The sequence below is a fragment of the Muntiacus reevesi genome, chromosome 11, assembly GCF_963930625.1.
Source record: "Muntiacus reevesi chromosome 11, mMunRee1.1, whole genome shotgun sequence".
NCBI classification, from domain to species: domain Eukaryota; kingdom Metazoa; phylum Chordata; class Mammalia; order Artiodactyla; family Cervidae; genus Muntiacus; species Muntiacus reevesi.
The window spans coordinates 66,284,055-66,523,826 of NC_089259.1; the positions used below are offsets into that span (position 1 = coordinate 66,284,055).

The 239,772-nt window shown below is 41.4% G+C and overlaps 1 protein-coding gene and 1 non-coding gene across 2 annotated transcripts; one reads left to right on the top strand and one right to left on the bottom strand.

Annotated features, from left to right (window-relative positions):
* Nucleotides 1-4,024: 4,024 nt before the first annotated feature.
* On the bottom strand, nt 4,025-4,159 carry LOC136144570 (U4 spliceosomal RNA). The gene has a single exon (XR_010658589.1). It is a non-coding gene; the product is annotated as a U4 spliceosomal RNA (small nuclear RNA).
* Nucleotides 4,160-36,957: 32,798 nt separating this feature from the next.
* On the top strand, nt 36,958-204,824 carry LOC136144259 (ATP-binding cassette sub-family C member 4-like). Its single transcript, XM_065902006.1, has 31 exons — nt 36,958-37,031; nt 41,798-41,908; nt 42,616-42,736; nt 55,169-55,393; nt 74,588-74,677; nt 75,590-75,753; nt 76,878-77,003; nt 78,357-78,606; nt 83,294-83,395; nt 85,710-85,799; nt 86,891-87,082; nt 96,627-96,721; nt 96,907-96,993; nt 103,705-103,801; nt 110,260-110,457; nt 111,803-111,943; nt 112,694-112,731; nt 113,392-113,486; nt 120,116-120,262; nt 124,125-124,204; nt 139,434-139,584; nt 144,104-144,223; nt 145,384-145,494; nt 151,521-151,621; nt 153,237-153,428; nt 164,578-164,733; nt 170,326-170,415; nt 183,687-183,859; nt 184,298-184,403; nt 194,771-194,905; nt 203,877-204,824. The coding sequence occupies exons 1-31, from the start codon at nt 36,958-36,960 to the stop codon at nt 203,895-203,897; spliced, it is 3,879 nt and encodes a 1,292-aa protein (XP_065758078.1). The 3' UTR covers nt 203,898-204,824.
* Nucleotides 204,825-239,772: the final 34,948 nt, after the last annotated feature.

Here is a 239,772-nt window from a genome sequence, read left to right on the forward strand (position 1 = left end):
CTCGCTCACCCGCCCCTCCCCTGGAGATCTGCCTGAGAGCACCCGCCCATTAAAGGCCTTTTACCACCGGTCCTTAGAGGTGGCTCTTTCTTCCCACGGCGTTTTCTGACAACATTCACAGTGTTTTGCAGTCACATTGTCTGGGTAACTTTTGGTAATTATGTTTTTCCCATTCAGTGTGTTATTTCTGCAGAGTCATTTTGATAAGTTTCATTTTTCTAGGAGGAATCTGTTTCCTGTGAATTTTAAGCTCGATTGACAGATTTATTCACAATATCTTATATGTTTAATATCTGCAGCATCTCTGTGTTCTTTTGGCTTTATAATTTTCTTTTAACCTTCTTTTCTATGAATAATCTTGCATAACTTTTTCCTATTTTCAAACAATTCAACTTTTTGCTTGATTGATGCTCTTTTCCCTAGTTCATCATATCATTATTTCTTTCCTTCAACTTTTTCTTAACATTGAGGTTTCTCCTCTAAATTCTTAAATTAAAAAGAGATTAGTAATGTCATCATTTTTCTAATATAAGTATATAAAGCTGACTTTTTCCCTAAGATCCACTTTAGCTGCAACCTGCAACTTTGGTTTCGCTTTTGGTACTCATCACCGTCAAAAGCCATAGTATTATGTATTTTCTAATTCCTAATTTAATTCATTAACTATATCTTTTACCCATGGGCTATTCATAAGTATAATGTTCTCTAAATTCCAAATGCTAATGGATTTTTTCTTTTAGATTGAACCATGTAGAACTGCTAACATTCAGTCTTTTCATGAGCTATAAAGTGGCACTTTCATATGGTTCAACATATAATTGTCTTTTGTTGTCAATATGTAACTTAATTTCATTTGGTCAGACAACATTAGATTGTGAATTTTAAACCAAAGGTAACCACCTTCACACTAAAGGTTCTTGTTTCTACCATTTTGTGTTGTATTCGGAGTTTTTAAAATGTTAACACTTAATGTTAAAATGTTAACTGGTACATGTGTAACCAGTAATTTTCAATAAAAATCCTCCCCAAATACTGGAATGTTTTCTGATATGTGTTGCAGGCTGGTTCTCTGGGATGCAGACTCGGAAGGAGTTTAGTGCTGGGGTTGCCCTTGGGGTCAAATCTGTGGAATCAGGAGGGAAGAAACAGGGTAAGGCAGAGGGAAGGATCAAGCGGGATCAGTGGCCAGACGACCTGAGCTGACCCCATGGGAGTTTGGGGTGACGATGGCCCTTCAGGATTGTCCTGACACATCCAGTGACCAGGCCTTTATACCTCCACCTGGATGGGTCACTGCACGCAGGCTGCCCCCAGAGTGGCTGGTGGTTTAAGGTTGCCCACTGGCAGCACTTACAGCTGCTGGACAATGAATCCCTGAAGGGAGGTCAGGACAGCACGTCCCCATGTCCCCCCTGGCATGTATCACAGCACCAGAGGTGGGTAATGAGGGTGTACTGCGGGGGAGAATCTTGATGACTGATGTTTAAGTCAAGATGATGACTCAGTGATTCTCCTCAATAGCCTCTGTTCCAAAAAATAGAGGAGAAGGTCCATGTAGGGGAGATATCATCATTCTTCAGGGTAAGCCCAGTTGTCACCTCTTCTAGGAAGTCACAGAAGATCAGTCATCATCCTAGGTAACTTGGATTTGTGTTACCCTGAGCCCCTCTCATGTTAAACTGAACCACACTTGGTTAGAGTCCATTGTCACCTGTCAGGAAGCTTTTAACAAGAGGCTTCCTGTGTGCTGTTTTGGATCTGTCAGGAACCCTCTGGCCCTTATTGATTCCTGAATATTCAGGAATTAAGAAGAGAGGCACGCCTTGCCTTTCCTGGGGCTGAGGAATCCAGGCATTTCTCATTACAGTGATAAGTACTCTCTTCCTTTTTATGAGCCATATGGTAAAAGGTGATTGTTTGAAACGCTCTCTTTGATAAGGATCATCTTATGTTTTGTAAGTCTGGAATTTTAATCTTCTTCTTTGCTGAGAATAACCACCTGGTGAGACAGTATATATGCCCACGCCATGTTGATTAAAACACCTTTGTTCCATCAGAGCTTTGGTCCCCAGGTCTTTCTTTCTTTCTATTCCTTCTTTCCGTCTTTCTCTCTCTCTCTATTTCTGGCTAATTCCTTGGAGCACGGAGGCCCGCTGAGCTCACTTTCTTGCTGGGCTTCTAAGACCCTCTCGAGAAGGCGCACTGTGCCTTCACCCCCTCGAGAGGGCACCTGGTGCCTACGTGCAGAGCGCGAGCCCTAAGAACAATACTCTAATGGCTTTCCGCGTAAACCAGGGGATATTAGTCTCTTTCTCTCTCACTCTCTGGGCCACCAGGTTCCGGTCCATTAAAGGACCAACAAGCGCTATCAGCCTCTTTCTCTCTCTTACGTTCTTATCATCGACTCCGGACCACCAGGTTCCGGTCCATTAAAGGACCAACAGTCACCATCTTGAGATACTTTATTTTTAAACAAAGGGCCTGTTCTTTCTGTTGTGCATGTAGCCTGCTCTAACTGTGAGTGTTCACATGTGTTCTTTTTCTCACTAAACCAAGTAAGAAAAAGACTTGAAACTGTGCCCTGTTCACTTTTTAATTATATCTTCCAACAGAGTATCTGTACATAGAGGGTGCTCAGTAAATGTTTGTCAAATGAACAAATGATGACTGAGAGCAAACCTTCCTTCTCAACTTTGTAACTTTGAGATATTAAGAGGTAGCCTGGGATAACAGAAAGCCCTGGTTATGGAGTCAGTCACACTGATCTGTCCTTTCTCTACTACTCCTAGCAGTGTGGGTGTGGGAAAGCAGTAACCAGCCAAGGTGCCAGGACATTAGAATGGCACCATCCTTGACAAAATAGGCTCTGGACATCCTACAGCCACGTAGTCTTAGTTACATTCTCAGGTAGCATCTCAACCTCTGAATCTCAGCTTCTTTGTCTGGAAAATGAGTATAGTGCCTGCTGTTGAGCCATTGCTTTGGTTGGGATGATGGATGGACAAAGAGCATCCAAAGACACAGTGTGGAGTCACTGACCTTGGTGATTCTTATCACTAGGAGAGGAGAACAGGATGGGTGTGGATGAAGGAGGTTTGTAGGCTGTAGAATGTATACTTGAGGAGGTCCTCATCTGGTGGCCTAAACCAGACTGTTCCTCCTCCACATGTAGTTAAAATGACACAAGCACATGGGGAGGAGCACACGCTCTGGAGTCAGGGACAAATCCTGGCTCCTCTGGGCGCTGACTGGGCTTGAATACAAGTTCTGCTACCTGCTAAGTGTGGGCTCTTACCCACACTGCGAAGCCCACTGTGCTTCAGTGTCTTTGTCTGAAAGTTGAGGTGGGGATAGTGTGATTCTCAGAGGGCTGCTGCCAAGATTAACTATGACAGTGACACAGTATGGACTGTGCACTAGTGTCAGTCTATGACCTGTTTGTAACCCAGTTAGAAATAAGTACAGGAAATTCAAGAAAGCTAGAAGCTCACAACCATCTGTATTGCTGTGACATCCACCTTCAGGATGGGTGGGATCCTGAACACCCTGGGGACCAGTGTGAGTATTGCACTTGTGTGGTGGGGGAGGGGCACGTGGCTGAGCTGCACACTAGCCACGCACAATGGATCATTGATTAGGTTGCAATGAGCTGAAAATGTAAAATTAAATAAAACTGATATTTAATCCCAGACAGGTGAGAAACACTGCTTTTGAACAATGCTGGATATGTGATTATCTGTCAATCGGTACTAACCTCTCCAGCCCTATCCTCTTTATTAATTGCTACCATCATATTTATCTTAAAATCAGAGCACCCAGGCTTTCAAAAGGCCCTACTATAAATTATCAATGTTTTTAATAGCATTTAAAAGTTAGAAATAATTAAATTCCTGTTCAAGTTTAAAGGGTGTTTGTGTTTTTTTTAAGTCTAAAAACAAACTGTGCATATATTTTGCCAATTCTATTCTGGAACCAGCAGCATGGTTCTAATGTTGAAGAAGGTCCCTAGAAACACAACAGGCCACTTTAAAACCTTCAGAATTTTTCTAAACACAAGGTTTTAAGTGTAAGCTGTTAATTTTCCATTAAAGTTTTCAATTAGCAATAATTGCGCCTCGGATAAACCTCATTGGCTACGATACTGCCACTGCGCAAAGCTAATTTTCCATTAAAAACTGAGCTTTTGTTTTTTAAACCTAATGTTCTAAGAAAAGTGTTTCTTTTTTCCAGAAATTAAAACAGCGATATGTGTTGAAAACTGTGAGAAATATATATTTATTTGAATTTAGACCTAAAAACTAACATTATTAGAAGGAATCGCATGCCCCAGCCCCGTGAGACCTCCATCTGTGCTCCAGGCCCATCTGACTTGCCTTAGGAGTCAAACTGTGATTGTGTGATTTTTTGATAAGAACCAAAGTTAAGACTTAGATACACCAGGAATATTCTACAAGAAGTTTACATTGGATAGTCCTCACTAAATTTACTCTTTCACTCAACAAACATGCTCACAGGTATCCGTCCCAATAGGTGGAAGCATTGGGTATTCCAAACCAGTGTTTGATCCAAAAGCTTATCGTATTTAATTCTGGAGGACTTTACAGGAAAAACTTTTTTAAAATTAAAATTTTCAGATTATCTAGACAAAAAATGAGTCTCTAGGATGGAGTTTTTAATCACGTTAGAAATGTCATAAGTAAATAACGATAAACAGAGGACTGAGGGCTTTTAAACCCTACGTTTTATAACGTAGGGTGGAGGGGGGCGACCCCTCCCTCTGCTGTCCTGCTTCTGACTTGGAGCTCAGTGTTCAAAACCCCAGTCTGCCAGGAATTAATAGCTAGGATGGTGTACTTGACAGTTTTGTATGACTGATTTATAACTTCTAAATATTTAAAAATACACTATGGCCTTCATTTGTACTCTTGACCCAGGGCCCACAGATGTGAGTGGCAGGTCTATTAAATGTTTGTCAGAGTGTTCACAGGAACCCCTGCATCCCAATCCCCCAATCCACTGGGAGGTTTAATAAAAATTCAAATTCCCAGCCCCACTGTGTGACCTCCTGTATCAGATCTTTGGGAATGGAGCCTAGGACTCTGCATTCTGACCTCCCCCCTGGTGACTCTGATCCACAGCAGAGCTACAGGAACACTTGTAATGGGGCGGGGGGCAGGGAGGAATGTAGAGGGGAGCTGCCACAAGTAGCCAGAAGTGTCAGGCAGAGAGAGGGAGGTCCCAGGTCACAGGAAGGTGCTGACCACGAGCTCACTCCCTTCCTGCTTCTCTAATGATTCTCCTCTCAACCTGGCCTGACCCCACCCCCGGGAGCTGGCTGCAGGGAGAAGCTGCCAGAATGAGGCAAAGGTGTCCTCCTGCCGACTGTGGGGCTCTCGGGGGCTGCCCTGCAGAAGGAAGGATGGGAGTCAGGGGCAATAGGAGCAAAGGTGCTGTGGGACCTTTGGAGGGACCACCCGGACCCACCTGGGGAGTCAGGTTGAAGGGCTGGGCAGATCTTTGGACAGGAGATAACTCTGGGTCCTGAGGAGTGGGGACAGACTGTGTGGTCCCACCTGCCTGGGTTCAGAGGCTGCATCTGTCAGTTAGGAGTTGTATGACCTTGAGCAATTTCCTTAAGCTTGGTAGGCTTGTTTCCTTGTCTGTGAGATGGGGATCCTAACACCCTCCAGGCTTGTGTTACAGATAAACATGGTAATTAAGTAAAAATATATCTTTGCTATACAGGAGGGCAGATTATACAGCAGAACTGTTGCCATTTACTGTGAAGCTTGTCAACTTACAGCTCTGCACTTCTGATGTTTGATATCACGGGCACTTGTCACTGGCTGGTAAGGCCAGTTTCCTCAAACCGCAGGGATAGGAAGGCTCAAGTCACAGGCATGTGCCAGACCCGCGCTTGGCCACTGACCTAGAGCTCCCTGAGCTTCCCTGTGCAGGAGCGACTCCTGAAGTGACTGCCGAGTTGCTCCTTGTGTAGGGTTTCCAGGATTTCCCTCCCAGCAAACCACATCTTTGAGATGTGAGGGAATTCTGCTCACAGATTTGTGATGAACTGAGGAGGAGCTTGGAAGAAGCCTCCAGGGACAACTGTATCATACTGAAAATTACCACCAGAGGGCAGCAGAATCCACGAGTCCAGGTGAGGCACATGGAAAGGTCATGGAATGATGGACCAGGAAGGCCTCACAGCAGATAAGAGGGGTGGGGCCTCTAGCTTTGCCTCACCCTCATTCACCCCACCCTCCACACACACAAACGCACACTCCTGCTCCTGCAGAATTACCCGATCCCTGTATATTCAGTTACCTTCTCCAGGTACAGTTCTTTATATCCTCAATATTACAAAGGCGGGTGGTTTGTAAACTTGGCTGTAAATTCGAATCACCAGAGGAGCTCTATAAAATCCCAATGCTGAGTAGTCATCTCAGTTAAATCAGAATCCCAGGGGAGGGGAGGCAGGCGTCAACACTTTTTATTAATAAAACCCCACAGGTGATTCCACCCTGTTGCCAACTGAGAACCACTGTTGGAGGCAAAAGATCTTTCTTCCCAAATGGCACTGCTTTCATTCACATTTCTGACAAAATGTGGTCTACTGGAGAAGGGAATGGCAAACCACTTCAGTATTCTTGCCTTGAGAACCCCATGAACAGTAGGAAAAGGCAAAAAGACATGACACTGAAAGACGAACTCCCCAGGTTGGTTGCTCAATATGAAAAGTGGAGAAATAATTACAGAAAGAATGAAGAGACAGAGCCAAAGAGAAAACAATGCCCCGTTGTGGATGTGACTGGTGATGGAAGTAAAGTCTGATGCTGTAAGGAACAATATTACATAGGATCTTGGAATGTTAGGTCCATGAATCAAGGTAAATTGGAAGTGATCAAACAGGAGGTGGCAAGGGTGAACATCAACATTTTAGGAATCAGTGAGCTAAAATAGACCGGAATGAGTGAATTTAATTCAGATGACCATTTCCTCTATTACTTGGGCAAGAATTCCTTAGAAGAAATGAAGTAGCCCTCATAGTCAACAAAAGAGTCTGAAATGCAGTACTTAGGCACAACTTCAAAAGCAACAGAATGATTTCTGTTCATTTCCAAGTCAACAAAAGAGTCTGAAATGCAGTACTTGGGCGCAATTTCAAAAACAACAGAATGATCTCTGTTTGTTTCAATATCACACTAATCCAAGTCTATGTCCCAACCACTAATGCCAAAGAAGGTAAAGTTGAATGGTTTTATGAAAAGCTACAAGACCTTCTAGGAATAATACCAAAAGAAGATGTCGCTTTCATCATAGAGGAATGGAATACAAAAGTAGGAAGTCAAGAGATACCTGGAGCAGCAGGCAAATTTGGTCTTGGAGTACAGAACAAAGAAGGGCAAAGTCTAACACAGTTTTGCCAAGAGAATGCACTGGTCACAGCAAACACCCACTTCCAAAAACACAAGATATGACTCTATACATGGACATCCACAGATGGTCAACAGCGAAATCATATTGATTATATTTTTTTCAGCCAAAGATGGAGAAGTCTATACAGTCAGCAAAAACAAGACCAGGAGCTGACTGGTTCAGATCATGAGTTCCTTATTGCAAAACTCAGACTTAAATTGAAGAAAGTAGGGAAAACCACTAGACCATTCCGATATGACCTAATCAAATCTCTTATGATTATACAGTAAAAGTAACAAATAGATTCAAGGGATTATATCCAATAAATAGAGTGCCTGAAGAACTATGGATGGAGGTTCATAACATCAATACAGAAGGTTGTGATCAAAATCATCCTCAAGAAAAAGAAATGAAAAAAGACAAAATGGTTGTCTGAGGAGGCCTTACAATTAGCTGAAAAAAGAAGAGAAGCTAAAGGCAAAGGAAGAAAGGAAGGATATACCCATCTGAATGCAGAATTCCAAAGAACAGCAAGGAGAGATAAGAAAGCCTTCTTAACTGATCAATGCAAAAAAAAAAAAAGAGGAAAGCAATAGAATGCGCAAGACTAGAGATCACTTCAAGAAAATTAAAGATACCAAGGGAATATTTCATGCAAAGATGGACACAATAAAGGACACAAACAGAGTTTACTTAACAGAAGCAGAAGATATTAAGAAAAGGTGGCAAGAAAACACCAAGCTATGCAAAGAAAAAATCTTAATGACCTGGATAACCATGATGGTGTGATCACTCACCTAGAGCCAGACATCCTGAAATGTGAAGTCAGGTGGACCTTAGGAAGCATCCCTATGAACAAAGCTAGTAGAGGTAATGGAATTCCGGTTGAACTATTTCAAATCTTAAAAGATGATGCTGTGAAAATGCTGCATTCAATATGCCAGCAAATTTGGAAAACTAAGCAGTGACCACAGGACTGGAAAAGTTGAATTTTCATTCCAATCCCAAAGAAGGGCAATGCCAAAGAAAGTCCAAACTACTGCACAATTGCACTCATCTCACATGCTGGCAAATTAATGGTCAACGTTCTCCAGGTGAGGATTCATCAGTACGAGAACTGAGAACTGCCAGATGTTCAAACTGGATTTAGAAAAGGCAGAGGAACCACAAATCAAAATGCCAACATCCATTGGATCATGGAAAGAGCAAGAGACTTACAGAAAAAAGCATCTACTTCTGCTGTATTGACTACGCCAAAGACTTTGACTGTGTGGATCACAAAAAAACTGTGGAAAATCCTTCAAGTGATGGGAATACCAGACCACCTGACCTTCCTCCTGAGAAATCTGTATGCAGTTCAAGAAGCAACAGTTAGAACTGGACATGGTGCTACCAAATTGGGAAAGAGTACATCAAGGCTGTATATTGTCACCCTGCTTATTTAACTTATATGGAGAGTACATCATATTAAATGCTGGGTGGGAAGAAGCACAAGCTGGAATCAAAATTGCCAGGGGAGAAATATCAATATGCAGATGACACCACACTTTTAGCAGAAAATGAAGAGGAACTAAAAGCCTCTTGAAAGTAAACGAGGAGATTGAAAAAGTTGTCTTAAAACTCAACATTCAAAATACAAAGGTCATGGCATCCGGTCCCATCACTTCATAGGAAATAGATGGATAAACAATGGAAACAGTGAGACACTATTTTTGGGGGCTCCAAAATCACTGCAGGTGGTGACTGCAGCCATGAAATTAAAAGATACTTGCTCCTTGGAAGGAAAGTTATGACCTACCTAGACAGCATATTATAAAGCAGAGACAGTACTTTGCCAACAAAGGTCTGCCTAGTCAAAGCTGTTTTTTCCGGTAGTCATGTATGGATGTGAGAGCTGGACCATAAAGAAAGCTGAGTGCCAAAGAATTGGTGCTTTTGAACTGTAGTGTTGGAGAAGACTCTTGAGAGTCCCTTGGACTGCAAGGAGATCCATCCAGTCCACCCTAAAGGAAATCAGTTCTAAATATCATTGGAAGGAGTGATGCTGAAGCTCCAAATTTTGGCCACCTGATGGGAAGAACTGACTCATTGGAAAAGACCCTGATGCTGGGGAAGAGTAAAGGCGGGAGGAGAAGGGGATGACAGAGGATGAGATGGTTAGATGGCATCACTAAATCAATGGGCATGAGTTTGAGTAAACTCTGGGAGTTGATAATGGACACGGAAGCCTGGCATGTTGCAGTCCATGGTGTTGCAAAGAGTCGGACACAGACTGAAAGGAGCTGATTATGTGGGGTTCTTAAATTTTTTTTTTTAGTCTTTAATTTTTTTCTCCTATGTCTTAGATAGATTCATTGTGTTTAATATTTGGTGTTTCAAAAACAACATAATTATATGGCCCCTTTATTAAGAGAACTGAGTGTTATCATTGTTTTCCTCCAGGTCTAGTCCCAGGCCTGCCCGAGTAGGTGCTGAGGAAGATTGGATTTTAACTACTCATTGAAAAATCCTAATGGGGCATGTAAGAAGTTGAGGAAGGACTCCTTTAGGATGAAAAACTGTGTCCACAGGAGGAAATGGGAATGACTCTAGTCTGTCCAGAGGAACAGGCCTCCACCAACTGAGTCCTGCCTCCTCTCCTGCTTCACCTCCAGACTTTCTCTCACTCTAGTCTGAGCTCCAACTTGTCTTAACTGTTTTAGTTTCTCAAATCCACTAACCTCTCCTTTGCTCTGGACATTTGGACCCATCTTTTTCTGCCAAGGAATCCACCCCCCCCCCCCACACACACACACATATATTTTATTGACTGAATTTACTCTCCTCTCAGGTCACAAGTGAGACAAGGCTCTACCCAGCAGGACTCCTTCTCCCTGAGATGAGCACCCCCCATGCCCCCGAACTCTTTACTCTCCTGTGTTGGCTCCTTTCTCCTCTCCTTCCTCCTTCAGCCTGGAAGAGCAGCAGCTGTGTCTCCTCCAGGGACCCCAGCACCTGTCTGGGAAACTGGGAGAGCTCAGTATTCAGTGACTGACTTTGAAAGCACCCAGGTGGTAGGTGAAGGACTTTCCAAGTCTCAAATGTGTCCACTTGCTTCTCTTTTCCCCTTGGACTTCGGACTTAGTGGCTAATAAACTTCAGGTATTTGGGGGAGAGTGTCAGAGTAAGGACACCTGCATGATTTAAATAGAAGACAGTGGAGAGAGAAGGGAGAAAAGAACTGGGAATTTTAGGAAGAGCATGGCTGACAGCCAGTTTATGTGATTTGCACAAAGCCTGTTCTGTGTGTGTGAAAGAGGCTCCCAGGATGAACGTGCCATGGAGATGTTCCCTGAAGGCTCACTCTGGCTGTTTCTCTGATATGCTGAGGCTCTGAGGTCAAGGCTGTGAATGGAAACTCAACTTGAGGGAAACACGTGTTGTGTCTCTTTGAATAAATGGTTGCTACTCTGCATCCCCAAACAAGCCACTTAAATAGGGACATCACACATTTTACAGTGTCCAAATCTCTCATCCACTCCCAGGGAAGGAAGGACTGGTTATCGCTGAGTTCTATCATTCAACCTCTGAGAACTCCTCATTCCCTTTCCCCAGACGATCAGGGCTGAGTATAGGAGAAGGATTGTGGTGTCTCCATCCCCAGCCCCCTGAGTGCTGAGTGAGCCTGTGACTGAGAGGTGGGGTGGAGGTGAGATGAGTGAGTGTCCTCTGGTCCCTCAGCCAGTGCTCCGCCTGCCCTGCCCCCAGCACCTCCTCCCTTCCATTCCCTCTGCCCTTGGACTTGCCCTTGGATTTCCTCTCATAGTCACGCAAGGCCTCTCAGAGTTCTATCTCAGAGCTGAAATCTTTCATAAACCATCTTCTCTGTTGTTTAAAAGCTTAGAACTTGATATAGTTGAGTGACTTCACTCAGGAGGACAAGGGGAGAACCGGGAGTATGGAAAAGGCAGGAGGGTCTGAGGTGTTGCTTAGTTTCTTATCTCACTTTTAAGCTAGGATGTGGGGCATTTAACACACAGCAAAGGCACACATCACAGCATTTTCACCAGAACCAGCTTCCCTACAACTGTGACAGGGGGGAAAAGTTACCTTTGTTGGTCCGTGACCTCTGTGTCACCAGCAGCCCCTCCCAACACTCCAGGTCTTTGGTTTGTTCCTACCTCTCTTCAAAGTGAAAGTAAAAGTATTAGTCGCTCAGTCATGTCCTACTCTTTGTGACCCCATGGACTGCCAGGCTTCTCTGTCCATGGATTCTCCAGGAAAGAATATGGGAGTGAGTAGGCATTCCCTTTTCCAAAGGATCTTCCCAATCCCGGGGATCAAACCCAGGTCTCCCACATTGCAGGCAGATTCTTTACCATCTCAGCCACCAGGGAAGCCCTCAAACTCATGTTTATTATCTGGTTCTAGTTGTTGGGTGGAAAATTATCTCATTTGCTTATTGCATAACAATAACAAAAGAAAAGGAGTGGTATCAAGATAAGACTGAAGTTCATTATCTAATGTTATGTTTCAAAGGGAAGAAATAAACCATTCCAGAAATTGCCCTCATGTAAAATTCCAAAGAAAGCATGAAAGAAAGTGGAAGCCACTCAGTTGTGTTCGACTCTTTGCAACTCCATGGGCATAGTCCATGGAATTCTCTAGGCCAGAATACTGGAGTGGATAGCCTTTCCCTTCTTCAGGGGATCTACCCAAGTCAGGCCCAGGTCTCCTGCACTGCAGGTAGATACTTTACCAACTGAGCCACCAAGGAAGCCCAAGTGCAGTATTAAAGCAATGGCTTGTGATGATTTAGAACGACCCAGAGGGACAGGATCGGGAGGGAAGTGGGGGGGGGGGTTCAGGATGGGGAACACATGTACACCCATGGCAGATTCATGTCAATGTATGGCAAAACCAATACAATATTGTAAGTAGCATCCAATTAAAATAAATAAATTTAATAAAAAATAGAAAAGGAAGCAGTGATCATTGGAACAACCTCTTGGGTTCAATACATAAAGGACTGTAATGTTGAATTAAATGCATATGCTTATAAAGGCTGACAGATCTAAAGAAAACTGTAGTGAAATCCTAGCATTAAGATTTTAGCAGGCAACTGTCAGTTTCTTAAGATGCTCTTGAGATACTGTACTGAGTGTGAGTATATATATCCACACACACACATATATATTGATCTTAAGGTGATTAGTAAAGGGATGGTGGTACTCTGTTCATCATTCTCAGGTGTTTGTTTAGCTCTTAGGAATGTGTCCTGGAGCATCAGTGGGTGAAATATGTACCTGGGAGCTGTGCTAAGTACTGGGGCACTACTGCAAAAGAGGAGAGTTTAATGAAATGAGATGGACAACATGTGAATAACTGTTGAAGCTTGTTTTGTGGAAGTTCATTGTGCTATTCTGTTGCAGGAAGGGGGACCCCTTCCAGGGCCCGAAACTGGGCTCTTGTCTAACACTCGGAAATGAATTGTCCGAGGAGACACATGTTGACAAAGCAAGAGATTTTATTGGGAAAGGGCACCCGGGTGGAGAGCAGGAGGGTAAGGGAACCCAGGAGAACTGCTCTGCCGCGTGGCTCACAGTCTTGGGTTTTATGGTGATGGGATTCGTTTCCGGGTAGTCTTTGGCCAATCATTCTAATTCAGAGTCTTTCCTGGTGGCACACGCATCACTCAGCCAAGGTGGATGCTAGCAAGAGGGATTCTGGGAAGTGGACGGACAGGTAGTGTCTCCTTTTGACCTTTCCCGAACTCTTCCGGCTGGTGGTGGCTTATTAGTTCCGTATTCCTTATCAGGATCTCCTGCCATAAAACAACTCATGCAAATGGTTACCACGGTGACTGGCCAGGGTGGGCGGTTTCAATCAGTGTGCTTCCCCTAACAACTCCCCCCTGAGAGACTTCATACTCAAGATGCTTCTTGGGAATTGGGGCGGAGGTCTCTTTCTTCTGTAACTTCTTCCTGCTGTGCCTGGGCGTAGGCCTGCCTAGCAGAGCAGAAGTCTCTCTATACCTGACCTAAGTTGGGGTGTTTTATATCTGAAACCAGCTTTTACTCTTGTAATAACAGCAACTTAGTTTGAAACTGTCAGTGCCTCTTAGAGATAAAATAGACAGGGACCAAACAGGAGACATAACAGGTCATCACTGGTCCCCAGAAACAGGAGGCACCGCTGGGATGATTGGCTGGTGGTCAAGCAACAGAGCTGTGTTCTAAGAATCTTATGTTTAGTCTGAAGTTACCATCTTCCACCTGGGTGAGGGCTCTAGTTCTGTAGAAGAACTCAAAAGACATTGTTAAGCATATTTTTTTTTGAGTAGGAACCAGGACCCGTCTCAAGGCTGTACCACCATTTGATTGTTTCCCCTCTGTTTCTGTATTTTTTTTCTTTTTCTGATTGGCAATTGTTTGAATCTACCCTTTGGAACTCAGGAAAGGTCAAGGAGGCTGAATAAAGCCTATATTTTACAGTACAGCAGATTTGTACTCCAGAGTCGCCACCCCGCAGAGTCCTGTTCAGTTTTATTTAGGGAACAGGGCAACTATGACTGTGATAACTTTTTGTCAAAATGGGGCATAGGATCGCCTCAGCTTGGAGAAGAGACACTGAATTGGAAGTATTCCTGAGTTCTAAGTCTCAGATCTGAGTCTTGTGTGATTAAAATCTCAATCTCTTGGTCTGCCATTTTGTTGTAACATACCCAGTTAGTAGTAGCTGGAGAAGGGATAACTGGAGTTTTAATAGACAAAGTAAATCTCTTTCTTTTAGAAGAATAGGCCTGAAATCCAGTCTGGACCTGGCACTTCAGGGAGACTTGTAGCCAGGTGGCCAGTTGCCTAGTTTTATAAAAAGTAAGATAGAAGTTACTAGCTTCCAGCAGACACTTTTGAGAATGGTAGCATCTAAGCCTGACACGACTCAGAAAGCTGAAGTGTTTAGCAATACAATGTCTAATCTGAAATTATACCCATAGTAACACCTGGTTATTTCCCAGGATATCTGAACCATAGCTGAGTACTCTATTTTTACTTTTAATTGTAAAATTTTTCTTTAATAGCCAAAGCAGATGGCACCATTAATGATGTCAGTGTTTCTCTAGGTATGAGAAGATGCAAGAATTGGGACTCATAAAATCTCTTGAAAAGATCTAACTATCTGAAGGCCTGTTCTGCCAGTTTTTCCCAGAGCACGGAACACCTCGTTTTTGATCTTCACCCTGAACTCTTTTCAGGGCTGTTGAAAGTCAGCAGTTGCAGTGGCCATGATATAATCGCTGTAGATGTAGATGGCAAGTGCCAATCTTCAGTTGGCAAAGCCCCTTTTTGCTCACAAACTTGACGACGACTTTGAAGGGGGCATTTCATGACCATTTTATCCCATGGTGCTGAGAATGTCCATTCTCAGGTTTGGCAAAGATTTTATCGACCGGCTTCTCAATGTGCTGTTACTGGATTAGGCCATAAAACAGTATCTAAAATCCTCTGGACCACCTGTCTTACTAGCCTCTTGGTCCAGGAAAACATTCCCTCTTGTTGCTTTTTCTCATATCTAGAGTTACACTGTTATCATCATCGATTTCCTAGGGAACTATATATTATTTTATCAGAGACCTCAGTCACACATTTGGCACTGTAAGAAATAGCAATTCTGTAAAACAGGTGAAATACAAAGAACGTAGCCAGTAGTACTAGTAAAGTCACAAATAAGACCTAAGAGCTTCTATTAGATGTAGCCCAGTATATCCCAGGTCGTCTGACTTAGTCTACTCTGTACGAATCTTTATCTTTCAGGGAAATTATACATTGGCACCACCATCTATAAGGCACATAACCCAGTTTTCTAATGTTACTAGACTGATTATCTTTAGTATGATTTAATTGTTTTTAACACAGAGGAGACTTTAAACCTAAATTACCATAGCTTAGTGTTATCTATATAAATCTATCCCATAATGGTGGGAGATTTTTTTCTCTTTTGCTAAAACTTTTTGTGTTGCTCTGATTGAGCTTGAGGAATAGAAAAAGGCTCAAATTTATGGCCAGAGTCAGAGTAGGCATTATTAATTGGCCCAGTGAGGGGATCCCGTCTGGTAGTATCATAGTAACCTGAATATGACTATAATTTTTCCAAGTAAATTTCCTCAGGGCCAACCAGTTAGAGTCTTGTAGTAGAGAAATTTACCAAGGTAACCCAGAGCTAGACACAGATAATTGACCACAAACCCAACAATTGGATTGATTTTTGAAACTAGCATAGTATCAGGCCTATGATAGAAAAGCATTTGATTTATATGCAAAGGTCTAAGAAGTCAAGAAAACATTATAAATGATCATATGAATCAGGTCCAGCATCTTGGGCAAGCTGTCTACCTCTGATGTCGTCGTCTCATCCTGGTGTACTGTAGTTTCTCTTGTTTGAGCATCATTTAGCTTGTTGATATGTCACAACGGGCGTAAATACCAAGGCTCAAGGTCTAGTGAAAGTCAGCTCCGCCATCTTGGACCTTATTGGCTCTAAGCAGTTTTCTTACAACCATGTCATTCCTAACAAAATCCACTTATCTAACTAATTGTAATCCAATTTTAGAAAATCCTGATTAGGCATAACTCTTTTTAGTACTTTTTTCATACTTTTTACTGAAAGCACACTTCCTGCTTTCCTTTAGCAACCAAGAGCTAACTTTTATATTAGCATTTTATAGATTGGTGAGCATAATACCAGTGATAAATTCTAAAACCCTTGCTTTTTTAAAACATTTTAGGATGGCATCAAATATTATTCATTTATGGTCCCAAATCTCTCTAGTTTTCTGTAAAAGGAAATCAGTGTTTAGTAGTAAATGTTTCAAAATCTTATTTCATTTGGAAATGACCAATTATTTAATAGACTTCCAATACTTAGTTTAGCACAACCCTTAGAAATTCAAGTTACACCAATCTGGGGAGACTATTGTAGACAAATATTCTTAAAGAATACAAACTCATATCTCATTTGCATTTTTTAGAAGTTTCTTTACTCGAGGTAATTTCCTTGTTGACAAACTTGTAACAGATATAATATTTAACTTATATTAAACCTAGGTTTAATATTCTTCTTGATGTTAATTACTCTAAGACATGTCTATATTAGATAGGTCAACAAACAAACATTAATATCAGATATTTAATACTGAACATTTCCCAGTTCACCTGAACCTGGAATTTATTGTTTAATTTAGAATTATTTGATTTGTAAGCGCTTACCTTTTTTAAGCCAATTAAATAGAGCTCATTTACAAATTAACCTAAAAAATATTACCCAGAGACAAAAACATACCAAGACATATTTAGACAGACACACTGCAAGATCTAGCTTCATTTTCTAAGTTTGGTCATGAATTAGATATTACAATATAAAATTTAAATAACATTTTAAAAGGCTTTTTTTCCTTTTTCTCTCAGTCTCAGGAGTTAGAGATGGTCTAGATAAGTGTTCCTGAGAGCCCTGGTCTCAAGGCACAGGGAAAGAAAATCAAGTTTTAACAAAATGGCGGCAGGTCTAAATGGTGGCTAGACAAAGCAAAACGGCCGTCACAAATCACAACACAGAACAGAGTTAAAACACACACATATAAACCTGGCAGTCCTCATCAGACACTCCCTTAAATACAAGAATGCAGTCCCTCAGAAAACCTTCTATAGAGACACAGAACTTCAGATGTCTTCAAAGATTTTAAAAGGAGGAAAGGAAGCCAGGTTGAAAGAAGAAGGAGGAGGAGGCGGGAAAGGGGGGCAAAAGGGGTGGCTTTACAGATGTCTCCTGCCACCTGCAGACACCCAGGCGTTACGGGACTTTTCCCTGGGCTTCCAGAGAAGGGAGGACTGGAACTCGGCCCTACCAGAAACCAGACCAGAATTCGAGTTCTCTGCCAAGAGGAGGTGATCAGTCTCCAATCCACAGCTCAGGCTGAGGCCCTTCGACCAGATTCCTGCGTCCAGGACCGGGGGACTAGAAAAACGGGAAGGATAGGAAGGGCTAAGGAGAGGAAAGAGAGAGGGAAGGGGAGGGAGGTCAATAAAATCTCTTGTTCCTTACCGGTCGGGGCACTCTGGCCAGTTGTCCGCATCAGGAGGAGACCAGGGACAAAAGGGTCCCAGTTGCGGCCGCTGGGTCTGGTCCATTGGCAGGCAAGCTGGCCCCTGAGTACCCCGAGTGGTCAGGATGTCAGTCTCAGCGAAGAAGATGTCCCTTCGTGGTCGCCATTTGTTGCAGGAAGGGGGACCCCTTCCAGGGCCCGAAACTGGGCTCTTGTCTAACACTCGGAAATGAATTGTCCGAGGAGACACATGTTGACAAAGCAAGAGATTTTATTGGGAAAGGGCACCCGGGTGGAGAGCAGGAGGGTAAGGGAACCCAGGAGAACTGCTCTGCCGCGTGGCTCACAGTCTTGGGTTTTATGGTGATGGGATTCGTTTCCGGGTAGTCTTTGGCCAATCATTCTAATTCAGAGTCTTTCCTGGTGGCACACGCATCACTCAGCCAAGGTGGATGCTAGCAAGAGGGATTCTGGGAAGTGGACGGACAGGTAGTGTCTCCTTTTGACCTTTCCCGAACTCTTCCGGCTGGTGGTGGCTTATTAGTTCCGTATTCCTTATCAGGATCTCCTGCCATAAAACAACTCATGCATATGGTTACCATGGTGCCTGGCCAGGGTGGGCGGTTTCAATCAGTGTGCTTCCCCTAACAATTCTACTTTTGGATATGTTTGAAAATTTCTATAATAAGAAGTTTAGACACCTACTTGCCATGATAGGATATGAACAAGTAAGAACTAAGGACAGGGTCTTTGATCAGATGAATTGCCAGTGTTTTAGAGTTGGGAACTCACCATTTCTCATGATACTTCCTTAATAGGCAGGCACAGGAAAGAGAATTATTATTCATTATGTAAAAAGAAACCTGTATGTGAGTCAAGAAGCAAAAGTTAGAGCCAAATGTGGAACAACTAATTGGTTCAAAATTGGGAAAGGAGTACATCAAGGCTGTATATTGTCACTCTCTTATTTATCTTCTACGCAGAGTACATCATGTGAAATGTCTGGCTGGATGGATTAAAAGTTGGAATCCAGATTTCCAGCAGAAGTATCAACAGCCTCAGATATATGGATGACACCACTCTAATGGCAGAAAGTGAGGAGAAAATAAAGAACCTCTTGATGAGGGTGAAAGAGGAAAGTGAAAAAGCTGGCTTGCAACTCAATATGAAATAAAACTAAGATTATGGTATATTATCCCATCACTTCATGGCAAATAGAAAAAGAAAAAGTGAAAGCAGTAACAGATTTTATTTTCTTGGACTCCAAAATCAATGCAGATGGTGACTGCAGTTATGAAGTTAAATGACACTTGCTCCTTGGTAGAAAAGGTATTACAAAGCTAGATAGTGTATTAAAAAGCAGACACTACATTGCCGACAAAGGTCCATATAGTCAAAGCTCTGGTTTTCCCCATAGTTGTGTATCCATGTGAGAATTGGAGCATAAAGAAGGCTGAGGGCCAAAGAACTGATGCTTTTGAATTGTGGTCTGGAGAAGACTCTTGAGAGTCCCTTGGATAGCAAGGATATCAAACCAGTCAATCCTATAGGAAATCAAACCTGAATATTCACTGGAAGGATTGTTGCTGAAACTTCAATACTTTGGCCACCTAATGCAAAGAGCCATCTCATTGGAAAAGGCCCTGATGCTGGGAAAGACTGAAGGCAGAAGGAGAAGGGATGGTAGAGGATGAGATAGTTAAATAGCTTCACTGACTAAATGGACATGAATTTGAGCAAATTCCAGGAGACAGTGGCGGACAGAGGAGTCTGGTGTGCTACAGTTAATAAGGTTACAAAGAGCTGGACACGACTAAGTGACTGAATAAGAACAAGAAAACCCAAGGGAATGAGGGCACAATTATATTTTAAAAGAACATGGTTGCCTCTGCAGACAGATGTTCTAAGGTTTGCTACCAGTGCCTCATGCAAGTTCATTCCAGAGTCCTCTCCCCATTGCCCTCACATCTCAGATTTTTTCTCCAGACCTCTAGACTTCCCTCATTCAAAAATAAGCCTGGGAGGAGTTCCCTGGTGGCATAGTGAATAAGAATCCACCTGCCGATGCAGGGGACACAGGTTTGATCCCTGGTCCGGAAAGATTCCACATGCTGTGGAACATCTAAGCCTGTGTGCCACAACTATCAAGTGCCTGTGCTGCAGCTACTGAAGCCTGCATGCCTAGAGCCTGTGCCCCACACAAGGGAAGTCACCACAAAGAGAAGCCCACACACCACAATGAAGTGTAGTCTCTGCTCTCCTCAACTAGAGAAAGCTGCATGAAAGTAACAAAGACCGAAAGACCAGCACAGCCAAAAGTCAAACAAGTAAACAAACAACCCTGGGACTAACCTGCCTTCTTTCCTGCCACACTGTGTGGCGGGGGGGTGGGGGGGGTGGGGTCTTCGTTCCCGACCAGGGAAAATAAGATTAAACCTGTACCTCCTGCATCAGGAGCATATAGTCTTATTAACCACTGGGCTGCCAGGGAAATCCCTTTAGTTGTTTTTTAACTTTTGTGGGTTTTTGCCCTGCCTTGCTGATTTTCAATCAGTTCCTTGATTAAACTTTGACCCTACGTGAGAAATCAATTCCTTGATCAGACTTCCACACTATATGAGCATTGCATCAGCAAACTACAACAGGGTGAAAGAGAACTTTAAGTTCCACATACTATTCTTTGGCCACCCAACTATGAGTATCCCCAACACAAGACCAGACTCTTTCTAAAGAGCAGGTGAAATGCTGAAGGAGGGAAGCAGAAAGAAGACTTGAGGAGTGGATCATTGTGACGGGTCTGTCCACCCAAGTACTGTTGAGTTTATCTCCTGTTTTCTGCTATTCCATCTGCCCATCTCAGCTCCACCTCCACCACGCAAGCCAGGTGAGGAGTATCTCTCCTGGAAATCAGAGGAAAACCTGCATTCATTCCAGCCCAGTGGTTCTCAACCAGGAACTGGCTTCCCCAAGGATAGCTCACCAACAATGTCTGGACACATTTTTGGTTGTCATGACTGAGGGAGGAGGTTACTACTGCATCCAGTGGATAGAGGTCGGGGATGCTGTGACACACCATGCAATGTACAGGTCCCCTCACCAAAAAAGACTTGTCTGGTCCAAATGTCAACAGTGCTAAGGTTGAGAAAGCCTGCTCTAGTCCCCCTGTAAAACCTGAAATGCATAATCATGCTCTTTCTTTAAAGAGAACATCAAATCATGTCACCCCATTGCTTAAAACTTCTCAATGGTCTCCCACTCTTAGTACAAAGATTAAAAACAAACAAACAAAAAAAACTCCTTAGCTCCTTGAATTTGCATGACCAGACACTCACCTCCCCTCTTTTCTTATATTACTTGCAGTAACAAAACTGATTTTATTCCTGTTTTTCTAGAAAGTGTCATACTTCCTCCTCCCTCACAGGGTCTTGCTGTTCTCTCTTATAAGTCAATTTCTGCCCTCTCACCAGCCTCTCCCCCTTTTCCCTGCTCACTGATGCCTTCTAATCCTTTAGGAGACCTCAGCTTGGAGGTGACTCCATCACAGACTCCTTCCCTGACCACCGAGTGGTCAGCAGCCTGAGATGAGAGGCCACATGGGGACAGAAACTAGGCCACCCCAGGTCCTCCAGCCATCCCAGCTCAGCCCACAGTGGAAGTGAGGTCTGTCTGGACACCCAGTGCCAGTGGGGCTCCCGGCAGTGGGCAGGCCTGTGAGTGAGCCCAGGAGGCTAGCAACAACTTTGTCTCATCAGCCCTCACAACTGTACTGAGTAATGAATAATTGACCACTGTTTAGGCTCCTTATGTCTCAGGAGGTTGATGTAGTGACAGCAGATTCATTCTCCCTCCTGTCCCTGACTGTGTAGGAAGGAGCACTTCCTGCTCCTGTGGGGAATTCGCCCCTCACCTCCTGCTCTGTCCCCTTCCCAGGACTGCTCTCAGGACCTGAGTTTCTGAGTCACGGTCCACTTGACAGGATGACACTCTCTCCCCAGTAGGTCAGTGAGTGGAGGTTGGGAGACTGGTCCCCTTTCCATCTCACCTTCCTGTCCGTCAGCCTCCCTGGAACTGCAACCCTGCACTGGGCAGGGATGTTCTCACTTAGTTAACTCAAGAACCAGAATATGTTTAAAAGGGTCAGTATCTATTTCAGTAAGCTGGGAAATAGCTGAAGTTTTTCACAATTTGTCTTTTCCCATATTATAAAGGGGAAATCACTTAAAGAATTGAGACTAGGCTTCCCTTGTGGCTCAGATTTTTTTAATCTGCCTGCAACGTGGAAGACCCAGGTTCGATCCCCGAGTTGGGAAGAGCCCCTGGAAAAGGGAATGGCAATCCACTCCAGTACTCCTGCCTAGAGATTTCCATAGACAGAGGAGCCTGGTGGGCTACAGTTTATGGGGTTGCATAGAGTTGGAAACAACTGAGTGACTTGACTTTCTTTCTTTCTTTTGGGGGAACTCCCCAGGGCAACACCATCCCTCTTGAACCTGGTTTTTTACTGAGGGTCCCCTTCCACTCTGTTCACATGAATCTCTACCTGCCTCCTGCAGGAGACCCATCCTCATGGGAAAACCTCATCCTCATGCAGGTCTCATCACTTGAATCAGGCTCCATTCCCTGGCCAGTTGGCAAATCTAGAGTTTAAATCCTGTTTAGCATGACGGGGCATTTCTTGGGGCTCAGGTCAGGAAGGGTGGGGGCATCTGAAAGAGAAGATGCTCTTGGTTTCTGGGTCTAGTGTGAGCCTGTGTCACTGAGACAACGGATTTCCCTCAAGAATCCCATTCTGAGAGGATCCTGAGAGTCTGCTTCTTTAAGTCTTTGACCTGATAGAACAGGAAGGTATATAAGCCTCACCTGGCTTCTATCAGGAGGAGAGGCACAGGTTTCCAAGAGTAAATATAACCTTTAAAGGGAATGATACAAACTACAATGGTATTAATGGTTTTCTTAACTAGTCTGCTGCTTCTCCCTTATCTAGGTCTCTAGGAGAATCACATGGAGAAGGCAAAGGCAACCCACTCCAGTACTCTTGCCTAGAAAATCGCATGGACGGAGGAGCCTGGTAGGCTTCAGTCCATGGAGTCACTTCGGCCACGACTGAGCGACTTCATTTTCACTTTTCGCTTTCCTATATTGGAGGAAAAAATGGCAACCCACTCTAGTGTTCTTGCCTGGAGAATCCCAGGGACCAGGGAGCCTGGTGGGTGGCATCTATGCGGTCGCACAGAGTCGGGCATGACTGAAGACACTGAGCAGCAGCAGGAGAATCACACTCTTACTGAGCAGAAGGGGGTTGGATTTCTTCCTGTTCTGTTACCTACCCTCCCACATCAGACCCCCAGCTAGCGTCCTTTGCCAGGTGTGGCTTGTTTCAGTGGAAGTTGCTCTGGAGCACATGCTCTCCCCTAAAAGCCCTCCCGGGGCTGCTGCTTGTGGTTCATGTCAGTGGAGAGGGGCGGGGTTCTCGCGAGTCCGGGCTCAGCTGTGTAGCTACGCGCCCAGATCACAGTGCCAGGTGCATCGTCTCTGCCCACGGCCCCCTGCCCGCCATCTTGAATCACAGCCCCGGGAGCAGCGTCTCTGCACGCGGCCCTCTGCGGTGAGGTGTCATTGGAGCCATTTTTCCTCAGGGAGTCTTCTCTGAAGGGCCAGGGATGTGAGGCCTCTGCAGGAGGTGACCTGTGAGCAAGTGAAAGTCAGCTCAGCACAAAGGGAAAGAAAAAAGGTTAGATTTTTATTTTATGACCCAGATTCTACATTCTGTTGTTTAGTTGCTCAGTTGTGTCCAACTCTCTTGTGACCCCGTAGACTGAAGCCCACCGTGCTCCTCCGTCCATGGTATTTCCTGGGCAAGAGTACTGGAGTGGGTTGCCATTTCTTTCTCTAGGGGGTCTCCCCAACCAGGCATCAAACCCGCATCTCCTGTGGTTTTGGCATTGGTAGGTGGTTTCTTTACCACTGAGTCACCTGGGAAGCCCCAGATTCTACTTTTACTCCATGGAATTGTTGGTGGGCCTTGCTAGTGACTGTTTCATCAGCACCTGGCCTCCTGGAATGTTAAGGGCAACACCTTACCTTTGTTTACTATTTCCTTTGTTACTTGTGGTGATAATCCAATGAAGAGAAAGAGAACAATTTCTTCCCTAAGCCGGAAGAAATAATCAATTTTGTTTGTTTTGTTGTTGCTTTTTTTTTTTACCTGCAAAGTAACTCCCTCTTGGCAGGGGTTTGATGTTGCTCCTGAAATTAGAGGAAGTCTTTGGTGCCCTTCATTTGAGAAAGACAACTGGGTATTGTTTAAATAGGAAAGGGAAGGGCGTAGGCATCAGGGTGTAAGAGAATGGGTCTGGACTCCTGGGTAAGGGGCTAAGATAGTCTCATCACTGTGGAAACTGTCTATGCTTGTGAGACAGGAAGGAGGGGGCATATTTGTTAACAGAATGCACAGGAGCGTTTGTTAACAGGAGCACAGATATTAAGAAAAACAGGATCCCACAAAAACTGGCTCGAACCAGCTACAATCAAGATGGTGTTGAGTATGATCTGGTCACTGACTTCTAACTCATTACACCTTCATTAGAACGCTAAAACTCATCCCCCTCACACCATGACAGGCGCTGTGATAGTTCCAAGGCTTGACCATAAAAGGTCAAAAAATGTGCAGTGATCCAATTCCTTACACTCCCGGTCCCTTCCTCAGAATAGCAATAATATTCCTCCCAATCGCTATCCTATGAATTTCCCCAACCCATAAAAACTCACAACCCCATACTTTGGGGGCACTCTTGCCTTCTGAGAAAGTCCACATTCTGTCTGTGGACTGTGTATCTCCCTGAATAAGGCCATTCTCACTCTACTTCAGCTCACTCTTGTATTCTTTCCTGCAGAAGCCAAGGACCCCTCACTGGATAGCTGGTTTCAGGGCTCCCAGGATGATATTTCCTTTTCTTGAACCACTTGTAACCTGGAGGATGAAGGCTAGAGATTATAGATAGATCTACCTGATTATAAAATAGTTGCCTATATTTAAGAAGAATTCTTATTTATTGTCCTAGTATCTGTTAAACTCTAGCAAAGTCTGGTTTCTGCTCTCCCAGCAGATTTTGCTTTTTTAATTTGTTTTGTTTTTAAAATCTACTTTGCTATGGGATTTTAGGGCTTTCCTGATAGCTCAGTTGGTAAAGAATCTGCCTGCAATGCAGGAGAGCCCGGTTTGATTCCTAGGTCACGAACATCTGCTGGAGAGGGGGTAGGCTACCCACTCCAGTATTCTTGGCCTTCCCTGGTGGCTCAGCTGGTAAAGAATCTGCCTGCAATGTGGGAGACCTTGGTTCGATCCCTGGGTTGGGACAGTCCCCTGGAAAATTGAAAGACTACCTACTACAATATTCTGGCCTAGAAAATTCCATGGACTGTATAGTCCACGGGTTCACAAAGAGTTGGACACAACTGAGTGACTTTCACTTCACTTGGCTTCATGGGATTTTAAAGGAAGGATGTAACTGGTTCTCATCTGCTCCCCAGCTGGACGGCACATGCTTCATCACCCTCTATGGCATTCTCTCATCCTGGCTCCAGATTCCATAATCCTGCTGCCTTCCACTTTTTGAATTTTCAAGACCCCAAGAGGGAAATCAGGGTTTTCTACTTCACTCGTAACACAGGTTTATGGCACGGGAGTCTTCTCTACAAAGCTGGTAACTCTGCTGGTTTCTAGCAGGAGGTAAGGCATGAGCCATACATGAAGGGGTTGCTATCATATCCTATATCCCCCTACTTTGGGGATGGTGATCACTGGGGAGAGGGCTCTTCAGCTCTCTGCCTCTCATTCCCAGACCTTTGCTCTCCTCTGACTTGGGTCTTGATCTCTCTTCTGTGGAGGAAATCTTGGTTGGCTGTTTTCGTGCCCATTGTGTTCTTTATACCAACACCAATACCCTTTAAGCTAAAACTTCAAGAATTCCATTTTCATTCCTTTTACACAAACATTCACACCATAGCAACGGACAGTCAATTTAATATTCTGGTAAAATATCTTGCTGTAATAGTTTCCACTTATTGAACATCTCTTCCATGCTAAGAACTGCAGTAAGCAGTTTCATATCAACAATAACTCCATGAAATTGATACTACTTTTCAGTACCCACTTTACAGATGAGAAACTTTGTTCAAGGAATACAATTATCAACTGGAGGTAGAAGAGTTGTCCCTGTTAGGAGGTAGCCTTCCTTATTTATCTGATACGTCTGCTGGGAACCTAAAAATTTTCCAACTTTTGGAGGGATCAGGTAGTAAGAAAAGCCATGTTTTAGTTCTGCTTACATAGGTCTAATTTTCCAAATTGTTGTAAGTCATAATTATCTTGAAGGGAAGGGTTTCATTATATCTTGAAAATGCAAACTTAAACTGGTAATATTTTAGACAGAAACTATAAAATCATAACCATATTCACCAGTTCACTCAGCAACTAATTCTTTTTGTTAACAGTTTTATGAAGCCATCAGGTTTTCTGCTAGATTTATAAAATTTCTTACAAAGTTGACCAGCATGGTCTGAAATTTCTCAGCAACCTGTCTTTATCAAAAGTCCTTTCTATGAATCTTCTTGAACATGAAGCACTTTTGCAAAACTGTCTGAGTACACCAATAGCAATCTGTAAATGATAGAAGATCTTTCCATAAGTGTGCATGCTGCACAGGTTAATAAACTGTATTTCTCTTGTTCATCTGTCTTACATCATTTGAATTTCCAAGGCTCCATCCAGAGAGCCTAGAAGTATAAAAGAAAGAGGAATTTTCCTCTCCCCTACACAGTAAAGTATACATAATGTAAAACGAACCTTTTTAACCATTTCTTAAATGCACTGCTCTGTGACATTAATTATATTCACATTGTTGTGAATCCATCTCCAGAATTTCTACATCTTCCCTTTAGATTTTATTAGGTTTGTCATAGCTTTCCTTCCAGAGAGCAAGTGTCTTTTAAAGTTATGGCTGCAGTAACCATCCGCAGTGATTTTGGAGCTCAAGAAAATAAAATCTGTCACTGCTTCCACTTTTTCCCCATCTACTTGCCATGAAGTGATGGGCCCAGATACCATGATCTTAGCTCTTTCAATGTTGAGTTTCAAGCCAGCTTTTTCACTCTTGTCTTTCACCGTCATCAAGAGACTTTCTAGTTCCTCTTTGCTTTGTGCCACTAGAGTGGTATCATCTGCATCAGTTCAGTTCAGTTGCTCAGTCGTGTCCAACTCTTGCAGACAGCAGCACACCAGGCTTCAACTGCATCTCTGGGGTTATTGATATTCTTGATTCCAGTTTGTGCTTTATCCAGTCTGGCATTTTGCATGCTGTAGTCTGCCTATAAGTTAAATAAACAGGATGACAGTATATAGCCTTGTTGTAATCCTTTCCCAATTTTTGTTTGTCTGAAGAAGTATTCATTTTTCCTTCACTTTTGAACAATCATTTCACAAATTATAGAATTCTAAGTTGGTGGTTTTTTCTCTTAACACTTAAAACTTTTCACTCTACTCTCTTCCATGTTTGCTTGCTTTCTGAGGAGAATTGGATATAATTCTTATCTTTATAGCCAAAATGTTTTTCTTTAATTTGAAAATAATAAGCCTAGTTGTAGGGTTTCCCGCTCCCCCACCCCCACCCCTGCCTTCATTTCTGTTACAGTGCTTTTTATCTCTAGCATTTCCTCTTGATTCTTTCTTAATCTCCATCTTTCTGCTTCTGTTGCCCAATTGTTTTTATATGCTGTATACTTTATCCATTAGAGCCCTTGGCATATTAATCATGTCATTGTCATTGTTGTTTAGTCTCTCCATAGTGTTTGACTCTTTTGTGACCCCATGGACTGTAACCCCCAGACTCCTCTGTCTATAGGATTTCCCAGGGAAGAATACAGGAGTGGGATGCCGTTTTTTTCTCCAGGGGATCTTCCTGACTCAGGGATCAAACCCAGGTGTCCTGCATTGGCAGGCAGATTCTTTACCACTGAGCCACCAAGGAAGTCATAGTTGCTTTTAATTCCTGGTCTGATAATTCCAACATCACTGTCATGTCTAGTTCTGATGCATGCTTTGTCTCTTCAAAAATATTTTTTTCTTTTTTTTAGCCTTTTGGTATGCCTTTGTAACTTTTTCTTGAAACGCAGACACGATGTCCTGGATTAAAGGCACTGCTACAAGAGGGCTTTAGTAATGAGGAGGTGAGGTGTGAGGGCGGGCAGATCCCATGATTAAGTCTCAGCCCCTCAGTGAGCCTCTGCCTCTGGACTGTGAACCTCACAAGTGTTTCTCATTTTTCTCTCTCCCACCCCTTCCCTTATGTGGGACAGAATGGCTCAAACCAGCTGGAGTTGGGTGTTTCCCTTCCCCCAGGTCAGTTGGGCTCAGTTAATACCCTGGAGGGTTAGACTGTAGTACTAGTTTTCCTCTAGGGAAGGCCTTCTTAAGAGGACTGAGTGTTCTGGTCTATTTCAAATTGGCCACTCCCCATCCCCCCACTCCCAGCAGGGGGGACTTTCCCTGGCATTTCCTGTAGGATCCTGGTGAAGCTCCTGGAGGTAAAGCTCACAGTATTTTGAGTCCCCCCATGATTGTTTCCCCGGGAGTTTGTACTCTCAGATTGTTGGCACTGAGCCTCCAGCAGTTTGTCGGTTATGGCTCTGGTTTCCTCCCCAAGCGTGGGTTCCCATGGTGGTTTCACCCTGAAGGAAGCCTCAACTTCCTCTGTTCACCTGTGGGCCTCCCCAGTCTCAGGGGTGGCAGTTTGCCTCCTCTGACAGATGCAAGAGCAGTTCTCCCTTTCCTCTTTTTTTTTTTTAATCTGCACTCACCTAAGTTATCTTATTCAATACCATGGATTTTTTTAATCTTTTGTTTTTACCTTTTTTTGGCTCCCAGGTTTGCAGAAGACTGTCTCCCTGGTTTTGCCTAAGTTTCTCCTCTGAGCAGGCTTCTTGACCACCCAGTTTAAATCAGGGCTTGCCAGCCATCTCTAGCAACTCTCACTTCCTGTTCTTCATATTCCTCATCAAACCTGGTGTTATCTTGTTCATCCATTTACTTTTTTACTGTCTATCTCCCACTACTTCAGTGTAAACACCATGAGAAGATAAACCTTACATATCTTGTAGTCCATTGATTCCCAGTGCTTTGAAGGGTAGATATATGGTAGATGTTCAAAAGCACTTGTTTAAAAATAATTCATAATTTGTTCAATCATGTTGCTATTGCTAAACTTAGCAGTTCTGATATTTCTAAATCCTGTTACAATTTAACAATAACCACTGCTCTGAGAACCATTTGTATATAAATAAAATTGTGCATAAATAGCTTTCTATAAATGACTTTTTTCCTTCATCTTCTTGTAAGTAGAAATCCTATTGAGTCAAAGAAAATGAACATTTTTAAGGCTCTTAATATTGTCAGATTATGTTCTGAAACGGCTTTTCTAATTTATGGTTTACCAATAGTAGATTACAGTGCCTATCACACTTTTCATTAGCATGGGGTATTCTGGTTTTAAAGATTGGTGCTAATTTAATAGGTGAGAATGAATATATTTATATGTTTATATTATTTGTATTATTTTGCTGCAATTTTCTTTTTACCTTTTCCTTTTGACTGTGAGCCTGATGAAAGCAGGGTTTTCATCTTTTTAGGTATTTTCTAAGGACACCCTTATCAACTCTTAGCAGTTTCTGGACAACTTATCTCAGTAATGGACTAGTTTTCCAAAAGGCTGAAAACAAAATAACTGAAGCTCCCAGTATTATTATAATATCTTAATGTTGTTGTTTAGTCACTCAGTCAGCCTCTTTTATGAACACATGGGCTGTAGCCTGCCAGGCCCCTCTGTCCATGTGATTTCCCAGGCAAGAATACTGGAGTGGGTTGCCATTGTGTTCTCCAGTGGCTCTTCCTGACCCAGGGACCGAAACCAGGTCTCCTGATTAGCAAGCAGATTCTTTACCACTGAGCCCCCTGGGAAGCCATTGGCCCAAATTGAGAAGTTTTGCTTAATTTTTTACGTCAGGGCTCTATCTGATAGTGAAATGATGCAAATATGACTGAGGGCCAGTGGGCAGTGACACGGGAGTTCATCACTAAAAACAGTTTTGAAATGTGAATGTGACGTCTTTCCATGAATTAGATTATATTCGAAATTTGTATACTAACATGACCCTTATTTGCTGTCTTGAGTGGGAGAGAAATTTTTGGTGCTAAAGCCTTTCCACTGGTTACAGCCATGCTATCCATAGAAATATAAAGTGAACCACATCTGTAAATTTAGATTTGTAGTAGCCATGTGAAAAAGTTAAAAGGGACAAATAATATTAGTAAGATCTTTTTAAGCCAATGTGTCAAAAATACTTTATCAACGTGTAATAAATGTAAAAAATCATTGAGACAAAAAAGAGTTTTATGCTGTTTTTTAAATCCGTGTCGTATTGTAGAGTTAAAGCATACCTCAGTTTGGACCAGATGCATTTCAAGACCTCAAAATTGTCATGTGAATAGAGCTACTGCATTAAGGTTTATAATATTAAAAAGAGTTTTCATGGGTTCAAGGAGGGAGTGAATATAGTTTTTAATACTTGGAATGATGTTCCTCATAGGTTTCATAGTTTGGGTTCCCCAGTCATAGATTTTGAGGCAAACATTTGAGTGGAAGTGGCTTAATTTAGGAAGTGATCCACATGTAGGGAGTGAAGTGAGATAAAAATAGGAAGGGAGCTAATAAAAAGTGTGTTAGCAAGAAAGTTACTGCTTTTGCAACTGGGCTCCTTCCCTTGGGGTCACCCTGGTAGACAGAATTATTCCAATTCACAGGCAAGGGTTATCTACCCACTCCCCATCCATCACTGGTTAAGGGTTGAATCCAAGGTTTTTGGCTTGCTTTGCATATGGCCCCAGTGAGCTTCCATGGCTAGAAAGATGCCCTAAGTAGAGAATTTCAGATAAGCAGTGAGCTCCTTAGTCCTGGACAAGTCAGAGGATACGAGCTAGAAAGTGACGGCTTCTGCTCCAGCAGGTCGCACCATCCAAGGAGGGATCCTGTTAGCCTCAGATGCCCTAGAGATTTAATGTCACCGAGACTCTGCTTTATACCATTCTTCCTGTTCACTTATGTGTCCCTAGCTCCTGAAGCAGTAGGTGTTTAATAAATAGTTGTTGGCTGTATGACTTTCCCTGCTGCTGCTGCTGCTAAGTCACTTCAGTCGTGTCCAACTCTGTGTGACCTCATAGACGGCAGCCCACCAGGCTCCCTCGTCCCTGGGATTCTCCAAGCAAGAATACTGGAGTGGGTTGCCATTTCCTTCTTCAATACATGAAAGTGAAAAGTGAGGGTGAAGTCGCTCAGTCGTGTCCGACTCTTCACGACCCCATGGACTACAGCCTACCAGGCTCCTCCGTCCATGGGATTTTCCAGGCAAGAGTACTGGAGTGGGGTGCCATTGCCTTCTCCGGCTTTCCCTGAGTGCCTGCTTTATTCTTTTAGGCTCTCAATGTAAATGGGGCACATGGTTACCAGTCATGGGTCATGTCCTTAAAACTCCCTCATCAGAAAGGAAAGAGAGGTTTCCTCATTCTAGTTCCAGCAGAAAACAAAATTCATTCCCACTCACCATCTCAAGGAAGAAATCCAGTTGGTCTGGTTAGCCATGAAGTTACCATATGACTTCCTTTGTGGCTTAGATGGTAAAGTGTCTGCCTACAGTGTGGGAGACCCAGGTTTGATCCCTGGGTTGAGAAGATCGTCTGGAGAAGGAAATGACAACCCACTCCAGTACTCTTGCCTGGAAAATCCCATGGATGGAGGAGCGTGGTAGGCTACAGTTCATGCGGTTGCCAAGAGTCGGACACAACTAAGTGACTTCACTTTCACTACCTCTGGGCCAAGGCCTTTGGACATGGACATGGCATATGATAATTGGCTAGATTTCAGCTGGGTGCCCACTCTTGAGTTTACAGAGGTGGGTATATTACTAGGAGGAGTGATAGAGAAATTGTCACTATATTCAGAACTATGGATACCCACAGGATTATGTTTAAACTGTGAATCCCATTTTTCTATATGGTTTGGTTGAAAATGCTTGAGGACCGCATTATCTCAGCTGAACCATTTTAGTTCTGCTCTTATACTTGCCCCAGAGTTAACTCTTAAAACTTTGACTATTTGACAGAGATCCTGTAGACCAGCCATCTTCAACCTCTTTGGAACCAGGGACCAGTTTCATGGAAGACAAGTTTTCCACAGACCAGGAAGAGTGAGATGATTTCGAGATCATTCAATCACTTTGTTTATTGTGTACTTTATTTCTGTTATTGTTACATTGTGATATATAATGAAATAATTATACAACTCACTATACTGCAGAATCTGGGAGCCCTGAGCTTGTTTTTCTATAACTAGATGGTCTCATCCAGGGGTGATGGGAAAGAGTGACACCCGAAGTGTGTTGCTTATGTCCAGTCTATTTTGTCATCTTATTTTGGTTGCTGTCACTGCAGAAAACCCTGCTTTACAAAGATAGCTTATTGGAAATGAAAATAGGCTTTTCAGTGCTTTCTGGCAATCTCTGCTACAGAGAATATCCTGTGGCAGGATATTTTGCCTTGACTTTAATCTAGAATATATAGAAATTTGAAGATGTCTCAAACATACTTTATAGGTCATCATCATTTACAGTTTCAAGAAGCTGATCCTCTTTCTAGCATGAACAAAGTCAATTCACCTGGCTTATTCACAGATGGGTCACAATCCATTCCTTCCCAGTTCAAGAGTCTTTTGTGGTTGGGATATAATGCTCAAACTCATTAGAAATCTGAGATGGGTGATCACACACCAGCTGGGAGAAGGAAGTCCCTGGCTTAGTCTCTTTCAAAATCTGTGCTAATTCCTGAAACATGTCAAAAATCTCCAACATTCACTTGTCACCTCCATAGATCCAGTTTGGCAAAGAATGCAGCTACTTTAGTTTGTTGAATAGCTGGTCGCCACATATATGTGTTGCAATGAACCCATAATTGATGTAGAACTCTGGAAATTTTATCTTAAATGAAGTTTTCTTTTCATTGGCGATCTTAGAGTCTTTTGCTGTCTCATCACTGGCTCTCTCCCCCTTATCAAAGAAGCTCTCCAGCTATGTTTGTTTTTCACTCATTTTGGTAAAGTTAGCTTGTGGGCTTACCAAAACTGTGATGGAGATAAGTGTGTAGTGCAGGAAAAACCCACTGATGGAAGTGGTAAATAAAATAATGGGCAGGCCTTGTGCACACTAAAATTAGTGTTGAATTCTGACTGAAAACCTATCACGAGATGCAGCTGTGCAACTGAAGTACATCATGTGCTCCTGTAGAGCCTGCTAGCAGATGCAGTTTGTCACTTGCCACACACTGAAAGGGTTTTGATCTGAGTCTGCAAGCAATTGCCTTATTTTGGTCTCTGTGCTGTTAACCTCTCTGCTCATGATAATATGTGTTTGCAGGTGCTCCCCAGCGCTAGCATCATCCCTTTATCTCCACCTCAGATCATCAGGCATTGGATTCTTATAAGGAGTGTGCAATCTAGATCCCCCATGTGGGGAGGTCACAATAAGGTTTGTGCCTCTAAGAGAATCTGATGCTACTGCTGATCTGACAGGAAGCGGAGCTCAGGTGGTAATGAGAGTGATGAGTGGAGTGGTTGTAAATACTGATCAAGTTTCTCTTCCTTACGCATCACTCACCTCTTACTATGTGGTCTGGTTCCTAACAGGCCACAGACCAGTTGTTGAGACCCCTTCTGTAGACCATATAATAATTTATAGTTTGCACAGATGCATATTTCCACCATGTATCCTTGAGATTTGTTTGGAAATGAATCATCAAGTCCAACAAGATTTAATTTTTCCTAAGATATTGTTTTGTCCTCGTCACTACAGTCAATGGCTGACTTTCATTAACTCAGCATAATATATTCAATGTTCATCTGCTTTGTGGCATACAGCAGTGTATCTATCTTGACAAATCATATCCTATTGCATATAATTCCAGATTTCATTTACCAATTCATAAGGTGGTGTACACTTGCTTCCTCCCATTTCTAACACCTTTATCTTTTATGAATAATGGTGTTATAACATTTGTAACTAAGTTTTCAAGTGGACATAGGTTTTCATTTATCTTGGATAAATAACTATGAGAAGAATTGCTGGGTTATGTGGTAATTTTGTGGTTGTACCATTTTACATTCCCACCAGCAATCTATGAGGATTCCTATTTCTCTGCATCCTCTCCATCACTTGTTATTGCTCTGTTAGTCATAGTATTGAACCATTTCAGATGAATAAACAAGTGCTGATAGAGGTCTTATGACATCTCCCCCGTGTTTGTAAGTTCTCTGTCTGGCCTAGTGGTCCTGTGCCTGAAAGGCATTCACTGAACATCTGTTCAAAACAAACAAAGTTTTATTTGCATGCTGTTTTAGGTTTTAGTTTTTGAAAAATGATTTTGCAAATTCTGAGGCTCACAGTAAACCTGTTGGAAGTAGGATGAGTGAAATATCTGGTCCCCTGGCTCTAGAGACACTTCTGTGAACAATTTAACAATGGATTTCAACATTTCTTCTAAACATCATATTAGTTTATGTTCAGAAAAGAATGCTAAGAAGTTTCAAAAAAAATATTAGTTTAAAAAAATACAGCAGAAGCTGAAGGGACTGAGTGTATTTGACAGTTTGGAGATGACAACTATGGTCCTGAGATAGCTAGAACTAGAGAGAAGAATCTGGGGAATTGTGACAAGGGAAGTCACCAGACTTCCAACTTCTGCAAGCAATTGCTTCATCTTTGAAGTAGAACTAGTAGCTGAACATTTATAGGGGTAGAAAATGTAGAGAATTTCAAAGACAACTGGAAATTATGTGAGGAGTGTTTATTTAGATTGTAGATTGCATTATCTGAGAAGGAGTTAACACCAGAAAGATGGGTAATTGAAAACTGACAATTTTCAGCTCTGTCTTCCTTTTTGCAACAGAAAATTTCAAACATGCATGAAAATCAAGAAAAGAGTATAATAAACCACCATCATGCCCATCAATACAAAATAATCAGCACATTGCCATTGTTACATGTTTGAGTTATAAAAAGTATTAGAAAACATTAAGGATTTCTTTAAAGTTGATTTCTCCTCCAGTTTTATTGAGGTCTAATTGACAATCAAAAATTGTATATATTTAGATGTACAACTTGACATACATATACACTTGAAATGCTCATCGTACCAAGCCAATCAATGTATCCATCACTTCACATCTTAATCATTTAGATTTTTTTCTCTCTTTTATATTGAGAACTCCCAAGCTCTACTCTCTCAGCAAATGAAAAGGACACAATACAGTATTGTCAACTGTAGCCACATCGCCATACGCTAGTTCTGCAGGACATATTCATCTTGTATAACTGAAGCTAAAAGTCATTATTAATAACACCATTTTAGCCAAGGTATATGGGAAATTAGCAAAGAATAATGAGGTGATCTTGTTATAAACCCCACAAACCTTGATGTTTCTTCATTTTGAATGAAAGGGAACAAAAGCCTCTGAGCTGGTAAGATGACCACACAAATAACTTATCGCTTATGAGTGAGGGCCCAAGATTTTGTTCTCAGTCCTACAGTCATTGATTCATTCAGATGGCATATTCTTGGCACTTTTCACACACTGACCATCCATCAATGAGACAGTCGTGCTGGGCTTGGACTTGAATACAAATCAAGATTCATCATTTACTGATTCGAAGACCTTAGAGAAGTGCTGTCTTTTGAGTCTCATTTTTCTCATCTGTAAAACAGAGATAACACCTCCTTCAATAGGGCATTGTTTAGGTTAAAAGTGAAGTAAGTTCCCCACAAATGCACATAACCTGTATTCTGTAACATATGCCACTGTTACTCTGCTAGGCAGACCCTGAGCTCATGATGAAAGAAATCATAAGGCAATCTCTCTGTCCCAAATTCCCCTTGTAAGAGGCCAGCAAAAAGCTTCCAGGAGTCCCCCCACAATGTAACCTGTGAGATGCAAGACATCTCACATTGTGGAGATCTCTAATGACAGCATGAATTCATCTTTTGAGATCATTTGAAGTCTTCTAATCTTCTGTTGCATTTCTCTAAATCCTGCAGCTCTATAACCATAGTCTGTGCTAAACCCTGTTGTTGGCCATTGTCAAATGTTTGGTGCCTGGTTTGTATTGGCCAAACCAAGGTCTTGTGCCCAGTGTACACTGAGGTGAAACAAACTGAAAAGTTGGAGTTCTGAGCAGAGAAAGGTTCATTGCAAGGGTCAAGCAAGGAGTACAGGATGTTCATGCTCAGAAGGCTGGAACTCCCCAGTGGATTTCACTGGAGGATTTTAAAGGCAAGCTGAGGGAGAGTCCAGGGTACTTGATTAGCTCATGTACTATTCCAATTGATGTTGAGGAGCAGGGTAATGTAACAGGGGTTATCATCATAAATCACTAGGTTCCAGTTTATCCTGGTCATCATGCAGTTAGCTTCTTCCACCCGGTGGACTTTTTAGCATCTGCAAAATAACTCAGGAATGTGCACCAGACCCTGTTATAAAGATTCTGTGACTGCTGTACGGCTAATCTATTGATAAAGTTTTTTTGTTATTATATGTTCATATTCTTCCAATTGTCTTTGGGCCAGCCTTTTGTGACTCAGAGGAGGCCCGGGAGACTGAAGCTTTTCTACAAACAAGAGACAGGCAGAGGGCATGCGGTGGGGGTACGGTCTATCTCAGGAAGGTCCCTCAGGGGTCCTGCTCCATTCCAGTTGGAGACCTTCCCGCAGTGCCCTTGTTTGGTCCTGAGGAGGGCAGCATGCCCCGAGGGTGGACTGCTATCTCCTTCTGCCAGCTTTCTCCAGGTTTCCTTTTCAGCTCATGGGGAGCCTGTGAGCAGCAGAGATGGGCGGGACCTGAGCCTCCCTTCTCCACCTTCTGGGTGACTCAGAGCAGGAACTTCCGCAGAGTTTGCAGCCAGGTGTGCTCCAGGGAGCTGGGCTGGTTGTGCCCCGAAGTCAGCCTGCCTGCCTTTATCAAAGATCTGGTAGCTTTTGCCTCCCACCTGTGTGGGGCTTCTGGAAGTATCTACTTGGGTGTGTCTTGGTCCAGCAGCCCCACACGTGGCACGCTGCATCCATCCTATGCCTGTGGCAGACCTGCACAGAGCGGGTGCCTCAGAGGTGGATTCGAGGCTGCTCAGTCCTGGGAGGCGGGACCTGGCCCACAAAGGGCCCTCCACTCTCAGAAGCAGGTGTTCTCAGGCTCCCGCCCAGTGGACCTGCAGGGCGGTCAGTCTCCAGCATCCCCTCCGGCGCCTCCAGGAGCAGCAGGAGCCCCACCGCCTCCTGAGCAGCGCGACCCTGGTCTGTGTCCGCCTTGGCCGGGAAGATGCTGCCCGTGTCCCCGGAGGTGAAGACCAACCCGCTGCAGAAGGCGAACTTCTGCTCGCGCCTGTTTGTCTGGTGAGCGCCCCGTCTGAGCTGTGACAATCACTGCGGGCACCTGCCTGACACTGCTGGCTTCTGTTGGGGACCAAGGGACAAGGAGAGGGTGCGCGCCCGGGGCCGGTGGCAGTAGGGCTGGGAGGAGGACCCAGGGACATGGTGTCCACCTTATCCAGCTGCCTCAGAGCCGCTCAGCAATTCACTGTCAGCTCTGAAATAAGCTGCAACTTTTACTCCAAACAAGCAGCTTATGAACAACTTTCTTTATCTAATCAGTGACCTGCACCTTTGCCATCTTCCAATAATATCCCAACCTTTCCCCATGTTCCTTAGGTGAACATCAGAGTTCCAAATGCCCTGTGCTCCCTCTCTCCCCCAGTCATGACCATGTCTTTCTTTCTCTTCCTGCCTCCCTCCCTGTGTCGTTGACTGTTTGTCCTGGTACCTAGTTGTGGTCAATTTCATGTGTGTACAAAACACAATTGTTTTCTATGAAATGAATGGGAATACCATTCTGGAACACCTTTTGCTTTTTCCTGGGACACAGAGCCAGGAGCAGACTGTCTATTTGACCACAGCCCCTTTCCCTATTGCAAATATCTCCACTTCCACCTTTGAGGACCAAACCATTGGGATGGGGTCCTTGAAACCTGTGGGGTCTTATTTAGATCTCTAGCTCAGAGAGCAGTGCATAGTCTTGATGTAGGTGGTCCTGTCCAGGAGTCCTATGGTCCTGAAACCACTGGAGGGTCCCTGAGCTGGGAGGAAATACACAGATGAAAATGCTGCAGAGAAGTGAAGCTCTTAAATGAAGTCTTCATCTAATAGCTTGGACTGCAGAAAGGCAGGCCTGAACCTTTGGACTTTAATCACACTTGGGTGATTATTAGGTCTTTTGTTTCTCGACCCTACCCCATTCATCTTTCCCACAAATTGTGATACTTCTTTTATGGGACAGTCTAGGGGATTCTCAGGGGGATGGCAGCTCCTATGCTTGTTTTGATGGTGGTGTATTCAGTGTATGTGGCTACATCTCTTGGCTATTTGATGACCCTTAAGGAAAGAGGGTCCTAGAAGAAGGAATATGTGTGAGCTGCTGCTGCTGCTAAGTTGCTTCAGTCATGTCTGACTCTGTGCGACACTATGGACAGCAGCCCACCTGGCTCCTCTTTCCATGGGATTCTGTAGGCAAGAATACTGGAGTGGGTTGCCATTTCCTTCTCCAGAATATGTGTGTGGTTACTATAAATAATAGCAAAACAGACAAATGTCTCCTTAACTTCAAGTAGGTTAAGAAACTCTCAAAGCACATTCTGTTTGTTAGTTTTGAAAATGTATGTGCATAGAAATGGAAGGTGAAGACTTTGGTTTTGGTTGGCACCCGTTTCCAGTTTTCCTTCTGGGGAGGAAGGAACCTCTTATTTCATACCTGAAGACACTGAAGCATAGAGGTTGAGTAAGTTGCCTACCATCACACAGCTAGTAAGCGGTGAAGTGAGATCTCAAACCAGGCAGCCTGGTTCTGGAGTCTACGCTTCTTGTGTATGTAATTGCTGTGCTTATCATGGAATTGGTTGCCTGGACTTGTGCAAGGGTTCTAGCCCAGGTTGAAACCCCTTATCAAGACTGGGGAGGTTCTTTTTCCACTTATATTCCCACAACCAATAAGTAAACCAATGGTGAGATTGGTAAAGCACAAGCTTTGCTCAGTGATGAAAGAATGGAGAAGCAATGAATGCATAATGAGGCTCTGTATCTACTGGAGGTTAGGCCTTCTGCCATTTGGGTCCTCACTAGTTCTAATCAGTTCTTATTTCTCTCTTTCCTTTTATGATTAAGCTTGAAACTCAGATAACAGCAGTTGGTTTCCATTCACGGGAGGGGCAGGGATATAATTCTGGCATAACAGCCTTTCCTTTTTACAGCTCCTTTTATCTGAGAGACTCTGAAAGGGTGAAGGTTGGTCTGATGGTGCTTCCTGCTGAGCATGGGTGTTGTCATATGTTGGGTTAGAGGAGCTGTATTGTTCCTGATTCAACCAGAACAAATCTGATTGTCACCAGGCTAGAGTCCCAGTTGCCCATAGCCCAGAGTAAAGACCATCTATGGCTTGACTGTGTTGGTTCTCCAAGAGATAAAACTGATGAGACAATTGAGGAATCATGGACCAAAGAGCAAGAGAAGGACAGTAACTGTAGGGGTTCTAAGAATGGCCTTAGAAGCTCAGGGAAGCTGGGAATCCTTCTTTTGAAACTGTCACAAATTTGTTCAGACAGGCCATTTTGACCTGAGTATTTAGCCAAGTGGCCTGTCTATTAAAAACAATTTTTTTCTTGTTGGAGTATAGTTGGTTTACAATGTTGTGTTAGTTTTAGGGATACAGCAAAGTGAATCAATTATACATATATCCACTTTTAAAAAAAAAGATTCTTTTCTTTAAAAGAGAAAAAGATAAAGGCTATTACAGAGGATCGAGTAGAGTCCCCTCTGCTATATGGTAGGTTCTTACTAGTTATCTATTTTATATATGCTTCCCTGTAGACTCAGGCAGTAGAAAATCCAGCTGCAATGCAGGGACCTGGGTTAGATCCCTGGGTTGGGAAGATCCTGGAGAAGGAAATGGCAACCCACTTTGGTATTCTTGCCTGGAGAATCCCATGGACAGAGGAGCTTAGCGGGCTACAGTTCATGGGGTTGCAGAGTTGGACATGAATATAGCAGCTTATATATGTCAATCCCAGTCTCCCAATTTGTCCCTTCTTCCTTTACACCCTGGTAAACATAAATTCGTTTTCTACATCTCTATTTCTGTTTGGTAGATAAGTTCATTTGTACTGTTTTTTAAGAGTCTGTGTAAAAGTGATACCATATAATATTTGTCTTTGTCTGCAAGTGACTTTCTCTGATAGTTGGGATGCATTCTCTTCTATCTGACCGCTTCTGTTAACATAGAAACAACAGGAAATGGTTGCTGAGGCACAAATTCCCCCTTGATCAGCCAGCAGGTAATCAAGAGCTTTGTAGTGGTCATGTGTCATGTGGGCCAGAGGATCCAGTGAAGATTTTGTCATTCTAAGGTTAGAACTGGTTCCTCTACTTACCCAGGCCAGTCTCTGACTTTTTTTTGTTGTTGTTGTTAAATACTTAGGGTATTATAAATTGTTTCTCATTCTAGGCTCACCAGGGATCCTACAAGAATGACATTGCTCTTACCAGTCCAGCTCCCCTCTTGACTAGATGAATGCCCCACTTTGATTCACAGGTGGTGTGCATGTAATTAAAATCTGAAAGTAACCTGGATCTGGTATGAACCATCTATAGCCCAGTGTCCCCTGGTAGAGTTTTCTTGGAGACAGTAGATGGCCCAATGTGGGTAACACATGCCACAGGAGCCCCAAGGAACAAACATCCCTCAAGGGCACGTACACTGTCTTTGAGTTTTCTTGAGTCATGTTTAGGCTCATGGTGGTGACCTTCCATCCAGGGCACTGGCTGCATAGCCAGACCCCTCCACGTTTGGTATGATCCTGTCCCCAGAGCCCATAAGCATGGTAACTATCTAGAGTCGGCCATGTCTGTAGGTGCAGGGCTCATAGTGAACGGTTGGTTGGACCCCCAGGAAACAGGGATTTTTGACTAACACATACACCTTTGTTGCAGAAGGGTGGCAATGGAGGCAACCTTGATGTCCCTAGTCAGAAGCCTGGGCTTGGAGGAATTAAACCTAGTTTGGTGATGCTGTCAGCTGTTAGCGGAGTTCCTTGAAAGTCTGGCGGGCTCTATTTTTTCCTGACTGAGGCTGATGGTGACAGATCCAACAGTCAGTAAAACTCCAGGCCTTTTGGATGTTTGAATGTTTCTTTTTAAGAGAAATGAATCTTCTAGGGAGTGATAGCAAGGAGGACCATAAGAAGAATCAACTGCAATTTAGTTAGGAAGATGTTACTTATCTTGAGGTTGTCTTCAGAATGTTGGGGTCAGAAAGAGGCTCTCATGAGTGTTCTGGCTGAGGGGAGTCTGACATGACTGTAAGGAGGTCAGGGTTCAGAGCCTGTTAGACTCAGGGTGTTGTGTCCATAAGCTAATTCCCTGTAAAAACTCCTCTGTGTTGACAGCTGTTCTGAAGAGATCTTGAGATGGCAGAGTTGCAGCTGCTTTGAATATGACTGGTGCTGACACTTTCGTCATATCCGACTCTTTGTGACCCCGTGGTCTGTAGCCTACCAGGATCCTTTCTCCATGAGATTTTCCAGGCATGAATGCTGGAGTGGGTTGCCATTTCCTTCCCCAGGGGATCTTTCCAGCCTAGGGATTGAACCAGTATCTCTTAAATCTCCTGCATTAGCAAACAGGGTCTTTATCACTAGCATCAACTAGCAATCCTTGAATCTGATACAGTTCAGAAGATTTAAGTCCCCAGTAATACAGGAACATATCTGCAGCCATACCCACAATGGCCTTTCAGCTCTCTTCTGCATGCCTGAACCACTGTTACTTTATTTTCATTTCTAAATGTATTATCTCCTTAATAATTAAAGTGGATGTACCATGTATGATCAGTAGGCCACAAACAGGCTTCTTTAATTAAGTTATATCATGTATAAGCCAGCATGACTTCCCTGTACCTAGAATGCGTGTGTGTGTTTGTAAGCACATGTCTAATTTCCACCATATCTTTGTATATTTAAAATGTAGAGTTTTTTAAAACAACATCCATGAATGTAAGATTCCAATTAGAGATGTGTAATTTGGATACATGTCACTCTCCTTTTAATGTTTAACAGGTGGCTAAACCCCTTGTTTAAAATTGGTCACAAACGGAAATTAGAGCCAGATGACATGTACTCGGTGCTTCCGGAAGATCGCTCCCAGCGCCTTGGAGAAGAGCTGCAAGGGTGAGCACAGGCAGCAGGGAGAAGGGAGGGAGAGTGAGAATTTCCACGTGGGGCTAAAGGTGTGGGGGAGGGGGGTTTTGCCTTCCTCTGAGTTCTTCTGAGCCTCCTTCCCTAACACTCCATGCTCACCCACCTCAGGCTGACCCTGGGCTTAGTTCTGTTCTGTTAAGTTCAGTTGCTCAGTCGTGTCTGACTCTTTGTGACCCCATGGACTGCAGCATGCCAGGCCTCCCTGTCTATCACCAACTCCCGGAGTTTACCCAAACTCATATCCATTGAATCAGTGATGCCATCCAACCATCTCATCCTCTGTCATCCCCTTCTCCTCCCACCTTCAGTCTTTCCCAGCATCAGGGTCTTTTCAAATGAGTCAGCTCTTTGCATCAAGTGGCCAAAGTATTGGAGTTTCAGCTTTGACATCAGTCCTTCCAATGTACACTCAGGACTGATCTCCTTTAGGATGGACTGGTTGGATCTCCTTGCAGTCCGAGGGACTCTCAAGCCAACACCACAGTTCAAAAACATCCATTTTTTGACGCTCAGCATTCTTTATAGTCCAACTCTCACATCCATACATGACTGCTGGAAAAACCATAGCCTTGACTAGACAGACCTTTGTTAGTGAAGGATTATCTTTCATTCTGGTCCCCTTCCCATTTTCCCTTTGGTGGACACGCTGTTTTTTACTGTGCTGTTTCTCATCGCAGGTACTGGGATCAAGAAGTTAAGAGAGCCCAGAAAGACGCACAGGAGCCTTCCTTAATGAAAGCAATCATAAAATGTTACTGGAAATCCTATTTAATTTGGGGATTGTTTACATTTCTTGAGGTAAAAGAGTTTCATACTGTGCATTGCTTTTTGATGTATGTATCTGAGTTCTGTGATGGACGGGACAGGTAGGGAGAGAGGCCAGTAGTCTAAGGTCTGAGGATAAACCTTCTAGGAAACATGATAGAGCTCAGAGGTTGTGTTTACCTCTGGAATGGACAAGGGCTGGACCTCCAGGGGTTACTATTTTTCTTTTAACTGATGAAAACAGTGTTGTGGAAAGATGGCCTTGAAATAAAAGGCAGTTTATATTATGTTAGAAAGTTCCTGGTGCTCAGTAGAAACGCTGACTGATCTTTGACCAAAAGAAGAGTCCAGTAGCCTCAGGCAATATGTGCCCTGTGATTTAGAGGGAGGTAATTTGGACCCGAGCCCAGACTAATATGCATTTTATGGCTCTCTTGTTATAATTTAACAAGGTAAAAATTGTTACCTTGACCAGGTCACATCTGATAAATGCTTTTCTAAGAAGATACCATCGCCTCTCCTCTTCCAGGGGAACAGAACCCAGGGCCTTGCATCTGCACTGTAGCTGCCCAGAACTCCTAAGAGCACACCTTTCCCCAGGCTGCCCCTTTCCCCGTGGGCTGGCACTGTGAGCCAAAGCCCCCGAGGGGAGGAGCTCCAGCTTCACTGTGAATTCTCTGCACCCTCCATGCTGATTTCTGTCCTGGCTGTGGGGTTGATTTCTGGTTGTGTCTTGGTAGCTGGCATTGGCAGAGGGTGTAGGAGGGGATGTGCAGGGCAAACCCGAGACAGAAAGCTGTGAGGTCAGTGACCTCCGTGACCCTGAAGATCCTGGGTTAAGACCCCCCCAGGGGACAGTCCACCTGGGGACACAGTGCCATCAGCCCCCTGTTCTGGCTGAGCCTGCTGGAGGTCTGCTGCAGACCCTCCTGGATGGCTCATGCTCTCCGTGACCCCTTAGCGCTGCCTTAGGGACACAGGCGGCCTGTGAGTGTGTGAGAGCAGGAGGGATGGAAGATGCAGTTGCTGTGAAAGGGGGGTTTTAGGTGGAGAAGGTGGTGAGTTGTCATCAGTATGTTGAGATGGGCCAGGTAGTTTACAGGTGGGCGGCGTGGCTCTTGTTTAAAGGCTGTGTTTGTACTGAAGGGCACTGCAGGCAGTGGGCAGCTGGGTAGGTGAAGTTTGACCCACATAACTGGACTGACAGAGAATCTGTCAGCTCCAAGGTGATTGGATGGTCTTGGGAGATGGAGTTCTCATTGATGATAGAAGTGGATTGGCCATTGTGCCAGAGGGTGGGACAGGTGTGTGGGGCAGAGTGCCACCTTAGAGAGGGCACTGACCACTGCAGTGCCTTGTGAAGGGCAGGGGGTGGGAGAGGGAGCAGGAGCCTTCAGGCTGTCCCAGCCCTTCTTTGTCCCAGGTGTAGCTGTCCTAGTGATGGTATTTCCACATAGTCACAGTAAGTCTGTTTGAAATACACAGGTGGCAAGCCTGTGTGGCCTGTTTGTGCAGGATTTCCTGACCTCACACAGTGGAGCTCTCATGAATTCTGCTTATCAGGAAACCCTGGGGCCTCGGTGTCTGCCTGTGGCTCTTGCCAGGTGCCTGGTTGGATGAGTGGTCTCCGGGTTTAATGTTGGACCATATTCTTGAGCAGGTCTTTCTCTGCTGTCCCTGGCCTTCTATTTTCTCTTTAGTACCAGATGCTAAAGAAGCTTGAAGGCAAGTGTGTCTCAAAGCAGAGCCCATGTGGCTGGGTTTGAACTGAGCTTCTGGTTTTTCTTGCTGTCCTGGGTTATTGGCTCCTTGGGTGGGGTCACTAAGACTTGGGTGGATCCCATCCTAATATGAGATTTGGATCATGGCTGTGGCAGCTCATGAGAGAAGCAGACATGGACAGAGAGGCCGCAGGATCTGGGGTCTTCCTGAGAGGGATCTGCCCCACTGTGGTGCTGGGTGTGTTGATTTCAAAGTTGTCCAGCCCCTGGAATACTTCCTGCTGAAAGTGAAAGTGTTAGTTGCTCAGTTGGTCTGACTCTTTATTACCCCATGGGCTATAGCCCGGCAGGCTCCTCTGCCCATGGAATTCTCCAGGCAAGAATACTGGAGTGGGTTGCCATTTCCTTCTCCAGGGGATCTTCCTGACCCAGGGATCAGACCCAGATCTCCTGCAGTGCAGGCAGATTCTTTAGCATCTGAGCCACTTGAAGGGTCAAGGAAGGTCCCTGGGGACTGCACAAGGTGCAAGTGGTAAAGCCCTGACCCCTCTTTTAGGAGCTTGGTTGTTGGGTGGTCATGGTGGAGAAGTGGGGAGTAGAGGACCATAAATGTAGGGGCTCATCTGTGTAGTAGTATTGCTAGTACTAGTAGCAGTACTAGTTAGCTAAATAATTGATTTTATGAAGCAACTTCCCATGTTGTGATCTATCTCTACTGCTTGTTGGTCTTTGTATGTTAGATAGTGGAAGATGTAAACTCAACCCAGAAGTCTCTAAAACACAAACATGTTTCCTTGGTGACCTCCAGCCCTCTTTCAATTTTTTGGCTGCACAGAACACCCCGTGAATCATCCATCATCCCAGGCAGTGTGGTCTTACCACCCACAGCACCAGCATGGCCTCCCAGGTACTCCTGGCAGCACCATTGGTATAAAGCAGGGTGACACCAGTCCAGGGTGAGGCTTTTAGGGTTTTAGGATTTTGAGATTTGAAAACCTCTGTCATATGAGAAGTGAGGAGTATCTCTACTGCTCAGAGAAACAAATGTCAGGCTAAGGAGCACTTGCCGGTTACCCCTATTTAGAACAGAACAACCAGAGAGTTCCCAGCACCCTGGCCCCTGTGTGCACCTCCACTGGGACCGCAGGTGGGGTGGAGAGGTCTCCATCTGCCCGGGGCCCTCGGAGTGGAGAGGAGGAGCCTGAAACCTCTGCCTGGGCCTGAGTCACAGAGATGACCTCCCCAGGTCATCAGCGCTTCTCTCTGAGAGGCGAGGTCTCCACTGCTGGTGTGTAAGTGGGGTGACCTCAGAGAGCCAGAGTGGGTTCACCCAGTCCCTTCCCCTGAGAAGGGAGGTGTGGCTGGGAGTTTTCCCCTTCCTAGGACCCTAAGAAGTCACCTGATCTTGTCCAGCCACTTGGCCTTTGTCTGAGGCCACTTTTACTGATGGTCTCTGGTCCAGGTGAAGGCTGGGAAGCACATGTGTGTGTAAACCTTCACTTTGGAGCTCAGCTGATGGGCAGGAAGTAAACAAAATCCTCTGCGTCGCACTGGGTTCTGTGCCTAGACTCAAGGCTGGTTCCCTGAGAGCTGCAGTGGGCTTTGCCTTTATTTCCCAACCCTTTCTTCTATGTGTCCCTCACTTCTGCTCAATCCAGGAGGCTGAGGAGCGACTGCTGGTGGCAGAGATACTCTGGGCTGAGAGCAATCACTGAGGACCACACAGCAAGGGAGAGGAGGAGGAGGAGGTGTTGAGCCAAGCAGACAGGGGCCTGCAGAGCAGACCTACTGTGTGCGCCCTGCTGGTTCCTGAGCACATAGCATTAGCCATTACGTGTTAGTAATATCCACAGTGATGACCTTGAGTTATAAATGAGGGTGATGGTTTTCAATCCACTTTCTTTTCTTTTTCTAAGCATATGTAAGTTTTTATTGCAAAATTAAGAGTTTTTAAAATTGAAGTATGATTGGCTTATAATGTTTTATTAATTTCTGGTATACATCATTAGTGATTTAATATTTGATATAGTATATAGTAATTTTAGTTACCAACTATCACCATACAAAGTTATTCCAATATTACTGAGTATATTTCCTATGTTGTATATTAAAATCCTGTGATTTATTTTAGTTATTTATCTTTTTCCCCCAATCCTCTTTTATTTGTTTTATAACTTGGTGTCTATACCTCTTAAGTTCCCTCACCTATTTCACTTTTTCACTTCACCCCCCTCAATCCATTTTCTTTAAGCAGTCATGGAGGTAGGTGACTCTTTTTTAAAAGACTGCATTCATAATGGTTAAGAATTTTTGCAATCTGCTTAGAAGGGAAACTTTAATTGCAGTCTAGAAAATTTGGCTTTTACACGTGATTTTTCTCAAGAGTTCTTGTTCTACTATGATCACCTGTAAGCAGCGATGAGTTTTCCAAGCCCTTTGTGAAACCAGCTTCTGCCATTATCAATAGAGTAAATCTCTGCCCTGGACTTCTGTTATTAAAAATGATGACATGATTTCAGAGCACTTTGAGCTGTTGTAGCTCATTTAGTTGTCCCAGGATTCCACCCAGAGAAGCAAGGCAGTTATTTCCATAGATAAGGACCTAGAGGCAAAGGGGTTTGTGGGGGTGGGTGGCACACGCACAAGAGATCCCTGGGGTCATGTGACTCTCAGGTGGCTGATGTGGTTTCTGAAGCACAGTCTTCTGATTCCTAGACCATTGTTCTCTGCATCATGTCCTGAGGCGGCTTCTCCTCTCACAGTCTCCACTGAGACTCAGAGTCAAGAGCCTTAACAGCTCCTGGCTCCTCTGGCAACTGCTTCCTATAGGGTTTTTTTTTTTTTTTCCCCCTGTAGATTTATAAAAATATTTCAAAAATATAGAAATTGAAGGGTAACACAATGTGTCACTGCAGAACAGGGCTCTCTGACAGGAAGATTGTTGTGAGTTGATTCTTTTTTTTGAGAAATAGACACAAGAGAAACTCTGAAGTCAGAGTAGAAGTTACTCTTCTATGAGGGATATTTGCATTGATAAAGGAAATCTCCATTTGTAAAGGTATCTCCCTGTCTATTGGGAAGAACCCCTGGAGAAGTGAAAGACTACCCACTCCAATATTCTGGCCTGGAGAATTCCATGGACTGTAAAGAGTTGGACATGACTGAGCACCTTTCACTTCACTTTTCACTCCCTCTCTGTACCAGAAAGAGAAGGATGGCTCTAAATCACAGCAGAATCCTGTTGAAGGACAATCTTCAAGAAGAATGAAAACTACATAACAAACCCAGCCCTACCCTAGTTTAAGCTCCTTTTCCTATTAACCTCTCATAGGGGCTACCTCACCTTTTCTTTTGTCTTTAGCTGAAGATGGCATTTAGGGTGGTGGCTTGGGCCATCTCAGGGAGTTACTCAGTTCTTCTTGATATTTCCCATGTGTATCAGAAATAGACATGATAATAAACTTCTGTTTTATTTTCTCTTGTTATTTTGTCACTTATCCGGGCTTCCCTCATGGTTCAGTGATAAAAAAAAACTCATCTCCCAATGCTGGAGACACAGGTTCAATCACTGGGTTGGGAAGATCCCCTGGAGGAGGAAATGATAACCCTCTCCAGTATTCTTGCCTGGGAAATCCCATGGACAGAGGAACCTGGAGGGCTACAGCCCATGGGATTGCAAAGAGTCAGACACGAATTAGCAACTAAACAATAATAATCAGCTAAGAATTCAGAAGGGTACAGGGAAATGTAACCTTAAGTCAGCTTCAATAATTGCCATAATGAGAAGTCTTGATTCATCTGAACCCCTACTTGCTCTCCCTTCCCAAGATTATTTTAAAGCAATTCCAAGATATATCATTTTTACCCATAAATATTTTAGTATGTATCTTTAAAACATGTAGAATCTCCCTCCCACTAAACATATTAACATAAACATTATTATTATGCATAAATATTAATTTTAATATCATTGTATCTAGTCAGTACTCAGAGCTGTCTTTTTCCCCCTTTTGCTGTTGGAAGCAGTATTAAACAAGGTACATTTGGCTGACATAGGTTATATAGATTGCTTTTCTGTTTCTTTCCACCCCATGTCTCTAAGTTGTTTGTCCTGTAGAGATTCCCACAGCCTGAATTTGGCTGATCACTTCTCCCCCTGTGTCAATTAACATATTCCTCTGGCACATTAGTTTGGTCTTTAGGTCTAAAAGTTTGATGTAACTCATTTGAATTTTCTTCACCCCTTTCGTCTATGTAGGAGGTAGGATTGTATACCTTCCTTATGAGGTACATAACATTGTGTGTGTGTGTGTGTGTGTGTGTGTGTGTGTGTGTGTGTGTGTGATGTTATGAGCTATTCATGATCCTTGCTCAAGGTCTATTAATTCATTAAGGGTTGCAAAATGAGGATGTTCTAAGCTCTTTGGTTAATCCTGAAATATATTTATAGGAAGAGTAGGGGAAATTAATTTTTTTACTTCTTAAAACCTATTTCCAAAATGATGTGTTGATTCTCTTCTGGGGCTAGTGAATTTTTATTGTTTGTTTGGTTTGGTTTTGTGAATATCAGTTTGAGCTCATGGATTTAAGCATTTCTGGTCTGCTTTAGTCCACCTCATCTGTTATGCTTGTGCCAACCTTGGCCATCTTTGGGCAGTGGGAGTCTGTTCAGGTTGGGTCCGAAGTCTTTTGCACATACTCTAGAAGTCTTTTCTAGTTTTTTGTTTTGTTTTCTTTTTGGTTTCTGTAGTAACAGGATATTTCTAGCTCATTTTGTACAGCATTTGCTTCATCCCTGGAATCATCCTTTTCTCCAAGCAGCCCTGGCTTCTTTTAGTGTGAAATGGTATTTAAAGACTATAGTCTGGGTGCTAGAGGTGCTTATTGTACTTGGTTATTGTTTCTCAGCTTTTTCATTAGACAAACTTAGAATACATTTTTTAAGGTAAATAAATATGTTTACATGGGTATTTAGAATCCAAGTCAGATGCAGATCACTAGTGTTTTTATTTTATCTTATTGCTTTTACATCTGTATCTCTTTTCTCCCATCATCTATTATTTGTCCCATGTCTAAGCCCAGTTCTCAATGATATCAACATAATTATTCATTTGTTTTACATTATAATGTGACTTCTGAAAACAGTTTAAGATTTTTTTTGCAGTTCATACTGTCTTCAGGTGGATGTATCACACAGAGAATGTGTTTTCAAGTTGTTTTGTTTAAAACCATTTTTGATAGTTCTTTTTTTGTAAGGCTCTGTCAATCAAAAGAATGGGTATATTTTTAGGTACTTTTGTTTAATTTTACTCTGAAATTTTAGGAATTGATTTTTAAACAATTATTTTATAATTATAATTCTGTATAGTGTTTTCATGATTCTAAAATCAAGAGAAGGCTATTTTCAAACAAGTTTGATATGCTTGTTAGCTCTATTCTAACAACTTCTCCTTTTAGAGGTAACTTTCCAGGCTAATTTTGATTAATCTTTTTATTAATATTTTTAAAATATAGTCTTTTCTAAACATTTTAGTTTTCCTACTGTGCCGAATGAAAAATTTTAATTTTGTCACTGTAATCTCTGAATTTGTATATATAAGGATTTTTCTAGAAGCATGTAATGTCATGCAACTCTGGTTGAAACTTTGTGATCCTTGGAACTCCTTCAGAGCAGATCTGTAACCATTCCAAGCTCAGATGCCATGACAGTTTAAGAGTTGAAGTTAGCAGATGCTTATGTGGGGTTAGTTTCTGCATCCAGAATCTACAGGGGGAGGAATTTTATCCACTATAAACAATTGAACCTAAACCACTTTCTGGAGGCTGGGCCTCGAGTGTTCAGTCCAGTTCAGTCACTCTGTCATGTCTGACTCTTTGCAAACCCGTGGACTGCAGCATACCAGGTTTCCCTATCCATCACCAACTCCCGGAGCTTGCTCATACTCATGTCCATTGAGTTAGTGAGGCCATCTAACCATCTCATCCTCGGTCGTCTCCTTCTTCTCCTGCCTTCATTCTTTCCCAGCATCAGAGTCTTTTCCAATGAGTCAGTTCTTTGAATTAGGTAGCCAAAGTATTGGAGTTTCAGTTTCAGCATCAGTCTTTCCAGTGAATATTCAGGACTGATTTCCTTTAGGATTGACTGGTTTGATCTCCTTGCAGTCCAAAGGACTCTCAAGAGTCTTCTTAAACACCATGATTCAAAAATTTCAGTTCTTCAGTGCTCAGCTTTCTTTATAGTCCAATTCTCACATCCATACATGACTACTGGAAAAACCATAGCTCTGACTAGACGGACCTATGTTGGCAAAGTAACGTCTCTGCTTTTTAATATGGTGTCTAAGTTGGTCATAGCTTTTCTTCCAAGAAGCAAGCGTCTTGAAATTTCATGGCTGCAGTCACATCTGCAGTGATTTTGGGCCTCGGGCGTCATAGTGCATTTATCCCCTCCCAGGTGATGCTAAGGTGCAGTCAGGATGAAGACCACTGTGTAAAAGATGAGTGAAGGCTGGGATGTCTAGAATCCTGATGGCTATGATTTCCCCAGATTCAGTGCTTTTCCTCCTTATCTCTGAATTTTTCTCAACTCTACATTTTGTCACCTCTCCCCCAATTCTAAAGAATAACTGCCTGTTCATTTTTTTCCTGCAAGCTCACACTTTTCTGCTTATATGTTTCACTCAAGCATTTTTCTTTGATAGCTTGTTTCTGTTTTTCTGGTATTTTTTCATAAATGAGATATGGGGAAGTTGAGTAAGAAATATTTTAAGTACATTAACGTGGAGAAGGAATACTACCTTTTGTGGAAGTTCTAGCATCTAACCTAGCTGTGTAAGAGGTTACCATAAGAAGCAAGAGCTGGAACCCATTGCCAGGTGCTTTCAGGAGGCTGAATATTAAGGACTCTATCCAGAAATGTCTACCTCAAGCTTCTCTGTCAGTCAAGTGGTTAAGACTCTGTGCCCCCAATGCAGATGCCGGGGTTTTTGATTCCTGGTCAGGAAAATATAATTTTGCATGCCACATTGTGTAGTCAAAATAAAAAGTCTGCCTCAGACTCTCAGAGAATCCTGAATAAAAGTAGGTCCTTAATTAAAGTAGGTCCTTAATTTTAAACATCCTTTATGATTTCAGAGTTGTGAAGAATTCTTGTGAAAGGATAAGAACTATATTCTTAATTGGTTTGTGAAAAGAATATACATGTGGTCATAGACTGATGTCAAAGAGGAAGGGTTTAAGGGGGCAGTGTTTGACCTTGTTCCTGCTGGTCAAGAAAGTTTTAATCTGGTTAGTTCCATGGTTGATATTTTCTCAGTTGTTTTATTTCTTATCAGTTGAAGGTGAGAATCAGGAATGTACAGATAAGAGATTTCCTTGATGGTGTCTGCCTACACCAGTGTACGTGTGGTAGGGGCAGCTCCCAGGAATAGCTGATGCCAGTGTCTGTGTCCCCAGGGTGAGCCACAGTCACTCCTTGCCTCTCTGAGACACTCTCCAAGACAAGCAGAGTCTTCTGAAATTGGACCTTTCCTTGGGATTCATACCACTGTTTCATTTGGAGTTAAAACTTGGAACAGAGCATTGAGCATATGCACGAGTTAATCTTCTGGTAGCTGGGAAACCTTTCAGTTGGGTTGCCTCAGCCAGTTTTACCAAATGTCAGAAATGGAAACACTCACAGATTACAAATGCTGCTGCCAGCTCTCCTGTTAAATTAGTCTTCATCTCTAACCTTTCCTTGTGTGTGGAGGGCATGCATTTGCTCAGTCTACCTTTGATGGTCTCAGTCATTTCTCCCCTATGTATTCTGGAAGTTTTGGAGAATCATACTTAATATGTGTGTTCTTATTCTCTATATGTACTTTGGAGTTTTGTTTTCACAATTTTGTGCTGTTCACTATTTTGCTTTCTATTTTTTTTTGAGAGAAATTACTATAAAATTGTCCTTTACTTGCTGTTATTTTTCATATGGAGTATAATGTCAATTTTATATTTTCAACAGTTGCAACTTATACCAGAATGGAAATTCCTTGTACATTATACTTTTCATCACTTTTCTGAATTGCTAGGACTGCTCCTTGCTGCAGGCAAAGTTGTGCATGTGTGCTCAGTCACTCAGTTGAGTCTGATTCTTTGTGACCCCATGGACTACCAGGCTCCTCTGTCTATGGGATTTTCCTGGCAAGAGTACTGGAGTGGGTCGCGATTTCCTCCTTCAGAGGATCTTCCCAACTCAAGGATCAAACCTGCATCTCCTGTGTTTCCTGCATTACAGTTGGATTCTTTACCATTGAGTCATGGAAGGAAGTCCCAAAATAGTGCTTAAAAATAACAAATGACTATCCTCCCAGGTTACATCTGATTAAAGTAACAGGCCATGATTGAAAACGTTTAGTATCTTTTTGAAATTTTTTATCCCAAATAAAGAAAAATCATCAAGGAAAAAAAAAAAAAGAATTGACAGATGAGTAGAAGGTACAAGCTGTGAACTAGCATTACACCTTAATGAGGCTGTTTACTAAACTGTTTTCTTTTTTTAAAATATTTATTTATTTGGCTGAGCTTGGTCTTACTTGCAGCATATGGGATCTAGCTCCCTAGCCAGGGCCTGAACCCAGGTACCCTGCATTAGGAGTGTGGAGTCTTAGCCACTGGATCACCAGGGAAGTCCCTCTACTGGGTTATTAAATACTGTTTCTCAGCAAACATATCCAGGTATGTTTAGGCATTAGTGATCTGCCTTTATTTATACTCTGTTTTGCTGGATTTATTGAACTTATCCATATACTCTTTGGTGAGTGACATCACTCTTATTTCTCCTGTAATTACAAGGGTGTTAGGGGCAAATGGAGAGCTGAGTAACAGGAAACAGGGATTCCCAAAAGAGAATCGTAAGTTTTAGTAAATGTGGGAATGGCAGATATTACTGCTGGGCTTCTGGTGGTTTGTGGCTCCAGCACTGGACTGCCCTTGGCCATGCCTAGGCTGGGACGTCCCGTATGTACAGTTTGATATTCTTGCTTCTCTGTATGAGCCTCCACATTTCCATCTCAGGAAATTCCATAATAACAATGTGGTTGACAATCCATTGTATGGGGGACTCTTACATGATCTCTCTATGCCACTTGGGATGGATGACAGGACACGGTGGAAATGTATCAGAACTGATCATTTTACTCAGGTCTGACCATCTTACTTATACTTCTTCAACTCAATACTGTTCCCTTTATCTTCTATAGTAGATGAAAATTTCCATGACTTCATGGAAGGATAGGCAGTTGGTGCAGCCTGTGAATGTGTGTGTGTGTAGAATAAGACAGGAATGCTGAGGTTTAATGAGACACCCATATGAGGGACTGAGCCATCTTTTGATAAATATCTTGATAAGGCACTGGTTGACTGAGCAGAAAATGGTTAGTTTTTTTGGTGTTTGGTGTTATGGATTCTCCTTCCCTTCCTCTTGTGTGTGGGTTCCTCAGCTTTGGACACACAGAAGAGAGCTATCAAAGGAAACCTGTCAGTTGCTACCTCTGTCTGTGTTAGTAAGGTGGGATTGCCAAAAAGGAAAAGCCCTGTTCCTAAAAGACTTCCAAACTTTTGGTGTTTTGTCTTTTGAGAAGTCTGTGGAGGAAATGATGTTGAGGGCCAGGGTGTTTACTTTTGGTGACTTGGATTCATTGAGTGTTTGGTTTTCCTTCATGGGGGAGAAGGAAGGGGAACTGGGGAGAAGAGGCCCTTCAGGAAATGACTAGAGAGAGGAAGTAGGTTGTGGGGTGGAGTGGTTGTTTGGCAGGGTGGGTAAGTGTTGCTGTTCCTTTGCCTTTTTCTTTGGGAAAGAATCTTACTTTCCCTAAGTCTTACTCAGGGTGGAAGCCTCAGTGCACCCTGAGTCAATTGATTTAGGACTTGGGGAAGAGAGGATGGGAACATTTCTTCCAAACCACCAACTGCAGTGGATGGTAGATGGAGAACCATGGATGGCATAATTTTTAAACTTGGCCTCCACCATGTTTAATTTTTTACTCCAGGGGTCATTCCAACTTCTAGGGGACAGAGACATATTGAGGCAGTGCTCTCGGGAGCTGAGAGCCTGCAGAATTGCCAAGCCCAGTTTCTTTGTGGTGCTCCAACCGAAGCTGGTTTCCATTCCTTTAATCTACATGTGGAGTTTGGGGTGGAAAAGAGTGGATGTGTTTGTACCAGTGTCTCAGTTCATAAAGATTCATGAAGGTGATAAAAGCGTGTCTCCCATATGTGAATCATGTTGACTTTCTGTTGGGCTGGGACATTGAGAATACAGGAGACAGGGGCAGACTGCCAGCAGGCTTGTTCATATGTAAGCAGATTTCTTCCTCTTCTTCTGCCACCTTTTTCTTACTCATCTTAAAAAAAAAAAAAAAAAAAAAAAAGACTTACTTGGTATTGTGCCAGTAGACTTCTAAAGCTCTGGTTGTGATATTTATACTGAGCATCCACAGTGCACTAAGTACAATGTACTAAGACTTTACTATTTTTTAATTTAAAAGTATGTCTTAAGGTTAAAACTGTTGTCTGCTTGTCTTATAGGAGATAGTATATCTGCATATTTTTCTTTTAAATAAGTCATGAATGTAGCGTTTTGTCAAAATGTGTTTTTAGCATGGACATGACTGAGCGACTGAACTGACTGAATTGAATGCTAAAAGTAAATCTTGTGTTAAGAAAAACTGACATTTCTAGTTAAGGCTTTTTTCTTTTCTTTTAGGAAGGCACCAGAGTAGTTCAACCCATATTTTTGGGGAAAATGGTTAGTTATGTTGAAAACTATGATCCCACCGATTCTGCTGCTTTGCATGAAGCCTATGCGTATGCGGCAGGGCTGAGCGCCAGTGTGCTCGTGTGGGCCGTTCTGCACCACTTGTACTTCTATCACATTCAGCGTGTGGGGATGAGGCTCAGAGTAGCTGTGTGCCATATGATCTACCGCAAGGTAAGTGTCACTAAGTACCATGGTGTGTACCTCCTTTGAGGGATCAGGAACATTTGGGGAAAGTTCTCTGTAAACTAAAAATTTCATAACTGATATTGTTTATACCTTCCTAGAGAAGTTTACTATTTGCATCAAGCCAAATTCATTGTTATTGTTGAAGCAAACTTTACCAATAAATAATGAAAAATTTTCTTTTCAGGTCAAGTGAAGCCTGCCCTTAATAACTTTTAGTCATAGGCTGCTGCATCAGTTCAGTTCAGTCACTCAGTCATGTCTAACTCATTGCGACCCCATGAATCACAGCACGCCAGGCCTCCCTGTCCATCAGCAACTCCCAGAGTTTACTCAAACTCATGCCCATCGAGTTGGTGATGCCGTCCAGCCATCTCACCCTCTGCCATCCCCTTCTCCTCCTGTCCCCAATCCCTCCCAGCATCAGGGTCTTTTCCAATGAGTCAGCTCTTCGCATCAGGTGGCCAAAGTATTGGAGTTTCAGCTTTAGCATCAGTCCTTCCAATGAACACCCGGGGCTGATCTCTTTTAGGCTGGACTGGTTGGATATCCTTGCAGTCCAAGGGACTCTCAAGAGTCTTCCTCAACACCACAGTTCAGAAGCATCAATTCTTTGGTGCTCACCTTTCTTCACAGTCCAACTCTCACATCCATACATGACCACTGGAAAAACTGTAGTCTTGACTAGATGGACCTTATACCCAGTAAATTTGTAGTGAAAATATTAAATTAATATTTAAAACTAAGTATCAAAAGTATCAAGATGATTTTCAATGTCTTTCATGCCTAAATCCCATAGTGTCACTAATGGAAATTTTTTGTGTTTGTTCATTAAAACCTTAATTTACATCAAATTTGTATTTAAAAGTGAACTTCAGTGACTGGATCTATAAAATTAAATCTAGAAGCAGAGAATGTATTTGAGAAAGAAAATGATTATAATTTTAAAAGACCTATCTAATTATAGTCAATATAATTATGTTAACTGAAGGAAAATATGGATAATTCATGTCAAATATAGACTCACTATATTTTACAGATGGGATTGTTTTTAATGGTATTAAATAAAATAGTAGGCTGTTTGAGATAATGGAGAAGGAAATGACAGGATTTCCAGCATTCTTGCCTGGAAAATACCATGGACTGAGGAGCATGGTGGATTACAGTCCACGGGGTCACAAAGAGTTGAACACGACTGAGTGAACACACATTTGAGATAAAACTTGAAATTTTACACTGCTTTTTAATTCTAAAGAGAATTTGTTGCTTTTCATTTAGGCTATTTTAATACATTATTTCCTTTTATCTTTAGTATGCATTATAGCATTTTTAATAAGTGATTTAACGTGTTCAGTGATTTTGTATTGAGGAATGCCATGAAATTATTCCATAGTTTACCCTGGCATAAACTGGTATAAAAGGAATAAGGATTTCTGGTATCTTTACAAAGGTATTACCACAGATACATCAGTGTCAAGAGCTGAAACTCTTCATTCTGGATACCTCTTTGCCTTAGACTGCTTTAAAAAAAGAAATCCTCATTGACTGTATCGTATCCTTGAGATTTTCCAAGAGAGTAGATCTTAAATGTTCTCTCCACAGACAAAAAAAATAGGATAACTGTATTAGATAGTGAATACTTTTTTTTTTTTTTTTCATTTATTTTTATTAGTTGGAGGCTAATTACTTCACAACATTGCAGTGGGTATTGACATACATTGACATGAATCAGCCATGGAGTTACATGTATTCCCCGTCCCAATCCCCCCTTCCATCTCCCTTTCCACCCGATTCCTCTGGGTCTTCCCAGTGCACCAGGCCCGAGCACTTGTCTCATGCATCCCACCTGGGCTGGTGATCTGCTTCACTATAGATAATATACATGCTGTTCTCTGGAAACATCCCCCCCTCTCATTCTCCCACAGAGTCCAAAAGTCTGTTCTGTACATCTGTGTCTCTTTTTCTGTCTTGCATATAGGGTTATCATTACCATCTTTCTAAATTCTATATATATGTGTTAATATGCTGTAATGTTCTTTATCTTTCTGGCTTACGTCACTCTGTATAATGGGCTCCAGTTTCATCCATCTCATTAAAACCGATTCAAATGAATTCTTTTTAATGGCAGAGTAATATTCCATGGTGTATATGTACCACAGCTTCCTTATCCATTCATCTGCTGATGGGCATCTAGGTTGCTTCCATGTCCTGGCTATTATAAACAGTGCTGCAATGAACATTGGGGTGCACGTGTCTCTTTCAGATCTGGTTTCCTCAGTGTGTATGCCCAGAAGTGGGATTGCTAGGTCATATGGTAGTTCTGTTTCCAGTTTTTTAAGAAATCTCCACACTGTTTTCCATAGTGGCTGTACTAGTTTGCATTCCCACCAAGAGTGTAAGAGGGTTCCCTTTTCTCCACACCCTCTCCAGCATTTATTGCTTGTAGACTTTTGGATAGCAGCCATCCTGACTGGTGTGTAATGGTACCTCATTGTGGTTTTGATTTGCATTTGTCTGATAATGAGTGATGTTGAGCATCTTTTCATGTGTTTGTTAGCCATCTGTATGTCTTCTTTGGAGAAATGTCTGTTTAGTTCTTTGACCCATTTTTTGATTGGGTCATTTATTTTTCTGGAATTGAGCTTCAGGAGTTGTTTGTATATTTTTGAGATTAATCCTTTGTCTCTTGCTTCATTTGCTATTATTTTCTCCCAATCTGAGGGCTGTCTTTTCACCTTGCTTATAGTTTCCTTTGTTGTGCAAAAGCTTTTAAGTTTCATTAGGTCCCATTTGTTTATTTTTGCTTTTATTTCCAATATTCTTGGAGGTGGGTCATAGAGGATCCTGCTGTGATTTATGTCGGAGAGTGTTTTGCCTATGTTCTCCTCTAGGAGTTTTATAGTTTCTCACCTTACATTTATATCTTTAATCCATTTTGAGTTTTTTTGTGTATGGTGTTAGAAAGTGTTCTAGTTTCATTCTTTTACAAGTAGTTGACCAGTTTTCCCAGCACCACTTGTTAAAGAGGTTGCCTTTTTTCCATTGTATATCCTTGCCTCGTTTGTCCAAGATAAGGTGTCCATAGGATCGTGGATTTATCTCTGGGCTTTCCATTCTGTTCCATTGATCTATATTTCTGTCTTTGTGCCAGTACCATACTGTCTTGATGACTATGGCTTTGTAGTAGAGTCTGAAGTCAGGCAGGTTGATTCCTCCAGTTCCATTCTTCCTTCTCAAGATTGCTTTGGCTATTCAAGGTTTTATGTATTTCCATACAAATTGTGAAATTATTTGTTCTGGTTCTGTGAAAAATATTGTTGATAGCTTGATAGGGATTGCATTGAATCTATAGATTGCTTTGGGTAGTATAGCCATTTTGACAATATTGATTCTTCCAATCCATGAACACGGTATATTTCTCCATCTGTTTGTGTACTCTTTGATTTCTTTCATCAGTGTTTTATAGTTTTCTATGTATGGGTCTTTTGTTTCTTTAGGTAGATATACTCCTAAGTATTTTATTCTTTTTGTTGCAAAGGTAAGGGTATTGTTTCCTTAATTTCTCTTTCTGTTTTCTCATTGTAAGTGTATAGGAATGCAAGGGATTTCTGTGTGTTAATTTTATATCCTGCAAATTTACTATATTCATTGATTAGCTCTAGAAATTTTCTGGTAGAGTTTTTAGGGTTTTCTATGTAGAGGATCATGTCATCTGCAAAAGCAAGAGTTTCACTTCTTCGTTTCCAATCTGGCTTCCTTTTATTCCTTCTGTTCTGATTGCTGTGGCCAAAACTTCCAAAACTATGTTAAACAGTAGTAGTGAGAGTGGGCACCCTTGTTTTGTTCCTGATTTCAGGGGAAATGCTTTCAATTTTCACCATTGAGGGTAATGCTTGCTGTGGGTTTGTCATATATAGCTTTTATTATGTTGAGGTATGTTCCTTCTATTCCTGCTTTCTGGAGAGTTTTAATCATAAATGAGTGTTGAATTTTGTCAAAGGCTTTCTCTGCATCTATTGAGATAATCCTATGTTTTTCCTCTTTCAATTTGTTAATGTGGTGTATTTACATCTTTTTAATATGTTGTTGGATTCTGTTTGCTAGAATTTTGTTAAGGATTTTTGCATCTATGTTCATCAGTGATATTGGCCTGTAGTTTTCTTTTTTTGTGGCATCTTTGTCTGGTTTTGAAATTTGGGTGATGGTGGCCTCATAGAATGAGTTTGGAAGTTTACCTTCTTCTGCAATTTTCTGGAAGAGTTTGAGTAAGATAGGTGTTAGCTCTTCTCTAAATTTTTGGTAGAATTCAGCTGTGAAGCCATCTGGTCCTGGGCTTTTGTTTGGTGGAAGATTTCTGATTACAGTTTCGATTTCCTTGCTTGTGATGGTTCTGTTAAGATCTTCTATTTCTTCCTGGTTCAGTTTTGGAAAGTTATACTTTTCTAAGAATTTGTCCATTGCTTCCAAGTTGTCCATTTTATTGGCATAGAGCTGGTGGTAGTAGTCTCTTATGATCGTTTGTATTTCAGTGTTGTCTGTTGTGATCTCTCCATTTTCATTTCTAATTTTGTTAATTTGGTTCTTCTCTCTTTGTTTCTTAATGAGTCTTGCTAATGGTTTGTCAATTTTGTTTATTTTTTTCAAAACACCATCTTTTAGCTTTGTTGATTTTTGCTATCATCTCTTTAGTTTCTTTTGCATTTATTTCTGCCCTAATTTTTTTTTTCCACTGGGTTTTGTCATACATTGATATGAATCAGCCATAGAGTTACACGTATTCCCCATCCCGATCCCCCATCCCACCTCCCTCTCCACCCGATTCCTCTGGGTCTTCCCAGCCCACCAGGCCCGAGCACTTGACTCATGCCTCCCACCTGGGCTGGTGGTCTGTTTCACCACAGATAATATACATGATGTTCTTTTGAAACATCCCACCCTCACCTTCTCCCACAGAGTTCAAAAGTCTGTTCTGTATTTCTGCATCTCTTCTTCTTCCCTGCATATAGGGCCATCGTTACCATCTTTCTAAATTCCGTATATATGTGTTAGTATGCTGTAATGTTCTTTATCTTTCTGGCTTACTTCACTTTGTATAATGGGCTCCAGTTTCATCCATCTCATTAGAACTGATTCAAATGAATTCTTTTTAATGGCTGAGTAATATTCCATGGTGTATATGTACCACAGCTTCCTTATCCATTCATCTGCTGATGGGCATCTAGGTTGCTTCCATGTCCTGGCTATTATAAACAGTGCTGCAATGAACATTGGGGTGCACGTGTCTCTTTCAGATCTGGTTTCCTCAGTGTGTATGCCCAGAAGTGGGATTGCTAGGTCATATGGTAGTTCTATTTCCAGTTTTTTAAGAAATCTCCACACTGTTTTCCATAGTGGCTGTACTAGTTTGCATTCCCACCAAGAGTGTAAGAGGGTTCCCTTTTCTCCACACCCTCTCCAGCATTTATTGCTTGTAGACTTTTGGATAGCAGCCATCCTGACTGGCGTGTAATGGTATCTCATTGTGGTTTTGATTTGCATTTGTCTGATAATGAGTGATGTTGAGCATCTTTTCATGTGTTTGTTAGCCATCTGTATGTCTTCTTTGGAGAAATGTCTGTTTAGTTCTTTGACCCATTTTTTGATTGGGTCATTTATTTTTCTGGAATTGAGCTTCAGGAGTTGCTTGTATATTTTTTAGATTAATCCTTTGTCTTTTTCCTCATTTGTTATTATTTTCTCCCAATCTGAGGGCTGTCTTTTCACCTTGCTTATAGTTTCCTTTGTTGTGCAAAAGCTTTTAAGTTTCATTAGGTCTCATTTGTTTATTTTTGCTTTTATTTCCAATATTCTTGGAGGTGGGTCATAGAAGATCTTGCTGTGATTTATGTCGGAGAGTGTTTTGCCTATGTTCTCCTCTAGGAGTTTTATAGTTTCTCGTCTTCCATTTAGATCTTTAATCCATTTTGAGTTTATTTTTGTGTATGGTGTTAGAAAGTGTTCTAGTTTCATTCTTTTACAAGTGGTTGACCAGTTTTCCCAGCACCACTTGTTGAAGAGATTGTCTTTTTTCCATTGTATATCCTTGCCTCCTTTGCCAAAGATAAGATGTCCATAGGATCGTGGATTTATCTCTGGACTTTCTATTCTGTTCCATTGATCTATATTTCTGTCTTTGTGCCAGTACCATACTGTATTGATGACTGTGGCTTTGTAGTAGAGTCTGAAGTCAGGCAGGTTGATTCCTCCAGTTCCATTCTTCTTTCTCAAGATTACTTTGGCTATTCGAGGTTTTTTGTATTTCCATACAAATTGTGAAATTATTTGTTCTAGATCTGTGAAAAATACCGTTGGTAGCTTGATAGGGATTGCATTGAATCTATAGATTGCTTTGGGTAAAATAGCCATTTTGACAATATTGATTCTTCAAATCCATGAACACGGTATGTTTCTCCATCTGTTTGTGTCCTCTTTGATTTCTTTCATCAATGTTTTATAGTTTTCTGTGTATAGGTCTTTTGTTTCTTTATGTAGATATACTCCTAAGTATTTTATTCTTTTTGTTGCAATGGTGAATGGTATTATTTCCTTAATTTCTGTTTCTGTTTTTTCATTGTTGGTATATAGGAATGCAAGGGATTTCTGTGTGTTAATTTTATATCCTGCAACTTTACTATATTCATTGATTAGCTCTAGTAATTTTCTGACAGAGTCTTTAGGCAGTTTGGTATGAATGGTGTTGTTTCCTTAATTTCTCTTTCTGTTTTTTCATTGTTGGTATATAGGAATGCAAGGGATTTCTGTGTGTTAATTTTATATCCTGCAACTTTACTATATTTATTGATTAGCTCTAGTAATTTTCTGGCAGAGTCTTTCTGGCAGTTTCTATGTAGAGGATCATGTCATCTGCAAACAGCAAGAGTTTCACTTCTTCTTTTCCTATCTGGATTCATTTTATGTCTTTTTCTGCTCTGATTGCTGTGGCCAAAACTTCCAACACTATGTTGAATAGTAGTGGTGAGAGTGGGCATCCTTGTCTTGTTCCTGATTTCAGAGGAAATGCTTTCAATTTTTCACCATTGAGGGTGATGCTTGCTGTGGGTTTGTCATATATAGCTTTTATTATGTTGAGGTGTGTTCCTTCTATTCCTGCTTTCTGGAGAGTTTTAATTATAAATGAGTTTTGAAATTTGTCAAAGGCTTTCTCTGCATCTATTGAGATAATCATATGGTTTTTATCTTCCAATTTGTTATTGTGGTGTATTATGTTGATTGATTTGTGGATATTAAAGAATCCTTGCATTCCTGGGATAAAGCCCACTTGGCCATGGTGTATGATTTTTTTTAATATGTTGTTGGATTCTGTTTGCTAGAATTTTGTTAAGGATTTTTGCATCTATGTTCATCAGTGATATTGGCCTGTAGTTTTCTTTTTTTGTGGCATCTTTGTCTGGTTTTGGAATTAGGGTGATGGTGGCCTCATAGAATGAGTTTGGAAGTTTACCTTCATCTGCAATTTTCTGGAAGAGTTTGAGTAAGATAGGTGTTAGCTCTTCTCTAAATTTTTGGTAGAATTCAGCTGTGAAGCCATCTGGTCCTGGGCTTTTGTTTGGTGGAAGATTTCTGATTACAGTTTCGATTTCCTTGCTTGTGATGGTTCTGTTAAGATCTTCTATTTCTTCCTGGTTCAGTTTTGGAAAGTTATACTTTTCTAAGAATTTGTCCATTGCTTCCAAGTTGTCCATTTTATTGGCATAGAGCTGCTGGTAGTAGTCTCTTATGATCGTTTGTATTTCAGTGTTGTCTGTTGTGATCTCACCCTTTTCATTTCTTATTTTGTTAATTTGGTTCTTCTCTCTTTGTTTCTTAATGAGTCTTGCTAATGGTTTGTCAATTTTGTTTATTTTTTCAAAAAACCATCTTTTAGCTTTGTTGATTTTTGCTATGGTCTCTTCAGTTTCTTTTGCATTTATTTCTGCCCTAATTTTTAAGATTTCTTTCCTTCTGCTAACTCTGGGGTTCTTCATTTCTTCCTTCTCTAATTGCTTTAGGTATAGAGTTAGGTTATTTATTTGGCTTTTTTCTTGTTTCTTGATGTAAGCCTGTAATGCTATGAACCTTCCCCTTAGCACTGCTTTTACAGTGTCCCATAGGTTTTGGGTTGTTGTGTTTTCATTTTCATTCGTTTCTATACATATTTTGATTTCTTTTTTGATTTCTTCTATGATTTGTTGGTTATTCAGAATCGTGTTATTTAGCCTCCATATGTTTGAATTTTTAACAATTTTTTTCCTGTAATTGAGATCTAATCTTACTGCACTGTGGTCAGAAAAGATGACTGGAATGATTTCAATTTTTTTGAATTTTCCAAGAACAGATTTATGGCCCAGGATGTGATCTATTATGAAGAAGGTTCCGTGTGCACTTGAGAAAAAGTTGAAGTTGATTGTTTTGGGGTGAAATGTCCTATAGATATCAATTAGGTCTAGCTGGTCCATTGTATCATTTAAGGTTTGTGTTTCCTTGTTGATTTTCTGTTTAGTTGATCTATCCATAGTTGTGAGTGGGGTATTAAAGTCTCCCACTATTATTGTGTTACTATTAATTTCCTCTTTCATACTCGTTAGCGTTTGCCGTACATATTGTGGTGCTCCTATGTTGGGTGTATATATATTTATAATTGTTATATCTTCTTCTTGGATTGATCTTTTGATCATTATGTAGTGTCCTTCTTTGTCTCTTTTCACAGCCTTTATTTGAGAGTCTATTTTATCTGATATGAGTATTGCCACTCCTGCTTTCTTTTGGTCTCCGTTTGCATGAAATATTTTTTTCCAGCCCTTCACTTTTAATCTGTATGTGTCTCTGGTTTTGAGGTGGGTCTCTTGTAGACAGCATATATAGGGGTCTCGTTTTTGTATCCATTCAGCCAATCTTTGTCTTTTGGTTGGGGCATTCAACCCATTTACATTTAAGGTAATTATTGATAGGTGTGGACCCGTTGCTATTTACTTTGTTGTTTTGGGTTCACGTTTATACAACCTTTCTGCATTTCCTGTCTAGAGAAGATCCTTTAGCCTTTGTTGAAGAGCTGGTTTGGTGGTGCTGAATTCTCTCAGCTTTTGTTTGTCTGTAAAGCTTTTGAATTCTCCTTCATATCTGAATGAGATCCTTGCTGGGTACAGTAATCTGGGTTGTGGGTTATTCTCTTTCATTACTTTCAGTATGTCCTACCATTCCCTTCTGGCCTGGAGGGTTTCTATTGATAGATCAGCTGTTATCCTTATGGGAATCCCTTTGTGTGTTATTTGTTGTTTCTCCCTTGCTGCTTTTAGTATTTGTTCTTTGTGTTTGATCTTTGTTAATTTGATTAATATGTGTCTTGGTGTGTTTCGCCTTGGGTTTATCCTGTTTGGGACTCTCTGCGTTTCTTGGACTTGGGTGGCTATTTCCTTCCCCATTTTAGGGAAGTTTTCAGCTATTATCGCCTCGAGTATCTTCTCATGGCCTTTCTTTTTGTCTTCTTCTTCTGGGACTCCTATGATTCATATATTGGGATGTTTCACATTGTCCCAGAGGTCCCTGAGGTTGTCCTTATTTCTTTTGATCCTTTTTTCTTTTTTCTCTCTGCTTCATTTATTTCCACCATTCTATCTTCTACCTCACTTATCCTATCTTCTGTCTCTGTGATTCTACTCTTGGTTCCCTCCAGAGTGTTTTTGACCTCATTCATTGCATTCTTCATTTTTAATTGACTCTTTTTTATTTCTTCTAGGTCTTTGTTAAACATTTCTTGCATCTTTTCAATCTTTGTCTCCAGGCTATTTATCTGTAACTCCATTTTGCTTTCAAGATTTTGGATCATTTTTGTTATCATTATTCTAAATTCTTTTTCAGGTAGATTCCCTATCTCCTCCTCTTTTGTTTGACTTGGTGGACTTTTTTCATGTTCCTTTACCTGTTGGGTATTTCTTTGTCTTTTCATCTCGTTTAGATTGCTGTGTCTGGGGTGGGCTTTCTGTATTCTCGAGGTCTGTGGTTCCTTTTTATTGTGGAGGTTTTACCCAGTGGGTGGGGTTAGACGATTGGCTTGTCAAGGTTTCCTGGTTAGGGAAGCTTGCGTCGGTGTTCTGGTGCGTGAATCTTGATTTCTTCTCTTTGGAGAGCAATGGAGTGCCCAGTAATGAGTTTTGAGATGGGTCTATGTGTTAGGTGTGACCTTGGGCAGTCTGTATGTTGACGTTCAGGGCTATGTTCCTGCGTTGCTGGAGAATTTGCGTGGTATGTCTTGCTCTAAAACTTATTGGCTCTTGGGTGGTGGTTGGTTTCAGTGTAGGTATGGAGGCTCTTGGACGGTCACTTATTACTTTAAGATCCATGTAGTCAGGAGTTTTCTGGTGTTCTCAGGTTTTGGGCTTAAGTCTCCTGCCTCTGGATTTCAGTTTTATTCTTCCTGTAGTCTCAGGACTTCTCCAACCATACAGCACTGATAATAAAACTTCTAGGTTAATGGTGAAAAATTTCTCCCCCATTAGGGACACCCAGAGAGGTTCACAGAGTTACATGAGGAAGAGGAGAGGGAGGAGGGAGATAGAGATGAGCAGGAGGAGAAAAAGGGGGACTCAAGAGGAAAGAGACAGATCTACGAAGTTGTCTGATCCCAGAGTGTTCTCCGTAGCCCAGACACCCACAAAGATTCACAGAATTGGATTGGGAAGAGAAGGGGAAAGGAGGAAATAGAGGTGTTCTGAGGTAGAAAACAGAGAGTCAAGATTGGGAGAGAATAATCAACACACTCCTGAATAAAAATGGGAGCTGAATATTGGATTCTTAAATGTTCACAATTTATATCATATACTGAAAAACAAAAATTAAAAATCTAGAGGTTAGACTCTTAAAATACTATATTAAAAACAAAAACCAAAACGTAAAAAAAAATTTTAGAAATATATATGAAGTTTGGTTTAAAAATAGGGCTTCTCTTCTTCTTTTTTTTTTTTTTCTTTTTCCTGTAAGGTTAGAGTGTATTGAAAATGAAAATTAAGGAGTAGTAAGAGGAGTACTAGAGAACTTTAAAAGAAATAAGAGAAAAAGAAAAATAGAAAATAGAAGAGAAGAAGAAAAAGAAAAAAAAAAAAGAAAAAGAAAAAAAAGAAAAAAAGAAAAAAAATTGTTTTACCTAATTAAAAAAATCATAAAAATCTATGAAAATGAAAGTTAAGGAGTAATGGGGGAGTAATAGGGAATTTTAAAGGAAAATAAAAGAGAAAAAAGAAAAAAACTTTTTTTTTTTTCTTAAAAAAAAAAAGAAAAAATATATCTAGGAGTTTCTTTGGAGCTGTTGTGGTCAGTGCGGGTTCGGCTCAGTTTCAGATAGCTCCTCATTCCAGCTTACACTTCTCGATATCTACAGGCCCTTCAGGTGAAGTCGGTGTTTTCTTCAGGGATTTTAATCTGTTGCACCGGTCCCTTCTGAAGCGGTTCTCTTTGTTTATTTGGCTTCTGTTGCCGGTTTCTTCTGTGCCTAATTTCCGCCCTGACACAGGCGGGCGGAGGTGGATTCTTATTCAGGTAGCTAGTTCCGTTGCGTTGCGGGGAGGGGCCGGCGCTATTTTCTCCATCTGGGCTGCTCAGGCTCCCAGCTGCTCTGCATGGAGCGCGCCCCGCGCTGTGCGCGGTTCCAGCCCTCGGGTGATTCACAAAAGCGCGGTACACAAAGCTGTGCCTGCGTTTTGTCCCTACGCCGCCAGAGTGGCTCAGGCAGCCAGGCGCTTGTCAGGCGCTCTCTCCCCGGGTGTGGCGCGTCTTCTGTCCTGCGCCATCCCAGCCTCAGTTTCCGCCCGCGCCAGTCGGGTGCGTGCGCCTTCTGCCCTCCGCGTCCCCAGCCCCAATCCCCGTCCGCACAGGCCGGGCGCGTGTACCGTGTCTAGCCACGACCCTCCCGGCGGATGTCGACCATCCAGAATCTCAAGAGGTCTTTGATTAGAAAGTGGAGGCCTATTTGCAGTGCGGTAGGGGATGCGATCCTTGGGGCAGAGCCTGCCCCCCTCCCCTCCCCCCTGCCTCCTGTCTCCGGTGGGGCTGGGCCGGTCCGCAGCCTGCGAGGTCTTCTCAGGACTTTCTCGGTCCCTTTGTTCTGCGAAAGGCCGGCAGTGTGTTCAGGCTGTTTAATTATCTCTCTCTCTCTTGCTATCCCACAGTTTAAGTTGGTATCTCACAAAAGCTCCCTCCAATCGTCCTCAGGGCACTCAGGCCCGGTCCTTACCCTAAGCGATGCCTCCCGCTCCTCTCCGTTCCACCCCCACTTGCTGGTGGCGGATGCGGGCGTCTGGGGTACTTTTCTGCTGGTAGTTGCTTTTAGGCAGGTAATCTGTGGGTTTTGTTTATTGTTCCCCTCCCAGTCAGATTGCCCTCCAAGATTCAAAAACTTCCCCCAGACCTGCCAGTGCTAGGGTTTCCTGGTGTTTGGAAACTTCCTCTGTTAAGACTCCCATCCTGGAATGGATCTCCATCCTTAGCTCTTTTGTCTCTCTTTTTATCTTTTATATTTTGTCCTACCTCCTTTCGAAGACAATGGGTTGCTTTTCTGGGTGCCTGATGACCTCAGCTAGCGATCTGAAGTTGTTTTGTGAAGTTTGCTCTGCGTTCAGTTATTCTTTTGATGAATTTGTAGGAGAGAAAGTGGTATCCCCATCCTATTCCTCTGCCATCTTGGCTCCTCCATCCTAGATAGTGAGTATTTTAAATGGCTTTACTACAGTAATTTTCCCAATGTGTATTTATATCAAAGTATCATGTTGTAACCTTAAACATATACAAATTTAAATAAATAAAGTCTTCATTGAAAGATAAAACCAAACAGCTTAATTTGAAAATATTGCTTCTTTTACCTAGCTGCTACTTATCCAGAGCTTCTATTTCTTCAGAATATTTCTTTCAGCAGAAAGTGAGATGTCATGTCATCTTTCCTTGAGCAGATTTTTATTCATCTCGGGACCGTGTGAACCTGGGGACTTGGCATCTCACTGTCTGTGTTTGGCAACAATATCTGAGCTGGTTTCCTTCTGGATGATGTGAAATTGCAGCTGTGCTGGTAACACTCCAGTCAGGGGTCTTCATTATCATTTATCATCATCTTTGTTATCCTGTTGCATCTTTAATCGTTTAGGAGATGGATACTCAAAGATTTCCTTACAGATTGGCTAAATGTTTGCCTTTCCAGATCATACTTAACTCATAATAGTTACAAAATTTTACCAGAACTGCATTGTGAAAACCTTAAGTTAGGTGTGAGCTGATGGTTTAGTCAAAGCTCACTCTTTGCTGCACAGGTGAGCCATTGTCCACCTGTTTTTCTTCTTCTCCCCTCTAACACTTTGGAATCTTGCTTTTGGGAAATGTGATCTCACCTGGAATGTTGGCTTATGTGAATGTAAATATTTCCCAAGAAGTTCATTTGGAGGCTTGATTTTACCTAAAAGGCTAATCCCATATGAAGTCAGGAATTGTGGGGATTACACCATAGACATAGCCTGAAATTCCAGAAACCTGGAAAAGACAGATTTCCTCATGCACAGCCTTGCATATAGAGTCCTGCTGCTATGGAAACAAGACACTTCTTTGCAGGTAACAGGGGGACTTGATTCTTTAGGGCAAAGCTGGTGCTGCCGAGCAGTTCTGAAAGGCCCCTCTGAATGTCTGTGGTTCATGCTCAGGCCCCACCTCCTGATCCCTGGTGCTGGAGAGGAATCAGATTGGGTGTTAGAAATGGAGTGGCTGGCTAAGCTTGTAGCTGTGCTTTGTCTACACTGTGGATTCCAGGCTGGGGCAGGTCTCCAGGAGATCTCTAAGTCTGCACATTTCCACTCATAAAATGGCCCATTCAACATTTTCATGCTCTTTTCAGATGAGCTTTGAATGATCGTGAGGGAGGTATCATATATAAAAATGATTTGCCATTTATTCATTAATACATTTCCACAGCTTTGATAAAGTTATTATTGGCTTTTGATCATTGATTTTTTTATTGTGGTAAAATATACACAGCATAAAGTTCACCATTTTCATTCCTTCTCAGTGCAGCATTTAGTGACATTAGATACATTAGATACATTCACATCACTGTGTGGCCATACCCATTATTCATCTTTAGAGCTTTTTCTTTTTTCCCAAACTAAACCTCTGTACCCATTAAACGCTAACTCCCAAGCCCCTCTCTCCTCACCTAGCACCATTCTACTACTTCTCTTCATGAATTTGACCATTTTAGGTACCTCGTGTAAGTGGAATCATACAGTGTTTGTCATTTTGTGTGTGGCTTATATTCTGTAGCACAATGTCTTCAGGGTTCATCCATGTTGTGGCAGGTGTCAGAATTTAATTCCTTTATAAGGTTGAATGATATTCCATTGCTTCCCTTGTGGCTCAGCCAGTAAAGAATCTGCCTTCCAAACTACCACAGAATTGCACAAGCTAATAAAGTAATGCTCAAAATTCTCCAAGCCAGGCTTCAATCAATACATGAACGATGAAATTACAGATGTTCAAGCTAGTTTTAGAAAAGGCAGAGGAGCCAGAGATCAAATTGCCAACATCCGCTGGATCATCAAAAAAGCAAGAGAGTTCCAGAAAAAAACATCTATTTCTGCTTTATTGACTATGCCAAGGCCTTAGGCTGTGTGGATAACAATAAGCTGAAGGAAATTCTGAAAGAGATGGGAATACCAGACCTCCTGACCTGCCTCTTGAGAAACCTATATGCAGGTCAGGAAGCAACAGTTAGAACTGGAATGGAACAACAGACTGGTTCCAAATAGGAAAAGGAGTACATCAAGGCTGTATATTGTCACCCTACTTATTTAACTTATATGCAGAGTACATCATGAGAAATGCTGGGCTGGAGGAAGCACAAGCTGGAATCCAGATTTCCAGGAGAAATATCAATAACCTAATATACACAGATGACACCACCTTATGGCAGAAAGTGAAGAAGAACTAAAAAACCTCTTGATAAAAGTAAAAGAGGAGAGTGAAAAAGTTGGCTTAAAACTCAACATTCAGAAAACTAAGATCATGGCATCCAGTCCCATTACTTCATGGCAAATAGATGGGGAAACGGTGAAAACAGTGGCAGACTTAATTTTCTGGGCTCCAAAATCACTGCAGATGGTGATTGCAGCCATGAAATTAAAAGACGCTTACTCCTTGGAAGGAAAGCTATGCCCGACCTAGAGAGCATATTAAAAAGCAGAGACATTACTTTGCCAAAAAAGGTCCATCTAGTCAAGACTATGGTTTTTCCAGTAGTCATGTATGGATGTGAGAGTTGGACTATAAAGAAAGCTGAGTGCCTAAGAATCAATGCTTTTGAACTGTGGTGTTGGAGAAGACTCTTGAAAGTCCCTTGGACCGCAAGGAGATCCAACCAGTCCATCCCAAGGGAAAATCAGTCCTGAGTGTTCATTGGAAGGACTGATGTTGAAGCTTGACCTCCAGTACTTTGGCCACATGATGCGAAGAGCTGACTCATTTGAAAAGATACTGATGCTGGGAAAGATTGAAGGTGTGAGGAGAAGGGGACGACAGAGATGAGATGGTTGGATTGCATCACCGACTCAATGGACATGAGTTTGAGCAGGCTCTGGGAGTTGGTGATGGACAGGGAGGCCTGGTGTACTGCATTCCATGGGGTTGCAAAGAGTCGGATATGACTGAGCGACTGAACTGAACTGATATTCCATTATAAGACTATACAACATTCTGTGTATTCTCTCATTTGTCAATGGATAGTTGTTTCCACCTTTTAGCTATTGTGAACTTTGCTGTCATGAATACGAGTTTACAAATTGCTCGTTCAATTTTGTATTTTTAGTTTTCTTGAGTATCTTCTTAGTAGTATAATTACTGTATTATATGCTAATTTCATGTTTCATTTTTTAGGAACTTGCACATTCTCTTCCATTGTGGTTATTTTACATTCTCACTTGATCATTGAGAGGCGTAAATGAAACATTTTTATAAACTATGACATTTTGTTTGGATCAGTGGCTCCAGTTGGTGGTCTGTTGTACCAGTTCCTGGTGTCTATTGTTTCCTCAGATCTCTAGGACATTTTTCTTACAAAATAAAGAGATTGTGCAACACAGGTTGTATTTTTTGCAAAGTTAGCAATCTGGCATTAAACACAGATTTTCCTCACAGGAACAGTATTTTAAACATTATACTTGCTCATTTCAAGATGAACCAACTAAGCCAAAGGTATTGTCACCCACAGAATTGATTAAGTCCAGATTTATAGTCCAAATCTTTGAATTTCTTTCCTTAAGGCAGCCTCTCGAGTTCAGTTCAGTTCAGTTCAGTCACTCTGTCATGTCCGACTCTTTGCGACCCCATGAATTGCAGCACGCCAGCCTCCCTGTCCATCACCAACTCCTGGAATCCACCCAAACTCATGTCCATCGAGTCGGTGATGCTATCCAACCATCTCATCCTCTGTCGTCCCCTTCTCCTCCTGCCCCCAATCCCTCCCAGCCCCAGGGTCTTTTCCAATGAGTCAACTCTTCCCTTGAGGTGGCCAAAGTACTGGAGTTCAGCTTCAGCATCAGTCCTTCCAATGAACACCCAGGACTGATATCCTTTAGGATGGACTGGTTGGATATCCTTGCAGTCCAAGGGACTCTCAAGAGTCTTCTCCAACACCAGAGTTCAAAAGCATCAATTCTTAGGCGCTCAGCTTTCTTCACAGTCGAACTATCATATCCATACGTGACTACTGGAAAAACCATAGCCTTGACCAGACGGACCTTTGTTGGCAGAGTAATGTCTCTGCTTTTTAATATGCTGTCTAGGTTGGACATAACTTTCCTTCCAAGGAATAAACGTCTTTTAATTTCATGGCTGCAATCACCATCTGCAGTGATTTTGGAACCCCCAAAATAAAGTCTGACACTGTTTCCACCGTCTCCCCATCTATTTCCCATGAAGTGATGGGACCAGATGCCATGATCTTAGTTTTCTGAATGTTAAGCTTCAAACCAACTTTTTCACTCCCCTCTTTCACTTTCATCAAGAGGCTTTTTAGTTCCTCTTCACTCTCTGCCATAAAGGTGGTGTCATCTGCATATCTGAGGTTATTGATGTTTCTCCTGGCAATCTTGATTCCAGCTTGTGCTTCTTCCAGCCCAGTGTTTCTCATGATGTACTCTGCATATAAGTTAAATAAGCAGAGTGACAATATACAGCCTTGATGTACTCCTTTTCCTATTTGGAACCAGTCTGTTGTTCCATGTCCAGTTCTAACTGTAGGTTCCTGACCTGCATACAGGTTTCTCAAGAGGCAGGTGAGGTGGTCTGGTATTCCCATCTGTTTCAGAATTTTCCACAATTTATTATGATCCACAGAGTCAAAGGCTTTGGCATAGTCAGTAAAGCAGAAATAACACCCAAAAGAGATGTCCTTTTCATTATAGGGGACTGGAATGCAAAAGTAGGAAGTCAAGAAGCACATGGAGTAACAGGCAAATTTGGCCTTTGAGTATGGAATGAAGCATGGCAAAGTCTAATAGAGTTTTGCCCAAGAGAATGCACTGGTCATAGCAAACACCCTATTCCAACAACACAAGAGAAGACTCTACACCTGGACATCACCAGATGGTCAACACTGAAATCAGATTGATTATATTCTTTGCAGCCAAAGATGGAGAAACTCTATACAGTCAGCAAAAACAAGACCAGGAGCTGACTGTGGCTCGGATCATGAACTCCTTATTGCCAAATTCAGACTTAAACTGAAGAAAGTAGGGAAAACCACTAGACCATTCAGGTATGACCTATGTCAAACCCCTTATGACTATACAGTGAAAGTGAGAAATAGATTTAAGGGACTAGATCTGATAGACAGAGAGCCTGGTGAACTATGGATGGACGTTTGTGACACTGTACAGGAAACAGGGATCAAGACCATCCCCATGGGAAAAAATGCAAGAAAGCAAAATGGGTATCTGAGGAGGCCTTACAAATAGCTGTGAAAAGAAGAGAAGTGAAAAGCAAAGGAGAAAAGGAAAGATATTCCCATTTGAATGCAGAGTTCCAAAGAATAGCCAGGAGAGATACGAAAGCCTTCCTCACCGATCAATGCAAAGAAATAGAGGAAAACAACAGAATGGGAAAGACTAGAGATCTCTTCAAGAAAATTAGAGATACCAAGGCAACATCTCATGTATAGATGGGTTCGATAAAGGACAGAAATGGTATGGACCAAACAGTAGCAGAAGATATTAAGAGGTGGCAAGAATACACAGAACTGTACAAAAAAGATCTTCATGACCCAGATAATCACAATGGTGTGTTCACTAACCTAGAGCCAGACATCCTGGAATGTGAAGTCAAGTGGGCCTTGGAAAGCATCCCTATGAACAAAGCTAGTGGAGGTGATGTAATTCCAGTTGAGCTATTTCAAATCCTGAAAGATGATGCTGTGAAAGTGCTGCACTCAATATGCCAGCAAATTTGGAAAACTCAGCATTGGCCACAGGACTGGAAAAGGTCAGTTTTCATTCCAATCCCTAAGAAGGACAATCCCAAAGAATGCTCCAACTACTGCACAATTTCACTCATCTCACACGCTAGTGAAGTATTCTTTACAAAATTCTCCAAGCCAGGCTTCAGCAGTACGTGAACCGAGAACTTCCAGATGTTAAAGCTGGTTTTAGAAAAGGCAGAGGAGCCAGAGATCAAATGGCCAACATCCATTGGATCATTGAAAAAGCAAGAGAGTTCCAGAAAAACATCTATTTCTGCTTTATTGACTACGCCAAAGCCTTCGAGTCTGTGGATCACAATAAGGCAGCCTCTCCACTCTCATCTAATTTGGCTCAAAATTACTTAGCTGTCTCTTAAGTGTAAGCCTACATCCTTTATCCTTCAGGCAGGTCCAAGTTCATTGAAACTGGGGGGGGGGGGGGGGCAGGGCGGATTTCTCTTCTTCCTTTTGCTTCTCCCTTTGCCTTCCTTGTGGATGGGGCTGCTACCACACTGAAGAGTTAAAGGTTAAATGAGGGTCCCTAGAACCCTGCTCGTGCTGACACCACTCAAGACCCCAGGAACGCATGCTCCATTGTGTTATATTCTAAGATGACTTGGTATCACCTTAGGAATCTGGATATCTGTCTCCCTCTCTCATTTCAGGCCCTTCGCCTGAGTAGCTCGGCCATGGGGAAGACCACCACAGGCCAGATAGTCAACCTGCTGTCTAACGATGTGAACAGGTTTGACCAGGTAAGCTGCCCCTGAGGGATCCTCTTCCATTTCCTGTCCTCACTTGGTTCAGTTTATTGGGATGCCAGGTGCCGGGGTTTGGTGTCAGCCAAGATTCCATTGAGGATGTAAGACAAAGGTTCTATTTATCCAACTTTCATTTCTCCCTGTGCAACTTAGATGTAATTACCTTTATTTTTCCATAAGTGAGAGTTTTGTTTTTCTAATAATAAATATTCAGCAGTGTTCTTGCCCAGCTTGGTTAGTGTTCCTGGGGTCTTTCTGGAGCGGCCCTTCTTGGCACGTGGTGTGGGTCTTGCTATACTGTCTTCTTCCTTCTCTAGGTGATGAAGGCCTGGTGGGCAAGGATTGTTCTTTCTGCTGCACCCTGTTCAGTGCCTACTGCATAGGGAGCCTTCAAGGAATATGCCAAAAGGGTGGTCCCCAGCCAGACACAGCCTCCTGTCTGCTGTCTCCTCCACAATCTTTTTTCCACTGACCTTTTGTATAGATAACATGACCCAGGACGTTTTAGCTGTTGGCCAGATCTGTATTGCACTAGACACTCCTCTTTCAAGTATTCATTCATTATACATGAAGTAAGGCTGTTACCCAGTTTCAGGGATGAATAAAGCTTAGTTTCTGCCCTATAGAAGCCACAGCCTATCAGGGAGGTAAATACGCAAGTAATTACTGGAGAGAGCCTATACCAAAATATAGGCTTTCCTGGGATGCCAGGGAGCCCCAGAGCAGGTGGACACTTGGACTTCTGCTTTAGCAGGTTTAAAACCCACTGAGATCATTTCTGTTTAGATTCCTGTCTTTTCCTTCAGAGCAGATTGTTTCTACACTGTGTCCTTACTGGTTTTATTGTATGCAGTCCTAAGAAGACTTATCTTTCTTTTTTTTTTTTTTAATCTTTCTTTTTTTTAGGTAACAACATTCTTGCACTATCTGTGGGTGGGGCCACTGCAGGCTATCACAGTGACTACCCTGCTCTGGATGGAAATAGGAATGTCATGTCTTGCTGGGATGGCAGTTGCCATTATTCTTCTACTTTTGCAAAGCTGCATAGGGAAGTTGTTTTCATCACTCTGGTAAGAGAAACACTTCTTTTAAAAATTGATAATATGTAATTGGTAACATCCACAGTCTGTTTGATGCTTTTGTTCAAAAAACAAGACAAATGCCTTCTCTGGTTTCTTCTTTGTGTGGTTTATAGACCCTTCAGACTTAGCCAGTGGAAGCTCCAGCCTTAAGCTGAAGGCCCATCTTGAAACAAGAACAGTGAAGGCATTCACTGGCTCCTCTTGGCACCATATCTGTTCAAGTAGAGTGTCCTCAGCAGAATTTACCCATGTCCAAGTTATTTAAATATTTTTAAATAGTAATAATCTTGATGCATATAGTTTTGTTTTGCTTGTGTTGGAGCCTTTTCAGGTATTTATGTTCATGTTGCCATTAATTTATAAGCACCCCAAGGGCCAGGCTGATCTTCCTTATATCTTTATGAAGCCCCACATTCACAGCAGCACATTGGTAGAAAAGTGGCTGGTGGTGAAGAGCCTTCTGCTGAGTTAGACCTGAAGCAGGTCCCAGAGGGTTGGAGGTGGTGGGTTGTCAGGTGATGGAGATGTTGTGCTATTTGAAGCTCACTGAGTTCTTGTGTGTGTTGTGTGTGTGCAGGTCTGTGCTTGGTGTCTTTCTGTATTTGGAATTTCCTTTCCCGTCTTTGTTGGAGAGAGAAATACTCCCTATCCTTCAAGGCCCTGTTCCAGTGCTACTAGGTCTCTGAAGCTCTTCTTGTTCTCCTTTCCTGGTAGAATTAACAGTCCCATTTTTTTCTGCTCCCCAGAAATTCTCTCCTATTTTATTACAGCACAGACTCTGTCTTCCTAGGTGTCTTTCTGCCTTTCCTTTCTGCTTGTGACCTCTTTGAGCAAATGGTTTGTATCTGATTCATTTCAGGTCTTCCTTAGCCGATGCTTCATGTTCTCCAAGTTGCTTCTTGAAATGGGCTGAATGGTTGACTTCCTAATTGAAGCCTTTTTTTTTTTTTTTTCATTTCTACTTTGATTAGGAACTGCCTGTGTTCTAAGTGCAAAAGGGCTGTAGAGAACTGTTTGCTTCCTAGCTACTCCCCCTTGTGCCCTCTGCTGCTGCTGAAAAGGAAACTTGGGCTGTGGTCACTAAGGCTCATCTCTTATGTCTATCCCCTCAGGAGTAAGACGGCAGCTCTCACAGATGACAGGATCAGGACCATGAGTGAAGTAATAACTGGCATCAGAACAATAAAAATGAATGTTTGGGAAAAGTCATTTATAGACCTTATTACCAGCTTGAGAAGGTAAGTTTATCTATATAGATATCACTCCATATTTTCATGCTTTATTTCCTATTCTATTGGATGCTTTAGATGTCTTACCAAAGAAATATTTAAGTTCGCCTTCACATTAGCATGAACTTAAATACTTACTGTTCACTGCATCCCCCACATGTTGCAGGAGTGTTAAGGAGAATAGTGGAGAAATCATTTAACCTGCTCTCCCATTTACCATCTCCTCAAAAGAAAAAATATATGCTTCTTACTTATATAGAAATGAAATTCTAAGTAGGTCTTAATATCTTGAATCCCAATAAGCAATGCTTTTAAGATAGTATTTGAGACAATGACATTCAAATTAAAATTGTAATTTATGTTGATGGCCCTTAAACGGGGAGATTATAGAGACTGGGTGAACCTGTATCCAGCCAAACTGCATGAATCACTATTCTTCATTGTTGTGCTTATTCGTTCAGTTGTATCCGACTCTTTGTGACCCCGTGAACTGTAGCTCGCTAGGCTCCTCTGTCCATGGGATTTCCCAGGCAGGAATACTAGAGGGGTTGCCATTTCCTCCTCCAGAGGATCTTCCTGACCCAAGTCAGGAAGATTGAACCCGTATCTCCTGCATTGGGGGTGGATTCTTTGCCTCCATGAAAGTTCATGAATCACTATTATTCATTTCAAATGGAGCTATGAAAATACTGTCCCTTTTGCTTTGCTTCATGTTTGTAAACTGTTTTTCCATATTTTATTTAAATATCTGATGAGCATTTCTCTGACCCTATGTTGTCACCTCTTACTTTGCACTTTTGAGGAGCCCATCTTCCTTCTTCTCTGGCCTCCACCCAGCCTGACTGACTCCAGCTCATCTCAGGGTCCACATGTGTGTGACTTGCCCTGACTCCACTGTTCCGAATTACATGCCTCTGCCCTGAGCTCCCGTGGGGGCTGTGCTGATCATCTCTGTCTAATGTCTCTCAATTTTGTGGTTGCTGATTCTCTTCCCTTATAAGTTCATGAGCTCCTGGAGGGGACAGTCTGTGTTTTTTTGTAAGGAGCCCAGCATAGGACTTGTGATTATGAATGTTTGTTGAATGAATGTTCAAACCCAGTCTGATTGACCCGAAATGTTTGAAAGTGTAAGAGAAAGCCTCCTAAATGTTTGAAAATGTAACAGAAAGAGTGAAGTGGAGATGAAGTGTGTGGTCCTGGTGTTGGGACAGACCCCTGGGTGTGCAGTGTCTGCATGAGTGAGGGATGGATTTTCTTTATCTGTGTCCATTCCCTAGAAAGGGGCCACTTACATAGGGCACTGAATTCATGTCCTGTATGTTGATGCTTCTTATAAAACCTATGTCCTACTTTCTTTTACAGGAAGGAAATCTCCAAGATTCTGAGAAGTTCCTACCTTCGGGGCATGAATTTGGCATCATTTTTCGCTATGAGCAAAATCATGATTTTTGTCACCTTCATCAGCAATGTGGTCCTTGACAACCTGATCACAGGCAGCCAAGCGTTTGTGGCGGTGACACTGTTCGAAGCTCTGCGGTGTTCAAGCACCCTCTACTTCCCCATGGCTGTTGAGAAGGTGTCAGAGACTGTCGTCAGCATCCAAAGAATCAAGGTTTAGTGAAAAATAACTTTTTAAAGTTATAGGAAAATTTCACCTAAAATGCCCTTTTATGTGGTATCACTGTGTGCCAGTTAGATAAGATTTAACTCTTCCAGTGCCAAGCTGGCAATCTTTCCAAAATGTATATATTCCCCTCTTTTATTAAGTAAAGTGTATTAAAAGTACTGTAAGATCCATGCTTGTTTAGGACCTGTAGTATAAACAGCAGCAGCACAGGCTCTTGATATGCAATAATGGCTGCAGGACAATTAAAATGTCTAAAAGCAGGAGAAGCAAACAGATGCGTCTCCTGTGCTGACTGGAATGACTAGGCAGTGACTGTGCACAGTCCTGGGATGACCAGGATTCCTTTCTGGGCTGGGAGGGGAGAAACTTGCTGAGAAGTCCCTGTTCCCTGGGCAGGAAGAGTGGCCTCTGAGTCACTTATTTCTCTGTGTTCAAAAATGGATTCTTTCCTTTACAGATGTTTTCTTGTTGATCTCTGCATTTTTGTTCCTGGCCTTATTTTATTTAGTGTCTAAGCCTGTCTCTAGCTGCCCTCTTCCTTTCAAACTTGTGATTCCCACCATACCTATTGTCTCCTTTTTTAAACTAACTGTCCCTAAATAGTCAGGGGTAAATAATTTTTATCACTAAAACAAGGGCCTGGCACACACGAGGTGCTCAAGTATTTCTTTTTAAAATGAAGATTGAATCAACTCTGTGAAAATGAATAGTTTATGATGACCTCATAAGCCCAAGAAGTCTATTTATCTTGAGTGAGGAAGGGGGACCCATGGTCTCAGCACTGGATGACTCGAATAGGATCGCAAAAGATCTCAATTTCAAAGCACTCACTAAAAGTCTTCAGTAACTTTAACATTCAGTAAAATGTGTCTTTGGGATTATATTGTTCAAAAGCAGCTTTAGGTTTCCATTATCAGCCACAAACAAATCAGTCTCTTTAGCTGCAATTCTGATATTGATACTTTCCTGCATAACCTGTTCTGGGTCTGTACTTCATGGTTCTAATGACCATTTAATTTCAGCTTTTTCATCAGAGTGAGTCTTGGAGAAAAATGCAGCCAGCACTTCTGGCGCCTTTACGAACTGATCATGTGTTGAATGGGGTCTCATTTAATCCTTGGAAGACTGTGACATCTGTTCCCCTCAGATCTATTATTTGTGGACAAGTGGTCAATAAATTCAATTCTTCACTTAGGGCATAATTTTCCTCTTCTTTATTTTTTGTTTCAAAGTGAGGAATTTCTATTCTAATATATACACATTCAGTATTGATGTCTGGGTTACATGCTTCAGCTGAAACTGGAATTTGATTCTGTCTAGACCAGATATATAACATATACATTACTCTCCAGGGCCCTAGGTCTTTTTAATCAATAGAAGTTGATAATAGGCCAGACAAGAAATTCAAGTAAGGCTTTACTGAGGCTTGTGCTATAGCACAAAGTATGAAAACAAGAGACTGATGCCCTGTTGACTCTTTGAGAAGGGTAGGCTGGTTCCTTAAGTGGGGTGAGGGTAGGGGAGGTTTGGTGGTGTTAGCCAGAGGGGTGATTTATGTGGTCTGCCTACTGTCTTGTAGGTGCCATGTGCCAAGATTATATGCAGTATGCTGATTTGCTCCCAGCACCTCAGAAATGCCAGTTGGCTTGTGGTGTTTTTGTGTCTTACTGTTCATGATCGCCTTTGCATGTGTGCGGTTATGTTTAGTCCCTTAGGATTTCTTTGTATTTTTTGCTCAAGGAGACGTTTGCCCAGGTGCAAGTGCTCCCATAAAGGACCCCAGGTCCAAGCATGTCTCATAATCTTTTGCTTGTTGCTGTGTCAGCTTAGACTGTGTAAGGCTCAGTCTTAGCTGAAGTTGGGACTGTATAAGTGCATGGATGACATAGTTTCTCCCCTCTGTGTGACCTAATATTCCTCTGGGAATTCAGAGGTGGGAGGGCAGTGCCAGCTGGGGATGTGCCAAGCTGGTTCCCCGTATGGTTAGTATTTGAGATGGACCCAGAAGGGTGGTTGGGGTCAGTACTCAGGGTGTCCAGGCAGACACCACCTGGGGAGAGTGGACTTAGGTGCTGTGGGTCACTGGGGGGTGTTAAGCTTGTGGACACTCTCAGAGGGGCTGTAAGGAGATCAGGAGGGAGTTGTCTTGGGGTAGGTCAGTGATGTTGGAGAGGGCTGGGGAAGGAACCAGAAAAAGAAAAGTTGCATTACTGAGATAATTAATGGTGAGTGACATTCTGAAATTATTTTGTTTCAAGAGGAAAAGAGAATTGGGAGAGAGATGAATTGTGTTAGAATAGACGAGAGCTGGTACCTGGTTGACAATGGGAGAAGTGATGTGGAGAGAGGACTCAGGCTGCGATAGTTGAGAGTCTGCGATTGTGTCCTCAGACCACGGTCTGTCCATCCTGCCTCCTGATGGACAGGGGATGGACAGCTTGGGGATGGTAGGAGTCTCCATGCCCAGTGTTATGTTCTCAGTGAGCTTGAATGAGAGGCAGAGGGGATGAAGGAATAGCATCTTCCACCAGCTGATATTTGACAGAAATGTAAGGACCACGTCTTTCCTTTTCTGCACAAAGGTTTTCACATTCAGTGTTTACCTGTTCTTCTTTTGAAGTAGAAGTTTGCTATCACATTTTTGACTCTGAGGCATGATAGATGGGATGTCAAGATATTTAAGGTGGTAGATTATTGTTTGGGTGTTGTTTTCTTTCTTAAACATCCTCACATGCTTGTGTCAGTTGCCCCCTATATGGGTTAGGATTTGGTTTGCCTGTGGGTCCCAGAGGTGCCCATGCTAAAGCTGCTTACACAGGTCATTTGTTTTTCTCTCATGCAAGAATCCTTGTGAGGCTCTGAATGGGTTTCCTGGGGCTGCTGATATGAAGTACCACAAACCACGTGGCTTAAAACCAAGGGAAAGTATTGTTTTACAGCCCCGGAGGCTAGAAGTCTGAAATCAAGGTATCAGCAGGGTCAGGATCCTTCTGAATCTGATAAAGGAGCGTCCTTTCTTGTCTCTGCTAGTTTTGAGTGGTTGCAGGCAAACCTTGACATTCCTTGGCTTGTAACTGCCATCACTCTAGTCTCTGTCTCCATCATCAGGTAGCTTTTTTGTGTGTGTCTGTGTCTGCATCTCTCAATAGGACTCCAGTCATATTGGATTCAGGGCCCACCCTACTCCACTGTGATCTCACTTTAATTGATTACATTTACAACCAAATTTCCAAATAAAGTCACATTTTGAGGTAACTGGGGTTAGGATTGCAGTTTATCTTTTTGTGGGGATCCAATTCACCTCATAACTAGTACCATGGCTAGTGTGAACCTCCGTGGTGTTGGGACCCAGACTCTTTCTTCTTATGTTACTCCACTGCATGTGACTTGACCCCGCTGGTAGCCCACAAGGCCCAGGCTGGGGCAGAGGAAGGTCCTGGTTGCTGTCACTCCCCACTGCCCTGGATTTAGTCATGGGGCTGCTCCTGTCTTCTCAGGAGCCTGGAGTCAGGGCCTCCTTCCAGGCTTCCATGTGCAGCTAAAATCCAGGTTTGTTACCTCAGAAGAACGAGAGCAGGTTTTGAGGACAGTCAACAGTCTCTGCCTCATGTTCACAGTTTTTGGGGACCTTGGGGAGTGGGAGTGGTCTAAGTTGTCTTTTCAGGATCTTTATTACTCTAGCTTTTCTCATTGAATTATGTTTAGCATTTGCAAGGCAAGAGGGAGTTTTCTTGTGTGTGTTTGTCAGCTTTGTAGCAGTTTATGAGACTTTGTTTTATTTTACTACTTTGCATCAGTTAGCTGCTAAGTGGTGTAGAAGATAACAAGAAGTGGGAAGTGCAGCCATTCTTGCTGTGGAGGAGAGAGGGCATTGACTAAGAAGAGGCAGTGATTGTGAAAAGATGCTTGTAAAATATTTTTTAAGACATAGAAACAATGGCATTTTCTTTTTAGAATGATGACTTGAGTGATAATTTATGACAAGCAGTGATGTGGTATTGACACACACGAGGGGGAAAGCAGAGTGTACAGGGTTTGCACTCAGAGTCTCTGTCGTTGATCTTGTGTCCCAGCCTGTCCTGTGCCACCTGCTTCCTGACGGCCTGGGGAGGGCCGCCTTCTCTGTGTCCTAGCAGTGCCACATAGTGCTTGGCACATGGTGGGATTCAGTTAGTATTTATGAAATAATTTTCTACCAGCTCACTTGTTTATTGTTGGTAACACAAAAGTAAAGCAATAAAAATGTCCAGATTCTAAATGTATTGGAGCTTGAAGCCATATTTTTTTCTTAGGAACCTGTACACTTGTTGAGAAAGCAAAAAAGATAGCCCCATGGCCAGGAACTCTTTATCTGTTTTATACATGCACAGAAACACACACACATATACATATACACACACACATACACACACACACACACATATATATATATGTATATGCTATATTATGTGCTATACTGTATTCTATACTTAGGTGTATATATTCTATAATAATGATATATTATATACTATATACTATTTAATATTTCTCATGTGAACCAAGACCTAATAAAATTCAGTTGTAAAATGATGATAGATATAAAACTTTTTATTGCAAATTCAAGGGAAGCAATTGCTTTGTTTGTGCTTTGCTCTTGCAGTATAAACAATCTATGGTTTGCTTTTTTCTGTAGAACTTTCTGTTGCTTGATGAGATATCACAATGCTACCTTCTGCTTCCATCAGATGGTAAAACAATTGTGGATGTGCAAGCTTTTACAGCTTCTTGGGAAAAGGTAAGAAACCTTCCATTACAAAATTGTGACTGGTAAAAGACAACTGTGACATAGATTTATTGGAGAATTTTGAGATTTTACATATACTGTAAAATGTGACTTGTTCATTTACTGAGAATATGTTATAAAAATGCTCAGAATCAGGAATAAGGTTTGAATGAATGAACTTAAGTGTAAAATCAGTCTGAGGCATTTGACATTTTGCACTTTTTTTCATTTTCAAGAGAGCTTTCAGTGTATAAGCTTTTTGAACTTAAAGTATGTAAATTCTTCTTTTAATTTTTAGCTTATTTTTCATTATGGTTTATTATGAAGTGTTAAATATAATTCCCTGTGCTATACAATAGGATCACCTTAAAGAAAAGATAAATAGCACAAGTACATCTTTTCTTGAAAACCCAGATCTAATGTTTTGAGCTGAAGTGTGAAGTATCAGTCGCTTCAGTTGTATCTAAGTCTTTGTGACCCAATGGGCTGCAGCCCACCAGGCCCCTCTGTCCCTGGGAATGGATAACCACTCCAATATTTCTGTTGTTGATATTCAGTCACTTAGTCATGTCCAGATCTTTGTGAGTCCGTGGACTGCAGCATACCAGACTTCCCTGTCCTTCACCATCTCCCGGAGCTTGCTCAAACTCACGTTCATTGAATTGATCATGCCATCCAATCATCTTGTTCTCTGTTGTCCCCTTCTCTTCCTGCCTTCAATCTTTCCCAACATCAGGATCTTTTCCAATGAGTCTGCTCTTTGTATCAGGTGGCCAAAGTATTGGAGTTTCAACTTCAGCATCAGTCCTTTCAATGAATATGCAAGATTGATTTCCTTTTGATATCCTTGCTGTCCAAGGGACTGTCAAGAGTCTTCTCTAACACCACAGTTCAAAATTTTTGCAAACTCTTCGTTAGTGCTCAGCCTTCTTTATGGTCCAGCTCTTACATCTATACATGACTACTGAAAATACCATAGCTTGACTATAGTGAATAGTGAAGTCGCTCAGTCGTGTCCGACTCTTTGTGACCCCATGGACTGTAGCCCACCAGGCTCCTTCGTCCATGGGATTCTCCAGGCAAGAATACTGGACTGGGTTGCTATTTCCTTCTCCAGGGGATCTTCCCAACCCAGGGATCGAACCCAGGTCTCCCACATTGCAGGCAGATGCTTTAACCTCTGAGCTACCAGGGAAGCTTTGACTACATGGACCTTTATCAGCAAAGTAATGCCTCTGCTTTTTAATACACAGTCTAGGTTTGTCATAGCTATTCTTCCAAAGAGCAAGCATCTTTGAATTCATGGCTGCAGTCACTGTCTGGAGTGACTTTGGAGCACAAGAAAATAAAATCCGCCACTGTTTCCACTTTCTCCCTTTCTATTTTCCATGAAGTGATGGGACCAGATGCCATGATCTTAGATTTTTGAATGTTGAATTTTAAGCCAACATTCACTCTTTTTCACTCTCCTCTTTCATCTTCATCAAGATGCTCTTTAGTTCCCCTTCACTCTGTGCAATTAGAGTGGCATCATCTGTGTGTTTGAGGTTGTTGATATTCTGTCAGAATTCTAGATTCCATTTTGTGATTCATTTAACCTGGCATTTTGCATCATGTAGTATGCCTAAAAGTTAAAGAAGCAGGGCGACCATATACTCTGTTGACCTACTCCTTTCCTGATTTTTAACCAGTCTGTTGCTGCATGTCTGTGTTGCATGTTGTTGCATGTTCTAACTGTTGCTTCTTGACCTGCACACAGATTTCTCAGATGACAGGTGACATGGTCTGGTATTCACATCTTTTTAAGAATTTTCTATAGTTGGTTGTGATCCACATTGTCAAAGGCTTTAGTCAATGTAGCAGAAGTAGATATTTTTCTGGAATTACCTGCTTTTTCTGTGATCCAACAGATATCAGCAATTTGATCTCTGGTTCCTCTGCTTTTCTAATTCCAGCTTGTACCTCTGGAAGTTCTCAGTTCACATACTGCTGAAGCCTAGCTTGAAGAATTTTGAGTATTACTTTGCTAGAATATGAAATGAGCACAATTGTGTGGTAGTTGGAGCATTCTTCTGTCCATTTGGGAATCTAGTAAAAGAAGGAACCTTCCTAAAATCAGCTAAAGCTGCCTCAAATCCCCAGAGAGATAAGATTTGATGAAGAGGCCTCCAGGACACAGTATCTTAAAATAGGAAAGAGAAAAATGTGGATTATATTTTACATATCAATTATGTTGATTATTGTTACACTTTTCACTTTCTAAAAAAGCTTGTGTTACTTTATTAAAATTGGTAAATTAAATTAAATTAAAAACTTTAATTTGTAGGCGTCAAAGATCCCAACCCTACAAGGACTTTCCTTTACTGTCAGACCTGGTGAGCTGTTAGCTGTGGTCGGACATGTTGGAGCAGGAAAGGTAAGTTATGGTGTCTTTTGTCAGCTTGATGCAACACCACAGCTCCTATTAAATTCTCAGAATGGAGCCCAGATCTGTGTGTGATTCAGTTTGCATTGAGTGTATCTAGAACAGCATCTCTCTAAGGTGTGTTCCATCGAACATTCATTTTACAATAATGTTTCATGGCCAAATAAATCACGATAAATGCACACTGTCTTTTCCTTCTTGGTGCTTCACATTGCCCTGTTAGGAACTGCCTATGGGGAATTTGGACTCCTCAGTGAAGGAAATTATTTATGTGACCGCTATTCAGGATAGACAGAGACAATGGGGACTTCTTTTCATCTTAGTGGCCCTTCCAGGATGTCTGGAGATCATAAAGGCTCTTCCTGGAAGCTCTGAGAATTTCCTCCTGTGACTTGACGTGATCCCATCAGTGCACATGTAGTGAATGTGCAGCCACGTGCTGGAGATAAAGGTACAGACTTGAGCAAGACCCTGACTATCTGCCTTTCAGAGGCAACCAGGTTCTGGGGCAAGGCAGATATGCAAATATATTATTTCAGCCCAGTGTCATGAACACTCTGATGGTAAGGATACAGACACAGCACGTCTGTGTGATGTTGAAGATTGAAAGGAAAGGTGCACATGCATTTGGTCTGAAACAACAAAATACAGAAATCTAATGTGGGATATGGGCTTTTTAAGAACAAGTGTTTGTCAAGTAAAGGAAACAAGATGCAGGAATAATCACACTAAACATCAGATACATAAAATACATATCCTGCTGAGCTCTGCCAGAGAAGGATGTTAAGCATTCTCAATTATTCTTTGCTGAGTAGAATTTAATTTGGGGGGATACTTGGGCAGAGTAGATTGTTTATACTATTAATATATTCCTTATCAATCATTTTTGTTGACCACCAGTGTTATTTTCAGTTTTGTTTTTTCGGGGTTTTTTTGTTCTCAACTGCGAGGGCTGTACTTTATCCTGTTGAAGGAAAAGGTTCTATCCTGTATCAAGCACCAGGGTGGGGTCGGCTGTGCTGCGGGGCATGTTCAGTCCTGAGTGCTCCCTGTTCATGTGTGTGTGTTGCTGTCTGTTTCAGTCATCACTGTTAAGCGCTCTGCTGGGGGAGCTGCCCCCGAGCCAGGGGACGGTCAGCGTGCATGGGAGGATCGCGTATGTTTCTCAGCAGCCCTGGGTGTTTCCAGGAACTGTGAGGAGTAACATTTTATTTGGGAAGAAATATGAAAAGGAACGATACGAAGAAGTAATAAAGGCTTGTGCTTTGGAAGAGGTGAGTAATGACTTCTGAGTTGCATGTACTTGAATTTCAAATAAAGATAGTGGTTTAAACTACAAGGTTTGTTAAAAGTTCTTTTTTTTTTAAAGATGGTAACGATAACCCAATATGCAAAACAGAAAAAGAGACACAGATGTACAGAACAGACTTTGGAACTCTGTGGGAGAAGGCGAGGGTGGGATGTTCTGTGAGAAAAGCATTGAAGCAAGTATACTATCAATGGTGAAACAGCCCACCAGCCCAGGTTGGATGCATGAGACAAATGCTCAGGGTTGGTGCACTGGGAAGATCCAGAGGGATAGGATGGGGAGGGAGGCGGGAGGGGGGATCGGGATGGGGAACACATGTAAATCCATGGCTGACTCATGTCAATGTATGGCAAAAGTCACTGCAATATTGTAAAGTAATTAGCCTCCAACTAAATATAAATGAAAAAAAATTAAAAAAATAAAATATGGATTTTTGAAGATTGCTTAATATTTGAGTTGGTCTTCTGGGTAAATAAGCAGGTGTATTTACATATGCTATTGTTTTAATTCTTATAGGTTAATAATACAATACATTCTCTGGAGGGGGGATTGTTTCATTCTGTGAAGTTTCATTCACTTTCAACTTTTTTTTAATATAAATTTATTTTAATTGTAGGTTAATTACTTTACAATACTGTATTGGTTTTGTCATACATTGACATGAATCTGCCATGGGTGTACATGTGTTACTCATCCTGAACCCTCCTCCCACCTCTCTCCCCGTCCCATCCCTCTGGGTCATTCCAGTGCAGTTTCAAATTTTTAAATGGAAAGCTACAAATATTTACAGAAATAGAGAGCATGGTGTAATGAAACCTCATGTACCCACCCCCAGCTTCAGCTAGAATCAGCTGGTTGCCTGTCTCGCTGCATCTCTACCCCTGCCAGCCCCACCCCCACCCCAGAGTATCCTGAAGCAGATCCTAGACTTCAGATTAGCTCACCTGTAAACATTTCATTATTTTTCTCTGAAAGATAGGAAAGCTTTGGGGGGAAAAAAACACTACTTTATTTCACCTGAAAAATACTTCAAATTCCTGAATATCACCCACCTGCTAGTCTGTGTTTACATGCTGTTGATCATCTCACTGAGAAATCTTCACCACTGTTTGAACCCACATAAGGTCTGTCCCTGCACTTGGCTGATGCCTTCTTGGTCCCTTTCAGTCTGTGAGTTTCTCTCTCCACTTCATTTTTGACTTGTAATTTACTATTTAAGGAAACCAGAATGCTTTAAAATTTCTTTTTAATACTGCGTCATTTCACTGAGGGAGATTGTTTTCAGAAAGGCACTGAGTTTCCCAGAGAATGGTAAGGTGAAAGGTTTAACTCTACATTGGGATTTAAATAAGATTAGGACACTACTGAGCGACTTCACTTTTCACTTTCATGCATTGGAGAAGGAAATGGCAACCCACTCCAGTGTTCTTGCCTGGAGAATCCCAGGGATGGCGGAGCCTGGTGGGCTGCTGTCTATGGGGTCTCAGAGTCAGACATGACTGAAGCGACTTAGCAGCAGCAGCAGCAGTGAATAAATGATGAGAACTAAATTTAAGAGATAGAATACAATTTGGCAAAAAGAAAAGAAAAAGGGTAAATAATGTTAAATACTATGTTCCTCTCTCAGGTTGTAAAAAATCAGTAAATAACAACATTAAAGGTCCCCCTGGGGTCTGTTCAGTGTGGTCTGGACATCTGACAGCTCTTTTGTACTGTGAGGAAAAGACAGGGACAGATTTTCAAAGGTGTGGTGTTGAAGGCTTCAAACCTGCTTTGTGAGGAAATAGTAATTCTCAAACAATAGCTTGAACATCATAGGTTGTATCAGGTGTGTTTGTGCATGCTGAGTCATTTCAGTTGTGTCCAGCTCTGCGGCACTATGAACTATAGCCCGCTAGACTCCTCTATCCATGGGATTCTCCAGGCAAGAATACTGGAGTGGGTTGCCGTTTCCTTCCCCAGTGGAACTTCCCAACCCAGGAATCAAACTCAAGTCTCTGTCTCTTGCCTTGGCGAGTAGATACTTTACCACTAGCACCACCTGGGAAGCTCTGCATCAGGTGAGCAGCATTTTACAATGATGTGGTCAAGCAGAATTGCTTGTTTAATGGGCTTGTTTCTTCCAGGTTCTTGTTCATGGATGACTGTACATTTGCAGAAATGATGTCAAGTTAGCAGGAATGAGCTAGATTTTTATTAAATGGTCTAGATACCATATAAGAAGGGAAAGCAAACGTGGAACAGTGAGAACAGTAGCTTCCATTAATTCAGAGTCCACGTGCAAATCATTTTTCTGCCTTTCGCACATGTGCATACACACACGTAAAAAGGTTTATGAATTATTCATTCTTTATGAGTGTCTTCGATATTCCCATCTTCATTTTATAGTTATTAAAACTGAGGCCTGGAGAGATGAGTCACCTCATCTCTACATTTGTAGCTCAAGTTCAGATCCTGGGGGCCGATGCTTTGCCACAGCCTCTTGGGGCGACTAGACCAGCAATGTGGATTGTGTTCTAGGGCTTCACCCACATGGGGCATGTGTGCAGCATAAACTCTGGTTGGAAGGGGCCCTGCAGGGCTGGGATTCTCAGCAGTTCTTCTGTACATGATTTGACGTCTATAAACATTGACTGCTCTCCTGTTCTGCTGCATAGTTGGGACATGGAGTTGGGGTCCCTTGTGCCCATTCCCTCCTCGACAGGAAGGGAGGTCCAGCTTGGAGAGGTAGCAGAGAGGAGAGCTCTGGCCCTGGGTTCATCACTTGCCTACTGTCACTCTGGACACGTCCTGTTACCTGCCTGTGCCTCTGACCTTTCTGCAGCAAAATGAGGACATTAGGTCAGAGGGTTTTGTTGCTGCTCTGAAATGTCATCTATGATTCTGATTAACAAGAGGTTAGCAAGGTCTTTATGACACCTGGGAACTACTTGGTAAGTGTGAGAGCATCTGCTTATCTCCTTTGGGATTGCAGGTATCAGTGGATGGACATAAGGCAGGTGTAGGAAATAGTGGCGTCCTGCAGTTAGTCTGGCCATAGACACAGAGACGGCATGTGCAGTAGAAAAGGCTTGGCCTTTGGAGAGAAACAGTCCTGGGTGGTGACTCCAGGTGTTTGTCTCAGTTTCCTTTCTTATTAAATGGGGAAGGGGTGGGGTTACTGTGAAGATTACAGACAATGCCTGTGAAATGCAAACAAGCCAGGGTTTCAGTAAGTGGTGGCTACTGTTACTGTTCTAACTTTTTTCTCTCCATCCATCATCCAGCCATATAAATATAATAAAGCTTTCTCCTTACTATTCTCCCTACTCCCACCTACCTTAAATCCTAGAGGAAAAGCCATAAAAAAGCAACATCTATTTATTTATTAAAAATTTATTTATTTTAATTGTAGGATTATTGTGATGATTTTGCCATACATCAACATGAATCAGTCATGGGTATACATATGTCCCCCCCATCCTGAACCCACCCCCTACCTCCCTACCCACCCTATCCCTCTGGGTTGTCCCAGAGTACCGACTTTGGGTGCCCTGCTTGCATCAAACTTGCACTGGTCATCTATTTTACATATGGTAATGTACATGTTTCCATGCTATTCTCTTAAGTCATCCCACTTTCGCCTTCTCCCAGAGTCCAAAAGTCTGTTCTTTACATCAGTCTCCTTTGCTGCCTTGCATGTAAGATCATCATTACCATCTTTCTAAAAGCAACATTTTTTATATAACATATGTTAAAAACAACTAGATGTATTATACTAGATCTGATTGAAGTAATCATATAAGTTCATTCAGCTGAAAACTTTTCTGTAACAAAATAGGGAGACATGAAGTAATCACACTGGCAACATCAATTCAGGCTGATGACATTAACTCCAGGGTCTAGGAGTCAGACGGCTCAGGAATTGAGTCCCAGTTTCTCTGTTCATCAGACATATGGTTTTGGTTGATTGTCCTTAGAAGCCTGTTACTTCATCTGTCAAATGGAGATAATAAGACTATCAACCTCATGAGGTTGTTTCGAAAATGAAATGTGGTTGTGATTTTAAAGTACCTGATTTCTAGGGACATAAGCAGTCTGTAAGTATTAGAATGATTTTGAAAATAAATTAATTCTTAATTATAAGCTCAGTCACTTAGTGGTAAAATTGCATTCATAAAATGTGACATGTAAGAAAGAAGGTATCTGAGTATTAACTTCCACTGTTTGAGTTGGTATTTCTATAGGTGCTCTACACATAGTACATTATATAAATCAACAATAATAAGTTTCTGTTACCATAATATAAACAAGTGTGCAACATTTGTCTACATGTTATCTTTAAGGCTTTTGAGAATGTTTAGTTAACACGTATTTAAAGGTATCAAACTGATAAATTCTAGTTTAACATTTTTCCACATAAATCACTTACTTGGCCATAGGATAGTAAGTTTATTGATACTTACATGTCTAGGTATAGAGGCCTTCAAGTCTTGAGTTACTTAAGTGTTGTGTTCATTTCTAACGTACCTTCAGTCACCACCTGGACAGCATGATGTGAAAGAGCAGAAGACTTTGAACTGACATGAGCTGGTTCAGATTCCAGCTCTTCTGTTTCACAGCTGACCACCCTCAGACCAGTGATGTGACCTCACTCAGTCTCAATTTCCTCATCTGTGAAATGGGGCCAACACTTACTGTGAAGCTTGCTGTGAGGATTAGAGATAATCAGCATCAGGTTTCAGAACAGATCTTGGTGCACAGATCTTACCCCCCCAGGAGCTGTGAGAAGCCATGTGCACGTGTACAAATGATGGAGCAGAATAAGACAGGTACTTCATGAGAAATGAGATATGTAAACAGAACCCAGCAGGAAGAGAGATGAGTCCAGGATAGTTTCATGGGAGAGTGTGTTTGGGCTTAGCCTGGAAAGATGGGTGGGATATTTACAGGCCATGAGAGGAGGGGTGATTCCACATGGAAGGAAAGCTGTGAAGGAAGGCAGGGCTCCTGCTGCTTGACTCTCCAGTCCAGCCCTCCTCAGCCAGGGCCTCTCGTCTGGCCCTCGTTAACCATCTCAGCAGTCTGCTCTGTGGTGTCTCTAATGTGAGTCTCCACCATCGCTGAAGGGCCCTTGATGTGCTTCTGCATGGATGGCATCAAACCAGCATCACCTTTTCTTAGTTTGCCTCTAGTGTGTGTGTCTTCTGTTCAGTGAGAATTGGCTAAATTTTTGGGTTTCCCTGGTGGCTCAGACAGTAAAGAATCTGCAATGCAGCAAGACCTGGGTTCACTCCCTGGGTTGGAAAGATCCCCTGGAGAAGAAAATGGCAACCTACTTCAGTATTCTCGCCTGGAGAAGTCCATGGACAGAGGAGCCTGGTAGACTTTAGTCCATGGGATCACAGAATTGGACACAATTGAGTGACTAACACTTACTTACTTAACTTAGAGGTAACAAATATGAATAATAACACTTTCCTGTCAATAGAAGGAACTATAATATATGCCCAACTCAGGCATTTCCGCTTTAATTAGAACATGTTGGCTGAGAAATCAACTTGACTTGGTTTTACTTCAAATCCTCCAAAATGTTTTCCCCCTTGGTGGCTTGTTCATGTATAATTTACAGAGTCAACAACACATTCAAAGTATTACTACCAGACTCAGAGATAGTTTCTTATGTCCTGGAAAGAGAGGCTGTGAGTGCTTTTTCTGGAATGTGGTTAAGATTGCTGTATTACAATGTGGTGCTATGTTAAGAAGAAAACAAATTTGAACAACATAAAATCAAAGCATAAAAACTAAGTGGAACAGTTTGCAAGGACTGTCAATAGTGAAAGAGAGGCCAAGTAATTATTTTTGTGTACATGAGGCTGAGAACTTAACATAAAGCTAATATTTTCAATGAAAACCAAAAGCAAGAGATGGTATTAATTTCTGAGTTCAAGAAAGAAAGAATGTGAGGTAATTATAAATTATCACAACAGAGCACTTGCTGCCTTTCATCAAATGCACCTCCATTAAGATTTGAGTGAGTGGAGAACCTGTGTGTGTCTGTGTCTTTGTGGTTTTCAGGGAGGATTATGATGGAGTTTCTTTCTTCCATGGTGGTCATGTGCTTTGTATGTTATGATTCACACTGTAAACAGGGTCCTACTGTTGGCTTGGTGAGAAAATAGGGATCAGTCACCAACAGCAAGTTATAATCAACTCATGTCCTTTTTTCATTTGTGGAGGTGTTCACACACTTCTTTAGATTCTCACAGCATCCTTGAGTTCAGTGGCTTTGGTTTCTGCAGCACATTCTATAGGAGAGGAAAATGAGACTTAGGGAGATCAAAGGACTTGTTTTTCATGGTGGCACCAGTGAGCTACTTGCTTTCTCCCCAGATTTGCTGCAGTAGAGACAGAGAAGTGAGGACTTCATCTGCAGAAATGTACTGCTGCGCATCCTAGGTTGAGGCATGGGGGGTTTAGTAGATAAAAACTCCAAACAAACTCTGTCTATGACAGAATGTGCCAATTGATAATTATAAGCAATCTAAGACTTCTAATGTAATACCATGTAGCTTAAGTCTAAGGCAGAGGAACCAGAGATCAAATTCCCAATATCTGTTGGATCACAGAAAACGCAAGAGAATTCCAGAAAAACATCTACTTCTGCTTCATTTGTATGATAAATCCTTTCACTGTGTGGATCACAACAATGGGTGGAAAATTTCTAAAAGAGATGGGAATACCAGACCACCTTACCAGCCACCTGCAAAACCTGTATGGAGGTCAAGAAGCAACAGTTAGAACAGGACATGGAACAACAGACTGATTCCAAATTGGGAAAGGAGTACAAAGCTGTATATTGTCACTCTGCTTATTTACCTTATATGCAGAATACACCATGTGAAATACCAGGCTGGATGAAGCACAAGCTAGAATAAAGATAGCTGGGAGAAATATCAATAACCTCAGATATGCAGATGATACCACCCTTATAGCAGAAAGCAAAGGGGAACTAAAGAACCCCTTGATGAAGGTGAAAGAGGGACGTGAAAAAGTTGGCTTAAAACTCAACATTCAAAAAACTAACATCATGGCATCCAGTTCCATTACTTCATGGCAATAGATGGGGAAAGAAAGGAAACAGTGACAGACTTTATTTTCTTGGGCTCCAAAATCGCTGCATGTGGTGCTTGCAGCCATGAAATTAAAAATGTTTGCTCCTTGGGAGAAAAGCTATGACAAACCTAGACAGCATATTAAAAGGCAGAGCCACTACTTTGCCAGCAAATGTCCATATAGTCAAAGCTATGGCTTTTCTAGTAGTCATGTATGGATGTGAGAGTTGGACCATAAAGAAAGCCGAGTGCAGAAGAATAGATACGTTTGAACTGTGGTGTTGGAGAAGACTCTTGAGAGTCCCTTGGACTGCAATGAGATCAAACCTGTCAGTCCTAAAGGAAATCAAACCTAAATATTCACTAGAAGGACTGATGCTGAAGCTTTAATACTTTGACCACCTGATGGGAAAAACCGACTCATTAGAAAAGACCCTGATGCTGAAAAAGATTGAAGGCAGGAGGAGAAGGGGATGACAGAAGATGAGATGGTTGGATGGTATACCCGATTCAGTGGACATGAGTTTGAACAAGCTCCAGGAGATGGTAAAGGACAAGGAAGGCTGGAGTGCTGCATTCCATGGGATCACAGAGAGTCAGACACAACTGAGTGAGTGAACAACTACTTAAGCCTGATAGTCTCATCATTGTGGGAATGTTCTTGTCATCTAGTCTTCTTTTACCCCATGGTACTCTGTGGAAAATAGGCTGATTTGTCTATTTGCTTCTTAAATAACATTCAAATATAACTTTTGATTGATTCCCAGATCCTCAAGTTACAACTTTATTTCCTTCTTAACTTTGAGTTTTTCCTGCTTTCATAGACAAGCATCTCCTTAGTCCAGCTGATCTGCTGGGTGTCCTTTGATCACACTGTTTCTTTCCTTTCTGTTTTCCTGCCCAGCTTGCTCTTTCTGCTCCCATTTCTTGTACAGACCTTGTCTGTCACTCACTTTAAGTATCACTCTGAAGACTTGGGTCAAGTGTTATCCCTTCTCTGAAAGTGGGAAACTGAGCCAAAGATCAGCACAATGTCTTTTTAAGAGACACTCATTCCTTGATAAAAACAAGTCCTGTGCCTTCGCCAGCCTGGGCCAGCAGGCCTCACACCTGTGTCTCTAGCACAGACCTTCACACCTGCCTGTCCAGCTGCACAGTGACATCACTGATAGGTCATCTCAGTTTGTCCATAAGTGAAGTCTCCTAAACCTGCAACCACCATCTTCCCCAACTCAGTAAATGGAGACCCTGTCCTTCCCCTTCCTCACCCCAAATACCACAGTCCTTCTCTTCTCTTACAGCTGCACCCATCCCATCAGCAGGTCTTTTGGACTCCACCTTCAACATGTGCCTGGAGTGTAACCCCATCTCTCCATTCCCACTGCTCTCACTCTGGTCCTGACCACCGTCATCTCTCACCTCGATTATTCTGGGAGCTTCCTCACTTGTATCCACCCTCACCCTTCCACACTTACTGTCTTTTTCTGTAAAGCACAGGAGTGATTTCTTAAAACCTCAAACAGGTCTGTCCTCCCCATCCTCCTGTTACTGGAGTGACCCCAGGCTCCTCCTGCTCTGTCTCCACCCTCACTCCCCTCATTCTCACTCTCCTCTCCTGCCTCCTTGTCCTGACCCCCTTTGGCATCTCTCCGGGGCCCCTGCACCCGCCCCTCCCTCTGTGAGAAGCAGCCTCTCCAGGTCTGCCTGAGCCCCTCCCCACCCCAGATCTGCTCACACCCCCTCTGAGCAGAGCCCTCCGACCCCAGTGTGGACTCACTTCCCTCCTTCACTCTCCACCATCCTGAGCCGGCTTCCTTTTCCTTCCTGTCCTCAGTCCTTGAGTTCAGGTTAATCTTCCATATCGTCCATCTTCCATCATGGCAAGAAACCCTAGGAGCTTTGTTTCTTCACAGCTGAGCTCATTGTGCCCAGAGCAATGCCTGTCATACAGTAGGTCCTCAGTAAATATCTGTTAAAATGGTCAAATGCATAGATGCTGTGCAAAACTACAAATGAAAACAAATAAAAAACACAGTTGTTTTTTTTTTTTTTATGTTCAAGGTCACAGTTTAGTTACTCTGACTTATACCCACTGTTCTGGCTTCCCAGGTGACTCAGTGGTAAAGAATCCACCTGCCAGTGCAGGAGATGCAGGAGACACGGATTCGATCCCTGGGTCAGGAAGATCCCCTGGAGGAGGAAATAGCAAACCACTCCAGTGTTGTTTCCTGGAGAATCCCATGGACAGAGGAGCCTGACAAGTCCTAGTTCATGGGGTTACAAAGAGTTGAATTCAACTTAGTAGCTGAGCATATATGCACATTAATCAAATACTTGTATGAGGAACTAATGCTAAAAGTGTAAGATGGTAGTAGAACACGTTTTATATCTTTTTCCCCTTTTCTATCTGTATAGGATTTACAGTCTTTGGAGGAAGAAGATCTAACTGAGATAGCAGAAAGAGGAACCCCACTGAGTGAAGGACAGAAAGCCCGGGTCAGCCTCGCCAGGTAAGTGGGGTTTCAGTTGCCATCTTGCCCTCCTCCTCCGTGGCTCCTAGTGGACATGAGCAGACAGACCTCACTCACCAGGTGGGCCTGTGTGAATCAGGGTGGCCCTTTTCCCTGGGCTTGTAGAAGGAACATGAAATGTGAGTGTGTAGTGTCCTTTCCTGACGTCTCTCTACGTTTTCTAGAGCCGTGTATCAGGATGCAGACATCTACCTCCTGGATGATCCTTTCAGTGCAGTGGATGCAATAGTCAGCAGACACTTGTTCGAACAGTGAGTTTGCTCCTGTTTTCTATCGTTTTGTCTTTCCAAGAGCCCTGTAGAGATGAGGGAAGAGAGCCCAGGAGGGTCTTTTGCTCCAGGAGACTCAGCTCCTTCCTAAGGGAGGGACTAGTGTCCCTCTCTCCCCTCCCTTCCTTCCACAAAAGATCCATCATAGAGAAATCTTGCATCATGATGAGGTCAGGACAGGAACATACAGATGGTGCTTCTAGTGTGGGAGTCAGTGGGCTCCATGCTTTAGGGAGTGACAAATAAATGACAGTTTCCTTTCTGCTACCTGCAGGTGACAACCAGACACTCTGGGAATCCAGACCCCAGGAATAAGAAAGATGATGTAGAGTTTTTAAATCAGAGAGTGAGACTCTGTAACCTGGTACTTGGCTGCCAGTATTTTTTCCTCCATCATTTGCTTAATGCATGTTAGAGGCGAAGTTTTCGGTACTGACATAGGGCTTCAATGGAAAGACCCTGTCGGTTTATGCTTGTTATTGTATCACTTTGGAAATAAAGTCTGTATTAAGTCTAGACTTAATAAAGTCTAGAATTTGAGAATCATTTATTCCACATCTGAGTATGATTTCAATCATTTCATGTTATTTCATGGATGCTTACTAGAATTAATACTTGGACCTACAAGGTAGTGTCACCTATAATCTGGCTTGAGTCTTGACTCTCATTTCTGTTTCTAAAATGCAGAACTTGTCAGTGGCTCCTGGTTGGCTACACAATGACTAAAGTAGAACAACTCTGATTCTTTTCTGTGTATAATGTGTCCTAATACACACTGACTGAGGCCTCTTATGGAGTCTGGACTGGCCTTTTTGAAAGCCTTGTGAACTTGTTTTTTCCCCTAAAACAGCCTCCACATCTCCTCCAAAGTCAGTCTGCTTTCTGTGGTTCGCTTTGTTAAAGCCTAGGACCCTTACAGTTGCACTTATAAACACCCTGCTGTGTGCACTGAGATCAATGCCCTTACAGATGTTACCCTGCAAAACCTCTTAGTTTACAAGTGAGCCAGGAGAGGGGTAGGACCCACACTGGGCAGAAAAAGGGAGACTGGGACCCCCAGCTCTAATTCCTGCTTCTGAGGAACCTGTCTCTATGTGGAGCTTGTTAAGACAGATACCTGAGTGAAAGCTCAGCAGAGTCAGGGTATAGGGTGTTTTAACACAGGACAGTAAGAGCTGAATGTAAAGTGGAAGTGTCAGCTGGAGGCTTTCACTGAAGTTGGAAAGCTCCCTGTGCCCGGGGCTGGGCGTGCAGTGCCCTGGGGCATGCAGGCTGGCCGGGTATGTGGAGGCTGAGAAGAGGAGCCAGTCCTTTGCTGAAGCAATAGTAGAAAATCGGGTGTGGAGGAGGAGGAAGCAGGGCTGTGAGGAGGACAGCAGGCACGTGCTCGCCTGGAGGAGGCGGGGTGTGCGGCAGAGAGAAGCTGTTTGGGAATTCTCACTGACAGGTCCTGTGATAGTTTCTAGGACTGTGTCTGTCCAGGCTGCCCTCACAGGACACCAGCGCTGAGTGGCTTAGAAATAACAGAAGTTTTTATCTCAAGGTTCTAGAGGCTGGGAAAGTCCAAGTCAGGGCGCTGAAAGATTCAGTCTGGTGAGGGCCCGATTCCTGCGGCCTCACGTGGTGGCAGAGGTGAGGAGCCATGTGGGTCCCTTTTATAAGGGCACTCATCCCATTCATGCAGGCTCCATCCTCATGACCTGTTGCCTCCGGATGGCCCCACCTCCTGATACCAACACAGTGGGGATTAGGTCTCAGTGTATGACTTTTGAGAAGAGAAACAGTCTGTAGCAGGTTGTCACAGATGGGGGTGCTCAAAGAGTAGAAATTAAATTTCTCACAGTTCTTGAGGCTACAGGTTCAGGGTGTGGGTGGTTCGGTTTCTCCTGAGACCTCTCTCCTTGGCTTCTGACCGCATCCCCCTCGCTGTGTCCCCACATGGCCGGGGTTTTCTCTGGTTGCAGCAAGCAGGGGCTGCTCTCTATTGTGGCGCGTGGGCTTCTCACGGCGGCGGCTCCTCTGGTTGCAGAGCCCGGCTCTGTGGCGCGCGGGCTCAGTGGCTGCGGTTCCTGGGCTCCAGAGCGCAGGCGCAGTAGCTGCGCTGCAGGGGCTGAGGTGCTTTGCGCCTGTGGGCTCTTCCTGGACCAGGGAGGGATTCCGTGTCTCCTGCACTGGAGGGTGGATTCTTTGCACGGAGCCACCAGGGAAGCCCCCATTTGTATATTTTTGCTTTTATGTCTATTGCCTTAGGAGACTGACTTAAGAAAACACTGGTATAATTTATGTCAGAGATTGTTTTGCCTATAATCTCTACTGGGAGTTTTATGGTGTCACGTCTTATGATTAAGTATTTAAGCCATTTTGAGTTTATTTTTGTACATGGTGAGGGGATGTGTTCTAACTTCATTGATTTACATGCTTGTGTCTCTGTCCTTGTATCTTAGTCTCTTCATCTAAGCATGCCAGTCACATTAGATTAGGTCCAGTATAATTAAGGGTAATGATTGCGTCTCAAAAGTCCATGACACCAAATTCTAAGGTACTGATGACTCAGGTGACCACATGTGAATCTGAGGGGACATGATTAATTCACAGCAAGTCCAGAATAGCCAAGTAGAGATTTCTGCAGAGTCAGCAAATGTGAAAGGGAGGCCTGTGATTGACTCTGGGCTCTGGACGCGAGGAGCTGGCTAGGAGCTGGGATTCTACCTCCACTAAGTGGGCATTGTTAGACTTTGGTGGAACCTGCCCTTGTTTAAAACGTGCTTAGTGGTGGGGTGATAAAAAAGTTGTGGAGATAGATGGTGGTGATGGTTGCACATCAATGTGAATGTACTTAATGCCACTGAGTTGTATGCTTAAAATGGCAGAAATAGTAAATTTCATGTTAGGTGTATTGTAACACACACACAAACCTGCATAGTAGCACAGAATCTTTGAGAACAAGAGAACAGGGCAGATGACACATGGCATGGTCTCCAGCTCTCCGAACTGACCCTCCTTTCCCAGCCTCGCCCGTTCATGGCTTGATGAATTTTTCCTTAGAGAAGTGCCTGTGTCTTGTCATGAGTTCAGTAACAGGAGTTCATGCTGTGCAGGGATTCCCCACCCCCACCCTCCTGGCATCATGAGTATCTCAGCCTACTTGTTCCCAGCACCCCACCCTGAACTCACAAATGTATGTTACCTCAACTTGTGTGCATCTGCACAAGTTCTCCATCAGGGCAGGAAGAGATTCTGCTGGTCATTGCATCCCTGTCACAGGGAAGGGAGAGCAAGGCATTTTGGTGCCAAGTACAGTGTGCTGATCTCAGAAGTTCTCCTGAGTTCTTTTTCAAACACTGGAGATGTTTATAAAATCCTCTCAAATATTTTGAGTATGCGGCTTTGGATATATACTTGATAGAAGCAAGCTTAAGACTGTTGTTTGTAATCAGAATCCCATTCTCTAGGGAAACTTAAAGCAGAGAGCGTGAAAGCAACTTAGGAAACCACTCAGCAGCAACTGGAGAGTGTTCTCAAGTTAGAGAATCGGATGGAACAATATGTTGTGAGATATGGTGGTCGTGTGGAAGCTTATTCATGGGGAGGGTTTTGTATTACAAATGAATGACTCAAACTTCTTCTTGCTGTTAACAGTTTCCATCAGTCATGAATTTATATCCAAGGTCATTGAGGTTCATGACTTTGACAGCTTTATGCTGTGAACATAGTGAATTCTATCAGCTACAGAAGGTGAGGGCCTTACATGAACTGATGCAACCTCACCTGTGTCCAGCCATGGATCCCATCCTGGTTCAGCCCCACATCACTAGACCCCTGCCTCCTGTGTCATCAGATCTTGGGGTTTGTCCTGATCAGGCTCCCCACACTGCTGCCTACACAGCTCACCCTCCTGTCTACACAGCTCATCCACCTGCTCCAGCCCTTCACGGACACCTTCCCATCGACTCCACCACCCCCCCTCCCGCGCCAGCAACCACCACCACTCCGCCAGCACCACATTCCACATTCACAAAGCAGCTCCAGTCCTCAAACAAACAGGCTTCCTTGCCGTCTGCTCCCATCAGCCTTTCCAGTTCGTCCCCACACGCACTCGGTATCCAGCTGTACTGGCTCTGTGGGGATCCTTTCATACCCCCATCTGTCTGTACACATAGTCCCTCTGTCCCAGAGCCAGGGAGCAGTGCGCCAGGACACAGAAGGAAGGTGGAAGACGGGACCTGCCATTCCCATCTACTCCTCCAGGGGGCGCCCGTGCCCTATGTCTTCCCACAGCCCTCAGTGAATGCACTTAACCAATTACGAGTCTTCCTGCCACCCATTGTAGCTCAGTTGGGAAAGAACCTGCCTGCAATTCCGGAGACCCGGGTTCGACTCCTGGGTCGGAAAGGTCTCCTAGAAAAGGAAATGGCAACCCACTCCAGTATTCTTGCCTGGCAAATCTCATGAACAGAGGAGCGTGGCGGGCTACAGTCCATGGGGTTGCAAGAGTTGGACACGACTTAGCCACTAAACCACCACCACCACCACCTGCCACCCATAAACTATGAATGCAGGAAGGTGCCTCTGTCCATCATGTTCTGTCCCAGGAACCTTGCACCTGCTGTGCCTTCTTCCAGGATGTTTCCCCACAGTCTCAGGGCTCCCATGTCTCCACATCTAAGACAGCAGCTGCCCTTATTTTTCCTTCAGAGCACAGGTCACAGCCCAATAGCGCATTTTCTATGCTTGTTCAGTGTGTCCTCTACACGGTGCAGAGTATTGTCTTCTATCCTGACCTGTGGGTGGATCCTCAGCACTTAGGACAGTGCCTGGCTCCTTAACAAACCTCTGCTGATTGAATGAATGGAGGTGGGGCCTCTGTCTTACTTGTATCACCTCCACCATGGGATGTGTCCCCTCTTAATAGAGCCCTTATATAGGATTATATGTGGGATTATAGGATTAACACAGCCTTTATATTGGAATAACTGTTATACAACTGGTTGCTGACTCAGTCATTTCTATGGCATGACTTAGAAATCTTTAAAAACTTGGAAAGTAGTGTATTTTTCTAGTGATTTGGATAAAAGCATCATTTAGGAAAAATTCAAAGGTATTAACTGATCTCTTCATTGTAATTATTTGTATTACCTCATCTGTGATGGGGTTAGGAAGAAAATATCTTAAAACTTTTGGGTTGGTTTATCTTGGACACAACACCCTGTCAGATTTGATTAACATCCACCCTTAGGGATTATTGGCAGGCAATTATGAATTAAGGAGAAAAAAATCTGTTTTAGTACTAAGTTTTTAGTACTAAGTTTGAAAAGGTGTTAGTCAAGAAATAGGTATGAATGCTGAGCTAACACATTTCAAAATGTAAAAATGAATCCTTTTGGACTTAGCGAAGGTATGGTATATGTGTTTACATCCCAGGGTCTTGTTTCTGATCACAGACTCAGTGTCCAGAGTGTTCCGTTAAGAGTTTTCTGACCTGAGTCCATAGTACATGACCACTCGTTGTTAGGGAGGAGTGGGAAAGAAAGCTGACATTTGCTGAGTAGATTGGTGGTTTGATTTCTCAGAACGTGTGGATGAGTTGTTTGATCATGTTTTGAGATGAAGAAACTGAGGTTTAGTCACTTGTCTGATGTCATCAGTCTCGTGAGAGGGACTGAGCTGCAGCCTGCTGCCTCCAGACTCTCCATCTGACTCACTCACAGGCTGAGCTCTGGCTCAGGTTCCTGAGATTTGCTCTGTGAAGGGCCTCGGGCTCCCAGACTACCTGCCTGGAGCCCTGCCTGGAATCACTGGGGCCCCAGAGCCAGCTTGCTTCCCTGGAGGGACTGTGGACCTTGTGGGATGAGACTGGGGCTGTGACCCTAGGGGTCTACATTTGAAATGTAGGAGTAGTTTTTTGTTTTTTGTTTTTTTTACTGTGAAAACAATTTAAGGTTGAATATTGAGGGGTGTCTTGACTAAGAGAAAGGGTGGGTGCTCTGAGTCATTGGGTGATTTCCACTCTGATTTGGGCCATTTGGATTCTGTTCTTTTATTTTCATATGTGGAAGATGTTCACTCCAAATGAAAGAAGACTTGCTTCCTGGATGGAACTGGGAATGTTGTAGTGACTGATAGAGGCCACGCTGGCATTCATTTTCTATCTAATATTCTTTGGGAACAAGTGTCTAGCAAATGTACTCTGGCAAAGATTACCAAGAATATATTAATTTTTTGTTGTGAATATTTACATCATTAATTATAAATAATCACCTAGAAAGCTAAGAATGTACACATTTTTAAATGACATGGATCCCTCTTCTCCCATTCCCGAATAGTGATAAAATAGTGCTTTAGTTTAGTCGAGTTTTGAAATCTCAGTATTATTCAGTTGTTTTCCTTTATGAAACATGTAAATAATTGTTAAGCTGAGTGTTAGAGGGAAAAACTTAGCTGTTTTTGCCTCCTTCACTAGACCGGTTTTAAGAATATTTTATAGCACTAGATTCAAATTTGCTGCTGATAAATTAAAAAACCTAGTTGGATTAATTGATTTATGTTTATTTAACTTTTATTATTGATTTGGTATTTAAACTAAAGATCTTTCACTGCTGTGTGGTCTTTGTCTCACTGTTTTCAAAATATAGGTTTTCAGTTTGAGGCATTCCATTAATGTGCTTTTCCATTCTGTACCTTTTACATTTGTAGGTGTATTCGTCAGGCCTTGAAGGAGAAGATCACAATCTTAGTTACTCATCAGTTGCAGTATCTAAAATATGCAAGTCAGATTCTGACATTGAAAGATGTAAGTAATTTCTAGAAATCTGTGGAATTGCTAGCACTTAGGTGTGTTGAAGGACAGACCTCCCCGCAGGTCACTCTCCTTTGGTTCATGGTAAACACCTTCTCTCCCTCAGTTTTTTGCCCCCTTCTTCTCAGAGCTGGTGTTCATGCCTTGGAGGATGAACCTAAAGTCGTGTAGAAATGTCACTATTACACTCTAAGACATATAAACACTAAAGTGTGCAACCACAGTGTTATTGAATCATCACTATTCTAATGAAATTTAAGGATAATGTTGCAGTTTTATTTAGAACTTTTTACTTTTCTCTTCCATGACTTAAGTCAAAGTGTATCACTTATAAATTAGAGATTCTAAGATCTGTTGGTATCCAGGTGATTGTCATACATAGTTTGCCAAAAGAGCATCTTCCATTAACTCCAGAAATGAGGTTGGGTAACCAAGCACCCGAGTCAGAGATGTCCTCTCGGCTGTTGTCACCAGTTGCTGGTCTCCCTGCCCAGGTCTCTATGTGCCCTATACGTGTGGCAGCCTGTGCGGCAGGAGGACAAGGCCCTGCCTTCATGGGGCTCCTGTTCTTACGGGGAGGATGTGACAAAGAGGGTGACATCCTGGCTGCCTCCCTGAGGACCAGGTGCCTCATGGGGTCTGAGTGACATGAAGGTGGGGGCCACACAGTCACATGGGGGATGGGGTCTGAGGCAGGGCTCCTAAGGAAAGAGTTGACCTGGAAGGTTGGAGGAATGGCAGGAAGACGAGTGTGTCTGAGGAGAGTGAGCAGGGGGATGGCAGGGAGCTGGTCTCCAGGCAGTGGGCAGCAAACCCGGAAGTGTGATGGAAGCCATGGATGGTCCAGAGCAGAGGAGGGATGTCATCTGATGTGGGAGTTAAGAGAGTCCTCTGATGGTCACTGGAGGGGTGACAGAAGAAACAGTTAGGAGTCTTAGTAAAGCTGAAAAGACAGAAGTGTGGCCTCAGTCTAGAGATTCAGTTTATAGAGCTGCCATATCACAGTACTGCAAGCTGGGTGACAGTAGGAGTTTATCGCCGTCCTCTTCTGGAGGCTACAAGTCCCAAATCCAGGTGCTGGCAAGGCCATGCTCTCCCTGAAGGCTCCAGGGGAGAATCCTTCCCTCCAGCCTCTGGTGTTCACGGGCCTTCCTTGATGTTCCTTAGCTTCTAGCTGCAGCACTGTAGTCTCTGTCTCTGATGTCACATGGCCATTGTCCCCGAATCTGTCTGCTTCTCTTCTGTTCTCATAGCAACATAGGTCTTACTGGCTGTAGGGTCACCCTGCTCCAGTGTGACCTCATCTTAACTTGATTACATCTGTGAAGACCCTGTATCCAAATAAGGTCACATCCACAGGTGTCATGTTTGAGTACATCTTTTTGAGGAGGGAGCACCATCCAAGCCACAACTCTTAGCATGGTTGGTGGTGGGGTGGAGAGTAGTGAGAAGTATTCAGACTTAGAGGTCGTTTGATGTTTCATTCCTTGGCTCATTTACCTCTGGGCCTCATCACCTCTGTTGTTAACCACTGACTGCTCCACAGTCCCTTGGATAGATCCCTGACTTCTAAAATGAATCTCTGCTCTAAGAAAGATTATTAAGATACAGAACCCCTGCCTCTTTAGAAGCAGTTCCATGTGTCAGCCCTTCTACAATCCTCTATGAATAGGTGGAGGCTAAGGTTTCCCATAGTCACAGAAAACTAGCCAATTTGATCACAGGACCACAGTCGTGTCTAACTCAATGAAACTAAGCCATGCCATGTTGGGCCACCCAAGATGGTCAGGTCATGGTGGAGAGGTCTGACAGAATGTGGTCCACTGGAGAAGGGAATGGCAAACCACTTAAGTATTCTTGCCTTGAGAACCCCATAAACAGTAGGAGAAGGCAAAATGATAGGATACTGAAAGAAGAACTCCCCAGTCCAGTAGCTGCCCAATATGCTACTGGAGATCAGTGGAGAAATAACTCCAGAAAGAATGAAGGGATGAAGCCAAAGCAAAAACAATACCCAGTTGTGGATGTGACTGGTGATAGAAGCAAGGTCCAATGCTGTAAAGAGCAATATTGCATAGTAACCTGGAATGTTAGGTCCATGAATCAAGGCAAATTGGAAGTGGTCAAACAGGAGATGGCAAGAGTGAATGTCAACATTCTAGGAATCAGTGAACTAAAATGGACTGGAATGGGTGAATTTAACTCAGATGACCATTATATCTACTACTGTGGGCAGGAATCCCTTAGAAGAAATGGAGTAGCCATCATGGTCAACAAGAGTCCAAAATGCAATTGGATGCCATCTCAAAAACGACAGAATGATCTCTGTTTGTTTCCAAGGCAAACCATTCAATATGACGATAATCCAAGCCTATGCCCCAACCAGTAATACTGAAGAAGCTGAAGTTGAATGGTTCTATGAAGACCTACAAGACCTATCAGAACTAACACCCAAAAAAGATGTCCTTTTCATGATAGGGGACTGGAATGCAAAAGTAGGAAGTCAAGAAGCGCATGGAATAACAGGCAAATTTGACATTGGAGTACGGAATGAAGCAGGGCAAAGGTTAATAGAGTTTTACCAAGAGAATGCACTGGTTATAGCAAACACCCTCTTCCAACAACACAAGAGAAGACTCTACACATGAACATCACCAGATGGTCAACACTGAATTCAGATTGATTACGTTCTTTGCAACCAAAGATGGAGAAGCTCTATACAGTCAGCAAAAACAAGACCAGGAGCTGACTAGGCTCAGATCATGAACTCCTAATTGCCAAATTCAGACTTAAACTGAAGAAAGTAGGGAAAACCACTAGACCATTCAGGTATGACCTAAATCAAATCCCTTATGACTATACAGTGGAAGTGACAAATAAATTTAAGGGACTAGATCTGATAGACAGAGAGCCTGATGAACTATGGATGGAGGTTCATGACATTGTACAGGAGACAGGGATCAAGACCATCCCCATGAAAAAGAAATGAAAAAGGTAAAATGGTTGTCTGAGGAGACCTTACAAATAGCTGTGAAAAGAAGAGAAGTGAAAAGCAAAGGAGAAAAGGAAAGATATTCCCATTTGAATGCACAGTTCCAAAGAATAGCCAGGAGAGATAAGAAAGCCTTCCTCAGTGATCAATGCAAAGAAAGAGACAAAAACAACAAAATGGGAAAGACTAGAGATCTCTTCAAGAAAATTAGAGATATCAAGGGAACATTTCATGCAAAGATGAGTTCGATAAAGGACAGAAATTGTATGGACCAAACAGAAGCAGAAGATATTAAGAAGAGGTGGCAAGAATACACAGAAGAACTGTACAAAAAAGATCTTCATGACCCAGATAATCACAATGGTGTGATCACTAACCTAGAGCCAGACATCCTGGAATGTGAAGTCAAGTGGGTCTTAGAAAGCATCATTACCAACAGATCTAGTGGATGTGATGTAATTCCAGTTGAGCTATTTCAAATCCTGAAAGATGATGCTGTAAAAGTGCTGCACTCAATATGCCAGCAAATTTGGAAAACTCAGCAGTGGTCACAGGACTGGAAAAGGCCAGTCTTCATTCCAATCCCTAAGAAAGGCAATCCCAAAGAATGCTCCAACTACCACACAATTGCACTCAGCTCACACGCTAGTAAAGTAATGCTCAAAATTCTCCAAGCCAGGCTTCAGCAATACATGAACCGAGAACTTACTGATGTTCAAGCTGGTTTTAGAAAAGACAGAGGAACCAGAGATCAAATTGTCAATATACACTGGATCATCAAAAAAGCAGGAGACTTCTAGAAAAACATCTATTTCCGCTTTATTGACTATGCCAAAGCCTTCGACTCTTTGGATCACAATAAACTGTGGAAAATTCTGAAAGAGATGGGAATACCAGACCACCTGACCTGCCTGTTGAGAAACCTTTATGCAGGTCGGGAAGCAAAAGTTAGAACCGGACATGGAACAGCAGACTGGTTCCAAATAGGAAAAGGAGTATGTCAAGGCTGTATATTGTCACCCTGCTTAATTAACTTATATGCAGAGTACATCATGAGAAACGCTGGGCTGGATGAAGCACAAGCTGGAATCAAGATTGCCGGGAGAATTATCAATAACCTCAGATATGCAGATGACACCACCCTTATGGCAGAGAGTGAAGAGGAACTAAAAAGCCTCTTGATGAAAGTGAAAGAGGGGAGTGAAAAAGTTGGTTTGAGGCTTAACATTCGGAAAACTAAGATCATGGCATCTGGTCCCATCACTTCATGGGAAATAGATGGGGAAACAGTGGAAACAGTGTCAGACTTTATTTGGGGGGGCTCCAAAATCACTGCAGATGCTGATTGCAGCCATGAAATTAAAAGACGCTCACTCCTTGGAAAGAAAGTTATGACCAAGCTAGATAGTATATTAAAAAGCAGAGACATTACTTTGTGACAAAGGTCCATCTGGTCAAGGCTATGGTTTTTCCAGTGGTCATGTATCAATGTGAGAATTGGATTGTGAAGAAAGCTGAGTGCTGAAAAATTGATATTTTTGAACTGTGGCATTGGAGAAGACTCTTGAGAGTCCCTTGGACTGCAAGGAGATCCAACCAGTCCATCCTAAAGGAGATTAGTCCTGGGTGTTCATTGGAAGGACTGATGCTGAAGCTGAAACTCCAGTACTTTGGCTACCTCATTTGAAGAGTTAACTCATTGGAAAAGACTCTGATGCTGGGAGGGATTGGGGGTAGGAGGAGAAGGGGACGACATAGGATGAGATGGCTGGATGGCATCACCGACTCGATGGGCATGAGTTTGTGTAAACTCTGGGTGTTGGTGATTGACAGGGAGGCTTGGCGTGCTGTGATTCATGGGGTCACAAAGAGTCGTACACGACTGAATGATTGAACTGAACTGAAGGATTCTCAAGTTTGAGAGCAGTTGATTTCACGTGCAGAGGAGGCGATTCTAGTGTGTCAACCCCAATGTTGACTGTGTTATGAGCACAGGATCAGTGGGCAGGATTATAACCTATTTAGCCTATCTCTAAATGTTTTGGGGTCCCCTTAGTGCTTCCTTTGAGGATACTACCCGCAACTTTAGTACTAATAAAACAACTATTTGTCTACTGGTGAGCACCCCTGCATGAGTTGGGGTCCATCCTCACTGTCAGGTCCCTCTCTCACAGCAGATGGGGCATGGCTGTCCCTTCATGCCCCTGGAATTGTCAGTGCTTGGCTGTTGAGTGAAATTTCTGTCTTTGTACCACCAGTCATTTAAATTTGCATATTACAGATTTGATGTGTTGAGTGGTAATTTCACTAAAGAGGTGTGTGAATTTCGCCTCCCAAGTGGAACACGACACAATATATCCTGCATCATTTTCTAGTTCTGCAGTATCAGATGGTACTCTGATGCTTCCCTGCATTTCTCGCAGTGGACCCCCTCAGGGGAAAGGGTGAGAGGGGTCCCAGTGAGGGTCCTGGTCATCTCCTTCCACCTGAGTTGCCTCAACCAGAGCTGCTCATTTGATGAGTTTTGCATCCTGAGATTTTTTTCCCCTAATGTTTTACTTGCTACTGAGGGAATCAGCTGAGTCTGGTTTCATGGGGTCAGAAAATAGTAAAATATCTGTAGACATTATTTTATATGACTTCGTAAGGGAGAGAAACTGTGCAAGGATATGTCACATGTGTTCAAAGAAAATTATTTGATTGGCTGTATTTTAAGCAGTTGTTTGATTTGGGGAAGCCTAGTTGGCTGATTGTGGTTGATCATTCCTAAGTTTTTTCTCGGATCTGAGTGCATTGATTCTGGCTTAGGTTTTGGTTTGTGGACACAGACTGCCAAGGCTTCAGAGCCACCCCAGGCCCAAGGCGTTTAATTACTTTATCAGGTGGAATACTGAATTTTCAGTTGGGAACTTGCTGAGTGTGTGGGGGCAGTTGTAGACCAAGGAGAGGCCTCTCATGGGTTTTCTGTCCGGGGCTGGTTCCTATTATCCCGGCTGGGCACGTGACAGTGTGACAGTGACAGTGGGCAGTGAAGATTTAATGAGTGACTCTTACGTGTATGCAGATGTACTTGTGCCCACTCTGGGTTAAATATAAATTTCTTTCCTATAATTATCATATGAGACTACTCTCAATTCCCATGTTGTCTAAAAAGACTGTCCTGATCCTCCCTAAGTGCCCAGGGTAGTCATGTCAGTGGCCTCCATTTTTAACACATGAACACATGTTTCTTTCATATCCCCCAGCACCTAACACAGGGACAGGGTTTGGCAGAGAACCCAATGCTTAGTTCCATACTGAGTTGACTGAGCTAGATTTCTCAACAAGAATTCTAGACCCAGGCATCATCTTTTTGTTTCAAAAATCATAATTTAAGACCAGATAACTTTTCTTCATTAGTATTTAGGTTGGTTTAACATTATCAAATATAAATTAATTTCTCTCAAATTTTTTATTTTAGGGGATAACGGTGGAAATAGGAACTTACTCTGAGTTCCTGAAATCCAGGATCGATATTTTTTCCCTTTTTGAGAAGGGCAATGAGCAGTCTGAACCATCTGCAGTTCCAGAAACTCCCACTGTGATCTCTGAGTCTTTGGTTCAGTCTCTCCAGTCTCCCAGGCCCTCTTTGAAAGATATGGCTCAAGAGGACCAAGAAGTGAGTTTCTCATCCTGCAACACACCCGAGTCTGTCTGCTCTTGGTGGTCTCAAGGACCTTCAGTCTGCTCTGCTCATGACATCTTCATTTGTCCCAAAGTAGACACCAAGTTTCCCAAAGTCTTGTTCCATGGAATTGGTAGAGTTAGAAGAGCATGAGGGGAGCAAGCCTGCTTGAGGTTCCCCTTTGAGTGTAGGATGGAGAATCTTATGGAGATCAGTAGTGGTTGCACTGCTATGAATTTCTGAGTGAATGTGGCTCACACTATTTGAGAACCCTTCAGTTTACCTTAGTTACATCCTACTCATGCTGGTTGCCCCCGGCTTCCTTTATGCATCCAGAGACTTAATGTGAAGACCCCCTTAGATTGAGTCCTGCTGTTGCCACGTTAAATCAGCTACTTTTCCTGTATGTTGGAATGTCCTAGCACTGCATCTGACTGATGGTATTATCTTGCCTCGGTGTCAGATGGTTTGTGATAGGTCAGAAGTAACATGTGCAAAGGACCTGACACACAGTAGACACTTTGCTGTTAGTTCCCATCCTCCTTTATTACCCTTCAAAACTGAGAACCACACCTTATCGACCTTGAATCCCAGTGCCCGGGGTAGAGCTGAGGACATCCTAGCCTCCTGTGACTCTATAATGCATTCTAAGTCCTCCAGACAGAATTGCAGAAATGCACTAGATCTCCCTTAAAAATATACACAGATATTCCTTGATATCCAAACCCAGGAGCCTGGATGATTCTGATAAGTATTTGGATTAGTTGTTCACTTTCTAAACTCAGGAATCACTCTCTGAAATTTAGGAACCAAATAGATTCAGGTGATATGCTTGCAACGTGCTATGTAAACTCCTATTTACTCTTACTCTCTGTGAACTCAGTTTATTGGATTTGGCTAATGTTTTGAGCCCCAAGTATGTTTTATATTTCTATGAATGAATGACACAGTCATCTAGAGGGATACATTAGCTCCATATCATTGTGTCTGTTATTTTAGAGGAAGTTTTTACATTATACATTAATTGATTTTGTTGTGTGTGTGTTGAGTCATGTGCTATTTTAGGCAAAGCTCTCCGACAGTGAATAACCTCATGTGAATGAGTTTCATTATTTCTCATAGATTCCTATGAGTGGAATGGCTGGGTCCAGGGGTAAACACAGATATGATTTGGCCAGATATTCCCACACCCATATGGAGATGGACTATCCTGCACTTCTACCAGTGTGTGGGATATGTCTGATTCACACAGATTTGCAGTGGAAGACATTGTTGAACTCTTGAAATTTGGGGTTCATTTTTTAAAATTTCACCTCTCACTGCCATTTTCCACTTCTAGACTGAGAATATACAGGTTACACTACCTCTAGAGGACCATTTGGAAGGAAAAGTTGGTTTTAAGACCTATAAGAATTACTTCACAGGTGGTGCTGACTGGTCTGTCATCATTTTCCTTATTCTAGTAAACATCGCAGCTCAGGTACGTAAGGGCGTTTATTTTGGTTTGTGTACTTGACTTGATATTTACATACTATTTATACTGTATTTTATAATTATTTTAAAATATTTGTATTAAGAGATTTATCTCAAAGACTTGACTCATGCAGTTGTGGGCCTAACTTGGTGAATGTGAGATCAGAAAGGCAGGCCTGCAGGCTGGAACCTCAGGCAGGAGCTGACCCTGCTGTCTTGAGACAGGATTTCTTCCTCCTCCAGGCTATCTCAGATTTTGCTCTAAGGGCCATTGATTGACTGGATGAGGCAACCACAGTGTTGAGAATGATCTCTACTTAAGTTCTGATGATGGATGTGAGTCACATCCACAAAATACCTTCACAGCAACATCTAGACGAGTATTTAATTGAATCACTGGAGATTGGCCCAGCCAAGCTGACACCCAGAACTGACCATCACTGTACCTGTCAAGCTTTTTGCTTTGAAAAATCCCAACATTTGTTCTGTTATTACTGACTTTGGAGTCCACTTGGATTTGCATTGAAGTACATTATATTTGGGGAGCAAAGTCTTCTAGGGAAAAGGGGATTTCTTTTAAAGATATTAACATGTAAGGTGCCTTCCCCTGACCTGTGGTCATCGGGGTGAGGGGCTTGGCGCAGACCTGAGCTGGAAGGACCGCCTCCGTGTCCTGGAGCCTTCCCCTCCCCCATCCTGTGAGTGGGGGTGAGGCTCAGTGACGTCAGTGTCTGAGTGACTGTGTTTCCTGCTCCAGATCACCTACGCCCTGCAGGACTGGTGGCTGGCATACTGGTGAGTGATTCCTGGTCTGACCTAAAGTGCTGTGAATTTTACATGAACCTCACTTTCCCACAGAGTCAGGGGTGGAGATGGGGCTAGTTCAGCCTCCTCTTCTGACCCTCACGTAGTTTCCCTAAAGAAAAATGAAAGTTCCCGTGGGTAGTATGTGATAGATTCTTCACAGACAATTTTTCTTTTCTTTTTTTGAACTTTTAATGTTGTTTTGGGATATGGCTGATCAACAATGTTGTGACAGTTTCATATGAACAGTGAAGGGATGCAGCCATACACATACATGTATCCATTCTCCCCCAAAATTCCCTCCCATCCAGGCTGCCACATAACATTGGGCAGAATTCCATGTGTTATACAATAAGCCCTTGTTGGTTCCCTGTTTTATATATAGCAGTGTGTGGATGAGCATCCAAACATCCTAACTATCCTTTCTCTTGGCAACCATAAGTTCATTTTCTAAGTCTGTCTACCCAGATAATTTTGAAAACTGAAAGTTGTGATTCAGATTTTTAAAAGGGAGGTACACACAGGGTCTTTCAGTTGGGAAACACTTTCCAGCATAATATACATTTCTTGAATTGAGGTAATTTTTTTGTGATATTTGTGTAAATTCTATGTTTATCTATAGTGTAATATTTTTTACTTCCTATTCCATAGGGCAAATGTACAAAATGAACTGTATTTTGGGGTATATGTAAAAGAAGATGAAGATGTAGTATTCATTCTGAACTGGTACTTAGGAGTTTATTCAGGTAAAGTTGAGTCATATGCTCTATAATACCAGAGTTTAAGGTGCTTACAGTGAGTCTGTATGAGCAAGAGGGCTTCCAGAGAAACTCAGTAATGCCTTAATAGATTAAGTATCTGAATCGCATTTACTCTGTGAATTAATTAGAATAAATATTTTAAAGATCTACTAGAAGAAAAAAGGTTGAATGAAGACTCTTAACTTGTTCCATACTGAATTTTGGTAGTTAAACCAGGATTGCATATTGAGAAAATCAGCCACTGGAAATATGTAGCTACTGTGTATTCTAATAAGTGCTTTTAGCTAAATCTTATATCATTATATGGATGGGCAAGGAATAGAAATAAATCCCCACCCTGTGTTTCAGGTTGTTCCAATTCTGTCTGAATAAGCCCGACTTTTATTGATCTTGGCTGAAATCCTCTGGCAGCCTGGGCTGCAAATAAAAGCATTACTCCCTCCCAGGTATGCCAGGCTCCCCTTTCCACACTGCTCATCTCTTGGGCTTCACTCATTACTTGAGAAGCTAAGCAGGGAAAGTCCAGTGTCTGGAATTAGGATTCGTTCTCTTTCTTACCCTGAGATCACCGTGTTATCGCCTCCTCAACTGTGTGATTAATTCAAAATTTGGCTTTCCAGACTAATTAACTATTAACATGACTCTCTCTAGTCACAAGAGTATTTAGGATATATAAGTTAATATTATTATTAATTATTATATTTATATATTAATTATATAAAATTAATATATTAACATTAATTATTATATAATTGTTAATTATAATTATTAATATATAATTAATATATGTTAATTAATATATTAAAATATAATATAATTAATATATATTAATATATATTTAAACGATATCTTTAATAAAAATTTTAAATGCTTTCTTTATCCATTCATCTGTTGATGGACGTTTAGGTTGCTTCTATGTCCTAGCTTTTGTAAATAGTGTTGCTATGAACACGGGTGCATGTGTCTTTTTGAATTATGGTTTTCTTAGGGTATATGCCCAGTAGTGGGATTGCTGGGTCATATGGTAGTTCTATTTTCAATTTTTTAAGGAACCTACATACTGTTCTCCATAATGACTGTAGCAATTTACATTCCTACTAACAATGCAAGAAGGTTCTCTTTTTCCATACCTTCTCTAGCATTTATTGTTTGTATATTTTTTTATGAGGGCCATTCTGACTTGTATGAGGTAATACTTTATTATAATTTTGATCTGCATTTCTCAAATAACAATATTGAGCATCTTTCCATGTGCCTGTTGACCATCTGTATGTCTTCTTTGGAGAAAGTTCTATATAGGTCTTCGGCCTATTTTTATATTGGGTTGTTTGGTTTTTTTGACATTGAGCTGCATGAGCTGTTTGTATATTGTGGAGATTAATCCTTGGTTAGTTACTTATTTTGTAATTACTTTCTCCCATTCTCAGGGCTGCCTTTTCATCTCATTTGTGATACATATATACACTGGATCAGGGGAGGGTGGCTCCCCAGGTAGCTCAAATGGTAAAGAATTTGCCTGCAATGCTGAAGACCTGAGTTTCATCCCTGGGTCAGGAACAATCCCTGGATAAGGGAGTGGCAACCCATTCCAGTATTTTGTGCTCAGAGAATTCTATGGACAGAGGAACCTGGCAGGCTACAGTCCATGGGGTTGCAAAGAGTTGGACATGACTGAATGACTAACACACAAGTACACTGGAATATTACTTATTCATAGAAAGGAATGAGATTGGGTCATTTGTTGAGAGGTGGATAGACCTAGAATCTGTCATACAAAATAAAGTAAGTCAGAAACAGAAAAAATCCTTGTATTAATGCATATATATGAAATCTAGCCTCGTCATGGATCACTGCCTTGTCATGGTGAAGGGGCTTGCATAACTCAATGAAGCTATGAGCTATGCCTTGTAGGGCCACCTAAGACAGACAGGTCATAGTGGAGAGTTCTGACAAAATGTAATCCACTGGAGGAGAGAATGGCAAACCACTCCAGTGTACTAGCCATGAGAAACCCATGAACTGCATAAAAAGGCAAAAAGATATAACACCAAAAGATTAGCCCCCCAGGTCAGAAGGTGTCCAATAAGCTACTGGGGAAGAGCAGAAGACAACCACTAATAGCTCCAGATAGAATGAAGTATCTGGGTCAAAGTGGAAACGATGCTCAGTTGTGGATGTGTCTGTTGGGGAAAGTAAAATCTTCTGCTGTAAAGAACAGTATTGCACAGGAACTTTGAATGTTAGATCCATGAATCAAGGTAAATTGGATATGGTCAAGCAGGAGATGGTAAGAGTAAACATGGACATCTTAGGAATCAGTGAACTAAAATGGACGGGAATGGGTGAATTTAATTCAGATGACCATTATATCTACTACTGTGGGCAAGAATTGCTTAGAAGAAATGGAATAGCCCTCATAATCAATAAGAGTCCAAAATGCCGTTCTTGGGTTCAACCTTAAAAATGACAGAATGATCTTGGTTCATTTCCAAGACAAGTCATTCAATATCTCAGTAATACAAGTCTATGCTCCAACCACTGATGCCGAAGAAGCTGAAGTTGATCAGTTCTATGAAGACCTAGAAGCCCTCCTAGAACTAAATGCAGAGTTCCAGAGAATAGCAAGGAGAGATTAGAAGCCCTTCTTCAATGGACAATACAAAGAAATAGAGGAAAAACAACAGACAGGTTAAGGCTAGAGATATCTTCAAGAAACTTGGAAGTATCAAAGGAACATTTCATCTGAAGATGGGCACAATAAAGGACAGAAATGATAAAGAGCTAACCGAAGCAGAAGATATCAAGAAGAGATGGAAGAATACACAGAAGAACTATATAATAAAAATCTTAATGACCTGGATAATCACCATGATGTAGTGTCTCACTCAGAGTCAGACATTCTGGAGTGTGAAGTCAAGTAAGCCTTATGAAGCATAGCTGCTTCTAGAGGTGATGGAATTCCAGCAGAGCTATTTAAAATCCTAAAAGATTTAAATTGCTGCACTCAATATGTCAGCAAATTTTGAAAACCCAGCAGTGGCCACAGGACTGGAAAAAGTCAATCCTCATCCCAATTCCCAAGAAGGGCAGTACTAAAGAATGTTCAATCCACCAGACAATTGCACTCATCTCCCATGCTACTAACGTTATGCTCAAAATCCTTCAAGCTATGTTTCAGCATCATATGAACTGAGAACTTCCAGATGTTCAAGATGCATTTAGAAAAGGCAGAGAAACCAGAGATCAAATTGCCAACATTGGCTGGATCATAGAGAAAGCAAGGGAATGCCAGAAAAGCATCTACCTCTGTTTCACTAACTAAGCTAAAGCCTTTGTGTTTGTCATAACAAACTATGGAAAACTCTTAAAGAGATGGGAATACCAGACCTTCTTACCTGTCTCCTGAGAAACCTGTATGCAGGTCAAGAAGCAACAGTTAGAACCCTGTATGGAACAACTGATTGGTTCAAGATTGAGAAATGAGTATAACAAGACTGTCTATTGTTACCCCGTTTATTTAACTTATACACAGGCTGGATGAAATGCCAGGCTGGATGGGTTACACTGGAATCAAGAATGCTGGAGAATATCAACCTCAGATATGTGGGTGATACCACTCTAATGGCAGAAAGCAAAAAAGAAGTAAAGAGCCTCTAAAACTGAATGTTAAAAAGAAAAAAAACAACAACTAAGATCATGGGATCCAGTCCCATCACTTCATGGCAAACAGAAGGGGAAAGTAACAGATTTCCTCTTCTTGGGCTCTAAAATCACTGCAGATGGTGACTGCAGCCATGAAATTAGAAGACAATTGCTTCTTGGCAGGAAAGCTATGACAAATCTAGACAGTGTGTTAAAAAGCAGTGACATCACTTTGCTGACAAAGGGCCATATACTCAAGGCTATGGTCTTTCTAGGAGTCATGTACGGATGTGAGAGCTGGACTATAAAGAAGGCTGAACACTGAAGAATTGATGCTTTAGAACTGTGGTGTTAGAGAAGACTTGAGATTGAGAGTCTCTTGGACAGCAGGGAGATCAAAACAATCTGTCTTAGAGGAAATCAACCTGAATACTCATTGGAAGTACTGATGCTGAAGCTGAAGCTCCAATTCTTTGGCCTCCTGATGCAAGCAGCTGACTCACTGGAAAAGAACCTGATGCTGGGAAAGGTTGAAGGCAGAAGGACAACAGGGTGACAAAGGATGAGCTGGTTGGATGTCATCACCAATTCATGAACTTGGGTAAACTCTGGGAGATGGTGAGGGACAGGGAAGCCTGGCGTGCTGCAGTTAATGGGGTTATGAAGTGTTGAATGCGACTTGGTAACTGAGCAACAACATGGAATCGAGAAAAATGGTACAGATGAACTTATTTGCAGGGAATGAAGAGTTGTAGATGTAGAGAATAGATGTTTGGACACAGAGCAGGAGTGGGGAAGTGAGGGAGATGAATTGGAACACTAGGATTGGCATATATACACTACCATGTGTAAAACAGATAGTGAGTGGGAAGCTGCTGTATAGCACAGGGTGCTCAGCTCAGTGCTCTGTGATGACCTAGAGGGGAGGGATGGGGGAAAGGAGGTCCAAGAGGCAAGGGTTATATGTATGCATATAGCTGATTTACTTTGTTGAACAGCAGAAACTAACACAACATTGTAAGGCAACTATACTCCAATAATTTTTTTAAATAAGTAAAAATTTAAATATCCTCACAGGAAATGCTTAGAAAATCTTTCTACAAAGAATTCAGTTCAGTTCAGTCACTCAGTCGTGTCCGACTCTTTGTGACCCCATGAATCTCAGCATGCCAGACCTCCCTGTCCATCACCAACCCCCGGAGTTTACCCAAACTCATGTCCATCAAGTCGGTGATGCCATCCAGCCATCTCATCCTCTGTCTTCCTCTTCTCCTCCTGCTCCCAATCCCTTCCAGCATCAGGGTCTTTTCCACTTCTTCGCATGAAGTGGCCAAAGTATTGGAGCTTCAGCTTTAGCATCAGTCCTTCCAATGAACACTCAGAACTGATCTCCTTTAGGATGGACTGGTTGGATCTCCTTGCAGTCCAAGGGACTCTCAAGAGTCTTCTCCAACACCACAGTTCAAAAGCATCAATTCTTCAGTGCTCAGCTTTCTTCACAGTCCAACTCTCACATCCATACATGGTCATGGAAAAACCATAACCTTGACTAGACAGACCTTTAAGTTATATAAAAATCCACTCATTGAAATTTTGTATTTATTTTATTGATCACTTGATAAAAAACTTGAATCTACCAGCTGTTTACCTTCTGAATTGATGGACAATGAGGGCTTAAAGAAGATGGATGGGATTCTGTTACACATTCATATAGGAGTGTGGGCTAAGGCAAATGCCTGTTGATGGAATTCAAGAATATAACCAGTTTTCAGAATTTAAATAACACTGATGTGGCAGCTGAATGGAAAAAAGTACTTGGTGGAATATATGTTGTCGAATTTTACCCACTGTATATAGCATTGTGAGTTGAAGAGATGTTTGGAGGGCTATTTTAATTTTTATATGCATAGTAGTGCTCATTTATGTCATTGATAAGGCATAACTTTAAATGATTATGACAAATGCTTTGGGGTTCTATAAATAGTGAGAGATTAGATTATCTTGTTTAGATTATCTCATGTCAAAATATAATTTGTAGTTTCTTGCAGTTCAGTTATGAAAGAGATTGTCCACTTGCAACTTAACATGGTCTTTTCATGCTTTTTATAGCTACTTGGGCATGAAAGTAGCTAGTTTATTTTTAATATTTTAAATTTTTATTAATTTTTATTATAGTTGCTTTCCAATGTTGTGTTAATTTCTGTTGTACAGCCAAGTGAACCAGTTGAACATATATCCTCTCTTTGGATTTCCTTCCCAATTAGCTCACCACAGAATGTTAAGTAGAGTTTCCTGTGTTATACAATAAGTTCTTAAAAAGATACTTTACATGGAAGTATATTTCCTTGTAAATTACAAGGAAATGGTAGATCATGTCTCCTTTTCCCTGTTAATTCATGTGCTGGTAGCAAAGTACTGGAGAAAGGAATAGAAACTCACTCCAGTATTCTTGCCTGAAGAATTCCATGGATAGAGGAGCCTGGGGGTTTCAGTCCATGGAGTCGCAAAGAGTATGACTTGACTGAGCAACTAACACTTTCACTTTCACCAAAGTATACCTTACTTTTAGATTATGGGACATGTTGTAAATAATGAGATTTGAAATGTGGAGAAAGGAAGATCAGCTACTTGTATAATTATCTTTCTTATAAGTTTTATTAGAACTTGTAATTGAATTAGGCAAGCCTAGAATGAAGCTGTAGCTTACACATGATTTTTCCCCCATGTTGTTTGTATTTAGTGGGAGGAAAATAGTGATTTTCATATTTTTCTTTATAAATATATTTTTGAAAGCATTAAACTCTTAGATAACTCTTAGATAACCTGTTTTTTATTCTGTATATATGTAAATCTCTATACAAATTTTATTTATAGAATAAAATGCACAGTATCTTTTTAAACTGCCTGCCATGCTCTAGCATGATTGAGGATAAGACAGAGATCTTGTGCTGAATGATGCTTCTTCATTTCAGGGTTAACTGTGTCTACTGTCCTTTTGGGCATCACAAGGTCTCTGTTGATATTCTACATCCTTGTTAATTCTTCACAAGCTTTGCACAACAAAATGTTGGAGTCCATTTTAAGAGCTCCAGTGTTGTTCTTCCATAAAAATCCAATAGGTAAGTAAGACACCAAATTTCTTAATGAATGTCTTGTTAACACATTAAGTGCCTATTTGCATTTTCATATTTGAAAGTGGAAGAGATGCTTGGAAGAAAATCACTGTGTATGTTTATTCATTTCCTACAAAAAGCTTCACTGGTAATTTTTCCTACCAGAGAAAATCTGAATATAGGAACATATAAGCTTTTATTCCAATTTATGCATGTCTCTAAAATTACATGAATGTTTACTTTGCAGGATGATTTAGGAGTCCATTTGTTATGTGGCATATGAAACACCCAACATATGATGAAAATGTGTTGAGATGTTTTTGACTAGTTGTTAAAACATTGGCTGTGTTACATGGTGTTAAGCTAACTAGGAAGGACCATCTTCCAGGAACATCTCTACAGAAGACAGGCTGTGTGTTTCTTTCTTTCATTGCCCATCCATTTCTGGGACCACAGAGCTCTGACATGTGCTCATATTTTGAGTCTTACCTAAATGGTAATGTAAGATTAATTAAAATACAAAATCAGTGAAATGTAAACATCCTCTTCAATAAAATCAACTCTCTAGTTTTACAATGGACTTTTGGTTACATTAAAGATGTCTTATGGTATGTAGCAGGTGCATCTTCTTTATTAAGTAAGAGTGTCCCTGAAGGGTTCCCAGTGGTTGCTTCCTCCACCCTGAGGCCTTCAACTTGTCTTGCTTTGGAAGGTAGCCTCCTGACCTGGGTTCCTATGAAAAGCTAGTTCATCAGTGCACATACCCACTCTATTCAGCTGGTTAGACTTGTGCTGAGGCCCAGAGTGGCTTTGTTTTTGCAGGTCATGATTGAAAGGACAGGTTGAGGCAGGGATGTGACTGGAGGGAGGACAGCAGTAGCCTTGGCCTGGCCATCAACTAGCTGTGTGATCAAGATCAAAGTAGGTAGAGACTACTGGGCAGGCAAATCTCCAGGAAGGATGTTGTCATGGTCATAAGTATGGACTCTGGAGCCAACTTTCTTGGTTCAGTCCTGAAGATAGTTACTAATAGTAATAGCCAGTTATAGTTATGTTAATATTTATATGTTAGTTATTTAATTTCTCTGTGTCTCAATTTTCTTAGCTATGTTAGTTATTTAATTTCTCTGTGTCTCAATTTTCTTACCTATAAAATGAGGATACTATTCACACACTTACTGATATCTTGATGTTGTGGGCATGAAGCAGGTTAATACATTCCAGTGCTTAGCACAGGGTCAGTGCCTAGTGAACCTCAGTGAGGATGTCAACATGGTGTCTGGGAACTTCTCTCCTGTGAAATGGAATTTTTGTTTCACAAGACTGTTGTGAGGATTAAATAAGACTGTTTAGTGCAGCATCTTGTGCAGATTTATTCAACACATGTTCTTTAGTCCAGGCACTGTGAGGAGCACAGGATGGTAAACTGCAGAGGCCCACACAATCTCATTTTATTACGAATGGTGTGAGGAAGTAATTGGAAGAACCTTTGTTATTATGGCTGTGAAGTTGCTCTACTTTTCCTATTAATGTGGAAACTACAGTTGTACATTTGGGAGCATCAGGTGGGACTGAATTTCTGTTATCACAGCTTGTAACCACTGTTAACCAGGCTTTTGATGACCTGTAGGCTTCTCCAGACGCTGATTTATTGTTCAAGGATTTGGAACCAAGTTTAAATCTTTAAGGTCACTAATCTTAGAGCAGCAGGCATACACAGTGTGTATCTTTTCTCCTCCTCATGTGTCTATTATCAGAACTTCATCCCTTCAAGAAAATAGAAGCTCAAATAAGGACTGCAAAGATAGACCCAAAGGTTTAGGGGCTAGTTATTTACTCTTTTATTGGTATATTAAATTTGAACTCTTCCCTGTTCTGTTATCAAAAGTAGAATTTATAATAGATTGTTTATGGTATCTTTGTTTCTGGAATGTGATGACATGAAGAAAGAACCACACAGAGTGGTATTACTTGTTACTAAGTTCAACCTCGCTCTGCTTGCCTCCCAATGCTGATAAGTCTTACAGATGATGTGTTAAGGCAAAGAATAATGACTTTATTTGGAAACCTGGCAGACTGAGAAGATGGCAGACTGATGTCTCAAAATAGCCATCTTATTGGGATCTGGATGCCTGGTTCTTTTATAGAACAGAGAGACGAGGAGGTGAGAAAGTAAAGTCAAAAAGCCATTTATCTCGCACAATAAGAGGGTATTTGTTCATTTTTTCTTTTCTGCAGCCATTGACAGGTGGTGAGGGTCAGATTTTCTCCCTGTGAGCTGAAAAAAGCCACTTTAGTTTAACATTCAGGCAGAGGGGCAGGGTTCCCTGACCAAAGCAATGACTAGCAGTGGTCAAAGAAACAGATCCAGCATGGAGTCAAATTAGTTCCTCCCTGTTATAGTTCCTTTGGTGTGCACCTCCCCTGTCTGGGGCCAGTGTCCTGTTCTTTCTCACCCTGAGGCTTCTCAGGGTGCACCACTCTTGCAAGGGTGGCTGCAGAGTCCTGATGGCTGCAGCATCCTCTGTTTAGTGATGTGACATTTTTAGTTTACCCCAGATATTTACCAGAAATTCCTATATTCTATCCTTCAGCCTTAAGGACATACTATTACTGTGGATTCTGAGAAGGTAAATAAAATAAATAATAAGTGATTCTTAGTCATTTAGTAATATTTCTGTTTTTCTGCCCATATCCCTGTGGTTGTCTTAGATGCTTATTTGTAAGTCTCTGCTTGTCACACCTGGTACACCTCTGAAAATAGCAACTTATTATCACAGTAGTAAACTCACAACTTGGAAATGGCCAGAATCCAAAATTTCCCAAAATGTGAGGTGCTGTGAACCATCTGGAGGGAAAAAAAAATACTGAGAGGATATAATAATGTTTATTATAGAAAGCATCACTTGGTAAAATTAATCTTGATAATTAAAGCAAAATTTGTGTGACAATTAGGATTAACTTAGGTATTTTACAACTGTTTATTTACAGATTTAGCACTTGGAGTGAGCCTTAGATGGGATGGATCTAAAGGGAGGGAACTTTCTCAAATCCACCAATTCTTCCTGATATTGCCACAAGGTTCCCCCATTCTTTAAAAAAACAGGGCTAAGTTTCAATTTCCCACCCAATGCCATTTGGTGGTATTTTTGTTTCTCCTCAGGTATCATCCTATTTTGTCTTTGTTTTTACCACTGACATTGGCTTATTTCATATGAATTTGTAGTATATTAAATTTGTTGTTGTTTTACTGCTAAGTCATGACCAACTCTTTTGTAGTCCCATGGACTGTAGCCTGCCAGGCTCCTCTGTCCATGGGATTTTCCAGGCAAGAATACTGGAACAGGTTGCCATTTCCTCCTCCAGGGGATCTTCCTGACCCAGGGTGAACCCCTGTTTCTTATATCTCCTGCATTGGCAGATGTATTCTTTAGCATTGAGTCCCTGGGGAAGCCCAATATATTAAATATTTAATGCATGTACTTTATTTTTTTAAAGATTTATTTATTTATTTTTAGTTGTATTAGGTCTTTGTTGCCACACATGGGCTTTCTCTAGTTACAGCGAGCAAGGGTTACTCCTCATTGCAGTGCCTGGGGTTCACATTGTGGTTGCTTTTTCTGTTGCAGAGCTCAGGCTCTAGACACATGAGCTTCAGTAGTTGTGGTGCACAGGCTTAGTTGCTCTGTGGCATGTGGAATCTTCCCAGATGAGGGATTGAACACATGTCCCCTACACTGGGGACACTGTACCACCAGGGAAGTCCCTAAATACATAGTCTTCAAAAATATTGTTTTGATATGTTCATGAATTATTTCTCTTAAAGCTCCTGAGGAAATGAGTAATTTCTCGTATCCTGTTCTTGCAGGAAGAATTTTGAATCGTTTCTCCAAAGACATTGGGCATATGGATGACTTGCTGCCCCTGATATTTCTTAATTTCATCCAGGTAATGTATCAGTCCTGTCAGAGTTCTCACAGGGAAGAGCAGAGTGCCTGTTTCTCAAGGATTTTTCACAGGGGTTGAGGGTGGGCCTTTCAGTCTGGCAATGTGTCCTGTTATCTTCAGTAAAGGCTGTGTTTGTGAGAGAAAGGTGAAGTTATGATTGGGATCCTGAGTTAAAATGAGTCACCCCTGGGGCAGGAGTGTCTACACAGTCACATCAAGGTTGGTCTGAAGCAGTGATATGCTGGGTAAGTGGTTCTCCTTCTGCCTCCAAGGTGTCTGGCATGGATTCCCTTTACTGTGAGCACATTTCATAATATAAAAATAATCACCTCTCATAGAAAGATAGCCTAGATTAACTAAATTATGCATTGTATTGGGCTTCCCAGGTGGCTCAGTTCAGTTGCTCAGTCATGTCCCACTCTTTGCGACCCCATGAAACGCAGCAAGCCAGGCCTCCCTGTCCATCACCAACTCTCAGAGCCTACCCAAATTCATGTTCATCGAGTCGGTGATGCCATCCAACCATCTCATCCTCTGTCATCCCCTTCTCCTTCTGCCCTCAATCTTTCCCAGCATCAGAGTCTTTTCAAATGAGTCAGCTCTTCATATCAGGTTGCCAAAGTATTGGTTTCAGCTTCAACAACCAGTCCGTCCAATGAACACCCAGGCCTGGTCTCCTTTAGGATGGACTGGTTGGATCTCCTTGCAGTTCAAGGGACTCTCAAGAGTCTTCTCCAACACCACAGTTCAAAAGCATTAGTTTTTCTGCCAATGCAGGAGATGCAAGAGACATGGAATAGATCCCTGGGTTGGGAAGATGCCCTGGAGAAGGGAATGGCAACACACTTCAGTATTCTTGCCTAGAAAATTCCACAGACAGAGGAGCCTGGCGGGCTATAGTCCATGGGGCTGCAGAGAGTCGGACACAACAGCACGAGCATGATGCATTGTATTCCCATGGAGGACAAATATCTGCTGCACCATTTTATTTGGATAAGGCCACGTGTGGTTACTTACAAAGAAAAGTTTAGCTAAAAATAAGGTGAAAATAATACTTTAACAAGGACAATGTTGTTTATTTGCTAAGTTGTGTCCGGCTCTTTTGTAAGCCCATGGATTGCAGCCTGCCAGGCTCCTCCATCCATGGAATATCTCAGGCAAGAATACTGGAGAAGGTTGCCATTTCCTTGTTCAGGGGATATTCCTAACCCTGAGATCAAACTCGTGCCTCCTGTGTCTGCTGCATTGCAGGCAGATTCTTACCACTGAGCCACCTGAGAAGTCCAAGAAGGATCATAGAGAGCAACTTTAAAGACACAAAAGCTTTTAAGCCAGTAATTCCATTCTGGGATCAAAGTCATCTCAGAAAATGTTTTTTGTTTATGTAGGCAGTTTTTCTTTTCACAATCCTATTGCTCTGTCTTAAGGTGTCTTAAAAGAGAGAGAGAGAGAGAGAGAGAGAGAGAGAGAGAGAGCGAGCGAGCTACAGGAATACCTTCTATTGAGCATCAGTTTGTCTGTGAACTTGAGGTTCTAAGAAATGTTAGGTCATCTCAGCTCTCATCCTCACATTCAGTATTGTTACTCTTATGGAGTGTTTTTTTTGTGTTTTTTTTCCTCTCTGTTTTTCTGTCTACTTACCAGTGATTAAGCCTGTGGGGAATTTACTTTTTCTTTCCAAGTGTTAATTTTGGAAATGAAATGCATTTAATCAAAGTGAAAGTGAAGTCTCTCAGTCGTGTCAGAGTCTTTGCTACCCCGTGGACTGTAGCCCACCAGGCTCCTCTGCCCATGGGATTTTCCATGCAAGAATACTGGAGTGGGTTGCCATTTACTTCTCCAGGGGATCTCACCAACCCAGGGATTGAACCCAGGTCTCCCACATTGCAGGCAGTTGCTTTAACCTCTGAGCCATCAGGGAAGCCCATTTATCAAAATTTGCACACAAAAATGCAGTAATGAACAGTGCAACAGTGTCCTACAGACAGTGCAGCCTGTGGGCAAGGCTTCCACTGTTACCAATGAGAGCTGAGACTCAGAGGCAGAGGACTTTTACTGCAATGATGTCTGATTGTTTATTTTCTCTTCTGCAAACTTATTTTATAAATGTGCCCTGCTGAGTTTAGTTACATAATTTATCCCCAGAAACAATTTTTCCCTAAAAACAGTGTCATGTTTTGACAGTGATTATAAATTACTTTGAAAGGATTTTGTGAAAGGTTCTGTTTCTTTGCTACAGCAAGTTAGGCCAAGGTTGGGTTTCCACCGTGGCTTAGCATATGGTTAGTTAGTCATCATAATCAGAATTTGTCACATATTTTTGGATGGCATATAGAGGGACAGTGGTAGATGCTACCTGATTTCAGCAGGAAATAATATCATTAAAGAGAAGAGAAAATTCTAGTCTAGCTGATTTCCAGTCCCTCCCTACCACTTGTAGTTCAATTATCTTGAATTTTGGTGGAGGTATCCTGTAGTTCATTAGAAGTAAGGGTCTGCTCTTTGACAGAGAGGCTTGGGATGAGCATGGAGCCTGCATATTCTTCATTGAGCAAGTAGCTAAACCTGTGAGGATGGATAAGATTGCCGAGAGAGAGGAAAGCATTTTAGGAGCCAAGATCAGAAGCTTAGGGAAGGCTTGATATTCAGAGAGAAAGCAGAGAGAGAAGAGAAGTACTGAAGACATATAATGAACAGCAAGGAAGAGAGGAGGAGATGCGGTGGAGACCTGAGGAAGGACAGGTCTGTTCAGTGCAAATGAGGAGGTGAGTCCATGGAAATTTGTTGGTTGATTTGGAATTAGGAAGCATCTGGTAACCCCAGGAGCAGGTTTCAGATGGGAGTAGTTAGAGAGCAAAGGGCTGCAAATTCAGGAGGCATGGAGGGAGTTGAGGTGAAGACAGTCTGAAAGGAGTTTGAATGAATCAGGAGAGAGGCCCATCTGGAATGAAGGGTCTGAGAAGCTCTTGCCTATTGTTTGAGATTTTAGTTTCTGGGAGGGGAGTATGAGCTATGATGGGCGATTTTTCCCTCTCTTCTGTCCTTCCCTTCAGCAAGCAAGAATTGAGGCCATGAGGTACAGAGGTGAGTCAGGCATGAAGCCCTCCCCTCATGGGTTTCCTCCCTCCCCAGGGAAAGAAGGCATCTAGAGATTCACCCCTTGATGGCTTTGGAATCCTAATTGTGGGAGCTCTGTGGAGGAAGTCCTGGAAGGCAAACTGGATGTGGAGGCTGGAGGCAGTTAGGGAACCTGGTCCAGTAAATGGCAGAGCTTCTAGGAGGTGACCTTTGATCCCAGATGAGAGGAAAAGGCCACTGTGGATGGTGGGGCAGAAGGTGCTGCTGGAAGCTGAGTTCCTGTGTGGGACCCCATCTTTCTATCATCAGCTGAGGGGGGGAAGGGAAGGGTCTGGAAGGGCATTGTTCAGCTGTGTTAGTGTACCAGTGTTCAAACTCATTTTTTATGATTTTGCTTATCCTTGGTTTATTTGATAAACCTTAGAAGATTCTTGATCATTTTTATTTTTATTACTTCAAAAGTGTTTATTCCATATACTTTCCCTCATCTAATTCCTTTTCATTCTCTTAAATGGAATTTCAGATAATTTATTTAATATTTTGTGATAGTAATGTCAAGTGTGGCTAAGGAAAACCTTGGATTCTGAATAGTGGTCTACCCTGCAGCTCAGTCCACCCCCTCAGGTGATGTCACTCAGAGACCACATCCCAACAGAGAGACGATCATGAGTTTGTGCACCATCCTGTACACTAACTCACAGCTACCAGCCTGTTCAGTCACATTATATGAGTGGTTGGGCAAATTGGAGTTGTCCACCATTTCAAAGGATGAAGGAAAGCAACATATGTTGTGTGATTGCACCTGATAATCATTCATGATGTCAACAGCTTTAAAGTTTGTCAGTGCAGAGCCCCGCAGCCTCCCTTTCCAATCCCCCATCTCGGCTCTTCCTTTTACCATCTCTACCCTACAAAGCCACACACTCCTTTCTGTAAAATTGAGAAAATAATACCCAGTTCCTAAGGTTTGTTGGGAAGACAAAATGAAATTCATTTTAATTAATTTTTTGCATAATATCTAAATGCATGTTGAGCACTAGGTAATGGGTAACTATTTTTAAAATACCACATGTGTGTTTTAGGTAAGAGAAATAGACTGATGATAGTGGCATTTGTTGTTCATTCACTAAGTCATGTTCAACTCTTTGTGACTGCATGAACTGCAGCATGCCAGGGCTTTCTGTTCCTCAATATCTCCCGGAGTTTGCCCAAGTTCATTTCCATTGAGTCGGTGATGCCATCCAGCCATCTCATTCTTTGCCACCCTCTTCTCCTTTTGCCTTTGGCAAAGTGGCATTATATTGTATTAAAATTATTGTCAGAGACAGTTTCCAGGCCCATAAATATCATCTCATGAGTTTGTATCACAGAGATTCTAGGTCTGTAGTCCCTGGAGATTTTGATGGATACTTTCTTATGTAGACTCACAGAATAAAAATCAGTTGTTTTCAAGATAGACCACTGAGCATTAAATATTTCAGAGTAATGTAATTTTCATACAATTTGCCAAAGTCCCAAATAACGCTAAGTTAGAAGTGTCAATTATCTATAATTCTTGTCATTGAAATCATCACCTCCAAGGAGTCTTCCTATTGCTAAACAAGTGAAAATGAAGATGAGATGTGGAAGTTAGATTTAGGAATTTTAATTTTCCAAAAAAAGTTTGGGACTGCTGTGAGCTTATGAACTTGCACACAGCCGCCCTCAGCAAAATGCTGTGATTTATTGAGGAAAACTAAGTTGCAAAACGTTTATTCCCCACACACCCCTCATTCAGGAAAAACAAAGAAAATCAGCAGCTTGTTAGAGCTCAACTGACTCTTCACATCCTTTCATGGACACAAAGGGCAAATGCCCTTGAGCCACCAATGGCGGCCGTGGTGAGACCACCAGGGTGTGTGTCATTCCCTCCTCAGCACACACAGAACACACTGACTGCAGCTGTATGAAGTGAAAATGCTCAAGAAAAAGAAAATATGAAGGAGGTGTCCTCAGTCATTTCTTTCCAGAGAGGGGAGTGCAAAAGAACAGGTCACTGCATCTGGATATTGAGAGCGAAGCCTGAGACTCAGCATAATAAGTTATTATGGGTCACTTGCTTTTACAGCCTTTATGTGTCTCAGTATCACTGACCCTTGCCTTTTATTGTGTCAGGGAAATGTGTAAGGAGATGTCAGGAGATGTCAGGGAAAGTGTGTAAAGAGTATCCCAGCCTCTCCCACTGAACAATGACTTTGTCATTTTGAGATCTCTGTGGGTGTTGATCCCTTCCCTAACCCCTTCCTCAAATCCCCCTTGGGGATGTTTAGTTTTAATATATATTTAATCCTAGTGCTTTGTGGATATTCCTATCAGTGGCTTGCCATTTATATCCTTAGAAGAGATCAAGGTTTAATTTTGATGACGTCTAATGTTTACCTTTTTTATTCTTTTGTAGTTGATGTTTTGTATCCTAAGAAACCTTTGCATATCCTTAGCAGTGTGAAGATACCTTTCTATGTTCTACCTTTTTAGATATTGATGCATCTTGCACTAATTTTTGTATGTGAAAGAGTAATTAGTGGTTGAGGTTTATTTTTTCCAATTATTCTTCAGCATCAATCCTTCCTGAATATTCAGGACTGATTTCCTTTAGGATTGATTGATTGGTTCTCTTTGCAGTCCAAGGGACTCTCAAGAGTCTTCTCCAACACCACAGCTCAAAAGCATCAATTCTTTTGTAGCCTTATGAAAACACATGGGGAATATTTCCATTTTTAATGGTCAGTTTAATGTGTCAGCTTGACCAGACTACATTCCTCAGTTATTCAGTAAAAAGTGATCTGTGTGTTGCTCTGTAGGTATTTTGTAGATGCGATTGAAGTCCATAATCAATTGATTTTAAGTAGGGACAAGTATCCTACATAGTCCAGTGAGCACAGTTCAGTCAGTTATAAGACTTTAAGAGCTAAGCCTTCACTGAAGTAAAAAAAAATTCTGGTTGTGGAGAATAGCATCAGCACCTTCCCACAGGTTCCAGGCTGTCCTTTGCAACAGCCAACCCTGAGGATTTTGGACTTGCCCAGTCAAGTTAGATTGTGGAGTAATATCTTTTTTTATATTGCTAGATTCATTGGTATGTGTTTAATATCCCAAGACAGTTTGGTTTGTAAAATTTTTCCTTCCTTTAATGTCTTTATCTTGTTTTAATATCATGATATTGCTGGACTCATGTACCCTGGAAAATTTTGGTAAAACTTTTCTGCACAATGTTTTTGTGAAGCCCTCTAAACTTAAAGTCTTTTCTGTGGGAAATTTAAAAATTATATATTCAGGGAATTCCTTGGTGGTCCAGTGGTTGCGACTTGGTACTTTCACTGCTTTGGGCCTAGGTTCAATTGATGGTAGGAAAACTAAGATCCCACAAGCTGTACGTTATGGCCAAAACAATAAAATAGAGTAAAATAAAATAAAGGATTCAAATTCTTAAATCAATATGCAATTATCCAGATTTTCTATGTCATTATGTTATTCTTGTATGTCATTTTTAAAGACATTTGACCTTTACATTAAAATTTAAAAATTGATCTGCATGGTGTTTATTATATTCTCTTTGTAATGCTCATGATATCTTTTGTATTAAAGTGAAAGCTAAAGTGTTAGTTCCTCAGTCATGTCTGACTCTTTAAAACCCCGTGGATTGTAGCCTGTCAGGCTCCTCTGTCCATGAGATTCTCCAGGTAAGAATACTGGAATAGTTTGCCATTTCCTTTTCTAGGAGATCTTCCCAACCCAGGGCTCAAAACTGGGTCTCCCATATTGCAAGCAGATTCTTTACCATCTGAGCCACCAGGGAAGCCCAATCTTTTGTATTATCCTCTTTTGATTCATGTAATGGTAAATTCCCACCCCCTCCCCCCACCTTTTTTTTCTTTTGCATTTTGTGGTGATTTCAAAGAACTACGCTTTGTATTTGTTGATTTTTCTGCTTAGAAGTTAGCTTTCTTTTTCATTCGGGTCTTTTGTCATTTAGTTGCTTAGTTGTGTCTGACTTTTTGTGGCCTCATGGACTGCAGCACCCCAGGCTTGCCTGTCCTTCACTATCTCCCAGAGTTTGCTCAAACTCATGTCCATTGAGTTGATGATGCAATCCAACCATTTCATCCTCAGTCCCTCCCTTCTCCTACTCCCTTCAATCTTTCCCAGCATCAGGGTCTTTTCCAATGAGTCAGCTCTTTGCATCAGGCAGCCACAATATCAGAGCTTCAGCATCCAGTCTTTCCCATGAGTAATCAGTGTTGATTTCCTTTGGAACTTACTGGGTTGATCTCTTTCCTGTCCCAGGGACTCTCAAGAGTCTATTTTTTTTTTTTTTCTTATTTTCATTCTTCTACATAATTTAATATGCTGTTTGTTTATTTATAAGATGGATCTCAAAACCTTGACTTTTAGCTTTTTTAAAGACTTTTAATATTTTTGTAAATACAATTTTGGGGGAATATAGTTGTTTTACAATGTTGTGTTTATTTCAGCTGTACAGCACAATGATTCAGTTATACATATACATGTATTCATTCTTTTTTAGATTCTTTTCTCATATAGGTTATCATAGAATGTTGAGTAGCTTCCCTTTGATACACTTTTATAGTGCTCTTCTTTTAAAGGTGTACTTTGTTAAATTAGAAAATAAGTGGACTCCAGACTTAAAGTTCGTAATAAGGTTGAACCCTGACAAAAGAGGAAAGGAAGCTATTGATCAATGAGATATACTAAACATGAAGGAGGAAATAAACCATGTTTCCCTAAAGCTTATTATGCTCGTTAACAATCTATGAACCAAACCCCACCATCCACACTTCAGTGGAGTTAGCTGTGACTCTCAGTTGGGAGTGAATTGAAGGATACCCAAGTCCCAGAGGTTATGTGGTTGTAAAAATATCCAAGGCAGCCAAATGAGGGATGAAGAATGTGATTAATGTATCCCAAGCAAAGGGCAGGTTTAGAAAAGCTTAGTCTTAGGCTTTGTATGTGTGTGTGCACTTGTTAGTCGCTCAGTTGTGTCTGGTTCTTTGCAGTCTAATGGGCTAGACTGCCAACCTCCTCTGTCCATGTAATTCTCCAGGCAAGAATAATGGAGTAGGGTGCCATTCTCTTTTACAGGAGATCTTCCTGACCCAGGGATCAAACTTGGGTCTCCTGCATTGCAGATTCTTTAACATCTAAGTCACCAAGGAAATCCAGGGTTTGTATAGATCTCATCATATAGATTGGAGAAGGCAATGGCACCCCAGTTCAGTACTCTTGCCTGGAATCTCCCATGGACGGAGGAGCCTGATGGGCTGCAGTCCATGGGGTCACTAAGAGTCGGACACGACTGAACGATTTCACTTTCACTTTTCACTTTCTTGCATTGAAGTAGGAAATGGCAACCCATTCTAGTGTTCTTCCTGGAGAATCCCAGGGACAGCAGAGCCTCGTGGGCTGCTGTCTTTGGGGGCATACAGAGTCGGACATGACTGAAGCGACTTAGCAGCAGCAGCAGCAGCATATAGATAAGACTCACCAATGTTTTATAATGTTGCAATTTAACAGAGTTAAATGGGTTCTTTACCAGCTGAGCCACAAGGGAAGTCCAGGCAAAAAGATAGGACACTGAAAGATGAACTCCCCAGGCCTGTAGGTGCCCAATATGCTACTGGAGATCAGTGGAAAAATAACTCCAGAAAGAATGAAGAGACAGAGCCAAACCAAAAACAACACACAGTTTTGGATGTGACTGGTGATAGAAGCAAGGTCCGATGCTGTAAAGAGCAATATTGCACAGGAACCTGGAATGTTAGGTCCATGAATCAAGGCAAATTGGAAGTGGTCAAACAGGAGATGGCAAGAGTGAACATCGATATTTTAGGAATCAGCGAACTAAAATGGACTGAAATGAGTGAATTTAACTCAGATGATCATTGCATCTACTACTGTGGGCAAGAATCCCTTAGAAGAAATGGAGTAGGCCTCATACTCAACAAAAGAGTCTGAAATGCAGTACTTGGATGCAGTCTCAAAAATGACAGAATGATCTCTGTTCATTTCCAAGAAAAACCATTTCATATCACAGTAATCCAAGCCTATGCCCCAACCAGTAATGCTGAAGAAACTAAAGTTGAATGGTTCTATGAAGACCTACAAGACCTTTTAGAACTAACACCCAAAAACGATGTCCTTTTCATTATAGGAGACTGGAATGCAAAAATAGGAAGTCAAGAAACACCTGAAGTAACAAGCAAATTTGGCCTTGGAGTACAGAATGAAACAGAGCAAAGGCTAATAGAGTTTTGCCAAGAGAACACACTGGTCATAGCAAACACCCACTTCCAGCAACACAAGAGACGACTCTACACATGGACATCAGCAGATAGCCAACACCAGACTTAGGTTGATTATGTTCTTTGCAGTCAAAGATGGAGAAGCTCTGTACAGTCAGCAAAAACAAGACTAGGAGCTGACTGTGGCTCAAATCATGAACTCGTTATTGCCAAATTCATACTTAAATTGAAGAAAGTAGGGAAAACCACTAGACCATTCAGGTATGACCTAGATCAAATCCCTTACGATTATACAATGGAAGTAAGAAATAGATTTAAGGGACTAGATCTGATAGAGTGCCTGATGAACTATGGACAGAGGCTTGTGACATTGTATAGGAAACAGGGATCAAGACCATCCCCAAGAAAAAGAAATGCAAAAAAGCAAAATGGCTGTCTGATGAGGCCTTATAATTAGCTGTGAAAAGAAGAGAAGTGAAAAGCAAACAAGAAAAGGAAAGATATACCCATTTGAATGGAGAGTTCCAAAGAATAACAAGGAGAGATAAGAAAACATTTCTCAGTGATCAGTGGAAAGAAATAGAGGAAAACAATAGAATGGGTAAGACTAGAGATCTCTTCAAGAAAATTAGACATACCAAGGGAACATTTCATGCAAAGATGAGCTCAATAAAGGATAAATGGTATGGATTTAACAGAAGCAGAAGATATTAAGAAGAGGTGGCAAGAATACACAGAAGAACTGTACAAAAAAGATCTTCATTAAAAAAAAAAAAATCTTCATGACCCAGTTAATCATGATGGTGTAATCACTCACCTAGAGTCAGGCATCCTGGAATGTGGAGTCAAGTGGCCCTTAGGAAGCATCACTACAAGCAAAGCTAGTGGAGGTGATGGAATTCCAGTTGAGCTATTTCAAATCCTAAAAGACGATGCTGTGAAAGTGTTGCACTCAATATGACAGCAAAATTAGCAAACTCAGCAGTGGCCACAGGACTGGAAAAGGTCAGTTTTCATTCCAGTCCCAAAGAAAGGCAATACCATAGAATGTTCAAACTAATGCACGGTTGCACTCATCTCACATGCTAGTAAAGTAATGCTCAAAATTTTCCAAGCCAGGCTTCAGCAATACATGAACCGTGAACTCCCAGATGTTTAAGTAGCTGGATTTAGAAAAGGCAGAGGAACCAGAGATCAAATTGCCAACATCCACTGGATCATCAGAAAAGCACGAGAGTCACAGAAAAACATCTACTTCTCCTTTATTGACTATGCCAAAGCCTTTGACTGTGTGGATCAAAATAAAGTGTGGAAAATTCAGAAAGAGATGGTAATACCAGACCACCTGACATGCCTCTTGAGAAACCTGTATGCAGGTCAGGAAGCAACAGTTAGAACTGGACATGGAACAACAGGCTGGTTCCAAATAGGAAAAGGAATATGTCAAGGCTGTATATTGTCACCCTGCTTATTTAACTTATATGCAGAGTACATCATGAGAAATGTTGGACTGGATGAAGCATCAGCTGGAATCAAGATTGCCAGGAGAGATATCAATAACCTCAGATATGCAGATGACAGCACCCCTATTGCAGAAAGTGAAGAAGAACTAAAAAGCCTCTTGATGAAAGTGAAAGAAGAGAGTGAAAAAGTTGGCTTAAAGCTCAGCATTCAGAAAACTAAGATCATGGCATCCGGTTCATTAACTTTCTGGCAAATAGATGGGGAAATATTGGAAACAGTGACTATTATTTTGGGCTCTAAAATCACTGCAGATGGTGATTGCAGCCTTGAAATTAAAAGACACTTGCTCCTTGGAAGAAAAGTTATGACCAGCCTAGACAGCATATTGAAAAGCAGAGACATTACTTTGCCAACAAAAGTCTGTCTTGTCAAGGCTATGGTTTTTCCAGTAGTCATGTATGGATGTGAGAGTTGGACTATAAAGAAAGCTGAGTGCTGAAGAATTGATGATTTTGAGCTGTCATGTTGGAGAAGACTCTTGAGAGTCCCTTGGTTTGCAAGAAGATCCAACCAGTCCATCCTAAAGGAGATCAGTCCTGAGTGTTCTTTGAAAGGACTGATGCTGAAGCTAAAACTCCAATATTTTGACCACCTGATGTGAAGAACTGACTCATTTAAAAGACCCTGATGTTGGGAAAAATAGAAGGCAGGAGGAGAAGGGGACGACAGAGGATGAGATGGTTGGATGGCATCACCGACTCGATGGACATGAGTTTGAGTAAACTCCAGGTGTTGGTGATGGACAGGGAGGCATCATGTGCTGCAGTCTATGGGGTTGTGAAGTGTCTGACATGATCGAGCGACTGAACTGAACTGAAATGGGTTAGGTGATATCAAAGGAGAAGCAGAGGTGATGAGGGAGGGTTTTGAGAACCAGAGCCAATCTCTAAATTTCCTGAGACGTGTGAGCTGCTCTATATGCTTCCGTGAAGACTTCACTGCCCCTTGGTTTGTGTTAAGTTTGTGTGCCTAGTCACTCAGTGGTGTCTAACTTTGCAACCTCATGTACTGTAGCCAGCCAGGCTCCTCTTTCCATGGGGATTCTCCAGGCAATAATACTGGAGAGGGTTGTCATGCCCTCCGCCAGGAGATCTTCCCAACCCAGGGATCAACCCAGTTCTCTTGTATTGCAGGTGGATTCTTTACCATCTGAACCACCAGGGAAGCCCTATCTCACCACAATATTGGGCTAATGTAATTTCTCCTCCAGGTATAGGTGATCATTCTCTGCAAACTAAAGAATTTTTCTGAATTGTGAAAAATCACGATTTTCTCTCAAGTGAAAGAGTTCATCTAAGATTTTTTTTATTTGTTCTGTGGATTCATTGACTTTGGATAGAATTTCCCAAATGGTGTGCTCCAAAAGGGAAATATATAAAAATAATGATCCTCCTTATTTGGGGGGCATCAGGACTTGGGTCACTTGCTTCTGGGTCAGTATGCTTCTTTCTACATACCCATCACTGTCTCTGTTTCATAGTGTGACAGAGGTGCAGAAGCACAGGCCATGGTGCTGTGATCCATCAGATGGGCCTGAAACCCAACTAGGTGGGAGGAATTGTGTGTGTAGCTTGAATTGGGCTTTTTGGGATTCCTGGGAATGTAGGAGAAAGAAATGAGGTTGGCTTCAAGGAAGGGGTTTATTGTGTGTTTATTGTACACTAGGATCTTTTGTTTCCTTCTTTAGATGTTGACTTTTTCTTAGATATTATTTTCATCTTCTACAAACTTCTATAAAGGGTTTGAGATGGCTGGCAATAAAAGATTCACAAATGTATATACATATGAGAGGAAAAGTGCTCAGTCATGTCCAACTCTTTGGGACCCCATGGAATGTAGCCTGCCAGGCTCCTCTGTCCATGGAATTCTCCAGGCAAGAATACTGGAGTGGGTTGCCAGTCCCTTCTCCAGGGGATCTTCCAAACCCAGGGATCAAACCTGGGTCTCCTGCATTACAGACGGATTCTTTACCATCTGAGTCACCAGGGGAACCAGTATGCTTTGTGTGTGTGTGTGTGTGTGTGTGTGTGTGTGTGTGTAATAAAACTGTTGGATACATCCTCTTTGAATTGCTTTAGAATTTAGGGCCATGAAATCTGAACCTAGCTCCAGATTTTCTGAGAGCATTAGTGATGGGTCTTCAGTGGGTACCTAAGGAAAAAGCATTGGCATAGCTTCCATGGAACCCTTCATTTTGATCTTACCTCTGCTTCCCAGCTTACTTGCCAGACTGGGTTAGGCATAAAAGGCCCTCACCTGGAGTGGTTTATTTTTTTTATTTTTTGGAGTGGTTTAGTCACTCAATCTTGTCTGATTTTTTTTTTACCCCATGGACTCTAGCCTTCCAGGTTCCTCTGTCCATGGGATGTTCCAGGCAAGAATACTGAAGCAGGTTGCCATTTCCTTCTCCAATGGAACTTCCTGACCCAGGGATCAAACCCGGGTCTCCTGCATAGCAGTCAGATTCTATAATGACTGATCCACCAGGGAAGCCACCTGGGGAGAGTCAGATTATTGAAACAGATAAATGTTGTCTATCAAATGATGCAACTCTGCTAAAAACCAGTAATTTGGATTTTTTTTTAATAACTGACATTTTAGTAGTTTTTTTTTTTTTTCCCAAACAGCAATGGCAAGACAAGTGACCTAAAGGCTAGACATAGAAGGAACTGGAAGGACCCCTCCCCATGAACATGAAGGTTGTAGCATAGTGGGATGCACAGTCAAATCAGTGGCTGTAAGAAATTGTTTTCTGTACATCTAATTGGAGGGAGCTTAGACAGCCCTAGTTTTGTCCACTTATGATTAGAATTTATTCCTTCAGAATTCCATCCTCTTCACTCTGAGTTTTCTTTTGATAGCACGGCAGAGGTGGGGATAAACAGGAAAAGCACGTGGGTCTCCATCCAGATCATGCAGTTTGGTTCCCACGGGCTCCTAGCCACAGAGTCACAGTTCTGGTTGTTTGTTCCTCCTGCCTGCAATGTGACTCTGGGATTCCCTGAGTACAAACTGCTCCTCCTCTCTTTCTCTAGGATAAGCAATACCTTCCTGGGAAACTTTAGGACAATCACTTACCCTCCCAACTTCATATTTCTTATCTGTAAAGAATAGCCAGTGTAAACTCAGACAAGCATCCAACCTTCTCATTCCAGCTCCTTTTTGGTCAAAATTTCTATCAGCTATGATTTCTGCCTGCAAGTCATTCATGCCATTCTTTCTATTTGTTAAACAAGCCTATGAAATCAGTCATAAGTCTTAGAATTGTCTAAAAATACTCAGGTATTCTTCCCTGTGTTTCCCCAGCATGCTCTGCAGATCACTATGGATTTGTATCCATCTGAGATCATAAACTTCAGAGGCCTTGACCCAGACTGGGTGAATCTGCAAGTCCCTACCACCCCACCCCACTTTCATAGCAGGCAGACAACTAAATGTTGATTGCATTCTTATTGTCTGATACTGTCCTCCAGTGTATCATACTTTTCCTGATAAAGATGGATGCTTAAATCAGCATCAACCGATAATTTCATTTTCTATTCTACCTGCTATCTTTTTTAGACCAAGATCATTTCCCAAGAGAATATCATCTCAGGGGATAATGTGATGATTAAGAGAATGTTCATGTTACTCAGCACAGGGCCTTACACACAGTGCACACATTGTAAATGGAATCTGGTGTTGTTATAATAGTTAACCTTTGGAATGGACATTTTAAATACTTAGTATAATGATAGAAAGTTGGCTGTAAGTTGGGGGCAATCTTAAACATGTCATAATGGCTCATGACATGGGCTTCCCAGCTCCGTGACTTAGGCTTTACAGTGTCCATCAAGTTGCTTTTCCTCTCCCTGTGCCTCACTGTCTCCATTTGTAAGATTAGATAATACTGTTATTAGATATGTTGCACTAAATTTGTAATTAACCACTTCTTTATCCCTACATGTATAGCTGAGGTGTCTGGATTCCTTATCTGTGATGCCTGCTCACTCATCTCTCTAGTAACACCTGCTGACTCCTGAATGTTTGAGATGCAGCTCCTACTCTCTGAGCCTCAAATAGTCTCATTTGTTAAAAATAGTAATGCCTGCCTCAAAGGGCTACTGAGTGTGTCACAAGAGCTGATACCTAGAAGGTTCTTATCAGAGTGTTTGGTGCATGCAATAAACATCATGAGGACCACCTATAATTTTATTTGTTTGGAAGAGAAAGCATTCCCTGCTGTTTCAACAAGTTTCAAGGAAAGGAGTTTAATCCTAACAAATCAATGAAGTTTATCTTTGGAAAGTATCCTTGACACGAAGTCCTCTGTATTTTCTCTATTTCAGACATTTCTACTTGTGATTGGTGTGGTGGTCGTGATGGTGGCTGCAATTCCTTGGACTGCTATACCTGTGATTCCCCTTGTCATCCTTTTCTTTTTTCTTAGGCGATATTTCTTAGAGACGTCACGAGATGTAAAACACCTGGAATGTACAAGTGAGTACCAGGGCGGTCAGGTTGGGATGGCAGTGCAGGCTGTCTTCCATTCATACTGCAATTAACCAGACCCCTGAAATTCTGCTGACTGTTCTGTGGAATTTCTCACTGTTAACATTAGGTGATTGAAAGTTATGGCCCATGAGGGTAGGTTTGGCCCTTAAGGCAAATGGAGCTGACGCTGTGTCAGCTGCACTTTGCATTTTAGCCAAAGGAGGGCAGATGTGAGCACCATGAGGACAGGGACCATTTCTGTCTTGTTCATGACATACTTCCTAACATAGAGTATCCACTCTATTAATACTATTCTTGAAAGTATTTCATCATGTTGGAACTATTGTAGAAGGAAAATAGAGAATTTTTCTTCAAAAGAAAGCTGAGCACTGAAGAATTGGTGCCTTTGAACTGTCATGTTGGAGAAGACTCTTGAGAGTCCCTTGGACTGCAAAGAAATTCAACCAGGCCATCCTAAAAGAGATCAGTCCTGGGTGTTCATTGGAAGGACTGATGTTGAAGCTGAAACTCCCATACTTTGGCCACTTGATGCGAAGAGCTGACTCATTTGGAAAGACCCTGATACTGGGAAAGATTGAAGGCAGGAGGAGAAGAGGATAAGATGGTTGGATGGCATCACTGGCTCAATGGACATGAGTTTATCAAAACTCTGGGAGTTGGTGATGGGCAGGGAGGCCTGGCCTGCTGCAGTCCCATGGTATTACAAAGAGTCGGACAGGACTGAGCGACTGAACTGAACTAAAAGTTACCAGAAATGACAAGGAAAGGAAAAGATTAGGAAAAGGAAAGGAGATCTCAGGAAATATATGTCAGAAGTGATATATTTGAAAAATACACTCTTTCACATGTTCTAGTAAGTTGCAGTTGTTAAAAGTATTGAAATGATGTGTATTAGTCACTCAGTCATGTCTGACTCTTTGCAACCACATGGACTGTAGCCCACCAGGCTCTTCTGTCCTTGGAATTCCCCAGGCAAGAACACTGGAGTGGGTAGATGTTCCCTTCTCCAGAGGATCTTCCTGACCCGGGGATCGAAGCCAGGTCTCCTCTATCGCTGGTGGACTCTTTAATGTCTAAGCCACCAGGGAAGCCCTATTGAAAAGATAAGTCCTGTTATTCTCAGGTTTGCTCTTTGTCATTGTCAGGATTTGGGGTGACACCACACTGTGTACCCCTTCTTCAAAGCTATTCATATAAATGATGCTGAAAATAATCCCCTAGGAGAACTCAGGAGGGAGATCTGTTCAGCATGCATTTAGTTGATTACTCCATTCACCTTCCTAGTTTTAGAATAATGGGGAACAGACATGTCCCTGGGTGGTTCTGTGGGTAAGATTCTGTGCTTCTACTGCAGGGGCCGCCACTTCAGTCCCTGGTTGGGAAACCAGATCCTGTGGGGTGCAGCTAAAAAAACAGAATAATGGGGAACACATTTTATGATTAATTAGTCTATTCTACAGGTAATCACAGATGATGAAATAATCAAATTTTTCTTTTATTAATGTACACAGTTCATCAATATTAAAATAAAAATAAGGAAAATAGATTGTTATATATTTTTTAAAGTTATAAAACAATAGGCAAAAGGTAAGGAGAGAATACGCTTGCATCAGAGACCTCAACCGTGAATAGTTATTGCAAATTAATACCAACTTAACCTTCTAGAAACCAAGCCAAGGACAGACACATATAGAGTCTCATGCTTCTCTATATCTACTAAATGGAAAAAAATCTCAGTTCATCCAGTCAGAGGAGTTTTTTTTATTGTGCCATTTGTATGTTTTATTTTTAATAACAAACACTTGAGGTACTTATCTTTATCTGCAAAAAGGATAGTGATTTATCAGTTTCATTAAATCTGTAGAAGACATTTTCACTCATCAAGAGGAGCAGCTAACCTCCTGTGAGGTTGAGTTTGGTGAGGTGTTTGGATGGATGGGGAGCAGTAGATTCCAGGTGTGTGTGATGCTCTACCTGTATGACTGAGTAGGATGGTAGGACCTGGGGAGGCAGAAGAGGAAGTGATGAGCTCCATCCAGTCTTCTGTGTAGACAAGGCTTCAGACGTTTTATGGTTTGAGGCCACTCATGAAATGGAGTCATTCAACAGTCTTGTTGCAAAGCAGGTCTTTGGCAAATTGAGAGAGGGGTTGTTCCAGAAAGAATATTTGACAGAATTTTTGCCTGGGGCAAGGGCCATTTCCCATTCATATGGAAGTGGTGAGAAGGGCTCCTCCTGAGGTTTTTGTCACGAAGCAGTACAGGATTTTCTCAATATTTGATCTGGAGAGTCTGAGAACTTTGGCACTATCACTGTGGAATATTTGGATTTTTTGCACCTAGTAGGCTGAAACAAGTTAGACAATACATTTAATCCAGGTACCCCATCCTGCACACCTCAGATAATCACATGTGGTTGCCAGTTAACTAGAATATTTGTGTTCTCTGTCTAGGTGGTGGTGGTGGGGGCTGTTCAGTCCCTCAGTCATGTCTGACTCTTTGACCCCATGGACTGCAGCATGGCAGGCTTCCCTGTCCTTCACCATCTCCTAGAGTTTGCTCAAACTCATGTCCATTGAGTTGGTGATACCATACAACCATCTCATCCTAGGGCTGAGTGGACGGTCACCTGGCCCCTAGACCAGGCTGTCCTCCCCTAGCCCAGGGCTTCCCATCCTTTATGAGCCTCAGTGTCTCATAGGAGGAAGTCTTCTCCTTCCTTATTGAACTGGGGACACTAAACCCAAGAGGAGGTTCTGTGTCTTTACCTATTTGTACCTCAACCCCTCCAAAACATGCAGTTCCCAGGTGCACGTCGGTATTGACTGAACTGTACCAGACAGGCAGTCAGATGCTGGACTAAGAAGTGAGGACCTGAGAACAGTTTGGAGTTTCACCCTTGATCCTTTCCCCATCATTTAATAAAATCTCTGTAGCCTCCTGTAAGATGCATTAATAACTTCCTGTAAACAACCTAGCTGTACTAACAGGTCTTCTCTAGGAGATGCACAGGTAACAAGGTGACGTCAGGATTTCCAGCTGATACAGCACAAGTTATCACTCACCCCAGACTGAGGTCACAGGCTCACTATATGCCCCTGACAACAGCAAGTTGCAGCCTCGTTCACGGTGGGGAATGAAAACCGTAAGTGGTCCTCCCTGCTGAGCAGCCTGCAGCCCACCTGTTCCCTGACAGGCAGGAGCCTGACCCTGGAGCTCGCAATCAGTGTGCTCTTAGAGAAGATGGCAGGAAATGAATGACCAGTCATGTGACACCAGACCCCAAACCACATGAAGTCACTCAAAAGAGAATGGCTACTAAGGCCACTGTCATATTCTAAAAGATTGATGTGAATGTCCCATGCCGCAGTGACCTCCGAACACTAGGACAGGTATCTAGCAGACAATTATAAAAACATCCATCAGGTTCCCAGAGCAGAAGTCAAGACTATTCAAAGACTCCTCATCTGCCGGGTCCTGTGGGCACAAGGGCGGTGTGGTACCAGGTGCTCCGTGATCACACAGAGACTCCTGGCGCAGGTGCGGGGAGAGTCCCCGGATGGGGGAGACGGCAGACTATCTGCTCCCCTTACTCGTCTCCCCCTGTCCTGGGTCTGGGTCTGGTCCAGGGTGGGGGATGTACTGACTATCCCAGTCCTTAGGTTATTCATCCAAGGAGGAGACGGCCCACAGGTAGCTCATCAAAATCAGTGTGGTGAGGACTCTAATGAGGAAATAAATTTTAGAATGCTATTGATTCAAAAATTAGTGAACAGTAATTACCCATGAAACGGAATGAAATATTACCATTTGCAGCAGCATTGATGGACTTAGGGAATATTATTAGTAAAGTAAATCAGAGAAAGATAAATATGATATCACTTATACATGGAATCTAAAAATAATACAAATGAATCTGTACACAAAATAGACTCAGAGACATAGAAAACACACTTACAGTTGCCAAAGGGGATTGGGAGAGAGGGAAGAACAAATTAGAAGTATAGGATTAATAGACACACTGCTATTAATGTGTCAAATAGATAACAAGGATTTATTGTAAAGCACAGGGAATTTTATTCAGTATCTTGTAATAAATTGTAATGGAATATAATCCAAAAAAATTAACTAAATGACTATACCACATATCTGAAACTACTACATTATTGTAAATCAACTATACTTCAATATAATTTTTAAAAATTGTGAACAATTTCCACCTGGTGAGATGCCAGAAAAATTTGGAGGGAGGTGTGTTTGAGAGGATCTTGATGAAAGAACAAGAACTTCTTTATCTAAATCTAGCTATGATTTGAATTTGATCAAAGATAGTTTCAAAGAGAATCTTTTATTCTCAGGTTATTAAAGTGAAGTGTGGTGTGAGCAGGAGTTTGTAGGTCACATGGAGGATTCCCTTTGGGCAGGACATATGACCACAGAGCCCGGGAGACAATAGGTTTCTTTGCATTCAGCCTCCCTGACTTTCTCTGTCTCTGCTTCCCCAGCACGGAGCCCGGTATTTTCCCACTTAGCATCTTCTCTTCGGGGACTCTGGACCATCCGGGCATACAAAGCTGAACAGAAGTTTCAGGACCTGTTTGATGCACACCAGGATTTGCACTCAGGTCTGTAAGCTTCTGGAGGTGATTTCTAAGAATGGGATATGCTGCCTTCTGAGGCTTACTCCCTCTCAGGTGGCCTGGATGGCCCGCACCTCTCTCTGTGTCACCTCAACCTCCTCCTCTGCACACCCACCTCCCCCACCCCTTCCTCTCAGCATCCCCTCAGTGCTCCCTTCTTCCCCATCATCCCCTGCTTTTCTCCCCTGACTGGCTCACATTGTCCTTGCATCACTGTGCCCTCTGGACTTCTGTCTCTTTAGGGCAAGAGTCAGCAAACTTTTCTGTGAAGATCCAGATAGAAAATATTGTAGGCTTTGTGTGCTATACTGTGTCTCTTGCAACTACTCACCTTTGCTTTTGTGGCAAAAAGACAGGCGAAGATAATACATCGGAAAATGGCTGTAGCTGTGTTCCAATAAAATTTTATTTACACAACCAGGTGGTGGCTGTTCTCGCCCTCCAGGCTGCGGTTTCCTGACTCTTTTCAGAGCATGGAGGGTAACAGATGTGATCGAGGAAATAATGACCTTATTTGCCACCCACTTGACTATGTTTTTATCGGTGAAAATTTTTCCATAGGTAGAAAATTCAGAATTTCCTCCAAGTCTATAAAATCCAAGCCAAACTTTCCAGTAATTATTGTATTTTGAAGATAAAAATGGCATTTTGAAAGTCATATGCATATCATGTTAGCTGATGGTCATATAGACACTGGCCCCTAAGAATAAACACCGCAGGGCCCTGTAGTGAGGGCAGAAGGTGCTGGAAACAGTGTGAGCTGTGCTGTCTGCTGTCAGAGAGCTGGGAGCAGTCGGCCCTGTGAGAGGATGATCTTCACACTGAGGCCCAGCGCTGCAGGAAATGCACCGATGAGACAATTTTCCATCTTCCTTCTTGTGATCGTATCTCTGTTGATAACCTGTGGGTTGACGTTTTCAGTGCATGCTTCCTGGACTGATTCCTGTGTGCCCCATACTTTGTCTTGTGTTAGAACCTAGTTTTCTGGAATCTTCAGGTTCCTTGAGTGTGTAACTTTGCTGTCCTACCTGTGTAAAGTCTTCTGTAGCTCAACTGAGAAAATGCTCTCCCTCATGAGAGCTAACAATAGAGCTAACTTGATTTTTCTGTTTCTGTATTACACTTATTATGGTTCACAACTCCAGAGGCTTGGTTCCTGCTTTTGATGACGTCCCGATGGCTCGCTGTGTATCTGGATGTCATCTGTGCCATCTTTGTCACTGTTATTGCTTTTGGGGCCCTGATTCTGGTAGAAAGTAAGTACAGATATGAATACTTGTGGTATGTTTACACTTTTTAGCTTTGTTTGTAGTTATTAAACTCTTGTCATCTTGTCTAATACATATACTTTTTGGTTCTAATGAGTTGTATTAAAGTGCCTGCATATGTGACTTCACAGTGAGGTCCATGTGAAGTAGTTTGTGTCTCGATGAGAACTTTTATCTTTTTTTTCATTTACTTATTTATTTATAGTAGGTCCTTTTTGAGGTCATTTTTTAAAAAAATTGATTGGCATATGGTCGATTTACAATGTGTATATACTTGGTGTATAGCCAAGTGTATCTGTTATACATATATCCACTTTTATAAAGATTCTTTTTCCATACCTCATGAACATTGGGGTGCATGTATTTTTTTTAGTAATTTGCATTTTGATTAATACTTCAAATGAATTGTCTTTTAGAAAAGAATTTCTGTTTTTGACTTTCGGAATCTTTAGGAGCAAAGACCAGGTATGAACAAGCCTGTTCCAGCAGACCTGTGGTGCCTTGGGCCCCTTCTTTGGCTCACTTGGACCATTCTTTCATTTTTATTTTAAGTTGTATTGGGGTATAGTTCTTTACACTGTTATCTTAGTTTACAATGTATGCAAAGTCAATCTGCTATACATACACATATATCCACTCTTTCTTAGGTTCTTTCCCATGTAGGTCATGACCGAGTTCTCTGTACTTTACAGTAGCTTCTTATTCATTATCTATTTTAAGATTTTATATATAGTAGTATGTATGTGTCAGTCCCAGTCTTCCAATTTATCCCTTCCTTCCCCTATCCCCTGTTAACCATAAGTTTATTTTCTACATCTATTACTCTACTTCTGTTTTGTAGATAAGTTCATTTGTAGCCTTTTGTTATATTCCATATATAAGCAATATCAAATTCTGTTTTTCTCTGTCTGACTTACTTCACTCAGTATGAAAATCTCTAGGTCCAGCCATGTTGCTGCAAATGGTTTTATTTCACCCTTGGTTATGGCTGGGTAATATTCCACAATATGTATGATAACGCATCTTCCTTATCCATTGCTCTGTTGATGGACATTTAGATTGCGTCCATGTCCTGGATATTGTAAATAGTGCTGAAATGAACATGAGGGTGGATGTATCTTTTGGAATTATAGTTTTCTCTGGGTATATGCCCAGGAGTGGGATTGCTGGATCATATGGTAGCTCTATTTTTAGTTTTTAAAAGAACCTCCATATTTTTCTCCATAGTGGCTCTATTAGTTTACATTCCCACCAACAGTGTTGGAGGGTTCCCTTTTCTCCACATCTTCTCCAGTATTTATTGTTTTGATGATGCTCACTCTGACTGGTGTGAGGTGAAACTTCACTGTAGTTTTTTTTTCATTGTTTTTTTTTTTTTTCATTTTTTTTCACTGTAGTTTTGATATACATTTCTCTAATAATTAGGGATGTTGACCATCTTTTCATGCATTTTTTTGGCTATCTGTGTGTCTTCTTTGGAAACCATCTCTTTTAATCTTCTGCCCATTTTTTTTATTTTGTTGTTTATTTATTTTTTGATATTGAACTGCATGAGCTGTTTGTATATTTTGGAGACTCATCTCTTGTAAGTTACTTTGCAAATATTTCCCCCCATTCTGCAGGTTGTCTTTGGTATTTTTTATGATTTTCTTTGCTGTGGAAAAGCTTTTAAGATTAATTGGGTCCCATTTGTTTATGTTTTATTTTATTTTCATTACCCTAGGAGGTGCTGCAGTTTGTGTCAGAGTTCTCCATATGTTTTCATTTAAGAGTTTTGTAGTGTCTGGTCTTACATTTATGTCTGTAATCCATTTTGAGTTTATTTTTGTGTATGGTGTTAGGGACTGTTCTAATTTTATTCTTTTATCAAGGGTGAAACAGTTCATCAGCCCAGGTTGGATGATTTACACAAGTGCTCGGGGCTGGTGCACTGGGAAGACCCAGAGGAATCGGGTGGAGAGGGAGGTGGGAGGGAGGATCAGGGTGGGGAATACATGTAAATCCATGGCTGATTCATGTCAATGTATGGCAAAACCCACTACAATATTGTAAAGTAATTAGCCTCCAACTAATAAAAATAAATGGGAAAAAAAAAGTAGCTGTTTAGTTTTCCCAGCACCACTTATTGAAGAGACAGTCTTTCCCCCATTGTATATTCTTGCTTCCTTTCTCATAAGTGACACAGGTGTGTGGGTTTATCTCTGGACTTTCTGTCCTGTTATATTGATCTGTATTTCTGATTTTGGTGACACTTTCAGTTACTGTAGCTTTGTAGTATAGTCTGAAGACAGGGAGCATGATTCCTCATAGCTTCATTTTTCTTCTTTGTTTTTCTCAAGATTACATTGACTATTCATGGTATTTTGTGTTTCCATACGAAATGTAAACTTTTTGTTCTAATTCTGTGAAAAATGCCATTGGTAATTTGATAGGGATTTCATTGAATCTGTAGATTGCTTAAGTAGTTTGTTTGTTTTCATGGAGATCTTTTATCTTTTTATCTTTCTTTGAATGGGTTGAGGTCTATATAACTGTAGCAGGATAACCTTCCGAACATCCCAGGTATTATCCTGTAGTTGGATGGAGGGAACCAAGTTTACTATTAAGCTTTCTGGACAGCTTAGGTTTTAGATTTTAGCTTTAGGGCTACTTGGATCTCTTGGTTGTAGGGGTCTGGTGTACTGGTGTGAGAAAGAGTCTCTGTAGCAAAAACAGTATCCTCACTGCTATGTGGGTCACAGATAAGCAGTTGTTGAAATGTGTGGCATGAATTCACCATCCCTCACTATTCCATAGCAATAACCCTGAAGCACAGTCTTTAATGCAAAAATGAGAGTAATTTTTTAGATTTAAAAGCACTGCCTTGTTTTGCAAAACCCATTGCCTTATTTTTATGATTTCAACTGCAGCTACATTGGACATAGAAAGTGAAATTACATAATGATAATTGAAGCATAAGGAAAAAACCTGAACAATGACATCCTCACTTATGTTATCTGTCAACTGTATCTCAATCCAGGTGGGATAAATATGATAAAGGACAAAATTGGTAAGGACCTAAGAGAAGCAGAAGAGATTAGGAAGAGATGTCATGAATACACAGAAGAACTATACAAAAAAGAACTTATTGACCTAGATAACCATGATGATGTGGTCACTCACCTAAGCCAGACATCCTGGACTATGAAGTCAAGTGGGCCTTACCTTCAAAGCATTACTATGAACAAAGCTAGTGAAGGTAATGGAATTCCAGCTAAGCAATTTAAAATCCTAAAAGATGATTCTGTTGAAGTGCTGTGCTCAGTATACCAGCAAATTTGGAAAACTCAACAGTGGCCACAGAATTGGAAAATGTCCGTTTTCATTCCAATCCAAAGAAAGGCAATGCCAAAGAATGTTCAAACTATCATACAATTGCACTCATTTTTCATGATAGTAAGTTTATACTCAAATCCCTTCAAACAAGACTTCAGCAGTACATGAACCAGAAACTTCCAGCTGTACAATCTGGGTTTACAAAAGGCAGAGGAAGCTGAGATCAAATTGCCAACACTCACTAGATCATAGAGAAAGCAATGGAATTCCAGAAAACATCTGCTTCATTGACTATGTGAAAGGCTTTGACTGTGTAGATCACAACAAACTGTGGAAAATTCTGAAAGAGATGGGAATACCAGACCATCTTACTTGTCTCCTGAGAAACCTGGATGCAAGTCAAGAAGAAACAGTTAAAACTGGATAAGGAACAATGGACTGCTTCAAAACTGGAGAAGGAAAATGACAAGGCTGTATATTGTCACTATGTTTATTTAACTTATATGCAGAATACATCATGCAAAATGCTGGGCTGGATGAAGCACAAGCTGGAATCAAGATTTCTGGGAGAAATATCAATAACCTCAGATATGCAGAAGATACCACTCTAATGACAGAAAGTGAAGAGCCCCTTGATGAAAGTGACAGAGCAGAGTGAGATAGCTGGCTTAAAACTCAGCGTTCAAAAAACTAAGATCATGACATCTGGTCCCATCTGGGAAAAATTAACAGCAGTGACAGATATTATTTTCTTGGGTTCCAAAAATCACTTCAAACTGTGACTGCAGCCCTGAATTAAGATGTTTGCTTCTTGGAAGGAAAGCTGTGACAAATCTAGACAGAATATTACAAAGCAGAGACGTCACTTTGCCAACAAAGATCCATATCGTGAAAGCTATATTTTTTCCAGTAGTCATGTAAGAGTTGTCAACAGATATAAGAGTTGGGCCATTGAAAAGGATGAGGGCTGAAGAATTGATGCTTTCAAGCTGTGGTGTTGGAGAAGACTCTTGAGAATCCTTTGGACTGTAAGGAGATCAAACCAGTCAATCCTAAAGGAAATCAACCCTGAATATTCACTGGAAGGACTGATGCTTAAGCCGAAGCTCTAATACTTTGACCACCTGATGCAAAGTGCTGACTCATTAGAGAAAACTGATTCTGGGAAAGATTGAAGGCAGGAGGAGAAGGGGGTGACAGAGGATGAGATGGTTCGATGGCATCACTGACTTGATGGATATGAGTTTGAGCAAACTCCGGGGGATAACGAAGGACAGGGGAGCCTGATGTGCTGCAGTCCATGGTGACACAGAGTCAGACATGACTTAGTGACTGAACAGCAACTTTGTTTAGTTCAGTTCAGTTCAATCACTCAGTCGTGTCTGACTTTTTGTGACCCCATGGACTTCAACACACCAGGTCTCCCTGTCCATTGCCAACTCCCAGAGTTTACTCAAACTCATGTCCATTGAGTTGGTGATGCTATCCAACCATCAAATCCTCTGTCGTCTAACAACTTTGTTAGTTCTTTCTAAATTCATAGTATTTTTAAAAATTTACTTATTTACTTGGCTGTACTGGGTCTTACTTGGGGAATGTAGGATCTTTAGTCTTAGTTGTAATAGGCAGGACTTTAGTTGCAGCATGTGAACTCTTAATTGTGACATGTGGAGTCTATCTAGTTCCCTGACCAGGGATCAAACCCAGGCCTCCTGCATTGGGAGCTTGGAGTCTTAGCTATTGGACCACCAGGAAAGTCCCTCATAGTGGTTTTATTATGTCTCACACAACAGAAGTAATATTATGAGTAATCCTGTCATTACATGCAAATGATTTAAATATTATAAAGGAGTCTTCTCACACTATATATAAAATGAATAACTAAAAAAGACCTACTGTATAGCACAGGGAACTCTATTTAATACTCAGTAATGATGTATGTGAGAAAATAATTTTAAAAGAGCAGTTTACATATATGTCTGGCTAATTCACTTTACTGTACACCTGAAACTAACGCAACTTTGTAAATCAACTATTACTCCAACCATCAGCAGGTGAATGGATAAGGAAGCTGTGGTACATATACACCATGGAATATTACTCAGACATTAAAAAGAATTCATTTGAATCAGTTCTAATGAGATGGATGAAACTGGAGCCCATTATACAGAGTGAAGTAAGCCAGAAAGATAAAGAACATTACAGCATACTAACACATATATATGGAATTTAGAAAGATGGTAATGATAACCCTATATGCAAAACAGAAAAAGAGACACAGAAGTACAGAACAGACTTTTGAACTCTGTGGGAGAAGGTGAGGGTGGGATGTTTTGAAAGAACAGCATGTATATTATCTATGGTGAAACAGATCACCAGCCCAGGTGGGATGCATGAAACAAGTGCTCAAGCCTGGTACACTGGGAGGACCCAGAGGAATCGGTGGAGAGGGAGGTGGGAGGGGGGATTGGGATGGGGAATACGTGTAACTCTATGGCTGATTCATGTCAATGTATGACAAAACCCACTGAAATGTTGTGAAGTAATTAGCCTCCAACTAATAAAAAAAAAAAAACACAAAAAAAATTGATAATTAAAAAAAAAATCATAAAAATAAAGGAGTCTTCTTTGTAGAGTGACAGAAGGAACTATGTGAGGGGTTGAGAAGTAGACTGACTTTATTCTTCTTCCTCATTTAGCTTTGGATGCTGGGCATGTTGGCCTGGTCCTGTCGCTCACCATCACACTTACCAGTATGTTCCAGTGGTGCGTCAGGCAAAGTGCGGAAGTTGAGAACATGGTGATGTTTATCTTTTTGTTCTTAATGTTTTTAAGTCTCCTTGCTGTTATATGACATAAAATCAATTCTTATATAAAATAATAAAACTGTTATTTTTACATCATTTTACAATGTTTTTTACATTCTCCTCCATCTTCTTAAGGGCTTCCCTGGTGGCTCAGATGATAAAGAATCCTCCTGCAATGCAGAAGCCACAGGAGACACAGGTTCGATCCATGGGTTGGGAAGATCCCCTGGAGAAGAGAATGGCTACCCACCTCAGTATTTGTGCCTGGGAATTCCCATGGACAGAGGAGCCTGGCAGGCTAGAGTCCATGGGGTTGCAAAGAGTCGGGCATGACTGAGCAACTTTCATGCTAACTTTCCATGTGCTTAAATATAATGTAAAATAAAATAAATGCATGTTTTTCTCAGTCATGCATATGCCATGTCAGAAGGTTTTGTATTCATCACAAACTGTCTTCAAATACAATAAATGTCTCTGTAGGAGGGAGGTTCTGAAATCCTGGAGACAATATAAGCTAATTTCTTAGCAGCTTGTTTGTATTTGTTTCCTAATGAGTAATTCCTCACTTTTGGTAAAAGAAAATAATCCAGTATTTTGAGGTTTATTTAATTACTATGTTCCTTCACCCCTCCCCCATTTTATCATTTATTTCTGTGTGTGTTGAGCACCGAATTTGCTGGTGGCACTTCTTCCTGGTAGGATAGGCTCCCTCTCAGAGTGTGCTTTCTAAGGTGTGGAGTCATGGTTGTTTAGAAGACCTTAATCAATGTGTAAATTATTCACTTTTATATTTGTACCTTTTCCTAAAGGGAGAAAAACAATAAAAATGAAAATTTTCCATTTCTTTCTTCTAACAGAGTAGCAGTAGTGAAAGTCTCTCAGTCATGTCCAACTCTTTGTGACCCCCATGGACTATAGAGTCCATGGAATTCTCCAGGCCAGAATACTGGAATGGGTAGCCTTTCCCTTCTCCAGGGGATCTTTTCAACCCAGGGATCAAACCCAGGTCACCCTCATTACAGGAGGATTCTTTACCAGATGAGCCACAAGGCAAGCCCAAGAATACTGGAGTGGGTAGTCTATCCCTTCTTCAGGGGAACTTCCCAACCCAGGAATCAAACTAGGGTCTCCTGCATCGCAGGCAGATTCTTTACCAACTAGGCTATCAGGGAAGCTGATAACAGAGTAGAAAATGACTGATTATTAAAATGAGGTTTGATGACCATCCAGTTCTTTTCATCTATAACACATGACCCTTCTGTAGCCACACATTACTAATTGGTGTCCATAAGTATTATTTTCTTTGAAAAAATTCTTTTTTTAAATTCAGATGTGAAAGGAGGATCAGTAAAATTTTACCATGCATTTCTTTAATTTTTTAACTTTAATATAAAATTTAAGGAAATAGTCATATGTAAAAGTATTGAAGATGATGAACAAGTTTTCAAATTATCCAAGGCCTCATCAGACTACTACTTCTATCCTTTGTGGATGCTGAGACTGGGATGTTCTGAACCGTATAAAAGCAGAAGGTTTCATTTACAATCTCTGACCATCCGTAAACAAGACCCTCTGATACTAACTCATGAGATGTCATATGTGTTTCAGATGATTTCAGTAGAAAGGGTGATTGAATACACAGATCTTGTGAAAGAAGCACCCTGGGAACTTGAGTATCGTCCACCGCCATCCTGGCCCAACAAAGGAGTGATTTCCTTTAATTATGTGAACTTCAGGCATAAGTCGGATGGGCCTCTGGTATTGAGGAACATGTATGCAGATATTTACTCAGGACGAAAGGTTAGTTTAAGCCATTTGCCTTTTTAAAATCCAGCTAAAGATTTAGCACCACATCTGCTCTTGGCTTTTTTGTCAGTGTGTCAGGGGGACTCTGTTCCTAATGGATGCAGATTAGATCAGTGACATTGCAGGTGAATCTTTCCTGGAAACTGAACATGGAATGGGGATACTAGGACTTTTTTTCCCTGTGTTGTGAGCTCCCTCGTGATGGTTGATGGGCCCTGGGATCCCTGGCTTCATCTTAACCTGACTCAGGACACTATATGTGACACCTGATTACTCATACAAAGTCTGGGATATCAGCCTTGTCTTCTTGGCTCTAACTCTCCAATGTCTCATTCCTTTCCATCTTTTCTTGTTTGTATTTCTGAGATCTCCTCCTCCTCCCATGGTGCCCTCTGGTTACAGCCTCCTTCTCTGTCCCTTAGCCCTGCCTGTAGCCTTCTCCACTCACCCACACTGAGCTGCCAGCCCCCTGCCCTCCCCCCACAGACTGCTGCTTTCTTTAGCACAGATCTGATCCTTACTGGGCTGTGTGAGCTGCTGCTGGAACCATAGCATAGCCTCAAGTCCACTTCAGCAGGGGCTGTGGGGTGAGCTTGTGTCCACCAGAGAAGAGTCTGAATAATGACCTAGTCAGCAGTGAGGAATCATGGTATTAGATGGAGGCAAGGTCTAGAGATTGGCTCAAAGTCAAAAGCAATTTGATGGGAGCAGAGAAGATCCATGTGGTTCATACAAAGTCTTGTGACCTGACCTGTGACTTGGACTTGTGAGAGAGGCGTGTGACCTGGACCTGTCAGCATCCATGTCTGCTGGTGATGTTCCTTCCACACTCAGTTTGAGGCCCTCAGCTGGGATCAGGACAGAATCTTGAAGAAGAGACTAAACCGGAACAGACAAGGAGTAGGAAGCTCTTCCCCACCTCCCTCTGCAGCCAGTGTGTCTGACATACACGCCCCCCTGCACTCGGATTGTGTGTAGTTTCTCCCAAAGCACCAGGTCCTCCCTGTTCCCAGTGCACATACTGCCCCTCAACCTCAGAGACCCAGGCCCTTTGCCACCTGGATGGTGCAAATCTCCTCATTTTCTGAGTCAACTCTAATGCATCTTTGAGACCCTCAGTTCTTCCTTAGTGTCTTATATATTCTTTTAAGATAGTGTTTATACACCTATGTTTATAGCAGCCAAAAGTTGGAAGGAACTAAATCCTTACAATGAAGTATTATTCGGCCTCAAAAAGGAAGAAAATTCTGACCTATGGATAAACCTTGATGACATCATGCTAAATGAAATAAGCTGGACACAAAAGGAATGAATACTCTGATTTCACTTATGTGAGGTTCCGAGAGTAGCCCAATTCAAGAAAACAGGAAGTAGGATGGTGGTCTCCAGGGACTTGGGGAGGGGAAGTGGGGAGTTGTTTGTTTAATGGTAAGAATTTCAGTTTTACAAGGCAGAAAAAAATTCTCAAGCCTGGTTGCACAACAATGTGAATGTACTTAACACCAAACTGTCCACTTAAAAATGGTTAAATAATTAAATTTTAGGTTATGTGTATTTTATCATAATTAAAATAAAAGATAGTACCTGTGGCATGCTCTATAATTGAGATCTGTATCTCATAGTACCTTGAGGTTTTTTAAAATCAGGGAGCATCTTGTTTTCATATTTGTTCCCAGAAAGTAGCATTCTGCAAGGCACAGAGAGGGTGCTGAGGGACTGCTGGTTGTGAGTAACACACAGGTGTGAGCAAGCAGGAACCAACACACACACACACACACACACACAAACACATGACAACTCCATAATTAACTGAAAGAACTGCTCTTTAAAACTCTTATCACCCCACAGACCCATCTAGTGGAAAATAGCTATAATTTAATGAATGAAACCCATGTAACATAAAAGAATATTCAACTTAATGCCTGAATGTTACCCAGGGAGCAGCTTCAGTTAGTCACAGGGCAAAAACTGGTCCTTATTATTTCCAGTTCCACTGTAGGTCAGGAAAAAGGTGAACTGCTGTGTTAGGAAAACATTAATCACAGCTCTTAATATAATCTTATCCCTGAGATAAGTTATGTGATGTTAACTTACTCTTAGACAATGTGTCTGTCAGATTTTCTGCTGTAAATATAATTCTGTTAACCTGCACTTGTCTTAAATTTTCTCCAAAGCCATAAAATATGAATTATCTAAGAAACTCTATAGTACAACTTAGGAACATAACAGATTCTTATTCTTATTCTTCCTTCTTAAAACCTTTAAATCATAGGATCATTGAGATTCTAAAGTGTTTGAGGGAAAATTAAGTTTGGAGACTGAATTAACAACTTCAGTAACTTGACTTTTGATCTGTGCCTTGGTTCACTCTCAGTATCGCTGTTAGCTTCATTTCTGTTTGGAAATGATACCCAGGCAGTGTGTTCATTAATTGATTTCACTTCCCTGTGTATATCTCAGGTTCCCTCTCCTGCTCACCTGTCCCAGCCCCTGTCACTCCAGGATACCCCTTTGGTGTTGGATTTGATTAAGAGAAGCTGTTGTCAGGGGTGGGGGGTGGGGGGGGGGTGTTGGGGGCAGGCGACATGGGAGTGAGCCAGCCCAGCAGGAGTTGGGCTTTATTCTCTTTCCCTCTTTTCCTTTTCTGTCCTGATTTCTAGAAGTTAGAGTCAATAGGAAAGTATAGTAGGTACTATGCAAGATTTTAATCACGAAAGAAATAGCAAGTGAAAATAACCAGGACTCCCCTGGTGGTGCAGTGGATAAGAATTCACCTGCCAATGCAGGCCGCACTGGTTCAATCCCTGGTCTGAAGAGTCCACCCACTGCAGAGCAGCTAAGCCCTGCACCACAGCTACTGAGCCCACGTGCCACAGCTCCTGAAGTCTTCGCTCAGCGTCAGCAGAAGCCCCTCAGGGAGAGGCCCCTGCGCTGCAGGAGCAGCCCCCATCGTCACAACTAGAGACAGCTCGTGCAAACAATCAGGACCCAGCGCAGCCAAACAGAAAAGCCAACATGAGGTAAATAGGACCCTAGACTTCCTAGTTAGAGTCTGAACATGGGCTGCATTTTTCATTTAGATGATTTTGTGGTTGATTTGAACATTTTAGAGAGTCCTGGGCAACAAAATATTTTCCCGCTCTCGAGGTAGATTGATTTTGCTTTCTTTCTTCTTACAGCTATTATTTGGATAATACATTGTTACAGATGCTTAGTAGACCATGCTGTAATGTGCAAAAATATTAGTTTCCTACATTTTTTCCTTCTTTTAAGTAATATTTTCTTAAAAACCTCTCCCCTCACTCCCAGATTCCTCCCATTCTCCTGCTGGCTCCTAGTTTCCTGTGACTCAGACTGTGGTGCCAGAGCCAGCAGCACCTGCCTCTCCTGGAGCTTCTCAGAAATGCAGGGTCTCAGGCTCACCCAGACCTCTTGACAGCCTAGTATCTGAACATGACCTCCACCTTTCTCTCCCATGGGCAATTTTTGATGAATGATGACCTGTGATTCCTAAGAAATGTCCTTTGACAGTTTGAAATTGAATTCAAGAATTCCCAAATCTCTGCTGTGACTGGACAAGAGGCTCTAGAATGTTCTGTGCCACTAGATTTACTTACTTTTATGCTTTTATGAGATGGTTGAATGGTATCACTGACTCAGTGGACATGAGCTTGAGTAAGCTCCGGGAGTTGGTGATGGACAGGGAAGCCTGGTTAATTGCAATCCATGGGGTCACAAAGAGTCGGACATGACTGAGTGACTGAACTGAACTGATGCTCTATAAATTGCACCTTTACATTATAATCTAATTCTGTGTGATTCCACTGCTTTTCTTTGCATCTTTCCAGTGGAGTCTGTCTTCATTACAGGCAGTTTTCATCCTGTTGTCTGTCCTTCCCCACACCAGCCTCATGCAGGGACTGGAGGGATTTCCCACAGGTTCAGCCCTACCTGGACCTGGAGTCAGAGAGAGTCCCATGCAGCAGTGTATATGTGGCTGTTTCACCACCTGATGGGATCAAAAATGAGTCTTGCTGCCCCAAACAGGGCACGAGGTCTGTTTAGCCTGTTCCCCAGGCACCATGTGTCCCCCTTATGAAGGTTTCTTTCTCAATCAGGCTGTGGGTGCTGGTTCTTCCTCCTGACAGCTGGCCCATTTGCCCTCAGGTACCTTCTTTGCTCTCACTCACCGCATATACGCCTGTGTCCACAACATGCTTTAATGCTCTGAACATAAGATCTCTATGGTAGGCCTGTTCCTTTAACTGAAACTATACCTACTTTCTCTGTTCTAGCTACACAAAGACAGGTGTCAGGTCATCCAGGGGATAAGGAAGACAATCAGCAGGTGGAAAAGAGGCCAACAGATGTGGATTTGAGTCCCATCCTGCTAATTATGGGCTCTGATATTTAGATAGGCTAATTCATCTAAGCCTCAATCTTTTCTTACACAAAATGGAAGTGATAGATTGTAACCCATAGGGTTTATGTACAACTTAAAGATAAGGCATATAAAGCACCCAGAGTAAATGCTTGGACAAAAATGGTCATCATTTTCATAGGGCATAAAATGGCCATAACCACTTGTGCTGTGGAAGGTGTTGTCTGTCCCATGAGATTGAGGTGTTGGCCATTTGAAGTTGTATTTATGGTTGTAGGATCCATCTGCTGTGTCTGTCTCTGTTTGATTTATCCTATACATAATTTGGTAATAGCTTTTCCATAAATTTCTCTGGCCTGAGTTAAAAATCTCAGCTCCCATGGAAATTTCTTTGTCTCAGGACACCACAGGTAATACAAATAAGAAAAAGTCAAGTCCAATACAGATCCTGATGTCAGCATAAACAGTCTGGTTGAAGAAACAAGAAAATGGCTATATTAGCTTTGTAAGCTAGAAGGAGATTACAGTTTTTATAGATGTTTATAAAAACTGAAATAACTTCTGGTAGAGTTGGAACAAGTCCATATTAGGGGACAGGGAGAGCACTTCCAAGGAATTAGACATGTGAGACATACTTAGTGTTTAGAAAGTTTCAGAAGGTGGAAATGCATGTGAAAGGCATTCTGGGAGGTAAGACCAGCATAAGCAAAAGCATGATGCCCTGATCCAGTGAATGAAAAACTAGACACCTGCAAAAAAAGCATCCTGAAAATGAAATGCCAAGTGTGTAACACACATTTTTACGTTCAACCCTCACAACTACCTAGTGATGCCAAGGAAGCAGACTCATGTACATCAAGGATGGAGAGGTTAGAGACGACAGTTTTGTAGAAGAGACATCCTGGGGTGGAGTGTTGGGTGCTGAGCTGGCATTCAGGAGTTTAATCTGAGAAGTGAGAGCACATGGACCAGAGTGGGCAGGTGTAGGGGGCAGGGAGCCAGGAGCTGTTATGCCTCCAGCAAGACATCCCGGGAAAGTGATTCCACTTCTTGGAAAAAGTTGGTGTTGATTAAAACAAAGCTAAAACACCTGGATTTGTGAACATGCAGGGAAATGGGTGGTAGTAGAAAATGGTATCATACTTCTGGAGGGCACATTAACAGCTTAACAGCTTCCTCTGAAAAGTTCATATTTTTTTGTTGTTCAGTCACCTAGTCATGTTCAGCTCTTCACGACCCCACAGACTGACATACACCAGGTTTCTCTATCCATCACCATCTCCTGGAGTTTGCCCAAGTTCAAGTTTATTGTATCAGTGATGCCATCGAGCCATCTCATCCTCTGTCATCCCCTTCTCCTCCTGCTTTCAATCTTTCCCGGCATCAGGGTCTCTTCCAGTGAATAGGCTCTTTGTGTCAGGTGGCCAAATAATGAAGCTTCAGCATCAGTCCTTCCAATGAATATTCAAGATTGATTTCCTTTAGGATTTACTGGTTTGATCTCCTTGCTTTCCAAGAGGTTCATGCATGACTCTCAGCAATTCCACATCTGAAGGAAATGATTAATGTTGTTTTCAAAGATTTAGCTACAGGGATATTTAACACAGGGTTATTTATAATAGCGAAGTATTTGATGCTGCCTAAATATCCAGCAGGAGAGGATTTGTTAAATAAATGCTCACATGTACTATAATATTATGCAACCATTAAAATAAATATTTTTTATGAAATACAAAATGAACACACATATAACAGTATGTTCATATTAATCCCATTTTGTTTAAATATGTGAACTTGTATCTTTAAGAACATATACAAAAAAAATACAACAACAACAAAAAGAACACATACAGAAGCCTAGAAAGTAAAAACATTTTAAGAATATTTTTTTCAGAGTGCTAGGCTATAGCTAGTATTTATTTACTTTTCAAATTCATTTGCACTGATTATGATGAAGAAAAGAGTTTATTTTAATTTGTTTTTAAACACTATGAACCTGGGAAAGATGTAAGGAGAGTAAAGTGGGGAAGATGGGTGAAGGGGTTGTTTTGTGTGGGGCCTTGAGTGTTGATTATGTTGAGTTTGATGTGTGAAGAGAGATCCAGGTGCAAGTGTCTAACAAGTTGTGTCATCATTAGAGACCAACCTGGTTGGAAAAACAGAAAGGGGCCATTGCAAAGCAAATAACAGAAGATTTTCTTCAAGTGTCTTTATAATTTTATTTATTTATTTTTGGCTGTGCTGGGTCTCTGTTGCTGCTCGGGCTTTTCTCTAGTTGCCGCATGTGAACTTCTCACTGTGGTGTCTTCTCTTGTTAAGAGCATGGGCTATAGGGTGTGAGGGCTTCATTAGTTGTGGCACGTGGGCTCAGAGCCGTGGTTCCTGGGTTCTAGAGCGCAGACTCAGTAGTTGTGGTGCACGAGCTTAGTTGCTTCGCAGCATGCGGGATTCTCCTGGACCAGGGATTGAACCCACATCTCCTGCATTGGCAGGCAGATTCTTTACCATTGAGCTACCAGGGAAGCCTCCCAAGTGTCTTTAGATTGAAGAATGTGAGCTTACTGATACTGGTGACACTCTTCATGTGTAATTGGTAAGACCCTTTGGTGACACAGAAAAGACATCCAGACTGTAGCTTTGATGACTGAACTCTAGGAATAATCAGAATCAGGTTTTCTTTGAGTTGCCTTTCTCTTTTTCGGGGGGCCTGAGGTCGTGCAATTTGTGGGATCTTAGTTTCCTGACCAGGGATCGAATCCACGCCTCCAGCAGTGGAAGCACAGAATCTTAACCACTGGAATGCCAGGGAAGTCCCCTGGTTTTTTAGTTCTCTTCACTGGAGTTTGGAACTCACAGTCTTGTGGTCATGAGCAGTCCTCGGTGCCCCTACATATCTCAGTCCATTTATGCAAAGTTTACAGATGTTCCCGTTTACACAGATGGATCAGTTTCAGTGGAGCTGATAACATGGGAACATATACACATTCTCACTGATCAGTTCTCACCTGTATCCTGATGTGTGTTGATTTGTGTATAAGAACACTCAGAAATATAGACCCACCTATTTTACTATGCTTCATAGATAATGCTTTTTTTTTTTTTTAAAGGACATTTATGGCAACACTGTGTCAGGCAAGTACATTGACACAATTTTTCCTATAGCATTTGGTCACTTCATGTTTCTGTCACATTTTGATAATTCTTGCAGTATTTCAAACCATTTCATTATTATTATATTTATTATCCTGATCTATGATCACTGGTTTTTAATGTTCAGTTCAGTTGCTCAGTCATGTCCGACTATTTGCGACCCCACAAATCTCAGCACACCAGGCCTCCATGTCCGTCACCAACTCCCAGAGTTTACTCAAACTCATGCCCATGAAGTCGGTGGTGCCATCCAGCCGTCTCATCCTCTGTCATCCCCTTCTCCTCCTGCCCTCAATCCCTCCCAGCATCAGGGTCTTTTCCAATGAGTCAACTCTTCACATGAGGTGGCCAAAGTATTGAAGTTTCATCTTCAGCATCAGTCCTTCCAATGAACACCCAGGGCTGATCTCCTTTAGGATGGACTGGTTGGTTACTACCCTATAAATGCTTATGGTTAGCATTCTTTTAACAATAAAGTATTGGAAATTAACGTATGCACATTTTTATATATAATGCTGTTGTACATCATTAGACTACAGTATAATATAAATGTAACTTTTATTTGCACAGAAAAACAAAACATTTATATAACTTGCTTTATTTTGATATTCATGTGTTGTGGTGGTCTGGAGCCAAATCCAAAATATCTTTGAGCCCTGCCTGTACATAGAACACATGAGCCACATATATACATACTATGACCTACCTGTATGCAGAGAATGGCCCATCTATATTATATGAATTAGGATTTAACATAAGGTACAAAATGTCCTGAGAAGCGTATTTGCAGACCAAGAAGCAACAATTAGAACCAGACATGGAGCGATGGACTAGTTCAAAATTGGGAAAGGAGTACTTCAAGGCTGTATATCGTTACCCTGTTATTCAACTTACATGCAGAGTACAGCATGCGAAATGCTGGGCTGGATGAAGCACAAGCTGGAATCAAGACTGCCAGGAGAAATATAAGTAACCTCAGATAAGCATATGATATCACCCGAATGGCAGAAAGCAAAGAGGAACTAAAGAGCCTCTTGATGAAGGTGAAAGAGGAGAGTGAAAAAGCTGTCTTAAAACTCAACTTGCAGAAAACTAAGATCACGGCATCTGGTTCCATCATTTCATGTCTAATAGATGGGCAAACAATGGAAACAGTGATAGACTATTTTCTTAGGCTCTGAAAGTCACTGTGAATGGTGACTGCAGCCATGAAATTAGAAGACGCTTGCTCCTTTGAAGAAAAACTATGACAAACCTAGACATCATATTAAAAAGCAGAGATATTGCTTTGCTGACAAAGGTGCATATAGTCAAAGTTATGGTTTTTCCAGTAGTCATGTATGGATGTAAGGGTTGGGTCATAAAGAAGGCTGGGCACTGAAGAATTAGTACTTTTGAATTGGGGAGCTGGAGAAGACTCTTGAGAGTCCCTTGAACATCAAGATCAGACCACTCAATCCTAAAGGAAACCAGTCCTGAATATTCATTGGAAGAACTGATGCTGAAGCTCCAATACTTTGGCCACCTGACACGAAGAGACAACTCATTGGAAAAGACCCTGATGCTGGGAAAGACTGAAGGCAGGAGGAGAAGGGGATGACAGAATATAAGATGGTTGGGTGGCATCACTGATTCAATGGACATGAGTTTGAGCAAACTCCAGGAGATAGTGAAGGACAGGGAAATCTGGCATGCTGCAATCCATGGGCTTGCAAAGAGTTGGAAACTATTAAACACTAATAAGGTATCTTATAGTGATTGTATTATCTTTATAAGATAATAAAACTAGCTGAAACCACTTTTCTTATGTTTAATCTCTATAAAGATAAATTCTTTTTTGAAATGCCATGATTGATTTGACAGACTAAGATATGAAGCTTTCGAGGTTTTCAAATCAGAAAACATGAAAAGTTCTAAACATTCTGATTATATTGCTCAGAAAGATTTAATTGTTCTTTTTTTTAAAGCCATGGGTTTTAAAACTTTACTGATTTAAAAATGATCCAAGCATATCTTACACTCTCATCAATTCCAGATTTTAAATAGAGATGAAATCATTTCTTGGAAAGCTTCCTTTGGAGAATTTGCCGTTGGGCTTCCCTGGTGGCTCAGATGGTAAAGAATCTGCCTGCAAGGTGGGAGATATGGATTCCATCCCTGGGTCAGGAATATCCCCTAGATAGGGAAATGGCAACCAACTGTAGCTTTCTAGCCTGGAGAATTCCGTGGACAGAGGAGCCTGGCAGTCTACAGCCCATGGGGTCACAAAGAGTTGGACATGACTTATCATCTAATACTTTCTTTCACTTAAAACTTCATTGGTAAAAAAGGCCAGTTTCTGCACATATATTTAAATGTGGTTTATTCCCCACCAGCATTTTACTTAGGAAAAGGAAATGGCAACCCACTCCAGTATTCTTGCCTGGAGAATCCCATGGACAGAGGAGCCTGGCAAGCTACAGTCCACGGGTTGCAAGAGTCAGACACAACTCAGCGACTAAACCACCAACCACCAGCATTTTACCTACATTGTATTGATTCTTTAATCTTATTGCTAGTGCATTTAATTTCTCTCTGCTTTGCTTTTAATTAATAGACTGGCACTTGACATGTGTTTTTCCAAGGTTCAATTTTAAGTATTAATGTATTAATAAAATGCCTTTTGAACTGCTCCGATGAAAGATCCCATGTAAATAGCAAATACTGTTTGTGTTGTTGTTGGTCTCATTAAGTACATTTTGTCTACTGGCCTCTGTCTTTCAAGACTGAGACCTGCATTTTATATTTGAATATGTTTCCTTTCAAGATGAAATATAATTAAGATATTTAATATCAGGAGGTGATTTCATTTTTCTACCGAAGAATAATTCCTCTTAAATAAATAACATATCCCTGATGAAGTGAGTACTTGTTTGTGTGTAATACTTCTGACTTGACTTCTTGATATCTCTGTAAAATTACCCATGTAATCCTCAAGGTCAAATAACACAGGGAGTAGCAATAAAACTAATTTAAAAGCTGACTTCTAATGGACCACTTAAGAAACTGCTGGTTTATCCCTGCAGGCAGATTCTTTTTTTAAGTTATCTTCTTCCTTTATTTACGAATGTTAGCTACAAACACACACACACACACACACACACGACATACACATACATGTCTCCCCCTTTAACATACCACATAATGGATACTATGTGATAATTATAGAAAACAAACAATTTTCTGCATATTAAGCATTTAATCAGGGAAATCTGAATAAAATTGCCTGACAATTTTAGAAGGCATGAAAGTCACTATAGTTTCTATTGTGTATTCTTGGGATGATGGTGGTCTCAATCAGGGGTATTTGCGAATTTCTGTCATTTTGGTTGCCACAATTTTGGGGGTTGAATCTGGTTCATGGGTACTGTTAATCATCCTACAATATACAGGACAGGCCCCCAACCCTCAATAATGAATTATTTATCCAAAATGTCAGTAGAGCCTTGCTTGAGAAACTTATAGACTATTCTTTACATATAATAGTACTTTTAAAATTCATCTTCAACAATCAGGATTCTCCTGGGTTTTGTGCATCCTGTTAATTCTTCATCCCCCTGGGTCTCTTTACAGTATGGCATCGTGGGAAGAACAGGAGCTGGAAAAAGTTCCCTCATTGCTGCCCTTTTTAGATTGTCAGAACCTGAAGGTGACATTTGTATTGATGACATCTTGACAGTGCGTATTGGACTTCATGATTTAAGGAAGAAAATGTCAGTTGCGCTTCAGGTATGCAGAGTAGAGTGCTCTCACATTTCTTTTCATAAGTGCTTTTAATTTGATTGGTCTTTTCAAGTTAAGTGAATGAGTTGATCCTTTTTTTCCCAATAGAGCATATATTTAGCATCGGGTATTCTCAACAGACTCTTTCATCGGATACCAGGTTTTGGGTTTTTTTGCTCATTTGTTAGTTTTGTATGCATGTGATTTAAAAACTTACTGAGATGGATTTCTGGACTCAGACTTCAGTTTCCACAGTGTTATCCATTGATAATCACATAATTCTGAGAACAGAAGGCTAAGTGGTTTGATTAGCGCTGGAGAGGTTCCTATAGGGAAATATGAATTTTATTAATAAGTGTCTTACAAATGTAATTTTGCTGTGGGAATCGAGGATATCTTTTAAAAAGTGATTATCTCCTTGGAGAAGCTTCTGTGAAATAGTGAGGCTTTGAGAATTATAGGATATATAGATTCTTTGGAGAGACTTTGACAATTTAGCCATTAATGGTTAATTTTCACCAGGGAGGCAATACAGAATAGTGAGGAAGAGCAGGGGACTCAGAATTCTGACTCTATGTACCTTGGTTTTCTCTGTCTTACAAGACAGATAATAGTATCACCCCCTCAATCTGTTTCGAGGACAAAATAGGCGAGTGAGTGTGAAGTGCTTCATGTAGACCCATATGTCCCTGCTGTGATGGTGGAGTGCTGAGCTGGCCATCTCTTCCTGGGCTCTGATTCTGTTCTCTTTTCTTCTTCTTTGTAAAGTAGTATAACTTTCAGGGAGGGTTTTGGAGACTGGCTTATACGCATGGGTAGACACTCCTGTCATTCCTTGTGGTTCATTCACTCAACATAATTCTGTGATATTTACTGAGAAATTACTCTCCTCCAGGTATATAGCCAAGGGCAACCTAGATCTTGTGTCCTCATCTATCATTCTGCCCTCTTCTTTGACAGACTTGCTGATTTAAAAAATAAAAATTGAGTTTTTATTTAGATATTTAGTAATTATCTGCCCATCAAAGGAAGCTCAGAAAAATACCCTCTTGAGATGAGAAACAGAGAGGAGATGAGACAGAATGAGCCAGACAAATGTGCTTCCTGGAATGTGGATGTAATGTGTCTTGAAATACCTGTTTATCAGGAAGCATGTACAACATGGCACCCAAAGGAAGGTGAATGTAGACTTGGGTACAGCTGTTGCTACCTACCCGTGACCTTGAAAATACCTGGAATTACTCTAGGTAATTTTAAAATCAAGATTTTTTTTCAGACTCTAGTGAAATGCTACCTCACACCCCTTAAGATGTCTGCTATCAAAGAAAAGGGAGAGAAATAAAGAAAATGATAAGTGTTGGCAAGGATGTAGAGAAATTAGAATCCTTGTTCATTGCTAACAGGAATGTAAAATAGTGCAGCTACTATGGAAATCAACTTGCTGGTTGCTCTGAAAAGTTAGTGATGGAGTTATCATATGACCTAGCAATTCTACTTTAGAGTATAAACCCAGAAGAATTGGAAGAAAGTTCTTGAAGAGATACTGGAACATGCATGTTATAGCAGCATTATTCTCAACAGCCAAAAGGTGGAGGCACCCAAATGTCCATTGAGAGATGAATCAACAAAATGTGGTGCACATTCATACAGTAGAATATTACTCAGCCTTAAAAAAGAAGAAAATTCTGACACATGCTACAGCACAGATGAACCTTGAGAAAATTAAGCTAAGTGAAATAAACCAGTCACAAAGGACAAATACTGTATGATTCAACTACTAGGAGGTATCTAGAGTAGCAAATTCATGGATACAGGACGTAGAATGGTGGGTACCAGGAGTGGCCAGGTGAGGGGAGTTGTTGTTTAATGGGTATAGAGTCTCAGTTCTTCAAGATGAAAGGAGATCTATGGCTGGTGGTGGTGATGGCTATACAACAGTGTGAATGTATTTAACACCGCTGAACTGTGCACATAAAGTGGTTAATCTAGCAAATTTTATGTATATTTTACCACAATTAAAATTTTTTTTTCAAAGGTATCCCTTTCAGGAAAAATGGGAAGAACTTTTTAGCACATTCAGTCCCCATATTTAAAGATTTCCTCTGGCTATTAGATTTATAACTTATGGTTCCAGTAGAAAATAAATGGGCTTAAATTCCCAAGTTTTATGTTTTGATGGTACTCATCTCTGAAATGGCCATGTGAGATTCGTTAGTAGAAATAAAGGGCATTTCTGTAAAGTCCTTTCATATCCTTGGATGCAAAGCTTTAGAAACATGCCCTGCATTCTTTTTAATGCTTCTTAACAGGAAAAAGTTGTATGCTTGTGTACATAAAATAACTCTGTAAATAAATAACATTAGATGATTCTTGGCTCTGCCAATAATGTTTGGAAGCACATCTGAGCAAAAGCCTAAACATGCCTTGACATCAGCATGTTTTGGCTCTGTTCTGTTGGTTTCCATCCTTCCTTTGAGCATGTTCTAGGTACACACTCCAGAGAGCGTGTTTACAGAATAGTGCTAAACTTTGTATCCATGTAGATTCCACTTTATATACCTTTGTCTCCAAGGTACAGTGTTGGTTGATTAAAGAGAAAGAAATCTGGGGAGAACTTGCAATGTGTAAAGATTCCTAGGAAGCCATTCAGGAGGCAGACAGGGCTAGAATGTTTAAGAGTGTAGACCAAGTGTCAATGTGACTACAGTTTATTCCTGCTCTGCCTCGTCGACTGTGGGGCCCTGATGATGTCACTCAGCTGCCAAGCTTCATCATCCTCGTCCTTAAACCCAGTCTGGAAATCATTGCCCCACAGATTTGTGGTGAAGATGTAGCTTAGTGAGACAATGTTTGTGCCCATGTCTCATTCTTCAGAATGTTCTGTCATCAGGAACTGTTATTATTCTTAAGAATCAGGGCACTTCCCCTTAGGGTATTACTTCTATTTCAGTAAAACAAGTAACACCTTCTGAAATGACTTTACTCTTTAATTTCTGTTTATGTGTTCATGGTCCTTGGTGATTTTCTTTATATTTATCATTTAATAATAAAAACTAAATTGTTTACATAACTATGAATAGTAAAGCAAAGAAACAGAAAATAAAAACAAACAAACAAAAAAAATAGGAAATTTGGGAGAAAGCATGACAGAGAAATGTATCTAACGTTTTCCACCAAGAGGAAGAAATCAGACTAAAATTTTTTTTTTGTATTTTGATTTCTGGCTTTCCTCCCACCAGCTTCTTTCCTGACCATCACCTTGTACATACCATTACTTTCCAATCCCTCACCAAGATCTTCAGGCTTTTTCTCAGCCCTCCCCACCCTCTTGACTATTTTCTTTCTCCCTTTGAGGACAGGGCCTACATCTCTCATTTCCATTCCTCTAGTGCTTGCTATAGTCCCTGACAAGTTACATGAGTATTAGTAATAATTCCTAACGTTTATGATGGAATCCTTAACACATTTTAGTTTCTTATCCCACCATTTCCTGCTTAATCCTCACAATTTGTCGTTACCCTTATCTGACAGATTTAAAAACTGAGTCACTGGGAGATTATCCTATTATATAGCAAAGAGTTTCAGCTTTATCTCCAAAGACTCCCATCGCAGCAGAGTAAAATCCAAAGCACTAGTCATATGACAGAGACCTACACTCTCCAGTCTCCACCTTGTCCACTTCTCAGTCATGCCCGACTCTTTGTGACCTCATGGGCTGAAGCACCCCAGGATTCCCTGTCCATCATCAACTCCCGGAGCTTGCTCAAACTCATGTCCATCGAGTCGGTGATGCCATCCAACCATCCCCTTCTCCTCCTGCCTTCAGTCTTTCCCAGCATCAGGATCTTTTCCAGTGAGTCAGCTCTTCGCATCAGATGGCCAAAGTATTGAAGCTTCAGCTTCAGTAACAGTCCTTCCAGTGAATATTCAGGGTTGATTTCCTTTAGGATTGACTGGTTTGATCTTGCAGTCCAAGGGACTCTCAGGAATCTTCTCCAACACCACAGTTTAAAAGCATCAATTCTTCAGCTGTGTTGTACTCATCAGATATTTTCCCCATTTTTCCTACTGTATATCATGGGCTGATATGTGTCAGGAGAAGATTCTCAAAATTTTATCCCTCCCCAACCAAGAGCCCTTTGTCTTAACAGTGTCTTGCTAGCTGCAGAGGTGGAGAAAGTCTGTTAATTTGGTTGCTTGAATTTACTTGTCTAAGTGCAAAAACTTACATTACTCTTCCTCCCAAATGAGTAGGAAGCAGTAATGCTTGTGTCTCCACACCCCATTGTAGAGAACTTAGGAAGCTGAGGGCAGACTCTGCTCTCAGGAGAGAGGGGGAGCCCAGTGCTGTTTCTTTGAGTCGCCTCTCTTAGCTGAGCCAGGCCCACACGATCTTCCCTGGATCCCTGGTCCCTGTGATCCTGGAAGCAACAGGGAGCTTCCATGGTGGTCTCTCTTCCTCCCAGGCTCATCCACGTCACTGCTGACTGCATGAACAGGTCAGAACTGGGGGAGATGTGATCGTAACAAGGAGTTGGCAGGATTTGAATGTGGGGATTCCGAGCTGTTCTGGGCACTTGTGGAAGAGTTAGGTCTCCTCTTGTTCCCACACATGTGCATCCCCTTGTTCTGCCCCCTTCACTGAAAGAAGCTTATTGGGATCTTCACTGCTGCCCATATTCTTATGACCTGGCTTACTGAGCCTTCCAGAAGAAAATGTAAATAGCCTACATGAGCTTATGTACAGGATTCTCTCTTGAGGCCAAGAGGAGGCATATATTTCCAGTAATTTACTTGTGGCTCCTCCTGAAGCAGATGAATAGGAAGAACTATTTAAATTAAAGTATAATGACACAGGTCATGGTGGGTTTCAGGTCCTCCTGGCCTTGCACTTAATAATGAAGTTGTGTGAGACAGGTGATTCTGACACACAGGTAAGAGAATGTGGGGATCAGCTAATGCCAAAATCAGAGGTGATCTCTCCATGGACAGAGGTGCTGCAGACCCCGGGAACTGACGTTCCCCTTACACATGTGGGGATGTTCATTTCACACATGTGGAGAGATTCCAGATCCTAGAAGACAGTCTGACCAATGGAGAAAATAGCCTCCTTTATTCTTCAGTGCTAATGTGTAAATATTTAATGGTTTGCTTTGAGGCACAAACCTCTACTAATCATGCTATTGATATTTCCCACTCACACCAGGATTGACAGTTAATTTATGTAGATCTTGATGTTAAGTTTCTCATGTAATTATTTCCTCAGTTTGTGTGTATGTGTTTAAGCAGATATTTATTACCAGGGTGGCTTTTTTTTTTTTTAATAAAATCTTCATCTTCATTTTTTTCCTTAAGATGAAAAAAGCTTCTTCAATACTTTCTTCTGTTAGTGTTCAGTAGTCCAGAAGATATTTTGTAGCACACTTTGTACAATGGAAAATTATTTTAGAGATACTTGGTAAACATACATTTGCAATTTTATTATTAATAATTAATGAATTTATATGTTTTTGTATTTTAATTTTGATATTCTGTACACATTAGGAATAAAATGAAAAGAGGTTAAGGTAATAACATTCATTATTTTGGGGTATTTAGGAACCTGTTTTATTCACTGGAACAATGAGGAAAAATCTGGATCCCTTTAATGAGCATACGGATAAGGAACTGTGGAATGCCTTAGAAGAGGTAATTTATTAATAGTAACTGTAATTAACTTGCTAGCATCAGTATCTGTGTGTTTACATTTAGAACATTGCAGATAATTAAGGGGAGTGTATCAGTTTCACTGACTTCGGTAACCCCTTAGGAAAACAATGATGACATGGGTGTGCTTTAAAATGTGCATATTGATGAAGAAAATCAACAATATAATGTGACATGTTTTCATTTTAGCTCTTTTCCTAGAACCCGGAACAAATAGACACATTATCTTGTCCTTAGCAAAGTACTCAATTAGGTGTTAAAACTGTGGGATCAAATTCTACTAGTGACCTAGTGAATTGATTACTCCATTACATTCTAATATTCATGTTATTCCTCTGATCTTAAGAAACATCTACTAAGTGGAAACAGTAGTAGTTTTTATTTATTAACTAAAAGATGTAAACAAGATCATACTAATAAAATGTAGACGTTTCATAGGAAAGTGTTTATAAAGGTTAATTATATAGTCAGAATTGATTATTATTTATTGGTAATTATGTCATTCTAATGCCGTAGCATTAATGCAGGTAACAGAACCCTGGAACATCTGCTCAGTTTTTACATGGGAAGGTTCATTTCTAGAGAATTTTCTGTTATGTGTGTCATGTTTTCCCTTGCTCCGCTTCTTTGAATTTCCTTACACTTGCATGAAAAAAATTTTGACTATTAAGTTGCTGTCAGTTTGTATTTTAATGCAACTATTTTGTGTATTTGCACTCATTTTACAAATCAGTTCTACTGCTGGCAGAAACCCTAGACTTTTTTAAAAATTTATTTGTTTTAACTGAAGGCTAATTACTTTACAATATTGTAGTGGTTTTGTCATGCATAGTCTTTTGCTTTTAAAAAGTAAGAATGAACATTCCTATGCATTAACGATAAAAGATCAGAAAGAGAAGTTGAGAGAACAATCCCATTTACCATTGCAACAAAAAGAATAAAATACCTAGGAATAAACCTACCTAAGGAGACAAAAGACCTGTACTCATAAAACTACAAGATACTGACAAAAGAAATCAAAGATGATGCAAACCAGATGGAGGGATATACCATGTTCTTGGATAGGAAGAAACAATATTGTGAAAATGACTATACTACCCAAAGAATCTACAGATTCAGTACAATCCCTGACAAATTACCAATGGCATTTTTCATAGAATTAGAGCCAAAAATCTTACAGTTTTAATGGAAACACAAAAGACCCAAGTAACAAAAGCAGTCTTAAGAAAGAAAAATGAAGCTGGAGAAATTAGGTTCCCTGACTTCAGAATATATTATTGAGTTGGCAAAAAAGATTGTTACATAAGATTTTATGGAAAAAAACTTAAATGAACCTTTTCACCAGTTCAATACAGAGCTAGAGTAATCAAGTTGGTATGGTACTGCCACAAAACCAGAAACATAGATCAGTGGAGCAGGCTGGAGAGCCCAGAGGTGAACTCACAAACCTGTGGTCAACTAATCTATGACAAAGGAGGCAAGAATATACAATGGAGAAGTTGCGGTCTCTTCAGTAAGTGGTGCTGGGAAAACTGGATGGACAGTTATGTGTAAAAGAATCAAATTAGAACACTCCCTGATACAAAAATAAACTCAAAGTGGATTGAAAACCTAAATATAAGACCAGATACTATAAGACTCTTAGAGGAGAACACAGGGGAAATACTCTACCTAAATAACTACTAAATGTCTGATTGATCTTTTCAGAGAAGTGTAGCATGTTTTTTTTAATCATTTTTGTTGTTGTTGTTACACAAATCTGAGAGATTGATTGTTCATATTGTTTTGAATTGGTGTGTTTGTCATTTAGTGTCACCCTTCCAGGGAATCTCTGAAATCTGTAATATACAGATGAACCTTGACTGTGAGCAGGGAGATTTGAAGGTATGACCATTTCCAGCCAGTGATTCTGGTTTCTGAAGGATGTCACCACTGAGTCTTTATACACCCACCCTGCTTTTCAGCAGCATGTGGATTTTGTTTTCTTAAGTTGGGTCGATTGAATCACCTTCTGTCTGAAAAACAGTGCACCTCTGATTTCATTTGTTTGTGAGTCTTTTACCATAAAATTCTACAGGAGAAGAGGTGTGTAGAGCATTTAACCATTAAACGCAAAGAACAATAGAATGACCCACTACTCTTGAATTAATAGGACAAATTTAATGGTGAAATTGGGACATATCTTAAAAAAATAACTGGAAGTACTGGTACATTATTTTTCTATTTGTTCCCCAGATTGAGATCTTTTTTCACAGATTCTCAGGAAGCATTACTCTAGAATTTTAGAACATGTTGTTCCATGGACACAGAGGCAATCTAAATTATAAAAATGCTGAAGTAGTAGATATGTTCTACTACTAGTAGTAGTAGTAGTAGTTCTATTTAAACTACATTTGGAACTTTCTATAAAAAGAAAGAAATGTGAGTTTATTTCACAAAGTGAAGTGTGTGGCTTCCATGTATGCTTCTGGAATTAACCCTGTTAACTTTGGTGATATCACTTAGAGAAATCATCCCATCATCATATTTCTCTAGAAATTGATTCCTTATGACTATTTTAGAAGAAAACTTACCAAATCATTCATTGAAAAACATACAAATGTGATAAAGAAATAATTCCTTGAGGGTCTGGATAAAGGGGTGATTTATCACTCTAAATTATTGTTGTTCAGTTGCTAAGTCACCTCTGACTCTTTGTGACCCCATGGACTACAGCATGCCAGGCTTCCCTGTCCCTCACTATCTCCTGGAGTTTGCCCAAGTTCATATCCATTGAATAGATGATGCCATTAAGCCATCTCATCCTCTGTCTCCCTCTTCTCCTTCTGCCTTCAGTATTTCCCAGCATCAGGGTCTTTTCCAATGAGTCAACTGTTTGCATCAGGTGGCCAAAATATTGAAGTTTCAGCTTCAGCATCAGTTTTCCCAGAGAATATTCAGGGTTGATTTCCTTTAAGATTGACTAGTTTGATCTCCTTGTTTTCCAAGGAACTCTCAATAGTGTACTCCAGTACCACAGTTCAAAAGCATTGATTCTTCAGCACTCTTTTATTGTCCAGCTCTTGCATCTGTACATGACTACTGGGAACATCAAAGGTTTGATTATACGGACTTTTGTCAGCAAAGTGATATCTTTGCTTTTTTAACACACTGTCTAGTTTTGTCATAGTTTTCCTGCCAAGAAGTAATCATCTTCTAATTTCAAGAATACAGTCACCATCTGCACTGATTTTAGAGCCCAAGAAGAAGAAATCTGTCACTGCTTCTATCTTTTCCCCTTCTATTTGCCATGAAATGCTGGGACTGGATGCCATGATCTTAGTTTTCTTAATGTTGAGTTTTAAGCCAGTTTTTCACTCTCCTTCTTCACCTTCATCAAGAGGTATCACTAAATCAATGAAGTCAGTTTTTAAGTGACCCAGAAACCCTAGTTATTAATTTGTAAATGATACCTAACTGGATATGTAAACCCAAACTTACAGAGTTAACTTGAGAATGAGTAGGAGCGAACCAATATCTTTTCCTTTTTATGAACTTCAATTGAAAGGAAAAGGTGACTTAAAGTTTAAGGCCCTCTAATTCTGTGTCCTTGAAAGGTTGTTGCTGAATGATAAGATGCTGGGATTCTTGGCCTCCAGAGGAGATGACTTAATCTAGGGCCAAAGACAAGGCTGGATCCCTCAGAGCTTTTGTGTAATAAAGTTTTATTAAAGTATAAAGGAGATAGAGAAAGCTTCTGACATAGGCATCAGAAGGGGGAAAAAGAGTACCCCCCTCCTAGTCTTTAACTGTATGTTATATAGTCACTCACAATCTGTCAATGAAAAGAAAGGAATGTCATAAAACTTAGAATGGCACCAGATAATTCATCCCTGGCCATAAAACGATTGACTTGAATCTTGTAGAAGGGCAGATTACCAACAAATAGTTTCATTTACATAGATTAGGGGAACAATACCTGAGTAAGTAGGTTGGGCCATTTGGCGGAACCCACTTGAAGATAGGGTCTGGGGTACATTAACATAGCTTAAGACAACATTTCCGTAAGAAAAAGAAATGTATTGGTTAACTCAAGGTTTAAGAGTAGTTAGCTTCAGGTGAAGCCAGGTGTCATGGCAACACAGCATTTTAAGAGAAACCTCCTTTTAAATTTGTATAGAGAAGAAAAAAATATCGCTGGTTTGTTTCCTTCTGCTGCTTAAGAGAGATAAAAATGTCTGGCACTTGCAGCCTGTTTCCTCCGTTTGGAGATCCCTGGCCTTCCTGCCTGTTATCCTCTTACTTTCTTTTGTTTAAAGTGTGATATGATGTCCTGGAGCCAGTTAATTGTTATAAGAATATATCCTTTTTACAATTACACTTAATAAGAAAACAGTTTTATATATAAATTATTTATCCATATGAATTTAGTTTCTAATTTATAAGAACAGATATGTCACGCAATTAGAGTCACTTATGCCTTCATTCATGTTGTTGCTGTTTGTCACGTCTAACTCTTCTGCAACCCCATGAACTACAGCCCGCCATGGTCCTCTGTCCATGGGATTTATCAGTCAAGACTACTGGAGTGGGTTGCAATTTCCTTAGCCAGGGTGTCTCACCCAGGATCTAACCCAAGTCTCCTGCTTGGCAGGTGGATTCTTTACCACTGAACCACCAGGGAAGCCCACCTTCATCCAGCCAACAAATACTTACTGAGAGCTTGTCAGGCAATGTTTCAGATTCTGGGACTATCACAGTTATCAAGAGACAAAATATCTGTCCTTTTGGAGCTTAAATTCTCCGAGAGAAGTTGAAAAGCAAGCCAATGCATATGTAACAAAATCTCAGTGCTGATACATGCAAAGGAGAAAAGTGAAGCAGAACATGAAGAGGGGCGAGCTGATAGCATTATTAATAATGGGCAATATCTATTGATCTGTCACAAATTCTGCATGTACTGACTCATTTAATATTCTTCACAATGTTAGGAGACACTCACTTTTATAATTATGATGTTACAGTCTTACTTAGAGTGAGGAAGCTAAGATAGAGTAGGTTCAGGAATTTGCCCAGTTGGCACAGCCAGGCAAGATTTATCCCCAGGCTGCCTGGCTTCAAGTCTCCAATTTGTTTTTGTTTGGCTGCAAAAAAAAAAAAAAAAAAAAGTCAACAAAAGAGTCCAAAATAGAGTATTTGGATGCAGTCTCAAGAATGACAGAGTGATCTTGGCTCATTTCCAAGTGAAACCATTCAGTATCACAGTAATCCAAGTCTGTGCTCCAAGCAATAATGCCAAAAAGGCTAAAGTTGAACAGTTTGATGAAGACCTACAAGACCTTCTAGAACTAAAACCAAAAAAGATATCTTCTTCATCATGGGGACTGAAATACAAAAGTAGGAAGTCAAGAGATACATGGAGTAACAGGCAAGTCTGGCCTTGGGATACAAAATGAAGCAGGGCAAAGGCCAACAGAGTTTTTCCAATAGAACATGCTGATCAAGCAAACACCCTCTTCCAACAACACAAGAAACAACTTTACACATGGACGTCACCAGATGGTCAATACCAAAATCAGATTGATTTTATTATTTGCAACCAAAGATGGAGAAGCTCTATACAGTCAGCAAAAACAAGACCAGGAGCTGACTATGGCTCAGATCATGAACTCCTTAGTGCAAAACGCAGGCTTAAATGGAAGAAAGTAGGGAAAACCACAAGCAATATGACCTAAAACAAATCCCTTACAAATTACAAAGTGGAAGTGACAAGTAGATTCAAGGGATTAGTTCTGATAGACAGAGTGCCTGAAGATCTATGGACACAGGTTTGTAACACTCTACTGGAGGTGGTGAACAAAACCATCCCCAAGAAAAAGAAATGCAACAAGACAAAATGGTTGTGTGAGAAGGCCTTACAAATAGCTGAGAAAAGAAGAGAAGCACAAGGCAAAGGAGAAAAGGACAGATATACTCATCTCAATTCAGAGTTCCAAAGAATAGCACAGAGAGATATGAAAGCCTTCCTAAGTGATCACTGCAAAGAAATAGAGGAAAGCAATAGAGAAGGAAAGACTAGAGATCTCATCAGGAAAGTTAGCAATACCAAGGGAACATTTCCTGCATGGATGGACACAATAAAAAACAGAAACAGTATGGATATAACAGAAGCAGAAGATATTAAGAAGAGGTGGCAATAATACATGGAAGAACTATTTTTTAAAAAAGGTCTTAACCACCCAAATGGCCACAATGGTGTGATCGCTCACTGAGAGACAGACATCATGGAGTGTGAAGTCAAGTGGGCCTTAGGAAGCATCATGATGAAGAAAGCTAGTGGAGGTGATGGGATTCCAGCTGATCTATTTCAAATGGGTGAACGAAGCTCCACCCATCAACAGAAAATTGGATTCAAGGATTAAAGATTTACTGAGCATGGCCCTGCCCTTCAGAATAAGACCTAATTTCCCCCTGTCAGTCTCTCCCATCAGGAAGCTTCCATAAGCCTCTTATCCTTCTCCATCAGAGGGCAGACAGGTGGAAAACCACAATCACAGAAAATGAACCAATCTAATCACATAGACCACACCTTGTCTAACAATGAAACTATGAGCTATGCCATTTAGGGCCACCCAAGACCGATGGGTCATGGGGGAGAGTTCTACAAAATGTGGTCCACTGGAGACGGGAATGCAAACCACTTCAGTATTCTTGCCTTGAGAACCCCATGAACAATATGAAAAGGTAAAAATATAGGACACTGAAAGATGACTCCCCAGGTTGGTTCAGTTCAGTTCAGTCGCTCAGTCGTGCCTGACCCTTTGCAACCCCATGAATCGCAGCACGCCAGGCCTCCCTGTCCATCACCAACTCCTGGAGTTTACTAGAAGTCATGCCCATTGAGTCGGTGATACCATCCAGCCATCTCATCCTCTGTCTCCCCCTTCTCCTCCTGCGCCCAATCCCTCCGAGCATCAGGGTCTTTTCCAATGAGTAAAATCTTCCCATGAGGTAGCCAAAGTACTGGAGTTTCAGCTTCAGCATCAGTCCTTCCAATGAACACCCAGGACTTACCTCCTTTAGGATAGACTAGTTGGAACTCCTTGTATTCCAAGGGACTCTCAAGAGTCTTCTCCAACACCACAGTTCAAAAGCATCAATTTTTCGGCACTCAGCTTTCTTCACAGTCCAACTCTCACATCCATACATGACCACTGGAAAAACCATAGCCTTGACCAGACAGACCTTTGTTGGCAAAGTAATGTCTCTGCGTTTAATATGCTATCTAGGTTGGTCATAACTTTCCTTCCAAGGAGTAAGTGTCTTTTAATTTCATGGCTGCAGTCACCATCCACAATGGTTTTGGAGCCCCCAAAAATGAAATCTGACACTGTTTCCACTGTCTCCCCATCTATTTCCCATGAAGTGATGGGACCAGATGCCATTATCTTAGTTTTCTGAATGTTGAGCTTTAAGCCAACTTTTTCACTCTCCTCTTTCACTTTCATCAAGAGGCCTTTTAGTTCCTCTTCACTCTCTGCCATAAGGGTGGTGTCATCTGCATATCTGAGGTTATTAATATTTCTCCCAGCAATCTTGATTCCAGTTTGTGCTTCTTCCAGTTCAGCATTTCTCATGATGTACTCTGCATATGATTTAAATAAGCAGGGTGACAATATACAGCCTGGACGTACTCCTTTTCTTATTTGGAACCAGTCTGTTGTTCCATGTCCAGTTCTAACTGTTGCTTCCTCACCTGCATACAGGTTTCTCAAGAGGCAGGTCAGGTGGTCTGGTATTCCCAACTCTTTCAGAATTTTCCACAGTTTATTGTGATCCACACAGTCGAAGGCTTTTGCATAGTCAATAAAGCAGAAATATATGTTTTTCTGGAACTCTCTTGCTTTTTTGATGATCCAGCAGTTATTGGCAATTTGATCTCTGGTTTCTCTGTCTTTTCTAAAACCAGCTTGAACATCAGTAAGTTCTCGGTTCACTTATTGCTGAAGCCTGGCTTGGAGAATTTTGAGCATTACTCTACTAGCGTGTGAGATGAGTACAAGTCGGTAGGTGCCCAATAATCTACTGGAGACCAGTGGAGAAATAACACCAGAAAGAATGAAAAGACACAGCCAAAGCAAAAGCAACACCCAGTTTTGTATGTGACTGGTGATAGAAGCAAGGTCTGATGCTGTAAAGAACAATATTGCTTAGGAACCTGAAATGTTAGGTCTATTAATCAAGGCAAATTGGAAGTGGTCAAACATAAGATGGTAAGAGTGAACATCGACATTTTAGGAATTGGCAAACTAAAATGGACTGGAATGAGTGAATTTAAATCAGATGACCATTATATCTACTACTGTGGGCAAGAATCCCTTCGAAGAAACGAAGTAGCCATCATCATCAACAAAAGAGACTGAAATGCAGTACTAGGATGTAATCTCAAAAACGACAGAATGATCTCTGTTCGTTCCAAGTCAAGCCATTCAATATCATGATAATCCGGGTCTATGCCCTGACCAGTAATGCTGAAGAAGCTGAAGTTGAATGGTTCTATGAAGACCTACAAGAAATTTTAGAACTAACACCCTAAAAAGATGTCCTTTTCATTATAGGGGACTGGAATGCAAAAGTAGGAAGTCAAGAAACACCTGAAGTAACAGGCAAATTTGGCCTTGGAGGACAGCATGAAGCAGGGAAAGGCTAATAGAGTTTTGCCAAGAGAACACACTGGTCATAACAAACACCATCATCCAACAACATAAGATAAGACTCTACACATGGACATCATCAGATGGTCAACTGTGAAATCAGATTGATTATATACTTTGCAACTAAAGATGGAGAAACTCTTAACAGTCAGGAAAAACAAGACTTGGAGCTGACTGTGGCTCAGATCATAAAATCCTTATTGCCAAATTCAAACTTAAATTGAAGAAAGTAGGGAAAACCACTAGACCATTCAAGTATGACCTAGATCAAATCCCTTGTGATTATACAGTAGAAGTGAGAAATAGATTTAAGGGTCTAGATCTGATAGAGTACCTGATAAACTATTGACAGAGGTTCATGACATTATATAGGAGACAGGGATCAGGACCATTCCCAAGAAAAAGAAATGCAGAAAAGCAAAATGGCTGTCTGAGGAGGCCTTATAATTAGCTGTGAAAAGAAGAGAAGTGATAAACGAAGGAGAAAAGGAAAGATATACCCACGTGAATGCAGAGTTCCAAAGAACAACAAGGAGAGATAAGAAAGCCTTCTTCAGTGATGAATGCAAAGAAATAGAGGGAAACAATAGAATGGGAAAGACTAGAGATCTCGTCAAGAAAATTAGAGATACCAAGGGAACATTTCATGCAAAGATGGGCTCAATAAAGGACAGAAATGGTATGGACCTAACAGAAGCAGTAGATATTAAGAAGAGGTGGCAAGAATACACAGAAGAACTATAAAAAAAAAAAAAAAAAAAAAAAAGGTCTTCATGACCCAGATAATCATGATGGTGTGATCACTTATCTAGATCCAGACATCCTGGAATGTGAAGTCAAGTGGGCCTTAGGAAGCATCACTACAAGCAAAGCTAGTGGAGGTGATGGAATACCGGTTGAGCTATCAAATCGTAAAAGATTATTCTGTGAAAGTGCTGCACTTAATATGCCAGCAAATTTGGAAAACTCAGCGGTGGTCACAGGACTAGAAAAGGTCAGTTTGCATTTCAGTCTTAAGGAAAGGCAATCCCAAAGAATGCTCAAACTACTCACAATTGTACTCATCTCACACACTAGTAAAGTAATGCTCATAATTCTCCAAGCAAGACTTCAACAATATGTAAACCATGAACTTCCAGATGTTCAAGCTGGTTTTAGAACAGGCAGAGGAACCAGAGATCAAATTGTCAATATCTGCTGGATAATCAAAAAAGCAAAAGAGTTGAGAAAAACATCTATTTCTATATTATGACTCTGCTAAAGTCTTTGACTGTGTGGATCACAATAAACTGGAAAATTCTAAAAGAGATGGGAATACCAGACCACCTGACCTACCTCTTGAGAAATCTGTATGCAGGTAAGGAAGCAACAGTTAGAACTGGACTTGGAACAAGAGACTGGTTCCAAATAGGGAAAGCAGTATGTCAAGGCTGTATATTGTCACCCTGCTTATTTAACTCATATGTAGAGTACATCATGAGAAACACTGAGCTGGAGAAAGCACAAACTGGAATCAAGATTTCTGGGAGAAATATCAATAACCTCAGATATGCAGATGACACCACCCTATGTCATAAAATGAAGAAGAACTAAAGAGCCTCTTGATGAAAGTAAAAGGGGAGAGCAAAGAAGTTGGCTTAAAGCTCACCATTCAGAAAACTAAGATAATGGCATCTGGTCCCATCACTTCATGGCAAATAGGTGGGAAAACAATCAAAACATTGGCAGACTTTATTTTGGGGGGCTCCAAAATCACTGTGGATGGTGATTGCAGACTTGAAATTAAAAGATGCTTACACCATGGAGAAGGAAATGGCAACCCACTCCATTGTTCTTGCCTGGAGAATCCCAGAGACCGGGGAGCCTGGTGGGCTGACGTCCATGGGGTCACAGAGTCGGACACGACTGAAGTGACTTAGCAGCAGCAGCGGCACACCTTGGAAGGAAAGTTATGACCAAATTAGACAGTATATTAAAAAGCAGAGACATTACTTTGCCAACAATGGTCCATCTAGTCAAGGCTGTGGTTTTTCCCGTAGTCATGTTTGGATGTGAGAATTGGATTATAAAGAGAGCTGAGCACCAAAGAACCGGTGCTTCTGAACTGTGGTGTTGGAGAAGACTCTTGAGCATCCCTTGGACTGCAAGGAGATCCATCCAGTCCATCCTAAATGTAATTAGTCCTGAATATTCATTGGAAGGACAGATGTTGAAGCTGAAACTCTAGTACTTTGGCCACCTGATGCAAAGAACTGACTCATTGGAAAAGACCCTGATGCTGAGAAAGATTGAAGGTGGGAGGAGAAGGGGTTAACAAAAGATGAGATGGTTGGATGGCCTCACTGTCTCAATGAACATGAGTTTGAGTGAACTCTGGGAGTTGGTGATGGACAGGGAGGCCTGCTGTGCTGCATTCCTTGGGGTTGCCAAGAGTCAGACATGACTGAGCAACTGAACTGAACTGAACTGATTTCCAATCCTAAAAGATGATGTTGTTCAAGTGCTGCACTTAATATGCCCACAAATTTGGAAGACTCAGCAGTGGCCACAGGACTGGAAAAGGTCAATCTCCCTTCCATTCCCATAGAAGGGCAGTTCCAAAGAATGTTCAAATTACCACACAATTGGACTCATTTCCTGTGCTAGCAAGCTAATGCTCAAAATCCTTCACGCTAAGCCTCAACATTACATGAGTCAAGAATTTCCAAATGTGCAAACTGGGTTTAGAAAGGCCAGAGGAACTGGAGATCAAATTGCCAACATCCATTGGATCATCGAAAAAGCAAGAGAATTCCAGAAAAACGTCTTTTTCTTTGACTACACTATAACCTTTGACTGTGTGGATCACAACAGACTGTGGAAAATTCTTAAAGAGATAGGAATACCAGACCACCTTACTTGCCTCCTGCAAATCCTGTATGCCGGTCAAGAAGCAACAGTTAGAACCGGACAGGAACAACTGGTTCCAAGCAACAATTTGGACTGGTTCCAAATTGGGAAAGGAGTACATCAAGGCTATATATTGTCACCTCATTTATTTGACTTATATGCAGAGTACATCATGCGAAATGCCAGGCTAGATGAAGCTGGCATCAAGATTGCTGAGAGAAATATCAATGACGTCAGATACGCACCTGACACTGCCCTAATGGTAGAAAGTGAAGAGGAACTAAAGAGCTTCTTGATAAAAGTGAAAGAGTAGTGGGAAAAAGCTGGCTTAAAGCTCAACATTCAAGAAACTAAGATCATGGCATCCTGTCTCATCACTTCATTGCAATATATGGGAAAATAATGGAAACAATGACAGACTTTATTTCCAAAATCACAGCAGATGGTGAATGCAGCCATGAAATTAAAAAATGCTTGCTCCTGGGAAGAAGAGTTATAACAAACCTATACAGAATATTAAAAGCAGAGACATCACTTTCCTGACAAAGTCCATGTAGTCAAACCTATGGTTTTCCCAGTAGTCATGTACCAGTGTGAGAGTTGGACCATAAATAAGGCTGAGCACTGAAGAACTGATGCTTTTGAACTGTGGTTCTGAAGAAGATTGTGAGTTCCTTGGACCACAAGGAGATCAAACCAGTCAATCCTAAAGGGAATCAACCCTGAGTTTTCCTTGGAAGGACTGATGATGAAGCTGAAGCTCTAATACTTTGGCCACCTGATGTGAAGAGACGACTCATTGGAAAAGACCCCGATGCTGGAAAAGATGGAAGACAGGTTGAGAAGGGTATAAAAGAGGACAAGATGGTTGAATGGCATCACTGACTTAAGGGACAGGAGTTTGAGCAAACTCCAAGAAATAGTGAACGACAAGGAACCCTGGTGTGCTGCTCTCCATGAGGTTGCAAAGTGTTGGACATGACTCAGTGACTGAACAACAGCAACCAATATCCATATGCTGGGGAAATAAGATGTTGTGTTTTATTTTTCATGCATTTTCATTCACTACAATGCATTTATGACACTGAAGAAAATGCACTTGATTGGTCCACTATTTATAGAATTAAACTTGGGAAAGAACCATCATTAGAATGGCCTCCAGGATTCCTAATGTATAAGGGGCAGTTTGCCATTGTTTAAAACTTGCATATATTAAACTTTAGAAAATAGTAAAGGGCCAATAAGACTATATCTTCAGAGAACCAGATTTTCTGTAAAAGTTTTGAAAGTTTTTCTCTAGTGTACCAACTCCTATGCAAAATGTACTTTGGGAAACTTGACTCAACCATAAAGATCCTTTTAACTTTTCTGTTTAAATCGCATTGAGAGAAATAGCTTCACTTTTTGAGAGACTTCCTTAACTGACACCTACGTGGTGTTTCTGGTGGATGTCCTGTGGTGGGAATGGGGGACACTGAGAACTTTCTGTCTTGAGTTGACTCCACCATCTTTTCTCAGTGAACATTCACTGTAAGGAGCTCTCCCTATCACCTGGCTGTACATGTCAGATACGTAAGAAGTCCTGAGGAGGTCAAAGCTCTAATGTCTAAGAGGCTTGTCTACTTCAGGAACAGTTTGCATAGAAAAATGTCATTCTTTCTGTTTCTACAGGTACAATTTAAAGAATCCATCGAAGGTCTTCCTGCTAAAATGAATACTGAATTAGCAGAATCTGGATTGAACTTGAGTGTTGGTCAGAAACAACTGGTGTGCCTTGCCAGGGCTATTCTCAGGAAAAATCAGATATTGATTATTGACAAAGCCACATCATATGTGGATCCAAGGTATGGAACTGAGCCCCAGGAAATCTTGAACTGACTTGTAAATGTGGTAAATGGAAAACATTTAGTGAAACTTCGAAATGTTTCTAACTGCTCGCTTGGTCTCATAGATATCTGTTGATAATATTAATTCCAGAAAATAAAGGATAAAACAAGACATGTTATATGGTGTCAATTTTGTTATGAGGCATCCTAAGAGAGCAGAATTCCTAAATCCAGCTCCTGACAGTTCCAAGCAATGTTGAGGGAAGACTAATTTTCCATCATTTTATGAAAAATAGTTAACTTGAGGTAGACTTTTTATACTTAGCTTTTTCGGAATAAGACTATATGTTAAAGTATTGATTTTTAAAAACATTGTAAAAATATCATAGGATATTTTTAAGTCTTAAGTCTGCTTTTCCTGTCTTTACTAAACTAAATCAACTTCTTTGTTTCTAGCACTGATGAGTTAATACAAAAAAAAATTTGTGAGAGGTTTGCCCAGTGCACTGTGCTGACCATTGCACACAGGTTGAGAACCGTTATTGACTATGAAAGGATACTGGTAAGACCCTCAACATTTTAGCTGTTTCCATTTATGTTCAATTTTCAATGTATCCTTCCTTGTAAAATTTGATAGGAACCTCCATTAATGTTTCTCTTAGTTTCTTCTCTCATTCCTGAAAATTACTCAAGTACATAACTATACTTTTAGAATGTGCTATTAAATAATATATCCAATAATCTTATATGTTCATATTAAAAGTTTATTTAAATTGTCATTTTTTAAATGACAGCCAACCATTAAAATATTCTAAACCCAAGTTATAGCTCCATATTTTAGTGGGGTAGAACACAGTCATTTTCAATGTGTCATAGTTGTTCCAGCATTTTTGGATTCTCTTATCAAAAAAATAGACTCAAATTTAGACTGCCAGGAGGTTGATGGCTAAACTTGTAGAATTTCTCAGGAGTTCATGAGAAGAAAAGGTCTAGTGAGAAAAACAGTATTTTTTAATTGAAAGGATTTAATATAAGAAATGTATTACATAGGGATTAGAGGGCTAGAAAAATGAAACACTGGGGTAATGATTTTAGAAAGCAGCATCTATATCCTTGGACAGATCTCCAGACCTGAGAACTTGGAAGAGAGGCCCTAAAGAATTGATGCTTGGACCTCTGAGGAGAGGTCACTGCCTGGCTGCTGGTCATATTTGTGAGGGAGCAGGATGGGGCTGGTTCTCCATGTGCTAATAGCTGGGCGCTGGAGTCAGGTCCCAGTGCTGAGGTGATGCTAGTAGCAGAATCAGGTAGAACATTAGCTGTATTTCCCACCTTCAGTCTCCCTCTACTGCTCCCCTACTGGCAGAACCTAACAAAGGCCACCTGGCAAAAGAGTCTGAACTGTTGCAGTGACTTGCAAAGGCCCAGCTTCTGCATCACAGGTGAGAATATGGAAAGAAAGGCAAATCAGGGATGAGAGACTAAATAAACAACCAACAAGTCTCTTACACAATAGCTCTGTTCTGTACACATGGCAAGCTCCAGGCTTTGGCCTCTGATTATCTGTCTAGTGTCTTCTTTCCAGGTTTGGTTGACTCTTCCTTCCTTAGTAATTTAATATTTCCTTCCTTAGCTTTATTTCCTTTCTCCATCTATTCCTTTTCTCTCTTTTTTATTTTATCTCTTTCCTTGTCCTTTCCCTCTGTTGCTTGCTCAGTTTTAATAAATGAGAAATGGGATGTGGCTTTATAACATAAGAAAAGCATTCCTCAAAGGAAAAACTTTGGCAGCAAATAATCCCACCCTCCCTAGAGTGTTGGCTTAGTCTAAGGTGACTGCAGTGGAAATGGTAAGAAGGTGGGACTTGGGGTAGGTAAGGAAGTGGAGCCAGGTGGACTCCGTGATGGATTGAACATGGAATCTGAGGGCAGAGAGAGGTTGACGCTGGTTTCTGGGTGCAGAGACTGAGCATCTGGGTGAGTGGCGAAGATGGAGGGAGAAGGGAGATGCTAGGGTTCTCTTTGGAGTCTGTCATCTTTGTGATGAATGACCTTGTTTCCAGGAAAGGATCTTACCCTTTACCATGGAGCTGCTCTTCCCACTCCTGTGTTGGGAGACTTTCAGTTTAAGGTTCCCTGGTTGAGGTCATCAGTGATGTCATGGGGAGTTCCAACCAGGAGATGTAAGCTTGGCCCTGTGTTTATATCTCTGTCTGAGCTGGTCTTGGTCGCTGACTCCTCTGGTAGGAATAACAGGATTAGACCTCAGGGCACCAAGAGACAGGCGTCCCCCAGCTTCAGGGTTGGGGATTGTCCTCTGTGCTCTATTCACCCCAGGTGTAAATCTTATATGTTATTCTAGAGCTTCTAATTACCAGTTGGCTTTCAGTGTAGCAAAAAACATCACAAATAACGTTCTTTCTCAAACCTTCAATTTTTGAGGCAATTTTATTTTTATTGCTTGCTTTAGAAATATAGACATACCTGTTTTATTGTGCTTCCCAGATACTGCTCTTTTTTTTTTTTACAAATTGGGAGCTTGTCATAAACCTGCATCGAGCAAGTCTGTAGGCACCATTTTTCCATCAGCATTTGCTTATTCCATGTCTCTGTGTCACGTTTTGGTAATTCTCACAATATATCAAACATTTTCACTATCATTGCAGTTGCTTTGGTGATCTGTAACATGAATGGTCTTTGATATTACTACTATGACTTACTGAAGTCTCTGATGATGGTTAATAATTTTTAGAAATACCTTATTTTTTTCTCAGTTATTTTTATTAGTTGGAAGCTAATTACTTTACAATATTATAGTGGTTTTTGCCATATATTGACGTGAATCAGCCATGGATTTATATGTGTTCCCCATCCTGACCCCCCTCCCACCTCCCTTCCAATCCCATCTCTCTGGGTCATCCCAGTGCACCAGCACCGAGCACTTGTCTCATGCATCCAACCGGGACTGGTGGTCTGTTTCACACTTGATAATATATATCTTTCAATGCTGTTCTTTCCTATCATCCGACCCTCGACTTCTCCCATAGAGTCCAAAATTCTGTTCTATACATCTGTGTCTGTTTTTCTGTCTTGCATATAGGGTTATCATTACCATCTTTCTAAATTCCATATATATGCATTAGTATACTGTATTGGTGTTTATCTTTCCAGCTTACTTCACTCTGTAAAATGGGCTCCAGTTTCATCCATCTCATTAGAACTGATTCAAATGAATTCTTTTTAACGGCTGAGTAATATTCCATGGTGTAAATGTACCACAGCTTCCTTATCCATTCATCTGCTGATGGGCATCTAGGTTGCTTCCATGTCCTAGCTATTATAAACAGTGCTGCGATGAACATTGGGGTGCATGTGTCTCTTTCAGATCTGGATTCCTCAGTGTGTATGCCCAGAAGTGGTATTGCTGGGTCATATGGTAGTTCTATTTCCAGTTTTTTAAGAAATCTCCACACTGTTTTCCATAGTGGCTGTACTAGTTTGCATTCCCACCAACAGCGTAAGAGGGTTCCCTTTTCTCCACACCCTCTCCAGGATTCATTGCTTGCAGACTTTTGGATAGCAGCCATTTTGACTAGTGTGTAATGGTACCTCATTGAGGTTTTGATTTGCATTTCTCTGATAATGAGTGATGTTGAGCATATTTTCATGTGTTTGTTAGCCATCTGTATGTCTTCTTTGGAGAAATGTCTGTTTAGTTCTTTGGCCCATTTTTTGATTGGGTCATTTATTTTTCTGGAATTGAGCTTTAGGGGTTGTTTGTATAGTTTTGAGATTAATCCTTTGTCTGTTTCTTCATTTGCTATTATTTTCTCCCATTCTGAAGGCTGTCTTTTCACCTTGCTTATAGTTTCCTTTGTTGTGCAAAAGCTTTTAAGTTTAATTAGGTCCCATTTGTTTATTTTTGCTTTATTTCCAATATTCTTGGAAGTGGGTCATAGAGGATCTTGCTTTGATCTATGTCAGAGAGTGTTTTGCCTATGTTCTCCTCTAGGAGTTTTATAGTTTCTGGCCTTACACTTAGATCTTTAATCCATTTTGAGTTTATTTTTGTGTATGGTGTTATAAAGTGTTCTAGTTTCATTCTTTTACAAGTGGTTGACCCGTTTTCCCAGCACCACTTGTTAAAGGGGTTGTCTTTTCTCCATTGTATATTCTTGCCTCCTTTGTCAAAGATAAGGTGTCCATAGGTACATGAATTTATCTCTAGGCTTTCTATATTGTTCCACTGATCCATATTTCTGTCTTTGTGCCAGTACCATACTGTCTTGATGACTGTGGCTTTGTAGTAGAGCCTGAAGTCAGGCAGGTTGATTCCTCCAGTTCCATTCTTCTTTCTCAAGATTGCTTTGGCTATTCGAGGTTTTTTTAATTTCCATACAAATTGTGAAATTATTTGTTCTAGTTCTGTGAAGAATACCATTGGTAGCTTGATAGGGATTGCATTGAATTTATAGATTGCTTTGGGTAGTATACTCATTTTCACAATACTGATTCTTCCAATGCATGAACAAGGTATATTTCTCCATCTATTTGTGTCCTCTTTGATTTCTTTTATCAGTGTTTTATAGTTTTCTATGTTTCTTTTGGTTCTTTAGACAGATGTACTCCTAAATATTTTATTCTTTTTGTTGCAATGGTGAATGGTATTGTTTCCTTAATTTCTCTTTCTGTTTTCTCATTGTTAGTGTATAGGAATGCAAGGGATTTCTGAGTGTTAATTTTATATCCTGCAACTTTACTATATTCATTGATTAGCTCTAGTAATTTTCTGAAAGAGTCTTTAGGGTTTTCTATGTAGAGGATCATGTCATCTGCAAACAGTGAGATTTTCTCTTCTTCTTTTCCAATCTGGATTCCTTTTATTTCTTTTTCTGCTCTGATTGCTGTGGCCAAAACTTCCAAAACTATGTTGAATAGTAGTGGTGAGAGTGGGCACCCTTGTCTTGTTTCTGATTTTAGGGGAAATGCTTTCAATTTTTCACCTTTGAGGATAATGTTTGCTGTGGGTTTGTCATATATAGCTTTTATTATGTTGAGGTATGTTCCTTCTATTCCTGCTTTCTGGAGAGTTTTTATCATAAACGGATGTTGAATTTTGTCAAAGGCTTTTTCTGCATCTATTGAGATAATCATATGGTTTTTATCTTTCAATTTGTTAATGTGGTGTATTACATTGATTGATTTGCAGATATTAAAGAATCCTTGCATTCCTGGGATAAAGCCCACTTGGTCGTGATGTATGATCTTTTTAATATGTTGTTGGATTCTGTTTGCTAGAATTTTGTTAAGGATTTTTGTATCTATGTCCATCAGTGATATTGGCCTGTAGTTTTCTTTTTTTGTGGCGTCTTTGTCTGGTTTTGGAATTAGGGTGATGATGGCTTCATAGAATGAGTTTGGATGTTTATCTTCTTCTGCAATTTTCTGCAAGAGTTTGAGTAAGAGAGGTGTTAACTCTTCTATAAATTTTTGGTAGAATTCAGCTGTGAAGCCATCTGGTCCTGGGCTTTTGTTTGCTGGAAGATTTCTGATTACAGTTTCGATTTCCGTGCTTGCAATGGGTCTGTGAAGATCTTCTGTTTCTTCCTGGTTCAGTTTTGGAAAGTTATATATTTTCTAAGAATTTGTCCATTTCTTCCAAGTTGTCCATTTTATTGGCATAGAGCTGCTGGTAGTAGTCTCTTGTGATCCTTTGAGAAATACCTTATTTTCTAAGTTAAGGTCTCTACATTGTTTTTTTCAGACATAATGCTATTGCACACATGCTTGGGTATATTATAGTGTAAACATCACTTCTATATGCCCTGGAAAAACAGAAAATTCACGTGACTCACTCTACTGCAATATTCACTATATTCTCGTGTTCTGAAACTGAACCTGCAATAGCTCTGAGGGATGCCTATACCAGTTCCTTTCTGGAAAACAAGTGATTGTCTGCTCTGAAAGTTTTAAGGACATAAAGACAAGTCAATCTGCTACAAAGCCTGATGGTTCACAGGGAGGGCTGCCAGCCTGGGGGAGGGGCTTGGTGAAGTGACAGATGATGACAAAGGGCATAACCAACAGTGCTGTCACCATAAAGTCCTGTCACTGCAAATACTTAAGGTGTAATAATTACATATTGTTGCACTGATGAATAATACTTCTGCACAAAAATAGATGGATATTTACTTTTTTCTGTTTTTTAAAATGAAGATCCTAACTCATAAAAATTTATTTTTGTTACAAAAAGGCAATAAATGTGCAAGGTAGAAATAGGAAAAAATTTTTAAATCTCATAAAGGGAAGATTGCAAAATACCCAACACCAGAAAGTAACAGTTGTATAGTGCTATAATATTATTTGGATAAAATTAGAACTATTAATAGTTTAATAATTAGTTTTATGTAAAACACAATATTTCATCAGCAGAATTTTTATAGCAACAATATATTCTTAAAATCCCCCATGTCATTAATTAATTTTTTATAGCATGATTTTAATTGCTGCCTAAAATTTTACCTTAGAGATCAAGTATAGGTAATCTGAAACTTTGACATAATATGGGCTTCCCTGGTGGCTCAGACTGTTACTAATCTGCCTGCAATGCAGGAGACCCAGGTTTGATCCCTGGGTCAGGAAGATCCCCTGCAGAATGGAAGGGCTACCCACTGCAGGATTCTTGCCTGGAGAATTTCATGGACAGAGGAACCTAGCAGGCTACAGTCCATGGGGTCGTAAAGAATTGGACATGACTGAGCAACTAACTCTTTCACGTTAGAGATTATATATTTTTTTAATTGTAACTTTTATTAAAAAATCTTGAAGTGATTAGATGGATATGGTTTTGCTTAGTGTAAGTGAACAAGAGAAAAGGCTTGTTGGGAAACAACTGTGACCCAATTAATAGCTTTATATATCTGTTGGCTCTCTGAAGGAATTTACGCAGTTTTGGTTCATAAACCATTTCAGAATTTTATTTTACAAAGAAATTCTCTTAATTTTAAGTATCGGAAAGATGTCATAACAGCATCTAAGTTATGATTAAGGATAAAAGTCACAACAGTGACTAAGTTAATTGTCCTCATTTGCTCCAAAATAGTGGAGCAAATTAGACAAATTAGAAATCCTTTTTCCCCTGAGTCACCACTGTCTCTACATTAGAGAGTTCTTCCTATAGATTTCAGGATTAGCTGGGTGCTTGTGACCTGCTTTCTCTGCAGCCAAAAGCACAACTGTTGCCTCCAATTCCTGCACACTGCAGTCTTCATATCACCTGAATTCTCCCTGGAAGTGTGAACAAAGAAGCATGTGACAATCTGCACTTGCATTAACTGTATTGTTGTCTGTGGTCAACATTTTCACTCTCTGCAGCTAGAGAATTCTTTGGAAATGAATGATGAAGAACCAAAACCGCAGACAGTAAACTCAGATTCCATCTCTTTCGTTTATAGTCAGTCTTATGATTTTATGTTTTTATGTTTCTTCTTCAACACAAACCTCTTCTCAGTAGAATTTTTCCCAGAGAAATCAAAACCAGAAACTGTTGTAATATCCCCACCTGGAAAGCACAAAATAGCTCAAGCCTAACTAGAGTTTTACTTAAATTCTGTTTTTCACCATCATGGAACATTTCTTTCAGAAGCCTACATGGCTGCAATTAGAATATTTCAGAAGTGGAAAATCGTTCAAAAACTCCAAAACATTTCTTTCAAGTTTTCAAAGGAAAATAACTAACATGGAGGTAGAAAGCACAGTTGGGGAGAAGAGATACGTTAAGAGGGGAGTGCTTATGTGCAAAGGCAGCAGATTTGGGAAAGTGACTGTGGAAGTGACCGTAACCCAGCCTTCATCATCCCCCTGGTGAGAGACTAATTTATTATTTCAAGATTTAAGAAAGGATTTTGAGTTAATACTTTCCACGTTGCCCAGAGAGAAGATCATGGGCACCAATTTTACCAACGAGGGACCCACTCTGCAAGTTTGGACAGCTGTCCCTGTGTCATCACCTGGCAACCAGAAAGAGGGATATGACACAGATCTTCCCCTTGTAACTCTACTTGCCGATAAGTGGGGCTCTATCTCTATTGTCATCATTTCTTGTTGGGCTTTAACTCCATCCTGTCCTGCCCCCCGCCTCTTCATGCACTTACCCACCTGTCCTTACATTCCTCTTTTTCACTGATGGCATCTTGCCAATGAATGTATCAAATTATCTTGCAGTGGGTCCATTTAATTTTTATGTCTAGACAGCTACCAGGAATATCTGCACATAAACAAGTTTGACCAACACATCTTCATTGAGCTTACATAATTCATTTACTTGTCCAACATAATGTGTTTTTACTTAACCTACTAGAGCTTGATAAGTAATTCAAGATTGGATTTCCTGGAGAGATCCTGGGGTTCAGGGATTATTATCACACCAATTTTAATGTGTGATTTAGTTTATAGTTTAACTTGTGTTACAGAAAGTATGGGGACATAGTGGGAAATTATATGAGATTTTTCTTATAAGGGCTGTTAAAAATTTAAAACTATACCTATTTTTCTGTACATAAAGAGAATTTAGATTTGCTTTATGTTTATTTGTTCTGAAATATCTAGAATCTTTGATCAAGCTAGTAAATGTAAAATCTAAGTTGGTAAAATTCTGTTTCCGGCTATTTTTCAGTCTGTGTCCCATCTTAGCTCTTGTAGCCCCTAATGTGAGTCTTGCCTTTTAAATTTAATTAGATCCAATTTATTTTTGCTTTTATTTCTTTTGCTTTGGGAGACTGATCTAAGAGATATTGCTGCGATTTATGTCAAAGTGTTCTCTACCTGTGTTTTCCTTTTGTTTTATAGTATCCAGTCTTATCTTAGGTCTTTAAACTATTTTGAGTTTATTTTTATGTGTGGTATAAGGGAGTATTCTAATTTCATTCATTTCCGGGTATGCAGTTTTCCCAGTACTATCTAGCAAAGAGACTGTCTTTTCTTCAATATATATTCTTACCTAATATTTCATAGATTAATTGAAGACAGATATTTGGAGACCTGTGTTTTAAAACTGCAGTTTTTCTTCTTCAACATCGGGAGGAGCAGTTATGTTCTATTATGCCATGCTTAAGTAAAGTTGCACATTCAGGGCATCTAAATTGACATGCCCAATTGACATATAGAAAATTCACTATGTGGATGAGATATTCAGTTATTCTTGGACTCTTTTGAGAAAGGTGCTCTTAACAATGATTCACAGTATATACAAAAGATTAATAGGAATATGCCCTTTGTGAGACTTAAAAAAATATTTCCAATTAAATACAGAGGATGAAGTTAACTGCAATGCCTACATGTAGAAAAAATAACTCGTGTCTTGTTTAGAGTTCCAGCATATTCTTTTCTTTAAAAAAAATAATATTATTAATTTATTTTTGGCTGTGCTGGGTCTTCATTGCTGTTTGGGCTTTTCTCTCATTGCGGCAAATGTGCAGACTTCTCCTTGCAGAGGCTTCTGTTGTTGTGGAGCACAGGTTCTAGGTGCTCAGGCTTTAATAGTTGTAACATGTGAGCTCAGTAGTTGTGATCCATGAGCTTATTTGCTCCACAGCATGTGGGGTCTTCCCGGACTAGGGATCAAACCTGTGACTCCTGCACTGGCAGGCAGATTCTTTTACCACTGAGCCACCAGGTAAGCCCATACCACATATTCTCTTTAGGTACATTTACTCTAAATATGACCTAAATGAAGAATTAAATTCCACTTAACATCAGAACTATTTTTGTAGTTCTATTATTTGGGTCAATTGTTTCAGGTGCTTTTTCCCCCTCCATAACCATTAACCAAGGTCACTCAAAAGTAGAAAGGCAGACTTAAGAGCCCCTTCCTCTCCCTTTCAATTTCCAATTAGCAGGTTTATTAATGAGCAATAAAAGTGTTGAAGGGCAGGCAGCTTAAGAAAGAATGATAAAGAAGCAAATATAGGCAATTTGTGAAAACAGATTCAGATCCTAGGCAGTTCAGATTGGGCTGCAGCATGTGTTGTGCAGGCTGTGGTCACTTCAATTTGGAGCTCAATTTCTTATTTGCTTTTATAGTCTTATACAAAAAGAAAAGTGGATTTCGAGAAATTCCTTCTGTGCAGAGCAGTTCTGCAAAAGCTGCTTATAAAGCAGCTTTTTTTGCCAGCTTTCCACTCTCATAATAATAAACTACAGCCACAAACAACTTCAAGAAACATCTTAACCTCTTGGACAAGGGATTCTGCCCCTCTTGTTGTTGTTCAGTCACTCAGTCTCTCCTCCTGCCTTCAATCTTTCCCAGCATCAGGGTCTTTTGCAGTGAGTCAGCTCTTCCCATGAGGTGGCCAAAGTAATGGAACTTCAGCTTCAGCATTTGTCCTTCCAGTAGGGGCTTACATAATCCAGGGCCCTAAAGAAATTCCGGAAGCATTTACTTTTTCCCCCCCAATATTGCTCAGATTGTCAAATCAACTTGACAATTAATTTGTTTTCAGGACACTGCCATGTGGTTTGTATGATGTCAACCTACTTTTTAGATAAATGCAGTCTGATTTTCTTGAATCAAGACATTTCCCAATTCTGTATATCTATATAAATAGTCCTCAAAGCTCAGAGTCTGAGAGCTAAAAGCACTAACTAGTGATAACAACCCCAAATGCCCTGGGCAGAATATAAAATGCTACAGATTGTTCAGTTCCAGTAATCATATTCTAAAATTTTCATTTTCTTCCTTTCCTATAACCATATAATAATGAAAGATCAGGCTAGGCATTTGTCTCCCTAGTAAAACAGAGTAATCAGACCATTTAAATACCACCAGTCCTACTACCCAAATTCTCCCTGACCTGCCCCTTTTTGAAATATTGTCTGAGTTATGTTACTGGGAGATATTGTGTGCTAATGGGTTTCTTTCTACTGTTAACAGGTTTTGGATTTAGGGATATGGAATGAATATGGTGGGACACATAATTTGCTGCAAGATAGAAACAGCCTATTTTACAAGATGGTACAACAAGTGGGCGAGGTGGAGGCTGCTGTCCTTGCCAAAAGGGCAAAACAGGTGAGCCTGCTGCGGGAAGCTGTAATTAAAATTCGGCTCCAGGGTTCACTCTTCACAAGATCTCCACCAAGGGTCTGGGAACAAGCACTCTGTGCTCTTTTCAATTAGAAGCCACCAGAGAGGAAGCTTCATGACTGGGTCTTAACAACATGTGCCATGTTGAAGGCAGGTCTGCTGAGAATCTGCAGCAGTGATGGGGGTGATGTCAGGATGTGTGCACCCTTCTGTGTGCACACACTTGTGCCTGAGACAGAGATTTTGGATTTGACTTTTCACATGTTCAGACTCTGAGTTGAGATTCTCATGGAGCACTGAACACTCTCATTTTCCAGACCCATTGCATGCATTCTGATTGGTGCTCACCACATTTGTGATGCAAATTCTGTTGAGGAATATCCAGAAAATTTGAGAGTTTAAGGGAAAAATCTTGGAATATTTTGATTATAGGAAGATTTCCAGAGAAAGGTATAGGTCTCTTCTGTTTCCTAATCTGTAAAGAAAACTCTTACCTGATATTATCACTTTCTCCCTAATTCTTTGTTCTTTAGAATTAGGTCCATTTGTCCCCCATGCTTCCTCTACCTTCTAGAAGATGAAATCATCATCAGGACAAATCAAGAACTCACAACACCTTCGTACTGTAGTCTGAGTGGTGCTGAAGGTCACAGAGCACTTTCTCAGAGATGAGGTGTGGGAGGCGCTAAGCACTGTGTGTGGTGTGAGGAAGGCGCTCAGTGAGGAACATCCGGGTCACGTGGTGTCTTCCTAACAGAGGTGAAGTGGTGACCAAGGACTGGTTTAGGAGACGTAGCCACTGTCATGCAGCCATCTGTAATTCTTTCTGGAACCAGGTGGGAGTGGGATTGGGGTTGATGGGAAGGTAGAGAGAGGGAAGGAAGGAAGGTCTGGTGTTCTTGCCCCTTAACATGTGTGACTGAGGGTGGGATGTGGCTTCCCCATTGAAAATTTATCTCTGGATGTTAAATTATGAGTGTATTTTCCATTCTTCATATTTTTCTGCCTTTCCCAGATTTTCACTTGTAAATAGAAGAAGATAATTTGTGTAATATTTAAAATGTCTTAAAGAAAATATGTCCCAGTATTTTAAATACTTCTGTATGAAAAATTTATCTAAAATGTGGCCTGAGTTCATCACTGTCTTCTCTCAATCCTCCATAGAAATGAGGAAATGCAGAGCAGGACCTTCCACTGCTCATCAGGAAGGAGACTTCCTGGGTCCCAGAAGTGGCTGAAGAGTTGGCAGAGTTAGAGTTCGTGCTTAGGTTTAGGGGAAAGGAAGTCTATGTTTTGAACTTTTCATAAGTACTTACATTGTGTACAAATGTTGAGAAGCTGAATAAGAAACTCTGTATTTTTTTTATGCCTGAAATTCACAGAGTGCTTTTGTCCACTAGAGTGTCTCCCAGCCAGACCATTCCTCCTGAAACCTTGAGAGCCAGGAATCTCCCAAACCCTTTTGCTCTTTTGACCTTAGGCATTTCACATCAAAAAGAAGTGCTCCCACTTGTGTGTCAAAGTCTTCATTTTAAAACTATATTATCATGATATTGAGTAATGAGAAATAGAACACGGAATTTTAGATTGGCCCAGATAATAAGATAATAAGATTCAACCCTCTCTTTGTACAAGTGAGGAAACTAAGGTGCTTTAGAAGGAAGGTGGCCCTATGTATATAACTGGTGTTACACTAGTTTGCAGCAGACACAGAATTATACATTTGTTCTTTCAGTAAATATTTTAAATCAAGTGTAACATACATACTAAAGTAGACAAGGTCATAGAATTAGAAATCTTGTGATTCCTGGTCTAGTAATCCTGCACCTACCCTAACAATATTAATGGTAAGTTACATTTGTGTAGTTCCTTATAATTTATTTTCTACATTTCTCACATGTATGATTTCACTTAATCTCCTGAATGTCCTTTTTTTTTTTTTTTCTGAATGTCCATTTTTATCCCATGTCATAGATGAGGAGAATGTGTCCAGAGCTCAGCCAAGATCACAGAGCTAGTCCAGAAAGCACAGAGGGGGAATTGCTGAGGCAGGCTGGGTACTATCCTAGGTACTGCATTCTGTTTCGAGCCTGAGAACACTGCTCCTGTCACCTGGTAGCCAAGGTAGGGCCAGTCACTGAAGTTCACAGGGTGGCAGAAACTCACTCTTGGATTTCAGCCCTTCCACTGGCTCAGGTCACCTCTACAGAAAGAAATGCATTTCTTAATTCTCATCCACTTTTGACATTATTTCTGCACCGTCTTAGGAGGATAAACCATCACATTATCAGTTTTTTGAATGTGCAAGCGTCAGATATCAATGCATTTTTCAGAGCTATAACACGGGGAGCATTAGCCTAAATCACAAGGTTTTCACTGATAAAACAGAATTCATTCATCTGAAAAGGAAACCCAACATCTGGGAGAAGGTGCTTCCACATCACATTTTCTTGAACTCCTAGCTCAGGTGAGCTGATCACTGACTGTCTGATTGAGCCTTTTTGGGTGATCCATGAAATAGTAGAGAAAGTATCTTTTAGATACATAAAGCTAAAGAGGGCAGTAGTTTGCTAGGGCTGCCATACAAAGACCAAAGAGTAGGTGACTTAAACAGCAGAAACTTATATCCTCACAGCCCTGGAGGTTGGAAGTCTGAGGTCAGGTGTCAGCAGGGTTGGTTTCCTCTGAGGTCTCTCTCCTTGTCTTGTAGACACCATCTTCCCTCTGTGTCTCACATGCTCTTCCCTCTGTGTGAGCCTGTGTCCTGGTCTCTTCTTATGAGAACTCCAGTCTGTTAGATTAGGACCCACCTGTATGATTTCATTTTAACTTTATTGCCTCTTTAAAGATGCTGTCTCCAAATACAGTCTTGTTTAGTCTTGTTGTCTCCAAACACAAATTGCCATCTGAGGTACTGGGAGGTTTAGAACTTCAACATGTAAAATTGGAGGTGAGAGGGTAACAGGCAGGAAGACCAGGGGTCTCCAAATGGAAGAAATAGGCTGCAAGTGTCAGACATTTTTTCTCTCTCTCTTAAGCTTCAGGAGGAAACAAACTATTAGTGTTACATTATTTCCCCTTCTCTATACAAATTTATATCTGCCAAAAAAGAAATGCAAAAAGATAAAATTGTTGTCTGAGGTTCAGTTCAGTTCAGTCACTCAGTCATGCCCGACTCTTTGTGACCCCATGAATCACAGCACGCCAGGCCTCCCTGTCCATCACCAACTCCCAGGGTTACTCAAACTTATGCCCATCGAGTTGGTGATGCCACCAGCCATCTCATCCTCCGTTGCCCCCTTCTCCTCCTGCCCCCAATCCCTCCCAGCATCAGGGTCTTTTCCAATGAGTCAACTCTTCCCATGAGGTGGCCAAAGTATTGGACTTTCAGCTTCAGCATCAGTCCTTCCAGTGAACACCCAGGACTGATCTCCTTTAGGATGGACTGGTTGGAACTCCTTGCAGTACAAGGGACTCTCAAGAGTCTTCTCCAGCACCACAGTTCAAAGGCATCAATTTTTCAGCACTCAGCTTTCTTCACAGTCCAACTCTCACATCCACACATGACCACTGGAAAAACCATAGCCTTGACTAGATGGACCTTTTTTTGGCAAAGTAATGTCTCTGCTTTTTAATATGCTATCTAGCTTGGTCATAACTTTCCTTCCAAGGAGTAAGCATCTTTTAATTTCATGGCTGCAATAATCTTCTGCAGTGATTTTGGAGCCCCACAAAATAAAGTCTGACACTGTTTCCACTGTTTCCTCTGTTTTCCCGTCTATTTCCCATGAAGTGATGGGACCAGATGCCATGATCTTAGTTTTCTGAATGTTGAGCTTTAAGCCAACTTTTTCACTCTCCTCTTTCACTTTCATCAAGAGGCTTGTTAGTTCTTCTTCACTTTCTGCCATAAGGGTGGTGTCATCTGCATATCTGAGGTTATTGATATTTCTCCCCGCAATCTTGATTCCAGCTTGTGCTTCTTCCAGTTCAGCATTTCTCATGATGTACTCTGCATATGATTTAAATAAGCAGGGTGACAATATACAGTCTTGATGTACTCCTTTTTCTATTTAGAACAAGTCTGTTGTTTCATGGAGGCCTTACAAATATCTGAGAAAAGCAGAGAAGCTAAAGACTAAGGAGAAAAGGAAAGATATACCCATGTGAATGCAGAGTTCCAAAGAATAGTAAGGAGAGATTGGAAAGCCTTCCTCAGTGATCAATGCAAAGACAGAGGAAAACAATAAGATGGGGAAGACTAGAGATCTCTTCAAGAAAATTAGAAATACCAAAGGAATGTTTCATGCAAAGATAGGTACAATAAAGGACAGAAATGGTATGGGCCTAACAGAAACAAAAGATATTAAGAAAGGTGGCAAGAATACACAGAAGAACTGTACTAAAAAGAGCTTCACGACCCAGATAGTCAAGATGGTGTGATCACTCACCTATAGCCTGACATGCTGGAATGCGAAGTCAAGTGGGCCTTAGGAAGGATCACTACAAATGAAGCTAGCAGAGGTGATGAAATTCCAGTTGAGCTATTTCAAATCCTAAAAGATGATGCTGTAAAAGTGCTGCACTCAATATGCCAGCAAATTTGGAAAACTCAACAGTGGCCATAGGACAGGAAAAGTTCGATTTTCATTCCAATCCCAAAGAAAGGCAATAGCAAAGAATGCTCAAACTACTGCACAATTGCACTCATCTCACACACTAGCAAAGTAATGCTCAAAATTCTCCAAGTCATTTCAACAGTATGTGAACCATGAACTTCCAGATGTTCAAACTGGATTTGTAGAAGGCAGAGGAACTAGAGATCAAATTGCCAATGATCTGTTGGATCATCAAAAAAACAAGAGAGTTCCAGGAAAACATATATTTCTGCTTTATTGACTATGCCAAGGTCTTTGACTCTGTGGATCACAACAAACTGTGGAAGATCCTTCAAATGATGGGAATATTAGACCACCTGACCTGCCTCCTGAGAAATCTATATGCAGCTCAGTAAGAAACTGTTAATACTGGACATGGAACAATAGGCTGTTTCCAAATCAGGAAAGGAGTACATCAAGGCTGTATATTGTCACCCTGCTTATTTAACTTATATGCAGAGTACATCATGAGAAATGCTGGACTGGATAAAGTGCAAGCTGGAATCAAGATTGCTGGGAGAAATATCAATAACTTCAGATATGCAGATGTCACCACCCTTATGACTGAAAACTAAGAACTAAAGAGCCTCTTGATGAAAGTGAAAGAGGAGAGCAAAAAAGTTGACTTAAACTCAACATTCATAAAGCTAAGATCATGGCATCTAGTCCCATCAATTCATGGCAAATAGATGAGGAAACAATGGAAACAGTGACAGACTTTTTGGGGAGGCTCCAAATTCACTGCAGATGGTGACTGCAGCCATGAAATTAAAAGACTCTTGCTCCTTGGAAGAAAAGTTATGACCAACCTAGACAGCATATTTAAAAACTGAGACATTACTTTGCCAACAAATGTCCATCTTGTCAAAGCTTTGGTTTTGCCCGTAGTCATGTATGGATGTGAGTGTTGGACTATAAAGAAAGCTGAGTGCTGAAGAATTGATGCCTTTGAACTGTAGTGTTGGAGAAGACTCTTGAGTGTCCCTTGGACTGCAAGGAAAGCCAACCAGTCCATCCTACAGGAATCAGTCCTTAATGTTCATTGGAAGAACTGATATTGAAGGTGAAACTCCAATGTTTTGCCCTCCTGATGAGAAGAACTGACTCATTTGAAAAGGCCCTGATGCTGGGAATGATTGAAGGCGGGAGAGGAAGGGGACAACAGAGGACAAGATGGGTGGATGACATCACCAACTCAATGGACTTGAGTTTGAGTAAGCTCTGGGAGTTGTTGATGGACAGAGAAGCCTGGCATACTGCAGTCCATGGGGTCACAAAGAGTAGGACAGGACCAAGCAAGTGAACTGAACTTATACAAATTTTAAAAGAGGTTTCTTTTAAACTTCTGTGTTGCCATGAGGATACCTGGTCCCACCTGAACTTAACTTTTCTCAAACCTTGAGCTAACCAATGCTGTTTTTCTTGTGGAAATGTTTGTCTTTAGCTATGTTAATGAATTATATATTTACCCTAGACTCTGTCTTCAAGTAGCTTCCTCTTAAGACTCAGAATGGACTTAAGAAACCAGTATGTTTTGGTCATGCAAATATTCTCTTAAACTATGTCAATGAGACTATATTTGCTTAGAAAACTGCCTTTCTTCAAGATTCATGTCAATCATTTATGGCCAGGAACAGCTCACCTTGTGGCAATGTTATCTCAAAATGCAAGTTGTTTGTGAGGAGCCTGGTGCCATTCTCTAAGTTTTGAGACATTTCCTTTCTCTAATTAGCAGACTACTAGTAGCTATACAGATCTTCCCTGTAGCTCAGAGGGTAAAGAATCTGCCTGCAATGTAGGAGACCTGGGTTAGATCCCTGGGTCGGAAAGATCCTCTGGAGAAGGGAATGGCAATCCACTCCAGTACTCTTGCCTGGAGAATCCCATGGACAGAGGATCCTGGCAGGCCACAGTCCATGTGTCACAAAGAGTTGGACACGACTGAGCAACTAACACTACTACTCCTAGTACCTATATAACATCTGCCTAAAGACTAGCTGGGGGCACTCTTTCTGCCCTCTTCTGATGTCTATGTCAGAAGCTTTCTCTATCTCTTTTATACTTTAATAAAACTTTATTACACAAAAGCTCTGAGTGATCAGGCCTCATCACTGGCCCCAAATCGAATTCTTCTCCTCTGGAGGCCAAGAATCATGGCATCTTTTGTGGTTCAGTAACAGCCTTTCAGAGGGGACACAGTTCATCTCCAAGAATAAATGCCTGTCATCCATTCTGTTCTGTGACAAAGCAGATCAGATTGAGGTTTTTTTGAAGTTTCTTTGTTCCCAGTGTGTAACAGAGGTGTCATTTTGTCCATTTGTGAAATCATCTAATACAGCCCAGCAGTTATAAAATTCTCATATCCTAGCTCTAGGGGACTGGTCCAGTTGGATAGATGGAGGAGGCACTTAGCATCCATGTGATCTTGTGTCCCCCAAGGTCTCTGGGGCTCAGGTCCTCACCTTTGTATAGAGCAGGATTATAGCCCTGCTGTCTTCTTCACACTTATCACAGGGATCAGATGAGAGGGCAGATGCTTAAGTGCTTTGAGAATATAGAGTGTTTTACGGTATAAAGTGGGATTATTTTGTAAAAGGCTGTAGGTAGAAACCTTGCCTCCCAATAATAAAACAAATATACCCATAGTTCTTCTAGGTAACTTTAGAGACTCTAAATCAGGGGTCCCCAACAGCTGAAGATCCTTTGCAGTATTTGGTTTGGGTATTTCAGACCGTGAAGCAAAGTCCTTTTCAGTTAAAAGTTGCTAGAAATAATATTTTCTTTATAAAACATTGTATTGAGAAGGGTTATGGAGAAAGGAACCAGATGATTTTGGAAAGAATATTAAGCCATAGAAAATGAAATGAATTTTCTTTTCTTCCTTTTTCTGTTTTTAGTTTCACCAAAAAAGTACATAAGCATAAAATCACCAAATATGTCTAGCTTAATAAATTGGAGAAGGCCCATTTGGGGGCCTCCCCCGACTCCCACCAAAGGCTTTATTTTTAAGTGCTTCCATTACAATGGAAATAGCCTCAGATTTCAGCTGGTGGGCCCAAGCATTCTTGGAGGGTTTATTTTTCTCCTAAAGTGACATTTAAATATATAGCATTTCATGTGCAGAGCTGTTTTGGGGGTAGCAGGTTATGTTAGCAACAAGAAAATAAGAAAGTGCACTTACTGTGAAGGTAGGTGTCCTAGTGCTTTTCTGTTTCGTGTGTGAAGTTCATTCTCTCTCATGATAACTTTGTTTACAGCACCCACAAATGCACTTGCAATCAGGTTTTATAAAAGAGATTTGGAATCATATGTCTAAGCAACCCAGTTTGTGACGTGAGTCAGCCTCTGATAAACAATACATTTTCTGTTTTAAGGACTCAGATAAAACTTTTCACCTTCTTCTTTAAGGATAAAGAGTTACACTTGAAGTCCTTTTTTGCCCAAACACATTCAAAGATAAGGCTTCACCAGCCATGGCATTATTTTATTTTGTTATGTGCATCTGTAAGGAACTGAGATACAATACAGCTACTGAAACCTGATGATTGTGGAACTTGACAGCACTTCATTTCCTTTGTGTTCTGATTATACACTGAGAAAAGCTGTATCTCTTCCAGGTCAGCTAGAATTTGGTAGAATTCAAGAGTTCAAAGGTCTGGCAGAGATCTATCCTATTACTGGGTATCATCTTATGTTTTAGAGAAGTCTCTTGGTTGAGTCATTGTTAAAACGTTTGATTCTCTTTTCATTCTTGGGACCCACTATCCACAGGTCACATTTCTATAGGCCCTATGGCTTCATTGCTGCACAAATTAAACACCAGGATATTTCATATATATATGCCAGTGTTTCAGTTCTTGTCAATCAGAGTTTATAAAATATAAAGATAATAACCCAGTACTAACATCCAGATCTGCTGCGCTCCTTTTATGTGTGAAAATGACAAACCTTGTTCAGATGCTAGATTTCCTATCCTCTTTGTTACCTGTTTTTAATGTATTTCAGGGAATAAAATGATTTTGCTTATCAATTTACTGTAGTGATAAAGCATATCTGTGAATCAGAATGATCAGAAATCTAGTAGATCTACAGGTTATTTGGCATTAAACCCAGTCCCACTGAGGGTTTTTAATGGGGCTACTTTCTCCATAGAATAAATACAGCCCTGGTTTTTTAAAACTGTGCCTCCAGTAGTGATATGACTGCTTCACATGAAGAAGGAAACCTAGAAATGTTTTGCCTCAGGAGGAGGACTTTAAAACTTTTAAACATGTTGTTTTTGTCTTTTTCTCCCTCAGGTGTACTTCAAAAGGAAATAGCCGGATATTACTCACAGTGACCTTGTGGTTATGAATGTTTCCAGTGCGTAGCCCTCAGCCTTCACAATTTTTGAGTCAACACTGTGATCCTACCATGAGTTCATGTCTGTTCAAAAGGCTTTTTTTACCATAGGTTTTGCACTGCATAAACTATATTCTACTTTTTTTTACATGAGCAACAAATATTTACACATTACAAGATGTTAGTTCTCCAAATTCACTTAACGATTTCAAGCTCTTGAAAAAGGATTTATTATGTTTATTTAAATGTTATATTACTTGCTTTCTTATCCAAATGAGATGTGCAGGCCACCAATAAAAGCTGTCTGCCAGGTTTTATATCTTGAGAGACTCCAGAGCCAAACTCATTTTCTAAGACTTGAGACAAAGTTGTCACAGGTGTTTTTTGCTGTTCCCAGAATTACATATTATTTTCCAATTATATCAGGGATTTTATTTACTTGAAGACAGTGTGAAGTTGCTGTTTTGTGTCATCACTTCCTTTAACATGACTAGGATCCATTTTTCCACTGAAAGACATCTGGTTAAGATACTACAGAGAAAACTGATAGGAAACATCATACAATATACTATAGTTTAAGTAGCAAAAAAAATATGCATATATGGTTAAATATACAGAAGGACAATATTATATGTTCTGAAAGAGAAGAAAGAGAAAATATGCTTTCTCAAAATAGGAGCCCTTCTAGGGGATTTACTAATGAAGGACAAATGTGTGCTAGACTGTCTTCTAGATAGGGGATTTTATTTTATTTTTTTACATTACAAATTGTGGTAAAGTATATATGACATAAAATTTTCCATATAACTTTTCTTCATCACACAATCCAGTGGCATTAATCACATTCACAGTGTTGTGCAGCCACATTGTCTGGGCAACTTTTGGTAATTATGTGCTTCCACTTCAGTGTGTTCTACTGCAGAGTCATTTTGATGTTTCATTTTTCTAGGAGGAATCTGTTTCCTGTGAGTTTTGGGCTTGATTGACATAAATTTATTCACAATATCTTATATGTTTCATCTCTGCAGCATCTCTAACTGTGTTCTTTTGGCTTTTTAATTTTCATTTAGCCTTCATTTTTATGAATAATCTTGCATAACTTTTTCCTGTTTTCAAAGAATCAACTTTTTGCTTGATTGATGCTCTCTTTTTTTCCCCTAGATCATCATATCATTCTTTCTTGCCTTCAACTTTTCCTTAACTTTGAGGTTTTTCCTCTAAATTCTTTAATTGAAAAGAGATTAGTAATGTCATCATTTTTCTAATATAAGTATATAAAGTTGACTGTTTCCCTATTCCACTTTAGCAGCAACCTGCAAGTTTTGGCAATCACCACCATCAATAGCCATAGTGTTATGTATTTTCCAATTCCTAATTTAAAGCATGACCAATGTCTTTAACCATGGGTTATTCATAAGTATAATGTTCTCTAAATTTCAAATGCCAATGGATGTTTTCTTTTAGATTGAACAATGTGGAACTGCTAACATTCAGTCTTTTTATGAGCTATAAAATGGCACTTTCATATGTTTCAACATATAGTTGTCTTTTGTTATTAATATATAACTTAATTTCATTTGGTCAGACAACATTAGATTGTGAATTTTAAACCAAAGGTAACCACGTTCACACTAAAGGTCCTTGTTTCTACCATTCTGTATTTTATTGGGGAGTTTAAAAATGTTATAAGTACATGTGTAACCTGTAATTTTCAATAAAAATCCTCCCCAAATACTGGAATGTTTTCTGATACGTGTTGCAGGCTGGTTCTCTGGGATGCAGACTCGGATGGAGTTTAGTGCTGGGATATGTATCAGGGTTGCCCTTGGGGTCAATACTGTGAAATCAGGAGGGAAGAAACAGGATAAGGCAGAGGGAAGGATCAAGCTGGATCACTGGCCAGACGACCTGAGCTGACCCCATGTGAGTTTGGAGTGGCGATGGCCCTTCAGGGTTGTCCTGACACATCCAGTGGCCAGGCCTTTATACCTTCCTCTGGATGGGTCATTGCATGCAGGCTGCCACCAGAGGGGCTGATGGTTTAAGGTTGCCCACTGGCAGCACTTACAGCAGCTGATCAAAGAGTCCTTGAAGGGAGTTCTGGAGAACACGTCTCCATGTCACCCCATAACATGTGTCACAGTTCCAGAGGTGGGTGATGAGTGTGTACTGTGGGGAAGACTCTTGATGATTGATGTTTAAGTCAAAATGATGAATCAGTGATTCTCCTCAATACCCTCTGGTCTTAAAAATAGATGAGAAGGTCCATGTAGTAGAGAAATCCTCATTCTCCAGGGTCAGCCCAGTTGTCACCTCTTCTGGGAAGTCACATTAAGATCAATCATCATCTGAGGTAACTCAGATTTGTGTGTTACCCCGAGCACCTCTTGTGTTAAACTGAACTATACTTGGTTAGTGTCTGTTGTCACCATCTTGAGATACTTTATTTTTAAACAAAGGGCCTGTTCTTTCTGTTGTGCATGTAGCCTGCTCTGACTGTGAGTGTTCACATGTGTTCTTTTTCTCACTAAACCAAGTAAGAAAAAGACTTGAAACTGTGCCCTGTTCACTTTTTAATTATATCTTCCAACAGAGTATCTGTACATAGAGGGTGCTCAGTAAATGTTTGTCAAATGAACAAATGATGACTGAGAGCAAACCTTTCTTCTCAACTTTGTAACTTTGAGATATTAAGAGGTAGCCTGGGATAACAGAAAGCCCTGGTTATGGAGTCAGTCACACTGATCTGTCCTTTCTCTACTACTCCTAGCAGTGTGGGTGTGGGAAAGCAGTAACCAGCCAAGGTGCCAGGACATTAGAATGGCACCACCCTTGACAAAATAGATTCTGGACATCCTACAGCCACATAGTCTTAGTTACATTCTCAGGTAGCATCTCAACCTCTGAATCTCAGCTTCTTTGTCTGGAAAATGATTATAGTGCCTGCTCTTGAGCCATTGCTTTGGTTGGGATGATGGATGGACAAAGAGCATCCAAAGACACCGTGTGGAATCACTGACCTTGGTGATTCTTATCACTAGGAGAGGAGAACAGGATGGGTGTGGATGAAGGAGGTTTGTAGGCTGTAGAAGGTATACTTGAGGAGGTCCTCATCTGATGGCCTAAACCAGACTGTTCCTCCTCCACATATAGTTAAAATGACACAAGCACACGGGGAGGAGCACACGCTCTGGAGTCAGGGACAAATCCTGGCTCCTCTGGGCGCTGACTGGGCTTGAATACAAGTTCTGCTACCTGCTAAGTGTGGGCTCTTACCCACACTGGGAAGCCCACTGTGCTTCAGTGTCTTTGTTTGAAAGTTGAGGTGGGGATAGTATGATTCTCAGAGGGCTGCTGCCAAGATTAACTATGACAGTGACACAGTGTGGACTGTGCACTAGTGTCGGTCCCTGACCTGTTTGTAACCCGGTTAGAAAAAAGTACAGGAAATTCAAGAAAGCTAGAAACTCACAGCCATCTGTATTGCTGTGACATCCACCTTCAGGATGGGTGGGATCCTGAACACCCTGGGGACCAGTGTGCATGTTGCACTTGTGGGGTGGGGGAAGGGCTTGTGACTGAGCTGCACACTAGCCATACACAGTGGATCATTGATTAGGTTGCAATGGGCTGAAAATGGAAAATTAAGTAAAACTAATATTTAATCCCAGATAGTTGTGAAACAATGCTGGTATGTTCAATGCTTTTGAACAACGCTAAATGTGTGATTAGCTGTCAATCAACACTACCCTCTCCAGCATGATCCTCTTTATTAATTGTTACCATCATATTTATCTTAAAATTAGAGCACACAGGCTTTCAAAAGGCCCTGCTATATATTATCAATGTTTTTAATAGCACTAAAATGTTAGAAATAATTAAATTCCTGTTTGAGTTTAAAATTTTTCTTTTTTTTTATCAAGTCTAAAAACAATACTGTGCATATATTTTACCAACTCTATCCTTGAATCAGTAGCATGGTCCTAATGTTAAAGACGGTCCCTGGAAGCACCACAGGCCACTTTAAAACCTTCAGAATTTTTTTAAACACAAAGTTTTAAGTGTAAGCTGTTAATTTTCATTTAAAAACAGAAAGAATGTGGATTAGCTGAGCTTTTGTTTTTTAAACCTAATGTTCTAAGGACAGTGTTTCTTTTTTCCAAAAACTAAAACAGTAATGTGTGTTGAAAACTGGGAGAAATATATATTTGTTTTAATTTAGACTGTTAAATAACACTGTTAGAAGGAATTGCCTGCCCCAGCCCTGTGAGACCTCTATCTGTACTCCAGGCCCATCTGACTTGCCTTAGGAGTCAAACTGCGATTGTGAGATTTTTTTTTTTTTTTTAATAAGAACCAAGGTTAAGACTTAGATACACTAGCAATGTTCTCTAAGAAGTTCATATTGGATAGTACTGACTAAATTCACTCTTTCACTTAGCAAACATGCTCACAAGTATCCATCCCAATAGGTGGAAGCTTTGGGTATTCCAAACCAGTGTTTGATCCAAAAGCTTATCATATTTAATTCTAGAGGACATTACAGGAAAAACATTTTTTTAATTTAAAATTTTCAGATTATCTAGACAAAAAATGAGTCTCTGAGATGGAGTTTTTATCACATTAGAAATGTCATAAGTAAATAATGATAAAGAGGGAACTGAGGGCTTTTAAACCCTACATTTTACAACACTAAAAAATTTTTTTCAATCCATTAGTTTATACTTATTCCTACAAGATATAAAATAGATAGTAGGAAGGGAAAGCCCTTTTTCTGCAGCAGAAGGTCAACTCACAAAAGTAGACAGATTGACAGAAAAGTACCATATAGCAGCCATTCTTGTCATAAATAATTCAGACAAAATTAATCATTGTCTGAATATACAGTGAATGTTCATGGGTTGGGGGAAACATAGCATTTTCATGAATTCAAAGTATCTTCTCAGATTAATTCTTTAGGGAAGAAATGGATTTTCAAAGTGGAAAAATCTGGCAAACACCTGGCTAAGCAAGTAACCAGAGTAAATAGTATTAATAGTGAACCTAAAAGCTTGTGGAGGTGAAGGAATTCCAGTTGAGCTATTTCAAATCCTGAAAGATGATGCTGTAAAAGTGCTGCACTCAATATGCCAGCAAATTTGGAAAACTCAGCAGTGGCCACGGGACTGGAAAAGGTCAGTTTTCATTCCAATCCCAAAGAAAGGCAATCCCAAAGAAGGCTCAATCTACCGCACAATTGCACTCATCTCACACGCTAGCAAAGTAATGCTCAAAATTCTCCAGGCCAAGCTTCAGCAATATGTGAACTGTAAACTTCCAGATGCTCAAGCTGGTTTTAGAAAAGGCAGAGGAACCAGAGATCAAATTGCCAACGTACTCTGGCTCATTGAAAAAGCAAGAGAGTTCCAGAAAAACATCTATTTCTGCTTTATTGACTATGCCAAAGCCTTTGACTGTGTGGATCACAATAAACTGTGGAAAATTCTGAAACAGATGGGAATACCAGACCACCTGATGCACCTCTTGAGAAACCTATATGCAGGTCAGGAAGCAACAGTTAGAACTGGACATGGAACAACATGGTTCCAAATATGAAAAGGAGTATGTCAAGGCTGTATATTGTCACCCTGCTTATTTAACTTATATGCAGAGTACATCATGAGAAACACTGGGCTGGAAGAAGCACAAGCTGGAATCAAGATTGCCGGGAGAAATATCAATAACCTCAGATATGCAGATGACACCACCCTTATGGCAGAGAGTGAAGAGGAACTAAAAAGCCTCTTGATGAAAGTGAAAGAGGAGAGTGGAAAAGTTGGCTTAAAGCTCAACATTCAGAAAATTAAGATCATGGCATCTGGTCCCATCATTTCATGAGAAATAGATGGGGAAACAGTGGAAGCAGTGTCAGACTTTATTTTTCTGGGCTGCAAAATCACTGCAGATGGTGACTGCAGCCATGAAATTACTCCTTGGAAGGAAAGTTATGACCAAAAAGATAGCATATTAAAAGCAGAGACATTACTTTGCCAAAAAAAGGTCCATCTAGTCAAGGCTACAGTTTTTCTAGTGGTCAGGTATGGATGTGAGAGTTGGACTGTGAAGAAAGCTAAGCACTGAAAAATTGATGCTTTTGAACTGTGGTGCTGGACAAGACTCTTGAGAGTCCCTTGTACTGCAAGGAGTTACAACCAGTCCATCCTAAAGGAGATCAGTCCTGGGTGTTCATTGGAAGGACTGATGCTGAAGCTGAAAGTCCAATACTTTGGCCACCTCATGTGAAGAGTTGACTCATTGGAAAAGACCCTGTTTCATCCATCTCATTAGAACTGATTCAAATGAATTCTTTTTAATGGCTGAGTAATATTCCATAGTGTATATGTACCACGGCTTCCTTATCCATTCGTCTGCTGATGGGCATCTAGGTTGCTTCCATGTCCTGGCTATTATAAACAGTGCTGCAATGAACATTGGGGTACACGTGTCTCTTTCAGGTCTGGTTTCCTTGGTGTGTATGCCCAGGAGTGGGATTGCTGGGTCATATGGCAGTTCTATTTCCAGTTTTTTAAGGAATCTCCACACTGTTCTCCATAGTGGCTGTACTAGTTTACATTCCCACCAACAGTGTAAGAGGGTTCCCTTTTCTTCACACCCTTTCCAGCAGAGGGATGGGATGGAGAGGGAGGCGGGAGGGGGGATTGGGATGGGGAACACATGTAAATCCATGGCTGATTCATGTCAACGTATGGCAAAAACCACTACAGTATTGTAAAGTAATTAGCCTCCAACTAATAAAAATAAACGAAAAAAAGGAAAAGACCCTGATGCTGGGAGGGATTGGGGGCAGGAGGAGAAGGGGACGACAGAGGATGAGATGGCTGGATGGCATCACCGACTCGATGGACATGAGTTTGAGTAAACTCCAGGTGTTGGTGATGGACAGGGAGGCCTGGCGTGCTGCGATTCATGGGGTAGCAAAGAGTCCGACACGACCGAGCGACTCAACTGACTGAGGGCTGGGTTTGAATGAAATCTCCAGGGACAACTGTACCATATTGAAAATCACCACCAGGGGGTAGCAGAATCCAGGAATCCAGGTGAGGAGGGTGGAAAGGCCATGGAGTGAGGGACCAGGAAGGCCTCACAGCAGGCAAGAGGGGTGGGACCTCTAGCTTTGCCTCACCCTCATTCACCCCACCCTCCACACGTAGAAACTCACACCACTGCTTCTGCAGAATCACCTGATCCCTGTATATTCAGTTATCTCCTCCAGGTACAGTCCTTTACATCCTCATTATGGCAAAGGCCAGTGGTTTGTAAACTTGGCTGCAAATTCAAATCATCAGGGGAGTTCTATAAAATCCCAGTGCTGAGCACTCATTTCAGTTAAATTAGAATCTTGGGGGAGGGGAGGCAGACGTCAACACTTTTATTAATAAAACCCCACAGGTGATTCCACCCTGTAGCCAACTGAGAACCACTGTTGGAGGCAAAAGATCTCATTTCTTCCCAAATGGCAGCCGCTTTCATTCACATTTCTGACAAAACATGGTCCACTAGAGAAGGGAATGACAAACTACTTTAGTATTCTTGCCTTGAGAACCCCATGAACTGTATGAAAAGGCAAAAAGATATGACACTGAAAGATGAACTCCCCAGGTTGGAGTTGCTCAGTATGCTACTGAAGAAGACTGGAGAAATAACTCCAGAAAAAATATATAGAGAGAGGCAAAGAGAAAACAAGGCCCAGGTGTGGATGTGACTGGTGATGGAGGTAAAGTCTGAGGCTGTAAAGAGCAATATTGCATAGGAACCTGGAATGTCAGATCCATGAATCAAGGTAAATTGGAAGTGATCAAACAGGAGATGGCAAGAGTGAGCATCAACATTTTAGGAATCCGTGGACTGAAATAGACCGGAATGACTGAATTTAATTCAGATGACCATTACTTCTATTACTGTGGGCAAGAATCCCTTAGAAGAAATGGAGTAGCCCTCATAATCAACAAGAGTCCAAAATGCAGTTCTTGGGCACAGTAATTTAAAAAATGACAGAATGATCTCTGTTTGTTTCCAAGGCAAATCACACAATATCAGACTAATCCAAGTTTATGCCCCGACCAGTAATGCTGAAGAAGCTGAAGTTGAACAGTTCTATGAAGACCTACAAGACCTTCTAGAACTAACACAAAAAGAAGGTGTCCTTTTTATCAGAGAGGAATGGAATGCAAAAGTAGAAAGTCAAGAGATACCTGGAATAACAGGCAAACTTAGTCTTGGAGTACAAAACGAAACATGGCAAAGGCTAACAGAGTTTTGCCAAGAGAACGCACTGGTCATAGCAAACACCCACTTCCAAAAACACAAGAGACGACTCTACACTTGGGCATTACCAGATCGTCAACCCTGAAATCACATTGATTACATTCTTTGTAGCCAAAGATGGAGAAGCTCTATAAAGTCAGCAAAAACAAGACTGGGAGCTAACTGTGGTTCAAATCTTGAGTTCCTTGTTGCAAAATTCAGACTTAAATGGAAGAAGGTAGGGAAAACCACTAGACCATTCAGGTATGACCTAAATCAAATCCCTTACAATTATACAGTGAAAGTGAGAAATAGATTTAAGGGACAGGATCTGATATACAGAGTGCCTGATGAACTATGGATGGAGGTTTGTAACATTCTACAGAAGGCTGTGACAAGAAGAAGAAACGCAAAAAAGACAAAATGGTTGTCTGAGGAGGCCTTAAAATTAGCTGAGAAAAGAAGAGAAACTAATGGCAAAGGAAGAAAGGAAGAATATACCCATCTGAATGCAGAATTCCAAAGAATGGCAAGGAGAGATAAGAAAGCATTCATAACCGGTCAATGCAAAGAAATAGAAGAAAACAATAGAATGGGCAAGACTAGAGATCTCTTCAAGAAAATTAAAGATATCAAGGGAACATTTCATGCAAAGATGGACACAATAAAGTACACAAACAAAATGGACTTAACAGAAGCAGAATATATTAAGAAAAGGTGGCAAGAATACACAGAACTATGGAAAAAAGATCTTAATGCCCCAGATAACCATGATAGTGTGATCACTCACCTAGAGCCAAACATTCTGAAATGTGAAGTCAGGTGGACTTTAGGAAGCATCACTATGAACAAAGCTAGTAGAGGTAATGTAATCCCAGTTGAGCTCTTTCAAATCCTAAAAGATGATGCTGTAAAAGTGCTGCACTCAATATGCCAGCAAATTTGGGAAACTCAGCAAGAGCCACTGGACTGGAAAAGGTAATTTTTCATTCCAATCCCAAAGGAAGGGCAATGCCAAATAATGTTCAAACTACTTCACAATGGCACTCATCTCACATGCTGGCAAATTAATGGTCAAAATTCTCCAGGTTCCTCAGTACATGAACTGAGAACTTCCAGATGTTCAAGCTGGATTTAGAAAAGGCAGAGGAACCAGAGATCAAAATGCCAACATCCATTGGATCAAGAGAGTTCCAGAAAAACATCTACTTCTGCTTTATTGACTATGCTAAAGTCTTTGACTCTGTGGATCACAAAAACTGTGGAAAATCCTTCAAGAGATGGGAATACAAGACCACTTATCTGCCTCCTGAGAAATCTGTATGCCGGTCAAGAAGCAATGGTTAGAACTGGACATGGAACAATGGACTGCTACCAAATTGGGAATAGAGTGGACCAAGGCTGTATATTGTCACCTTGCTTATTTAACTTAAATGCAGAATATATCATACTAAATGCTGGGCTGGAAGAGCACAAGCTGGAATCAAGATTGCCAGGAGAAATATCAAGAATCTCAGATATGCAGATAACATCACCCTTTTAGCAGAAAGCAAAGAGGAACTAAAAGCCTCTTAAAAGTAAACGAGGAGATTGAAAAGGCTGTCTCAAAACTCAACATTCAAAAAGCAAAGATCACGGCATCCGGTCCCATCACTTCATGGTAAATAGATGGGGAAACAATGGAAACAGTGAGAGACTTTACTTCTGGGGGCTCCAAAATCACTGCAGATGGTGCCTGCAGCCATGAAATTAAAAGATGCTTGCTCCTTGTAAGAAAAGTTATGACCAACTTAGACAGCATATTAAAAAGCAGAGACATTACTTTTCCAACAAAAGTCCATCTAGTCAAAGCTATGTTTTCTCCAGTAGTCATGTATGGATATGAGAGTTGGACCATAAAGAAAGCTGAGCACCGAAGTATTGATGCTCTTGAACTGTGGTGTTGGAAAAGACTCTTGAGTCCCTTGGACTGCAAAGAGATTACACCAGTCAATCCTAAAGGAAATCAGTCCTGAATATTCATGGAAGGACTGCTGCTGAAGCTCCAAACTTTGGCCACCTAATATGAAGAACTGACTCATTGGAAAAGACCATGATGCTGGGAAAGATTGAAGGTAGGAGAAGGGAACGGCAGAGGATGAGATGGTTGGATGGCATCACTGACTCGATGGACATGAGTTTGAACAAGCTTCAGGAGTTGGTGATAGACAGGGAAGCCTGTTTTGCTGAAGTCCATGGGGTGACAAAGAGTCAGACATAGCTGAGTGACTGAACTGAACTGATCTTCATTGCTGGAGGCATCCTCCAAGAAGCCTTCCTAACTCGTCACACTTTTTCTCCATCTGTCCACATGTCTGTCTGTAATTGGGACCAGCACTTTCCATATTTGAATGTGTCTGTGGGTCCCCTGGGGACACTGTTAACCTGCAGTTTCAGACTCAGGAGGTCCAAGGGTCCAAGGGTCCCCATCAGTAGGAAGCTACCAGGTGCTGCCCCCTGCTGGTGTGGCCCCACATGCAGGGTCTGGAGGAGAGCAGCCTCTGTCTGCACAGGCGCCTTTGGGATCCTTTGCAGGCTGTTCAAGCTCTTGTCTGCCTTCCCTGCCCACGGGGAGAGCGGCTGGTTCCAGCTCTTTCCTGTCCTGCCTCTTCTCCCACTGGGTCCTGCCCCATACACTGTCCACAGTGTGTACACAGACCCGAGCACACACAGGGAAAGCTCACCAATGACAGTTGGATGAGTAAGTGAACAACTGTGGTGAGAATCTCTAGGGTGTTGTTAACATACATGAAGTTCTCAGGAGTGTCTGGAGGATTAACTACATCAATGCCCAGGGAGCCCTGGGTTCTCAGCACCATGGTCGGTGCAGTCAGATTCCACTATGATCATGGTGCCAGGCTTCTCATCTGCACTCTGAACATTATGACATTTTATCAAAAACAAACCAAACCCCACCAAAACTGAACTCACAGATACAGAGATTGTTGGTTACCAGAAGCAGGGGTGCACAGTGGGAAAAATTGAGGAAGATGGTCAGAAGTTACTTATTTATGTAAGACCTAGGGATATAATGTACAGCACAGTGAGTTTAGTTAACCACACTAAACATAGTGTTGTATGTTTTAAGTTGCTTAAACAACAGATCTTTTCTTCTCTCTCTCTCTCTTGTTTTTCTTTTTGGTGGACTGGCATTTGGGAGCTTATTTCCCTGACCAGGGATTGAACCTGTATCCCCTGCAGTGAAAGATAAGAACTTTGAAGATCTACCCCTAAGAGAGTAGATCTTCAAAGTTCTTATCACACAGGCAAATTTGTAACTATTTAGTCACAAATATCAACCAGGTTTATTGTGGTGATCCTTTTGCAGTATACGCAAATGTCAAACCATTCTGTACTAAATCTGAAACTAATAGTATATGCCAATAATACCTCCCCTTTAAAAATTTTTGTCAAGGGTATTAGATCCCTACTTCTTTAGAGTTTTGATTTTATCTCTAGGGATATGTGTGACACTTATTTAAAATTTAGTAACTAAGATCATGGCATCTGGTCCCATCACTTCATGGCAAATAGGGAAACAATGTAAACAGTGAGAGACTTTATTTTAGGGCTTCAAAATCACTGCAGCTGGTGACTGCACCCATGAAATTAAAAGACACTTGCTTTTTGAAGAAAAGCTATGACCAACTTAGCATATTAAAAAGCAGAGACATTACTTTGTCAAAAAAGGTCCAATTAGTCAAAGTTATGGTTTTTCCACTAGTCATGTATGAAATGTGAGAATTAAAAAAAAAAAAAAAAAAAAAAAAAACTGAAACCAAAGAATTGATACTTTTGAACTGTGGTGTTGGAGAAGACACTTGAGAGTCCCTTGGACTGCAAGGAGATCCAACAAGTCCATCCTAATGGAAATCAGTACTGAATATTCTTTGGAAGGACTGATGCTGAAGCTGAAACTCCAATATTTTGGCCACCTGATGTGAAGAACTGACTCATTGGAAAATACCCTGATGCTGGGGAAGATTGAAGGCGGGAGTAGAAGGGGATGACAGAGGATGAGATGGTTGGATGGCATCACTGACTCAACAGGCACAAATTTGAGTAAGCTCCGGGAGCTGGTGATGGACAGGTAGGCCTGGCACGCTGCAGTCTATGGGGTCACAAAGAGTCAGACACGACCTAGTGACTGAACTGAAAGGAGTTGATTATATGGGTTTTTAATTTTTTTTTCTTTACTCTTTAATTTTTTTTCTCCTATGTCTTAGATAGATTCGTTGTGTTTAATATTGGTGTTTCAAAAAGAACATAGTTACATGGCCCCCTTATTAGGAGGACTGAGTGTTATCACTGTTTTCCTCCAGGTCTAGTCCCAGGCCTGCCCTAGTAGGTGCTGGGGAAGGTTGGATTTTAACTACTCAGTGGAAAAACCCTAACGGGGTGTGTAAGAAGTTGGGGGAGGACTCCTTTAGGACAGAAGACTATGTCCACAGGAGGAAGTGGGAGTGACTCTAGTCTGTCCAAAGGGACAGGCCTTCACCACCTGAGTCCCACCTCCTCTTCTGCTTCATCTCCAGACTTTCTCTCACTCTAACCTGAGCTCCAGCTTGTCTTAACTGTTTTAGTTTCTCAAATCCACTAACCTCTCCTTTGCTCTGCACATTTGGACCCATCTTTTTCTGCCAAGGAATCTCCCCCCCCCCCCCCCCACCTTTTATTGACTGATTCTTACTCTTCTCTCAGGTCACAAGTGAAACATCACTTTGCCCAGCAGGACTCTTTCTCCCTGAGATGAGCTCCCCTCCCCTGCCCCTCCTCTCCTGACTCCCCTGTGTTGGCTCCTTTCTCCTCTCCTCTCCTCTCCTTCAGCCTGGAAGAGCAGCAGCTGTGCCAGGGACCCCAGCACCTGTCTGGGAGCCTGGGCACAGGAGGGCTCAGTATTTGGTGGCTGACTTTGAAAGCACCCAGGCGGTAGTGAACAACTTTCCAAGTCTCAGATGTGTCCACTTGCTTCTCTTTCCCCCTTGGACTTAGGACTCAGTGGCTAATAAACTTCAGGTGTTCAGGGGAGGGTAAGGACACCTGCATGATTTAAATAGAAGACAGTTGGAGAGAGAAGGGAGAAAAGAACTGGGAAGTTCAGGAAGAGTATGGCCAACAGCCAGTTGCTCTGATTTGCACAAACCCTGTCCTGTGTATGTGAAAGAGGCTCCCAGGGTGAACATGCCATGGAGATGTTCCCTGAGGGTTCACTCTGGCTGGTTCTCTGATATGCTGAGGCTCTGAGGTCAAGGCTGTGAATGGAAACTCAACTTGAGGTAAACACCTGTTGTGTCTCTTTGTATAAATGGTTGCTACTCTGCACCCCCAGACCAGCTGCTTAAATAGGGACATCACACATTTTACAGTGTCCAAATCTCTCATCCACTCCCAGGGTAGGAAGTCCTATCCTTCAACCTCTGAGAATTCTTCACTCACTTTCCCCAGAAGAGCAGGGCTGAGGTTGGGAGAAAGCTTGTCTCATCTCTATCCCCAGCCCCCTGACTGCTGAGTCAGTCCGTGACTGAGAGGTGGGGAGGAGGTGAGATGAGTGAGTGTCCTTTGGCCCCACAGCCAGTCCTGCCCCTGCCCTGCCCCCACCACCTCCTCCCTTGCATTCCCTCTGCCCTTGAACTTGCCCTGGGATTTCCTCTCATATTCAGGCAAGGCTTCCCAGAGTTCTATCTCAGAGCAGAAATCTTTCTTAAGCCATCTTCTTTGTTGTTTAAAAGCTTATCCCTTGAAAGTTGAGTGACTTCACTCAGGAGGACAAGGGGAGAACCGGGAGTATGGAAAAGGCAGGAGGGTCTGAGGTGTTGATTAGTTTCTTATCTCACTTTTTAAACGAGGGCATGGGGCACTTAACACACAGCAAAGGCAAATATCACAGCATTTTCACCAGAACAGGGGTCCTACAACTGTGACAGGGAGGAAAGTTGCCTTTTTTGGCCCCTGACCTCCATGTCACCAGCAGCTCCTGCCAATACTCCAGATCTTTGGTATGTTTTTATCTCTCCTCAAAGTGAAAGTAAAAGTATTAGTCGCTCAGTCATGTCCTACTCTTTGTGACCCCATGGACTATATATAACCTTCCAGGCTTCTCTGTCCATGGATTCTCCAGGAAAGAATACTGGCGTGTGTAGTCATTACTGTTAGGTAGTTAGAATAGGGAAAAGGAGTCCAAAATGGCGATGGCTAAAAGACCTGGAAGGGAAAGCCCACGAAAATAGAAAAAAGGAAGGTCTGAGGACCGGAGTGAGAACCTCAGGTAAAACAAACAACGCTCCTGCCTAAGCCCAATTTGCATAGGGCAGGCCCAGGGGGAACAAAAAAACATAAAAAAAGGAGCCAAAGCCCTCTTCTCTCTCTCTCTCTCCCGTGATACTCTCTCTCTCTCTCTTTCTCTCTCTCTCTCTCCCCCTCCCTCTTCTCTCTCTCTGTCTCTCTCCCCCCCTCCCTCCCCCCCTCTCTCTCTCTCTTCCGTTACACTCTCTCTCTCTCCCATGACTCTCTCTCTCTCTCTCTCTCTCTCTCCCCCTCTCCCTCTCCCCATCTCTCCCTCTCTCCCACACGATGGGGCACTCTTCTCTTCCCGTCTTTGGAATGAAGTGTCCTCACACCTCGAAGATCGATTTTCCTGCTATCATCTAAAAAAACAGAGCTGTAACACTGAGCTGTAACTGATTTATTTAAGAGCTATAACACAGTCTGTCCTCCAAGAGTTGTGATCCACTGAGGGGCTTTAATGTCCATCACTCCAAATCTTTGTTGTGATTAGACAAAGAACCGAGGAGCATACACTGGCATGACAATTACCTTCAGAGAAGGCAATGGCACCCCACTCCAGTACTCTTGCCTGGAAAATCCCATGGATGGAGGAGCCTGGTGGGCTGCTGTCTATGGGGTCGCGAAGAGTCAGACACGACTGAGCGACTTCACTTTCACTTTTTGCTTTCACACATTGGAGAAAGAAATGGCAACCCACTCCACTGTTCTTGCCTGGAGAATCCCAGGGATGGCAGAGCTTGGTGGGCTGCCATCTATGGGGTCATACAGAGTCAAGATAGGACTGAAGCAACTTAGCAGCTGCAGCAGCAGTCATTACCTTTTCCAAGGGGTCTTCCCAATCCCACAGATCAAACCCAGGTCTCCCACATTGCAGGCAGATTCTTTACCATGTGAGCCACAGGGAAACCCTCAAACTCATGTTTATTATCTGACTCCATTTTTTGGGTGGAAAATTATCTCATTAGCTTATTGCATAATAATGCCAAAAGAAAAGGAGTGGTATCAAGGTAAGATTGAAACTCTTCACCCAGTGTTTTGAAGGGAAGAAATAAATCATTCCAGAAACTGCCATCATGTAAAATTTCAAAGAAATTGTGAAAAAAAAAAAGTGAAAGTTGCTCAATCGTGTCCAACTCTTTGCAACTCCATGGATATAAGTTCATTGAATTCTCTAGGCCAGAGTACTGGAGTGGGTAGCCTTTCCCTTTTCCAGGGGATCTTCCCAACCCAGGAATCAAACCCAGGTCTCCCACATAACGGGAGGATTCTTTACCAACTGAGCCAACAGGGAAGCCCAAGTGCAGTATTAAACCAATGGCTTGGGATGATTTAGAAAAGGAAGCAGTGATCATTGGAAAAACCTCTTGGGTTCAATAAATAAAGGATTGTAATGCTGAATTAAATGCATATGCTTATAAAGACTGATGAATCTGAAGAAAACTGTAGTGAAATCCTAGCATTAAGATTTTAGCAGGCATCTGTCAGTTTCTTAAGATGCTCTTGAGATATACATATCAGCGTGAGTATACATATCCACACACACACATATATATTGATGTTAAGGTGATTAGTAAAGGAATAATGGTACTGTGTTTATCTTTCTCAAGTGTTTAGCTCTTAGAAATGTGTCCTGGAGCATCAATGGGTGAAATTATATGTATCTGGGAGCCATGCTAAATACTGGTGGCACTGCGACAAAGAGAGTTTAATGAAACGAGATGGACAACATGTGAATAATTGTTGAAGCTTGTTTTGTGGAAGTTCATTGTGCTATTCTACTTTTCAATATGTTTGAAAATTTCCATAATAAAAAGTTCAAACACCTACTTCCCATGATAGGATATGAACAACTAAGTAATAACTAAGGATAGGGTCTTTGATCAAATGAATTCCCAGTGTTTTAGCATTGAGAATTCACCATTCCTCACTATACTTCCTTAAGAGGTGGGCACAGTATAGAGAATTTTTATTCATTATGTGAAAAGAAACTTGTAGGTGGGTCAAGAAGCAACAGTTAGAGCCAGTGGAACTAATTGGTTCAAAATTGGGAAAGGGGTACAGCAAGGCTGTATATTGTCACCCTGCCTTCTTTATCTTCTATGCAGTACATCATGTGAAATGCCTGGTTGGATGGATCACAAGTTGGAATCAAGAGTTCCAACAGAAGTATCAACAATCTCATTTATGTGGATGATAGCACTCTAATGGCAGAAAGTGAAGAGGAAATAAAGAGCCTCTTGATGAGGGTGAAAGAGGAGAGTGAAAAAGCTGGCTTGCAACTAACTCAACATAAAAAAAAAAATTATGATCATGGTATATGATCCCATCACTTCATGGCAAATAGAAAAGGAAAAAGTGAAAGCAGTAACAGATTTTATTTTCTTGATCTCCAAAATAAATGCAGACAATGATTGCAGTTATGAAATTAAGAGATACTTGTTCCTTGGTAGAAAAGGTATCACAAAGCTAGATAGTGCATTAAAAAGCAGACATTACATTGCCAACAAAGGTCCATATAGTCAAAGTTCTGGGTTTTCCCATAGTCGTGTGTCAATGTGAGAGTTGGAGCATAAAGAAGGCTGAGGGCCAAAAAAGTAATGCTTTTGAATTGTGGTTTGGAGAAGACTCTTGAGAGTCCCTTGGATAGCAAGGATATCAAACCAGTTAATCCTAAAGGAAATCAATCCTGAATATTCATTGGAAGGATTGTACCTGGCTAATACTTTGGCCATGTAATGTGAAGAGCTGTATCACTGGAAAAGACCCTGGTGATGGAAAAGACTGAAGGCAAAAGGAGAAGTGGGTGGTAAAGGATGAGATGGTTAAATAGCTTCACTGACTAAATGGACATGAATTTGAGCAAATTCCAGGAGACAGTGGAGGACAGAGGAGTCTGGTGTGCTATAGTTCACGAGGTCACAAAGAGTTGGACATGACTAAGTGACTGAATAAGAACAAGAAAAACCAAGGGAATGAGGACATAATTATATTTTAAAAGAAAATGGTTGCATCTGCAGACAGATGTTCTAAGGTTTGCTACCAGTGCCTCATGCAAGTTCATTCCAGAGCCCTCTCTCCATTGCCCTCACGTCTCCAGACCTCTAGACTTCCCTCATTCAAAAATAAGCCTGGGGTGATTTCCCTGGCTGCTCAGTGAATAAGAATCCACCTGCCAATGCAGGGGACACAGGTTCGATCCCTGGTCTGGGAAGATTCCACATGCCGTGGGACAGCTAAGCCTGTGTGCCTCCATCACTGAGTGCCCGTGCTGCATCTACTGAAGCCTGCATAGCTAGAGCCTGTGCTCCACACAAGGGAAGTCACCACAATGAGAAGCCCACACACCACAATGCAGAGCAGCCCCTGCTCTCCTCAACTAGAGAAAGCCCAGGTAAAAGCACCAAAGACCAAAAGATCAGCACAGCCAAAAATAAGTAAACAAACAATCCTGGGAATAACCAACCTTCTTTCCTTCTCTCTCTTTTTTGTTTTTAATGTTACACTGTGTGGCAGGTGGTATCTTAGTTCCCTGACCAGGGAAAATAAGATTAAACTTGTACTTCCTGCATTGGGAGCATATAGTCTTATTAACCACTGGATCACCAGGGAGTCCCTTTTGTTGTTTTTTAACTTTGGGGTTTTTTTGCCCTGCCTCACTGATTTTCAATCAGTCCCTTGATCAAACTTTGTCCCTACATGAGCAATCAATTCCTCGATCAGACTTTGACACTATATGAGTGTTGCATCAATAAACTACAACAGGGTGAAAGAGAACTTTAAATTCCACATACTATCCTTTGCCATCCAACAATGAGTATCCCCAACACAAGACCAGATTCTTTCTTCAGAGCAGCTGGAATGTTGAAGGAGGAAGCAGAGAGAGGATTGAGGACTGGATCATCGTGATGGGTCTGTCCACCCAAGTACTGTTGAGTTCATCTCCTGGTCTCTGCTGTCCCATCTGCTCATCTCAGCTCCACCTCCACCACACAAGCCAGGTGAGGAGAATTTCTCTCCTGGAAGACAGAGGAAACCCTGCATTCATTCCAGCCCAGTGGGTCTCAACCAGGAACTGGCTTCCCAGAGATTATCTCAACAATGTCTGGACACATTTTTGGTTATCACGATTGAGACAGGAGGTGACAACTGCACCCAGTGGATGGAGGTCGGGGATGCTGTGACACACCCTGCAATGTACAGGTCCCCTCACCAACAAAGATTTGTCTGGTCCAAATGTCAACCCTGCTAAGATTGAGAAAGCCTGCTCTAGTCCCCCTGTAAAACCTGAAATGCATAATCATGCTCTTTCTTTGAGAGGATATCAGATCATATCACCCCATTGCTTAAAACTTTTCAACAGTTTCCCACTCTCGGTACGAAGATTAAAAACAAAGAAAAAAAAACTCCTTAGCTCCTTGAACTTTCATGACCTGACACTCACCTCCCCTCTTTTCTTATATTACTTGCAGTAACTAAACTAACCTTATTCCTATTTTTCTAGAAAATGATTCGTGTTAATGTATGACAAAACCCACTGAAATGTTGTGAAGTAATTGGCCTCCAACTAATAAAATAAAATTTAAAAAAAATAAATAAAAATAAAATAAAATTTAAAAAAAAAAGAAAATGACATACTTCCTCCTTCCTCACAGCGTCTTGGCACCTGTTAGTCCTTTTTATGAACTGTTTCCCTCCCTTTTACCAGCCCCTCCCCCTTTTCCTTGCTCACTGATGCCTTCTTATCCTGTAGGAGACCTCAACTCAGAGGTGACTCCATCACAGACTCCCTCCCTGACCACCAAGCTGTCAGCAACCTGATATGAGAGGTCACATGGGGAGAGAAACCAGGCCACCCCAGGTCCTCCTGCCATCCTGGCTCAGCCCACAGCAGAAGTGAGGTCTGTCTGGACACCCAGTGCCAACAGGGCCCCCGGCTGTGGTCAGGCCTGTGAGTGAGCCCAGGAGGCCAACAACAACCCTGCCTCATCAGCCTTCACAACTGTACTGAGTAATGAATAAGTGATCACTGTTTAGGCTGCTTATGTCTCAGGAGGTTGATGTAGTGACAGCAGATTCATTCTCCCTGCTGTTCCTGACTGTGTAGGAAGGAGCACTTCCTGCTCCTATGGGGAATTCTCCCCTCACCTCCTGCTCTGTCCCCTTCACAGGACTGCTCTCAGGACCTGAGTTTCTGAGTCACGGCCCACTTGACAGGATGACCCACTCTCCCCAGTAGGTCAGTGAGTGGAGGTGGGGAGACTGGTCCCCTTTCCGTCTCACCTTCCTGTCCGTCAGCCTCCCTGGAACTGCAGCTCTGAGCTGGGCAGGGATGGTCTCACTTAGTTAACTCAAGAACCAGAATAAGTTTAAAAGGGTTGACATCTATTTCAATAAGCATGGAAATAGCTAAACTTTTTCACAATTTATCTTTTCCCATATTATAAAGGGGAAATCACTTAAAGAAATGAGATTTTAGTCTCCCTTTGTGGCTCAGGTAGTAAAGAATCTGCCTGCAATGTGGAAGACCCAGGTTCAATCCCCGAGTTGAGAGGAGCCCCTGGAAAAGGGAATGGCAATTCACCCCAGTACTCCTGCCTAGAAATTTCCACAGAGGAGCCTGTTTATAGGGTCACAGAGAGTCAGAAACAGCTGAGCGACTACACTTTCTTTCTTTCTTTTGGGGGAACTCCCCAGGGCAACACCATCCCTCTTGAACCTGGTTTTTTACTGAGGGTCCCCTTCCACTCTGTTCACATCAATCTCTACTTGCCTCCTGCAGGAGACCCATCCTCATGGGAAAACCTCATTCCCATGAAGGTCTCATCACTTGAATCAGGCTCCCTTCTCTGGCCAGTTGGCAAATCTCGAGTATAATCCTCAGTTTAGCATGATGGGGCATTTCTTGGGGCTCAGGTCAGGAAGGGTGGGGACATCTGAAGGAGAAGATGCTGCTGACTTCTGGGTCTAGTGTGAGCCTGGGTCTCCCAGACAATAGATTTCCCTTAAAATCCCACTCTGAGAAGTTCCTGAGTTTCTGGTTCTTTAAGTCTTTAACCTGATAGAACAGGAAGGTCTATAAGCCTCATCTAGCTTCTATCAGAAGGGGAGGCACAGGTTTCCAAGAGTGAACATCACTTTTAAAGGGAACAATGCAGACTACTCCGGTATTAATTTTCTTAACTAGTCTGCTGCTTCTCCCTCATCTAGGTCTCTAGGAGAATCCCACTGTGTTATTGAGCAGAAGAGGGTTGGATTTCTTCCTGTTCTGTTACCCACCCTCCCACGTCAGACCCCAACAAGCCTCCTTTGACAAGTGTGGTTTGTTCCAATAAAACTTGTTCTGGAGCACACGCTCTCCCCTAAAAACCCTCCACAGGGCTGCTGCTTGTGGTTCATGTGAGCGGAGAGGGGGCGGGTTTCCCGCTGGGTGGGCTCAGCTGTGTAGCTGTGTGCCCATACTGCAGTACCAGGTGCATCTTCTCTGGCCACGGCCCCCTGGCCGCCATCTTGAATCACAGCACCAGTAGCAGTGTCTCCGCTCTCGGCCCTCCGAGCTGAGGTGTCAGTGCAGCCATTTCTCCCCAGGGAGTCTTGTCTGAAGGGCCGGGGATTCGAGGTCTCTGCAGGAGGTGACCTGTGAGCAAGTGAAAGTCAACTCAGCACAAAGGGGAAGAAAAAAGGTTAGGTTTTTATTTTATGACCCAGATTTGACTTTTTGTTGTTTGGTAATTCAGTTGTGTCCAACTCTTTTGCGAACCCATAGACTATAGCTAACCATGCTCTTCTGTCCATAGGATTTGCTGGGCAAGAATACTGGAGTGGGTTGCCATTTCTTTCTCCAGGGTATCTTCCTGACAAGGGATCAAACCCGCATCTCCTGTGTCTCCTGCACTGATAGGCGGGTGCTTTACCACTGAGCCACCTGGGAAGCCCCAGATTCTACTTCTACTAAGGGAATTACTGATGGCTTTGCTAGTGACTGCTTCATCAGTGCCTGGCCTCCTGAAATATTAAGGGCACCACCTTACCTTTAATGATTGTTTCCTTTGTTACCTATGGTGATAACCTTGATGAAGAGAAAGAGACCAATTTCTTCCCTAAGTCTGATGAGAAGGTATTCATACAATCAGTTTTGTTTTGTTGTTTTTTTTTAACCCACAAAGTAACTCCGTCTTGGCAGGTGTTTGATGTTACTCCTGAAATTAGTGGAAGTCCTTGGTGCCCTTCATTGGAGGAAGACATCTGAGTATTGTTTGAATAGGGAAGGACCTAGGCATCAGAGTGCAAGAGAAATGAGTCTGGGCTCCTGGGTAAGGGGCTAAGATGGCCTCATGACTATGGAAACTGTGTCTATGCTTGTGAGACAGGAAGGAGGGGGCACAATTGTTAACAGAATGAGGACAGGAGCACAGATATTAAGAAAAATAGGATCCCACAAAAACTGGCTCAAACCAGCTACAGTCAAGATGGTGTTGATCATGATCTGGTCACTGACCTCTAACTCATTACACCTTCTTTATTACACTAAAAATAATTCCCCTTGCACCATGACAGGCACCATGAGAGTTCCAAGCCTGATCATAAAAGGCCAAAAAGTGTGCAGTGACCCAGTTCCTGACTCCCGGTCCCTTCCTCAGAATAGCAAGAATATTCCTCCCACTCGTTATCCTATGAAATTACCCAACCCATAAAAACTCAGAACCCCCTACTTTGGGGGTACTCTTGCCTTCTGAGAAAGTCCACATTCTGTCTGTGGACTGTGTATCTCCCTGAATAAGGCCATTCTCACTCTACTTCAGCTCACTCTTGTATTCTTTCCTGCAGAAACCAAGGACCCTCACTGGGCAGCTGGTCTCAGGGCTCCCAGGACATGATATTTCCTTCCTTCTTGCACCACTGGTAACCTGGAGAATGAAGGATAGAGATTATAGATCTAACCTGATTATAAAGTATTTGGCCTATATTTAAGAAGAAGAATTATTTCTTGTCCCAGTGTCTCTTAATCTCTAGCAAATTCTTGTTTCTGCTTTCCCAGCTATATTTTTTTGTTTTTAAAATCTACTTTGCGATGGGATTTTAGGGCTTCCCTGATAGCTCAGTTGGTAAAGAAGCAGGAGGCCTGGTTTAGATTCCTGGGTTGGGAAGATTCCCTGGAAAATTGAAAGGCTACCCACTCCAATATTGTGGCCTGGAGAATTCCATGGACTCATGGAGTCCATGGGGTCACAAAGAGTTGGACATGACTGAGCGACTTTCACTTCACTTCATGGGATTTTAAAGGAAGGATGTAACTGGTTCTCATCTGCTCCCCAGCTGGACGGCACAGACTTCATCTCCCTCTATGACATTCTCTCATCCTGGCTCCAGACTCCATAATGCTGCTGCCTCCTGCTTTCTAAATTTTTCAAACCCCAAGTGGGAAATCAGAGCTTTCTGCTTCACTCGTAACACAGGTTTATGGCATGGCAGTCTCCTTTACAAAGCTGCTAACTCTGCTGGCTTCTAGCAGGAGGTGAGGCACAAGCTATACTTGAAGGGGTCTCTATCATATCTTGTATCCCCCCTACTTTGGGGATGGTGACCACTGAGGACAGGGCTCTCCAGCTCTCTGACTCTCATTCCCAGACCTTTGCTCTCCTCTGACTTGGGTTTTGATCTCTTTTCTGTGGAGGAAATCTTGGTTGGCTGTTTTCTTGCCAATTGTGCTCTTTACACCAACACCAGTACCCTTTAAGCTATAACCTCAAGAATTCCGTTTTCATTCCTTTTACACAAACATTCACACCATAGCAAGGGACAGTCAATTTAATACACTGGTAAAATAGCTTGCCATAATAGTTTCCACTTATTGAATAGCAAAGTAAGCACTTTCACATCAACAATAACTCAATGAAATTGATACTACTTTTCAGTACCCACTTTACAGATGAGAAATTTCATTCAGAGGATAGAATTATCAACTGGAGGTAGAAGAGACGTCCCTGTTAGGAGGTGGCCTTCCTTATTTATCTGATACATTTGCTGGGAACCTAAGAGTTTCCAATTTTTGGAGGGATCAGGTAGAAAGAAAAGCCATGTTTTGGTTCTACTTACAAAGCTCTAATTTTCCAAATTGTTGTATGTCATACTTATCTTGAAGGGAAGGCTTTCATCATATCTGGAAAATGCAAACTTAAACTGGTGATATTTTAGACAAAAACTGTAAAAATCATAACTATATTCACCAGTTCAGTCAGAAACTAATCCTTTTTGTTAACAGCTTTATTAAGCCATCAGGTTTTATGCTAGATTTATAAAATTTCTTACAAAGTTGAGCAGCATGGTCTGAAATTTATCAGCAACCTGTCTTTATCAAAAGTCCTTCCTACGAATCTTCTTGAACATGAAGTACTTTTGCAAAACTGAGTACAACAATAGCCATCTGTAAATGACAGAAGACCTTTCATAAGTGTGCATACTGTACAGGTTAATAAACTGTATTTCTCTTGTTCATCTGTCTTACATCATTTGAATTTCCAGGGCTCCATCCAGAGAGCCTAGAAGTGTAAAAGAAAGAGGAATTTTCCTCTCCCTTACACAGTAAAGTATACATAATGTAAAATGAACCTTTTTAACCATTTTTTAAATGCACTGCTCTGTGGCATTAATTATATACACATTGTTGTGGATCCATCTCCAGAATTTCTACATCTTCCCTTTAGATTTTATTAGGTTTGTCATAGCTTTCCTTCCAAAGAACAAGTGCCTTTTATTATTATGGCTGCAGTCACCGTCTGCAGTGATTTTGGAGCCCAAGAAAGCAAAACCTGACACTGCTTCCACTTTTTCCCCATCTACTTGCCATGAAGTGATGGGACCAGATACCACAATCTTAGCTCTTTGAATGCTGAGTTTCAAGCCAGCTTTTTCACTCTCGTCTTTCACTATCATCAAGAGACTCTTTAGTTTCTCTTTGCTTTGTGTCACTAGAGTGCTATCATCTGTATCAGTTCAGTTCTGTTCAATTCAGTCGCTCAGTCGTGTGACCCCATGGAATGCAGCAGACCAGACTTCAATTGCATATCTGAGGTTGTTGATGTTTCTTCTGGCAATCTTGATTCTAGTTTGTGCTTTATCCAGTCTAGCATTTTACATGATGTCATCTGCATATAAGTCAAATAAGCAGGGTGACAATATACAGCCTTGTTGTACTCCTTTCCTAATTTTTTTTGTCTGAAGAAGTATTCATTTTTCCTTCACTTTTGAGGAATCATTTCACAAATTACAGAATTCTAAGTTGGATTTTTTTCTCTCATCACTTAAAACTCTTTCACTCTATTCTCTCCTTGTTTGCTTGGTTTCTGAGGAGAAGTGGATATAATTCTTATCTTTATTCCTCTATAGCCAAAATATTTTTCTTTAATTTGAAAATAATAAGCCTAGTTGGGTTTTTTTTCCCCTTCATTTCTGTTACACTGCTTTTTATTTTGAGCATTTACTCTAGTTCTTTCTTAGAATCTCCATCTTTCTGCCTCTATCGCCCATCTTTTTTTATATGCTATATACTTTATCCATTAGATTCCTTGGCATATTAATCATGTTATTGTCATTGTTGTTTAGTCTCTCCATCGTGTTTGACTCTTTTGTGACCCGATGGATTGTAGCCCGCCAGGCTTCTCTGTCCATAGGATTTTCCAAGCAAGAATACTGGAGTGGGTTGCCATTTTCTTCTCCAGGGGATCTTCCTGACCCAGGGATCAAACCCAGGTCTTCTGTATTGGCAGACAGATTCTTAGCCACTGAGTGAGCCACCAGGGAAGGCACAGTTGCTTTTGAATTCCTCATCTCGTATTTCCAACATCCCTGCCATGTCTGGTTCTGATGATGTTTTGTCTCTTCAAAAATATTTTTCTTTTTTCTTTTGCCTTTTGGCGTGCCTTGTAAGTTTTTCTTGAAATGCACACATGATGTCCTGGATTAAAGGTACTGCTTTAACGGGGCTTTAGTAATGAGGAGGTGAGGAGTAAGGGCAGGCTGATCCCATGCCCTCCCATGCCCCTCAGTGAGCCTCTTCCTCTGGACTGTGAGCCTCACAAGTGTTTCTCATTTTTCTCTCCCCCACCCCGTCCCTTACGTGGGACAGAATGGCATGAGCCAGCTGGAGCTGGGTATTTCCCTTCCCCCAGGTCAGCTGGGCTCAGTTAATATCCTAGAGGGTTAGACTCTAGTACTAATTTTCCTAGAGGGCATGCCTTCTTAAGAGGACTGAGTATTCTGATCTATTTCAAATTGGCTACCCTCAAACCCCCCACTCCCAGCAGGAAGGCTGAGGGGATTCTCCCTGGTATTTCCCGTAGGATCCTGGTGAAGCTCCTAGAGGTAAATCTCACAGTATTGTGAATCCCCCGATGACTGGGTCCCCCTGGAGTTTTTACTCTCAGATTGTTCACGCTGAGCCTCCAGCAGTTTGTCGGTTACGGCTCTGCTTTCCTCCCCAAGTGTGGGTTCCCATGGTGGTTTCACCCTGAGGAAGCCTCAACTTCCTCTGTTTACCTGTGGGCCTCCCCAGTCTTGGGGACGGCAGTTTGCCTCCTCTGACAGATGCAAAAGCAGGTCTCCCTTTCTTTCTTTTTTTTTTTTTTTTTAATCTATACTCACCTAAGTTATCTTATCCAATACCATGGGTGTTTTTATCTTTTTTTTTTTTTTTTAATTTTTTTGTTTTTTGCTCCCAGGTTTGCAGAAGACTGACTCCCTGGTTTTGGCTAAGTTTCTCCTCTGAGCAGCCTTCTTGACTACCCAATTTAAATCAGGGCTTGTCAGCAATCTCTAACCACTCTCACTTCCTGTTCTTCATATTCCTCATCAAACCTGATATTATCTTGTTCATCCATTTATTTTTTACCATCTATCTCCCACTACTTCAATGTAAACACTGTGAGAAGATAAACCTTACATATCTTGTAGGCTGTTGATTCCCAGTGCTTTGAAGGATAGATGTATGGTAGATGTTCAAAAACACTTGTTTAAAAATAATTCATAATTTGTTCAATCATGTTGCTATTGCTAAACTTAGAAGTTAGGATATTTCTAAATCCTATTACAATTTAATAATAACCACTGTTCTGAGAAACATTTATATATAAATAAAATTGTGCATAAATAGTTTTCTATAAATGACTTTTTGCCTTCATCATCTTGTAAGTAAAAATCCTACTGAGTCAAAGAAGATAAATATTTTTAAGGTTCTTAATAGATATTGTCAGATTATGTTCTGAAAAGGATTTTCTAATTTATAGTTTACCAATAGTAGATTACACTGCCTATCACACTTTTCATTAGCATGGGGGTATTCTGGTTTTTAAAGAGTGTTGCTAATTTAATAGGTGAGAATGAATATATGAATGAATGGATGAGTGAATATATGTTTATATTAGTTGTATTGTTTTGCTGCTATTTTCTTTTTACCTATTCCTTTTCTAGATTGTGAGCCTAATGAAAGCAGTGTTTTCATCTTTTTAGGTATATTATTTTCTTAGGACACCCTTATAAACTCTTAGCAGTTTCTGGACAACTTATCTCAGTAATGGGCTAGTTTTCCAAAAGGCTGAAAACAAAATAATTGAAGCTCCCAGTATTATTATAATATCTTAATGTTGTTGTTTAGTCACTCAGTCAGCCTCTTTTGTGATAGCATGGACTGTAGCCTGCCAGGCCCCTCTGTCCATGGGATTTCCCAGGCAAGAATACTGGAGTGGGTTGCCATTTCCTTCTTCAGGGGATCTTCCTGACTCAGGGATCAAACCCGGGTCTCCTGATTGGCAAGCAGATTCTTTACCACTGAGCCCCCTGGGAAGCCATTGGCCCAAACTGAGAAGTTTTGCTTAATTTTTTACACCAGGGCTCTATCTGATAGCAAAATGATGCAAATATGACTGAGAGCCAGTGGGAAGTGACACAGGAACTCCCCACTCCCCATCACTAAAAATAAAGTTCTGAAATGTGAGTGTGACTTCTTTCCATGAATTAGATCACATTTGAAATTTGTATACTAACATGACCCTTACTTATTTACTTTCTTGAGTGGAAGAGAAATTTTTGGTGCTAAAGCCTTTCTACTGGTTATAGTCGTGCCATCCATAGAAATATACAGTGAGCCACATCTGTAAATTTAAATTTGTAGTAGCCATGTGAAAAAGTTAAAAGGGACAAATAATATTAGTAAGATATTTTTAAACCAATTTGTCAAAAATACTATATCAACATGTAATAAATGTAAAAAATCATTGAGACAAAAAAGAGCTTTATGCTGTTTTTAAAATCCGTGTTGTATTGTATAGTTAAAGCACACCTCAGTTTGGATCAGATGCATTTCAAGACCTCAAAATAGTCATGTGAATAGTGCAACTGTATTAATATTATAAACCCAAGATTTATAATATGAAAAAGAGTTTTCATGGGTTCAAGGAGGGAGTGAATATAGCTTTCAATACTTGGAATGATGTTCCTCATAGGTTTCGAATTTTGGCTTCCCCAGTCATAGACTTTGAGGCAAACATTTGAGTGAAAGTGACTTAATTTAGAAATGATCCACATGTAGGGAGTGAAGTGAAATAAAAATAGGAAGGAAGCTAATAAAAAGTGTGTTAGCAAGAAAGTTACCGCTTTTGCATCTGGGCTCCTTCCCTTGGGGTCACCCTGGTAGGCAGAATTATTTCAATTCACAGGCAAGGGCACTGGGGCATTTATCTACCCACTCCCCATCCATCACTGGTTAAGGGTTGAATCCAAGGTTTTTGGCTTGCTTTGCATATGGCCCCAGTGAACTACCATGGCTAGAAAGAGGCCCTAAGTGGAGAATTTCAGATAAGCAGTGAGCTCCTTAACCCTGGACAAGAGTCAGAGGACATGAGTTAAAAAGTGAGTGCTTCTGCTCCAGCAGGTCACACCATCCAAGGAGGGATCCTGTTAGCCTCAGATGCCCTTGGGATTTGATGTCACCAAGACTCTGCTTTATACCATTCTTCCTGTTCACTTATGTATCCCTAGCTCCTGGAGCAGTAGGTGTTTAATAAATAGTTGTTGACTGTATGACTTTCCCTGCTGCTGCTGCTACTAAGCTGCTTCAGTAGTGTCCGACTCTGTGTGACCCCATAGTCAGCAGCCCACCAGGCTCCCCCATCCCTGGGATTCTCCAGGCAAGAACACTGGAGTGGGTTGCCATTTCCTTCTCCAACGCATGAAAGTGAAAAGTGAAAGTGAAGTCGCTCAGTCATGTCCGACTCTTTGCTACCCCATGGACTGCGGCCTACCAGGCTCCTCTGTCCGTGGGATTTTCCAGGCAAGAGTACTGGAGTGGGGTGCCATTGCCTTCTCCTGACTTTCCCTGAGTGCCTGCTTTATTCTTTTAGGTTCTCAATGTAAATGAGGCACATGGTTACCAATCATGGGTCATGTCCTTAAAACTCCCTCATTAGAAAGGAAAGAGAGATTTTCTCTTCCTAGTTCCAGCAGAAAACAAAACAAAATTCATTCCCATTCACCATCTCAAGGAAGAAATCCAGTTGGTCTGTTTAGCCATGAAGTTACCATATGACTTCCCTTGTGGCTCAGATGGTAAAGCGTCTGCCTACAGTGTGGGAGACCCAGGTTTGATCCCTGGGTTGAGAAGATCCTCTGGAGAAGGAAATGGCAACCCACTCCAGTACTCTTGCCTGGAAAATCTCATGGATGGAGGAGCGTGGTAGGCTACAGTCCATGTGGTTGCCAAGAGTCGGACACAACTAAGTGACTTCACTTCCACTACCTCTGGGCCAAGGCCTTTGGACATGGACATGGCATATGATAATTGGCTAGATTTCAGCTGGGTGCCCACTCTTGAGTTTACAGAGGTGGATATATTACTAGGAGGAGTGATAGAGAAATTGTCACTCTATTCAGAACTATGGATACCCACAGGATTATGTTTAAACTGTGAATCCCATTTTTCTATATGGTTTGGTTGAAAATGCTTGAGGACCGCATTATCTCAGCTGAACCATTTTAGTTCTGCTCTTATACCTGCTCCAGAGTTAACTCTTAAAGCTTTGACTATTTGACAGAGATTCTGTAGACCAGTCTTCTTCAAACTTTTTGGAACCAGGGACCAGTTTCATGGAAGACAAGTTTTCCACGGGCCAGGGAGAGTGAGATGATTTCGAGATGATTCAATCACTTTATTTATTGTGTTCTGTCCATAGTCCGAGTCCCCGGTCGGGAAAGAAGACTCCTCGAAACAATGCAACTCGCAATAGGGGAATTTATTACTGACTCAAGCCAGGGCCTCCCGCCCTCACCAGGTGTGTGAGGATGAAAGGCCCCGAGCCCCAGTTCTCTCGGGTATTTATTAGGTCAAAATAAGCAGCAGGTAGTTGGCGCAATCGGATTGGTTACACAGTGGGTAGTTGGCGCAAGCAGATTGGTTACACAGTTGCAAGGTGATTTTTGTTGGCCCAACGTGGGGCTTTAAGCTTTCCCCTGATAGGTTCCCTTTTTTCTGGGTAGGCATATGTTGATTGGCTGGCTCCAGGAGGCCTGATAATTATGTTACCCTGGGAAACCAGGCCTACTCCTAATCTAGGCTGCCTGCCATGGCGTTAGCCGTGACAGCCTCACATATTGTGTACTTTATCTCTGTTATTGTTACATTGTGAAATATAACGAAATAATTATACAACTCACTATACTGCAGAATCTGGGAGCCCTGAGCTTGTTTTTCTATAACTTGATGGTCTCATACAGGGGTGATGGGAGAGAGTGACACCCGGAGTGTGTTGCTTATGTCCAGTCTACTTTGTGATCTTATTTTGGTTGCTGTCACTGCAGAAAACCCTGCTTTACAAAGATAGCTTATTGGAAATGGAAACAGGCTTTTCAGTGCTTTCTGGCAATCTCTGCTACAGAGAATATCCTGTGGCAGGATATTTTGCCTTGACTTTAATCTAGAACGTATAGAATAAGTTGTCTCAAACATACTTTATAGATCATCATCATTTACAGTCTCAGGAAGCTAATCCTCTTTCTAGCATGAACAAAGTCAGCTCACCTGACTTATTCACAGATGGGTTGCAATCCATTCCTTCCCAGTTCAAGAGTCTTTTGTGGCTGGGATATAATGCTCAAACTCATTAGAAAGCTGAGATGGGTGATCACACACCAGCTGGGAGAAAGAAGTCCCTGGCTCAGTTTCTTTCAAAATCTCTGCTAAAATCTGAAACATGTCAAAAATCTCCAACATTCACTTGTCACCTCCATAGATCCAGTTTGGCATGGAATGGAGCAACTTTACTCCATTGGATAGCTGGTTGCCACATAAATGTGTTGCAATGAACCCATAATTGATGTAGAACTCTGGAAATTTTAACTTGAATGAAGTTTTTTTTCCGTTGGCAGTCTTAGAGTCTTTTGCAGTCTCATCATTGGGTCTCTCCCCCTCATCAAAGAAGCTCTACAGCTGTGTTTGTTTTTCACTCATTTTGGTAAAGTTAGCTGTGGGCTTACCAACACTGTGATGGAGACAAGTGTGTAGTGCAGGAAAAAGCCACTGATGGAAGTGATAAATAAAATAACGGGCAGGCCTTGTGCACACTAAAATTAGTGTCGGATTCTGACTGAAAGCCTATCACTAGATGCAGCTGTGCAATTGAAGTACATCATGTGCTCCTGTAGAGCCTGCCAGCAGATGCAGCTTGTCACTTACCACTCACTAAAAGGGTTTTGATCTGAGTCTGCAAGCAGTTGCCTTATTTTGATCTCTGTGCCTTCAATCTCTCTGCTGATGATAATATGTGTTTGCAGGTGCTCCTCAGTGCTAGCATCATCCCTTTAGCTCTACCTCAGATCACCAGGCATTGGATTCTCATAAGGAGTGTGCAACCTAGATCCCCCACGTGGGGAGGTCACAATAAGGTGTGTGCCTCTATGAGAATCTAATGCTGCTGCTGATCTGACAGGAAGCGGAGCTCAGGTGGTAATGAGAATGATGAGTGGAGTGGCTGCAAATACTGATCAAGTTTCTCTTCCTTGTCCATCACTCACCTCTTACTATGTGGCCTGGTTCCTAACAGGCCACAGACCAGTTGTTGAGACCCCTTCTGTAGACCATATAATAATTTATATTTTGCACAGATACAGATTTCCACCATGTATGCCTGAGGTTTGTTTGGAAATGAATCATCAAGTCCAACAAGATTTAATTTTTCCTAAGATATTGTTTTGTCCTCCTCACTAGAGTCAATGGCTGATTTCATTAACTCAGCATAATATATTCAATGTTCACCTGCTTTGTGGCATACAGCAGTGTATCTATCTTGACAAATCATATCCTATTGCATGTGATTCCAGATTTCATTTACCAATCATAAGGTGGTGTACACTTGCTTCCTCCCATTTCTAACACCTTTATCTTTTATGAATAATGGTGTTATAACATTTGTAACTAAATTTTCAAGTGGACATGTGTTTTCATTTATCTTGGATAGATAACTATGAGAAGAATTGCTGGGTTATGTGGTAATTTTGTGGTTGTTCTATTTTACTTTCCCACCAGCAGTCTGTGAGGATTCCTGTTACTCTGCATCCTCTCCATCACTTGTTATTGCTCCGTTAGTCATAGTATTGAACCATTTCAGATTAGTAAACAAGTGCAGATAGAGGTCTTATGACATCTCCCCTGTGTTTTTAAGTTCTCTCTCTGGCCTAGTGGTCCTGTGCCTGAAAGGCATTCACTGAACATCTGTTCAAAACAAAGTTTTATTTGCATGCTATTTTAGGTTTTAGTTTTTGAAAAATGCTTTCACAAATTCTGAGGCTCACAGTAACCCTGTTGGAAGTAGGATGAGTGAAATACCTGATCCCCTGTCTCTAGAGACACTTCTGTGAACAATTTAACAATGGATTTCAACATTTCTTCTAAACATCATATTAGTTTATGTTCAGAAAAGAATGCTAAGAAGTTTCAAAAAATATTAGTTTAAAAAAATACAGCAGAAGCTGAAGGGACTGAGCATATTTGAAAGTTTGGAGATGACAACTATGGTCCTGAGATAGTTGGAACTGAAGAGAACAGTCTGGGGAATAGTGACAAGGGAAGTCACCAGACTTCCAACGTCAGCAAGTAATTTCTTCATCTTTGAAGTAGAAGTAGTAGCTGAACATTTATAGGGGTAGAAAATGTAGAGAATTTCAAAGACAACTGGAAATTATGTGAGGAGTGATTATTTAGATTGTAGATTGCATTATCTGAGAAGGAGTTAACACCAGAAAGATGGGTAATTAAAAACACAATTTTCAGCTCTGTCTTCCTTTTTGAAAAAGAAAATTTCAAACATGCATGAAAATCAAGGAAAGAGTATAATAAACCACCATCATGCCCATCAATAGAAAATAATCAGCACATTGCCATTGTTACATGTTTGAGTTATAAAAAGTGTTAGAAAACATTAAGGATTTATTTAAAATTGATTTCTCCTCCAGCTTTCTTGAGGTCTAATTGACAATCAAAAATTGTATATATTTAGATGTACAACTTAACATACATATACACTGAAATGCTCATTGTACCAAGCCAATCAATGTATTTATCACTTCACTTTTTAATCATTTAGATTTTTTTTTCTCTTTTATGTTGAGAACTCCCAAGCTCTACTCTCTGAGCAAATGAAAAGAACACAGCACAGTATTATCAACTGTAGCCACATTGCCATATGCTAGTTCTGCAGGACATGTTCATCTTGCATAACTGAAGCTAAAAGTCGTTATTAGTAATACCATTTTAGCCAAGGTACATGGGAAATTAGCAAAGAATAATGAGTTGATCTTGTTATAAGCCCCACAAACTTTGATCTTTCTTCATTTTGAATGAAAGGGAACAAAAGCCTCTGATCTGGTAAGATGACCACACAAGTAACTTACCGCTTATGAATGAGGGCCCAAGGTTTTGCTTTCAGTCCTACAGTCATTGATTCATTCAGATAGCATATTCTTGGCACTTTTCACACACTGACCATCCACTAGTGAGACAGTCATGCTGGACTTGGACTTGAATCCAAATCAAGATTCATCATTTACTGATTCGAAGACCTTGGAGAAGTGCTGTCTTTTGAGTCTCATTTTTCTCATCTGTAAAACAGAGATAACACCTCCTTCAATAGGGCATTGTTTGGGTTAAAAGTGAAGTAAGTTCCCCACAAATGTACATAACCTGTATTCTGTAACATAACAGTAGCCACTGTTACTCTGCTAGGCAGACCCTGAGCTCATGATGAAAGAAATCATAAGGCAATCTCTCTGTCCCAAATTCCCCTTGTAAGAGGGCAACAAGAAGCTTCCAGGAGTCCCCCCACAATGTAATCTGTGAGATGTAAGACATCTCACGTGTTGTGGAGATCTCTAATGACAGCATGAATTCATCTTTTGAGATCATTTGAAGTCTTCTAATCTTCTGTTACATTTCTCTAAATCCTGCAGCTCTATGACCATAGTCTGTGCTAAACCCTGTTGTTGGCCATCGTCAAATGTTTGTTGCCTGGTTTGTATTGGCCAAACCAGGGTCTTGTGCCCAATGTATACTGAGGTGAAACAAAATGAAAAGTTGGAGTTCTGAGCAGAGAAAGGTTCATTGCAAGGGTCAAGCAAGGAGTACAGGATGTTCATGCTCAGAAGGCTGGAATTCCCCAGTGGGTTTCACGGGAGGATTTTAAAGGCAAGCTGAGGGAGAGTCCAGGGTACTTGATTAGCTCATGTACTATTCCAATTGATGTTGAGGAGCAGGGTAATGTAACAGGGGTTATCATCATAAATCACTAGGTTCCAGTTTATCATAGTCATCATGCAGTTAACGTCTTCCACCTGGTGGACTTTTTAGCATCTGCAAAACAACTCAGGAATGTGCACCAGACCCTGTTATAAAGATTCTGTGACTGCTGTATGGCCAATCTATTGATAAAGTTTTTTTTGTTAATTGTCCTTAAGCCAGCCTTTTGTGACTCAGAGGAGGCCTGGGATACTGAAGCTTTTCTACAAACAAGAGACAGGCAGAGGGCATGCGGTGGGGGTGGGGTCTATCTCAGGAAGGTCCCTCAGGGGTCCTGCTTCAATCCAGTTGGAGACCTTCCCACAGTGCCCTTGTTTGGTCCTTGCCAGGGTCCAGCCTCGGCAGGATCCAGGGGGTACCCACAGGATGTACGGTGTCAGTGAGAGAAGACACGTGAGACCAGCCTTGATAGGGCCAAGTCTGTGAGGGAGAGAGAGAGAAAGAGAGAGAGAGAGAGTGACCAGACAGGGGGTGCGCAGCAGAGTCTGGCAAATCTTTATTTTTTTACCATAGCTTTTATATTCTAAGTTAGTACATTTTTAAGTGGAAGATAGTTTAGTATTACTCAGCTTATCCTTCACGAAACTAGGGTTTTCCTCATACTTCTTTGTGAGAGTCTTGTACATTATCTTCTGGCCATACGTGAATTTTTTAACCTACATGAATGCAAAGCTGTTTTCCATAATCTATTCTTTAATGAACATAAAGGTCAGTCCTTTTGCAGAAGTTATCAGTTAAATTTATCTGAAATTTTTACCACACAAAGACTACAGCTCTGGTGAGGCAGCCCCTGTTTAGCATTCCTGATTAAAATTAACAATTCTAAACTCTTATTTTTCTAAATCTTTAACTATAACCACTTTTAGAGTAATATTTTTATGTTCTCTAATAGGGCTTCCTCACCTCCCAAAGGGCTCTGTTCTATTAGGGCCTTTTGTGTGATCAGGTTCTTTATGCTGTTTATAATTAAGGTGTTGTGATCAGTCATGTGCATTAGTACGCATTTGCCAAGCAGGCTAGAATGCCAGCAAAGGGGTCTAAATTGAAACACTCCTTTCATCCTGGATAATCTTATAGGATACCACCATCTGGGGGACATAATGATTAAAGTACTAAGTTGATTCTGTTTGGAGAGAGATCAGGGAAAGCCATCTACCTATGTCACAGAAATTAGGGAGCAGTCTAATATAGCAAAGGTCAGAAAGATAGAGATCATCTTTAAGGTGAGCGCCGGGGCAGCTTTTCGAAATCCCTGAAGTCCTGATCTGCCTTGCTTGTCAGGTCTTCTCCTCATGACCTTGTCATGGGTGGGATCTCGTGTGCTGGCTCCCGGCAGGTCCTGAGGAAGGCAGCATGCCCAGAGGGTGGGCTGCTATCTCCTTCTGCCAGCTTTC

Coding starts and splice junctions, on each gene's coding strand:
- LOC136144259 (XM_065902006.1), top strand. CDS start 36,958: ATGCTGCCCGTGTCCCCGGAGGTGAAGACCAACCCGCTGCAGAAGGCG. Junction 110,458..111,802: donor TGGCTCAAGAGGACCAAGAA/GTGAGTTTCTCA, acceptor TTCCACTTCTAG/ACTGAGAATATACAGGTTAC. Junction 144,224..145,383: donor ACACCAGGATTTGCACTCAG/GTCTGTAAGCTT, acceptor TCACAACTCCAG/AGGCTTGGTTCCTGCTTTTG.